This window comes from Schistocerca gregaria, chromosome 4, assembly GCF_023897955.1.
Source record: "Schistocerca gregaria isolate iqSchGreg1 chromosome 4, iqSchGreg1.2, whole genome shotgun sequence".
NCBI classification, from domain to species: Eukaryota; Metazoa; Arthropoda; class Insecta; order Orthoptera; family Acrididae; genus Schistocerca; species Schistocerca gregaria.
Window position 1 is genome coordinate 279,835,865 of NC_064923.1, and position 288,358 is coordinate 280,124,222.

The following is a 288,358-nucleotide window of genomic DNA, read 5'->3' on the forward strand; positions in this document are numbered from 1 at the left end:
GGTTACAAGACGCTTGTCTTTCAACTTTACGTCGTCGCACCACTAGCACCGCCTAATGGCAGGTTATGACACTAACAACACAAATCCTGCAGTGCACAGTCTGAACATCATTCCCATAAAATTGGGTACCCATATAGCAGAGGTGGCCCAGCATTCGGCTCGCGAGAAGTGTCTTGGCATGTGTGACATGGCGCTCAGCCTCGCTGTCATTTCCCCCACCGCCATGGCACGCTGTCTGGTCGTGTGGAGGGGGGAGAGGAAACTGCGAAACCACTGCATTTATGTGGCAACACAATCGCACTGCATACGATTTGGTTCTATGTTTCACATTTCTCAACAGTGTAAATCAGGAAGTGTAGATCAGAAACAAAACAAGTCTTCAGTATTATTTAATTATTTTTGGCAAGCTGAAGACAGTTAATTTTTATGTAGTACAGATATTTAGTGCGGACAGACACATATAATTTCACAAATTTTCACACCCTGATTTCCAAGTAATCACTACTTATTAAGTTTCGTAATCGAAAAAAGTATTTCACACACATATGTTGATAGAAATATTGTATCACTTTTGCAACTTCACTATGGACACGTGAAAAACCTACCCGAGGAAAGCAACGAAGATGTCATTGACAGTTTTAATGTAAAACGATTTCTCTTTAAAATAGGACTGTAGATGAGTCAGATACATCTGCATGTGCTCGGTGTCGCTTTAAAATGAAACAGCGACCGTTCTCGAAAACAGATATGAAATTGGAAGTTCCTTCAAAACGTTTAGAAAACTATCCTTTGTAATTCTTTCAAGATCACAATGAATTCTTGAAAACTCGTGTTTTCTTTAACGCTGGTGAGCTTTGGGAAGTGGACGGTGTTTGTCATAATTTGTCCCATCTCCTAGGTGATTTTCTTTTTCATTGTATCCCCTTCAAATGACCAATGATGTTGATGATGTTTGATTCGTGAGGCGCTCAACTGCTCAGTAATAAGCACCCGTACCAAGTCCCAATTTTTGAGCAATCCAACTTCCACACAGTCCAATCTAGCCACTGTCAGGAATGATGATGATGAGGACGAAACGATAAGGACATTACAAACACCCAGCCTCCAGCAGAGAAAATCCTTAACCGGCTGGAAATTGAACGTGGGATCCCGTGATGCAGAGGCACAAAAGCTAGCCACTAGACCAAATCACAGATTTGCTTCTCACCTTGCAGTGACGTAGTGTAGGCAGTCTGCAGTTAAGTATACTTAAAATTTAAGGTCTGTAATCCACATCGGGTGTTCTGATTTCCGTTCTTACACTTGTTTTTCCTTCAGAAATTTAACAAAGCCGGATTTTAAAACGAAAAGGCGTGCATTTAAACTTGAACAACGTATTTGCGGAAATACACTCATGCTCATAAATTAAGGATAATCCTGATAAATGGTGAAACAAAGCTCTGGTGGGCGGTTCACGGGTTTAAATCAACTCGGGGTACGCTCCACATACGCAGAAGTGTGTTGGTGTATGTCAAAGTACGGTGCAGCGAGTAAGTGTGCAGACGTTTTCAGACGCGCTAATGGTGACTGTGTGTTGAAAATGGCTCAAAGAACACATATTGATGACGTTATGAGGGCTAGAATACTAGGCCGACTGAAGGCTGGTCAAACACAGCAGGTCGTAGCACGGGCCCTCCGTGAGCCACAAAGTGTGATTCAAGACTATAGCAACGATTCCAGCAGACAGGAAAAGTTTCCAGGTGCTACAGTACGGGATGTCCACAGTGTACAACACCACAAGAAGATCGATATCTCACCATCAATGCCTGCAGACGGTCACGGAGTACTACAGGTAGCCTTGCTCGGGATCTTACCGCAGCCACTGGAGGAGTTGTCTCCAGACACGTAGTCTACAGGCGACTGAACAGACATGGTTTATTCGCTAGGAGACCTCCAAGGTGCATTCAACTGACCTCTGGTCAGAGGAGAGCCCGTAAAGCCCGGTGTCAAGAACACAGTACATGGTCATTGAAACAGTGGTCCCTTTTTATGTCTACGGACGAGTCCACGTATTGTCTGAACAGTAATTCTCGCTGGTTTTTCATCTGCTGCGAACCAGGAACCAGATACCAACCCCTTAATGTCCTTGAAAGGGACCTGTATGGAGGTCGTGGTTTGATGGTGTGGGGTGTGAGTATGATAGGTGCATGTACACCCCTGCATGTATTTGACAGAGGAACTGAAACAGGTCAGGTGTATCGGGACGTCATTTTGCACCAGTATGTCTGCCTTTTCAGGGGTGCAGTGGATCCCACCTTTATCTTAATGGATGATAACGCACGGCCCCACCGAACTGCCATCATGGATGAATACCTTGAAACAGAATATATCAGGCAAATGGAGTGCCCTACCTGTTTTCCAGACCGAAACCCCATCGATCACGTCTGGGATGCTCTCGGTCGACGTATCGCTGCACGTCTTCAAACCCCTAGGACACTTCAGGAGCTCCGACGGGCACTGGTGCAAGAATGGGAGGCTATACCGCAAAAGCTGCTCGACCACCTGATCCAGAGTATGCCAACCCGTTGTGCGGTCTGTGTACATGTGCATGGTGATCTTATCCCATACTGATGTCGGGGTACATGCTGAGGAAACAGTGGCGTTTGTAGCACATGTGTTTCGGGATGGTTTTCTCAACTTATAACCAATACCGTGGACTTACAAACCTGTGTCGTGTGTATTCCCTATGTGCCTATGCTATTAGCGCCAGTTTTGTGTAGTGCCACGTTATGTGGCACCACATTCTACAATTATCCTTAATTTATGAGCATGAGTGCGTATAAAGTCTCCATATTCTTCTTTCATTTCCATCAAGAAGATGGAAAGTGGAATAATGCTTGCGTTATTCAGAATTCTCATCACTCTCTTGTCATGTGTCGTGGACGGCCGTGCGTTAGGATAGTTTTCCGCATACACTGACTCAAGTAGTGACAGTTTAGTTATAACGACCCTGTTTTCAGTCTGTGATGTAGAAACAAGTCTCGCTGTGTGCATTTTGTTCCTTTGATAACGGCGAAATGCCGAAACACAAAAGAAAGAAAGAAAATAAATATTTTGCAGTCAAGAAGACACTTTCATTATAAATACATTATAAATAATCGTCTATCTTTCTCCCATTCCTTACTCTCTCAAATACTGTCTCACTCCGTCAGTTCCTGTATACGTCTCTGTCCCTCTCATTTGCACATCAGCTCGTGTGCAAATACTGTGAGACATCTTACACGCCCTCTGGGATACGACCAGCATATCACAGCTTTTGTTTCGTTCCGCATTGTATCACACGTAGACGTGGCGGCGCTAGCTATCGTGGAGCAGGAAATTTAATACACTACGCCTGGAAAGTGTTAACACATGTACAAATTTCGCGCCATAGTAAACCGTCGCCCGCAGAGTAAATTCGCAGTGTTACGGAAACATAAACAACTTTCAGATGTAAAATATTCGCACTTATTGTTGTGTTCTTCAGTCCAGAGACTGGTTTGATGCAGCTCTCCATGCTTCTTCATCTCCCAATACCTTCTGCTACCTACATCCTTCTGAATCTGCTTAGTATATTCATCTCTTGATCTCTCTCTACGATTTTTACCCTCCTCGTTTGCCTCCAATACTAAATTGGTGATCCCTTTACGCCTCAGATCATGTCCTACCAACCGATCCTTTCTTCTAGTCAAGTTGTGCCACAAACTTCTCTTCTCCCCAATCGTATTCGATACCTCCACATTAGTTATATGATCTACCCATCTAATCTGCAGTATTCTTCTGTAGCACCACATTTCGAAAGCTTCTATTCTCTTCTTGTCTAAACTATTTATCGTCCACGTTTCACTTCCAAACATGGCTACACTCCACACAAATACTTTCAGAAACGACTTCCTGACACTTAAATCTATACTCGATGTTAACAAATTTCTCTTCTTCAGAAACGCTTTCCTTGCCATTGCCAGTCTACATTTTATATCCTCTCTACTTCGACCATTATCAATTATTTTGCTCCCCAAATATTAAAACTCATTTCCTACTTTAAGCATCTCATTTCCTAATCTAATTCCCGCAGCATCACCCGATTTAATTCGACTAGATTCCATTATCCTCGTTTTGCTTTTGTTGATGTTCATCTTATATCCTCCTTTCAAGACACTGTCCATTCCGTTCAGCTGTTCTTCAGGTCCTTTGCTGTCTCTGACAAAATTACAATGTCATCTGCGAACCTCAAAGTTTAAATTTCTTCTTCATGGATTTTAATACCTATTCCGATTTTTTCTTTAGTTTCCTTTACTGCTTGCTCAACATACAGATTGAATGACATTGCGATAGGCTACAACCCCGTCTCACTGTCTTCCCAACCACTGCTTCCCTTTCATGCCACTCGACTCTTATAACTGCCACCTGGTTTCTGTACAAATTGTAAATAGCCTTTCGCTCCCTGTATTTTACCCTGCCACCTTTAGAATCTGAAAGAGAGTATTCCAGTCAACATTGTCAAAAGCTATTTCTAAGTCTACAAATGCTAAAAACGTAGGTTTGCCTTTCCTCAATTTATTTTCTAAGAATATGAATATATGATGTAATTTTTTCTTTACCATGAAAAAAATGTTCGATATTGGTCAAGAACAAGGCCAAACACAACGTGCCAATTGCAGTTTTGCTAGTGATAGTATCATTACATTCTGCTTTGATACGATATCTGTTGTTGATTGCAAATGAAATATAACTACATGTATTTATAATTTACGTTACTGAAACGTTCACTCTTCATACAACTGGGAACCATTGAGTATTCTACTGATCATATTAGATGAGTTTTCAAAATTTCTGTGGTTGTATCGCATCACTTACCTCATAAACCTTTATTCTCACTATTAGTGTATTTCAGATTGCCATTGTGTGCCTTGAATAATCATCTTATTACATGTTGATGTTGTTCTTTTTTTCGGTGCTTGTCTAGTAAAATTGGAGAGTTATTCCATCTTCTGCAAGACAATCTTTTTTTTTTTTGGTCTTGTTTAGGTACGTTTGTTTTCTGTGGGACTCTTTTTATTTTTCTGTTTGAAAGTTATTTTAGTATGACAACATTTGAATTACAGCTTAAAGTTATACACAAGTAAAAGCGCACTAATTAGTAGCCGTATAGGCTTACATATGTAGTTAATCACAGATTTCATTGAACTCATAAATGAAATATTCCATGTTTATGCTGTGGCGAGAATTAGGCTAGAACGCTGGGTTTGACTAACAAATAATTATAACATTGTCACAAACCACAATTAATCCAAACAAGTTGTTTTTATGGTGATAGCTTTACAACTATGGTCTATTTAAAAAAAAAAACACAACAAACAAACAAAACGGTTCTTATTTTCTTTTCCTCGTCCGATTCATATCGAATATCGCGTTATTAAGCTTCATCCATTCGGTGTTTCATTCCTTTGCCTTGTTTACTATATTTTTAGATGTGTTAAGAGACTTACTTTCTTCATAATGGGGCCGGCCGGAGTGGCCGTGCGGTTCTAGGCGCTACAGTCTGGAACCGAGCGACCGCTACTGTCACAGGTTCGATTCCTGCCTCGGGCATGGATGTGTGTGATGTCCTTAGTTTAGTTAGGTTTAATTAGTTCTAAGTTCTAGGCGACTGATGAGCTCAGAAGTTAAGTCGCAAAGTACTCAGAGCCATTTGAACCATTTTTTCCTTCATAATGGGAGTTCTGTTTGTTTCACACACACTTTTATTTATTTTTGCACAAAACACAGAGTTTCAGTTTCAATATGTCGTGTTACAGAGGCTGTTTGCTTGTCACTTGTTTAGTTGTGCGTTTACTTGAAGTGTGGCGCACCAATTTCAAAGTGTTAAATCATACAACGTAGGGCTTCAAGGCTCCTTTTGCAATATTCCTGGTATTTGTTTAATGGGCGTAAGACATTGGTTAAACGTATAATCCCCTACCTAACGTTTCGTCCCTAATGTTTCGTCTTCTACAGCTGGAGATTTCATCTGAGGCATTAACGACTCACTATTAAAGACTCATAACAAACTCGTCAATCCGAAAACTGTTAACTTTTGTTGCAAGCTATTGCTGATTTTAAGAATTTTCAAATCGCCTTCTATGTTTGTTGGACAGTGATCCTTTGCATTACATGGTCTGCAACTGTTTGAGTGGGAGCTGTTATTTTTAATGCCCTTAGATATTCCATGTATCTGATTCTGAAACTCCTATATATTGGCCTACATATACAGACTGACAGGAACTGCAATGGTCACATGAATGAAGAATTTATTTGCAGGATAATTGCTAATTACCAGATTGTCCATACTTACAGTGTTGGTGGTTTGTCTTCCCAGTTTTTTCTGTACTGTGCTATTAGTTCTGAATGCTATGTTGAGACCCAGTCTTTGTACTGTGTTTCCTATCCTGTTTGTGATTTTTTTGTTATATGTTATTATGTGCCATTTGTTGCTCAATTACTGTGGATTTGTTAAGTATTCCGTTGCGTCTGTCGATGTGCATGGATTATGATTGTTATGTCTCATTCTGTCTTCTGTTGTTTATTTTATCTACTGTCTTCGTATCATAGCCACACTCCAGAGCTATTTGCGCTGATTGTGTTTAGCTCTTCTATGTAGTCATTTTTACTCACGGATGTTCTGTTCAGTAGTTGTAGCATGTGTCTGAAGCTAGCTTCCTTATATTTTATTGGGTGATTAGATTGATTGTTGATTACTGTGATAGTCGTGGTAGGTTTTCTGAATATTCTGAATTCATTTATATATTCTTGTGTATGGTGACGTCCAGGGAGCTTAGTCTTTCATCTGTTTCTGTCTCTGTGGTGGACTGTATTTGTGTATGGAAAATGTCCATGTCATTCAGAAGCTCGTCTAAAAGTGTGCGGTTAATCTAATAGGCAAATTACGTCGACTACGTACCGGTATCAACATTTTATTTTATACTTCATAGGTTTTACAGTTTTGCCAAATATCTGCGTTTCTTCGAGTTTCATAAATATGTCTGCCAAGGGGCCACTCATTGGTGACCCACATGTTAGCCCTGCTTGTTGAGAATTAAAGTTGCTATTGAAGCTAAAATAGTTCTGTTTTATGTTGAGCGTGAGAATGGTCAACATTTATTGTACGTTTACCGCTGGTGTGTTTCCTTGTAGCTGCAACTCTACAATCAAGCATCTCCTGACGATGAAGGCGGCGCATATCTTGGAAAGCTCGAGTGTCTACTTCGGTGTCACAGTGTTTGAATGTCAAGAGAGTTTCATAGAATACCATCACAAAAAGCTTCATTGTTATGACAAAAGGATACGCAAACACCAGGCCAGAGGTAACAATGTTTCGAAAGAAGTCACTTTTTGTAAAGAGGTAGCAACAATAAGCTTCTCAAGCTTCTCTCAGACTTACCTGCCCTGACATTCCGGTGATGTGTCTAAAGTGAGGAAATGTGCTGAGTTCTTCTTGACTGCTGCTATGCTGAACACTCGTAAAACGTATCATCAGTTATTACATCTCATTCTTCATTCACAATATTAACGATCAAGTCTGACCATTCTGGGAGGATAGTGATTCAAATACCCGTCTATCCACCCAGATTCTGGCTTTCCGTGATTTCCCTAAACCAATAAAAGCAAACACTGGAATTGTGGCTTTGTGAATAACGTGGCAAATATTCTTTCATCTATTCGAGTTTGTGCTCCATGTCTGATAGCGTCGTTGCCGACAATACCTTAAATCCTGATCTTCCTTCGGTCTTTGTACTCTGGTCTCCCGTCTGTTTTTCTGTTAGAAAGCTATTAAAGACTTTGTCCCTGTCGTTCATTTCTCTTACCATCATCGTTCCTCCCACATTTGATTTTCTATCAATATGATCTTAAGAATTTTTAAGGAAAAAAACTAATTTAGTCACAAATGATAAACGAGAAATAGTTAAACTATAATTGGATGGTCTAAAATGGAAATGAAAATGATACAGGTGAAATTTGCAAAAAATAAATAGTATGTTTATTAACAGATCTCATCGAATTTGTGTTACGCAAATTCATTACAGAAAACTGATGTGCTTAATGCTGATTCAACAATAAGAGAGAGGTACATCGTTATCTCACTGTGCCACAAAAGTATACAGCAGAATGAGGCGTAAAGTGCACCACGCCATCATGAAAGAAGAATTTTAAAATTAGTTCCCAGATCTCCCACAGCGGTGAACATCGCGGGCTTGTGGCCGGATGATAACGTAGCAAAACAGCAATTAGGGAGTAACGCCTTCATCTTATTTTAATTACGTGGAATCCCTTGGCATAAAAGCGGTTCAGGACCCCTGGATAATCGCATTATCTTTCTTCTCTCGTTTTATGTTTCTTTGTGATGAAGGGTGGGTGCTGCCTTTTGTGGCGCACCCGGCGAAAGATAGCGAAATTGGTGAAAGCGAGCAGGCTTTGTGATGCGTTTAAGACCTTTGATACTACTGTTTAGGGAGATAAGACGGTAGAAAATTTTGACATGAGTGTCGTATTGTTTAATGCAGATTACGAGATAGTGAAATACACAGTGCATTTATTAGAAGAAACAGTTTAAAGAAACTCCTTGGTCGGCCTTCAGTCCGTATCACAAATTTAGCTTATCTGCTTTCTTCCAGCCAAGTTAAATCGCATACTGGCTAAACGTCTGTTATTTTCCACTCCAGTGTCAGAGGTGGAAATAAATAAATTGTGAGATGCTTAAAACCACACTGAAGATGATATTACACTGTTTGTACTCTCTTACTTCCTGCAGCTAATAAGGAAGCTTCACCCAACTGCTATAAATATATAATAAATAATAATAAATATCATGTGTCGATGATTTGTACAGGTCGCTGCTATGTGTTTCTTCCAAACATGTAAAATGATTATCAGTCTATAGCGTTGGCAGTTTCTGCTTTGTGTCGTTGCCCTGACGGACTATTCTATAACTATCAGAGCGGGAAACCTCCGCTGTCGGAAAAATAACTTCCACCAAACTGCCCCAATAAAAATTCGATTCTCCCGTCACCCGGGGGACACAATGCACAGGCACCCACAGTTCTTCCCCCGCTTAAAAATTTTCTTCAGTCTTCTCGTCGGCAGTCTCATTAGCTCTCAGTCACGTTTCGGAGCTGTGCTGACGACGCATCTTCGACTTCGACGCTGGATGACCTTTCTCCCAAAGCTGTTTGTATCAGGACATGTCGAGCCGCTTCTGCACTGCACCTGAAACAATTAAAATCGAATTCTCATTGCACTGTGTTTTGTGCAAAATATCTGACTATCGTGGAAAAATTTCTCTATTTTACATCAAGAGGTGCTTTACGTAATTTTAGCATTGTTTATTTAATTGATGCTGTCGTCTGTCGGTTTGTCACACTGGATGTATGAATGCTCTAATTGAAGGGCCATAAATGTAATGACTCCACATATTACTAAGATTACAGACTGTGGGAAAGATACCAGTAAACGAAGTAAAATGTTTGTAGAGTTCTAGCTTACCACATGATTTATTTTTTAGTCTGGGAAAAGAAGTTGTCACTTAAAACCAACGACATTTCCAAACAGATAATGGAATAAATAACTGAAGTTGGCGAGTCGAAAGTTAATACATACCGAGGGCGTATTATTATTGAGGAACATAGGGGGAGAATATCGAAGCTCTCAACGCAAACACACACACACACACACACACACGTCAGGACGTATTTTTATTACGAATTTCGAAATTTTGTTCCAGAAAACGCATGAAAAGATGGTGGAACGAATGAATATCACGAAAAGACTATGATGGTACATGACTGCATGCTCAACATAACGTGTATAACAATTAAAAAGCGGTATCAACTAAAAGTAACTACACTCAATTTCTATACATAGCTATCCCCGCCGACTTACCACTTTAAAAATTCATACATATTTAATATATCACCAACACTTTTTCGAAAACTATTAAAACTAAAAAACCATATTTAAAGAATAAAGCAACAATAATTGGGGTTTACACAAAATGTACTATGAAGCCATTTCTATAATTATTAGTAGCAAAGCAGAAGAAAACAATGGTTTCCATTTTCGGTCTAACATTTTAGTAAATGCACGTAACATAATACTGAAATATCCTGATAAGTTGCACATGACAAACTGGATATGTACTGCAAATGCCAGACATCCACATAAACATCAGTATTTGATAAAAAGCCATATATGTTTTCTGTTAATAATTTTATAGGTGTAACTACCATAATTTCAAACTGTATGTATTACCAAGTATAAATTCTTTAAATGTTATTTGGCAGATAATAAATGACTCCACTGACAATGCTGAAACTTCTTCGAAACATGTTTGGGTGTTAAACAAGAAGAGTTTGTGTTTGCTCAAGGCATATAATTAAGGAGACTATAATGGGCATAGGTGCATGTATTTAGATTGGTGTCTGAGAACAGTGTGCTGAATAGCATTAGTATTTGCGTCATTTGCAGAGTAATAATTACAGCTATTACCAAGCCGCGTGTTTTTAGGTTAGGTGACATCTCCAGGTACGATTGGCAAGCGAAAGCCATTAAGACACATTTTCCTCGGGCAGTCAGTCAAGTGTTGCAGTGGAGATGCGTCGATGTAAAAGGGTTAGCCTCTACTGTCGGGTGTAGTTCACTTGGAGTTGCAGTTACGACCATGCCGAAAACATCCGGTCATAAGGTTTGCGACGTATTTGTGGGGAGAGAAGCAGAAAAAAAAACCATGTATGTACACATTAAGGTGCCACACACGACAATATCTGCACTTATACTCGTTACATCTCACATATTTTGAAATTCCTTTAGTGTGAGGCAACCAGCTGTTAATGCTAATGTGAAGGAGTTAGACACCTGCTGCAAGGTCACTCAAGACTTTGGTTGTGAGTGTTGGTCATTGTTGACAGATAACTGGTCCGATCCAGCTAAGTGACGGCCACACACAGAACATACACTTCTGCTGCCTCGCATGAAAGCAACGAGTGACTTAATGACAATGCATTGTCCACACAATGCATAGTAACGAAATCCACAGCCAGTGTCCCATTTGTCTCAAAGTTACGGGTAGCTAACACCTAGTTAACTTCAAGAAGATTACCATTAACAGAATATGCATATTATTTTGTGGTCTTCAGTCCGAAGACTGATTTGACCCAGCTCTCCACCCGTACTCTATCCTGTGCAAGGCTCTTCATCTCTGAATAGCTACTGCAACCTGCATCCGCTCGAACCTGCTTACTGTATTCATTTCTTGGTCTCCCTCTACAGTTTTTCATCTTCCCCCCTCCCCAACACACATACTTCTTTTCAGTTCTAAAGTGATGATTCCTTGATGTCTCAGAATGTGTCCTATCAACCAGCCCCTTCTTTTATTCAATTTCTTTTCTCCCAAAATAGATTCGAAAACTCCTCGTTAGTTATCTTACTTATCCATCTAATCATCTGCAACGAGTGAGGTGGCGCAGTGGTTGGTACACTGGACTCGCATTCGGGAGGACGACGGTTCAAACCCGCGTCCGGCCATCTTCATTTAGGTTTTCGTCGATTTTCCTAAACCGCTTCAGGCACATGCTGGGATAGTTGCCTTGAAAGGGCACGGTCGACTTTCTTTCCCATCCTTCCCTAATCAGATGCGACCGATGACCTCTCTGTTTGGTTCCCTTCCCCAAATCAACCAACCAACCATCAGCACGCTCTTCCAGGTCCTTTTCTGTCTGTGACAGAACTACAGTGTCATCGAGAAACCTCAGTTCTTTTTTTTTTCCTCCCTGAACTTTAACTCGTTCTGCTAATTTTACTCTGGTTTCCTTCACTGCTTGCTCAATACACTGGAGTATGCTACAATCCTGTCTCTCATCTCAACCACTGGTTCCCTTTCATGTCCTTTGACTCCAATAGCTGCCATCTGGTTCCGGCTCAAGCTGTATATTTTTATAACTCCCAGGATTTTAGGCCTAGTACCTTCAGAATTTCAAAGATTGCATTCCAGTAAAATCCACATATTATTGTGTTATTTTTAATCTTATTCTGTGGTAGTAGATTTTAGTCATTTTGCCTTGAACAGAGTAAGATAAGAAAATTTTGCTTAATGTGGACTCCGAATCACAGTGAAACTCGTATGCATGGACCAATCACTGCCTAAGTAGGTGAGCAACAAGTTACAGAGAAAGAAACCTAAGAGTTAATGAGATTGAACCCAGCACTGCTTCACTTAGCTGCCGAGCTGCACCATCATTGTAGGTTAGTGTATTAATTAAATCCAATACGGGTAAATGAAATTGGAATAGACCAATTATTGTGCATTTTTAAATACATTCTTACATCTGGTGCATTATTTAAACAGTGCGCCCTACCGCAACTTGCTGCGCTTAAAAGCATTATTTTCATTACCAGATGAAATTAACAGAAATAATTTCCACAATCTGAACAGCACAGTAAACACACCACCAAATGTAACAAAATTCATAACACATTAATGTATCGCGATATTTCTAAATGAGGTCGGATAAACTTTGACTACAGTTTGATTCGTGGTTTAACTTGTTTTGCGAGCCAGAATGAGAGGTACTAAATAGATCGTAACGATGGCCCGCTACAGAGGTATCACTCGTAATTATGCTGTACGTAATTGCACTTATCCCAGGAGAGTACTTTTCGGCAATATGGCGCTTTCCGTTATAATGGAGCCCTTTGTGCAAATTCTCAACAACGGGTCTTTACGCACCAGTACTCCAAACAGGCGCCAGAAAACCGATTCAGAACGTTGGAAGTGGACAACGTCTGGTAAACTAACGTAACATAGCAAGAGCTCTGCCTCACTGAGATCTGAGTGAGATCCCTTGCCATACCCGCAGGAGAGGACAGATAGTTTAATTTGTGGAAAGGGGCCAAAATGAGTGGCAGTCAGTTGCACTCGAACATACTACTTTATTAATTTGACGAACATTAGAAGAGTAAAGAAAACATTAAAAACAGGGCGAGTCAAACATTAATTTTAGAACTTAATTCCCGGCTAAATGCGCCATTCAGTGTCACTCCTCAAGTGCAAAACAACTTTAATTTAAAACTGTCTGAAGGTCAATCACTTAAGACTCAAAAAGTAGAACTTGAATTTTTAAAGGCAGAACACCTCATCTTAAAACATTTCTCTAAATTAGGCTGAAAGCCGAAACAATCCCACGCCTTAAGGTCAAAACAACATTAATTTAAAATCGGCTAGAAGCCATACATATACAAACAACAAGGACAAATAAGAAAAGGCATCACATCAAACAGCGCTCAGAAGTTTCCAAGGGTCCGCCTGGAATTCAAACACTAATGCTCGCTTAGGTGAGACAGGCAATCGACCCAACAATTGTCAATCCGATGGCAACACAACCGACAGACAGTCAATGGACCAAGCTACAGGGTAACTTCCACTCCACCGACCAGCACGCAACAGGGAGTTCAACGGAACAACGCAGAAGGTATCGGCGCCCACAACGAATTACACATTTGGATGTCAAACTACACGCCATGCTGGACAGCCACAACACGACCAGGAAAATACACTGCCTGAATTCATCAACGGCCAGGGCAGGTAACCCGAACGTTAACGGCTACAAGGCAGTAGATTCCAGTGATGCACTTCAATTCCAGAATAATCAAGTTTAGTTAAACTCCACATGACGGCGGCTAGAATTTCGCCAACTTGAAAACAAACGTTGTTGCTTGCGGGAATGTGCCAACAGCTCACAACGAAATTCAAACGACACAAGGTGAACAGTTGGGGCTGGTTGTTAGGTCAAGCAAAGACGCAACTTTCGTGTCTGGGATCGATGAGCCACGGACCTCGTAGCAATGGGAACAGCTCCTGACACTCCGACCGCGCGTGGACGCCACCAGGGGCCCCGGCCAGACACTCGCCACGGAGACTTCCTCACTGCTCCGCACCAAACGACCAACTTCCCGCACACGACAAAGCCGGAAACTATAAGCGCGAGGCCAGAGATAGTACAAGATGCTGCTGTGACTCACAGAGAGAGCGGATAACAGCATAATCGCGATAACTGCAAGAGACTAATCACAGAATAGCAACCAAGGTTTTATGCAAAGCATAACATGAGCCAGCCACGGCTCACTGAGTTTCCAAGTCATCAGTCTTCTGACTGATTTGATGGCACTCACGGATTCCTCTCCAGCTGTAACCTTTGCATCTCGGAATAGCACTTGCAACCTATCCCCTCAATTATTTGCTGGATCTATTCCAATCTTTGTCTCTCTCTCTACGATTTTCACCCTCTACAGCTCCCTCTAGCACCATGGATATTATTCCCTGATGTCTTAATATATGTCCTATTATTCTTTTCCTTCTTCTTGTCAGTGTTTTTCACATATTTCGTTCCTCGCCGACTCTGCAGAGAACCTCCTCATTCCTTACCTATCAATCCATCTAATTTTCAACATTCGCCTGAAGTACCACATCCCAAATGCTTCTATTCTCTTCTGTTCCAGTTTTTTCCCACAGTCCATGTTTCACTAGCATACAATGCTGTGCTTAAAACGCACATTCTCAGGAATTTATTTCTCAAATTAAAGTCTACGTTTGATACCAGTGGACTTTCTTGGCAGTGAATGCCCTTTTCGGCACTGGTAGTCTGCTTTTTATGTCGTTCTTGCTACGTCCATCATAGGTTATTTTGCTGGCTAGGTAGCAGAATTCCTTAACTTATTCTACTTTGTGATCACTAATCCAGATATTAAGTTTATCACTGTTCTCATTTCTGTTATTTCTCATTGCATCCATCTTTCTCCGATTTCTCTCAATCCATATTCTGTACTCAGTAAACTGTTCAATGCATTCACCAGGTTCTGTAATTCTTCTTAACTTTGGTTGAGGTTAGAAATTTCATCATCGAATCTTATCATTGACATCCTTTCACCTTGAATTTTATTTCCATTCCTGAACCTTTCTTTTATTTCCATCTTTGCTTCTGCGATGTCTAGATTGAACAATAGGGGCAAAGACTACATCCGTGGCTTACACCCTTTTTAATCCGAGCACTTCCTTCTAGGTCCTCTACTCTTACAGTTCCCTCCTGCGAATCGTCCATTTTATTTTTATTTTAACCGTCTTTCGCTATAGCTAAACTCTATTTTTCTCAGCACTTCGAACATCTTGCACAATTTGATACTGTCGAGCGCTTTTTCAAAGTCGACAAATCCAATGAGCGTGTCTCGATTTTTCTCCAGTTTTACTTCCATTACAAACCGCAACGTCAGAACCGCTTCTCTGGTGCCTATATCTTTCCTAAAGCAAAACTGATGGTCATCTAGAAGATCTTGGGTTTCTTTCTCACTCTTGAGTACATTATTCTTGTCAGCAACTTGGATGCACGAGATGTTAAGCTGATTCTGCGACAGTTCTCGCACTTGTCGGCTCTAGCAGTCTACGGAATTGAGTAGGTGATGTTTTTCGGAAAGTCTGATGGTATATCGCGAGTCTCACGTATTCTACGCACCAACGCGAATAGAAATTTTGTTATCATTTCCCCCACGCTTTTAGAAATTGAGATGGAATGTTAGCTACCCCTTCTGCCTTATTTGATATTAAGTCTTCCAATGCTCTTTTAAATTCCGTTTCTAATACTGGATCCCCCATCCCATCCCAGACGCGTCCCGTTTCTTCCTCTATCACGTCATCAGACATCGGACCTTCAATAAACTCTCTTCACCTATCTGCTCTCTCCTTTTCATTTAAAACTGAAGTTCTCATTGCAGTCTGGATTTTAATTTCACCAAAGGTTGTTTTGACGTTTCTACATGCTGAGTCCGTCCATTCGACAATTATTTCTTTTTCGATTTCTGCACATTTTTCATAGCGCCATTTTGCCTCAGCTTCCCTGCACTTCTTATTTATTTTGTTCCTAAGTTACTTTTATTTCTGTGTTGCTGAATTTCCCTGAACATCTTTTTTCTTCCTTATTTTCGTCGATCAACTGAAGTATTTCATCTGTTATCTAAGGTTTCTTCACAGTCGACTTCCTTGTAGCTACGGTTTTCTTTCCAACTTCTGTAATTGCCCTTTTTAGAGATGTCCACTCCTCTTCAACTGAAACATCTACCGAGCTATTCATTACCGTAGTATCTATAGTTTTAGACAATTTCAAGCTTACCTGTTCATTCCTTAGAATATCTTTTCGCTTTGATTCATCATGATTAGTCTCTTAAACTTCAGCGCGATGTGGGGACAGTTTAAGTGAGTACGACAGATACCAAAATATCAAGTCAGTTAAGTCCAAAATGGTTCAAATGGCTCTGAGCAGTATGGTACTTAACATCAGTGGTCATCAATCCCCTAGAACTTAGAACTACTTAAACCTAACTAACCTAAGGACATCACACACATCTATGCCCGAGGCAGGATTCGAACCACCGACCGTAGCGGTCGGGCGTTTCCAGACTGTAGCGCCTAGAATCGCACGGTCACAGCGGCCGGCGTCAGTTAAGTCGTGAATGATACTGTAGCTCGTTAGCTGCGAGAAACAGACTTTTCTGAATTACTATGGCAACTCGGAAATACGGTGAAATTCGGACCACCGACATCTCCATACCACCGCTAAGGTAATCTGCCACATTCTACTGCCATGTGCCATCATTATACTGTATCACCGAGCGTGGTGGTGCAGTGGTTAGTATACTGGACTCGCATTCGGGAGGACGACGGTTCAATCCCGCGTGCGGCCATCGTGATTTATGCTTTCCGTGATTTCCCTAAATCGCTTCAGCCAAATGCCAGGATGGTTCCTTTGAAAGGGCATGGCCGACTTCCTTCTCCATCCTTCCCTAATGCGATGAGACCGATGACCTCGCTGGTTGGTCTCACCCTCCAAATAACCCAACCTATTATACTGTATCTGTCTCACTCGCCCTCAGTTACGTGTTTTACTTCCTCACTCTGTACATATCCCTGACTGGATATGTGGTTTCTCTTTATTGTGCGAGCGTCGTCTTCCGGTGCAGGAACAACTATTTCGTTTCCAGGTACTATTGCCATCAATTTTAGTGCCTGTTTACCTTTTCCAGTTCTTCTGAGCTTCATCATTAATGTATTTGCAGATTTTTATCAAACTACACATACCTTATTCTGTAGTCAATGTGGAGGCTGGCCGTGTGGCATCGCCCGCTCTGCCTTTGAGTGGATATATGGCCGCTCCTTCAGCAAGGTCCGAGCAAGCACACGGGGGGAGGGGTTTATTAGTTATTGGGAGCTCCAACGTTAGGCGGGTGATGGAGCCTCTTAGGGAAATAGCGGAAAGGTCTGCTTGCCGGGGGGTCTCATTCGAGATGTAGAGGAGGCCCTGCCGGCGGCGATAGAGAGCACTGGGTGCACCCGACTGCAAATTGTTGGCACCAATGACTCCTGCCGTCTGGGTTCAGAGGCGTTCGTAGAGGCGGTTGGCGGAATTGGTGACGGCGGAAATCCTCGCTCGCGGGGGGAATCAGAGCTAACTGTTTGTATATCGTTCCCAGAACCGATCGCGGTCCTCCGGTTTGGAGCCGAGTGGAAGGCTTAAACCAGAGGCTCAGACGATTCTACGGAGATGTGGGGTGCAAATTTCTCGACCTCCGCTATCGGGTGGAGAAATGTAAGGTCCCTCTGAATAGTTCAGGCGTGCACTACACGCCGGAAGCGGCTACAGGGGTAGCAGAGTACGTGTGGAGTGCACATGTGGGTTTTTTAGGATAGAGAATTCCCTCCCTAGGCCCGACAAGACGCCTCCTGAGACGCGGCAAGTTAGGAGTAGGCAAAATGCAACAGGGAAAAACAATATTAATGTTCTAATAGTAAACTGCAGGAGCGTCTATAGAAAGGCCCCAGAACTGATCTCATTAATAAACGGTCACAACGCCCATAGGGACAGAAAGTTGGCTGAAACCGGGCGTTAACAGTAATGAAATCCTAAACTCAGATTGGAATGTATACCGGAGAGACAGGCTGGACAGTGAAGGGGAGGCGTGTTTATAGCGATAAGAAGTGCAATAGTATCGAAGGAAATTGACGGTGATCCGAAATGTGAAATAATTTGGGTGAAGGTCATTGTTAAAGCAGGCTCAGACAAGGTAATTGGATGTCTCTATAGGCCCCCGGGCTCAGCAGCTGTTGTGGCTCAGCACTTGAAGAATAATTTGGAAAATATTTCGAGTAGATTTCTCCAACATGTTATAGTTCTGGGTGGAGATTTTAATTTGCCGGATATAGATTGGGAGACTCAAAGGTTCATAACGAGTGGCAGGGACAAAGAATCCAGTGAAATTTTTTTTAAGTGCTTTATCTGAAAATTACCTTGAGCAGTTAAACAGAGAACCGACTCGTGGCGATAACGTATTAGACCTTCTTGTGACAAACAAACCCGAACTATTTGAAACAGTTAACCCAGAACAGGGAATCAGTGATCATAAAGCGGTTACTGCATCGATGATTTCAGCCGCAAATAGAAATATTAAAAAAGGTAGGAAGATTTTTCTGTTTAGCAGAAGTGACAAAAAGCAGATTACAGAGTACCTGACGGCTCAACACGAAAGTTTTGTCTCAAGTACAGATAGTGTTGAGGATCAGTGGACAAAGTTCAAAACCATCGTACAATTTGCGTTAGATGAGTATGTGCCAAGCAAAGCAAGATCGTAAGAGATGGAAAAGAGCCACCGTGGTACAACAACCGATTTAGGAAACTGCTGCGGAAGCAAAGGGAACTTCACAGCAAACATAAACATAGTCAAAGCCTTGCAGGCAAACAGAAATTAAGCTAAGCGAAATGTAGTGTGAAGAGGGCTATGCAAGATGCGTTCAATGAATTCTAAAGTAAAGTTCTATGTACAGACTTGGCGTGTTCTATGAGCATTTACGTAAAGCACAAAATACAAAGGGTGAGAAAAAAATTTAATTGTAACTGTTTTAACTATACAATCTCGACTAACAATATTTTGCTCAGGATCGGTATTTAGGAATTTTTGTTTGTAATGAAGACTGGATCTTTGAGTGGAATATATAATAATAAATAAGAAGGGATGTGTTTTTCACAAAAATGTCTATTAGATGTGTTAATTAGAATATATTTGAAGAATTTTGTACTTAAATGACTTAGGTATTCAAACTGAATGGAAAAAACGGATGAAATAACGATCGAAACAAGACTCGATGTAGCGATTACCAGTCTCCTACGCCTTATGTGTTCTACACTCCACGAAAATGTTCATAGAACATGCACCTTTATGTAAAAATTTGATTACACCTGGGATCAGATCCAGGATACGCACGCGTCAAGCGAGCGCTCTACCACAGAGCCAGGCTGGTTATCGAAAACTTTTGCCTTATTTTAGCATCTTAAACTTGGTCGGAAAAACTTCAAAGGCGACTTTCTCGAGAATCTTTGAGATTTGTATCGAACTGCTTTGGCACAGGTAGACATGACTTCTCAACTTTACGAGCCATAAACATAAAAAATTAGAAAAATCTGATGTCGGTGTGGTCCCCTTCTCATTGGGCTTCGTTCATGACTTCCCAGCTGCAGAAAAAAACACTCCGGCAGTGTCCCGGGAATCAAACCAAGCTCCTTCTGCAGCGGCGCCCACCATTAACATACGGACGAAATTAGAATTATATTAATACCTTCAGCTGCTGACGGGCGTCGATATATATCAACGGGGACAGGTGAAAATGTGTGTCTCGCCCGGGACTCGAACCCGGGATCTCCTGCTCACATGGCAGATACTCTATCCACCTTTCATTTTATTTTATTTTTTTAATCTCATTTTGTCGTTATAGTTCGTTGAAACTTTTCGTGGCGGACGCCACCTGACGCCCGTTGAAGTTCGTTATTGGTCCATTCACTTACAAGGGGAGGCCACGACGTTTGGAACACGGATTTACTGCAAACTCCGTACACTCGTAGTACTCCATGAGGACAACAAAATGTGTGAGCAGTAGCTCGTACTTCTCGAGCGTTACTGAGAAAATTGCAAGATAATTTCGGTTGTCAAATATATATCTGTGCGTGGCTATTTTTACCATGAAGCAGCTGCAGCCGAGTGGTGCCGGCACGGTAGCTCAGCGTGTTCGGTCAGAGCGTTAGCTACCCTCTCTAATAAAAAAAAACTGAGCAAATGGATCAACGAACAAACTGAACGGGTGTTATCGGACGTCCACCCGGGACTAGTCGATAGTTATGAATATTTATTTATTTATGCATTTATTTTACCTGGCAAGATTAGGGCCTTCAGGCCCTCTCTTACACCTAACCAGGCATACTCAGATTGAACGAGTTACAGTTTCTACATAACATTAACGACATATAACGTATTATGCAGTATTGATGTTAAAGAAAAAAAATAGAGATTATAAAAGTAGTATATTATTTGTGATAACAACAATTAGTAGACTGCCAAATAGCATTGTAAATGTAATAAAAGTTCATCCGTTTTCACGTATTTTTCCCATTATATCAATTGTAATATAAATAGTGAAGAAAATGACTGTGTTGAAAATAATAAAAAAACTGACAAACGGAACTCGATCCAGCGGCTTGAACGCCAAACACTTTAAAAAAATATATTCTTCGGTGCATCTGTCCCGGACGGACGTCCGATAACACCCGTTCAGTTTGTTCGTTGATCCATTTGCTCAGTTTTTTTTTTTTTTTTTTTCAGACGGTAGCTAACGCTCTGACTGAATGCGCTGAGCTACCGTGCCGGCACCACTCGGCTGTAGCCGCACAGATATATATTTGACGCCGGAAATTATCTTGGGATTTTCTCAATAACGCTCGAGAAGTACGCGCTACTGCTCACACATTTTGTTGTCCTCATGGAGTACTACGAGTGTACGGAGTTTGCAGTAAATCCGCGTTCCAAACGTCGTGGCCTCCCATTGTCAGTTTTTTTATTACAGATTGCAACTAAGCCTCTGACCGAACACTCTGAGCCACCGTGACGGCATCCATCAGGGGCACAGAGGGTAGTGCGACTGCAGGTACTACCTCGAGCACGCCTCCCGTGAGACTCACGTTCTCACGTTATATGTACACATTCTACACTCGTAGTGTCCCACCCCAACACACTCATTACTCGTGGAAGACATTCTTACCAAGTCTCGTAAGAAATCGGGGAATATATGTGGATCCGCTCAGAAAAAGAAGGTCATGGCCGATATTGCCAGGACGATATATAGATATGGTGTCTGTTCTTTGGAACATGTCCGAAAGAACAGGCACCATATCCATATAAGTATATTGACATACTCGTACGGAGGCGACGTAGGTATTACTCTAATTTAGCGACCGGATACACAGGGAGTGTTGCCGTCAGGAGAGAAAGGGAGACTCTTGGTGATTTTGGTAATATATACTTAGGCCTACATTTCGGCAGAGAAGGAAAAGGCTGCAGCAGAATGGGAGTGGGGGCGTGTGGCAGTGCACCGCACGCGGACTATTGTGTCGCACCGCGGCGCGGGGCTGAAGCGGTCGGCGCCAGGGGACCACTCGGCCGCCAGGCCCGCATTCCACGCGCAAAGCAATATTCGCATTCCCGGAGGAGGCAGCGCCATCTCTGCGGTCGCTCAGCTGTGCCGCGGCGGCGGGCGAAAAACACCGCCTCGCTTGCGGGGACGTTAATGTGAACCACAGTCTCCTTTCTAGCTTTCTGCGGACACCAGTTGTGGCTGGATCTCCACTGCGAGAACGTATGAGCGTGTTCCAGTTTCTAGATGTGTGTGTGTATGTGTGCGTGTGTGTGTGTTTGAGAGAGAGAGAGAGAGAGAGAGAGAGAGAGAGAGAGAGTTTGAGAGAGGGGGGAGTGAAAGAGCGAAGGAGGAAGAGATAGCGCGAAAGAGTAAGGAGAGAAGGCAGGAGGAGAAGTGGACAATGCGAGTGAGCTGGAAAGAGAGGGGGGAGGGAGGAATAGACGGGAAGGTAGGCAGAGAGGGAGGCTAGGGGGAGAGCCAAGGAGGAGAAGAGAGAAAAATGGAAGAGAGAGAGAGTATGGCATGAATGAGGGAGGAGGGGGGACAGAGGGAATGAGAAAGTAGAGTAATGAAATTAGAGGGGTAGAGACAGAGAGAAAAGCGTAAAGAGGGGAAAGGGAAGAGGAGAGACAGAAGAATTAGAGAAGATACAACGAAGAACAGCACGTTTCGTCACAGGTTTGTTTCGAACGCGCAAGAGCGGTACAGAGATCCTCAGCAAGTTCCAGTGGCATTCGCTACCAGAGAGGCAATGTGTTTCACGAAGGACTTTGCAGTTGAAATTCTGATGGTTCAAATAGTTCAAATGGCTCTGAGCACTATGGGACTCAACTGTTGTGGTCATAAGTCCCCTAGAACTTAGAACTACTTAAACCTAACTAACCTAAGGACATCACACACATCCATGCTCGAGGCAGGATTCGAACCTGAAATTCTGAGACTTTACGTTCAAAGAAGAGCTGGGCAACTTATTACCTCATTTACGGTAGCATAATCCGATTGTCTGATTCTTTATGCCACACAGTATTCCTCTCCAGACTTCTTTATAGTGAGAAGCTCCGATCCCTCTGCTATCCAGGGATACCAATGCCATCCTGAATAAGATCCCGGCAGACGGATCGGAACCTCGTACCATCCAGGGTCACCAGTAGCATCCTGAAAACGATTCCAGAAGAGGGATCGAACGTCTAGCTTTCAGTAAGTTTGAAGAGGAATATGACGTGGCCCACTGACTCTAAAGATTTCATCATATTAAAACCAGCCATGAATCCCTGTAGAATTATATTACTTTCTCCAGCATATGTCTAGCGAAATGTCCAGGACGGAAATAATCAGTGAAATTAACCTCATACTAAAGTTTATCGACAGTCTTTCTTTCCATATGCGAATGGAAAGAGGGAAATCACAGTAATGCACCCTCTTCAAGGGGGTTTGAGTTACTTTACATGATCAAAGGTATCCCTACACGTATTACTCGACGTTAATATGGAATGAGTCTGCCCTTCACCTTTGATAAAACTTGAACTCTCTGACGTCTATTTCAAAGAGCTGTCGCGAATGTTTGTGGAGGAATGGCAGCTCATTCCTTCCCAAGAGCCGAAACGAGAGAAGGTAGTGATGTCGAACAGCGGGATTTGGAGCGAAGTCGACATTGTACCTAATCTGAAAGATGTTCCATTGCGTTCAGGTATCACAGAAGCCACATTATGAAAGGATGCATTGTCGTGGTGACATGGTGACAGAAACAATCATTGTCTCCGATCTGTTCCTCTACTGTAAGCCTGTACAAAGTGCTGTAAAATGTATTCATATCCTTCCACGTTAAGGGGCAGTTTACTATCTTTTTGTTCAAAAAATCGACATTTTTAAAATTGCTTTTTTGGATCCATAAAAGTGTAACAGTTTTTCCGAATACGGAACTGAAGTGTTTGTTATTCGCAATTGAACAAAAAAATGCACTTTCCTGGAATCCGCCTCTTTCACGCACCAGTTTTCTTCTTTAAGAGGACGAGTTACTATACCGGTGCTTGGGAGGAAACACACAAAATCCAAATGAAAGTTTGAACACGTGTGTTTGGAATTTAACCCCCAAGCATTTGCATTCTGGTGCGAAGACTGTGGAGATTGCGATTTCTTGGCAGTAAGCAGCTTCAACGAAGGGTATTCAGCAATTCTGAAAACCATGACAGCGATGGACGTCACACTGTGACACTATTAGACGCAGTTCGGCCGAAAACCGCTTGTCACCGGCCATGCGAGCGGCTCTGGAGCAGCGCAGCCGCGTGGGATTAGCCGAGCGGTCTTCGGCGCTGCAGTCACGTACAGTGCGGCTGGTCCCGGCGGAGGTTCGAGTCCTCCCTCGGGCATGAGTGTCTGTGTTTGTCCTTAGGATAATTTAGGTTAAGCAGTGTGTAAGCTTAGGGACTGATGACCTTAGTAGTTAAGTCCCATAAGATTTCACACACATTTGAACGTTTTTGGAGCAGCTCAGAATGGCCCAGATCGAGCCGAACGCCCTGTATGAGGAAGAGGAAAGGACTTGTTTATGGACCAGGAATAGCAGATTCAAAGTAGGTTGCCTAATATTGCATTTATATGTAGTCAAAACTTCTAACGCGTTTTTCTCGAAATGACTTTTTTTTATCGCGCGGTATGCTAACTTCAAGTCTACTGAACTGATTGGGATGATTGTTTCCGACGAAGCTAACAAAATTGTCTAGGAGTTGTACCACTTTTATTCCGATCCATCAACTAAAAATATTTTTACTTGCCCCACGAAGTCGAAAAATCGATGCCAAAGCCCCTATTTTTTTTAAAGAAATGGAGCCATTTCGTTTCCTATGGTCCAAATAACTCCTAAAGAATCATATACTTCCCTAACGTCAACTCAGTTTTTTGATTTCAGACGAGCCATCTGACCTGTCACATACCACGCGTGGAGGTCTACATCAAAATTTTGTTTCGTTCCGGCGGCACTTCTGGCTTTGCTCTTCGACACTTCCGGTCGAAGAAGATCCAGTCTGTAGAGGAAACATCAATAAACATTCTGACTAAATTTGTCATTGATATCTGTAAGACATCCCGGGAAAAAAATTCTCAAAGAACATGCTTTTTTCGGGCCAAAGATAGTAAACCACCCCTTAAGTTCAGTGAGGGGAGCCCAGCTGAATGACAAAAAACACCCCCCCCCCCTCCAGCCACTCCCGTACCATAGCGTCACCTTCTCCGTGCTTGATTGTTGACACTAGTCGGCCGTTGTGGCTGAGCGGTTCTAAGCGCTTCAGTCTGGAACCGCGCTGCTGCTACGGTCGCAGGTTCGAATCCTGCCTCTGGCATGGATGTGTGTGACGTCCTTAGGTTAGTTAGGTCTAAGTAGATCTAAGTCTAGGGGACTGATGATCTCCAATGTTAAGTTCCATAGTGCTTAGAGCCATTTGAACCTTTTTGTGTAGACATTATACGTGGTGACAGGTAAAGTCCTCCAGCCATTGGTCAAACCCAAACCTTTCCTTCGGATTGTCGCAAGGTATGTCATGACTCAACACTCCAAATCGCTCGTTTCCAGTCGTCCACTGTACAATGGCGTAGCATTTTACATCACTTCAAGCGTCGTCAAGCATTGACTACAGAGAAGTATGGTTTATTAGGAGCTTCTCGATCATTGTACTCCATATTTTTTTAACTTCTTACTCACATTCATTGTGCTAACTGGCCTGCTGGTAGCACTTTAGAAATCGTGAGTGTTTCTCTCCGTTGATTTCAAGCGATTTTTTTACAGTCACCCTGCGCAATGTTCTTCAGCCTGTGTCCATCAATGCATGAGGTCTGAGGTCTGCCTGATCTTGGTTTAGCTGAGGCTGTTCCTTCACGTTCCCACTTCACAACGCAATACTTCCCACCTCCTATCTTACTGACGGCTCCAACTCTCCTGACATGCAATAATCACTTCGTCAGTAGATGAAGATAAAGGATTTTTTTCTTTTTATCAGACAGTGTACATCTATGAAAAAATATTTCCAGATAAAGGCATGAAGACCTAGTGTATATTTGAGTATCTGTCTTGCGTATGAGAGAGACCTTAACCACGTGTACACTGTGCCTGATTTGCCATCCACTTTGTGTGCTAGCTAATACACTACTGGCCATTAAAATTGCTACACAAAGAAGAAATGCGGATGATAAACGGGTATCATTGGACAGATATATTATACTAGAACAGACATGTGATAACATTTTCACGCAATTTGAGTGCACAGATCTTGGGAAATCAGTACTCAGAACAACCACATCTGGCCGTCATAACGGCCTTGATACGCCTAGGCATTGAGTCAGAGCTTGGATAGCGTGTACAGGTACAGCTGTCCATGCAGCTTCAACACGATACCACAGTTCATCAAGAGTAGTGACTGGCGTATTGTGATGAGCCAGTTGCTCGGCCACCATTGACTAGACGTTTTCAGTTGGTGAGAGAACTGAAAAATGTACTGGCCAAGGCAGCAGTCGAACATTTCCTGTATCCAGAAAGGCCCGTACAGAACCTGCAAAATGCGGTCGTGCATTATACTGCTGAAATGTAGAGTTTCGCAGGGCTCGAATGAAGGGTAGAGCCACGGTTCGTAACACATCTGAAATGTGACGTCCATTGTTCAAAGTGCCGTCAATGCGAACAAGAGGGGACAGACACGAGTAACCAGTGGCACTCCATACCACCACGCCGGGTGATGCGGCAGTATGGCGATGACGATTACACGCTTGCAATGTGCGTTTCCCGCGATGTCGCCAAACACGGATGCGACCATTATGATGCTGTAAACAGAACCTGGATTCATCCGAAAAAATGACGTTTTGCCATTCGTGCACCCAGGTTCGTCACTGAGTACGCCATCGCAAGTGCTCCTGTCTGTGATGCAGCGTCAAGAGTCTCCGAACTGATAGTCAATGCTGCTTCAAACGTCGTCGAACTGTTCTGTTGTTGTCTTGCAAACGTCCCCATCTGTTGATTCAGCGATCGAGACGTGGCTGCACGATCCATTACAGCCATGCGGATAAGATGCCCGTCATCTCGACTGCTAGTGATACGAGGCCGTTGGGATGGCGTTCCGTATTACCCTCCTGAACGCACCGATTCGATATTCTGCTAACAGTCATTCGATCTCGACCAACGCGAGCAGCTATGTCGCGATACGATAAACCGCAATCGAGATAGGCTACAATCCGACCCTTATCGAAGTCGTAAACGTGATGGTACGCATTTCTCCTCCTTACACGAGGCATCACAACGTTTCACCGGGCTACGTCGGTCAACTGCTGTTTGTGTATGAGAAATCGGTTGGAAACTTTCGTCATGTCAGCACTGGCGCCCACATTGTGTGAATTCTCTGAAAAACTGATCATTTGCATATCATAGCATCTTCTTCCTGTCGGATAAACGTGGCGTCTGTAGCACGTCATCTTTGTGGTGTAGCAATTTTAACGGCCAATAGTGTATTATTACCTTTAGAAACCTGCTAATACTACCATACATTTTTCAAACTTGTGTTAGTTTAATGGTTCCACATACTACGACCAAATCTCCCCGGGCAACCTTAGCCGCAATATAGCCCCCGTCTGCAGAACGTTTCCTAGTCTGCGTTTGACTCCCAAGCCCCGAGATGATATTCGGATGGGCTCTTTGTTCTCTCGCTCCCCTCTGCATATGACATAGGGGTTCGTTTGACATAAAATGTCTCATAGCTCCCAGCCCCGGGCTGAGAAGGGCCGGATATCTGCGGCAAAGTGACTTACGGATTCGACATTTCTCCGTTACATCGCCGCGCCCGGCTGTAAATCATTCGCTGGAAACGCGAAGAGGCGCCGCGGTGGAGCAATCTCGCCACGTAATGGAGGAGCGCCATTTGTTTTTTATGAGGCGGCGCGGGAGCTGTGCGGGTCGGACCGAGACGAACCGCCGCTGTTTGCATGGCGGCAGCAGCACACAGGCGCGGGCGTACACACGACAGGTGCCGTGTGTCACGGCGTTACCGCCTATCAAAGCAGCATCCGCCCCGGATTTGAGCGTCTGCCTTTGTTGCAAGTATTCCTTTTTGCACCGCGTTTCAGAATCACGCACTGCGTTGTGCTGCATATTTGCAAGGCCTAGTTGTAAAAGGAAAGGAAATTCATGCCATCCGCCATACTCTCGCAGAATTTCCTTTTTTTTCCCGCCGTATCTCTGAAAGTCGCAACCGAGTCTTTTGTTCTCCGCACATAAAATTTGCAGCTAGTCACCATTTGTTTTATTTAAGTACACTCTTAGTATGTCTGGAGGCATATTATTCATTTGTTGGATGAGTACTCGGCATTTCCCACGTATGTATTTATTCCAATCTTCTATTTGTCCCTTTCGTCCTCCACCCTTTCTCCGTCTATCTCCTCCTTCTCTGTCCATTTCAACCTCCCCCTCTCTCTCTATCCATCTCCTACTCTTTCTCCACCCATATCTCCTTCCCCCGCTCTCTGTTCGTCTTCTCCTCTTCTATTTCTCCGCCCATTCCCTTCTCCACACTCTCTGCCCACCTCGTCCTCTCCCTGTCTACATCTTCCCCTTTCCCCCTTTCTCTTCATCTCCTCCTTCCCCCTTCTCTCTCAACCACTGCGTTATCATTCCCATCTAAACAGTAAGCTCATGGTTCTCACCCCCATAGTATTCATTTCCAGATAACAAGTAACATATTTGCCAAGATTGGCTGAAATCGATGCAAGAGTTTTAGAGGAGCTATTTACCCACACCCTTGCCCCGGTTTTCACATGTCATATATACTGTATTTCACCCTTATTTAACATATTTGCACTCATATTTCACCGATATTTCAAGCGAATTTCGCCCTTCAGTACCGTATCCACAGCTCAACATTTATGACATCGTTTAGTGGTACGTGTCATTATTGTCTGCAAAATTTGTTGCGAATAGTAAAGAAGTAATAAATGAAAACGTCATGCCTGATGAACAATTTTATTGCACGAATATCAAAAATTTAGTTAGCGATAAACTTTTGAGGTTTCAATATATTTGTGAAGTTTCTGGCAAGGTACTAAGTGCTCTCACTGTCAAATACCGGATAAATATAGTGTGGCTATTTCTATGTTAGGAGGTACGCTTCTTACTAACAGAACCCGCACCATTTTGAGAGAAAGTGGTTTTATCCAGACAGTTAGCGATCTTTGTAACAAGCTCAGTGGTTAACAAGATGTGGAACATGCACACAAACATTTTTATAATAAGCATGGATTTTTCGTATGGCTTTATTACAAATCACATTATTAAACATAAACTAAGAATAACATCTCTAATGAAACGCTTAACTATTAGTCTAATTCAGGAAGTTTGCAAATTCCCCCGTATAAGCTTTCAATGAGCATTTCTTGCACTATATACAGGATTATCTGCCTTTATGCGCCACAGTCGCACTTCGGAGATGAGTTTAGTTTCTATTTATAAGATGAGTCCGCACATTTGCCATGGTTGCTTCCAATTCTGTTTAGAATAACCTAATATTTTCCTGGGAGGTGGAAGCCGGTCGGTTTATCAGAGGTATACCGCAATTTCTTTTTTATGCGCAGTTTCTGTTTCTTCTCAGGCTTTCCTCCAGTGCTGCACAATATGAAAGTTGTATTCTAAGCTTATAGCTTCCACAAATGATACATTTCTGGAGCTGAGTCTTTTCATATTTATGTAGTCGTAGAAGGAATGAAAATGACATTCCTGATTGTTTTTCTAGATTCTGTAAGAAGAGATGGTGGTCTCACAGTTGTGGTGTGTGTGTGTGTGTGTGTGTGTGAGAGAGAGAGAGAGAGAGAGAGAGAGAGAGAGAGAGAGAGAGAGAGAGACTAGGTGCAGTTTTCATCGAGAGAATCTGACAGATGTCATGCTACATCCAGAAAGAACCACAGGCGACATAACGACAAAGAAACAAATCGAGAGAAAGAGGACAAAAAAAATGTTTAGTGTAGCTGTCTTTCGGCGACGCAGCAACATCGTCAAGATTCACCTACCGTCATTAACGATTGTAGGGATTGGTCGCGTGCTGGCCACTGTCCCACGATCATAGATCGCTCATCGTACTGTCTTGTAGGCAGACGGTGGCCAGTAGGAGCATGCCCACGTCTTAATACGTGACATGTTTACGTTGACGTACGTTTACGTCTATTTTCTTGGTTTACGAGCTGTTAAGACAGAGTTTTCAGCAGTATTCTGCCAGAGATAAAGTTGTTGAGCTAAAGCTGCTGAAGAACCCCATTTGGCACCTCATAGCTCTTGTATGATCTTATGCCTTGTACGAAGTTTTCCAGGACTTTCTCAGGTGTTCCTTACAGCTTAACGTTCCGTCTAAAGTAACTCCTATAAATTTAGGGACTTTAGTGTGAATTAAAGTGACACTGTTGAAAAGAATCCTTAGTACCACGTTTGCAAGGCTGTATTGTTCAGGTGAAAGCATGAAACCTTCTCTCGGTTGAACTGGACTGGAGCCTACATTTACGGATATCGTTACCAACTGCAAACAAATCATCTGTTGGAACGTCTTCTGTTTTCCTAATTTGCTTATTTTGTGTTTCTAGTGCCAAACTGTCGGCATATTTACTAAATTTTAGATATGTTGTTGCAGGCGTTTCAGCAGTACACGTGCAAAAGAATAGAGGAGTTAAGACAGAACCTTGATGAAGAGCACTTTTTCATTTTCATTTACTTGCTCCTTGTTTTCCCAATAATCACTTGGAATGTCCCATTGTTAAGCATATTTTCTAGCAGTCTTACAATCACACGACAGGGAACAATACGAAGGAATTTACACGTTAATCCTTGACATATGCTGCTTGTTCTTTTTCTTCTCCTTTTCCTCGTGCCTTTGTCCCACGTCGGCTTAGGGACTGCATGGTAGGTAAGGATTTGGCGTGGTTGATTTTAAGGTGTGACCAGATGCCCTTCCTGTCACCACACTATTACCCGCCTGGGCGGAATATGTGTACCCCGAATGTCTGCATGTAGTAATATTCACGTGCAACTGAGTGAACGATTTCTAATGTTCGCGGGACTTGGATACCAGCCCAGTACCCACCTACTGGGATGTGGGAAACCGCATAAAAACTACATCCAGGCTGGCCAGCACACCAGCTCTCGTCATTAACCCACTGAGCATATTCGATCTAGGGCCAGAGCATCTTCCCATCTTGGGGTCGGCGCTTTGACACGCAGGACTATCGGAGCACATGCGGTGTCATTTGCTGCTGTTATCAGATTAGTTCAGTTGCTTTCTAAAGCCACCGTAATAAAAGTAGTCACAGAAAGGTAAAAAAATTACTCTTAAAATATTGCATTATAGACATTAGGCGTCCCATAGAATCAAATAAGTCCACAGAACGATTGTCACTGTTCTATGAACGATTACCAAGAACTGTAACAACTGATGATTATTAGATAGGCGAGACGTAACTGCTAATGGGGAAATAAAAATTCTACCGTTACCAAAGGCAAGTTGTTGTATTCGTTTTTAAAAGCCGCAACTAGCCATACTGCGTAAACGGCGCTGTTTCTGAGAGATAAAACTAAGATACACTGTTTACATGCCTGCACATGACGCTAATAACACCTATATTACTATTATTTTCAGATGACACACTCAAGCGCATTTACCTTACAATTAATAAATAAAATTTACATAAATAACTCCGATATGAGGTCTTATATAAATGGATCGCTGCATAATTGGCGCCCAGCCTGCAGCGAAGTAAACCATTACTATGCATATATAAAACACATTTTTTTCTGGAAGCAGGATCGTTATATTCAGGATTCCAATACAACGTACTATTCCCACTGTTTTGGCTAAAAAAATTATGTTTCAATATAATCTTCGTTCAATTCGCCGTCCTTACGTCAACTTACTGGAAATCAGGGCTGTAGGATGGATGATGAAGAACAGTCCAATCAAGGTTTTTAACTCGTCACGGCGAAGGAGAGGTTCATTTGCATTTTTGTGGGTATGAACACGCTGAAATCGTTTCTTCCATTTCCTGAGTGTAACACTTCGGAATTGATAGTTGCAGCGTGCGTGAGGGAGTACATGTTGGTGAGGGAGGACATCAAACAGAATAACCACTCCCAGAAGACCGCCGCCATGCCTTAATCAGCGGATGGTATGGCTTTTAACTTTTCCCTAGGAGGAGAGATGTTGCAGCGCTACTCCATGGATTTCTGTTACGGTTCGAATTAATGAAACCAGCCGAGTTAGCGCAGTGGTTAGCACACTGGACTTGCATTCGACGGTTCAAACCCGCGTCCGGCCATCCAAACTTCCGTTATTTCCCTAAATCCCTCCAGGCAAATTCCGAGATGGTTCCTTTAAAAAGGCGCGGCCGATTTCCTTCCTCATTCTTGAAACAATCCGAGCTTTTGCTCCGTCTGTAATGACCTCAATGTCGGCAGCATGTTAAACCCAGTGTTCTTCTTTCCTTCCTTTACAACCCATGACTTATCGCCTGTGAGGATTTTCGACAAAAATTGTTACGATCTGCCCCGTAACGTACAAGCAATTCCGTGCAGTTGGTCGTTCGTTGCTTTCTATGTCCTCCTGTCCGACGGCGAGAAAGACAGTTGGCATTCGCCTCTGAGTACCTCAACTGACGTACGAGCGTGTCAGCACTACTAACAGAGACATCCAGTAGTGCAGCGAGGTGTTTGATTGTCATCCGTGGCTCATCTAGAATGAGGGTGTCCGCACGTTCCAGAATTGCAGGAGTCACAGCTGCGTGCACCCGGCCAGCAGGCAGAAGATCGGGCAGATTTGTGCGATCTTCCGATGATGACAGGGGCCTCGCCCAACGAATCGCCACGCTTTTGTTCACTCCCAGGTACGTAGGTCGGCGACAAAGAAATATTTTCGCATTCGGAGGAGAAAGTTGGTGATTGAAATTTCGTGAGAGATTCCGCCGCAGCGAAAAACGGCTTTCTTTTGTTGATGACCACCCCAAATCCTGTATAATTTCAGTGACACTCTCTCCCATATTTCGCAATAATGCAAAACATGCTGCCCTTCTTTGAACTTTTTCGATGAACTCCGTCAATCCTATCTGGTAGGGATCACACACCGCGCAGCAGTATTCTAAAAGAGGACGGACAATCATAGCATAGGCACTCTCTTTAGTAGGTCTGTAATTTTCTAACTGTCCTGCCAACAAAACGCAATCTTTACTTAGTCTTCCCCACAACATTTTTTGTGTGTTCTTTCCAAGTTAAATTGTTCCTAATTGTAATTGCTACTTATTTAGATGAATTTACGGCCTTTAGATTTGAATGATTTATCTTGTAATCGAAGTTTAACGAATTCCTTTCAGTGCTCATGTGGATTACCTCACATTTATCGGTATTTTGATTCAATTGCCAATTTTTGCACCATGCAGATGCTTTTTTAAATCGTTTTGCAATTTGTCTTGATCTTCTGATGACTTTATTAGTCGATAAACGACAGCGTCATCTGCAAACAACCTCAGACGGCAGCTCAGACTGTCTTCTAAATCGTTCATACAGATAAGAAACAGCAAAGGGCTTATAATACTGCCTTGGGGAATGCTAGAAATCACTTCTGTTTTACTCGATGACTTTCCGTCAATTACTACGAACTGTGACCCCTCTGACAGAAAATCACGAATCCAATCACATAAAATCAAATGCGTGTGAATTCTTATGGGACTTAACTGCTAAGGTCATCAGTCCCTAAGTTTCCACACCACTTAACCTAAATTATCCTAAGGACAAACACATTTACCCATGCCCGAGGGAGGACTCGAACCGCCGCCGGGACTAATCACAGAACTGAGACCATATTCCAAAAGCACACAATTGCATTACAAGCCGTTTTTGTGGTACAGTGTTAAAAGCCTTCTGGAAATCTAGAAGTACGGAATCAATTAGAAGTCCCTTGTCAATAGCACTCAACACTTCGTGCGAGTAAAGAGCTAGTTGTGTTTCACAGGAACGATGTTTTCTAAATCTGTGTTGACAGTGTGTCAACAGACCGTTCTCTTCCAAGTAATCCACGATGTTCGAATGCGATATATGTTCCAAAATATCACTTCATATCGACGTTAATTATATTGGCCTGTAATTTAGTGGATTAGTACTACTACCTTTCGTGAATACTGATGTGACATGTGCAGATCTTTCGTCGAGCGAACGGTTGTATATGATGGTTAAGTATTAAGCTATTGTATCAGCATACTCTGAAAAGAACGCAAGTGGTATACCGTCTGGACCGGAAGGCTTGATTTTGTTAAGTGATTTAAGTTGCTTCATTACTCAGAGGATATCTATTTCTACGTTACTCTTGTGGGCAGCTGCCCTTGATTCGAATTCTGGAATATTTACTTTGTCTTCTTTGATTAAGGAATTTCGCAAAGCTGTGTTTAGTAACTTTGCTTTGTCAGCACTGTCGTCGATAGTATTTCCATTGCGCAGAGATGGCATTGGTTGTTTCTTGCCGCTAACATACTTCACATATGACCAGAACCTCTTTGGATTTCTGCCAGGTTTCGAGGCAAAGTTTCGTTGTGAAAACTATTGTAAGCACCTCGCATTGAAGTCCGCGCTAAATTTCCAGCTTCTGTAAAGGATCGCCAATCTTGGGGATTTTGCGTCTGTTTAAATTTGGCATGTTTGTTTCGTTGTTTCTGGAAACAGTGATCTGATCTGTTTTGTGTACCAAGAAGGATCAGCTCAGTCTGTAGTCCATTTATTTGGTATGACTCTCTCAATTGCTGCCAATATTATTTCTTTATAACTATACGGTCTGAAGCGGGAATATTCCACAATGTCCCACAACAAATTCTCCACTTTTTCAAGAGAAACTGGCCAAGAAAAAAAAAGTGTTGCATTACGTATTGAACACCCCTCTTAGATTCTCTGCAGGGGTTATCTAACTGAATACTGCATGACCAATAAACGTCGTAATGTTTAAGTTTACAATGCGTTTTAGGATGATACAACAGACAGGCATCTTAACCCTCCATTACTCGCTCGAAAATTCGTGACATGGTCACTCGCGCTGATCACAGGGGTCATCCACAAAGCAAGCGGTTTATTTGTATACTTGGAACGGTCTTTATGACTGAGTTTATGATTTTTTATTAAATCTAAATATAATACATTTAATATTCGTACATAGTGTAATATATTCTAACGTTTGAAACAGCTTGACCATTCGAAGAACAATATCTTCACCTGAGTTACTGGCATCACATGGTCCCTCTGGTTGCTTACCGATGTACGGTTCTAAATTGAAAGGGTAAGCTGTTTTTACATCAACCAAAGCAAACACTTTTAAACCATGCATTGCTGGTTTGGTAGGGATATATTGCCTGAATGGAATGGGCAGTTCCCTCTAAATGCCAAAAGCTGTTCGTCAACAGTAAGATATTCACTAGGTGAAAAATATTTTTGGCAGTTGTTCGTTAATAGTTCACGTACCTCTCTGATAGGAGCCAACTTGTCAATCTCTCTGTGAATACCTCTATCACGGATATTATCAAACCTCAGACACCTCAACAGAACCCTGAATCGGTTTTCACTTATGGATAAATAACATGATTGAAGTCCATTTGCCCTTGAGTTATCAGACAATTTCGACATACTCTTCCTAGAATATCTCATAGATCCACACAGATATAACAAACCAATGAAAGCTCTGATCCCTATCGCATCTCTTCCCCTAGAGAAGTTACCACGAAAGTCACTAATGGATATATTAGTGCATGTTGCGATTATGCCTATTATGTTTTCGACCAAAAACATATTCAGAATTTCTATTTTTGTCTTTTTTATACGAGCTTGATTTGTTGGTACAGGCAAATGCGTAATAATAATATTACAAAATCTGCTTCTAACAATGGTAGGATATTCATTTTTCCTCCGTTTAGTTATTCCATCTATCTCTTGAGTTACTTCGTCCTGTGGCTCATATTCATCACTTCTGTTCCTGAATCATGGCCGCTTTCAAGAACACAGTCCTCAGTCTAGGAGACAGCGCTATCACTGTGAGCATCTTCATCACTCAGCTCATTGAACCATTCCAATCATACTACTCTACTAAACTCTGTCTGAGGTTTTTTTGCTTTTGATATTTCTTCCACAATCTAAAAATAAAGAGAATGCTAGGTAACACGGAAAGTAACTGCAGTCAGTTTCAATAAGCACAAATTTACGCATATGAAAAATCGATTGAATCTAAGAAAGCAATAAAGTAATACAGACTTACTTTGTTTCAGATTGCGGCAGTACAGCTCGCGCGGTTGACTGGTGTCCTCTAGAATACAATAACGTTTCATAAACAATATATCTTCCTTAACTGAAAGCCAACAATGATTGGAGCTAACTGCTGGAGAGTTAACAGAAAGGTACTCAAAATAGCGCGATCTCAATCCTCTCCTGTCAGACAAAATGGAACGGGAAAGTCATGTGGCTGACGGGTGTCATCAGCGCGAGCGACGGAGGGTTAAAGAGATAAAGGTGTAGTTCTGGTTCACCTCTGCATCCACGTAACAGCAAGAACAAGACGTAAGTGCTCCAATTAGAAGAACACCCGCCACTGGCGCGACATCCCTAACAGCCGCACACGGCGACTTCCCTCGCTGCGACGCTGGCGCCAGGCAAGGCGTGGGCACAGCGGGTGATGCGACGCGTCCTGACGTCTTAATGGCCGCCCACCGCTCCAATTACCGCCCCGTGGGCCAGCTTCTCATTCCGAGCATCCGATCCTCTGCAGCCGTGTGATACCAACACACCAACCCTCCTTCCCTTCGCTCTCCAGTCTCAGTCAACCACGACTTGGTATACTGGTACACGCTTCTAGTACAGCTCCTGCCTTATTCGAGACATCCAAAGGAAACAGTGTCATACTGTTTAATTAACTTTTTTATCTATCAAGATTCTGCAGCCATATTGTTATGAGGGGGCGGACTTGTCTGATGATGTGACAGAAGATGAAACAGTGTTAATGGAATCCTAACCAGAATTTAAAAGAGCGTTGGAAGATTTAAGATAGAATAAGGCAGAAGAAATAAATAACATTCCGCCGGAATTTATCAAATCATTGAGGGAAGTGGGAACAAAACGATTATTCACGATAGTGTGCGGGAAATCTTTAAATTGTGTGACTAGAGCCTCCCATCGGGTAGACCGTTCGCCGGGCGCAAGTCTTCCGATTGGACGCCACTTCGGCGACTTGCGCGTCGATGGGGACGAAATGATGATAATTACGACAACACAACATCCAGTCCCTGAGCGGAGAAAATCTCCGACCCAGCCGGGAATCGAACCCTGGCTCTGAGGATTGACACTCTGTCGCGCTGACCACTCAGCTACTGGGTGCAGAAGAGGACTCTATCAGACTAGCGGTATACCATCAGACTTTCGGAATTACATCACCCTCACAATTCCGAAGATAGTGAGAGCTGAAAAATACCACAACTTTCGCGCAGGCGGCTTAATAGCTCACACATCCTAGTTGCTGACGAAAATAATATACGGAAGATTACAAAATAAATCTGAGGATCTGTTAGATGATGACCAGCTTGGTTATAGGAAAGGGAATGGCACCAGAGAGGCTGTTCTGACGTTGTTATGGATAATGGAAGCAAAGCTAAAGAAATATCAAGACACGTTTATAGGTCTGTCGACCTGTAGAAAGCGTTTGACAATGTAAAATGGTGCAAGACGTTCGAAATTCTGACAAAATAAGCCCTAGGGAAAGGTGGCTAATCTATAATATGTGCAAGAAACAAGGGGAAGTAACAAGGCCGGAAGACCAAGAACGAAGTGCTCGGATTACAAACGGTGTAAGTTATGGATGTAGTCTTTCGTCCCTACTTTTCAATCTATACGTCGAAGAAGCGATGGAGAAAATAAAATGAAACGGTGAAGTGTGGTGTTAAACTTCAATTTGAAAGGAAGTCAATGATAAGATACGCAGATGACATTGCTAATCTCAGTGAAAGTGAAGAATACTTACAGGATCTGTTGAATGGAATGAACAGCCTAATGAGTACAGAATATGGACTGAGAGTAAATCGAAGAAAGGTAAAAGTAGTGATAAGTAGTAGAAATGAGAATAGCGAGAATCTTAAAATTGAAATTGGCGATCACGAAGTAGATGAAGTTAAGCATTTCTGCTGCGTAGACACCAAAATAACCTATGACGGACGAAGCAAGAAGGACATAAAAAGCTCACTAGCACTGTCAAAAAGGACATTCGTGGCGAAGAGAAGTCTACTAATATAAACATAGGCCTTACTTTGAGTAAGAAATTTCTCAGAATTTAGGTTTGGAGCAAATCACTGTATGATAATGAAACATAAGCAGTGGAGAAACCGGAACAGAATAAAACCGAAGCATTTGAGGTTTTGTGCTACAGGAGAATTGTTGAAAATTAGGAGGACTAATTAGGTAAAGAATGATGAGGATCTCCGCAAAATTGGCGGAGAAAGGAATACATGGAAAACACTGACAATAAAAATGGCTCAAATGGCTCTGAGCACTATGGGACTTAACTTCTGAGGTCATCAGTCCCCTAGAACTTAGAACTACTTAAACCTAACCAACCTAAGGACATCACACACATCCATGCCCGAGACAGGATTCGAACCTGCGACGGTAGCGGTCTTGCGGTTCCAGACTGTAGCGCCTGGAACCGCACGGCCACTCCGGCCGGCCACTGACAAGAAGAAGCGCCAGGATGATAGAGCATCCCCTAATATATCAGGGAGTGACTTATATGGTAGCAGAGTCATCTGAAGAAGATCAAACGCTGTATAGGAAGACAGTGATTGAAACACATCCAGGAAGCAACAGAGGACGTAGGTTGCAACTGAAAAATTTGTCACAGGACAGGAATTCATGGCAAGCCGCATCAAACCATTCGAAAGACTCACGATTAAAAAAAAAAATTAAATGCAAATATTCACGTTTTTACTATCGTTCAGGTGGTCTTGGTAAAAAGAGACGAAAGGAAGTAGCAACACCAGATATCTGCGTCCCACTGACAGCGTGGTTACCAGAGACGGGGTACAGGCTCGGATTACGAGAAAATGGGGAAGGAAATCTGCCGTGCCCTTTTAAAAGGAACATCTCTGAATTTGTTTGGAGCGATTTACCGTAATCTCTTGGAAAACCTAAATCTGGATGGTCGATGGGAGATTTGAACCGACGTCCTTACGAACGCGAGTCCACTGGGCTAACAGCTGTCAAACCTCGAGGAAAAAGAAAACGGTGTGTCAGTCCATTCTCTTGCCGTCCCAACGATCTATGTAGCTGCTTGAGGGAAGGGTATCAGCAAGCTACCTTCATCAAAACTTCAGGTATCATGTCATGTCATACTCGAGGAAATAGTTAAATCTGATTGGAAGATTCAGCCACATTTTTATGAGCACCAGTCCATTCCTTTTGTGATACCCTTTCAAATATTCCGATTGCGACTGTAGGAGAAACCAGGCATCCTTTCCTCAACAAGATCCAAACTATACCGACTTTTTTTACGATGTAAGTTTAATGTGACGTTTATTACTTCATTGTGTTACGAGTAAACCGCCCAAGACTAAGAAACCGAATTGCTGTGTATAAAACAACTTCCAACGTCCCCTTCCAAATGAGTAAATTTGTTAAATATTGAATGTTAATCTGGTAAAATCTTTACAAATGAAGACGCGACACCCAAACACTGGATGAGCACAGTTGGGGAAATGTACGCTCCGTCTTAAGAAAAGCTAATTTTTCACGCATCTCAATGATTATAGCGTCATATGTCCTCAACTATGTGTCGTAAAATGATATAATTTCGTAGATAAATTCAATGCTGTATGTGGTTATTACCTGAAAAATGGATTTCAAATATACTTAGTAGCAAAGAAATAATAAATTAAGCCCTGTCTGGTACTGAAGCATTTCTGCACGAACAATAAACAAGTGGTAAGCGGTTAACTACTTTCCTTCCATTATTTTTTGAGGGTTATCAGCGAGAAAAAGTTTCTAAAAGGGATGGAATTATGTATAAACTCAGTTGGAAGTCATTAGGAGCTCTCATTCTCAAATACCGGATAGATATAACTTTCGAGGTATATTCGCGAAGTGTCTCGCTGGCACTGACCTCATGTTTTAACTCAGGTTTTGCACCTAGGGATAAACAATCCATTAGATCTCAGTAACGTACATCTTAGCTGACCATTCTAACTGGTTCTTAATAGGACGTAAGTTGCAAGCAACCAGTGCTTACGGGAAGAAAGAGTCTTGGCAGTGCAAGAGAAGTACTAGTATATTCACACGCTAAGGTATTTGCTTATGACTAATGTAACGAACTGAAAGTGGACATTTTGTATCTGTGTTTTTATGGTACATTATGAGAATTGACGCAAACAAGGTGTCAGACGTTATACACCGTCTTCATCACCTGAAGTACATGAAGAGCAAAGACACGCAGCAAACACTATCTTCGGTTTGCTCAAGAAACGTGAAGATGCAACTGTCACTGAAATCCTGGACAACGAAAAACTAATGTCGAAACATTTTTTTTTTTTTTTTTTTTTTTTTTTTTTTGAGTCGTCAATCTTCCAACTAGTTTAATGCGACCCGCCACAAATTCCTCTCCTGTGCAAACCTCTTCATCTCAGAGTAGCACTTGCGACCTACGTCCTTAGTTATTTTCTGGATATATTGCAGTCTCTGTCTTCCTGTACAGTTTTTGCCCTCTACAGCTCCCTCTAGTACCACAGAAGTCACTCCCTGATATCTTAAAAGATGTCCTATCATCCTATCTATTCTCCTTGTCAGTGTTTTTCACATATTCCTTTCCTCTCCGATTCTGCGTAGAACTTCCTCATTGCTTACCTTATGAGTCCACCTAATTTTTAACATTCGTCTGTAGCACAAAATTTCAAAATGCTTAGGTTCTTTTCTGTTCCAGTTATGCTACAGTCCATGTTTCACTACCATACAATGCTGTGCTCCTAACGTACATTATCAGAAATTTCTTCCTCAAATTAAGGCCGATATTTGATATTAGTAGACTTCTCTTGTCCAGGAGTGCCTTTTTGCCATAGCTAGTCTCCTTTTGATGTCCTCCTTGCTCCGTCTGTCACTGGTTATTTTGCTGCCTAGGTAGCAGAATTCCTTAACTTCATCTACTTCGTGACCATCAGTCCTGATGTTAAGTTTCTCGCTGTTCTCAATTCTACTACTCTTCATTACTTCCGTCTTTCTTTGATTTACTCTCAATCCATATTCTGTACTCGTTAGACTGTTCATTACATCCAGGAGGTCAAGTAAATCTCCTTTGCTTCCACTCACGATAACAAAAGCAGCAGCGAATTGTATTATTGACATCCATTCACCTTGAATTTTAATTCCACTCCTGAAACTTTCTTTTATTTCCATAATCGCTTCTTCGATTTAAAGATTGAACAGTAGAACCGAAAGACTACACCCCTGTCTTGCACCCCATTTAATCCGAGCACTTCGTTCTTCGTCGCCTACTCTTATTATTCCCTCTTGGCTCTTGAACAGATTGTATCTTACCCGTCTCTCTCTATAGCTTATCCCTATTTTTCTCAGAATTTGCACCATTTTAAATTTTCGAACGCTTTTTAGAGGTCGACAAATCCTATGAACATATCTTGATTTTTCTTTAGTCTTGCTTCCATTATCAACCGGTACAACAGAATTGCTTCTCTGGTACCTTTACCTTTACGAAAGCCAAACTGACCGTCTTCTAGCACATCCTAAATTTTCTTTTCCATTCTTCAGTATATTATTCTTGTCAGCAACTTCGCTGCATGAGCTGTTAAGGTGATTGTGCGATAATTCTGACACTTGCCAGCTCTTGCAATCTTCGGAATTGTGTGGATGACATTTTTCCGATAGTCAGATGCTATGTCGCCAGGTCATACATTCTAGGCACCAACGTTGCCACTTCTCCCAATGATTTTTGAAATTCTGATGGCATGTTATCTATCCCTTCTGCCTTATTTGATCTTAAGTCCCCGAAAGTTCTCTTAAATTCTGACTCTAATAGTAGATCCCCTATCTGTTCTAGACTGAAGAGACAAAGAAATTGGTACAGCTGCCTAATATCATGTAGGGCTCCCGCGGGCAAGCAGAAGTGCCGCAACACGACGTGACATGGACTGGACTAACGTCTGACGTAGTGCTTGAGAGAATTGATACCATGAATCCTGCAGGGCTGTCAATAGACCCGTTAAAGTACGGGGGGGAGGAGGGGGGAGATCTCTCCTGAATAGCACGCTGCAATGTATCGCAGATATGCTCAATAACGTTCGTGTCTGGAGAGAAAATGAAATGTGCGCGTAAGGCAACGTTGGCGAGGAGTCCCCATCCGGGGTAGTTCTGCTGCCAAATGCAAGTCTTATTTCAGTCGACGCAGCGTCCATAGATTCATGAGATGGTCACCATATCCGTACACGTCCACTCGGACGATAAAGTTCGAAACGGGACTCGTCCGGCAGGCAACATGTTTCCAGTCATCAACAGTCCAATGTCGGTGTCGACGGGCCTAGGCGAGGTGTAAAGCTTTGTGTGGTGCAGTCATCAAGGGTACCCGGGTGGCCCTTCAGCTCTGAAACCCCACAACGATGATGTTTCGTTGAAAGGTTCAACACTGACACTTGTTGATGGTCCAGCATTGAAATCTGCATCAATTTGAGGAAAGGTAGCACTTCTGTCACGTTGAACGATTCTCTTCAGTCGTCGTTGGTCCCGTTCTTGCAGGATATTTTTCCGGCCGCAGTGGTTTCGGAGATCTGAAGTTTACTTGGATCCTCATATTCACGGTACATTCGTGAAATGGTCGTACGGGGAAATCCCCACTTCATCGCTACCTCGGAGATGCAGTGTCTCAGCGCTCATGTGACGACTATAATACCAGGTTCAAACTCACTTAAATCTTAATAACCTGCCATTGTAGCAACAGTAACCTATTTAACGACTACACCAGACACTTGTGTGATATAGGTCTTGCCGACGGCAACGCCGTCTTCTGCCTTTTTACATATATCTGTATTTGAACACGAATGCCTATACCAGTTTCTTTGGCACTTCAGTGTAGATCCAGTTGTACATTTATTGCATTAATAGCAAAGTGAAGACAGGTAACTAAACCCAACGGAGTTGTCCTGTAATTGCGGCTTAGGTCAGGCCTAGATTCATCCCTCGCCGCTCTAAACTTGCACTTCAGCAGGCGTATGAATGTACTTTCGTATGTTCGTCCATCTACAAGGTTCTGCTGGCTTTCTGACTGTCAACCAACATCGTAACTCAAGAAGTCCTAATATGTAGAAATGACCACCACATCGGTAATCTACCTCAGACCACTGTCTGTCGCAAAAATACTCTCTACTAGCAGAAAGTAAATCTCCATTTCGTTAATATTAACGTTGACTGTTCATTCTGCAGTTTCATTTTTACCCACTCTATTTTGCTTTTAATAGATCTCAATAAAATAAAAAGGTTCAAATGGCTCTGAGCCCTATGGGACTTAACATCTGTGATCCCCTAGAACTTAGATCCCCTAGAACTCAGAACTACTTAAACCTAACTAACCTAAGGACATCACACACATCCATGACCGAGGCAGGATTCGAACCTGCGACCGTATCGGTCACGCGTTTCCAGACTGAAGCGCCTAGAGCCGCATGGCCACACCGGCCGGCAATAGATCTCAATACTTTGCGTAACTCTGCTGTACTCATCTTCGAATGACCGGAATAAGCTCTTAGAGCAACCTGTTTCCTTGCCTACTGAAGCACTTCCGCGTCTTTGTTAGCCAATAGGAAGCTTTCGCAGTCTGGAAGCCACGTGGTTTCCTTGTTTGAACGTGTTTCCGCTATTCTGATTCCGATTTGGTCTTGGTGAGTTCTGTTCATGGACTGGCAAGAGCTCTACTTTAGGAGGAAGATCGGCTTTGTCTGGTGCCGATCTGAGATGATTTAGAACGTCTACAGTGCTGAAGAAATTGTACGAGATCATCATAATTCCTTGCCGTGGTGAACGTAACGTGCTCAAGTTGCTAAGAAACAGTTTGCTAAATTTCTGCAGTTTACTAGCGTTTGCTCTACGTTGAGGCTTGTGCCAGTATTTTTCCGCATGGCGAAGTGAAAACTCGTAGGTTGATCAGTTTTGGCTAAATGGAAGCTGATTATAGTGATGAATGAAATATTTTCAAACTGTCGTGCTGTAGATTCAAAGTTATCACCCTATCCTAAATTATAAAAATCAGTTGTCTTTTGTTAAACGCTGTGCACTGAGTCTCCCCAGAGCACTTTGTGAAACTCATGCATGCTGTTCCACTCTCAGCACCCATTTTGGCTCATATTCAACTGTATTATTTCAGCGACAATATACGAGAGTCACTCCCAAAGAAATGCACACTATTTTTGTAAAAGTACAGTTTTCATTCTGCATATGTGAAAATTTTACAGTGTGTAGATACATCTTTCCCGCTTGTTTTCAAACTTAGTTCAACCTGTTCCCGTGAGCTGCGCCGTCACAACATGTCTTCAAGATGGCTGCTACACTTGACGTTCGTCAGAAGGAACGTGATGTCATAGAATTCCTGTGCTGTGAAAACGAGACAGTGGGAAACATCCGCAAGAGGTTGACAAAGGTGTATGGAGTTGCTGCTGTCGAACGCAGTACAGTTAGTCGCTGGGCAAGCAGATTATGTGATGAAAGCGGGCACGGCAATATTGAGGATTGTCCTCGCAGTGGCAGGCCTCGTACTGCACACACTCCAGACAATGTGCAGAGAGTTAACGAATTGGTGACTGCTGACAGACGCATCACAGTGAACGAACTGTCACGCTACGTTGGGTTAGGGGAAGGAAGTGTTTGCAGAATACTGAAAGTGTTGGCGATAAAAAAGATCTGTTCCAGTTGGGTTCCCAGGATGTTGACAGTGGCTCACAAAGAAACAAGAAAAACAGTATGCAGCGAACTTTTGGAACAGTATGAGAATGGTGGAGATGAATTTCTTGGAAGAACTGTGACTGGTGATGAAACATGGCTCCATCATTTTTCGCCAGAGACGAAGAGGCAATCAATGGAGTGGCATCATGCAAATTCACCCAAGAAAAAAAATTAAAACAATTCCTTCTGCTGGAAAAGTTATGGCTACGGTGTATTTCGATTCCGAAGGACTCTTTCTTGTGGATATCATGCCAAGTGGAACCACCATAAATTCTGATGCAATGTGACGACACTGAAGAAACTTCAAGCTCGACTGAGTCGTGTTCGACCACATCGGCAAAAGCAGGATGTTTTGCTGTTGCACGACAATGCACGGCCGCATATCAGTCAAAAATCCATGGAAGCGATCACAAAAATCTGATGGACAACACTGAAACACCCACCTTACAGTCCTGACCTGGCTCCATGTGACTATCATCTCTTTGGGAAACTGAAAGACTCTCTTCGTGGAACAAGGTTTGAAGATGATGACTCCCATGCGCACGCTGCCAAACAGTGGCTCCAACAGGTTGGTCCAGAATTTTACCATGCGGGTATACAGTTGCTGGTTCCAAGATGGCGTATGACAGTTGAGAGGGATGGAAATTATACGGAGAAATGAAAATATTGTTCCTAAAGGATGTATCTACACACTGTAAAACTTTCAAACATGTAGAATAAAAGATGGATTTAAAAAAAATAGTGTGCAATTCTTTTGGAGTGACCCTCGTACATTGAGGTGACAAAAGTCATGGGATATGTCTTAATGTTGTGTTGGATTTTCTTTCGCCCGGCGTAGTGCAGTAACTCGTCTTGGCACGGACTCAACAAGCCGTCGACAGTCCTCTGCAGAAATATATAGACGGGCTGCCTCTCTAGTCGTCCATAACTGCGAAATTGGCGCCGCTGCAGGCTTTTGTTCACGACTGACCTCCCGATTACGACCCGTAAATGTTCGATAGTATTCATACCTGGCGATCTGGGTGGCCAAATAATTCGCTCCAGTTCTCCAAAATGTTCTTTAAACCAATCGTGAACAAGTGGGGCCCGGTGACACAACATGGCTGCAAATGGTCAATGATCGGTTCAGTTGGACCCGAGGATCCACTCCATTCCATGTAAACACAGCCTACACCATCATGGAGCCACCATCACTGCCTTGTTCACAACTTGGGTCCATGACTGGTGGAGTGTGCGTCACACTCGAACCCTACCATCAGCTCTTACCAATTGAGATCGAGACTCATCTGACCAGGTCACGGATTTCTAGTCGTCTCCGACCGATATGGTCACGAGCACAGGAGAGGCGCTGCAGGCGATGTCGTGTTGTTAGCAAAGGCATTCGCGTCGGTCGTCTGCTGCCATACCCAATTTATGCCAAATTTCACAGCACAGTCCTAACGGATACGTTTGTCGTACGTCCCACATTGATTTGTGCGGTTACTTCAAGCAGTGTTGCTTGTCTGTTAGCACTGACAACTCTACGCAAACGCTGCTGCTCTCGGCCGTTAAGTGTAGGCCGCCGGCCACTGCGCTGTACGCGTTGAGAGGTAATGCTCACTCGTGACACTGCGATCTCGAAATACTGAGACCCCGGACGATTTCCGAATTGGAGTCTCCTATGCCTCCAGCTTCATCTACCATTACTCATTCAAAATCCATTAATTCCCGTCGTGCAGCCATAATCACGTCGGACACATGAATCACCAGAGTAGAAATTACATCTTCGCCAATGCACTGCCCATTTATATCTATACAATGATTTGCTCAACATTCCCCTTCTCCGGTTCTCAATTGCCCGTCTGAGTTTTTTCAGAGTCTCACATTACCTGTGAGCGTTAATTGTGGTCCCAGTGGGCATAAAGTCGACCAACAATACCCCTTTACGATCCCAAAAAAACCGTTGTCATTACTTTACCGGCAGACTGCAAACTCTCTACAACACTTACGAAGATTTTTGATATCCATGCACGACTCACCATACACTTCAGTCAATTGGCGATGGATTTCAATCTGCTCAGTGCCCTTTGCGTTCAAAAACCGAATAACTGCGCGCAATTCGCACTTGGTGGTAACATCCAATGGGAGCTCCATTCTCAACGGCTGCCAAGCCAAGACTCAGCGCGGCGTGCGCATGTTCGCACGCAGCGCGTGAAGCACTCTTCATAACAGTGTGACCAACTGCCACACAAACAGAGTTCTGTACTTATAAAAAAATAGGAGACCTTACTTTTGGGATTACCCTCGTATATGTGTAGCTCACTATTCGTTAACTTGTGTCACCTCAGTGTATTTATTTATTGACGAACTTCCTTCTCCTTTATTTCCAATTGATTCAAGTCATTCCTATGTTACTTGTACGTGATACAGAGTAATATTGTTTTAACTTATTGATTATGATGACGGTCATTGAATATTCTTATGGATCAGAGGCCACTCTCTTAAATAAATTTCCACCTACAAAACACTGTAAATAGGTATTTCCTCCTAGTGCGAAACTGTATATCAGACGCAGAAAGGTAGGTCGACATTTGCAGTTACGGCGATCGGTGCTTGCTGAGTGTGCTGCGATGTGATCTGGTACTTTACAGAGATACTAAATGGAAATGCCAATCATAAATAATTTGTTGAATTTGGTGGTACAGTTTATTCTTTAATGCTGAGAATAAGTCGTAATATGTACTTGAACGAACTTCCTCATGAGCACTGCAGAACGCTGTGAACTGAAAGCAAATACTTACTTAAAATTTGGTCAGTTTCTTGATGCATGATTACTTGCTGCTCAATGGTCAAATGATAGCTATGCAAAAGCCACTTCCAGCTGCGCTTACGTTAAGTAAGTGGCGTGCGTAAGTTATGTAAATGTGCGTGTGTGTGCGAGAGAGAGAGAGAGAGAGGCTATTCTTTTAAGCATTACCGTTCAGCTTAAGATTCCGGTACCTCCTAGGGGTTGAAGTTTCATGCTTAAGCATAGCTTAAAAGTTGACGGCGTCTGCTCATGGGAGTAGTTCATTTCTTATCAAAACAAACTACTTACAACATCACTGGATCAATAATTTCTGTCCTACATTTCAAATCCGCGGATCTCGAAATAAACATATATTTCTTCTAGTCTTCTACTGGCAACAGTAGCAGGGCAATCATTCGAGAAGTGTAAAGATGTGAAAGCTCATTTGCTAATAAGCCATTTATGTCCAGGTTATCGAGAAGAATATCTTTAGCCGTAAAGCATAAATGAAAGCGAGACGTAAAGTGAGTAATAGTCTGAACAGAATTATCGAAACCACATTACTTTCCTTCCTTCTTTCACAATGTTGTGAGCAAATACAGCTTCGCTTTGACTGCTGCGCAGCACATCGTAACGGGATCAGTTTTTTACCTATTCCCAATATTCCCATTTTAGTAACTTTTCACTTAGATGAAGAACGATGTTTATATTTTTGTTCATTGTTTCATAACTCTGTACAGCCTACGGCAAAGAAAATTATTTACAACTCGTTGAACACAAGTTGCCGTTCTTACGAAACGCCAGCATGCCAATATCAAAATTCTGGCTCCAAGCCAAACACGTTGTCGAGATTGAGTCGCCTGGTGTGCAGTAATAAGCTGTATGTTTCCCCTGCTGGCCTGTGTCCTTTATCTGTCGTTGCGTCGAGCTGTTTCCCGTTTAATTTGCTTTTTGTTTGTGGCATTCCGAATAATTTCCGCTCACAGCACGGAGACGTTCTCCACCCCCTTTGCATAAACAACCCATTGGATCTCCTGTTTCTTGCTGTTTGGCTCCTCTTGTTCCATTTTAGTTTCTCGCTGTACTCACCGTTAAATACACGCTTTTTCTGGTGCGCTCGGCGTAACGTATTGCATGTCAGACATCGTAGCAGCCACTTCCGCTACATAATTTGTTTCTTCCGCCCTACTGAATTAATTTTGAATCTTGACTCTGTGTGAATCCAACGTCGCGTGACGTGGCCTGTTTTGTCAATTACTGTACCCTTGTATAAAAGATTATCGCTGTTCTAGTGACATCAGATCTGATTCTGGTATTAATTCAACTCTCAAGGGGGATGGAACTTCCTAAGCCGTTGTGACAAACTCCGAACTAGCATGCCTAAGAAATGAAATTCTTGTCTGCACTGTTACGCACGCGAAAAATTTGTATTTTCCTCTATTTACAGACTGTCAACCGTCAATACACAGACAGTGTGAGTCAAGTACATTTTTTAAGCGGTGTGCTAGTGATTTTGAAAAAAAACTTCATAAAGACACATGTCATGTTCCGAATAGTTTCAAAGATAGAACGCATTTAATATGAATTGTGTGAGTCTTTCTCGAATAACGCGAAAACCACACCCTCCAGCGAAAACTCGTCGCAGCAAAAAATTTAACTACATTAAATTTCCTACACAAACGGTCCTATTCATATTTTTCCCACTGATAGATATCACTGGAAGTGAGGCTGGGAGAAGGAGGTCGCTCGCTAAGTTTGAACGTGGAAGGTCATGTTACCAGTGCTACTAAAAATAATGTGTAAAATGAAGATTTACTTAGTGTTTGAGTTATTGGTGAGCTAAGTCGATAGCAGTTGTTGTTGAGGGATTGCTTGGCGAAATTTCAGAGGGTTTGACTAAATCTGTTGGACAGATATTCGTGTGTGAAATATTGGCCTTCACAGAATCCGCGTGAGATGTTTCAGTATTCTACTACTGAGCATTTTTGGCGAGCAGTTTTTTTTTTTAAATCCACAAGAAGGAGCGAATGTAATAACTCATATTAGTGGTGAAATTACTGACTGTGAAAACGTTGTTTAATTTGGTTCGGGTTGGGGCAGATTTCTGGCTGCTGTGGGTGTGAAATGCGTGTATCAGTCGTGAACTGGAAGGAAATAACCAATAGTTTAAATGTGGACTGAATAGTACCTTTTCTTTGGTTATCAAGGACAAAATAAACATTGTGTGGAAATTTCGGACTTTATTTTTCAGATGTAGATGAAGATGAAATGGGAGATATGATACTGCGTGAAGAGTTTGACAGAGCACTGGAAGACCTCAGTCGAAACAAGGCCCCGGGAGTAGACAACATTCCATTAGAACTACTGACAGCCTTGGGAGAGTCAGTCCTGATAAAACTCTACCATCTGGTGAGCAAGATGTATGAGACAGACGAAATTCACTCAGACTTCAAGAAGAATATAATTCCAATCCCAAAAAAATGGTTCAAATGGCTCTGAGCACTATGGGACTTAACATCTGTGGTCATCAGTCCCCTAGAACTTAGCACAACTTAAACCTAACTAACCTAAGGACATCACACACATCCATGCCCGAGGCAGGATTCGAACCTGCGACCGTAGCAGTCGCGCGGTTCCGGACTGCGCGCCTAGAACCGCTAGACCAACGCGGCCGGCTCCAATCCCAAAGAAAGCAGGTGTTGATAGATGTGAAAATTTCCGAACTATCAGTTTAATAAGTCACGGCTGGAAAATAGTAACGCAAATTCTTCACAGACGGATGGAAAAACTAGTAGAAGCCGACCTCGGCGAAGATCAGTTTGGATTCCGTAGAAATAACGGAACACGTGAGGCAATACTGACTCTATGACTTATCTGAGAAGCTAGATTAAGGAAAGGCAAACCTACCTTTCTAGTATTTGCAGACTTAGAGAAAGCTTTTGACAGTGTAGACTGGAATACTCTCTTTCAAATTCTGTAGGTCGCAGCTATTTACAATTTGTACAGAAACCTAATGGCAGTTATAAGAGTCGAGGGACATCAAAGGGAAGCAGTGTTTGGGAAGGGAGTTAGACAGGGTTGTAGCCTTTCCCCGATGTTATTCAATCTCTATATTGAGCAAGCAGTGAAGGAAACAAAAGAAAAGATCTGAGTAGGTATCAAAATCTATGGAGAAGAAATAAAAACTTTGAGGTTCGCCGATGACATTGTAATTCTGTCAGAGACAGCAAAGGACTTGGAAGAGCAGTTGAACGGAATGGATAGTATCTTGAAAGGAGAATATAAGATGAACATCAACAAAAGCAAAACGAGGATAATGGAATGTAGTCGAATTAAGTCGGGTGATGCTGAAGGAATTAGATTAGGAACTGAGACGCTTAAAGTAGTAAAGGAGTTTTGCTATTTGGGGAGCAAAATAACTGATGATGGTCGAAGTAGAGAGGATATTAAATGCAGACTGGCCATCTCAAGGAAAGCATTTCTGAAGAAGAGAAATTTGTTAACATCGAGTATAGAGTTAAGTGTACGGAAGTCGTTTCTGAAAGTATTTGTCTGGAGTGTAGCCATGTATGGAAGTGAAACATGAACGATAAATAGTTTGGACAAGAAGAGAATAGAAGCTTTCGAAATGTGGTGCTAAGGAAGAATGCTGAAGATTAGATAGGTAGATCACATAACTAATGAGGAGGTATTGAATAGGATTGGGGGGTAGAGAAGTTGACTAGAAGAAGGGATCGGTTGGTAGGACATGTCCTGAGGCATCAAGGGATCACCAATTTAGTAATGGAGGGTAGCGTGGAGAGTAAAAATCGTAGAAGCAGACCAAGAGATGAATACACTAAGCGGATTCAGAAGGATGGAGGTTGCAGTAGCTACTGGGAGATGAAGAAGCTTGCACAGGATAGAGTTGCATGGAAAGCTGCATCAAACTGTCTCAGGATTGAAGACCACAACAACAATAACATTTTTCAAAAGCCAATACATTTTCTTACTGCCTGATAAAACTGGATGACGACATTTCTACAGAACTTCCTTTCATAGTTAGAGATGCGCGGCCTCAGTAATTGTAGATATTAGGTGGTGTTTTTTATCAACGCTGCTTTTACATCTTGTAAGTATCTACGATGTCGAGTGGAGGGAGATTGAGCAGACGCCGTCCTGAGGTAGGTGAATTTTAATTTGCAGCCTGCATGGTGACGACGACGAATAGATACGAGAAGTTAAACCACGACCCGCCGCACGCACTGCACCTGGTGCGGCGCTTACGTCATGCGTGAAACAACCCGTCGTCATATGCTTACGTCAACTTACTTTTTAGTTAACGACAACTTTTTTGAACAAAGTGGTGGAGTGGCTATGTGTAGTCACTTATCATAGTTACTAACTTATTTACAGAGAGATTTCGAGACAGAATACTTAGGACAGTAATCTTAAAACCACCATGTTTCTGGAGCTATGTTGACGAAATCCTTTTAGTTGGACCACATGGAGCTGATGACTTTAACCGTTTCTTGGGCCATTTAATTCGCTGTATTCCACCATTACGTTTATACCGGAAGTGGATATTGCTGGGAAGCTCCAGTTCATGGATGTTCTCATCTACCAACGGAATTATGGCGGTCGGGCATAGAATATGCCGAAAACTTACACATACTAGTCGGAATTAACATGCGTCCAACTGTCACCCAATATACGAGTACCAATGAACTAGGGCGCCCAGTAAGCTAGTCCGAAGAGTGTAAATCGCTTCTGATGTGGAAAGCTTACCAGAGAAAACTGAACACTTAAAATCTGTGTTCCCACGGAAAGTACAGAAAGATGAATCCACATTAGTTGCCCCACCGTATTATGGAAGCGTACCAGTTAAAATAAGGGGAATTTTAAGATATTTTAACATCAAAATTGTCTTTCATTCACTATCCAACATTAAAGGGCTTCTAGGTTCGGGTAAAGCTGACCTTGGTCTAAGGGATTCCAGTGTCTGTGGTAGAGCAGGTCGTTGTGGTCTTCAGTCTGTGGACTGGTTTGATGCTGCTCTGCACGCTACTCTAACCCATGCAGGATTCTTCATCTCCGGATAACTACTGAAAGCTACATCCTTTTGATCCTGCAAACGGTATTCATCTCTTGGTCTCCCTCTAGAATTCCCTCTCCCCCCTCCCATACACAAACACACACACTCACACTCTTTCTTTCGATACTAAAATGATGACACCTTGACGTCTCACTGGGTGTTGTGTGATGTCCTTCGGTTAGTTAGGTTTAAGTAGTTCTACGTTCTAGGGGACTGATGACCATAGGTGTTAAGTTCCATAGTGCTCAGAGCCATTTGAACAATTTTGATGTCTCAGGAAGTGTCCTGTCAACAGATTTTACTCAAGTTATTCCACAAATTTATCTTCTCCCAAAATGTACTTAATACTTCCTCATTATTTACAAGATCTACCCACCTAATATTCAGACTTCGTCTGTAGCATTCACTCCAATGTTCAGTAAAGGAAGTAGAAGTAATCCACTTTATTACAGGCCCATATCATTAACTTCTATATGCTGCATGATTTTGGAACATATATTGTGGTCGATCATTATGAATTACCTCGAAGAAAACGGTCTATTGAGAGACAGTCAACATTAATTTAGAAAACATCGTTCTTGTGAAACAGTAATAGCTCTTTATTCGCATGAAGTGTTGAGTGCTATTGACAAGGGATTTCAGATCGAATCCGTATTTCTGGATTTACAGAAGGCTTTTGACACTGTACCACACTAGCGGCTTGTAGTGAAATTGCGTGCTTATGGAATATCGTCTCAGTTATGTGATTGTATTTATGATTTCCTGTCGGAAAGGTCGTAGTAATTGACGGGAAGTCATCGAGTAAAACAGAATAAGTGATTTCTAACGTTCTCCAAGGTAGTGTTATAGGCCCTTTCCTGTTTCTTATCTATACAAACGATTTGGGAGACAAACTGAGCAGCCGTCTTAGGTTGTTTGTAGATTACACTGTCGTTTATCGGCTAATAAAGTCATCAGAAGGTCAAAACTAATTGCAAAACGATTTAGAAGAGATATCTGAATGGTGCGAGGATTGGCAGTTGACCCTAAATAACGAAAAGTGTGAAGTCATCCACATGAGTACAAAAAGGAATTTGTTAAACATCGGTTACACGATAAATCATTAACATCTAAAGGCCGTAAATTCAACTAAATACCTAGGAATTAGAATTACAGACAACTTAAATTGAAAGGAACACATAGGAAATGTTGTGGAGGAGGCTAAGTAAATACTGCGTTTTATTGGCAGGACAGGACACTTAGAAAATGTAACAGATCTACTAAGCACACTACCAACACTACGCTTGTCCGTCCTCTTCTAGAATACTGCTGCGCGGTATGCGATCCTTACCATATAGAACTAACGGAGTACATCGGAAAAGTTCAAAAAAAGGGCGGCCCGGTTTGTGTTATCGCGAAATATGGGAGAGAGTCTCACTGCAATGATACAGGATTTGGGCTGGACATCATTAAAAGAAAGGCGTTTTTCGTTGCGACGGAATCTTCTCACGAAATTCCAGTCACCAACTTTCTCCTCCGAATGCGAAAATAGTTTGCTGAGACCGACCTAAATAGAGAGAAACGATCACGATAAAGTAAACGAAATCAGAGCTCGTACGGAAAGATATAGGTGTTCGTTCTTTCCGCGCGCTATACGAGTTTGGAATAATAGAGAATTGTGAAGGTGGTTCGATGAACCCACTGCCAGGCAGTTAAATGTGATTTGCAGAGTATCGATGTAGATGTAGATTTCAAAAGCTTCTATTATCTGAACAGCTTATCTCACACGCTTTCCCTTTGTATAAGCTTACAGAAAAGACTTCCTGATAATTAACCTCAGATTCAGTGTTAATTTCTCTTCTGCAGAAAGGTTTTCTTGCCATTGACAGTCTACACGTTATATCCCACCTACTTTGGCTATCATCGTTATTTTACTGCCCAAATAACAAAACTCATTTACTACTTTTAGTGTCTAGTTTCCTACTCTAATTCCCTCACCATCGATTGATTTAATTTGACTAGATACCATTAGACTTGTTTAAATTTTTTGTGTTCATCTTATATCCTCCTTTCAAGACCCTCTCCATTCCGCTCATCCCAAGTCTTTTGGAGTCTCTGACAGAATTATAATGTCAATTTGTTCTTTGTTTTCCGTTACTGCTTGCTCAGTGTAAAGACTGAATGACATCGGAGGTAAGCTATAACCCTGTCTCACTCCCCTGTCAACCACGGTTTCCCTTGCATACCCCTTGATTCTTATAACGCCGTCTGGTACAAGTCGTAAATAATCATCCGCTCCTTGTATTTTACCCCTGCTACCTTCAGAATTTCATGAGCACAGGAGAGGCGCTGCTGGTGGTGTCGTGCTGTTAGCAAATGTACGTAGTTCATTAACGCCAATTTTGCAGCACTTTCCTGAACGACACCTTCATCATAGTCCCATATTGATATCTGCGGTTATTTCACGCAGTGTTTCTTCCCTGTTATCACCGATAACACTATGCAAATGCCGCTGCCAGCGGTCGTTAAGTGAAGGCCTATTGCCATTGCCAGGTCCGTGGTGAGAGTTAATGCCTGACGTTCGTGCGTGGACGTAGTCCGTCGTTTTGCAGTCGCGATGACCCAGCGGTTTGGACGTAGTGTGCGAGGCCATAGGCTCTAAAGGGTGGGTACTGCGAGCTTGGTGAATGGAACTCTTGATTATGGGCCCCTTTGCGCGGCCGGCGTTAAGCTCAGAAGAGAACCAAAACTGTGAACTCCCAATGACGACTGCTTCGCGAGTGGCTGAACAGTGACCTTTATAAAGCAGACCGGTGGAGAAATACCAGAAAATCGTGATATTAGCATGTGACTCGTGGGGGTGAAATAGTGTCGACGGTAGCAGCGCTGCATACGGCGAATGTAACGCCACTAGGTACCGTAACGGTTGCTGGAGGCGTGACGTCCCGCAGCTGTCTTACTGACGCCTTGGATGGGCGGCAACTTGTGGTACACAGCTGTGTGGTTACTGTCTGACACTTAGGCGCCAGCCAAGGTTAAGGCTTGCTTTTTGCTTTTGCTGGTGCCTTATCCCGCGGTTTCGCATTGTCGGCATGGTTAGGACGGATTTGGCAAGGTTAATTTATAAGGGGTGACCGGATGCCCTTCCTGCGGATACCCCGTACCCCCCCCCCCCCCCCAAGGGCGGAATTAGTGTACCCCAGCTGTCTGCGTCTAGTGTAATCCATGGAATAGTGCGAACGTGTTCAGATGTCTGTGAGTCGTGTAACTGAGGGGGAACGAGGAAACAAGCCCCGTATTTATCTATCGGGATGTTAAAAACCGCCTAAAAACCACATCAAGACTGGCGGCACACTGTCCGACGTCGGTAATCCGCCGGGCGGATTAGATCCGGTGCCGGCCCGCCTACCCGAGTTCAGGAAGCAACGCATTAGGGCTCTTGACTAACCTGGCGGGTCCAGCCTAGGTTACAGTATTGGTATAAAATACAGGAAAAAGTAGTGTATGTAGAAGAGCCAAGAGCTAAAAATAAGAATTGAACACCAAGAAGAAAATGCTGCGATTAAAAGAGGTATAAGACAGGGACGTAGCCTTTCGACTCCACTGTTCAGTCTGTGCAGCTGAGAAACAATCATGTAAAAAAAATAAAAGTCCCTAAGTAGGATCAAAACTCACACCGAGAGACTATCAGTGGCCAGATTGCCTGATGAAAACGTCATCTTCAATGAAAGTGAGGAATAATTACACTTTCAGTAGAAAAAACTACATGAGTACCAATAATATAATGACAGTAAACCAAAGAAGGACGGAAGTAATGACAAACAAAAATGTGAATAGCGATAAACTTAACACAAAAATTGAGGACAACGAAGTACACGAAGTGAGGTAATTTTCCTACTTTCGAAGCAAAACGAGACATGTTCAACGCAACAAGGACTCAAAAATCAGTCTAGCACAGACAAACAGACCATTTCTGGCCAAAGGAAATCTTACAATTGATGCCATGTCTTACTGGAACAGTAATCTGTTTTGTTATAATAAATAAATAAACACAGACTGGATCACTTCTTATATTATCCACTCCGGTTTCAATCTTCAGGTCTGGTAGTGGAAGACAGAGATGGAAGTACACCTAACAAATAATTAAGGACTGACTTTGGTAGTAAGTGCTACTCTGAGATGAAGAAGTTAGAAGACAGGTGACAAAAAGGGTAGAATCATGTGGTATCCTCGTGGAGGACGCTATATATTTAGATAGCCCTCCAAGCGAATCCGAAGCATCCTACAGACTGAAACTGTCACAAACGACCTCCGTGTGAAAACTACGCGATCTTGCTGGCCAGGGTAGTTGACTTACACCTTCTAGAGCACGTTGGGTGGCACTGGATACATGCGGACGTGCATTGTCCTGTTGGAACAGCAAGTTCCCTTGCCGGTCTAGGAATGGTAGAACGATGGGTTCGATGACGGTTTGGATGTACCGTGCACTATTCAGTGTCCCCTCGACGATCACCAGAGGTGTACGGCCAGTGTAGGAGATAGCTCCCCACACCATGATGCCGGGTGTTGGCCCTGTGTGCCTCGGTCGTATGCGGTCCTGATTGTGGCGCTCACCTGCACGGCGCCAAACACGCATACGACCATCATTGGCACCAAGGCAGAAGCGACTCTCATCGCTGAAGACGACACTTCTCCATTCGCCCCTCCATTCACGCCGGTCGCGACACCACTGGAGGCGGGCTGCACGATGTTGGGGCGTGAGCGGAAGACGGCCTAACGGTGTGCGGGACCGTAGCCCAGCTTCATGGAGACGGTTGCGAATGGTCCTCGCCGATACCCCAGGAGCAACAGTGTCCCTAATTTGCCGGGAAGTGGCGGTGCGGTCCCCTACGGCACTGCGTAGGATCCTACGGTCTTGGCGTGCATCCGTGCGTCGCTGCGGTCCGGTCCCAGGTCGACGGGCACGTGCACCTTCCGCCGACCACTGGCGACAACATCGATGTACTGTGGAAACCTCACGCCCCACGTGTTGAGCAATTCGGCCGTACGTCCACCCGGCCTCCCGCATGCCCACTATACGCCCTCGCTCAAAGTCCGTCAACTGAACATACGGTTCACGTCCACGCTGTCGCGGCATGCTACCAGTGTTAAAGACTGCGATGGAGCTCCGTATGCCGCGGCAAACTGGCTGACACTGACGGCGGCGGTGCACAAATGCTGCGCAGCTAGCGCCATTCGACGGCCAACACCGCGGTTCCTGGTGTGTCCGCTGTGCCGTGCGTGTGATCATTGCTTGTACAGCCCTCTCGCAGTGTCCGGAGCAAGTATGGTGGGTCTGACACACCGGTGTCAATGTGTTCTTTTTTCCATTTCCAGGAGTGTATTATTGGAAAAGTAAGGTTTAAATGGAAGCATAGATGAACAGAATCTGAAGAAAGTTTTTTAAATATTTCATAGTAATTTCTCACATGTTTTTATGATTATGCCTTTATTTCCTGGTATTTATTATGTCATTGAGCTGTACAGTGCTTTGTTCATCAAACTGACAATAAAATTACTGCTTGAAGTTTTCGACGTAGGTTTTTATATTTTCCTATTGCACTATCTGTAAGAGGTCAACGTGTGGCCAAAACCGATTATAACTGATATAATATTATGTGACCGTGTCTTAAATAAAAAGAAGTTTTAGTACTGCAATTGACGTTTGCTAGTATTTAAACAGGGTCTGGGGGAACTTCGAAAACTTTTTATTTTCGACATATGAAAATTCGGCCTTGTGTGATTGTCAATTTTTTGTGTCTGATACACATTAGTAGGATCTTACGGACGTTCAACGCAGAGCTTATCAGCGCCTGAAATACTTTATACCAGTGCAAATAAAATTAGTGTCTGAGTAGACACCGTAGATAAGTATCTTCCGCGTTTGATTTTGTAGTTATTGTTGGAATTCACAGTGTGTCTGAAAAGTTCCTATATCTTCAGATAAAAAAAGTAAATTGTATATTAGAGTAGATACACATAGAAACTACTTATTCAGTGGATCTGTATGGGCTTCCTCGTGCACTGCACTGTGTCCTATCTCTCTCTCCATATCCTGGACATCTTAAGGAGTATCTCAGAAGTTATGCTTTAAAGGCTTGCTCTACGCTTTTGCTCAACTGTTCATTAGTTTTTGACCAGTCTTGAACGGCATTGGGAAAGGTTTATTCCCCGTAATGAGTTGTCTAATGTGGTAAGGTCTGGACTTCTTGGGGGACATATCAATGGGGCTGGAGCTGTTGCTGAACAACGCCTAATACGCTGGTCTCCAAACTGTTAATCAAGGAACTCATGCACTTGAATAGCAAAGTGTGCTTCAGCTCCACCCTGCTCCAACCACACATGAACCATGATTCCTTTGTCTTCGCGCTGACCTTCTAATGAAGTTCGCAACTCGTCCAAATAGGAAATCGAGTTACGTAGGAGACACTGTTGTGCCCGGAGGATAGTGCACCTTCGAGCACGTGATGTTTCTTTGTCGGTATTTCAATTTAGTGACCGACTTTAGAAACACGTATAGAATCACGTACCCCAGTCCGCTACAAACAGTTTCCGGCATTCTCTACTACTTTTGTTGTTATGAGATGTCATGCTGTGTTTCGTGCAGTAATTATAAATAATATGATTTCTACTCATTTAAGTTCTGTCTAACGTATTAAAGTTATTTTGAGGATATTTTCAGTTCTTCAGCTACAAAATATTACGGCGAAGGAAATTCTGTGTATTTTTTAAAACTATCAACAGAATGTGCGGACTGTTAAGCTATATTTCATCAGTGGTACACCATCTTGTATCTTCGAATAGAAGGGTTCTGCACGGTGGAACACACTTTAATTTCAAATGAACAGAGTTTCTTTGATGTCTCAACAATTTTCCCTGCGTCTAAAATGGAAATTTGTGTTACTTGACAAGCTCCTACAGCTGAGAATACTTTCTAACTTGATTGCATTTACTAATTATTGGTATGTTGTAGACTAATAGTGAAACACACAGACTATTAAATACAGTAGTGTCAATATTTTATGTATCCAACACTGTTAAATTTAAGTATAAAATATTCTTGACATTTGTACCTTGGACTAGTTTTTCACATTTGGAAAAACCTGACTTTTCCGGAGTAGTTTATGTAGTTGCGGGAAAGGCTGCAGTATACATAAACTGAGGTGATGAAAGTCATGGAATAGCGATGCGCACGCATACAGATGGCGGTAGTATCTAACAAGGTATAAAAGGGCAGTTCATTGGCGGAGCTGTCAATTGTACTCAGATGATTCATGTGAGAAGGTTCCGTACTGCTTACGGCTGCACAACAGGAATTAACAGACTTCGACGCGGAATGTTAGTTCGAGATAGACGCGCTACAGCTAGACGAGTTGGAGCTACACACATGGGACATTCGATTTCTGAAATTGTTAAGTAATTCAGTATTCCGAGATACACAGTGTCATGAGTGTTCCGAAAACACCACGGACCTGGCAATGGCCGACGGCCTTAACTTAACGACCGAGGGCAGCGGCATTTGCGTAGAGTTATCAGTGCTAACAGAGAAACAACACTGCGTGAAATGAAATAACCGCAAATATAAACGTGGGACTATGATGAAGGTGTCCTTCAGGAAAGTGCTGCGAAATTTGGTATTAATGAAATATGTGCATGATATCGCCAGCAGTGCCTCCCCTGTGCTCGTGACCATATCTATTGGATACCAACAAATAGAAACACATGGCCTGGTAAACAAGTCCAGATTTCAGTTGGTAAGAACTGATAGTGGAGTAAGAGTCTGGCGCAGACCCCACAAAGCTATGGACCCAAGTGGTAAACAAGGTGCTGTGCAAGTTGGTGGTGGTTCCATAATGCTGTGGGCAGTGTTTACATCGAATTGACTGCGTCCTTTGTGCCAACTGAACCGATTGTTAACTAAAAATAAAATGTCGTGTGACTAGGGCCTTCCGTCGAGTAGACCGTTCACCGGGTGCAAGACTTTCGATTTGACGCCACTTCGGCGACTTGCGCGTCGATGGGGATGAAATGATGATGATTAGGACAACACAGCACTCAGTCCCTGAGCGGAGAAAATCTCCGAGCAAGCCGGGAATCGAACCCGGATCCTTAGGATTGACATTCTGTCGCACTGACCACTCAGCTACCTTTTTTAAAATCTCATTTTGTTCCCTTTTGTTCGTTGCATCCGTTTAAGTTCGTTGTTGATCGATTAACTCAGTTTTTTTTATTGTAGAGGGCAGCTAACCCTCTGACCGAATACGCTGAGCTACCGTACCGGCAATACCTGGGGCGGACGATTGTTAACTGTAATTGGTAATGTGCGGCAACTTGGAGAGCATTTGCACCATTCATGGTCTTCAAGTTCCCAAACGACGATGGAATATTTATGACTTAGAAGCACCATGTCACCAGAGCACGACTGTTCGCGACTGGCTTAAAGAACATTCTGGATATTACGAGCGAATCATTTAGCCAGTCAGATCGCTCGACATAAGTCACCGAACATTTATCGGACATAATCGAGAGGTCAGTTTCTGAACAAAACCCTGCGCTGACAACACTTTCGAAATTACGGTCGGCTACAGAAGCAGCATTGCTCAGTAGTTCTGCAGGGGTTTTCCAACGACTAGTAGAGTCCATGACGCGTCGAGTTGCCTGTACTAAGCCGGACAAAAGGAGGTCCGACACGATATTAGGAGGCATCCAATGACTTAATGTCACGTCAGTGTATATTAAACTCTATTGCAGGGCCAGCTAGAGGCAGAAGTCTGAAAAGTGTACCAAGGTAAAACACTCCCCCAGTCCTTAAAAAAAAATTGACCACACAGGTATCATAATGATATCTCAAGTTCGTTTTCGGATCTTATACATTATAGGGATTTTATTAGATTAGAGAAACACATTTCTTATGTTGCAAAGTGTTGTATACCACACATTTATCAGAATATGACACTCTTGAACGAGACACGCAATTTGAAAATTGTGCCAACAGACCATGACAAGCCGCAACACACTGTCATGCACTCATAAACTTCGGACTAAATCCCTTCATCCTCAAATAATTTTTTCATGCGGTCATGTATTGTTCTTCGCGATATTCAAAGGTCAGCTGCTCTTTTTCGAATTTATTTCACTGAACGCTGGTCAGAAGATTGAGCAACAGCGTTTCCTCTCGCGTTTTCTACTTCGACTGCGCAGTCTTTGACATCACTTACAACAAAAGTACTTTTCTCCTAATCAAGAAGGATTGCTTTACGAGATGGAGCCTTACCAAAGCGATTTCTAAACGAACTCATTACCTCTGTCATTGTTTTGAACGTTCGTGCAGTCAAAAGCAAGCCACTAAACGCCTTCCAATAGTTTTCACTCGAATTAACTGCTGCTTACAAATAGAACGAAATAATTCAATGCTGTCAATAAAGTTTTCGTCAGCTTCAAAGCTGGGATACTAATAAGAAAAACTATTTTATGTAAATCGAAGGCGACAAAGGAGGGGACAAAGGAAGGGAAGTGGAACGAACTGATGGTATCAGCTGCATCGGGACTTTACGCACATCGGAGGCAACGAGTGAAAAAGTGTGCCGACCCGGGACTCAAACCCGGGATCTCCTACTTCCTAGGCCGTTGCGTTAACCACTGCACAACCCCGGCACAGTGTTCATCGCAAACGTGCTGACTATCTCAGCACGCTCCTGGCTGACTCACATTCCCACTCAGCACCACCTGTCGGCAATACCCTTTCATGTCCACCATGGTCGCTAATTTTAGATTCCCATTCGAAGTCGAACGTAAATGTACGTCCTCCCTGGATTTATTGCCCAACTGTGTAATGTAAAGAGGGGTATGAGATTTTCTATTCTGTAGGTAGTACGAGGGTAATCCCAAAAGTAAGGTCTCCTATTTTTTTATAAGTACATACACCTGTTTATTTCTACACTGGTTTACATCAGTTAACAGCTTGAACATTTAGCTATTTTTCGACGTAATCACCATTTCTGTTGATGCATTATTCTAGACGCTGTGGCAGTTTTTGTATGCCCATGTCATACCAGCTCGCCGCCATTATGTTCAGAAAGTTATGAAGCTCTTCTTTCACCTCGTAGTCGGAGCTGAATCGCTGGGACCACAATTAACGCTGAAAGGTAGTGCGAGCCTCTGAAAAAACTCAAACGGGATATTCAGAACCGGAGAAGAGGAATGTTGAGCAAGGGCGTGCACATTCTTCATGACAACGGTCGCCCACACATCGCTCGCAAACCGTTGCTTTCCTGCAACAGTTTCAATAGAACATAATCACCCACCCACCCTATAGTCCTGACTTGGTGCCCAGTAATTATCACCTGTACCTAAAGTTAAAAGAACATTTGGCCGTAAAGCGATTCAGCTCTGACGACGTGGTGAAAGAAGAGGATCATAACTTTCTGAACAGCATGGCGGCGAGCTGGTATGACATGCATACAAAAACTGCCACAGCGTCTACAAAAGTGCATCGACAGAAATGGTGATTATGTCGAAAAACAGCTAAATGTTCAAGCTGTAAACTCATGTAAACCATTGTAGAAATAAACCGGTCTATGTACTTATAAAAAAATTGGAGACCTTATTTTTGGGATTACCCTTGCAGGTGTAGAACGCTTTAGATTCGGTGTAGCAACTCGACATGCAACTGCGCTAGAGCCGGTGGAATTATGTCGAACAACGATATGCGCGTCATTCATTCATCTGCGTCGTAATCGCCCGTAGGTGTGAGAGCGACCAGTAACCAGGACACGTGGCGCTGTCCGGTAGCGCAAATGAACACGAGAACTCCATTCGCCTGGCTCCCTGCTGACTCGTCCGTGGGCTTGACCTCCAGCGTTCCCGTGGCTGTGGTAAAGCGACGCAGCAATATAGTTGAACAATGTACTGTAAGGCGCTCTGTGGACTAGTGTTGTCAGATGCAGTTTGCAGAAAAATCGGGACTCTCGGACTAGTGGTTTAAAATATCAGTAGAACAAGGAAAGTAAGAACATAAAAAACCAATATTATACCGTTAGTTAACTATTTCCTTAAATTATATTATGGAAAAATTTGGTAGCATGCTACAACTACAGGGTGGTCCACTGATCGTGACTGGTCCAAATATCTCACGAAATAAGCGTCAAACGAAAAAACTACAAAGAACGAAATTTGTCTAGCTTGAAGGGAAAAACCAGATGGCGCTATGGTTGGCTCGCTAGATGGCGTTGCCATAGGTCAAACAGATATCAGCTTCGTTTTTTAAAAGAGGAGCCCCCATTTTTATTACATATTCGGGTAGTACGTAAAGAAATATTAATGTTTTAGTTGGACCGCTTTTTTCGTTTTCTGATAGATGGCGCTGTAATAGTGACAAAGATAAAAGTACGTCGTATCACGTAACATTTCGCCAGTGCGAACGGTATTTGCTTCGTGATACGCTACCGTGTTAAAATGGACCGTTTGCCATTTGCGGAAAAGGTCAATATCGTGTTGATGTATGCCTATTGTGATCAAAATGCCCAAGGGCGTATGCAATGTATGCTGCTCGGTATAATGGACGACATCATCCAAGGGTCCGGGCCGTTCGCCGGATAGTTACGTTATTTAAGGAAACAGGAAGTGTTCAGCCATATGTGAAACGTCAACCATGACCTGCAACAAATGATGATGCTCAAGTAGGTGTTTTAGCTGCTGTCGCGGCTAATCCGCACATCAGTAACAGACACATTGAGCGAGAATCGGGAATCTGAAAAACGTCGGTGTTGAGAATGCTACATCGACATCGATTGCACCCGTACTATATTTCCATGCAGCAGGAATTGCATGGCAACGACTTTGAACGTCGTGTACAAAAGTATCAAATGGCTCTGAGCACTATGGGGCTTAACATCTGAGGTCATCAGTCCCCTAGAACTTAGAACTACTTAAACCTAACTAACCTAAGGACATCACACACATCCATGCCCGAGGCAGGATTCGAACCTGCGCCCGTAGCGATCGCGCGGTTCCAGACTGAAGTGCCTAGAACCGCTCGGCCACTCCGTCCGGTCGTCGTGTACAGTTCTACCACTGGGCACAAGAGAAATTACGGAACGATGACCGATTTCTTGCATGCGCTCTATTTAGCGCCGAAGCGTCATTCACCAACATTGGTAACGTAAACCGGCATAATATGCACTATTGGGCAACGGAAAATCCACGATGGCTGCGACAAGTGGAACATCAGCGATCTTGGCGGTTTAATGTATGGTGCGGCATTATGGGTGGAAGGATAATTGGCCCCCATTGTATCGATGGAAATCTAAATGGTACAATGTATGCTAATTTCCTACGTAATGTTCTACCAATGTTACTACAAGATGGTTCACTGCATGAGAGAATGGCGATGTACTTCCAACGTGATGGATGTCCGGCACATAGCTCCCGTGCGGTTGAAGCTGTATTAAATAGCATATTTCATGACAGGTGGATCGGTCGTCGAAGCACGTTCACCGGAACTCACGTCCCGGATTTCTTTCTGTGGGGAAAGTAAAAGGATATTTGCTATAGTGATCCACCTACGACGCCTGAGAAGTTGCGTCAGCGCATTGTCAATGCATGTACGAACATTGCGGAAGGCGAACTACTCGCTGTTGAGAGGAATGTCGTTACACGTATTTCCAAATGCATGGGGTTGACGGACATTATTTTGAGCATCTATTGCATTTATGTAGTATTTACAGGTAATCACGTTGTAACAGCATGCGTTCTCACAAATGATAAGTTCACAAAGGTACATGTACCACATTGGAACAACCGAAATAAAATGTTCAAACGTACCTACGTTCTGTATTTCAATTTAAAGAACCTAATTGTTACCAACTGTTGGTCTGAAATTGTGAGCCATATGTATGTGACTATTACAGCGCCATCTACCACAAAGCGAAAAAAGTGGTCCAACTAAAACATTCATATTTCATTACGTACTGCACGAATATGTAACCAAAAAAAATGGGAGTTCCTATTTAAAAAAAAAACGCAGTTGATATCCGTTTGACCTATGGCAGTGCCATCTAGCGGACCAACCATAGCGTCTCTGGTTTCCCCCTTCAAAAAAAAAAAAATGGTTCAAATGGCTCTGAGCACTATGGGATTCAACTACTGTGGTCACAAGTCCCCTATAACGTAGAACTACTTAAACCTAACTGACCTAAGGACATCACTCACATCCATGCCAGAGGCAGGATTCGAACCTGCGACCGTAGCAGTCACGCGGTTCCGGACTGAGCGCCTAGAACCGCTAGACCACCGCGGCCGGCTTTCCCCCTTCAAGCTAGACGAGTTTCGTTCTCTGTAGTATTTTCTTTTGATGCTTATTTCGTGAGATATTTGGCCCGGTCACAATCAGTGGGCCACCATATATAGTTACAGGAAGGGTAATTATAAAGTCCATGGAACATTTTAAACAATTATCATGGATAAATTGTCAAAAGTAATGTAACAAATAATGATGTACGTAACAGACAAACAAAAACTTATTTTACAATGTTTATAAATGTTCTGTGTGTCCTTCCTTCAGCACACAGCATATACCTAACCTACATCTGTATCTACATACATACATCGCAAGCCATCGTAAGGTGTATGGCACAGATACCAATTACAATACCATAGTTTCTTTTCCTGTTTGACTCCCAAATGCAACGAAAGAAGAACAACTGTGTACATGCCTTCGTGCGAACCCTAATTTCCTTATCATGCCTTTGAACTTCTCAGGCGAAACGTAGACAGCTGTAGTTAGCTGCAAATGCCTGTTCTCTAAATTTTTCTCAGTTCTGTTTCGAGAAGGGAATGACGTCTTCCCTCCAGATATTCTCATCTGAGCTCGCGAAGCATCTCCGTAATACTCGCATGTTAATCGAACTAACCGATAATAAGTCTAGCAGCATTCCTCTGGGTGGCTTCGGTGATTTCCTGTAATCGAATCTAAAGGGGATCTCAATCATTCGAGTAGTACTTAAGAATGGGTCGCACAGGTAGTCTATATACGGCCTGCTTCGTAGATCGGCTAAACTTTCCTAAAATTCTCTCATTAGCACAAGTCGACCATTTGCATTCCTTACTAGATTGCTTATGTGCTCGTTTCATTTCAAACTGCTTTGCAACTTTATGCCTAGATATTTAATCTATGTGCATGTGTGAAGCAAAATACCATTAATACTCTATTCGAACACTACAGGATTGTCTTCCCTAGTCACCTACATTAAATTGCGTTTTTCTACACTTAGAACAAGTCGCCAATCATAACACCAAATAGATGTTCTGCCTAAGTCAACCTGTACCCTTCTACAATCATTTAATAAAGATGATTTCCAGCATACACAGCGTCACCAGAAAAACAGTCGCAGAACTGTAGTCCAGTTCTGCCCATACCCGACCCATCACATCAAACGTGACGACAAGATCAGTTGCTGCGATGCGACGTTACAAGTGTTCACGGTTCTGTGGTAGAGGTGGAACATAAATACTATCCCTGACGTAACCTCACAACAACAACAAAAATCGCAAGGCATCAATTTCGGTGACCGTGGCGGTCACACGAGTAGCCCCATGTCAATGACCGCAACACGACCTACCCAGCGACGTGGAGCTCACTTATTGACGTAATCTCGTACACAAGTGTGGAAATGTGGAGGGGTGCTACCTTGCAGAAAGATGAAATCGCTACTGTTAATTTCATGTTGAAGCGCTAGCCACAGCTGCAGCAAGTCGAGTTAGGGAATACCATTGACAGTTCTCTCGGAGAGGTAGGGTCCCAAGACTTTCTTTTGGATACGGCACAGACCATTTTAACTACTTGTAATCCGGACATGTTCGAAAATTGTTTGTGGATTCTACAGCCCCACAAAAAGAAGTCGCCTGTGGTCAGATACGGAGAATGTGGAGGCCAATTGAGGCCCATGGCCGGCCGTTGTGGCGGAGCGGTTCTAGGCGCTTCCATCTGGAACCGCTCGACTGCTACGGTCGCAGGATCGAATACTACCTCTGGCATGGATGTGTGTGATGTCCTTAGGTTAGTTAGGTTTAAGTAGTTCTAAGTTCTAAGGGACTGATGACCTCAGATGTTAAGTGCCATAGTCCTCTGGGTATCCCAAAGTCAGATTGCGGACCCCAAAGTGCTCCTCCAGGACATCAAACACTCTGCTGCTTCGATGCGGTCGAGTTCCGTCTTGCAGAAACAACGTCTTTTCGAAATCAGGGTCACTTTGTATCATGGGGATGAATTCATGTTCGAAAACCTTCACTTACCGTTCGGCAGTCACCGCATCAAGAAATACCGCACCGATTAATACGTGACTGAACATTTCACACCACACAGGGCGAAGAGACTTCTCGATAGCGAAATGTGGATTGTCAGTCCCCCAAATGCCCAATTTTGCTTATTGATGAACCCATCCAAATGAATGTGGACTTCGTCGCTAAACCAAACCACACCAGATCTAATCTCCATCATGCCCTGCGGCAAACCGTACAGAAGTTATGGCCATCTAATTTCATATAGTTCAATAATTATCACAGAGTATCTAATTAGCACGCCTTTTCATTCACATTGTTTGTACAGTCCTGGAAATTGAAATAAGAACACCGTGAATTCATTGTCCCAGGAAGGGGAAACTTTATTGACACATTCCTGGGGTCAGATACACAGAACCACAGGCACATAGACACAGGCAACAGAGCATGCACAATGTCGGCACTAGTACAGTGTATATCCACCTTTCGCAGCAATGCAGGCTGCTATTCTCCCATGGAGACAATCGTAGAGATACTGGATGTAGTCCTTTGGAACGGCTTGCCATGCCATTTCCACCTGGCGCCTCAGTTGGACCAGCGTTCGTGCTGGACGTGCAGACCGCGTGAGACGACGCTTCATCCAGTCCCAAACATGCTCAATGGGGGACAGATCCGGAGATCTTGCTGACCAGGGTAGTTGACTTACACCTTCTAGAGCACGTTGGGTGGCACGGGATACATGCGGACGTGCATTGTCCTGTTGGAACAGCAAGTTCCCTTGCCGGTCTAGGAATGGTAGAACGATGGGTTCGATGACGGTTTGGATGTACCGTGCACTGTTCAGTGTCCCCTCGACGATCACCAGAGGTGTACGGCCAGTGTAGGAGATCGCTCCCCACACCATGATGCCGGGTGTTGGCCCTGTGTGCCTCGGTCATATGCAGTCCTGATTGTGGCGCTCACCTGCACGGCGCCAAACACGCATACGACCATCATTGGCACCAAGGCAGAAGCGACTCTCATCGCTGAAGACGACACGTCTCCATTCGTCCCTCCATTCACGCCTGTCGCGACACCACTGGAGGCGGGCTGCACGATGTTGGGGCGTGAGAGGAAGACGGCCTAACGGTGTGCGGGACCGTAACCCAGCTTCATGGAGACGGTTGCGAATGGTCCTCGCCGATACCCCAGGAGCAACAGTGTCCCTAATTTGCTGGGAAGTGGCGGTGCGGTTCCCTACAGCACTGCGTAGGATCCTACGGTCTTGGCGTGAATCCGTGCGTCGCTGCGGTCCGGTCCCAGGTCGACGGGCACGTGCACCTTCCGCTGACCACTGGTGACAACATCGATGTACTGTGGAAACCTCACGCCCCACGTGTTGAGCAATTCGGCGGTACGTCCACCCGGCCTCCCGCATGCCCACTATACGCCCTCGCACAAAGTCCGTCAACTGCACATACGGTTCACGTCCACGCTGTCGCGGCATGCTACTAGTGTTAAAGACTGCGATGGAGCTCCGTATGCCACGGCAAACGCTGACACTGACGGCGGCGGTGCACAAATGCTGCGCAGCTAGCGCCATTCGACGGCCAACACCGCGGTTCCTGGTGTGTCCGCTGTGCCGTGCGTGTGATCATTGCTTGTACAGCCCTCTCACAGTGTCCGGAGCAAGTATGGTGGTTCTGACACACCGGTGTCAATGTGTTCTTTTTTCCATTTCCAGGAGTGTATTTGCTGTGGTTGCAAATGCAGGATGGCACAGTTAACTGTAGCCCGCCCTCCTTTGAATGCGAATGCAATATTTCGACTCCTTAAATAGAATGAACAGCTAGAACGATGAAAAGTTTTATGCAGTAATCAATTGTAGCCATTCTACTGTCAGCATTTCAGTTTATTTCATCAGTGAAGTTAGACGTTCCTCTTTGCTGTCTGCAAAATGACTTTCTCGATTGAAGAAAGAATTGAAATTGTGAAATCATATGTGAAAACAGGTTTGATTAAGTAAACTCACTAAATTTTCGGGGCCAAGTACCCGGATAGAGGACTATCAGCATAGAGAGCAATACAGAGTCAAAATAAAAAGTGGCGCACCTACGGATCTGTGCAAAATCCAAAACGACCAAGAATTCCTTCAGTTCGCACACCAGAAGTTATTACAGATGTTCGCCGAACAATTATTCAAAGCCCAACCGGCGCATGTTAAGTCGGAGGAGCTGCGAGCGGATATTGAAAACTCTTAACTTGAAGCCATACGGTGTAATGGCTATGCAGCAATTACTGGAAGATGACAGACAGAAACGTGCACACTACTTTTGAATATCATTAATGTTGGTTTGTTAGACTCTTGCAATAACATCAGGAGTGATGAAGCATGATTTAACCTTTCGGTTCACGTAAATCCACAGAACACAAAGTACTGGGCAACGGAGAATGACGAACCATAACACTGTGTAACAGCAACCACAGCACAATGAAAAAATCGGCGTTTGTTACGGTGAAACAGAAACGCGCATCGTTGGACCGGCATTTTATGACACAGTCCTCAACACGGCTGCATATACGGAAATTTTTGATACATTTTGTGCTCAACTCACTGAATATGACAGGAAAAAAAAGTCGTGTGACTAGGGGCCTCCCGTCGGGTAGTCCGTTCGCCGGGTGCAAGTCTTTCGATTTTACGCCACTTCGGCGACTTGCGCGTCGATGGGGATGAAATGACAACACCCAGTCCCTGAGCGGAGAAAATCTCCGACCCAGCCGGGAATCGAACACGGGCCCTTAGTATTGACACTCTGTCGCTCTCACCACTTTCTTTTATTTAGCAAGTGCTCTACCAACTTTTTTTAATATCACGCTGACCACTTTTTTATTCTTTCAAATAAAATTGAAAAAATTGTTCGATTTTGAAGGAAAAAAAAACACGAGCAGGACGCGAACACGGTATCTCCAGCGCGGTATCTGTAAACCTTTTTTCCTCTTTTTGTTTTTTTTTTTAATTTTTTGTTTTATTTTTTATTTTGTAATTTGTTTTAATTGTAATTTTTTTCTCTACCAACTTCTTGTTTATATGGAAAAAGGCGTCTTTAAGTTAAGACCAACAAAATTAGAATGTACATCCTTAGCAACAAACGAAACAAGAGTTCCTTCAAAACTATGAAATAGAATTTGAAACTAATAGTATGATGATAGATAATAAAGAAAAGTAACCAAATCCCGCACGCCATTCCATGTGCACGGCCCATCTGCGTACAGATTCCATGTTCCAAATTGATAAAACATTTCGCAGCATGTGGAGCTCCATGCGGCCGTCATTCTCTGCCCGGTACTCCCCAATTGTGAGGGGGGGGGGGGGGGGATGGGGGCTTATCGAAGACACTGCGCAAATAGTTCGCAAATAGTTGTCGGTATCGGGGTGTACACTCAAGTGTGCTATGATTGTCCTGGAGAAATTGCCAGTAATCAAGTACCATCTTCTCATCATCTCGAAAGAGGTAGTATATGGACATGCCTTTAAACCATGTGAGAGCGTGAATCTTCGCAGGTGGAAAATAAGTATCCTCTGGACAAAGGAGGAGCCGTGGCTCAATAGTGCGAGGCGCAATACGTAGGTAGCAGGCGAGGATCTTCTGCACTAGCAGCCATACCTCTAACCCCGATCCATAAGTTAAACGGTGTTCGTCAGTATCCACGGGATGGCAACGTGGGCAAAGGGGGCAATCCGTCGTCCCAATAGCGTGCAGACTTTGTCGTCTTACAACCTTCCCGTTCACTGCCTGGTACCACACGGCTCGTACCAGCGTGGGGAGGAACGGCTTCTGGACCGCTCTCCACACTGTAGGCCATAGGGTCGTAGGGCTCTTCCTCTCAATCACATTGCGCGGGACGGACCTTAGCAGCAGCCTGTAAACGTCTCTCGCCTTGGGAGTGCGAGTATTGGGGATGTCTGGGTGCACGTAACTATACTCAAGAATAAATGCCGAGAGGTGCGAGAGTGAGGGTGTAATGTGCGCAATCGTGACAGGTGGCAGAAGAGACGCCGGCAGTAGTTCCTCTAACAGACGTCCCGTAAGGGAAGCATCTTTGTGGGTCCACAATTTCATCATTGTGCACAAGTATAACGCTGTAGCTCTCGCTCGTACATTTATAAGTCCCAGTCCGCCATCACGCAGAGGGAGGGTGAGTGTTTCGTAGCGGACTTTGATATCCGGCGGTAAGGTAATATCCAAACGCTGCTTGCAGTCTGTGTGCCATCGCTGTCGATATCGGTAGGACCTGAGCCATGTGGATCATCTTAGTCGCCACGTGAAGGTTGAGGTATTCCACACGCTGTAGGAGGTCCATCCGTCGAAGTAGCTTCCGGCGAACTTCTGTGCGTATTGCCTGTAGTAATCGTGCATAGTTCATGGCAGCCGTGCGGCGCACATCCTGTGCAAATGTTATACCCAAGAACCGGATCTTGTTGACTAGTGGGAGTGCGGCTAAAGCGTCCTCTTGTAGACCTTTCCCAATGGGCATCGCTGCTTACTTGGCCACATCCATGAGGCTGCCCGCTGCCAATCCATAGCGATTCATCCACTGTATCACCGAGCGTACCTCGTCACCAGATCGGACAAGTAATAGGTCATCAGCATCTATCCTGCAGTGGCAGGTGTGATCCCTCAGTGACATGCCCGAGAGCCTGTTTTTCAACCCTCCGACAAGTGGTTCGAGTGCGATCTCGTAAAGGATCATGGAGAGTGGGCATCCTTGGCGAACTGAACGTCGGATCGGAAAGGGATACGCAATCCGTCCGTTCACCAGTACACGGGATGCAGCTCCACGGAAAAGGGGCTGTCGAGAAAATCAGGCGGGAAGCCCATTCGGGCCATAACGGACAGAAGGAACTTGTGGTGAACTCTGTCGAAGGCGTGGTCGAAATCAATGGAGAGAGTGGCTCGAAGGCGACAGGATATGGCTATTAAATCCCTGCATTCGCTGGTTGCCGTTTGCATGTTGGTCACTCCGCCCTGTGTCGTCTGCTCCATGGAGAGGAGTAGGGGCAGAACCTTCTTTAATCGGCTGGCGAGTAGTCGGGCGAAGATTTTATAGTCCGAGTTGGGCATTGTAATGGGCCTGTAGTCCTCGACCGTCCGACCTCTGGAAGGCTTGTGTATCGGTACGAGGAGACCTTCCACGAATCCAGGTGGCACGTGGGGACCGGGGGTCATCAATTCTTGGTACATGATGATCCATCGTTGCATCATTAGATCGCGGAAATTCCGATAAAACTCGAGCTGCAGTCCGTCTGGCCCGGGAGATTTGTTGAGTACTGTCTTGTTAAGCGCGTCCTCGATGTCGTCCCGTGTAAGTCCAGCTAACAGCGTCGCCACTGCTTCATTGTCGAGGGTGTGCCACACGTGCTGCAGTATGTCGTGCTCGTCTGCTTCCTCTGTACTCATCTCGTCGTAATACCGGCGATAGTGATCTGCAAAGGCTTCTGTAACCGCCGCCTGAGTCATTACGACCCTACCACCTGGCAATACGAGGTCCGTGATCAGCTGCTGTCGGCGTCGGCGGCTGTCGAGCACCATGTGATGCATAGACGGGTTTCTCCTTCCGCTCGGTCTTGACGTGGCGATCGCACGACGACCCCCTCCAAACGTTTTTTCGTAAGAGAGAATATTTTACCTTTAATTCGGCGGCTTTCCATTTGTCGGTTTGGAGATGGTGGTTGGCTGGCGAGTTCGCGGAGAATCGTGTAATAAAAATCCAATGTGTGACGATGCCACGCTGCGATATCTTTTCCGAACTGTGTTAGCACACGCCGAAACGCTGGTTTTGTACATTCCACCCACCATGCTAGAGTCGAAGGGTATCGGGGAATACGACGATCGCAATCCACCCATGTGTTGGCGATAATAGGCATTCCGGGGCTTGAAGATGTGCCACATTCAGCTTCCAGGGTCCTCGGCTGCGCCATATCCGCTGCTCCTGTAGAGTGAGTGTGCATATTAAAGAGCTATAATCGGAGAAGGCAAGCGGCCAACGTTCGGCGTCCAATACTCCCGCTGCTAGAGCTCATGAGACATAAATGCGGCCGGCCGCGGTGGTCTCGCGGTTCTAGGCGCGCAGTCCGGAGCCGTGCGACTGCTACGGTCGCAGGTTCGAATCCTGCCTCGGGCATGAATGTGTGTGATGTCCTTAGGTTAGTTAGGTTTAAGTAGTTCTAAGTTCTAGGGGACTAATGACCACAGAAGTTGAGTCCCATAGTGCTCAGAGCCATTTGAACCATTTGAACATAAATGCGGTCTAGGCTGAGTGACTACTAAGATAAGTCGGCCCGTGACGGTCACCGGGCACTGTCTTCCACGTGTCGATGAGAAGCAGATCTCGAACCAGGAGCCGAAGTTCTTGACGAGTAGAGAAATGTGGGACTTGGTCTTTGGGGCGGAGCACACAGTTAAAGTCTCCGCCGAAAATTTTTGATCGAAGCGGTTGATAAAGAGGCGGGCGATATCCTCCGAGTAGAACAGCGATCGTTCGCGGCGTTGGCCAGTTCCTGATGGAGCGTAAATGTTAATGATGCGCGTGCCCAGTGCTGTGATCGGCAGCCCCCTTCCTGACGGAAGGTAAGTCACTTCTTCGATGGCAATTCCGTCACTCACTAGTATTGTAGTATCGCTGCCATTGCGGTCCACCGGTGACATATATGTCACATAACCGTAGAAAACGGGGAGGGCCGCTATATACACTTCTTACAACAGGGCAATGTCAACTTCCGAAGAACGAAGCATCTCACGCAGTAACTGGATCTTCACTGCCGTTCGTATCGTGTTGAGGTTAAGCGTGGCGATACGATAAGCTTGTTGCCAAACCGCAGATGCTAAGTTATCCATTAAGACTGTAATTACTTATGACGCTTCTGACTGTATTGACACCTCCACATCCCCCCAAAACCTCACCTGCAGTCTTTTCTAGAGATCCGGCGGCAATGGCGTGGGCCCTGTTGGCGTAACTTGCATGGTGCCGTTGTCGTCGTCGTAATCCGCCCACGCCGGGGAACTCAAAGCCAGATCGGTTTCCCTAGCTTCCTCAGGACACGGCATGGGTGTTTGCACTCCAAAAGGTGATGGGCAGCGTCTGTCCTGCACATCGGCATCCGATTTTGCCACTGTAGATATGTGTGGTTTGTCCTCAGTTCCGTTCGGTGGTGCCACACTGCAGCAAATGGCGGCTGCCTCAGTGGTAGCGTCGTCATTGAAGGTGGAGTCGTGGTCCTCTGGAGGCTGTGTCACATCGCGTTCGGACGTTGCTCGACGCCTCCGCTTCCGTCGCTTCGGAGAGCGTTGCTTCCTGGTGTGTCCTTCTGTTTCAGACGATGTCAAAGATTCACGACGTTCCGGCACAAAGGCAGCTGTAGGCACAATAAGCGAGTCTACGGCCATGCTACCGTCATGTATCTTGTCATCCGTCGACAGGGGCGGCGGCAGCGGAGTTGAACCCGTAACTTGTAGAACGGGTGTGTCGTCGTCGCCCTGTATTGGAGGATGGAGCCCTGACCCAACAGTGGATGTCGGCTGTCGTGGTGAAGTGGTAGCTGTCGTGAGGGCTGCTGCGTAAGTCACGGGAAGCAGCGTCGGCTGCGGTGGCGAGTCCGCGTCAGCCGGCGACAGTTGAGTGATTCGACGTTGGATACATTCTGATCTGAGGTGTCCCTCCTTCCCACAACCAGAGCAGGTCTTCGGTTGCCCATCGTAGATGACGATGGCACGGCAGCCACCGATATTCAGATATGAAGGTACATGTCTTTAAAGTTCTATTCGGACCTGGCGGACTCCGTTCAGCATAGGATATGTCTGGAATTGCGTCCATTTTTCCGCAATATGATCACGCACCGTGCCGTAGGGGCGCATCGCTGTCACAACTTCCTCCGCCGGTAGTTCGAAAGGAAGTTCGAAAAGTCTGATCGTGCTAAGTCCTATGCCAGAATAATCGATGTGCGCAGTCCCCACATTGCCATCAGCATGGCAGAAACGGAGGACCTGTTTCGTTTCCCGAAGGATCCGTTCACATGTTGCGTCGTTGATGATCTTGACACATAGGATATTACTCACAATGGACAAGTGACTGCCGAGAATGTCGGTCGCCGGGATTTTAACATCTCGTAGAAATCGTTCGACTTCGAGTGCTTTAGGCCGTGCAAATTCGTTGCGGAACGTAAATTTGAGCGTCCATTTTCTGTATTGGTGCGCCTTAGTGATCTATATGCTGAGTACGGCACGCGCGAAACGGCAGAGTACGATGTAAACAACACAAGCGCTCGCTCCGCGGCAGGAACACAAACTGTGCTTCCTCACCGCAGCACAGCCAAAGGCCAACTTACCACTCAGCTACCGGGGGCGGACAACATGAAAGATAATACTACCTCTTCCAGCAAGACGCGGAAACATGCAATACGTCTGTGGTATACCTGGAACGAGTCGGCGATCTCTTTACTGACAAACGAATTGTCAGCAAATATTTATGGCCACTACGTTCGCCGGATCTACGTGATTATTTTCCTGGGGGGAAACTTGAAGAGCTAGGTCTACGAAACAAAGCAACACAGACTCCAGGAACTGAAAGACAATATCAGTTGTGTAGCTGCCGCCATCGATATCCGAAGTTTATGACGGTGTATCTGAATATGCTTCGACGTGCACAACTGTGTACTTATGCTGCAGGGGTTCAGTTTCAGCGTCTTGTTTTTATGTATTTTTCATTTTAAATAAATGGTGAGTCCGTTTCAGCTCTTCGTTTCTATAATATCACTATATTTCCGTTATACCTGAATGGGCTACTTTTATCTGTGCCACCCCGCAGATATATTCGACGAGCAACATGGCGGTCGAGGAAAAATTACGATTGGGTAGCGGCTGGCCCTACCACTCGACTTGCTGAATCGCCCGAGTTACTTTAATACAAGTATAAGAACAAAATTATTAGAAAACACTGAAGTACAATATCTGATCAACAGTATCTGGACACTGCTACGAAACGCGGGACTAGCCACTAGATGTTACGAGATGTGGACCCGCCGTCACAAAAGGGGGCGAAAAGTCACCTAAGTAACACGTCCGTCAGGGATATATTTCAAGCTTTCTATGGCTGCCCGACTGTTCGTGTAATTTTGAAGTGAAAACGCGACGTAACAACCACAACTAAACCAAGACCAAGCGGACCTCAGGTACTAATGGGTGGGAAGCATTGAACATTGCGGATGGTACTTGTAAATGTCGCATGATATCAGCGGAAGAAATCACTCACGAGTTCTAAATGCTAGCAGCAGTCGGGCTAGCACAACTAACGTGCTCTGAGAGTGAAAAAATTGGGTGCAATCGTCGCGCAGTTGCTCAAGAGCCACACACTTCGGTAGTCAATGAATGCCAAGCGATGCTTGAGTTGGTGTAAAGTGGACAGTAGATGACTGCAGTTGAGTGAGCTGGAGTGGTGAATCACGCTTTAAATTGTGGCAATCCGACCGGAGAGTTTCGGTTTGGGTCATGCCTGACGATGTTACGTGCCGTTATGTGTAGTACCAACAGTGAAATACAGGGGAAGTGGCGTTACGAGATGCCGGAGATTTTCACGGATAGGATTTGGTCCCCTTGTTGCGCTTAAGAAAACACTAAATGAGGAAAATTACGAGATAAATTTTACAAAGCTGTGTACAGTAGACGAACAGTTCAGAAACGATGACTGTATTACATGATAATATAGTCTTTCATATAGCAGCATCTGTGAGGCGATCGTTTATGCACAACATTCCAGAAGTGGACTGGCCTCTCATAGTCACAACCTGAACACAAAGGAACACCTTTGGAATGAGGTAGAAAGTCGAGTTGTTATCTTGGAAGAATGGGGTGCCTTTTGCAAGATCCCCTCGCTTCTAAACTGATACTGTTATTAGTTAGCTTAGCCGCGAGTCCGTAGAGGGTGGTATATGTGACGTACAGTATAACTGGTCAGCATTTCCACCCGGAATTTGCGAGTGTTAAGTTGGACCTTCCTTGATCCGCCTTGGTGGGTCGTGTCGTCGGATTTCCTCCCACCTGTGCACGGTGCAGCTCTCGTAAATGTCCCGTGCAGATTCTTCACTGGAGCATTGGCATTGGTGGAAGCTAGTTATCTGAAATTGCTGTCGATCAACTTTGGGTTATCTATTTACTCGAAATTAACATTCAGAATACCGTAATATCACTTTTATTCCTATTAGATCAAAATGAAACACTCATGTCACAAACTACTCATAACCGAGAGCATGGCTACCATTGGACAAGACAGGTAGAGCTCTTAACGCCAACTGCCGACTTTGATGCACAGTCCGTATCTCTTACCGGTTTCGTCACAGTTCGTTGATTTCCGATCAAGTTCGTACTTAATGAACGGGTGTGAATTTTAACGAGGCAAAATTATGGTAAATAGTTTTAAACATCCAGAGGCTCCTCCTAGTATTCATGTTCTCATAAATGACTTTAATTATTAAATATAAAAAAAACAAAATCGATGACTTTGGCGCCAAGATGGCGGTACTCCCCGTCATGTATATTTCCCAGGTTGACGCTTGTTGCTACGGCCCAGCGCTTCGTCACCTAGCCAGCCAGCGTGGAATGCTCTGCGATTCATGGCCGGCTACCGGCTACAGCACTTCCTAACTATCGTGAATACATCAAAGAGAGACAATGCCTTCCTCACGTAAGAGGCACCTTACACGTTCCTCAACAGACATTCAAACACCACATTGAATGTATCCACAGCAGAGCCCAACTCGTCATAACGATGAAGAGTGGACACACATAGTTGTAATACCCACTAATAGGAGTCCAGATAACAAGACGAATGTTTGTGTGACATAGAGAACAAAGTATACATCAAACGAATTCCACCTTTTCAATCCGTACAGCCAGAGACTGTTGATTTATGTGCCTGGATAACGGTATTACATCAGAGCGCAAAGCACATAACGCCGCGGTGTTAGATGGATTAATGCGGCTGCGGCCACAGTTCTGTGTGCGCTCTCGTGTGGCTGTGACAGGCTGTTTGGGCAGCCGGACAGATAGATGGTCCAGGTAGCGCCAGCGATCGCCGACCGCAGGCGCACACCGCACTAATCACGGCCCGTGGCCGAGTGTTTCCCGCAGGCCGGCCGGGCTCCGAGGCGCGCTGACCGCCGACATCGCTGATGTCGACGCCGCTCCCACGGTCCGCTGCCCCGTACCGCAACATCGGCCGCCCGTGGCGGGAAGCGATCGTGCACGACCGCGCAACGACCATCCAGCCCATAAAATTCCTCAGGGTCATGTTTATATGCTTTCCGTATTAGCGCTGTTGCCGGCCGATGTCGCCGAGCGGTTCTAGGCGATTCAGTCTGCAACCGTGCGACCGCTACGGTCGCAGGTTCGAATCCTGCCTCTGGCATGGATGTGTGTGATGTCCTTAGGTTAGTCAGGTTTAAGTAGTTCTAAGTTCTACGGGACTGATGACCTCAGATGTTAAGTCCCATAGTGCTCAGAGCCATCTGAACCTTTTTTTTTTTTTTAGCGCTGTTAATAACAAAGAAGGCAGTAGGCTGGGAATGTAGTTGATGCTATAGAGGCTGGTCCAGCGCTCTAATTTGTCCATGTAAATGTCTGTGCATTTCACATCCGTGCACACAAACCATAGCTTATAGACCGGAAATCTGTGCAAATGCACTCTAAGACGACAAAGAAGAAGAAAAAAAGAGGAAAAGAAACGACGCACCACGAAGCACCGAACAGCGTGGAAATCCGTAGATGTTATTTACATGTACAGACAATCAAATGATTACAATTTCAGAAAAATTGGATGACTTATTCGTGAGAGAGAGATTCAATCATACGTTGGCTCACCTCTGGCCCTTACGCAGGCCGTTATTCGACTTGGCATTGATTCACAGCGTTGTGGGTTGCTCTCCTGAGAAATATCGTGCCAAATTCTGTTCAGTTGGCACATTAGATCGTCAAAATTCCGAGCTGCTTGGACAGCCCTGCCCATACTGCTCCAAACGTACTCAACTGGGGACACATCCGTCGACCTTGCTGGTCAAAGTAGGGTTTAGCAAGAAGACAAACAGTAGAAAATCTGGTTGGGTGATTGCTGCAATTGTGCGGTATGCTGGAGATACAGTGATGGCCGTTGCAGGTTCAAAAAATGGTTCAAATGGCTCTGAGCACTATGGGATTTAACTTCTGAAGTCATCAGTCCCCTAGAACTTTAGAACAACTTAAACCTAACTAACCTAAGGACATCATACACATCCATGCCCGAGGCAGGATTAGAACCCGCTACCGTAGCGGTCGCGAGCTTCCAGACTGTAGCGCCTAGAACCGCTCGGCCACTCCGGCCGGCTGCCGTTGTAGGACTGGAGGCTTTTAATAGCACAGATATTATGGCTTAGCGCATTTTTCAAGTAGCACAAGTGGACATTGGTCGGTCCTATTTCACGTCAAGTACGCCGTTTATGGTTAGGACCAGAAATCATCGTAAAATAAATGTGATTCCGTCCGTTCAGAGGCACATTACCATTTTTTTTCCGAAGTTAGGTGAGATTTGGATCCACTATCACGCAGACTCACTACAGACTCGAAATTATCGCGTAGAAAACTGATTAACATTCTTCACTTTTTTGTACCCAGTGAGTTACATTGAAACCATGTCTGTCTTCAGCAGATCTGAATCTGTTAAATCGAAGAAGCATGCATTACAAATATGTTCTCTTGGGAGGGGCCAGGGCTACATAGTGTAAGACAAGAAAAAATTCAGATGCATTGATCCATCTTGTGTTTAAGGCCTCTCCTAATCAAGCGGTGTTATTTCAAACCTACGTAACGTGTCTTTCACCACTTTCGTAATAGTTACAGAACACGTGGTCAGATTTCCAGGCTGATCTTAGGTCAGTTCCTGTTTTTGTAAGATTTGTGGTGCAGCCACGTGGCCTCGTATTTAGCTTGGAAACAATATTATAAATGCATGTGCTGAATATTTACCAGCTTGTTTCATAACCAACTAGCGTCCCCCGACAAAATGGTTCGAATGGCTCTAAATACTATGGGACTTAACTTCTGAGGTCATTAGTCCCCTAGAACTTAGAACTACTTAAACGTAACTAATCTAAGGACATCACACACATCCACGCCAGAGGCAGGATTCGAACCTGCGACCGTAGCAGCAGCACGGTTCCGGACTGAAGCGCCTAGAACCACTCGGTCACCACGGCCGGCTCTCCTCCGACAGTCCACAGTTAACATAGTCACATAATAAAGAAGCTTCCACCTTTTCCATTTGGACTGAAACAAGAAGAGCAAAGACAACAGACTGATAACATCACTGTACATCACAAATGAAAAATAATTTCAAGTCCTCGTGCTACTTTCAGTGCACGCTGTAGTACCTTCACGTCTCCCAGCTTCCTATTCCAGACTTAAAAGAGCAGTACTCACTGAGGAGGATGTGTAAAGAGAATCTCGAATTCCCCACAGGTGTGTAATGAACGTACCTCATGTGACATAGATCACCCATCAAACATTAAAGGTGCGGGGCAGCGTAGTTCTCTGCCAAAGCAGATGGTTCGCATCGACACGGAGCAGCGAGTGCATGAGATACAGCGAAGCGAATGTTCGATACAGAGAGTTTAACATTCTGCACGCCTGGGAACATCGCAGTAAGGCGCGTTTCTGTGTGTACAGTCACTCACAAAAGAACGTAATCGCCGCAGTCATTGGATTTAGTAACGGAAAACAGACTAAAGAAAAATTAAGATACATTCGTAGCATTCGTGAACGGAGAGCGAGCCCTCGTCAACGTAAGGTGCGGCTAGACGTTCACTGCTCTTAGAAGATTGAGGCTAAAGTACGCAGATCGACATAGTAGCCAGTCATTCATAGAACTCAGTTGTCAAGCGCCGTACCTAGTGCAGCTACAGTGGTAAAAGAGGTGGTGGATTTACATTATGTTCGACAGAAGTTATTTTATGACGTTTTACAAGCTCCTTCTATACAAACGACGAAATGGAATTTGTTTATTCTTATACAATGAAGTGAAAAATGTGAATAAGGTGCTTGTACCCGAAGATGATGTTATCGTAACAGTAAATAGTAAGTATCGACGTACTGTATGTTCAGATCTCAATTGAATATGACATAGATCACGCAATCAAAATTGTGAAAAAAAATAAATTCAACAAGGGTTCAGACAGAACACATCGTTTCTGAAGCATCAAAAAATTGGTAGAAAGCCGATGGCCCTGGACCCGCTGGCAACAACGTTTGATTTGAAAACTGCCAAAAAACTGTCAAGGAGGCCCAAACAACTCGACCAGTCCTTTAGTAACCTGACCGACAATCAGTTGACGCAATTTGCGATACATTTGGTTGGGTACTAATGTCTCTCACATGTGGAACTGTAACGAGTTCTTCCTGCTGCGAAGCGCATCTATTACCAAGGCTCTTCACATTTCATACGAATTAGGGAAAGTGGCAACAAATCGATCATTCAAGTAGGTGTGTAGAATGCGAGAGTCTGCCGACATACCATCTGACTTTCGAAAACATATCATCCACACATACCATCTGACTTTCGAAAACATATCATCCACACATACCATCTGACTTTCGAAAACATATCATCCACACGATTCCGAAGACTGCAAGAGAGGACAAGTGCGATAATTATTACACAATCCATGCAGACAAGAGTAATATACAGAAGAATGGAAAAGAAAATTGAGGATCTTTTAGGTGACCATCAGTTTGCCTTTAGTGAAGATAAAGGCCCCAATGAGGCATTCCTGACGTTGTGGTTGATAATGGAAGCAAGATTAAGAAAGATCAAAGTACACGCATAGACCTAGAAAAGGCGTTCGACAATGGAAAATGGTGCAAAATGTTCCAAATGGTTCAAATGGCTCTGAGCGCTATGGAACTTAACTTCTAAGGTTATCAGTCCCATAGAACTAAGAACTACTTAAACCTGACTAACGTAAAGACATCACACACATCCATTACGGAGGCAGGATTCGAACCTGCGACCGTTGTGGTTCCAGACTGTAGCGCCTAGAACCGGTCGTCCAGCAAAATGTTCCAAGTTCTGAGAAAAATAGGGATAAGTTATATGGAGAGATTGGTAGTGTACAACATGTACAAGAGCCAAGAGGGACTAACAAGACTGGACGACCAAAAACGAAGTACTCGGATTAAAAAGGGTGTAAAACAGGGATGTAATCTTCCGCCCTTATGTTCAATCTGTACATGAAGAAGCAGTGATAGATATAAAATAAAGGTTCAGGAGTGGAATTAAAGGTGAAAGGATATCAATGTTACGATTCGCTGATGACATTGCTATCCTGAGTGAAAGTGAAGAAGAATTACATGATCCGCTCAATGGAGTGAACAATCTAACCAGTACAGAGTATGCATTGAGAGTAAATCGAAGAAAGACGAAAGTACTGAGAAGTAGCAAAAATGAGAACAATGAGAAAAGTAACATCACGACTGATTGTTACGAAGTAGATGAACTAAGGAATTTTACTACCTAGACACCAAAACAACCAATGATGGCCGCAGCAAGGAAACATCAGAAACATCAAAAGCAAACTAGCAGAGACAAGAGAAGTCTGCTTGTATCAAACATAGGCCTTAATTTGAGTAAGAAATTGTCTTGTGCATGTACGTTTGGAGCACAGCATTGCATGACAGTGAAACATGGACTGTGAGAAAACAGGAACAGAACAGCATCGAAGCATTTGAGCTGTGATGATACAGACGAATGTTGAAAATTAGGATTCTTTTCCGATTCTGCGCAGAATCGGAAAAGAAAGAAAATGTGTGGAAAACACTGACAAGGAGAAGGGACAGGATGATAGGATATCTTTTAAGACATGAGGGAATGACTTCGATGGAACTAGAGGGAGCTTTAGAGGAGGAAAACTGTAGAGGAAGATCGAGATTGGAGTATATCCAGCAGATAATTGAGGACCTAAATTGCAAGTGCTACTCTGAGATTAAGAGGTTGGCTTAGGAGAGAAATTCGTGGTAGGCTGTATGGTAAGTAACGGTTTGTACCTTCCATCGTCGTCCTGTAGATACAGTTGAAAATTTTTCATCTTCGTGAGTATACAGTCATGAGCCAAAACATTATGACCACTGACCGCTGTGGGATTTGATTCCGCTTCGTGGCATTACGGGTATGTGACATGGTAAGGAAATGACGAATGTATAAGTGGAGCAAAGATGAATGGGGAAATCATTCGAGTGAAGATATGGAACGAAAATTGGGTTAACAGTGGAGTCGCGAGAAGAGTGATATTCCTTGGTAAGGTTGATACCCCGCAACGGAACCACAAGTCGCTCCCACATGCAGCTACGAATAAAAGACGCCCTCAAGAAGTTTCTTACTCCGCCGCTGCATGCCAATGTACTTACGTCAAAGTACAGTGGTAGTAGCCCACTCTGATAGCAGCATCATCTTAGTTCACATAAAGCAGTGAGGGGTGTCGTCAGTCAGAACCGTGTGCTGAAGTTCAGAGCTAATTGCAACAAGTGATATTTGACTGTCAGTCTGAGAACATTTCTGTGTAGAATAATTATTCAGCACACGAACAGTGGCAAAAAAGAGAACAATTACTCGCTGTTAAGATCGGTTTATCAGTGAGTGTACTCTGAGATTGCACACACACCAACAACAGTTTTGCATCACCTCTGTTCCGAGAGTTCCGGAACGTGTACAGAAAACTGAAATATAAATCAACATAAACATCATTCCCACCCTTTTTGTTTCTCATGAAAACTACACATTGCATATTGTACCAGCACACAACGAGACCTTCAGAGGTGGTCGTCCAGATTGCTGTCACCGGCACCTCTAATACCCAGTAGCACGTGCTCTTACACTGATGCATGCCTGTACTCGTCTTCACATATATCCAGAAGTTCATCAAGGAATTTTTGGTTCAGATTGTTCCATTCCTCAAGGGCGATTCGACGTAGATCCCTCAGAGTGGTTGGTGGGTCACATCATCCATAAACAGCCCTTTTCAATCTATTCCAGGCATCTTCGATAGGGTTCATGCCTGGTGAACATGCTGGCCACTCTAGTCGAGCGATGTCGTTACCCTCAAGAAAGTTATTCACAAGATGTGCATGATGGAGGCGCGCACTGTGGTCCATGAAGACGAATGTCTTGCCAATGCGCTGCCGCTATGGTTGCACTATCGGTCGGAATAAGGCATTCAGGTATCGTGCAGCCACTACGACGGCTTCCATGACCATCGGTGGCGTACGTCGGCCCCACATAAAGCGAGCCCCAAACAGCAGGCAGCCTCCACCTTGCTGCGCTCGCTGGACTGCGTGTCTAAGGCGTTCAGCATGACCAGATTGCCTCCAAATAAGTCTCCGACGATTGTCTGGCGGAAGGCGTATGCGACACTCGTCGGTGAAGAGAACGTGATGCCAAATCATGAGCGGTCAATTCGGCATGTTGTTTGGTCCATCTGCCCCGCGCTGCATCGTGTCGTGGTTGCAAAGATGGATCTCGCCATGACCGTCGGGAGTAAAGTTGAGCATCATGCAGCCTATTGCCGACTGTTTGAGTCGTAACACGACGTCCTGTCGCTGCACGAAAAGTATTATTCAACATAGTGGCGTTGCTGTCATGGTTCCTCCGAGCCATAGGAGTTCCAGTCATTCATTCCACCAAGAACGAGGTACACGGCTCGTGTTGTCTGTAATTCAACCATGCATGGACGGTCAGTACCGCGGTTCGATCGGGACTGCATTGTTACTTTGTGCCAGTAAGGGCTCTCAACAAGGGAAGTGTCCTGTCGTCTCGGAGTGAACCAAAGCGGTGTTGTTCAGACATGGAAGAGATACAGAGAGACAGGAACTGTCGATGACATGCCTCGCTCGGGCCGCCCAAGGACTGCTACTGCAGTGGATGACCGCTGCCTACGGATTATGGCTCGGAGGATCCCTGACAGCAACGCCACCGTATTGAATAATGCTTCTCGTGCAGCCACACGACGTCGTGTTAAGACGACACCACGCAGCGCGGTACAGATGGGCTCAACAACATACCGAAAGGACTGCTCAGGATTTGCATCACGTTCTCTTCATCGATGCGTGTCGCATATGCCTTCAACCAATCGCAGGAGACATGTTTGGTGGCAACCTGGTCAGGCTGAACGCCTTAGACACACTGTCAATCGGGTGCAGCTAAGTGGAGATTCCCTACAGTATTGGGGTAAGATTATGTGGGGCCGCCGTACGCCGCTGGTGGTCATGGAAGGCGCCGTAACGGCTGTACGATAGTGCAACCAAATCGGCAGCATATTGATGAGGCATTCGCCTTCGTGGAAGACAATTCGCGGCCCCATCGTGGACATCTTGTGAATGACCTCCTTCAGGATAACGACAGCGTTCGACTAGAGTGGTCAGCATGTTCTCCAGACATGAACACTATCGAACATGCCTGGGATAGGTTGAAAAGGACTCTTTACGGACAACGTGACCCACCAACCACTCTGAGCGATCTACGCGGAATCGCCGTTGAGGAGACGGACGATCGAGACCAACAGTGCCTTGATGAACTTGTAGATATATGCTAAGACGAATACAGGCATGCATCAGTGGAAGAGGGCGTGCTGCTGGGTATTAGAGGTACCGATGTGTACAGCAATCTGGACGACCATATCTGAAGGTCTCGCTGTATGGTGGTACAACAACCAATGTGTGTGTTGCTTGAGGCTTTCCCGACGGACATGTTGTTTACATGGTTCTCGGGCGAGGCGCCGGATGTCATAGTGAAAACTCCACAATATTTCATCAGCGCAACTGGCCGACATCTTCAGGTGCGACGAACACACTGCTAAGGCAGGAACATTGTCTCAGTAGAGGTCATTCTATGAATTATCAACATACCAAAATTCTCGCATCGACGAGTTTGTACCGGGACACTGTTATTAAGGAAGCAGTGGAAAGACGTAGCTCGACGAATCTTGTAAACAGAGACACGGGCTTTCAGCTCAGTACAGCTTGCGATCCAGCAGTGGCCATATTGAAGTCGCTTCGAGCAGAGAGGAGTACTATTGGTCATACGACGGATGACGATTCGCCAGCAACATCATTATCCTGTTGGCAACGGGAGGATAATCACGCGCCTACGCGGACGCGCATTTTTGCTTGCGGCTTCCGATAGAGGTCGCTGGGGCGGTCGATGGCAGCGCGGAGCAGCGGCGGCAGCGTCCACGCGTGCACCGAAGTCTTTGGTTCTTCATCTTGCAGGTGGCGTTGCTGTCCTTCCAGCTATCGGTTGATATCGTCGCTATTGGCCATCGAATTTGGCGCCTTCCACGCATGCGCACTTCCTGCCTAAGACTGGCATAGGGGACTTTGGTCCTGCCTTACCAGTGTGTTCGTCGCACCTGAAGATGTCGGCCAGTTGCGCTGATGAAATATTGTGGAGTTTCCACTATGACATCCGACGCCTCGCCCGAGAACCATATATACACCCAATGTGTGGTTTTCATGAGCAATAAAAATGGAGGAAATGATGTTTATGTTTATCTTTATTCCATTTTTCTGTATAGATTCCGAAACTCTCGCAACCAAAGTGATGCAAACCTTTTTTTGATGTCGCTACTTCCGTTTGATAATATGTCAGCTATCAAACAACAGCAGCAGCAGCAGCAGTCAGTGTGCTCACGAGCAGGCAGGAAGCTGCTGAGAGCTGTGCTGGGCAGCAGAGCGATGCCCTCGAGCTCTCAGGCAGGCGAGGCGCTAAGTGGCAGCCGCTGCGCGCCACGGCCGGCTGGCGCCGTTACGTACGGTGTGCCACGGCCCGCCGCGCCGGTTCCGCTGTTCCTGAGGGGCCGTGGAAGCAACAAAGCCGAGAAGCGGGCAGCCCATACACACACACGAGTGTAACCTACGGTTGCCTTCCCTGTCACTCAGTCACTGCCTCCGCTTTCCTGACCTGACGGAACCGTTACTTTCCTCGTGGCTACTAAACATGGTTGAGCGTGTGTCAGCAGGGGAAATGTACTTTACCCAGCGGTGGCTAACAATGCTGAACTCATTCGAATCTTTCGTAGATCTAAATTAGGACGTAGGATGCACGAAAACTGGTCGAGCGGTTCAATCCTGACTCAGCTACCGCCGGCCGCCCTACGCCCACTTACTGAGATCTTCAATCAGGTACTTAGGACTGGCAGCTTCCCCACGGCATGGAAGCATGCAGAAATTGTTGCCATACCCAAGCAGGGTAAAGACGCCAGGCTGCCTCAAAGCTACAGACCTATCAGCCTACTATCGGCAATATCGAAGGTCTTCGAACGGCTGTACATAAAAAGGCTTATGCAACACGTAGACTCCGAGGGAATAATCCCACCAGAACAATTCGGTTTCCGGCGTGGGCATGGCACGCAACAACAACTGTTGCGACTGATGGAGGACGCGATGGCTGCCTTGGAGCGTCGGGAGTATGCAGGGGCAGTACTCCTCGACGTCTCCAGGGCGTTTGACTGTGTGTGGCACAAGGGCCTCCTCTACAAACTCTCGGTACTGGGGGTCCCGAAGCCGCACGTCAGACTTATCGCGTCCTACCTTAAGGACAGAACGTTCGTCGTCCGCGCCGGTGACGGTGTATCCACGGCAAGACCCATAAATGCAGGAGTGCCGCAGGGGTCCGTCCTCGGGCCCCTGCTGTACTCCCTATACACTTCCGACACGCCCAAAGCTAACAGAGTGTCCCTAGCACTATACGTGGACGACACCGCGCTTTACACTAGGAGTGTAAACGTGCAACACATGCATCGCCGCCTACAAACAGCATGCGACGTACTAGGAGCCTGGGCGACGAAATGGCGCTTAAAATATAACGCTACAAAAAGCCAGGCCATCATAATGACCTGGAAAAGAGTCCCGGCAGACCTACAACCAGTAAGGATCATGGGCGGACGTATCCCCTATACCCACACTGCAAAATACTTGGGTGTCACCCTAGACAGGCACCTGACCTGGGGGCCCCACATCAGAGACATAAGAAACAAGACATATGGTCGCCTGAAGGCGATCTATCCCCTTATAAACCCGGAGCCGACACTGACCACACACTGTGGCATCACACTATATTTAGCACTGATCAGGCCAGTGCTCGAATATGCAGCCACAGTGTGGGGCAATGCGGCCGACTGCCACATCCGCCGACTGCAGGGCCTACAGGGCAAAGTCCTGAGGCTAGCCATGCACCTCCCCAAGGAATTTCCGACGAAGGAACTCCACGAACTCACGGGAGTACCAATGATTAAGGATAGGATTAAGACGATCGCCAGGAAATTCTATACAAAGTCACAGCGATCAGACAACAGGCTGATATCAAACTTGGGAAACCAAACCCACAGAAGGGCCAACATTAGGTGGCCTGACCTGCTACGGCTGTAATGCCCCACGCAAAGACATCTTTAAAAACACCGTGAACGCTCAACACGAACAAGACAAACCAAAAGTTAGGTCCACTCAGTATACAACCAGCAGAGGAAATAAGGGAATAGTGCCCAGCACTTAGCCTGCGCAACCTTGCAGTAGCCAGGCGCTACTCTCAAAGGATAGAGCAAGCCGGCTTCGGTCCGGAACCACGCGGCTGCTACGGTTGCAGTTTCGAATCCTGCCTCGGTCACGTATGTGTGTGATGTTCTTAGGTTAGTTAGGTTCAAATAGTTCAAATGGCTGTGTGCACTAACAGACTTAACATCTGAGGTCATCAGTCCCCTATAACTTAGAACTACTTAAACCTAACTAACCTAAGGACGTCACACACATCCATGCCCGAGTCAAGATTCGAACCTGCGACCGTAGCGGTCGCGCGGTTCCAGTCTGAAGCGCCTAGAACCGCTCAGCCACTCTGGCCGGAGGTTAGTTACATTTAAGTAGTTCTAAGTCTAGGGGAGTGATGACCTCAGATTTTAAGTCCCATAGTGCTTAGAGCCTTTTTTCTGAGCAGGACAACGCTTGTTGTTATAGGTGCAATTGTTGTTCTTCCTTTCCGATGGCCAGTTTCACACCGTGTTCCTCGATTTCCAGTTCTGCACTGCCGCCTGATGAATAAAATATAAGCGTACGGAATAATTCACTAGTTGCGTACTTCGATCGGACCACTCCTCGCAAACAGAATACAGTAGATTAGTCTTAACACCGAGATATCGTAAGGCGTAAAATTAACTTCGGATGTCTCCAAACGAAGTGTTACATGCCCATTGGTTTTTGACGTTGCACACTGAAGAGCCAAAATGACTGGTACACCTGCAAGTGCAGCAACACGACGTGGCATGGACTCGAATGATGTCTGAAGTAGTGCTGGAGGAAATTGATACCATGAATCCTGCAGGGCAGTTCATAAATCAGTAAGGGTTCGATGAGGTGGAGATTTCTTCTGAACAGCACGTTGCAAGTCATCCCAGATAATGTTCATTTCTCGGGAATTTGGTGGCCAGCGGAAGTCTTTAAACTCACAAGAGTGTTCCTGGAGCCACTCTGTAGCAATTCTGTGGGGCTGCGGGACGTGGAACTGTCCTGCTGGAATTGCCCAAGTCCGCCGGAATGCACAATGGACATGAATCGATGAAGGTGATTACACAGGACTGCCGCGCGGGATTAGCCGAGCGGTCACAGGCGCTGCGGTCGTGGACTGCGCGGCTGGTCCCGGCGGAGGTTCGAGTCCTCCCTCAGGCGTGGGTGTGTGTGTTTGTCCTTAGGATAATTTAGGTTAAGAAGTGTGTAAACTTAGGGGCTTATAACCTTAGCAGTGAGTCCCATAGGATTTCACACACATTTGAACATTTGAACACAGGACCATTACGTACGTGTCACCTGTCACAGTCGTATCTAGACGTATGAGGGGCCCCATATCACTCCAAATGCACACACTCCAAACCATTACAGAGCCTCCACCAGGTTGAACAGTCCCCTGTTGACATGCAAGGTCCATGGATTATGAGGTTGTCTACATAACAGTACACGCCCATTCGCTCGATACAATTTGAGACTCGTCCGATCAGGCAACATGTTTCCATTCGTTGTTGACGGGCCCAAGCGAGGCGTACAGTTTTTTGTGTCGTGCAGTCATCAAGGGTACACTAGTGGGCCTTCGGCTCCAAAAGCCCATATCGATTATGTTTCTTTGAATGCTTCGCATGCTGATACTTGTTAATAGTCCATCATTGAAATCTGTAGCAATTTGCGAAAGGGTTGCACTTCTGTCACGTTGAATCATTCTCTTTGGCCGTCGTTGGCCCCGTTCTTGCAGGATATTTTTTCCGGTCGCACCGATGTCGGAGATTTGATGTTCTACCGGATTCCTGATATTCACGGTACACTCGTGAAATGGTCGTACGGCAAAATCCCCACTTCATCGCTACCTAGGAAATGCTGTATCCCATCGCCCATGCGCCGACTGTAACACCACGTTCAGACTCAAGTAAATCCAGTTAACCTGCCATTGTAGCAGCAGTAACCGATGTAACAACTGCGCCATATACCCGTTGTCTTATATAGGCGTTGCGACGCAGGGCCGTATTCTGCCTGTTTACATATCTCTGTATTCGAATAAGCATGCCTATACAATTTCTTTGGCGTTTCAATGTAATTCACATCAAGCGAGACTGGCTGTAGTGTTACATATTGCAAACTTAGATCGTCCCAATAAATGTGTAATATATATAAGCTTTTCATTATTATTACTTTACAATATTTTATACATTTTATTGTTATCAGTTATTAACATCATAGGCTTTTCTGACAGATAAATGTGATGGTGATGGCAGGTTACTTTTTTTTCGGGGGAGGAGCGGGAGAAGAGAGAGACAGACACAGTGACAAAGACTCCACACCCCCACCCCCAGACCTGAACCTTGGATACGCACCTGCGGTAGACAGTAACTGAATGTGGTTTAAAAGCGCCGCTCTCAATCGCACTGGACAGGATACAGGATGGATCGGGGAGGGGGGGAACGGGTGAGTGGGGGGGGGGGGGGGGTTGGTTGCTCTCAGAGCGGTCGGGAGAAGTCCAGACCACGGCTCGTAAAGCACGCTGCAGCCATAAAAGCTAACCACGACGGTAGATACGGCGCATCTCCCCTGCTGGCCGTCGAATAGCGTTACGGCAACACTTAAACGCTACACTGGCGTGGCTTTGCGAAAATCCCACGTATTGCGGGGCTGCCGTCGATAAAGCACGACTGCCGTTTTCAGTTTCACTTTCCCTTGTTTAAGTGAAGCCAGTTGCTCGCGCGCGCACACACACACACACACACACACACACATACACATACATTTTCTCTGCGTCGTGATGACTGGGTGTTGTGTGATGTCCTTAGGTCAGTTAGTTTTAAGTAGTTCTAAGTTCTAGGGGACTGATGACCGTAGATGTTAAGTCCCATAGTGCTCAGAACCATTTGAACCACACACACACACATTCATCAGCCTCACCGTGTCTCAGCTTCATGCAAATTATTTAACCTATTTATTGAAAATCGTATTTTCGGCCGATTATACCATCCTTACATAATAGCTCACTGCGGAGAGCATCCTTCTTTTTATTACCCGGCGTAGGTAAATGAAGACCTGGCCATGGTTCCAGCATCGCGACGTGTTTACCCAGAGATTCTTGGACAGGAGACAGTAACCTCAGTGTCCCATACGTGGAGTGTTCCTGCAAGTTACACGGCTGTAAGTCTATGTCGTACGTAGCACAATTAAATACTGACCGGTTCGTCTGTTTGACGATATTCGTCGCACTCTCTGATGACATTATTTAAAGCGTAATGTGTATTAGCCCATGTTTCGTATGAATAAAACCACTGGTTGCTTCAATTGTGATCCTTCATTTTTTTCTGAAACTAAACACATAACAAATTATTGTCGAAATATCCTTGCTAGCCCTGATGTTTAGCTCTGTGCAAAAAAAGCATTGAAGTTTTCGTCAAACTGGCATTTCTTTGTTTTGATCATGATATCACAGAAATTACTAGCTAGTAACACATTTGCCTACGTCATCACGTGAGCAAGTTTTTAGACTCTTTTCCTAGATCTCAACTAGGAGTTATAGACCATACGAAAGTGTAACATAGAATCTCGGAGGTTTCAAATAGCTATATCTAGAAGAGAGCAGCGTTTTACTCGAAAAACCAGTGAGTGAAACTAGAGAATCTGCATTCGATGGAGACTGTAGGACGGTTATGCTGCTAGTTTCGTATATCTCGTATAAGTATCATGAAAATCAGATACTCGAAATTGCGGCTCGTACAGAACTGTGACATTTTCCCCTAGCTACATATTTGAATGGAATAGAACAGAAAATCGTTTAAATTGGTACGAACTACACTGAGCCATCCACTGTGCCGTGGATTGCTGATTTCTAAACGTGTAATTCTGTGGAAAAACCTGATCATGGTTAAATACTAAGGGAAGTAAAAATAGTTGCTGGTATTACGTCGCAATGGCCTTACGTTCACGTGGTACCTGAATTTTCCAAAATCTGGAAACGAGGAGAAAGCTTCCTGCTGTGCAGCGTTATGAAATTCCATATGACGCTATTGGAGGAGAAAGAGATTTCTTATACATGTATCACATTGAAGCCTCCGTGCGCAGAAACGGGAGATTCCTATTCTGGTGATCGCCCGCTCGATTCTCAACTCAGGACACCATATTTAGCGTTTCCGTGACTACCACGTATTATTCAGAACCGGCATTGGCGTGATTCGTTAATAAGGCCGTAGACGGAGTTGTTCCCTGACCCACATCAGCCTCAGAATGACTAGCTCCACTTAGCCCTTGTAACCCTGCTATCGACAGGCCATAAATATCAGGTGATAATACGGAATTATCGGAATTTGGATTGAGACAAGTGTATATTAGCAGACGCCACGAAATTGGCAACTTTAACACTTTAAAATACACCAGTACGGTAACAAACATAAATTGGCATAAATGTACGTTTCCGCATATAGTGTCATAGGAAAAGTTACAAAAATTTTATTACTGTAGTGTACACTTAATACTACACTACTGCCCATTAAAACTGCTACACCAAGAAGAAATGCAGATGATAAACGGGTATTCATTCGACAAATATATTATACTAGAACTGACATGTCATTACATTTTCACGCAATTTAGGTGCATAGATCCTGAGAAATCAGTACTCAGAACAACCACCTCTGGCCGCAATAACGGCCAGGTACGCCTGGGCATTGAGTAAAACAGAGCTTGGATGTCGTGTACAGGTACAGCTGCCCACGCAGCTTCAACACGATACCACAGTTCATCAACAGTAGTGACTGGCGTATTGTGACGAGCCAGTTGCTCGGCCACCATTGACCAGACGTATTCAGTTGGAGAGAGATCTGGAGAATGTGCTGGCCAGGGAAGCAGTCGAACATTTTCTGTATCCAGAAAGGCCCGTACAGGACCTGCAACATGCGGTCGTGCATTATCCTGCTGAAATGTAGGGTTTCGCAGGGATCGAATGAAGGGTAGACCCACGGGTCGTAACACATCTGAAATTTAACGTCCACTGTTCAATGTGCCGTCAGTGCGAACAAGAGGTGACCGAGACGCGTAACCAATGGCACTCCATACCATCACGCCAGGTGATACGCCAGTATGGCGATGAACACACGCTTCCAATGTGTGTTCAGCGCGATGTCGCCAAACACGGATGCGACCATCATGATGCTGTAAACAGAACCTGGATTCATCCGAAAAAATGACGTTTTGCCATTCGTGCATCCAGGTTCGCCGTTGAGTACGCCATCGCAGGCGCTCCTGTCTGTAATGCAGCGTCAAGGGTAACCGCAGCCATGGTCTCCGAGCTGATAGTCAATTCTGGTGCAAACGTCGTCGAACTGTTTGTGCAGATGGTTGTCGTCTTGCAAACGTCCCCATCTGTTGACTCAGGGATCGAGACGTGGCTGCACGATCCGTTACAGCCATGCGGAGAAGATGCCTGTCATCTCGACTGCTAGTGATAAGAGGCCATTGGGATGTAGCACGGCGTTCCGTATTACCCTCCTGAACGCACCGATTCCATATTCTGCTAACAGTCATTGGATCTCGACCAACGCGAGCAGCAATGTCGCGATTCGATAAACCCCAATCGCCATAGGCTACAATCCGACCTTTATCAAAGTCGTAAACGTGATGGTACGCATTTCTCCTCCTAACACGAGGCATCACAACAACGTTTCACTAGGCAACGCCGGTCAACTGCTGTTTGTGTATGAGGAATCGGTTGTAAACTTTCCTCATGTCAGCACGTTGTAGGTGTCACCACCAGCGCCAACCTTGTGTGAATGATCTGAAAAGCTAATCATTTGCATATCACAGCATCTTCTTTCTTTCGGTTAAATTTCGTGTCTGTAGCACGTCATCTTCGTAGTGTAGCAATTTTAATGGCCAGCAGTGTATAATTGTAAACAGCTATTAACTTTTTGGAAAATGCCACCAAAAGAGACTATCAATGGAGCCACTCATTGCATACGCTTCAGTTGGCCAGCAACAGAGAAACTGAACAGAAACCAATTGGAGGCGTGTTGTATGATCCAAAGAGGCGATATTTTGCCTTGCGTTTCAAATGATGCGAGACGCCGAGTGCACCGACTCCCCCAATGAGGCACTCAGATTGGTACAGTTCAGTCCAGAGGTTGTTCTGGATGTTTTGGGGTTGTTTTACGTACCATTACTTGGGCCTACTCATTCACGTGCCAGTGAACACAAACGAGGCTGTTTATTTACCATTCTCTACGGCCAAGTGTTGACGTTTCTCATACATCCTCATGATGAGCATGCTGTGTACATTTCCGCATTCCACGATTACAACAGCTGTACGCGACTGCAGTCTTTCTAGGTGTATTCCACTGATGAATTCTTCTCGGGTTATCAGCCGAGTGGTGGCGTCGTCTTGTCGCTACGTTTAAGTGAGTTTCGAAGTTGACTTCGCCGGAAGATGATGGGTACAAAACTCATTGAAACGTTGCGACAAGACGACGCCACCATTCGGCTGATAACCCGAGAAGAATTCATCAGTGCAACAGCTGTCTTCACAAGATACATGTGCAAGTTCCGTTAAACACTCAAGCGCAATTTTAAACCCGGACTGGCCCGCTAAATGAAAGAAATACATTCAAAACTCTCTAATACGTCGTCCCAACCTACTTGTGCATGTCTTCACACTCTCCGAAGCCATGTCTCACCTCAATTTCCATACTGGATGTTTACAGTTCAAGTGCATTTACTCACAGAGGTCCACTGCGGGCTGTCATTATCTATGGCAGCGAAACACTATAGACATACTCATGAGTTAATGCGGTATCTATTTAACAGCAAAAAGATTAGTTCAAAAATTTGGCCACCAGGTGCAAATCTGACACTGTGTACTGTTTTTATGACGGTATGACATCCACGCTGCTGTTTGGCAAGCCATAACTTGAGTGAACAATGTGGCTACCGAGAAAAGAGACCGTGCACAGTTCGTGAAATTGTTTTATGTGAACAGCGCAAAATACAGTGTTGCATTGAGAGAGCATCGCCGGCCCGAGTGAACGAGCAGTTCTAGGCGCTACAGCTGGAGCCACGCGACCGCTACGGTCGCAGATTCTAATCCTGCCTAGGGAATGGATGTGTGTGATGTCCTTAGGTTAGTTAGGTTTAAGTAGTTCTACGTTCTAGGGAACTGCTGACCTCAGAAGTTAAGTCCCATAGTGCTCAGAGCCATTTGAACCATTTTTTAGAGAGTATCACCGACTGAAAGGTCTGAGGAGTGGCCCAATGTCATTAAAAAGTCTAAAGAAGATTATAACCAAATTTGAAAAGGCGGATGAGCTTGTTGTGGCAACTGGAAAACGAGGTCGTGCTATCCTAGTTGAGTTATTAACGAGGTTAGTATTGCTGTAACTGACCATGCAGTGCATGCCCTGGGTAGGGCTAGTGCTCGTGCAGTATCACGAGAATCTTCCATCTAATGGGCAACAATACAGAAGGTTTTGCGACCTATATTACGCTGGCACATGTGCAGGGTTCAGACGGTGCAGCAACTGAAACCTCATTCATGATCTGCAGCAATGTTCTGAATTTGCCCTTCGGTTTCTGGCACGTATCGAAGCTGATAACGTGTGGACAGGCAATATTCTATGGAGAGACGAGGCATATTTTACACTACAGGGTGCAGTGAACAGACAGAATTACCGCCGCGCGGGATTAGCCTAGCGGCCTAGGGCACTGCAGTCATGGACTGTGCGGCTGGTCCCGGCGGAGGTTCGAGTCCTCCCTCGGGCATGGGTGTGTGCGTTTGTCCTGAGGATGATTTAAGTTAAGCAGTGTGTAAGCTTAGGGACTGATGACCTTAACAGTTAAGTCCCATAAGATTTCACACACATTTGAACACAGAATTACCGAATTTTAGATACTGTTTAACCACGTGTTGTGCTCGAAGAGTCATTGAACTCGCGGTAATGATGTTGATTTATTAGCATATTTGCTCTCGGTCCGCTCTTCTTTGAAGAGAACGCACCCAGAGGACGTGTTCTGTATACCATGACGTCTGCATGTTATAGAGACCTCCTTGTACAGCATGTGATTCCTGCTTTGGAAGAGCGCAACTGTACAGAAACCACTGTTTTCATGCAGGATGGGCCAACACTTCACACAGCTCGCCCAGTGAAACATCTGTTTAATCTAGTCTTCGACGAACGTGTTACCTCCAGAAGCCGGCCAGGGTGGACGAGTGGTTCTAGGCGCTACAGTCTGGAACCGCCCGACAGCTACGGTCGCAGGTTCGAATCCTGCCTCGGGCATGGATGTGTGTGCTGTCCTTGAGTTAGTTAGGTTTAAGTAGTTCTAAATTCTAGGCCACTGATGACCCTAGAAGTTAAGTTCCCATAGTGCTCAGAGCCATTTGAACCATTTTGAACCTCCAGAAGTTTACAGATGCATGGCCTGCAAGATCACCTTCTCTGAACCTATGTGACGTTTGGCTCTGGAAATATCTGAAAGAAAGTGTCTACCAGGGACGCGTTCGGTGCCCACCTGATCTGACGGACAGTATAAAGGAAGACGTTGCTCAGATTACACAGAAACTGTTGGGAGCAACTATTGATCACATCGTTTTACGGATACAGCATCTCACCGACGTCTCCGGTGCTCATACTGAACAAACTGTGTAAACGGTGGTTAATAATAAAATCAGCATTATGCCTTTCTAACTTGTTTGGCCTTGTTCCATAAAAACACCGGATAACTGGCGAATGTCAGTAACGTCCTGCCACGATATTTCGGCGCAGAGTCTTCTGGCGATCTTCAGTTGAGTGCCACTGTAGTAGTACTGGCGAATACGCGCTGAGATCTGCTATTTAAAGCCATACTGAGGTGACACTGCGCATGCGCTGCTCAGTGCGCGTTCATAACAACATCGTGCGCTGCGCCTCGCACCCTCCACAGTAAAAGCTTGGCGTATCGATATCAGGTCGATTTTCATCTTTGTGCAGATAACTACGTCGACTACGTAGTTTCTCTATAACAGGATTTCAAGCAGAGTTTAGCTGATAGCCGCTATCTCGACTGATGAGAGTCTCATTGTCAGACAATCTTATTTCCATAGATACATTGATAATCGAGCTCCAAAAGTTTGATGTATGTGCCAAAATTTTTGTGTCGTTGTAATTCATGGCATGGACTGTGGAAATACAATGTTCGCGGACTTGGTGGGTTGGAGAAGGCGAGTATTCCGTTGGTGTTCCACAATGCGCTCCTGCACAGTTCGTGTTGTTTGCCTTATATATGATTTGCCGCAATCCCCCGTAATTTTGTAAACACCTGATTTCCGCAGGCCCAGGTTGTCTTTAACGAATCCCGCTAGTGATGAAATTTTGGTAGGAGGGCGAAAGATGACTATCACTTGATACTTCCTCAATATTCTGCCTATTTGTGAAGAAATATTCCCAATAAGTGGTAGATAAGCAGTCGATCTGAAGGCCTCTTCCTCTTCCTTGTTCCGTCGTTTGTAGGTCTGTATCACTCTGTTCACTTGCCTAGTTGAAAAGCGATTCTTCAGAAATACTTTTTGCAGGTGTTCCAGTTCCGCTTGAAGACTGTAGGCGTCAGGGATCAAGGCTTTGACCTATTCTTCCCGTTATATATGGAAACATTTCTGTAAGTCTTTCTTCCATTCACAGCGCCAGATCCGCACCCGCTGGCCAAAATTGGACCTAACGTTTTTACATCGTGAATCTGTTCCGCCCTAACGCATTAGCATATCTACGAAGTTCCGCTGTCATATGAAAATTACAGCCGACACTGGACCTCTGTGGAATAGCAGCACTTTAATTATAACCACCCTCTAAATGGGCTTGGTAGCTTTCTCCACTTACGCACCCCATTATCAAAATAAAATGTTACCTTGTAATATCTCTTTATATTCGATGAATTATTCTGATACAATTCTACCCTTGAATGACGTTTACTAATTTTCTATCTTCATACTCGCAGAATCCATGCGCAAAGTAGTTTCATACAATAGCTATGCCATGAGCGCATAATTATTCTTTGTAGTACTCTCTCTGGTGGTTGTTAGAAAAAAGCTTCCGAGATGGTCTTCGTGCCGATTAGCCTGAGCTTTTTTTGAATAATTGTAATCTGAATATTGCGATTTATGACAAAAAATAACTGATACGAAATTGTACGATTAAAAATTGCTCCTTCATACAAAAGGTGTGTATTTGACATTTGAGAATTAATGATATTCATCGATATATTGCGTAGTTGTTAATCAGAAGGGAACTTCGGAAAGACTGGATACGAACCTGCATTTAATAATCCAAGAGCTCCATTACTTCTTCGGATGGTTAAACTTCATCAAAGCCAAATATCCGCTTGATCTGAGGGTTCGCGACTGATTATACAACGCTCCCAAAAATACGAGGCATTTTATTTGTACAGATTAGCAAACTGCCGCAAAGCACGAGTCTGCAGAGAAGAAGAATCATCGCCTGATTTCATTCTAAGAAGTAAAATTTCTGAATCGTTTTGAGTGACTGAGCTATGACTGTGTTTCCTATTATGAATGATTGATTTCTGGAACGAATTGAGAACTACATAATTACATAGATAGGAGGAAAAATTACAACCTGTTCTCATACACGGCGCTGGCGATTAGTCAAATGATGTTAAAAATGAATCCGAAGCAGTTTGATTCCCGGTTCATTGAGAGTCGCGGCTGGTACACGGAACCAACGCCAGAGGGAAGCTGCGTTTTTATAGTAGCCAATACACGGCGCGAGCGAGCCTGTTAAACTCCGACAAGCTTCATAGTTTACGCGTAGCAGCGTAAAACAAGAGTAAATCCCGCTGACCCGAAAAATGGGTCCGCCGCCGAAGGATTCAAGTCTGACGATTCGAAATTAATCGTTAATAACGGTGCCAGGTCACAGGGGCGGCTTTTTGTTAAGCTGCCCAGCATGCCCCCTCTTTTTCATTCCTTTTTGTTCGGGCGTCGACGTGGCGCTAATAAAACAGCTGCGCTATTGGCAGCGAGCGGGCCGGGCCGCGCCGGGCAGTTTGTCAGGCGAGACGCAGCCGTCGACGCGCCCACTGCCGCTGCCGCTGCAGCGCCGCAGGGAGGCGTTATCGCACGCGAGGGCCGTTTCCCGCCGCTTGTGCCGACCGCAGACGCAGTAACCGGTGCGGAAAGAGCGCGGCGACAGCGCGTGGTAATTCGCGGCTCTAAATCCCTCCGGTACAATAAAGAGCTGTGCGCGGGAAGACAAAAAAAAGAGGGAGGAGGGGGTGGCTGTGGCTGGTGAGAGAGGGCAGGGGGCGAGCCGTTATTATGTAAATGGTGCGGGGCAGGAAAGCGACAATTACACGGCCGCGGGCGGCGGATCCGCCCAGCACAAATCCTGACATTGGCAGCGCTCGCCAAAGCTGGCGATGCGTTGTGTGGCCGAAGTGACAGCGCACCTCGCTAAATGCGATGCACTAGATTACGCGACCAAGGGTAAACCAGTGCACAAAATGTGTCAGCACGATACATGTGCTTTCTGCCACTGTTGGGCAAGAGGTTATAAATTTAAGCTCCATATGTACATACGGTAAGGTGACATAAGTCATGGGATAGGGATATGCACATATACAGACGGCGGTATTATCGCTACACAAGGTATAAAAGGACAGTGCGTTCGCGGAGCTGTCTTTTTTTTTCCTCTGTTGAATTTCGATTTCCCCCGAAGGAGGCGGGCTGGCAGCAGCTTATTACGCTGCTCTGCAGCCTACAGACTGTTTAAAAACGTAAGAAGAAGATAAGAAACAATAAAAAGGCGATAAAACGGTGACTTAAATTGTAAAACGGCGGAAAAATTGGGGAAAGTTAAAAAATAAAGCAAAGCGTTGGCAATGCTAATAAAATAACACAGGAATCAGACAAGTCACATAGTAGACAGACAATTAAAAAAACATGGCGAGTCTGGTTTCTGTTCGCAAGAAATATAAAAATCACACCCAGCGACAGTATGATGTCCATTCGCAACACTTCCGAAAATATACACAACACTGAACACTCAATGGAAACACTGCACGAAAATGTCGGCAAAAAGATGACACACTCTAGCCAAGGGCAGATGGCTGGGGGGGGGGGGGGGGGGAGGCGAACCTGGACAGATGAGGGGGAAAACAAGGAGGGAGGAGAGGAAAAACGACAGGGGGAACCAAAGGAGGGAAAGGACTCATAAGGGGGGTGGAGGCAGGGCAGACGCGAGAGGGAATGGGAAAAGGCAAAGGGGGGGAAATGCAAAAGGACTCAGGAAAGAGAAGGGGGCAGAGAGTGGGTAGGTGGGGAAAAAAGAGGGTGGAAGATGGGGGGGGGGAGCTGTTATTTGTACTCAGATGTTTTATGTGAAGAGATGTCAGAGTTCATTACGGGAATTAACAGACTTTGAAAGCGGAATGGTAGTTGTAGCACGACGCATCGGTCGTTTCATTTCGGAAATCGTTAGGGAATTCAATGTGCCGAGATCCAGAGCTTCAGGAGCGTGGCGAGAATATCAAATTTCAGGCACTACCTCTCACCGCGAACAGCGCTGTGGCTGGCGGCCCACAGTTAACGCCCGAGAGCAGCAACGTTTGCGTAGAGTTGTCATTGCTGACAGAGAAGCAACACTGCGTGAAGTAACCGCATAAATCAATGTGGGACGTACGACCAACGTATCATTTAGGACAGTGATGCGAAATCTGGCGTTAGTGAGCTGAGGCATGAGAAGACCGACGCGAGTGCCTCTGCTAACAGCACGACATCGCCTGTAGCGTCTCTCATGGCCTCATGACAACATCGGTTGAACCCTAGGCGACTGGAAAACCATGGCCTGGTCATTTGTAGGTAGGGTGTTTAGGTTCAAAATGGTTCACATGGCTCTGAGCACTATGGGACTTAACAGCTGTGGTCATCAGTCCCCTAGAACTTAGAACTACTTAAACCTAACTAACCTAAGGACGTCACACACATCCATGCCCGAGGCAGGATTAGAACCTGCGACCGTAGCAGCCGCGCGGTTCCGGACTGCGCGCCTAGAACCGCGAGACCACCGCGGCAGGGTGTTTGGGTTTTTATATTGGTAACGCCACGTAGCACTCTGTATGAAAATCACTGACTGTACTGTGTGCAGTCTGTGGCTGGTTTGCAATGTCGGAATATTTGTTATTGTAATGTTGGGCAGTTGGATGTGAACAGCGCGTAGCCTTACGAAGTTGGAGGTGAGCCGCCAGCAGTGGTGGATGTGGGGAGAGAGATAGCAGAGTTTTGAGAGCGGACGATCTGGACGTGTGTCCGTCAGAAAAAGGAAATTTGTAAGACTTGATATCATAAACTGATAAATATATTACGACTTTTGAACACTATTAAGGTAAACACATTGTTTGTTCTGTATCAAAATCTTTCATTTGATAACTATGCCCATCAGTAGTTAGTGCCTTCAGTAGTTAGAATCTTTTATTTAGCTGGCAATATTGGCGCTTGCTGCATTCCAGTAGTTCGACTAACGAAAATTTTTGTGAGGTAAGTGATTCATGAAAGATGTAGGTTATTGTTAGTCAGGACCATTCTTTTGTAGGGATTATTGAAAGTCAGATTGCATTGAGGGGAAAATAATGCTTGTCAGTTTAGTGATGACCAGAATAAGTAAAGAGAGAAATGTCTGAGTACGTTCAGTTTTCCTCAGCTGTTTGAAAATCTAATGACGTAAGAGGTTTACCGGCACTGTCATGTATAACTTTTTCTAAGGGGATGTTTCAATATGAGTCCCGTTTTTGTAGGAGCAGTTTCTAGGGTTTATGTGCGCGGCAAAGCCCACGAAGCCATGGATCCACGATGTCTACAAGTCACAGTGCAAGCTGTTGGTGGCTCCGTAATGGTGTCGGATGTATTTATGTGGAATGGACTGGGTCCTCTGTTCCAACTGAACCGATGATTGACTGGAAATGATTATATTCGGCTACTTGGAGACGATCTGCAGCCATTCATGGACTTCACGTTCCGAAAAAACGATGGAATTTTTTAAAAATGGTTCATATGGCTCTAAGCACTATGGGAGCTAACATCTGAGGTCACCAATCCCCTAACTAACCTAGGCAGGATTCGAACCTACGACCGTAGCAGCAGTGCGGTTCCAGACTGAAGCGCCTAGAACCGCTCGGCCACAACATCCGGCATGGGATTATTTTGGATGACAATGCGCCATGTCACAGAGCCATAACTATTCGTCATTGGTTTCAAGAACATTCTAAACAATTCAAGCAAATGATTTAGCCAGTCAGATCGCCCGACATCAGTCCCATCGAACATTTATGAGACATAATCGAGAGATCAGTTTGTACACAAAATTCTGCACCGGATACACTTTCGCAGTTATGGACGGCGTTAGATGTAACACGGCTCAATAATTGTGCAGGGGACTTCCAACGATTCGTTGAGTCTACGCCACGTCGATTTCCTACACTACACCGGACTAATGGAGGTCCGACACGATACTGGGAGGTATTCCTTGACTTTTGTCATCTCAGTGTATTTCTTGAGACTATATTCGCTTTCTCCTTCGGCTCTACTTTGACAGTTGAATCATGACGTCTTAGGAAATGGTGACGACCTGTAACTAAAGTGCCTGACAAAAAATGGATTGAACTTCGCGGGTTGAAAGAGTATGTGACGGTATTTGAGTGATTACAAATACGTGTCAGATTTACAAAAGCAATTCTGAGCCCGTTTATCAGTACGATGTTGCACCCCCTCTGGCATAAATACATACACTGATTCATTGATAATGGTGTCGACAGCAGTAGTATCCTCTCCTGATGCAAGCTGGCCGACAACTAGAGTCACTGATCTTAAACATCCTACATTGTTTGATTTGAACTGATTTTGACAGGGAGGCTAAAACGGCTCAGGTCTTGAACGCCACTGCCCACACCGAATCCGAGTTTATTCCCTTTACCAGTTTTTTGTTAGACACAATTTCTTCAGGTCTAGTTGTCCCGAAGATTCTGTATCTTTTGCTCTCCAATATCATGCATTCGAAGATTAGGTGTTATGCAGTTTCTTCACCCTCATCACAGATCCTACACTTAGGGTCTTCTTCCGTTATACCCATTGCGTGTAGGTGTTTTTCGAAATTCCCATGGCCGGTCATCAGTCCAGTCACGAGTTTGATCTCTTTCCTGTTCAGTCGCAGGATTAGAGAGCTTCTTTTAAAACATGGTTTGGGCATCATTACCTTACCATGTTTTTGTTTATGGACCTTGGTCCAATAATCTTCGTGCTTTTTTTCTGAGCCAGTTCCTTAGTTCTAGTCTGAGCATAGCCTTGGTGATTGTCAGGACAGGTTCCGGTCCAATAAATGGAGGCGTTGCCCCCATCCTGGCCAATCTGTCGGCTTGTTAATTGCCACAGATCCCTGAGTGGCCAGGGACCTACACTAGTAGATATCCTAGTTACTGACTGACATCTCGTCGACATCAGGCTGGTCTCATACATGTTCTGTGGAGGACAGATCTGGTGATGCTGCTGACCTTGGCTTTACTTCAAATCATGCAGACTCTTGCCATTTGTGGACAAGTATTGTCCAATTGAGAAATGGACCACGATTCTGTCACATGAGAGGTAACAAATGTGGACGCAAAACTTTCATGACGCACAGTTGTGTTGTCAGAGTTCATTCGGTCACTTCCAGCAGTGGCCTGATGTCATTCCTGATGGTTTCCCACACCAAGACGCCAGGAGTAACACCGCTGTGTCTCTCTAAAACATTGAAAGAATGGGACCTCTCCCTACGCGCCCAAGATTGTCATCCAGGGTTGTATAGACGCTCTATTCATCGCTGAACACTATGTGACGCCATTCGTCAGCAGCCCTTGGTTCCCTGTCCGAGCACCATTCCAAAAGCAGCCGTCTGTGATGTGGTGTAAAAGGCAGCCTACACATGGGACGGTAGTTTCCAAATGCGGCTGCTGCTAGCCTCCGAACGCTGGTGCTGGATGGTGCAGAATGTTGCGGGAAGTTCATTACTTAATTTTCTCGGACAGCAGGCGCAGATATGAAGGCGTTACGGTGTGCTTGGTAAACGATACTGCAATCCTCCCTTGTGATTGTTAGACATCGTCGGCCAGAAACGTGACAAGGAATATGCCTGTCCTCACATTCCCATATAGTCCGCCATCGGTCACTGTGACATTCGAATACGCCACAAATTTGGCTGTTGAACTATTCGACCATCGGACCAAATGGAGATCCACAGTGGGGTCCCTTGTCATGTGCTGATAACGCTGTACCACCGAGTGCGCGGCATCTCCGTGTCGTTCAGTGTTCACTTAACACCTAACTCAGTTCACTTCCCTTATACAGGGTAATATTTCAAGCTTTCAGAGATTGTGGACAAGGGTAAATGTATCAATTTGAGGTAAGGGACCCAGGACCGAAACGACCTAGTTCGAAGTTCGAAAACCGTCTGATACCTCTGACAGTGGAACACATGTAGAGGTCGTCATTTTTACTGTTTTCCGTCTTATCCTTTAGTTGCTTTAAATTCGTGGAGGTATGTGCCGTCTATGCAACTAAATGAAGGCAGTTTGTTTGTTGCCATACGCGTTTCGCTTCATTTATTTGGGAAGCATCATCAGTGGCCTGAAATACATGTTTCTTTTTATATATACAATAAGCGTATTATCTGCTAGATATAATAGGTTGATATTTTACATTTTGTCGGGTTTTTTTAGGTTAGAAGCAACTTTTGTAGCACAAGTTCCGTAAAATGATGTATGTTTCGTTTTACTTACGATTTCCAGCACTGCTAACACATATATGTGTTTCTGGAGATGTATTTGTTGGTCTTCATGCTCCAGTTAGCCGAATCAGGTGTTGTTTAGCCACTTGTCACATCACATTTCACTTTCACTGCCATTTGGCGATCAACATATGTGTGTTTGCAGTGTGTAGTGTTGCCAACTGTTGTTATGTGTTTGTCTTTTGTTTCTGTTGTGTTTTGTGGTTTTCATTTGTTGTATGTCTGTGTGTGTCTGTGTGCGTGTGTGTGTGTGCAATCTTTTTTTTTTTTTTTTCCTGTGGGTTCATGCGTTTGTCTGTGAGTATGTGTGTGTGTATGGGGGGGAGGGGGGTTAGGAAGGAGAGAGAGAGAGAAGAGGGGAAGGATATTCATTAATTATTTATCCTGGTTGCACTTCAGTTTGTTGTTGTTTTGGTGGCTAGCATGATCAGCGAGTTATTGTTTATATGTATTTGGTCATTGAGTACCTTCTTTTCCATTGCAATGGCTCTTTGTATGTGGAAGTTTTCTTGCAATGTCAGGAGGTTTTTGTTGTGATTATTCACTCTGATAACTGTCATGTCACATTCCATGTTCGATGGTTCATGTCCATGTTTTATCAGGTGTTCGGCAAAGGTAGAATGACTGTTCTCATATTTCCAACTTCTTATATGTTCTTTATACCTAGTTTTAAAGTTCCTGCTTGTCATCCCCAGATATACTGCTTTACATTCTTGGCACTCTAGCTGGTATATACCTGCTCCTTGGTATTTGTCTGGTTTTTCTGTTGTTTGTAAATGTGATTGGAGTGTGTTTCTTGTTCTGTAAGCTATTTGTAATCCCTGTTTCTTTAATATATTTGCTATCTTGTGTGTTGTTTTGTGTTTGTATGTGAGAGTATACCATTTTTTTCTGTTATTCATGTCATGAGTGTTATTGTTTTGTGTTTCTGTGTGTGCTCTAGTGTTTGTGGGGTTCTGTAATCTCTGCTTGTTTTCATTTTTCTTTAGTTGTGTTTTAATTTTTTCATTGAGTTTTTGTACTATATGGGTGCTGTAATCATTGTTAGTGGCTATCAGTTGTATTGTTTGTAACTCTTTTTCATAATTTTCTTTGCTGAGTGGGATGTTATTTAGCCTGTGTAACATGTGTCGTAGGGCCGCTAATTTTTGATTCTGTGGGTGGTTGGATGAAGCATGTATGATTATGTCTGTGGCTGTAGGCTTTCTGAAGATGTCAAATGTGTGTTTATTGTTCTCTCTCTTTATTGTTATATCCAAGAAATGTATTTGCTTTTGTGTTTCTTTTTCTATGGTAAATTGAATATTTTTATGTATGTTGTTTATATCTGTATGAAGTTTATCAATTTTCTCTGTTGGTTCATCTACCATACAGATTATGTCATCTACGTATCTGTACCAGTAAACAATTTTGTATCCTTTCTTTCTGATGACTGTATCGAAGATTGTGTTTTCTATGTAGTTGATGAATATGTTTGCTAGTGTTCCTGAAATTGGGGATCCCATTGGGAGCCCATCTTCTTGTAAGTAAAATTCCTTTTCAAATTGGAAGTAATTTTGGGATGTGATTACTTTGAGGGATTTTGTTATTTCATTAATATTGTCTACAGGTAGTTTGTTGTGTGTTAGTAAGTTTTCTTCAATTAGTTTTATTGTGTCTGCAGTGGGTATTGAGGTGTACATGTTCTCTATGTCAAAAGAGATGAGTGATGCTGTTTGTGGGATGTGTAAGTCTTTTATATGTGTTATGAGTTCATTTGTGTTTTTCACTGTTCTGCTGTTTTTCATTTCATAGTGTTGCATTATGATTTTGTTCATGTGTTTTGCCACATGGTATGATGGTGCCTTCATGAAATTAATAACAGGCCTCAATGGAATGTGGGGTTTGTGGACCTTGGGTTGGCTTCTGAGTGTTGGTGCTTTTGGGTTCTTCTGTGTGATATGTTGTTTTTGTTTATCTGTAAGTATGTGTCTGATCTCTCTGAGGTTGTTTTTTATGTATGTCTGGAAGCGTGCTGTTGGATCAGATTTTAGTTTTGTGATATTGTTAGAAGAGATGAAATCCATAGTTTTTTCTATATATTGTTCATTATTGATCGGTACTGTGCTGTTCCCTTTGTCAGCTCTTGTGACTATGATGTTGTTAGCTTGCAGTTTTTCTTTTAATTTCTTAGCGGTGTTTTTTTCTGTTTGAAGTTTACTGTTTTGCTCTTTCTTTGACATGGTGATTATGTTATTTATTTCTTTCTTCACTAGTTCTCGTGTTCGTCCAATATTTATAGTGTTATTTTTATTTTTCTCTTCCTGTGTCAGGATGCTTTCTGTTTCTACAATCAGATTTTCTATGTAGTGGTTATCTGACAAAGGGAACAGCACAGTACCGATCAATAATGAACAATATATAGAAAAAACTATGGATTTCATCTCTTCTAACAATATCACAAAACTAAAATCTGATCCAACTGCACGCTTCCAGACATACATAAAAAACAACCTCAGAGAGATCAGACACATACTTACAGATAAACAAAAACAACATATCACACAGAAGAACCCAAAAGCACCAACACTCAGAAGCCAACCCAAGGTCCACAAACCCCACATTCCATTGAGGCCTGTTATTAATTTCATGAAGGCACCATCATACCATGTGGCAAAACACATGAACAAAATCATAATGCAACACTATGAAATGAAAAACAGCAGAACAGTGAAAAACACAAATGAACTCATAACACATATAAAAGACTTACACATCCCACAAACAGCATCACTCATCTCTTTTGACATAGAGAACATGTACACCTCAATACCCACTGCAGACACAATAAAACTAATTGAAGAAAACTTACTAACACACAACAAACTACCTGTAGACAATATTAATGAAATAACAAAATCCCTCAAAGTAATCACATCCCAAAATTACTTCCAATTTGAAAAGGAATTTTACTTACAAGAAGATGGGCTCCCAATGGGATCCCCAATTTCAGGAACACTAGCAAACATATTCATCAACTACATAGAAAACACAATCTTCGATACAGTCATCAGAAAGAAAGGATACAAAATTGTTTACTGGTACAGATACGTAGATGACATAATCTGTATGGTAGATGAACCAACAGAGAAAATTGATAAACTTCATACAGATATAAACAACATACATAAAAATATTCAATTTACCATAGAAAAAGAAACACAAAAGCAAATACATTTCTTGGATATAACAATAAAGAGAGAGAACAATAAACACACATTTGACATCTTCAGAAAGCCTACAGCCACAGACATAATCATACATGCTTCATCCAACCACCCACAGAATCAAAAATTAGCGGCCCTACGACACATGTTACACAGGCTAAATAACATCCCACTCAGCAAAGAAAATTATGAAAAAGAGTTACAAACAATACAACTGATAGCCACTAACAATGATTACAGCACCCATATAGTACAAAAACTCAATGAAAAAATTAAAACACAACTAAAGAAAAATGAAAACAAGCAGAGATTACAGAACCCCACAAACACTAGAGCACACACAGAAACACAAAACAATAACACTCATGACATGAATAACAGAAAAAAATGGTATACTCTCACATACAAACACAAAACAACACACAAGATAGCAAATATATTAAAGAAACAGGGATTACAAATAGCTTACAGAACAAGAAACACACTCCAATCACATTTACAAACAACAGAAAAACCAGACAAATACCAAGGAGCAGGTATATACCAGCTAGAGTGCCAAGAATGTAAAGCAGTATATCTGGGGATGACAAGCAGGAACTTTAAAACTAGGTATAAAGAACATATAAGAAGTTGGAAATATGAGAACAGTCATTCTACCTTTGCCGAACACCTGATAAAACATGGACATGAACCATCGAACATGGAATGTGACATGACAGTTATCAGAGTGAATAATCACAACAAAAACCTCCTGACATTGCAAGAAAACTTCCACATACAAAGAGCCATTGCAATGGAAAAGAAGGTACTCAATGACCAAATACATATAAACAATAACTCGCTGATCATGCTAGCCACCAAAACAACAACAAACTGAAGTGCAACCAGGATAAATAATTAATGAATATCCTTCCCCTCTTCTCTCTCTCTCTCCTTCCTAACCCCCCTCCCCCCCATACACACACACATACTCACAGACAAACGCATGAACCCACAGGAAAAAAAAAAAAAAAAAAAAAAGATTGCACACACACACACGCACACAGACACACACAGACATACAACAAATGAAAACCACAAAACACAACAGAAACAAAAGACAAACACATAACAACAGTTGGCAACACTACACACTGCAAACACACATATGTTGATCGCCAAATGGCAGTGAAAGTGAAATGTGATGTGACAAGTGGCTAAACAACACCTGATTCGGCTAACTGGAGCATGAAGACCAACAAATACATCTCCAGAAACACATATATGTGTTAGCAGTGCTGGAAATCGTAAGTAAAACGAAACATACATCATTTTACGGAACTTGTGCTACAAAAGTTGCTTCTAACCTAAAAAAACCCGACAAAATGTAAAATATCAACCTATTATATCTAGCAGATAATACGCTTATTGTATATATAAAAAGAAACATGTATTTCAGGCCACTGATGATGCTTCCCAAATAAATGAAGCGAAACGCGTATGGCAACAAACAAACTGCCTTCATTTAGTTGCATAGACGGCACATACCTCCACGAACATGTAGAGGTATTGTAGTTGCAAAGATTGTAGCGTAGGGAACTTTCAGAGATGGCAGTATGCACCAAAACAAGAAAAAAAATTCTGGTAAACGTGGGCTCCGAAATTCATACCTTAGGACTATGAGCACTTGTTCGCCTTTCGCTACTGTGAAACACATCTCTTCTACTGACGAAGCGACGATGGCTATTAAAGTACGCATTTTAGACGTCAAGTTTACTAGACATTTATTCTTGTTTTGGACCATGGTACCAAGTATGGAAGTTCCCCGCCCTACAAACTTAGAAACAATAGTACCGATCCAGCTATTCCACTGTCAGAGGTTATTAGAAGGATTTTCTCTTACAAATTTAGACTCGGTCGTTTCCGAACCATGGTGTCTTATCTCAAAATGACACTCTCAATCACTCATTATCGCCCATCCCAAACCACTAAGGATAGAAATTTGGAGAAGGTGTAGACTTTCCACCGTAGGCGTCGTTTAAGAAGCGTTTTATCGAAATTCCAAATGTAAGGGTGCAAAGTAGGGGATGAAGGGTTATTCTGAAAAATGTCACTATAAAGGCAATTTTGAAGCTAGACCTACGAAAACTGGTATTTGGTTTCTTGGTCAGAAATAAATAAATCCGTGTTCCAGTATTTTTGGAAATTTAACCCCATTGCGGTCGATAGAGGCTGAAAGCTTTTTTTAAATATATATTATTATTAAAGAACTAGTAAAGTATTTCTAAAGTTACATATTGACTTCTTGGTTAGAAATAAAAAAAATAAGTGTTTCACTGTTTTTGGAAATTGACCCCTTAAGGGGGTGAACAGGGGATGAGATTTAGTTTATTATGAAAACTATTTTAAAGCTATATCCAAGAAAATTTAATTTGGCTTCTCAGTTGGAAGTAAAAAAATATGTGTTTCAGTGTTTTTGGAAATTCAGTCCCTAAGGGGGTGAAATAGGGTCAGACTGATTCACTGACCCATCATCGCCCACCCCAAACCGCTGAGGACAGAAACGGGAAGTTCGGAGAGTGTGTGGATCTTGTACTGTAGGCATCGTCTAAGAAGCGAATATCCGAAATTCCACTCCAAAGGGGATGAAATAGAGGTCGAAAGGGGTTTTGAAAGTATATTGCTATTAAGGAAACTTTGGATCTAAAACTAGGAAAACTAGTATCCGATTTCTCACTCAGAAAGCAAAGAACTACGTGTTTCAGAATTTTTGGAATTCAACAGATAAGGGGGTAAAAGAGTGGGCGAAAGTTTTTTGAAAATAAATAATTACTAAGGAACTGTTATAGAATTTTAAGGCTACATGTGTGACAATTGGTATTTGACTTCTTAATTAGAAATAAAAAATATGTGTTTCCGTGTTTCTGGAAATTCAAGCGCTAAATAGCGCGAGAGGGGATGATCATTTTTTAGAAAGTATTTCGTTACATTAAAAATTTTTAAAGCTAAATTTGTGAAAATTAGTGTTTTACTTCCCGCTTAGATATGAAGAAGTATTTGTTAGCGGATGAAATTTGCTATGGAAATATATCCACAAGAACGCAAGAGGCATGATTAACTATAACTATGGACTCCAGCTACCGGAATCGCTTTTTGAACAGAAGTACATTCGTAAAACACCATGCCTATATGGCCCTAATTAGCTTTAAAACTTAGAAAGTGTTGCAATGTGTGAACATACAGTCCTTGCAGACCATACAGTCAACGCGAGGGAAGCAGCGGGTACTAAGCTAGCTGAACTGTAGCAAGAAATTTTCACTCTACAGCGGAGTGTGCGCTGATATGAAACTTCCTGGCAGATGAAAACTGTGTGCCGGACCGAGATCAAACTCGGGACCTTTGTGTTTCTTGGGCAAGTGCTCTACCAACTGACCTACCCAAGCACAACTCACACCCCGTCTTCACAGCTTTAATTCCGCCAGTACCTCGTCTCCTGCCTTCCAAACTTCACAGAAGCTCTCCTGCGAACCTTGCAGAACTAGCACTCCTGGAAGAAAGGATATTGCGGAGACATGGCTTAGCCACAGCATGGGGGAGGGGGGGGGGGGGGGGTTTCTAGAATGAAATTTTCCTTTACAGCGGAGTGTGCGCTGATATGAAACTGCCTGGCAGATCAAAACTGTGTGCCAGACCGAGACTCGAACTCGGGACCTTTGCCTTTCGCGGGCAAGTGCTCTACCAACACACCTGACGTTACACAAGTGAACGGAACGCTACAACCCAAGCACGACTCACGCCCCGTCCTCACAGCCGTAATTCCGCCAGTACCTCGTCTCCTACAGTCCAAACTTCACAGAAGCTCTCCTGCTTACCTTGCAGAACAAGGACCCCTGGAAGAAAGGATATTGATGAGACATGGCTTAGCCATAGCCTTGCACTTGCCCGCGAAAGGCAAAGGTCCCGAGTTCGAGTCTCAGTCCGGCACACAGTTTTAATCTGGCAGGAAGTTAAATAACTATTATGTTGTCGGATACTGTAAGGTTCTTTCTGTTGTAAGTATTGCTGACTTGGTCGTCCATCACCCATACCTTACTGCAGACAAAAGCATCGCTAGAAAACAATCTTATAACAGCCAACCCTCTTCGATGAATCGCATTATTAAATATATTAAATATCAGTTGAACTGTAGATCTGAAACCTAGTTCCGTACCAGTCAGGGTCTCTACTCCAAACCTCCTGATGTTAACTGTCTTACTGTCTCACCGTCGAGTGAATGATATGCTCTATTAACATGAAACTGGCGCCAGCTACGGTAGGTGATAGAGCCGTCGACGAAGCTTACCTGGGGAAGAGCGCCGAACAGTCGACGTGCGACCAGCCCGTGGCCGCCTCGACGAACATGGCCTGTAGCGCCTGCTCCAAGGGGAACTCGCCCATCATCAGCCTCAGCCCCACGCTGTAACAGGGAACCGACCCTTACACTACCTACTTCACTGCATGTACATTAAAATCAATGCTCAATAAATTCGCTGTACTGCTGTCGAGTACGGGATGGAGCTGAGGACGTGCAATGGCGACATTAAGTCACATGTTAATGGTCTAATCGCGAGAGGCGTCACAGCTGAAGCACTATGGGACTCCAGTCCCACTACTACATAGGCCTCATTCTCGTGATGTCTGAAACATCCAACTTCTCAGTGTGCCATGAACTACACACCACAGCACACACTCAATATTGCTGTCGCAAGTAACCTCCAGCTTTCGTCGAACAAATCTTACCCTTAATCTTTGCACCACATGCAAATACACTCCTGGAAATGGAAAAAAGAACACATTGACACCGGTGTGTCAGACCCACCATACTTGCTCCGGACACTGCGAGAGGGCTGTACAAGCAATGATCACACGCACGGCACAGCGGACACACCAGGAACCGCGGTGTTGGCCGTCGAATGGCGCTAGCTGCGCAACATTTGTGCACCGCCGCCGTCAGTGTCAGCCAGTTTGCCGTGGCATACGGAGCTCCATCGCAGTCTTTAACAGTGGTAGCATGCCGCGACAGCGTGGACGTGAACCGTATGTGCAGTTGACGGACTTTGAGCGAGGGCGTATAGTGGGCATGCGGGAGGCCGGGTGGACGTATCGCCGAATTGCTCAACACGTGGGGCGTGAGGTCTCCACAGTACATCGATGTTGTCGCCAGTGGTCGGCGGAAGGTGCACGTGCCCGTCGACCTGGGACCGGACCGCAGCGACGTACGGATGCACGCCAAGACCGTAGGATCCTACGCAGTGCCGTAGGGGACCGCACCGACACTTCCCAGCAAATTAGGGACACTGTTGCTCCTGGGGTATCGGCGAGGACCATTCGCAACCGTCTCCATGAAGCTGGGCTACGGTCCCACACACCGTTAGACCGTCTTCCGCTCACGCCCCAACATCGTGCAGCCCGCCTCCAGTGGTGTCGCGACAGGCGTGAATGGAGGGACGAATGGAGACGTGTCGTCTTCAGCGATGAGAGTCGCTTCTGCCTTGGTGCCAATGATGGTCGTATGCGTGTTTGGCGCCGTGCAGGTGAGCGCCACAATCAGGACTGCATACGACCGAGGCACACAGGGCCAACACCCGGCATCATGGTGTGGAGAGCGATCTCCTACACTGGCCGTACACCTCTGGTGATCGTCGAGGGGACACTGAATAGTGCACGGTACATCCAAACCGTCATTGAACCCATCGTTCTACCATTCCTAGACCGGCAAGGGAACTTGCTGTTCCAACAGGACAATGCACGTCCGCATGTATCCCGTGCCACCCAACGTGCTCTAGAAGGTGTAAGTCAACTACCCTGGCCAGCAAGATCTCCGGATCTGTCCCCCATTGAGCATGTTTGGGACTGGATGAAGCGTCGTCTCACGCGGTCTGCACGTCCAGCACGAACGCTGGTCCAACTGAGGCGCCAGGTGGAAATAGCATGGCAAGCCGTTCCACAGGACTACATCCAGCATCTCTACTATCGTCTCCATGGAAGAATAGCAGCCTGCATTGCTGCGAAAGGTGGATATACACTGTACTAGTGCCGACATTGTGCATGCTCTGTTGCCTGTGTCTATGTGCCTGTGGTTCTGTCAGTGTGATCATGTGATGTATCTGACCCCAGGAATGTGTCAATAAAGTTTCCACTTCCTGGGAAAATGAATTCACGGTGTTCTTATTTCAATTTCCAGGAGTGTAGATAGACGTACAGACAAACTGCTTACATTTCTTTAACTAGGACACAGTTGGCCCCGTTGTAATTCGAAATCTGTTCCAGATACCAGCATCCTACACCCAGTCACGGATTTAGGGTGATTTCTCTTGGTTTTACGAAATATTCTGGAGATAGCAAATAAGGAACATTCCGGGAAATTGTATTGTTCCATATCCATCTCGCTGATATTTGGCTGAAAATAGTGGAGTTCTACAGTTTACTGGGTTCTGGCCACCTTAAGGTGACGTTTGAGTGAATATCGATACCTGAAAGTAATTTACGCACTTGTAGCGGGCCAGCAAATATCGTGCCTGTTGGATTATATACCGATTGCGGTTCTTCTTTGACTTATGACGCACGAAAGCGTTGTCACTGAAACTGAACCGATGATAAACATAAAAAATATTAATCCAGAAGAATAATTATAACAAACTATTGAACATAAATTAATGACAGCAAAACAACACACTAAAAGTAGTAGAAGAGCTTTGCTATTTTCGTAGAAAAGTAACTGATGATGGACGAAGTAGGCAGAATATAAAATGCAGACTGGCGATAGCAAGGAAAGCATTTCGAAGAAGAGGAGTCTGTCAATATTAAATATAAATTTAAGTGTTAGGAAGTGTTTTCTGAAAGAATTTGTCTGGAATGCAAGCTTTTATGGAGGGAAAGATTGGCGATGAGATACAAGAGGAGAACTGAAACTTTTGAAGCTTGGTGACACAGAGGACTCCTGAAGATTAGGTGGTAGAGCACATAACGAATAAGGATGTACCGAATCGAGGAGAAAATAAATGTATGGCACAGCTAGTTAGCAGGTGTAGATGGATGTGGGCCACATAAGTTACTCGGACTCTGTATATGTGTGTGTGTGTGTGTGTGTGTGTGTGTGTGTGTGTGCGTGGAGGGAGGGGTGGGGGTGGGGGGAAGGAGGAGAATAAAAAGTGTAGAGGAAGACGAAGGGACAAATACAGTTAGCAGGTGTCGTTGGATGTGGGTTGCAGAAGTTACTCGGAGATGAAGAAGCTTGTATAGGATAGCGTACTGTGGAGAGCTGCATTGAAGCATTCTTTGGGGATTAGTGTATAGTTAGACAAAAAGAAGAGTACAGACAGTTACATAATGTCAGGAAGACACTGAATGTTAAAAGCAGTCTGAGAGTTCATTTCCAAAGTTTAAACAGGAAGCTGCACTTCGGACAAAATCTTCAAGGGGTTTGATCATTTTGACTACAGGTCAAGTCTGCACCCATAATATGGGAAGGCCTCATACATGAAAATAGGTGGGCTCTTCCAAGCTATGGCACACACATAATCAGATTGCAGGTAGATGTGTCCTCTCGCTGGTGAGGGAATCAACGCGTCAAGAGGCAGCCACCAGTTCACAGGTGAGTAGGGAGACCTTATCCTAGTCTCAGACGCTGAAAGGAACTATGCTAAGGTTGGGTACCAGTTTCCATGCCGTGGCGTTTCGTCCCCCGCCTGCTGCCGTGATGCATGCTCCTATTCCTCAACAGCGAAGTCACTCCATGTGGAAACACTTTTAGCACAGCACGTATTTGAATACGCTTCCTAGTTTATTGCTTTGGCCATTTAATTGTCCCACATTTTTGCAAATTATAGTTTGCAGCAGACTAACACTTCCATCTTGGGAAACTCGACACCATCTCCATTGTCGGTAGACAGCAGACCTCCGGGACAGATATGATGCAGTTTCAACAACGAGAGAATTTTGTGCTAGGGAAGAAGGTCGGCTGGCCATTGTGGCCGAGCGGTTCTAGGCGCTTCAGTCTGGAACTTCACGAGCGATACGGTCGCAGTCTTGACTCGGGCATCGCTGTGTGTGATGTCCTTAGGTTAGTTACGTTTAAGAAGTTCTAAGGGACTGACGACCTCAGATGTTAAGTCCCATAGTGCTCAGAGCCATTTGAACCATTTTTTCAGGGAAGAAGGTCGATTCACACCAGACGTTACACAACTGAATGGAACGGGACGTTAAAACATTTCACAGTCACTCGACTCTGCTGTAACCACGACTCTTTTCCTCTTCATTTGCACTCATGCTTATAAAGTAAGGATAATGCTCATACATAGTGAAATAACGCTGTGATGGGCGGTTTGCGGGTCTAAATCACCTCGGGGTGTGACCATGCGGTGCATTTGACCTGCGGTCGTCACACGATGGCGCTGGCAGCGGTTCACATACGCAGAGGTATGTTGGTACATGTCACAATATGGTGCAGTGAGTAAATGTGCAGTCGTTTTCAGACATGCTAATGGTGACTGTGTTGAAAAAGGCTCAAAGAACACATATTGATGACGTTATGAGGGGTAGAATACTAGGCCGACTGGAGGCTGGTCAAACACAGCAGGTCGTAGCATGGGCCATCCGTGTGCCACAAAGTGTGATTCAAGACTATAGCAACGATTCCAGCAGACAGGAAAAGTTTCCAGGTGCTACAGTACAGGATGTCCACAGTGTACAACACCACAAGAAGACCGATATCTCACCACCAATGCCTGCAGACGGTCACGGAGTATTACAGGAAGCCTTGCTCGGCACCTTACCGCAGCCACTGGAACAGCTGTCTCCAGGCAAAGAGTCTACAGACGACTGAACAGACATGGTTTATTCGCTAGGAGACCTCCAAGGTGCATTCCACTGACCTCTGGTCAGAGGAGAGCCCGTAAAGCCTGGTGTCAAGAACACAGTACATGGTCATTGGAACAGTGGTCCCTGTTTATGTCTACGGACGAGTCCAGGTATTGTCTGAACAGTAATTCTCGCTGGTTTTTCATCTGCTGCGAACCAGGAACCAGATACCAACCCCTTAATGTCCTTGAAAGGGACCTGTATGGAGGTCGTGGTTTGATGGTGTGGGGTGGGAGTATGATTGGTCCACGCACACCCCTGCATCTCTTTGACAGAGCAACTGTAACAGGTCAGGTGTATCGGGACGTCATTTTGTACTAGTATGTCCGCCTTTTTAGGGATGCAGTGGGTCCCGCCTTCCTCCTGGTGGATGATAACGCACGGCCCCGCTGAACTGCCGACGTGGAGGAGTACCTTGAAACAGAAGATATCAGGCGAATGGAGTGGCCTGCCTGTTCTCCAGAGCTAAACCCCATCGAGCACGTCTGGGATGCTCTCGGTCGGCGTATCGTTGCACGTGTTCAAACCCCTAGGACACTTCAAGAGCTCCGATAGGCAATGGTGCAAGAATGGGAGGCTATACCCCGGCAGCTGCTCGACCACCTGATCCAGAATATGCCAGCCCGTTGTGCGGCCTGTGTACGTGTGCATGGTGACTATATCCCGTACTGATGTCGGGGTACATGCTCAGGAAAGAGTGGCGTTTTGTAGCAGATGCGTTTGGAACGGTTTTCTCAACTTATCACCAATACCGTGGACTTATATATCTGTGTCATGTGTGTTCCCTATGTGCCTATGCTATTAGCGCCAGTTTTGTGTAGTGCCATGTTGTGTAGCACCACATTCTGCAATTATCCTTAATATATGAGCATGAGTGTACATACAATGAACTTTTACTTTTCTCCTGCGTTTGAGAGTGATTCTGAGTTAAAGCCGATGTAAACCACATCTTGTTTTCGTGTCCCTATTTTGACTACGGAAGATTGGAATCTTTTATGATACTAGTCAGTATGAGATACCACCTCCCTCAATCAGCTTCTCCTATTTCCTTTTACAAAAGCATTTGTCTTATTTATTTATTATTTATTTATTAAGGGTATAGGAAAAAATCGTTATGTTTTGGTTGTATTTGTACTTTTAACATCAGAAATAGTGTGAACTGATATTAAAAAAGTCTGATTTACTTACGATGCAGATTGTTAAAAAATTACTGCCGAAAAAAATGGGACAACTTGAGCTATTATATTTGTAAGAATGAATTCAAATATTTTTGAAGGAAGATTAGATTTCAACGTCCCATCTTTAACAAAATCATTAGGGTCTGAACACAAGCTCTGATTGATTCAAGGATGTGGAAGGAAACCGGTCGTGGCCTTTCATAGGAGCTATGCCTGTATTTCCCTCGAGAAATTTAGGGAAATATCGGAAAACCTAAATCTGGATTGTGGGACGCGAATTTGAACCGTCTTAAACCCAAATTAAACATTTTCTCTGCGCAATTAAGTGTATAACGTAAACACCTGTTTAAATGGCTACATAGAATACAAAGTCTGACGAACAAACAAAAAAATTCCACAACAGCTTTCAGTTGCCGTCATTCACAGAGGCCTGCAACGTCACCGTGAAAGATTCTTGGGAAGAAAGTTTCGGCGGCAGCGTCGTCTACTAGCATCGGGAAGTAGCCTACTCTCGTCACGCTCAACCACGCTCATACAGCACTGAATCTTGTGCTATTGTTTTCTTAATCTTTACGTAGCTGGTTGCTATGTTTGGGTGGCATGTTGTGAAGCTTACACAAGAACTTTGTATATTTTTTTACGAGTCTACACCCACAAAAGACAATAAATAACTCTAAAAAAGGGATGATTTAAGTTCTTCAGTACTGGACTAAGAAAAAGTTGATACTGTGCATAATTAAAGGGCAAAAATAGATAAAAAAAATTAACGAAAAGAGTTTCAACTATGAGATCTGTATCTATGTATCAGGAGAACACGACAGTTTTCCTCGACATTATGTAGCAATCAAAAAGAAACCAAGGATAAAGTAAAAAGGTGCTGCATCCCACCTTCCAAAACATCTTTGATGTCTTTGCATGTGTTATTTTCTCGAACAAAAAACGTTCACGTTCTACAATGTGTGAACAAATGTTTCGCATTATTTAAGGTCCCAGCAACTGTGTAAAATTTACAGGACGAACTTCAGCAAGAACGCTCTTTCTGAATTTTTCTGTGGCCATTAATTCCTGGTTTTTTAATGCTGTAGAGATTTCCAGGAAGATTCATCCTATTTCAAAAAACTATATTTTGCGCACGAATGTAGACAGAAACTTGGGGTGAATTTTAGCTTACACACCGAAACTACACTGGTGTGCAAAACTTAAGGACGGTAACAACTTCTGCGAGACGTGTTACCGCCAAGTAACATGGTTCAATCAAACTTGCACGATAAATAGAAAAACCTGGTACATTATAACTAACTAAAGGAAATAGTACGCAATGAGATATATTTATTGAAAGACAGTAATTACACTGAGTCAACGCGATTTATGATGGTTCAAATGGTTCAAATGGCTCTGAGCACCATTATGGGACTTAACATCGGAGGTCATCAGTCCCCTAGACTTAGAACTAATTAAACCTAACTAACCTAAGGACATCACACACACATCGATGCCCGACGCAGGATTCGAACCTGCGACCGTAGTAGCAGCGTGGTTCCAAACTGAAGCATCTAGAACCGCTCGGCCACAGCGGCCGGCTATTATGGTTCCCTGGACATTAAAAAAGCATGACATGGTTTGTGATAGGATACGTGGTAACCATCGACGGCACTACACACCCTGCAACTTGCACCCATTCAGGCCACAATGTTGGTAAGGATTTTATTGATAAGGTGATCAATTCCTACATGACTACGGTTGACAATTGCTAAATGGTGAATGGTGCATGTGGAAATTGTGCAGACATCTCCTCATCGCATCCCACACGTGCTCGATGGAATCTAAGTCGGGAAAACTGGTAGGCCAGCCCAGTCGCCGAATATCCTCTCATTCCAAGAGCTCCTCCACAGTTATTCGATGCTGTTGTGCATTGCTGCCATTAAAACTGAAGTCAGGGCCAAATGCATCCCTGAAAGACACATCTGGGCATGAGTACAGCATCACAAGAGCCTTCACCAGCGAATGTACTTGCCCACAGATTTGGAGGACACTACGCCCATGCAACATTACGCATACCCATATCACGACACCTCGACCACCAAAGAGATCATGTCGACAATGCTGGACGTTCCCTGAACTGAAGGGAGATGGGAAAACGTAATACGCCCAGAAACATTGTAAGAGATGATTGTTTTGGTGGTCCTTCCCCATGTACATCTGTGAGGGATGTATTCCCCATGATATTTATGGACGATAATGCGCGACCGCATCGAACTGTGCAGCTGTAGGAGCTGTTGGAACGAGAGTATATTGGTGAATAGGCCTGGTTGCCCTTTCCGCCGACTTAAATCCCATCGAGCACGTGTGGTGTGCACTGGGGAGACGTACAACAGCTCGGTCAAGTACACCAACAACCACCCAGCAGTTGTTAAACGAACTAGTGCGGGAATGGAGTGCCTCACCACAAGAATACCTTACCAACTTTGAACCTCACATGGGATCACGTTGCAGAGGACGCACCGCTGTCGGTGGTGATCACACACCCTATTAAGTACATCCCACCTTTGCAAATGAAATAATACAATTTTAGAGACTTAACTTCACTTCTGTTTCAACTGACTGGTGCCCCATATTTGGCTCTGATAATAAAGTAAGTGTTTTTTTTATCGTTGTGTTTGGTCGTTGCAGACGTCACATGACATCCGTTCAAGTCCGTTTGTTGATCCTTCCACTCAGTTGTTTTTATTACAGAGGCCAACCGGCTCTCTGACCGAACACGCTGAGCTACCGTGGCGGCAGCTGAGCCACTGAGGACACAGAGGATAGCGCGACTGCAGGGATTTATCTCTGGCACGCCTCCCGCGAAACCCACATTCTCAACGTATTGTCCCGCACTACATTCGTAGTGCCCCCGCTCATTATACTCATTACTCGCGGCGCGCTGCTGATTCCCGTAAGAGTTCGGGCACTGTTTGTGCATTCGCACAGAAGAAGAAGGTGGTCAAGTGGCCGGTGAGCCTTAACTATATATTTACTAAGATGGTATATTTTCTGTAAGCAGGGGATCCCGGGTTCGAGTTCCGGTCGGGGCACACATTTTCATCTGTCCCCGTTGACGCATGTCAACGCCTGTAAGCAGCTAAGGGTGTTCATTTCATTGTAATATGAGTAAGTGTCATATGTGAATGAATTACATTGCGAAAAAGGTTGACTATATCTGAAAATGCAAAGAAGGGCTGGGGAAGGAAGGGGGGTCTCTTGAAAGTTTATGCATGCACCGGCAAAGTCCCTGGAGCCAGCCATGGCTGTACCTGATCTTCTACAAGGCACGTGAACACTTGAGGATTCCCGCTTTCCGTGTGGCCGCCCCACTCTTTTCCACTTACGCCAGTGCCCTCTCGCTGCTGAAGGGTTGTCGACGGAACGACGGCCTCCTCGCGAGTGTGACCACGTGGCGGTCGGGCTCAGCGTTGCCTGGCCGCTCGTTACGGCCGCTGCTTCTGCTTCGTTATGCCTCTAATTAGGTGGCTCACCGCGTAGAATTATGCAGTTACCGGTGCGTGCCCGCCGCCGGCGTCACGGACGCGGGGGTCCATTGTTGCCATTGTGTCAGACGTCCAGTGTGGACACCGTATAATGCCACCGCTTTTCCTCCGAGCCGATAATACCCAGCGGTGCAACGACCAGTTCGCGGAAGTATCTCTGCTGCCATGTTTCATTCAAGCAACCCGTACACGATCTAACAATTTGTCAAACTTTACTAGGGCTTTCTACTATCTGTCAGTACTTGGCGCTGTCTGCCCTGGCAACATTTCACGTATTTGAGAGAAATTCCGATGCACCACATATTTGACAAGTTGGCGGACGTTGTTTGTGTCGATGATTTGCTGCACGTGTTTAGCGAAATATAGTTTAATTGCAATTTAACGCCCGCCGCTGGTGGCCGAGCGGTTCTAGGCGCTACAGTCTGGAACCACGTGACCGCTACGGACGCAGGTTCTAATCCTGCCTCGAGCATGGATGTGTGTGATGTCCTTAGGTTAGTTAGGTTTAAGTAGTTCTAAGTATAGGGGACTGATCACATCAGATGTTAAGTCCCACAGTGCTTAGGGCCATTTGAACCATCATAAATCTCTAGAGTTGGAAGAAGAATCAGTAGTGGTCGTATTTTTTTGTTTTATTATCCGAAAAAGCGATTTTCGGTCACTTAGTGACCATCCTCAGTGCTGTAATACACAATTAAAATTGGTAGGCAGTGGTATCAACAAGCTTCGAGCGATTATATGTCATCGCTCTAAGCTTGTTGATACCAGTGCCTACCAATTTTAATTGCATATTACAGCATTGAGGATGGTCAATAAGTGACCGAAAATCGAATTTCCTTCCAGTTCTATTCACTATTTGGTCGTGGTGCACAGAAACTCCATGGAGTTGCCAATCAATCATAAATCGCGCTGACTCAGTGTAATTACTGTAGTTTAATAAACATGTCTCACTGCGTACTATTTCCTTCAGTTATCGTCTGTATTATAATGTAACAAGTCTTACTATTTATCGTCCAAGTTTGATTGAACCATGTTATTTGGCGGCGACTCGTCAAGCGGAAGTTGCTTCCGCCCTGAAGTTTTGCACACTAGTGTAGTTTCGGTACGTAAGCTAAAATTCACCACAAGTTTCTGACCACATTCGTGCGAAAAATATAGTTTTTTTTAAAATAGGATGACTCTTTCTGGAAATCTCTACAGCATTAAAAAACCAGGAATTAATAGTCACAGAAAAATTCAGAACGGGCGCTCTTGATGAAGTTCGTTCTGTAAATTTTACTCAGCTGCCGGGACCTTAAATAATACGAAACATTTGTTCACACATTGTAGAACGTCAACGTTTTTTGTTCAAGAAAATAACACTTGCAAAGACATCAAAGAACTTTTGGAAAGTGAGATGAAGCATCGTTTTACTTTATCCTTATTTTCTTTTTGATTGCTAAATAACGCCGAGGAAAACGGTCGTGTTCTCCTGATACAGAGCTGACTTTCATAACGTTAAAACTCTTTTCATTAATTTATTTATGTATTTTTGTCCTTATTTATGCACAGTATCAGTTTTTTCTTAGCCTAGTACTGAAAACTTAAATCATCCACTTTTTAGAGTTATTTATTCTCTGTTGTGGAATTTTTTGTTTGTTTCCAGAGTTTGTATTCTATATAGCCATTTAAACAGGTGTTTATGTTATACACTTAATTGGCCAGAGAAAATATTGAATTTGGGTTTAAGGCGGTTCAAATCAGCGTCTGGTCATCAGGATTTAGGTTCTCCGATATTTCCATAAATTGCTCGAGCCATATACCGGCATTGCTCCTTTGAAAGAACACGACCGGTTTCCTTCCACATCCTTGAATCAATCAGAGCTTGTGCTCCACCTCTAATGATTTTGTTGAAGATGAGAAATTGAAACCTAATCTTCCTTCAAAAATGTTTCAATTTATGTTTGCAAATATAAAAGCTCAGGTTGTCCTATTTTTTTCCGCAGTAAATTTTTAACAATCAGCATCGTAAGTAAATCAGACATTTTTGTTATCAGTTCACACTGTTTCTTAAGTTAGAGGTACGAATATAACCAAAACATAAAGCTTTTGTCCTATACTCTTAAGTAAATAAATAATAACTAAATAAAGACAAATGTTTTTGTAAATGGAAATAGGAGAAGCTGATTGAGGGAGGGTGTCTCTCCTACTGACCAGTACCATGAAAGATTCCAATCTTTCGTTAAGTAGATCAACGTTCTGTGGTACTGTCGGCCTCAGCAGTGGAAGTCCCATAGTGCTCAGAGCTATTTTTTTACAATTTATCGCAATCTATCTTGACTTCCCACAATTACGGAAACTGTTATCAAAGATAAAAGCAAAATAGACCTGGCAAACGTCAAACTGGGACAGGTGTTGCATCTTTTTTTAGTCATATACTATCCAGGAAATATCGCGAGGAAAATCAACATTCTACACACAAAAAACAAGGGGGAGTACAGTGAAATAAAAGTATCGAAGGCCACTGGTTTCGTTCATGCTTGGTATGCAGGGTGTAAATTTTAAATTGACAAACCAGAATAACTCGAAAAATAAGCTTCACATGAAAAATGTGTTGAATCCAAAGTGGATTATTTTAGAGGGCGACATCTGTTGGCGCTAAAATTAGCCCGCCACCCCAGCCCGCTGATTGCAGAATCAGATTCTACATAAAAAAAACCTACGTACATTTTGTCTTAAACATTGGTTTTGATTCTTGGTAGTTGGCGCTGTAATTCAGGAAATTCCTGTTCTTATTTTTGAGTGGAAAATGGTTACGGATAAATAAAAAATGAGTTCACGCGTTAGTAAGTAGGATGTTTGGTTAGTTAGTTAGCTAGTCACATGATTTGTTTGATAATTAAATGTTGTGTTGCCTCCTGACGACGAAACAAATAAAACCCGAATCTGCGAAAAAAAGTAATACAGTATTTGGGTCAATATTTGTAAAACATTAATTCCTCTCTCTCAAACCCCATCCTATGGGGAGAGAGGGAGAGTTTTAATTTTAGCTAATCAAAATTTACGAAGTGAATCAGTAATTTTTATTTATCCGTAACCATTTTCCATGCAAAAATGAGGACATGGATTGTCTTGACATACTGCGCCAGCTACCAAGAATCGAAACAAATGTTTAAGACAAAATGTACGTAGTTTTTTATTTATAATCTGATTCTGCAATAAAAAATTGGGGTTCCCATTTGAAATTTTTAAGTTGCCTCCCGCCCCAACCCCATTGGGCTGGGGTGGCGGGCTAATTTTAGCAGCAGCAGATGTCCCCCTCGAAAATAATCAACTTCGGATTCAAAACATTTTTTTCGTTTGAAGCTTATTTTTCGAGTTATTCTGGTTTGTCAACTTAAAATTTACGCCCTGTGTGTGTTCCCATATTGTGATATTATAATGAAGTGTCAATACAGTACCAAGCAGAAGAGAAGAAATTTTCGCATGCTTGTATCTTTTCAGTGTGAGGGTGAAGTAAGTCAGTTAGTAAAAGATTGACTGTCCATTCAGAGAAAGTTGATGTAATCAGCAGATTCAGACTGTAATATTTCGTTCAGCATTGAGATAAAATCATACCGTGGACCAGCATTCAGTTTCCTTTTTCTTCTTTATACACTGCGCTGAAGTCTTCGCAAGAAACGCTTTGTGTGCATTGGTAGGTATTCACAATAATATCAAAATACAGTGATAGAAAAAAATCGCAACACAGGAAGGAGTTGTGCTACATAAAAAGAAGTTAGAATCCGTGTTTCTACATCACAGAGATGACGTCTATTGAAACGTCGCGCCAGTCGCATAGGAGTAGCGCTGCTAGCGCCATTGTGAGGATGCAAATCGGGTTTGCTTCAAATACCCGCAGCAACGGTCGTGAGCGTTAGTTGCCTTCGAGACTGGACGCGGTGAGTTGGTGTAAATCAAGAATGTCTTTAAGGCGAGAAAGGCGCCATTATCAACAGCTCACCGAGTTTGAACGACGTCCTGTAATAGCTCCACGAGAAGCCGGAATATCCTTCAGCAATACTGCAGAAAGGCTTGGCTGTACGTGACTGCTGGCATCGATGGCCGTCACAGCACCTACACCTGGAGTTACGGTCTGGGATGCGATTTCGTATGGCAGCAGGAACAATCTCGTGGTTACTCCATTGATTTGACGTGTTGCGCTGTCGTTCATGAACAGCATTCCAGGGGGTGTTTTCCAACAGGATAACACTCGTCCGCATATCAATGTTGAAACCCAACATTCTCTAAAAAGTGTCGACCTGTTGCCTTGGACATCCAGAGCACCAGGTCTGTCTCTAATCGATCACATGTGGGACATGATCGGACGACGATTTCAGCGTCATCCATAATCAGCATTTACGGTCCCTGTACTGACCGACGAAGTGCAACAGGTATGGAACTCCAGTCCAGAAACTGACATCCGTCTTCTGTACAATACAATGCATGCACGTTTCCGTAATTTCTGTCAACATTCTGGCGGTCACACCGGTTATTAATGAACCAGCATTTCACGTTTGCTTACCTCACACTTACAACAACTTGTAATCCGCAACGTTAATGACTTCAACATGTTACCTATAAAAACGTATTCCCTAACTTACGTTACTCTACATTAATTACTTTATGGTGTTGCGATTTTTCCGTCAGTGTACTTCACGACATGAAGACTGTCTGCTTCAAAAGTATGATTAAATTGACGTATTTTGTTGTGGTACTACATCTACAAACTTGTTTGACAAACCCGTGGATAGAAAAGAGCAAATCTGACAATCAGGTTTGATGGTATGCGGACTGCTTTACAAACTGCGCCTCAATCGTTCGATGAATTGTATCGTAAAACAAAAGACAGAAACAAAATTTCTAAATTCATTTCCAAAGTATTCTCTGTAGAACACAATACATTTTTAGAAGCAACGTATATGAAACTGCCAAACATCATCAACGAAGATTTTTCTTTATTCGATCGAATAATTTTTGGCGCACTTCTATGGATACCACTCAAAATTTGATGGAGACATTTGTGCAGTGTTGCTGTAATACGCGGGGTTGTCATTTATTTTTAATTATCACTCCTAAATAATTTGCGAATGTAATTCTTTGTTGTACATCTGCAGTTCAGGATGCATTGAAATCACTACGCCATAGTGCGGTAGCACGCGATTAGAAGCGTCAAAGTAAAATGACTCAGCCCGCTGGTAGTGTAGGGATAGGAGGCAACGATAGGCACAAGATGACTGTTTGGGTCATTTCTTGAGGTACGCTTAAACAGCTAAACTGTCAATGCGAGTGATCGCGAAAAGCAGCAAATCATGCCAGAAAGTATTCAGGATACAGCAATATCCGCGCAAGCAACTCTAAAGCGATCTGTGTGGCACAAACCGAGAAATGGAGACATTCTGCAGCACATTTCTCCATGCTATGTCACTTTATAAACTATGTTATCACGTCACACCGAATTTTACTCGCATATTTTATGTGTACAAGTAGGGTACCTTTGAAGCTGTGTACCTCGGAAACGGAAAAAGATATCAAGAAAAATTTCAAAGTCCGTTAGAGATCGGGATCTTAGGAAAATATCGTAAACATTACATCCATTTTCTGTATGTAGCCGACTTGGAACCCGCGGCTCGGTTTTAGTACCCAAAACCCAAGTTTTTGGGGTGTTTCTCGACAAAGAATAACGATTTTTGGAAACCAGTGCATGTCACCTCTAGATAAGTGCCTAATGAATATACCATTAAAATTTGAACAATATGCTGCGTTTAGTTATTTAGACGTCGAGAAAATGGTGAAAATAGCTTTTATCGGGTTTTCTCAGGAACCGTCAACAAACGAAGGGGGTGCCTCTATAACCCATTTAAGACACACCGTAGCCCACATCTAATGAAAAAAGAAACAACCGATTTGCTCAATTTGCCTCAGGTGGAAAAAGTGTGTTGTATTCAAACTATGCCATGTACAATAGGACAGTTACAGTAAGACGGTCCTTTTATTGGATGTAAAAATGGTCCTTAGCACAAGGACTATCCAAAATACTTGATCCTAACTGTTACCAACGGAAGCCGAAGTATGAGCCCCCACGAAAAATTGCGTTTTTATGCGCAGCGTTTTGGAACACGCATGTGTATCGATGTGGCCAGCAGGACGTCCCTCTTTCAGTTCCTATCCACATCTACATTTATACTCCGCAAGCCACCCAACGGAGTGTGGCGGAGGGCACTTTACGTGCCACTGTCATTACCTCCCTTTCCCGTTCCAGTCGCGTATGGTTCGCGGGAAGAAGGACTGTCTGAAAGCCTCCGCGCTCGCTCTAATCTCTCTAATTTTACATATTTTACATTCGTGATCTCCTTGGGAGGTATAAGTAGGGGTAAGCAATATATTCGATACCTCATCCAGAAACGCACCCTCTCGAAACCTGGCGAGCAAGCTACACCGCGATGCAGAGCGCCTCTCTTGCAGAGTTTGCCACTTGAGTTTGTTAAACATCTCCGTAACGCTATCACGGTTACCAAATAACCCTGTGACGAAACGCGCCGCTCTTCTTTGAATCTTCTCTATCTCCTCCGTCAACCCGATCTGGTACGGATCCTACACTGATGAGCAATACTCAAGTATGGGTCGAACGAATGTTTTGTAAGCCACCTCCTTTCTTGATGGACTACATTTTCTAAGGACTCTCCCAATGAATGTCAACGTGGTACCCGCCTTACCAACAATTAATTTTACATGATAATTGCATTTCAAATCGTTCCGCACTCATACTCGCAGATATTTTACAGAAGTAACTGCTGCCAGTGTTTGTTCCGCTATCATATAATCATACAATAAAGGATCCTTCTTTCTATGTATTCGCAATACATTACATTTGTCTATGTTAACGGTCAGTTGCCACCCCCTGCACCAAGTGCCTATCCTCTGCAGATCTTACTGCATTTCGCTACAATTTTCTAATGCTGCAAATTCTCTGTATACTACAGCATCTACCGCGAAACGCCGCATGGAATTTCACACCCTATCTACGAGTGCAGGACTGACTTGTGCCCCCTACCATAGTCTTACGTAGCTAGTGTCAGGTGCAGTTGTTAATGCAATTGTCGAAGGCGGGCGTGGTGCGATAACAGTGTGGTTATGAAGCATATGTCTTGGGAGTTCTGTTTGCAACTTGTTCTCTTTTTCTGCAGCGAATGTTCTTCTGATCTGGGATGGAGATAAACCCGAGAGCTGTGAGCCGTACAGGGAATCGATAGGTCGCATCACGCTCTCAGTAGTATTCATCTTTGGCCAGAATACGTCCCCGGAGGCTGATCAGAAAGCCTCCTCGGTGCGTCTGAGAAACAGGTTTCAGGCACTGTCTCTGGCTGAGCAAGATGCAGCTGCCTGCCCTGTTTCAGAGGATCATTCTCAGCCTTCAAGGTCCGGGCAATCGCAGAGGGTGGGCTTATTGGTAGTTGGGAGCTACAATGTTAGGAGCGTAATGGGCCCCCTTAGGGATATGGCGGCTAAGGAGGGGAAGAAATCCAGTGTGCACTCCGTGTGCATTCCGGGAGGAGTCATTCCTGATGTGAAAAGGGTCCTTCCGGATGCCATGAAGAGCACAGGGTGCAGCCAGCTGCAGGTGGTGGCCCATGTCGGCACTAATGACCTGTGTCGCTTTGGATCTGAGGAAATTCTCTCTGGATTCCGGCGGCTATCTGATTTGGTGAAGGCTGCCGGTCTTGCTTACGAGATGAAGGCGGAGCTCACCACTGCAGCATCGTCGACAGAACCGACTGCAGACCTTTGGCGCAGAGCCGGGTGGAGGGTCTGAATCAGAGGCTCAGACGGTTTTGCGACCGTGTTGGCTGCAGATAACTTGACTTGCGCCATAGGGTGGTGGGGTTTCGGGTTCCGCTGAACAGGTCAGGAGTTCACTACACTCAGCTGGCGGCTACACGGGTAGCGGAGGCTGTGTGGCGTTGACTGGGCAGTTTTTTAGGTTAGAAGGCCTCGGGAAAGTACGGGGTGGGCTGCAATCTCACAGGGTGCATGGTAAATACAGGACGTGCTTGGATTAAGGAACAGTAGGAATTGTAGTTGTAAATTGTTGTAGTTGTGCTGGGAAAGTCCCTGAGCTTCAAGCGCTAATAGAAAGCACAGAAGCTGAAATCGTTATAGGTACAGAAAGCTGGCTAAAGCCTGAAATAAGTTATGCAGAAATTTTTACGAAGTCTCAGGCGGTGTTCAGTAAAGATAGATTAGGCAGAATTGGTGGTGGAGTGTTTGTGTCTGTCAGTAGTGGTTTATCTTGTAGTGAATTAGAAGTAGATACTCCGTGCGAATTGGTATGGGTGGAGGTTATACTTAACAGCCGAACTAAGTTAATAATTGGCTCCTTCTACCGACCCCCAGACTCCGATGATATAGTTGCGGAACAGTTCAGAGAAAATTTGAGTCTCGTAAGAAATAGATACCCCACTCATACGGTTATAGTTAGTGTGGACTTCAACCTTCCCTCGATATGTTGGCAAAAATACTTGTTCATAACCGGCGGTAGGCAGAAAACATCTTCCGAGATGGTCCTAAATGCTTTCTCCGAAAATTATTTGGAGCAGTTAGTTCACGAACACACGCGAATTGTAAATGGTTGCGAAAACACACTTGACCTCTTAGGCACAAACAATCCAGAGCTGATAGAGAGCATCATGACTGATACAGGGATTAGTGACCACAAGGTCATTGTAGCTAGGCTCAATACCGTTTCTTCCAAATCCACCAGAAACAAACGCAAAATATTTTTATTTAAAAAAGCGGATAAAGTGTCACTAGAAGCCTTCCTAAGAGACAATCTCCATTCCTTCCAACTGACTATGCAAATGTAGAGGAGATATGGCTCAAATTCACAGTAGCAACAGCAATTGAGAGATTCATATCTCATAAATTGGTAAGACATGGAACGGATCCCCCGTGGTACACAAAACAGATGCGAACGCTGCTGCAGAGGCAACGGAAAAAGCATGCGAAGTTCAGAAGAACGCGAAATCCCGAAGAGTGGCTAAAATTTACAGACGCGCGAAATTTGGCACGGATTTCAATGCGAGATGCCTTTAATAGGTTCCACAATGAAACATTGTCTCGAAATCTGGTAGAAAATCTGAAGAAATTCTGGTCGTGTGTAAAGTACACAAGCGGCAAGATGCAGTCAATACCTTCGCTGCACAGTGCTGATGGTACTGTTACCGACGACTGTGCCGCTAAAGCGGAGTTATCGAACGCAGTTGTCCGAAATTCCTTCACCAGGGAAGACGAATGGAATATTCCAGAATTTGAAACACGAACAGCTGCTAGCATGAGTTTCTTAGAAGTAGATACCTTAGGGGTTGCGAAGCAACTCAAATCGCTTGATACGGGCAAGTCTTCAGGTCCAGATTGTATACCGATTAGGTTCCTTTCAGATTACGCTGATACAAAAGCTCCCTACTTAGCACTCATATACAACCGCTCGCTCACCGATAGATCTGTACCTACAGATTGGAAAATTGCGCAGGTCGCACCAGTGTTCAAGAAGGGTAGTAGGAGTAATCCATCTAACTACAGACCTGTATCATTGACGTCGGTTTGCAGTAGGGTTTTGGAGCATATTTTGTATTCAAATATTATGAATCATCTCGAAGGAAACGATCTATTGATACGTAATCAGCATGGTTTCAGAAAACAACGCTCTTGTGCAACGCAGCTAGCTCTTTATTCGCACGAAGTAATGGCCGCTATCGACAGGGGATCTCAAGTTGACTCCGTATTTCTAGATTTCCGGAAAGCTTTTGACATCGTTCCTCACAAGCGACTTCTAATCAAGCTGCGGGCCTATGGGATATCGTCTCAGTTGTGCCACTATGTTCGTGATTTCCTGTCGGGAAGGTCGCAGTTCGCAGTAATAGACGGCAAATCATCGAGTAAACCTGACGTGATATCAGGTGTTCCCCAGGGAAGCGTCCAGGGACCTCTGCTGTTCCTGATCTATATAAATGACCTGGGTGACAATCTGAGCACTTCTCTTAGGTTGTTCGCAGATGATGCTGTAATGTACCGTCTAGTAAGGTCATTCGAAGACCAGTAGCAGTTGCAAAGCGATTTAGAAAAGATTGCTGTATGGTGTGGCAGGTGGCAGTTGACGCTAAATAACGAAAAGTGTGAGGTGATCCACATGAGTTCCAAAAGAAATCCGTTGGAATTCGATTACTCGATAAATAGTACAATTCTTAAGGCTGTCAATTCAATTAAGTACCTGGTTGTTAAAATTACGAACAACTTCAGTTGGAAAGACCACATAGATTATATTGTGGGGAAGGCGAGCCAAAGGTTGCGTTTCACTGACAGGATACTTAGAAGATGCAACAAGTCCACTAAACAGACAGCATACACTACACTCGTTCGTCCTCTGTTAGAATATTGCTGCGCGGTGTGGTATCCTTACCAGGTGGGATTGACGGAGGACATCGAAAGGGTACAAAAAATGGCAGCTCGTTTTGTATTATCACGTAATAGGGGAAAGAGTGTGGCAGATATGATACGCGAATTGGGATGGAAGTCATTGAAGCAAAGACGTTTTTCGTCGCGGCGAGATCTTTTTACGAAATTTCAGTTACCAACTTTCTCTTCCGAATGCGAAAATATTTTGTTGAGGCCAACCTACATAGGTAGGAATGATCATCTAAATAAAATACGAGAAATCAGAGTTTGAGAAGAAAGGTTTAGGTTCGTTTTTCCCGCGCGCTGTTAGGGAGTGGAATGGTAGAGAGATAGTATGATTTTGGTTCGATGAACCCTCTACCAAGCACTTAAATGTGAATTACAGAATAGTCATGTAGATGTAGATGTAGAAGGCGTGGATGTTGGCCTTAAAGGGGGCGCCGGAAGAAGCCTCGCTGTTCGGAGGTTCGGTCGTGTGTTGGTCGAGAATCAGAACCGGGAGTGGTGCTGCTAATTCATTCGGTGTTGTCTCGATTGGCCTCATATTCTGGATCCGTGGTTCGTCTCCGCAATTCTCCCCGGTGGCCGCGAGGCGTGCTGATCGTGGTGACTTGGACGGGTCAGACAGAGAGGCCGACACCACGGACTAAGTCGTCTGCCGTACCAGCGTTCTTGTGGACAGCGGCTAGCAGAGAGGAGTCCTACCACTGGGGGAAGATGGTTCTCACGCCGACGTCAACGTGCGTTTTCTAGAGACGGATATTGTGACGGGTGAGCACATTTTCGAACTTTGCCGGTGATTACCATGCTCTGTCGCACGTTGTGGCCTTGGAGCAAGAAGGTTTGATGCGCCAAAAGTTCTTTCAATCTCTTCAGTGGTTCTAACCGACATACCTGTGTCCTGGTGTTAACAGGTGGGGTACATCTGAATTTCTGGGGCTGGACAACCATGTTTTAGATAATTAAATTGTGCTTGGCGCAACTTAGCCTCTCTTAATATTTCTGACTTTGTAATTATGTTACTAAGAAATAGAACAAATTTCTTTATTTCCGTCTATGATCACAAAATTTTTAAGTCCTCAGGCTATCGGTTTCGGTCAGCAATGACCATCTTCAGATCTATGTCCTAATAAAATGGAAGGAAAGGCCTTGCTGCAGTGGATACACCGGTTCCCGTCAGATCACCGAAGTTAAGCGCTGTCGGGCGCGGCCGGCACTTGGATGGGTGACCATCCGGGTCCCCACGCGCTGTTGGCATTTTTCGGCTTGCACTCATCCTCGTGATGCCAATTGAGGAGCTACTCGGCCGAATAGTAGCGGCTCCGGTCAAAGAAAACCGTAATGACGACCTGGAGAGCGATGTGCTGATCCCACGCCCCTCCTATCCGCACCCTCAGCTGAGGATGACACGGCTGTCGGATGGTCCCGATGGGCCACTTCTGGCCTGAAGACGGCGTGCTTAATATAATGGAGGCATGAAGGCATCGTCAGAAACCGATTTTGTGTTTATCTTGTGACGATGCCACTATGGCCTCATTATATTAGGACATGTTTTTAAAACAGATCTGAAGATGGTTATTACTGACCGAAACCGATAGTCTCAGAACCTAAGAAGTTTTTGATCATAGATGGATATAAAGAAATTTATTGTACACTTTCTGGATCACTGTTATATTCACGATCTTGTTACAGCTTGCTATACTTAAAAACTGTTCTTTTAAATTTTGTGATTCATAAAACGATTCTGCAATGCTGTCTCTACTTGTACTTCGTTTGAATGGGTTATCTCATCAGGGTACTTTGTAAGAGAAATTTCTGAATTTATTAAGCCCTCTTCTGATGTGTTGACGAGAGCTGCCTTTTGCTTTGCACAGTAGCTACGGATGCAACAGGCCCTAACCGTTTATATGGCGAAGCGGGTCCGCGTGTATCGGGTGTTAGCATATCATTCGGTTCTTGAAGAAGTGGATTTTTATTGATGTATTAATTCCGATTCTGCTGGAACTCCTGTTCGTTCGTTATTTAGTTGTTAATTTTAGTGTTACACTATTTAAGTCCGTGTCCTATAGTTAAAGTGCCATTGTACGTGCAATTTGGGTTCAAACTCAAGTTTAAGTACCTTTTTTACTTTCTTGTCAAATGTTAAGCATTCAGTTTTTGTTTAAGCGCTTGTGCGTTCGTTAAATCTCGGAAAATCTGCTATCATATTTTGGTGCGAGTCCATTGCTATCATCAGATATGTTGGTGCGCCTTTTGCTTGCCGTTCCGAACACGCCATTACAAATTGCTGTGGATTGATTGCAGTCAATTTAAATTTGATTGTATTTAGAGAAATGAGGTTTTTGGGTTAATGGTAGTGTTTAGTTATTATCACACGCACTTTAGTGTTATTTTACGTCTGTGTTTTAGAGTGAGGTGATGTCTCAGTTCATACACCAGTCTAACATATAAAGCTTCGCGTCTAGCGGATGGAATTTTATGGTAAGGTCTTGTGGGACCAAAATGCTGAGGTCCTCGGTCCCTAAGCCTCCAGAATACTTAATCTAATTTTAACTAACTTACGCTATGGACAAACACACACCCACGCCGGAGGAAGGACTCGAACCTCCGACAGGGCGGTCCATTGATTGTGACCGGGTCAAATATCTCACGAAATAAGCGTCAAATGAAAAAACTACAAAGAATGAAACTCGTCTAGCTTGAAGGGGGAAACCAGATGGCGGTATGGCGCTGCCATAGGTCAAACAAATATAAACTGCTTTTTTTTAAAATAGAAACCCCCATTTTTATTGAATATTCGTGTAGTACGTAAAGAAATATGAATGTTTTAGATGGTCCACTTTTTTTGCTTTGTGATAGATGGCGCTGTAATAGCCACAAACGTGTAAGTGCGTGGTATCACGTAATATTTCGCCAGTGCGGACGGTATTTGCTTCGTGATACATTACTCGTGTTAAAGCGGACCGTTTACCAATTGCTGAAAAGGTCGATATTTTGTTGATGTATGGCTATTGTAATCAAAATGCCCAACGGGCGTGTGCTATATACGCTGCTCGGTATCCTGGACGACATAATCCAAGTCTCCGGACCGTTCGCCGGATAGTTAGGTTAATAAGGAAACAGGAAGGGTTCAGCTACATGTGAAACGTCAACCACAACCTGCAACAAATGATGATGCCCAAGTAGGTGTTTTAGCTGCTGTCGCGGCTAATCCGCACATCAGTAGCAGACAAATTGAGCGAGAATCGGCAATCTCAAAAACGTTGGTGTTGAGAATGCTACATCAACATCGACTGCAACCGTACCATATTTCTATGCAACAGGAATTACATGGCGACGACTTTGAACGTCGTGTACAGTTCTGCCACAGGGCACTAGAGAAACTACGGGACGATGACAGATTTTTTGCGCGCGTTTTATTTAGCGACGAAGCGCCACTCACCAGCAGTGGAAAGGTAAACCGGCATAATATGCACTATTGAGCAACCGAAAATCCACGATGGCTGAGACAAGTGGAACATCAGTGACCTTGCCGGGTTAATGTATGGTGCAGCATTATTGGAGGAAGGATAATTGGCCCCCATTTTATCGATGGTAATCTAAATGGTGCAATGTATGCTGATTTCCTACGTAATGTTCTACCGATTTTACTACAAGATGTTTCACTGCACGACAGAATGGCAATGTACTTCCAACATGATGGATGTCCGGCACATAGCCCGCGTGCGGCTGAAGCGGTATTGAATAGCATATTTCATGAAGTACCATACCATGGCCCGCAAGTTCAACGGATCTGACTTCCCCGGATTTCTTTCTGTGGGGAAAGTGGAAGGATATTTGCTATCGTGATCCACCGACAACGTCTCAAAAAATGCGTCAGCGCATTGTCAATGCATGTGCGAACACTACGGAAAGCGAACTACTCGCTTTTGAGAGGAATGTCGTTACATGTATCGCCAAATGCTTTGAAGTTGACGGACATCGCTTTGAGCATTTATTGCGTTAATGTGGTATTAACAAGTAATCACGCTGTAACAGCATGCGTTCTCAAAAATGATAAGTTTACAGAGTTACAAGTATCACATTGGAACAACCGAAATTAAGTGTTCAAAAGTACCTACATTCTGTATTTTAATTTAAAAAAGATACTGTTACCAACTGTTCGTCTAAAATTATGAGCCATATGTTTGTGACTATTACAGCGCCATCTATCACAAAGCGAAAAAAGTGGTCCAACTAAAACGTTTATATTTCTTTACGTACTGCACGAATATGTAATAAAAAAAGGGGATTCCTATTTTAAAAAACGCAGTTGATATCCCTTTGACCTATGGCAGCGCCATCTAGCGGGCCAACCATAGCACTATCTGGTTTGCCCTTCAAGCTAAACGAGTTTCGTTCTTTGTAGTTTTTTCGTTTGATGCTTATTTCGTAAGATATATATGAACTTGGTGACTAAGAATGTACGTTTAAAATTTGTTTTGAATGCTGTTCAAACCTTGTTTTCCCAGTACTTACAGCCCCAAGGCACTCAAGCGGCTGGCCTCGTTTCAAGGGGGTAACCAGCGATAAAGGATTTAGGTCTCAAGCATCTACTAACAATTATTGCTGCCTGATTGAGGGCAACATCTACCTTGCTTTCAATGAGCTGATGGTTCCTACATTGGCCATGTATACTCTCCCGACGTACGCCATAGCAGAAGTGTGCTGCTCTTGATGTGTCCACTAGTTTCCTCAGCAGGCAATTTCTTGAGCTAAATTTGCCTCTAAATTCATTGCAATGTTGTCTGAAAGTTTAAGTAGACTATGATCCAATCTGATTTACAGATATCTAGTATGGGAATCATGCTCCAGGCTGTCGCCCTCCCACCTAATGTAAAGCTTTCTCATGGCCCCCTCATCGCGGAGATGGAAACTGCGGAGTTGGAACTTTGGTACTGGAAAAAAAATTGGAAATGAGCGTTTGGTGTCATTGGCCGGGAGGCCCCTTGCAGGGTAAGTCTGGCCGGCCTGGTGCAGGTCTCATTACATTCGACGCCACATTGGGCGACCCGCGCGCCGGATGGGGATGAAATGATGATGAAGACAACTCAACACCCAGTCCCTGAGCCGAGAAAATCCCCGACCCAGCCGGGAATCGAACCCGGGCCCGTAGGAGGGCAATCCGTCACGATGACCACTTTTTTGCGGGTAAGTGCCCTACCAACCCTTTTTTTTTGACGCTCTATCCTCTTTTTTTGGGGGGGGGGGGGGCGTAGTGCACCGGTGGGGGCTCGGGGGGCAAAGTGGACAGGGGTGAAGACCCGAGGCCTAGCCACAGTGTCCCCCTCACCACCACTGAGTCTGTGGTACTTAGGGAAGTGGGAGACACAGGAATCAACAGAAGTGGAAGGCATTGTTGTTCTTTATTTACTTGCACAATGAAATAAAATCCGCGCAATCTGCGACGCGCTCTCCCATCTGCGGAGGTCAGAAGTAGAATCGATCGTAGGCGCCTTAAACTCAGACACCGCCGGGGGAGGAGGGGTAGGTGCCCTCTCAGCCAGGCACTCCCCAACTTAGTGGAGGTCTAACAAAGACACCGCGAAGATAGTTAGTAATTAATGTTCGGTAATGCGGCGTGTTTTCGAGAGCTGCATGGGCTGTTCGTAAATAGGTCCAGAAGTCGAGGCGCGATTTAGGTCCCTCATGAAAGAGATAAGCGACCGCCCACCTTTTGATCCACGTAATAGCATGACATTTGGCGGCGGGAAAATGTTTGTCTTTTGGGTATAGAAGAGGTTCGATTGTGTCTGCTGGCACCCGGAGATAGCAGACAATGATTTTTTGCACGAAGCGCCATCTTGCGAAGAGGTGCATCTCACACGGTGTTCGTCAGTGTCCAGTTGCTGGCAAAGGAGAGTAAGAGGGGATTCCGACAAGCCAATGTTGAACCACTCAGCTATCGGGGCGGGCACTTTGGTGATAAAAGTTCGTGTCTACTCCTCCTACAAGTGAATGGGAGAAGTGGAGGAGGCTCACCTGTTGACCCTGGCGATGAGGCCGGGAAGGCGGCGCAGGCGGTGCGCGGAGGCGTCGAGCGCGTGGCAGTAGGCGGTCCACATGCAGTCGAGGGCGCGCCCGTCGCCGGTGCGGTAGGCGTCCAGCAGCGTGGAGACGGCGCGTGCGCCGCTGGCAGCCATGTCCAGCAGCTCCCGCACCACCGTGCGGTTGGCGTCCGCCTCCAGCGCAGAGGCGGAGGCGGCGGCGCGCGCCGGGCCCTGGCGCACCAGCTCCGGCGGCTCGAACAGCGTCTGCACCGCCCACACCTGTCGACAACACTCGCCTTACCACCCTCCTTCCCTTGTGCGTTTCAGGAATGGTGATGTCCCGCAGGCAACAGGCAGTGCATCACATTGGATCGACTTTGTACACTGATGTGCCAAAACCAATAGTTCTGAAGGAATATGAAAATCTTACACGTGGTACTTGAAGGAGTTGCAGGTTGCATAAAACACATCGGTAGGGGCCGCTGAATCATACTGTTTATTAAAGCTTTCCGTAGGAGTTTCTTTACAAACTAAACAGTGATTCTCAATACACCAAGAATATCTGTCTTACGCTTTCATAACATTGTAATACACTACTGGCCATTATAACTGCTACGCCAAGAAGAAATCCAGATGATAAACGGATATTCATTGGACAAATATATTATACTAGAACTGACGTGTCATTACATTTTCACGCAATTTAGGTGCATAGATCCTGAGAAATCAGTACTCAGAACAACCACCTCTGGCCGCAATAACGGTCAGGTACGCCTGGGCATTGAGTAAAACAGAGCTTGGATGGCGTGCACAGGTACAGCTGCCCATGCAGCTTCAACACGATACCACAGTTCAAGAGTAGTGACTGGCGTATTGTGACGAGCCAGTTGCTCGGCCACCATTGACCAGACGTTTTCAATTGGTGAGACACCTGGAGAATGTGCTGGCAAGGGCAGCAGTCGAACATTTTCTGTATTGAGAAAGGCCCGTACAGGACCTGCAACATGCGGTCGTGCATTATCCTGCTGAAATGTAGGGTTTCGCAGGGCTCGAATGAAGGGTAGAGCCACGGTCATAACACATCTGAAATGTAACGTCCACTGTTCAAAGTGCTGTCAATACGAACAAGAGGTGACTGAGACGTGTATCCAGTGGCACCCCATACCATCACGAAGGGTGCTACTCCAGTATGGTGATGACGAATACACGCTTTCAGTGTCTGTTCACTGCGATGTCGCCAAACACGTATGCGACCATCATGATGCTGTAAACAGAACCTAGATTCATCTAAAAAAAATGACGTTTAGCCATTCGTGCATCCAGGTTCGTCGTTGAGTACACCATCGCAGGCGCTCCTGTCTGTGATGCAGCGTCAAGGGTAACCGCAGCCATGGTCTCCGAACTGATAGGCCATGCTCCTGCAAACGTCGTCGAACTGTTCGTGCAGATGGTTGTCGTCTTGCAAACGTCCCCATCTGTTGACTCAGGGATCGATACGTGGCTGCACGATCCGTTACAGCCATGTGGATAAGATGCCTCTCATCTCGACTGCTAGTGATACGAGTCGGTTTGGATCCAGCACGGCGTTCCGTATTACCCTCCTGAACCCACCGATTCCATATTCTTCTACCAGTCATGGGATCTCGACCAACGCGAGCAGCAGTGTCGCGATACGATAAACCGCAACGATAGGCTACAAGCTGACCTTTATCAAAGTTGGAAACGTGATGGTACGCGTTTCTCCTCCTTACACGAGACATCACAACATTTCACCAGGCAACGCTGGTCAGCTGCTGCTTGTGTATGAGAAATCGGTTGAAAACTTTCCTCGTGTCAGCACGTTGTCGGTGTCGCCACCGGCGCCAACCTTGTGTGAATGCTCTGAAAAGCTAATCATTTGTATATCAGAGCATCTTCTTCCTGTCGGTTAAATTTCGCGTCTGTGGCACGTCATCTTCATGGTGTAGCAATTTTAATGGCCAGTAGTGTAATAAACCTTTTTCCGATTTCGCAATTTTTTCCGGTTTCTGGTGCATATATTATCAATCTTGCCCCATCCAAACACGTATTAAAAGTGCTTAATTGGGACAGTGATGGAGCTTACATTCACCTGCATAATTCTGCATGTATCGAAATTTGAGGTAAGCAGCCATTGGTTGCATGAAGTGGAGGATTGTAGTGAATGGTTACTAACATTTTAAGTAGGATACCTTTCATACGATGGACCTGTGAAAAGAGTGCCCTCACGGCCACCGATAGAACTTCTTCCATCCTGACTTGGTTTCTTGTTTTCTGGAGCCGTCTTTGAATGAAGTACACCTTTATTGCAGTTATAGATTCTGATCATATTTCTGTTAATTTACCTTCTGTTTCTAGTCTGTCAATTGATGATGTATTAATCATCATCATTTCATCCCCATCGACGCGCAAGTCGCCGAAGTGGCGTCAACTCGAAAGACTTGCACCAGGCGAGCGCTCTGCCCGACGGGAGGCCATCGTCACACGATATTCATGTATTCATGAAATGAAATAATGGCTAGAATAAAACGGACTACAGCATAATGACGTTTACTGATTAGACAAAACATTATCGCATCCAACTTAAAAGCGTGCTGGTCCACTTTTCGGACGCAGTATAGCAGCGAACTATTGTGAGATGGATTCGACAAGTCTTTCGAAGATTTACGGAAATGTGTGGTACCATATTCATCATGTTCGTCTCAGGCGAATTTGATAATGAAGGCATCAATGTGAGGACATCAGATCAATGTACCACGATTCTGGCCTTGTGACTTGGTCAATTGTCCTATTGGAAGATGCCATCGCCATTGGGGAAGGCAACTGCAATAAAATGGAACATCTAAAGCCGTCCTTACGATGTTATTTATTACATGGCTACCAGTTTAGGTGCTTGAGTACGCCATCTTCAGGCCTTATCTGATGCCGAGGGGGTTAACTCAAATCGTATACACGATTCCAATTGTGGCCAACATCTATGAACTGATCTTTGCAGACTACCTGTAACAACGATGTTGTGACGGTTGGGGATAGATAATAAATAGCGTCACAAGGACAGCTGTAGGTGTTCCATTATACTACGTTAGTGAACAGCCTAAATTCCACAAACTTCCAATCAAAAGGATGGACATACAAAAACTTGAAAGTAGAAGGGATGCTGGCGGTCAACTATAATGCTCACATACTCCACAGCTGTCATGATGACTTCGGTTACTGCCCAAGAAAACCCAGATGAATGTCTCTCTCTCTCCTGCCATAGTGTGAATCTTCCCACACTGGTCAACATCCATGGAACTGTGCATGCTTCGAGCAGCCACCCACCTGGATGAGGGCATATTTGGTCTGAGCCATCGACCTGGTCTAACAAGAAATGTATCTGACCTGAGTAAGCAACACGTTTCCATTGATTCACAGCCCAAACTCAATGATTCCATCCTCACTGTCAACACGTATGACTATGTTGGTGGATCAACAAGGGAACATGTAGTGGTCATCTTTTGATGAGTGGCGTTGCAACGGCCGGTATATGAGCAGATGGCGGGGCATGCGTGGGCCTGTAGCGAGTAAGTATAAATCCAACACACGTCAGATTCAACACATCTTTACACTTGCGAGTCCTCGATACATCTCTCTCTCTAAAGTTACTCTAACACATTACCCATAACATCTTGAATCAGCGATACCTGTTGAGCAGCGGTCCATTCAGCATGTTGTTGGGCCCATTTATACCGCGCTGCATTGTGTAGTGGTTGCAAAGATGGACCTCGCCGTGGACGTCGGGAGTGGAGCTGCGCATCTTGCAGCCTACTGCGCACAGTTTGAGTCCTATGGCTGCACGGAAAGCATTATTCAACTATGTGGCGTTGCTGTCAGGGTTCCTCCGAGCCATAATCCTCAGGCAGCGGTCACCCACTGCAGTAGTAGCCCTTGGGCGGCCTGAGCAAGGCATATCATTTACAGTTCCTGTCCCTCTGTCTCTCCTCCATGTCCAAACAGCATCGCTTTGCTTCATTCCGAGACGCCTGGACACTTCCCTTGTTGAGAGCACAAAGTAACAATTCGACCGAACCATGGCATTGACCATCGAGGCATCGTTGAACTACAGACAACACGAGCTGTGTACCTCCTTCCTGGTGGAATGACTGGAACTGATCTGCTGCCTGACCCCCTCCGTCTAATAGGCGCTGCTCATACATGGTTTTTTACATCTTTGGGTGCGTTTAGTGACATCTCTGAACAGTGATACAATATCTACAGACAACGTCTATCTTCAGAAGTTCTGGGAACCGAGGTGATGCAAAACTTTTTTGATGTGTGTGTTTCGAAACGAATGGATTGTCCAGCAAACGGTAACATGGGCGATTTAGTTTCTCGCACTGCTCCATTCCCTTACTCTGGCCCGTCTTGCAACGTTTACAACTATTCATCAATCCCTTCTTTGGGACGTTCCTCTCGTCTCTGCAAACAACTTGTAAAATGACTAGACTCCCAGAGGGTGCAGCAGGCCTTCGGTTGGACGCCATTATGGTGGCAAAAAGAATAGCAAGTAGAAACCCATTGCGACTTATAACGACGTAGATCGAACATTATATATTTGTTGGTGCATACATACAGTATTTGTTACTGTACTGTCTGCACATTCCAGCATACGGGAAGAAAAATGGCGAAGAGTTGTGCCACACTTAATTACACGAATGAATTCGGGACGGGAACCAATATTAACTTTCACAGGTGGTAGAATATATATATATATATATATATATATATATATATATATATATATATATATATATATATATATATATATTTTATACTAGGAATTTTCTGTCCTAGCACTTACATTTTCCGAAGGGATACCTAATTGACTTTACAATTTTTCAAACAGTAGTTGCTATTTTTGACAGCACTAGTGGACATGAGGTTCAAAATGTTTCATTTTGTGGTACTGTAAAGTATCTCAGATGTTGGTGAGAACACCATACAGTAAAGTATCAGGATTCATATTTAAAAGTAAATACACAGGGTAAATTAATCAAGTTTTGAACCAGAGATAGTCAAGTGTAATATCGATTATGTATTAGGGTCGCTGTCATCAGGGATCGCTGATTCAAGATGTTATGGGTAATGTGTTAGAGTAACTTTAGATAGAGAGATGTATAGAGGACTCGCAAGTGTAAAGATGTGTTGTATCTGACGTTTGTTGGATATATACTTACTCGCTATAGGCAGTAATGTTTTTTTTTTTATTTGTAAGATACTATGATGTTTGCTAATTTTAAAAGGAATCTAAACTGAAGTTGGAAATACTTAACGTAAAGAAAGTTGTTTTTTAGATATGCAATATGGGTATTCGTAAGTGATGATGGAGATAATGTACAGCACTCACATCCAATGATTTTGTAAAGCTAATTGTTAATAAATAATCAGTTTATTGAGTGTGTTAAAATTGTGAGCATTATTAATTTTCAAAGAGCGAAAATACAAGTTTTCAAGTTATCGCCATATTGTTACTTACCCCAAGTCAGTATCAGTTCCCAGATCCATGTCATTTTTGATTAACCATTTTTTCCAAGAAGTTATTGTCTGTCATATTCGATTTAATTAAAATGTATGCTAAGCAACATGCTTCCACAATAACTGTTTGCTAATTATACAATTTAAACTACTAACAGAGAGCAGTGCTATGAGTGTTATCACTGCACAATAAAGGTAAGAAATTTTATTATTTCAGAGATAGCATTCATTAAGGAGATAGCATTCATTAAGCACAGGGACCAAATTTTCAAATTGATCAAGTTTTGTTTCACTGCCAAGGCCAATTGCAAAGTAACAGTGTTGCGTCAAGATTCAGCTTTTGTGCTACGCAAATTCATGCAGTTTCGATTTTGTTTAAAATTATTGACAGTTTACATTCTCGTAGCTAAATTAAATTAACATTCTCGCAGTCAGAAAAGTTCAGTACAGGGCAAAATACATACGCGACGAGATAAAACAGTTGTGTTTCAGGTTACAGTCAGTTACATAATTTCAGTCATTTTTCAAACGTACATGTTTCAACCTGCATACTGCATATGGATCGAAACAGTAGTTGTGCAGGTTACAGTCAGTTACATAATTTCAGTCATTTTTCAAACGTACATGTTTCAACCTGCATACTGCATATGGATCGAAACAGTAGTTGCGCAGTGTATCGGATACCGGAAAAATCACGTGGTTCTAAATGTATTTCACTTCAAAATTCTGGAGCACTAAATAACGAAATGCTACAATTCGCGCTCGTGCTATTGTAATAAGCTGCATTTAGTTTTGAAAAAACAGTTATGGTGAATTTCCTGAAGTATATTAAATAAAATCGCTAAATTGTGACTGGTTGTCGTTTGTTTGCAAATTAAATTTTTGTCTTGTAGTTACATACTTAAAAGAAAGATTACATTCGTGACTCATTTCAAAGGAAAATGTTTACAACTAAATGCTCGTTAGTTTACTACCACAATGCCTGCTGAAGAGCCTTTCAAAATCCACTAACGGGATTGTGGGGTATTGCGTCTGTGCCCCGGAGTTTCTGTGACGTCGTACAAAATCATTTTCGTGAGCGCGGTCTGAATTCTCGTACTCTCGCAGACGTACGGAGCGCGCGACAATTAACGCGACGTACTGCGCCACAGATTTAATCCAAAACATATATTGACGGGCGCTAGTTAATTATTCGGATTGTTGCAATTTAATATGTCTAAATAAGCGTCGACAACCTTAAAAATGATTCAAATGGCTCTGAGCGCTATGGGACTTAACATCTAGAGGTCATCAGACTTAGAACTTACTTAAACCTAACTAACCTAAGGGCATCACACACATCCATGCCCGAGGCAGCATTGGAACCTGCGACAGTATCAGCAGCGCGGTTCCGGACTCAAGCGCCTAGAACCGCTCGGCCACAACGGGCCGGCTCGCCAACGTCGTTTTGACCCACGAGACAAGGTAACTCCTCTCACTACGCTAGCTACTCCAAGGGAGACTTCAAGATCTGACCACTGGACTGGGATATGTAAATCGCTAACAGTTGAGACACAGGCTGCAACTGGCTGCTAGTAATTCCCGCCGATAATCTTCACAAAAAAAGAAAAAATAGGAATACAGTTCAAAGCGAGTAGCGAAGAGCCAAATAGACAACACTCAAATTTCCACTTAAACCAGTATAATTTATTGGCTTCAGCGACTACCTCGCCAAAGTTCGCCTCGTTCACTAAACGCCACCATCCAGCTAGCTAATTTGTCCGCAACTTAACTAGAGGTCTTCCGACTTGTTTGGTGCGGTCTGCCACGACATGAATTCCTCTCCTGTGCCAACCTCTTCATCTCAGGGTAGTACTTGCAACCTAAGTCCTCAATTATTTGCTGGATGTGTTCCAATCTTTGTATTCCTTACAGTTTTTACCCTCTTTACCCTCTACAGTTCACTCTAGTACGATGTCGGTTATTGCTTGATGCCTTAACACATGTGGTATCTTTCTGTCCCTTCTTACTGTCAGTGCTTTCCATACGTTCGCTTCTTCGCCAATTCTGTGGAGAAACTCTTCATCCCTCACCTTATCAGTCCACCTAATTTTTAACATTCTTCTGTAGCATCACACCTGAAACTGTTCGAACCTCTTATGTTCCGATTTTCAACTGTCCGTGACTCACTACCATACAAGGTTGTGACCCAAACGTGCGTTCTCAGAAATTTATTCCTCAAACTAAGGCCTATGTTTGACACCAGTACATTTCTTCTGACCAGGAATGCCCTTTTTGACTGTGCTAGTTGTTTCTTATGTCCTCCTTGCTTCATTCATCATGGGTTATTTTACTTCCAAGGTAGCGGAATTCCTATTTAATTTCGAAGGTAGCAGAATTCCTTAACTTCGTCTACTTCGTAACCACCAGTTTCGATGTTAAGTGCCTCGTTATTCTCATTTCTGGTTTTGTCATTACTTTTGTCTATTTCCGGTTTACTCTCAATCCATATTCTGTATTCATTAGTCTGTTCTTTCCATTCAACACACCCAGTAATTCTTCTTTAATTTTTTGAGGATAGCAATGTCATCATCGAATCTTATCACTGGTATTTTTTCATCTTGAATTTTAATCCCACCGTAAGAATTTTTCTTTTACATCCTTTATCGCTTCTTCGATGTGTAGATTGAACAGTAGCGATGAAAGACTACATCCTTTTTTCTCTGAAGCCCGTTTCAATCCAAACACCACAGTCTCATCGTTCCTTCTCGGTTCTTGTACATATTGTGTGTCATCCGTCTTTTCCTGTAGCTTACTGCTATTTTCCTCATAATTTCGAACACCTTGCACCATTTGACACTGTCGAATGCTTTTTCTAGATCGAGAAATCCTATGTGCGTGTATTAATTTATCTCCGATCTTGGTTCCATTATCAAGCGCAAGCCGATATATGTATCTTTGATACGTTACCTTTTCGGAAGCCAATCTGATCGTCATCCGACAGTTTCTCAATTTTTTTCTTACATTCTTCAGTATTTTATTCTTTTGAGCAGTTTGAATGCATGAGATGCTAAGCTGATTGTGCGGTACTTTTCACACTATCTGTCCTTGCTATCTTTGAGACTGTGTGGATGATATTTTTCGAAAGTCTGATGGTACTCCGCCAGTCTCTACACGCCAAATTCCATTGCCATTGCCGTCTAAGATTTTGGAAATTCCAATGGAAAACCGGTATGACGCAACCCAAAATATACCCCCGCTTACGAGAACGCGCTTTCAGAACGTCACAAACTTCCGTATCGCAAAAAATAAGTAGGTTAGGCAGAAAAGGATCATTTTCTCCTGTCTTCTGAAATATACTCGGAGAACACCAACTCCGCCCCAGGGGGCACACGGCTTCTACACCCAACGCCGGCTGCCATCCGACCCTAGATTTCGCGACCTCCAGACAGCTTCACGTAATTATTTAAAGTCCAAGCCCTTCTGTCAGTCAGACCCAGTATCCACATGCTGGCAATTTCAGAGGCCATTCTGCACTCATGCTAATCACTCCACTCCAAAATATTGCCTACCGTGAGGACTTCAGACACTTTCTTTTTTTTTTCAGCAGAAGCTTGAAAAAATCACTCGCCCTTAACTACAAACTATTTAGCAGGATTAAGAAAGAAACTGGTCATCACTTCCAGACTGGAGGAATGTTCTTCCTCCGAGTACCGGCTCTGGTGCAGACAATAACTGTACGAAGAGCGCACAGATGCGGGTAGGAAATGATACTTTGCATCTTCATAATTCATTACTTACGTAAGCGTAAACTCATGCGAGGCAAATTAAACCACTAGAGCCACTCTTACTCTATCTTCTTCTTCTTCTCCTTCTTCTTCGTCCTCCTCCTCCTCCTTCTTCTCTTTCTTCATCTTCCTTCATACCGTAGGCCTCCCTCAGACTGTTGCAGCTACATTTGGTCCTTCCATATATTTTCTGGTCTTTCATTGCATCTTTTACCCTGAAGAATGTATTGCCAAAAATGTATCCTCTGTTCGCAACAGACGGAATATCCGCTTTTGTCTATTTTCTTCAGCGTTTTCATCCGTACTAAATATTTTCATTCCTTCTTAATACCTATATTTCTTTTATAACCTAACTCTGTGTATCCCGCTATGTTCCTGAGGAATTTAATTTCATTAGCCTGCAATCTTATTTTTATATTTTTTTAATTACCCAAGATTCACTCCCATAAACCATAACATTTAAGACAAGTTTCTGGTCTTACTTTATTTTTGAGAGATCTTACTCCTCAACTTTTTCTTTTCGATCTAGGTCTCCACTGTACGTTAGCAAGGTCCTTAAAAATTTAAATTTAAATATATTCTCTGTGATTTTGTTTTCTCTTATTATTATTGTCTTTACTGGTTTTTTTTCCGGAGGAAGCTATGGCTTTTATTTTGTTGTATTGGTATTGACATATTATGTATCTGCGTCTATTTTGTGTAGTTCATAGGCACCTCTTTGTTGCCCATGTTTACTATCTGAGATTAAAACATTATCTCCAAACAGCATTATCATTATATAATCTGGTTGGCTAAAATGGTATGTTTAACTCTGTAGCTTCATTTTCCAGTACAAATTCGTCAATGTATATATGAAAGAGCAGTGGCGAAACTCCTAAGTTTTCTCATCCCGATTATCTGGATAATTATTTTATTACACTATGTTCTGGATTACTTCCATAAGATGTATTAATCTGCCTCTCCTTCTTAATATCTCCCTAAATAATCGTCTGTTTGTTTTTTTGAAGGCTTTCATATAATCTGTGGAAGAGGATTTGTGTTTCTTTACTAATCTATTGTAATATAAGTGTATTGTCGACACAATTTATTCCCTTTCTGAATTAATTTTGTTCCTCCAACTGATTTTGATTTTCATTACGGGCTCCAGTCCTCCCGTTAGTATACTAGCATGTATCTTGTGCGCCGCGTTTAGTATCGACGTCCCTCTACAATTATCGGCATTTGATCTGTCGCTCTTCTTGAATATTGGCTTTATGAACAATTTCTTCCACTCTCTTCGTATTTTTTTTACTTATCCAGTAAATATTTAGAAATCTAAAGAGCTGTGTTTTAAATCCTAGTGAAGAGTATTTCATCAATTCGCTATTTACACGTCACTTCCTGCTTTCTTTCGTTTCTTTGTACATCTCATTGCATGCTCTAATTCTTGGTATTCAATGTAATCCGGGTTCGATTCAAAGCCTTCTTCAGTTTGCGTATTCATTTCATCACTTCATATTTTCTATAATAATGCAGCCAAGCTTTATTCTTTATTAAATTAATATCTGCCACATCCTTACTATTTTATACATAAGTGTTTATCTCCTGTGGAGATCATCTCCAAACCTGGCTACAAATTTGTGCCACCCATCTTGAAATAACTTCTTTTTATCTTTTATCTTTTACACCTCTGCTTTTGCTTCTTGTGTGTTTGTTAATTCCTAAGCTGGCTGTTGCAGGTATCTGATATACACGGTGATCCATGTGTCCCTGCCGATGTCGTTTTATCTAACCGGCTATTCTGTATTTGGTATTCAAAAACCTCATGCTGAATTTTCAAACTCTTTCTCTCGCTAGGCGTAAGCTTTTAGTCCTACAAAAAACAGCAGAGCCTCTTGTAAGAAGTTCAATGTAGTTAAATTTGTTCTGGGATACGTTTCCACTAGAGGCTGTAGTTTTCGAATTATTCAAGAAGAAAACGTACAAAAGTGGCATTTAAACTTATTCCCACTCCCTCACTCAGCCTCCGCGTGTCAGGATTTCTAGTATATTGCTGATGGCACTCCCTCCTACGACTGTACTAAAGTTTACGATTGCACAAATTATTTCCCACATCCAACCTGTTTTTGTTTTCATTAACTGGCTGTATTACGCCACGGGCTTATTCGAGCACTTACAAATTGTAAAACTCACGTTTGTGTAAATGTTACCTAACAGTTTTGCGAATTTTAGCAGCATAAAATAAACAGTTACATCGTTTTACTCGTCAGGTCTTCTGTCCACGAAACTATTGCGCTTTTAAGGGTTAAGTCTTGGTCGAATTGTCAACGTAATTAGTTTTTTCTTTCATTAACCACAAGAGCATGTTTAAGTTAATAAGTTCAATGAAATAGTTAATAATACTGGTGGCACTGACACCCAAAAAGGTCGAATATCGGGAATAGTTCGTGTAGTCGGATTTTTTTTTTTTACAGTGGTAGGAGGGACTGCTACGAAAGACATAGTGGAAATTCTGACTGGAGAGGGATGAGTGTGGGGGTGGAGGTTTGTAGCCCCCAGCGGAAACGTACAAAAGTACAAAATTTAAATACATTGAATTTCCTACAAAAAAAAGGTACTGTTCATTTTTTTCTACATGAGTTACAGTTTGCGAGTAGCGTGCGAGAGTCTTGCGCGTGGTTTCTGAAGCGCAGACGTAGAATTGAGGGTTGCAGAAAACGACATCACTAGGAACAGCTCGATCACCCTGTATAGTTTTCTCTTTATTTCAACTGTCTCCTCTGTTTCTTTGTCCACAAAAGTCCTTCCGCAACTTTCCTTTGTTTTCTTTTACCTAATGCCTCATTCCAAGCGCAGTGCCGTCTGCTTCTAAGAATCTATTCATTGTTATGTCTAGCCATGTTTGGCGTAGGTTCTTGATAGACTCACAGTACTATATTTTTTACCTCTCTCTTGGTTGCTCTTATCATTTTAAGGACGATGTTTTGAACTTGTTTACACTCATTAAATAAATTTGACTATTTCATAAATGGTATGTTAAAATTGGAGCGATGCGCTGTTTCGCTATTACGTAAAATTTCCGTTTCGGCACCCGAGTACGTTTTTCAGGTTCCGCAGCGTTAATCTCGTGTTTATCTTTCGACGTGGCTATTCCCTGTTGGCGGTGCGACGCCTGGTTCAGCGGGTCGCAGATTAGGCTTGATGCATAGCTCGCCGATCACCGCCGATACCAGGCCACTGTTCGTTTCCCCTTTTCCCCTGCCTGTTTTTAATCCCTCGTGGCCGCAGCGCTGTTTAGCCAAATTCACAAATGAGTAGCCTATATTCCTGTGCGGAAATGCATTAACGCTTGTAATTTATAGCCTCATAAATTCGCCGTCCCGCAAACGCTGTAATCGAGAAATCTGATATTATCGAATGGCAGCGATATACATCACAACACTCGTCGATAGTTTGTTTTTAGCAAAACAGGCTCAAAAACAGAAAGCAGTTCATTAAAAGGATGCGTTGGAATGAAACGATCCCGTCAAATTTTTTGTGCTAACATTAGCTCCAACATTGGGCTCATAATGCCCCACTCAGGAAGCTGTTAACAAAGACCCACCACGACAGAGAACTCCAATAAAGGCTTGATAGGAATCGAAAAAACGGTGGTGGAAAACTGCTCAAAATCTCAGTGTGTAGAGATTCCCTTATCTTTAGCAACGTTGGTGCACAGCAGGAACATCACGAAATAGTAATATTGTTCAATAACACTCATCAGCCTTCACAATGAGGAACGTTAACACTACCGTTCTGAGTGAGATATTCTGTTGTTGTTGGAGCTCCATATAACTCTCCACGCCAATCTACCCTTTTCCTCTTCATCTCCGAATAACCACCACAATCTACATCCTTTTCAACCTGCATACTGTGTTAAGTCCATGGTCTCACTCATACGCCACCCCCGAACTCCCCCCCCCCCCCCCCCGCCACACACACACATGGTTTGTTCATGCCTCTGGATAAGTCCTATCAAACAATCACTTCTTTTTGTCAGGCTGTGCCATAAATTTTTTTTTCGCTAATCCGATTCAGCACATCCTTATTAGTTACTCAATCTACCTATCTAATTTTCAACATTGTTCTGTAGCACCACATTCCAAAATCTTCTGTTGCATACTTGACTGAACTGCTTATTGTCAACGTTTCACTTCCATGCAAGACTATACTCAAGACAAAGGCCTTCATAGAAGACTTCCTAATACTTAAATTTCTATTAGGTGTTAAAAATTCCCTCTTTTTCAGAAATGCTTTTTGCTATAGTCTTTCTACATTTTATATCCTCTCCGTTTCGGCCATCTTCACTTATTTTGCTGTCCGGAAAGCGAAATTCGTCTACTTCTTTCAATGTCTCATTTCCTAATCTAATTCGCTCAGCATCTATCTATCTATATCCGGATCCCGCTCCATCTACTGTCGGTTCCGGGTGCTGACGAGTCCTCTCCATTTGGCTCGGTCCTTCCACCACTTTTCTCCCTTCACTTGCTGCCAGGTCACCCCTCTCCTTTCCACAGAGATTCTCACTCCCGTTTTCCACAGTGTTCTTGGGCGCCCTCTGGGTCTTTTCCCATCCATCCTTAGTGCTTCCATAATTTTGGTGAGTCTCTGCCAACGCATCCTCTTAACATGCCCGTACCATCTTAATCTCTTTTTTTCAATTTCTTCTCTCATACTTTCTTGTTTAAGGTCCTTTCTAATATCTACATCCCTTACTCTGTCCATTCTTGTTTTTCCCTTAACTGCTCTGAGAAATTTCATTTTTCCTGCCTGCAGTCTGCTCCAGTCCCTATCTGTCATTGTCCATGTTCTCCATCAGGTGACAATAGGGAAGTAATAACTTTTATACATAAGGAGTTTTGCTTTTTCTGAAACTTCCTTATTCTAAATCAGGTGTTTAATTGTTTGATAGAAATTGACTCCCTTCTGTAACAACCTATTAATTTCGTTGGTTGTTCTTCCATCACTAGATATTTCACTCCCTAAATAAGTGAAACTGTCTACCCCTTTGAGGGGTTTTCCATTCAAAGTAATATTTCCGTTGATCCCTTTGTCTCTTCCTCATACCATTCCTTCACTCTTATCTTTATTTTTAATTCACACCTTTTCATTATTTCCTTCCACGCATCAAATCATCTGCAAAATAATCTTTTTGTCCTCTTTTTTACAACACCTTTAACTGCCCTATTCATTCCCACCATCACAACATTAAGAAGTGCAGGAGACAGAATACTTCCTTGTTTAAGTCCATGTCTTATTTCGAAGTATTCAGAGTTCCCCAATGGTGTACTAATTCTACAATTGTGTCCTCTGTACATTGTCTTTATTACATTAATGTATGCATCTTCTACACTCCTGGAAATGGAAAAAAGAACACATTGACACCAGTGTGTCAGACCCACCATACTTGCTCCGGACACTGCGAGAGGGCTGTACAAGCAATGTTCACACGCCCGCCACAGCGGACACACCAGGAAGCGCGGTGTTGGCCGTCGAATGGCGCTAGCTGCGCAGCATTTGTGCACCGCCGCCGTCAGTGTCAGCCAGTTTGCCGTGGCATACGGAGCTCCATCACAGTCTTTAACACTGGTAGCATGCCGCGACAGCGTGGACGTGAACCGTATGTGCAGTTGACGGACTTTGAGCGAGGGCGTATAGTGGTCATGCGGGAGGCGGAGTGGACGTACCGCCGAATTGCTCAACACGTGGGGCGTGAGGTCTCCACAGTACATCGACGTTGTCGCCAGTGGTCGGCGGAAGGTGCACGTGCCCGTCGACCTGGGACCGGACCGCAGCGACGCACGGATGCACGCCAAGACCGTAGGATCCTACGCAGTGCCGTAGGGGACCGCACCGCCACTTCCCAGCAAATTAGGGACACTGTTGCTCCTGGGGTATCGGCGAGGACCATTCGCAACCGTCTCGATGAAGCTGGGCTACGGTCCCGCACACCGTTAGGCCGTCTTCCGCTCACGCCCCAACATCGTGCAGCCCGCCTCCAGTGGTGTCGCGACAGGCGTGAATCGAGGGACGAATGGAGACGTGTCGTCTTCAGCGATGAGAGTCGCTTCTGCCTTGGTGCCAATGATGGTCGTATGCGTGTTTGGCGCCGTGCAGGTGAGCGCCACAATCAGGACTGCATACGACCGAGGCACACAGGGCCAACACCCGGCATCATGGTGTGGGGAGCGATCTCCTACACTGGCCGTACACCTCTGGTGATCGTCGAGGGGACACTGAATAGTGCACGGTACATCCAAACCGTCATCGAACCCATCGTTCTACCATTCCTAGACCGGCAAAGGAACTTGCTGTTCCAACAGGACAATGCACGTCCGCATGTATCCCGTGCCAACCAACGTGCTCTAGGAGATGTAAGTCAACTACCCTGGCCAGCAAGATCTCCGGATCTGTCCCCCATTGAGCATGTTTGGGACTGGATGAAGCGTCGTCTGACGCGGTCTGCACGTCCAGCACGAACGCTGGTCCAACTGAGGCGCCAGGTGGAAATGGCATGGCAAGCCGTTCCACAGGACTACATCCAGCATCTCTACGATCGTCTCAATGGGAGAACAGCAGGCTGCATTGCTGCGAAAGGTGGATATACACTGTACTAGTGCCGACATTGTGCATGCTCTGTTGCCTGTGTCTATGTGCCTGTGGTTCTGTCAGTGTGATCATGTGATGTATCTGACCCCAGGAATGTGTCAATAAAGTTTCCCCTTCCTGGGACAGTGAACTCACGGTGTTCTTATTTCAATTTCTAGGAGTGTATATCTATCTTCTTCATTTCTTCCCAGAGTCTTTCCCTGTTAACTGAGCCATATGCCCTTTCTATGTCTGTAAAAACCATTATCGCCGTTTTGTTATGCTCCCAACTTTTTTTCCATCAGTTAACGGATATAAAATATCAGATCGACCGTGCTTCTTACTTTCCCATACCCATGCTGTTCTTCACTCAGCTCCTTTTCTATCTTTTCACTTATTCGATTTAGTAAAATTCTTTCAAAAACCTTGGCTGTATAAATCATAAGTGTTATTCCTGAGTAGTTTTCACAAAGTCATTTATTTCCTTTTTTGAAGATGGGAACAATGTCTCCCCTTCTCCAATCGTCAGGTATTGTACAATTTCTCCACGCACTTGATAGTACTCTAGACAGCCACTGCATTCCCAATGGACCTGCTGCTCTTACGTCCACCGATATTTCATCAGGTCCTGGGGCTTTCCCCCCATTCATCTTCCATCAGCATCACCTGATTGAATTCGACTACCTTCTATTATCCTGGTTTTACTTTTGCTAATATTCGTCTTATAACATCTTTTAATGCGCTATCTATTCCGTTCAACTGCTCCTCTGCGGACTCTCTCAGGATTACAATGTCATCGAAAAACCTCAATTTTTATTTCGTCGGCCTGAACTTTCTCTTTCTAAATTCATCCTTGTTTTCCTTTACTGCTTTCTTAGTGTACAGACTGAACAACATTGGGGACAGAGTACAACATTGTCTCACTCCCTCTTCAGCCACAGCTTCCCTTTCATGCCCCTCAACTCTCGTAACTGCAGTCCTGTTTCTGTAAAAGTGGAAAATAGCCTTTTGCTACCAGTATTTTACACCTGCTAACTTCACAGTTTCAAAGAGTGTACTCCAGCCTACATTCTAAAATGCTACCATCGAAGATTTGCCTTTCTTCTAAGACAAGTCGAAGGGTCAATACTGCCTCGCGTCTCCCTACATCCTCCAGAACCCCGACTGGTCTTCCCCGAGATCGGTTTCTACCAGTTTTTCCAGTCCCCCGTAAGATCTTAGCTAACATTATTTTGAACTGTTTTCTTCTAGATATAATTCTAAATTATTTCTACGTCTATCTCTACACATATACTTCGCAAGCTACTTGTCAGTTGTGAAGGATACCTACTGCCGTAATACCATTCGGGAACTTTACTCAGAAAGAACGACTGTTTATACGTTTGTGCACTATCCAGAATTCTTGTAAATTAGTGAAATGTATGGTAGAGAAAGAAGGGATGAGTAGACGGGGTGTTTCGAATCAAAGCACTGAGAATTTCTCGGGCTTCAGACTCTTGATGTAGGTCATGAAGACCATTGGCACAGCGTCTGATGTCACAGCCACGAGATGAAAACACTTCACGTTGCTATTAAGGTGTAGAAGTTTTGGGGATGCCGGCTGTAATTGAAGCATTTGTGCCGCCAAACTGAATTAATTTCACGCATTTCATGATCATGAACCTTTCTCCTTGATTAAGAAACTAAAGTTCTTACCTGCATTCCAAATTTTCGATCTATTATTGAATCACCCGAATTTAGATACTATAATTCCAGTATACTTCAGAAATATGAAAATCGTAGATTTCTTTTTATTTAATGGAAGATGGAGTTGGTAGTTACCATATTTGCACATAAACGTTTGGGAATGTTGCAAAAAATATAATGATCATTACTTAAAATTATGCACTGTATTAAATAACCGAGTATCCTTATCCGAATATACGGACCCACTGACGTCTAGCAATTATGGTCAGGAAAACTGCCCATATACATATTTTAAGAACAAGGCATATCTTTCGATGCTAATTGTGATATGAAATTCGTTTCCTCCTTCTCAGACAGAAGAAAGTGACCCCAAGAACTGAGTGCGACAACACTTGAGTCTGTAATCAAGATCATAAATAAATCCTTACCAAGAATACGAAAATTCAGTTTCTGGAAACACAAAAAGATCACAATAAACATATTTTAATCATCGATCTGGCAGCACAGATATAGTGCATAAACAGTACAGAAGGAAAATTACACGACTAAATTTGTAGGTGATTTGTGGCTATACAAGACGCGAAATTTAGTAACAGAGCTGCCAGAATTCATCAATCGAATGCATCACTCACGCTTGGCAACTCACAATCACATGTTTTCAGTAGATGAGATATCTGCAAAATGTGCTAGCTAAATCATCAATCGAACATCCCTTGATCCCTTGTATCGAGGTAGGTCAGACCAGTACGAGCAACTTTTGGTCTTGCGTTATCTTGTTGAAAGATAACGTCACGGAGAGATCGATGACAGGGCACAGCCATTGGTCTTCACATGGCACAGATGTGTGTGCTGCTGTCAAAATTACCGACTATGCGAAATGGAGGTGATCGTATTGCACATCCAATGGCAGCCCTATCTTCTCGCCCTGTGCTGGTCCGGTTGAGGATGATGAACACAGTCTGAAATGTTCGTTCTCCTCAGAGCCTTCACACAAAATAGGTTGATTACGGTGCTGTACGCAGAATAGGGACATCTCAAAAAACGACATGGTGCCACGTCTCTGTACAGTATTGTCGCTGAGCGAACTGCTGTCGACGCGCTGCTCTTTGCTGCAACGTCAACAATGGTCGCCTTACCAGTGGTCCATGACTCTCCAGGATGTTTTTCCCACGATATTTATTTAGCTTTTAACACGTCGTCGTGCTTCTCATGTGGAACTTGTCTTGCATAAAACAGGCTCTTTTCTAGACCAAGGTACTTAAAGTGGTTGTACGGTGCCTACCAGTGGAGCGAAGAATATGTTCGTACTCTCAGGCGCTAGTCGCGTGAAGCCGTTGAGATCTTGCATAGGGTTGAGTATGACCCTCCTTCAATTGCACCTTCACATGACATTCATAGGATAACGAAGAATGCGAGCAGCAATATCGCAAAGAGACAAGTCACAAAGACCACGACCCTGCCGATACTGATTTTCGACTTGTGCTGGTAAACATTTCTCCTTCTTGTGCTGGGCACAACACCATTCCCTCACAAACAAACAACGATCACATGCAAGTTCTGAACGAGAAACTCACTGTGTAATCTTTCCTTATGTACAGATGTAGGAGGGACGTTCCGAAAGGAAGTTCTGTCATTTTTTATGAATAAGAAGACACAAACAAGGGCCACATGAATTCACACTCGTTGCTGGTTCACCAATGGAAGGGGCGTCAGCAGAGGGAGGAATGATGCATGCACACAGCACCGAAGAAAGGAGAGTAGCAGCAGATCAGCGAGCCCGAGCTTATTCGAGTACACATCGCGAAGGCAGATGAGCTGACAACGAGGTCGCCAATGGTGCTGTTAACCAGTGTCATTAGGTACATGGGGCTAATGTATCTATCATCCACGAACGTCTACAGACCCTGTATAGTGGAAAATTAATGTCTCGTCAAATGGCTGGTTTCTGGTTTTGCATAATCAGAGAAGAATGACAGAGTGCGGGTGATCTTGCCCTAGCGGACTTTTACCTGGCCTTACACTGAAAGCCGCACTCTCGGAACGACACTTAAAGTGAAGCTGTGGTGAAGCAGGCTGTGCGACTAAACCATGCATTGCAGGGCATCGAGCTCTACCAGACTGGTTTCTTCAAATCGATTGCACTCTGCAACTCTCTCAATGTCGGTGACTACTATGTTGAAAAATATGATGTAATGGGGTGTATGTTATTGGCAATACGATTCCTGTGAGAAAAACAATGACAAAACTTGCAATCAGAATCTCTCTCATACATGTGACTTATTCCTAAGTAACTTGTGCAGTTGCAATGAAATGCGAAGCATTAACACTTCATGCCAACATGTGTCACATGCCACTTCCGTGGTTTTGCATTTTTAATAACCAGCATTGTATATACCGATGAACAAAAACATGATTACTGCATGGTTAATTGCATGTTGGTCCATCTTTCCTAATGCAATACTGCAGAGATTTCGGGGCAGGGATACTACAGATCATGAGTGGATTCCCGTGGGTACATGCCACAAGATGTCTAAGAACATGACACAGTTCCCCGCAAATTATAGACCACTGGTTTGTGAACGAGGAGTTTTCAGGTACAGAAATCGACGCGAATTCGTTATCAAAACACTATAGAGACACTGATAGTAAAAATAGTGCAAGGTGTTTAGTTCATGATGCCATGGAGTATATGTTATTGGCAAAAAAAAATTCCGTCTGAAAAACAGTGATGAAACTTAAGAGTCGGAACGTCTCTCGTACATGGCTTTATGCCTACGTATTTTGTGCAATTACACTGAAATGCAAAGGATTAACACCTCATGCCACCTCCGTGGTTTTGCAGTTTGCCTCCCGTCGGATAGACAGTTCGCCTGGATCAAGTCTTTAGAGTTGACCCCACTTCGGCGACTTGCGTGTCGATGGGTATGAAATGATGATGATAAGGACAACACAACACCCAGTCCCTGAGCGGATAAAATCCCCGACCCAGCCCGGAATCGAACCCGGGCCGTTAGGCATGACATTCCGTCGCGCTGTCCACAGACCTAACAGAGGCGGGCTGCAGTTTTAAAGACCAACAGGGTATATAATGATTAGCAGAAACAAGATTAGTGCATGGTTAACTGCATGTTGGTTAATGTTTGTAATGCAATAACAGCAGAGATTCTGTGTCGCAGGGATACTATAAGTCATTCTTAATTGCTGGAGGTACACTATGCGATCAAAAGTATCCGGACACCTGGCTGAAAATAACTTACAACTTCGTGGCACCCTGCATCACTAATGCTGGATTCAATATGGCATTGGCCCACTCTTAGCCTTGATGACAGCTTCCACTCTCGCAGCCATACGTTCAATCAAATGCTGGAACGTTTTTTGGGGAATGGCAACCCATTCTTCAAGGAGTGCTGCACTGAAGAGAGGTATCGGTGTTGGTCGGTGAAACCTGGCACGAAGTCGGCGTTCCAAAACATCCCAGACGTGTTCACAGACAGTGCATTATGTACAAGTGCTCGATCCTGTTGAAAGATGCAGTCGCCATCCCCGAATTGCTCTTAAACAATGCGAAGCTAGAAGGTGTTTATTTACTGTTGGCACTACACACGCTGGCAAATCACGTTCACCGGACATTCGCAATACCCACACCCTGCCATCTGATCGCCACAGCCGCGCGGGATTAGCCGAGCGGCCTACGGCGCTGCAGTTATGGACTGTGCGGCTGGTCCCGGCGGAGGTTCGAGTCCTCCCTCGGGCATGGATGTGTGTGTTTGTCCTTAGGATAATTTAGGTTAAGTAGTGTGTAAGCTTAGGGACTGATGACCTTAGCAGTTAAGTCCCATAAGATTTCACATTTTTGAACATTTTTTCTGATCGCCACATTGTGTACCGGTGTTTACACTCCTGGCACCAAGAGAGGCATTGTTTGGCATTTACCGGCGTGATGTGTGGCTTATGAGCAACCGCGCGACCACGAAATCCAAGTTTTATCACTTTCCGTCTAACTATCGTAGCACTTGCAGTGGACCATGATGCAGTTTGAAATTCCTGCCTGGTGGTCTGGATAGATGTCTGCCTATTACAAAAATGATTCAGATGGCTCTAAGCACTATGGAACTTAACATCTGAGGTCATCAGTCCCCTAAATTACTTGAACCTAACTAGCCCAAGGACATCACACACATCTATGCCTGAGGCAGGATTCGAACCTGCCACCGTAGCAGCAGCGCTGTTCCGGACTAAAGCACCTAGAACCGCTCGGCCTTGCCTATTACACATTACGACCATTTTCAATTGTCGGCAGTCTCTGTCAGTCAACAGACGAGGACGGCCTGTACGCTTTTGTGCTGTTCGTGTCCCTTCACGTTTCCACTTTTTATCACATCGGAAACAGTGGACCTAGCGATGTTTAGGAGTGTGGAAATCTCGCGTACAGACATATGACACAAGTGACACTCAATCACTTGACGACGTTCGAAGTCCATGAGTTCTGCGGAGCGCCCCATTCTGCTCTCTCGCGATGTCTAATGATTACTGAGGTAGCTGTTTTGGAGTACCTGGTAGTACGTGGCAGCACAATGCACCTAATGTGAAAACCGTATGTTTTTGGGGGTGTCACGATACTTTTGGTCATATAGTGTATATGCCACCAGACAACTACATACATGACACACAGTTTCCCGCACATTATGGACGAGTGCTTTGGTGGTCAAGAAATCAGTGTGAATGCACTTTCAAAATACTTTACTGACACTGATAGTTACATATCTACAAGGCGTCATCGCCGAAGGATGAATGGGTGCAGACGGTCCCTAACAATGTTCACATAGACGACACTTCTCGTGGTGCCTTCGATTACTAGCAGAGATACCGCGGAAGACCAGACGAATGTTCCCAGTAGTGTAATAGTGCCCACACCAAATGGCACCCGTCGCGCGGTCAGCCATTCGATTGGATGACGGCGTATTTGGACGGGATCATCAACCTGATGTGAAGGGAACTATTACTCATCCGACCATGAGACATGTTTCCACTGATCCTGAACCCAATCTTGACGAGTATGTGCTCACTGCAGTCTAAATGATGATATCGTTGAGTCATCATGGGAAAAAAAAGTAGAGGTTATCTGTTTTGGATTCCAGGTTCAACATGAGGGCTGAACTGTGTGCTCCGACACTTGTGCCTGCACAACCATTGTACTTAGCCATAAGCTCTGTACGAGATCGCCGCCTACTCTGGTTTACAGAGTGAGCCTCCGACTTGCACTTTCTTTGCTGAGACTTAGACCTCAACACCTTGCCCCTACGCGTCGTTTCGCCGTCCTCCAGATTTCTGTACATGCTCACAAAAGTAGCACGCGACAGCTGACTAGCGTCGCCGTTTCTGAAATGCTCGTTCCAGAGTGCCAGACCATGACAACCTGGCCTTTGTCAAGTTCGCTTTCGTCTGTAGATTTGTCCATTTGCCAGCTGTATCTGGTGACAAAACTTATTGGGAATACTGATGCCCAGAGCGTGGCGGAGGCTAAACCGGTAGGTCGTTCCTCCAGTCTTCGGGCCTGAACATAGCACATTTATTACAGACGACTGCCAGTGCTGTTCTCTTCGGGTAATATCTGAGGAGCAGCGCTGAGCTGCAGTCGCGCTAGGTGGAGAGCATGTCGGGGCACCGAATTTGGGTGCGCTGGTGTCCTTTTGCCCCAGCCCGAATATAACTCTTATGCGAATCGTGCGAAAAAAGTTCGCTACTGCTCCCGGGAGCGTTCCCTAAGAAACGATACACGAACCTCCTGACGGACTAACAGAATTGCTTCCCATTCGTCTCTGCTCCTCTTAGATACACTCTTACAGCATCACTTGCCCGAAAAACCACCACGCGGGATTCACTTTCGTGGTGGGCAGTCGTCACAGTGTCTTAGTTCATCAGAGAATGTCTTTGGTAGTAACGTCGTTCTTGATCAAGGAAAACATCTGGCCCGTCCTGACAGTTTATGCTTGAGAGCAAAGGACGACGGGCACAAAGCGTGGAATGCTGAGGGACAGGCCAGAACTGCGGTAGCTAATCTGCGGATCAGCCGCGCCTGCGCACTGCTTCTACACCAGCCGCGCCGTGTCGCGACCCGCCAGTAATTGCCGTGTTGTTCGGCTTAGCCGGCGACATGCGGCAGCCAGTTACCACGGCAACTTGTGCCGTTACAGAGCCGACTCCGCCGTAAAGTGTCCCACCCATAAAACGCGCGGCTTACGGACTTACCAGCAGATGCCTCGCCCGCAACAATTTCCGGCGGAATTTCTGCCTGTACGTACGTCTCTGTTAATGGCCCGTAAAGGAATCTGATACGCGACATTTCCACCGGGTACAAAGGTCGTCGTGCCGATGCGTTTTATCTGCCACACCATTTTTTGTAACCGCTGGCAAGTACGCCGTACTTCCAGCATTATGTATGTTTTCCTCTGCCGTAACCCATATTTTTTCAGGAACGATACTGATGCTGGAATAGCGGTCATCGGCTTCTCTACTCGGTACCTTTTCACTCCATTGAAAAAACACGTAAATGTTTTGCAAAGACAACAAGAGTACAAATTCGAGGGGGTCTTAAAAAGTAACTCATTAGTACGACAGATGAAGTAATTTTTATTGAATGCTTGGCTACACTACAGACACAAATCTATTACGCTATTTTTCAACATAGTCAGCAAATCTCTGTAAACAGCGGTCATAGCATTCTACTGCTTCTGCCCCTAAGTAGTGCACTGAGTCACTCGATAACCACTCCGTGAACTTTCCCAGAATCGGAAACTCTATGATTGCTGCGAATAAGTTCCTCGGTCGAATAAAATCACATCAAACTCTAATCTTCCTGCCTTCCTTCCTCCAATAAAATCTTCTTACGAGGGGAAGTCACGACGTTGGGATCACAGATTTACTTAAGACTTTGTAGACCTTTAGTAGGCTAGTAGGCCATTGAAACAACATTATGTGCAAGCAATAAGGTGCGCTACCCTTGCGATTTCGAGAAATTCGCAAGAGAAGTTTTATACGTCTATTATGTAACAGTTATATCTGTGCGCAGGTACTAGTTGTTAAGAATTCGTGAGGGGGGGGGGGGGGGGGAGGGGGGCGGGTAGGTGGTTAGCGTTCGACCTATGTTAAGACGAACGTGAATTTGGCGACGTTTCGACTCTCGCTGAAACTTAATTTTTAATCTATACTTTTTTCATCACTGGTGATCTTATTTACGCGGCAGAGATAACGTAAGTAAAAAACCACTTGTATTTGCATGAGGTTTTTCTGTAAATGAAGAAATGCATAGCGTTTTCTTGAAAATGTATGACTCTGTGATTTGCGAAATCCCTTATAAAACCGATCTGGAAATTTCCACCTCCAAGCTTCGTGCTGCAGACACAAAGGTAGGCCTCATTTGGCGGTTAACCTGCGCTGCGGTGAGACGTTACTGATGTAGCAAAAGAATGAACAGTTTAGGTACAACGTTGTTTAATACAACAGAATTTACATTTGTACTAGAAAAGCGAAGGTCTGAGCGGGAGTCGTACAGTCACCTCATTCACAGTTGTCTAACGATGCTCGAACGCTAACCACTGGAGCACCATTAACTCTAACGTCTAGCTCCTACACACAAATACAGGTATTAAAGTCCAAGGAGAATGAGGAGGAGATTAGTGTTTAACGTCCCGTCGACAACGAGGTCATTAGAGACGGAGCGCAAGCTCGGGGGAGGGAAGGTTGGGGAAGGAAATCGGCCGTTCCCTTTCAAAGGAAACATCCCGGCATTTGCCTGAAGCGATTTAGGGAAATCACGGAAAACCTAAATCAAGATGGCCGGAGACGGGATTGAACCGTCGTCCTCCCGAATGCGAGTCCAGTGTGCTAACCACTGCGCCACCTCGCTCGGTATATCCATGGAGAAGAAATTAAAACTTTAATGTTCGCCGATGACATTGCACTTCTGTCAGAGGCAGCAATGGATCTGGAAGAGCAGCTGAACGGAATGGACAGTGCCTTGAAAGGAGAATATAAGATGAACATCAACAGAAGCATAACGAAGATAATGGAGTGTAGTCAAATTAAATGCTGCGGGAATTAGATTGGGAAATGAGGCGTTTAAAGTAGTAAATGAGTTTTCCTATTTTGAGAGCAAAATAACTGATGATGGTCGAAGTAGAGAGGATATAAAATGTAGACTGGCAAGGGAAAGGAAAGCGTTTCTGAAGAAGAGAAATTTTTTAACATCGACTATAGATTCAATTGTCGGGAAGTCTTTTCTGAAAGTATTTGTATGGAGTGTAGCCATGTATGGAAGTGAAACGTGGACCATAAATAGTTTAGACAAAAAGAGAATAGAAGCTTACGAAATGTGGTGCTACAGAAGTATGCTGAAGATTAGATGGGTAAATCACATAACTAATGAGGAGGTATTGAACAGAACTGGGGAGAAGAGGTGCTTGTGGCACAACTTGACAAGAAGAAGGGACCGGTTGGTAGGACATGTTCTGAGGAATGAAGGGATCACAAATTTAGTATTGGAGGATAGCGTGGAGGTTAAAAATCGTAGAGGGAGACCAAGAGATGAATATACTAAACAGATTCAGAAGGATGTAGGTTGCAATAGGTACTGGGAGATGAAGAAGCTTGCACAGGATAGAGTAGCATGGAGAGCTGCATCAAACCAGTCTCTGGACCGAAGACCACAACAACAACAACATAACAGACGCGTAAAACTTATCTTGCGATTTTCTCGAGACTGCCAGAGTAGTGCACCTTACTACTCCAACATTAAATTATTTTAATAGCCTAATAAAAGTGTACAAAGTTTTAAGTAAATCCGTGATCCCAACGTCGTGGCCTCTCCTTGTTAGTTTAGAAGCCGCGCCACTTCGAATGAAACACTCGAAGGCTCGTCGGCTGGCTCGGTGTTTCGCTTACACATTGTATCACTCCTAAGAGAGGTAAGGCGCATTTTCTCGTTTCGGGAGATATTTGCAATTTCTTTTTTTCAAGGTGCAGCTGGAGTGAGCCCAGACAAATTCTGCCCAGCACGACCTTCACGCCACGCCCAGTACCGATGTAATGAGTCGTTTCGCTCGCCGTTACAGACAAAATGATTTTGAAAGTGGAATTTTACGTACCCATTCGACAAAGCGGTCCCAGATTAGCGGGTGCGATATTCCTTTTATCGATATCTATGAACAGGGACAGTAAAAGTTGAGGAACAACAAGTACTCCAGCACTGACAGCACCGCTGTGGACCGCGCTGATCTCTACCGCCAGGCCGAAGTGAACAGCTCAATCGCTGGTGGAGTACTGACTACTATGCGTGTTTAACTGCCCCTGTTAATACGTATCGATAACGCAAATAACGCGCAAGACTAATTTGGGACCGCTCAATCAAATGGGCAAAATTCCGCTTTAAAAACCATTTTGGTTTGTATTGGGAATCAACCGGCCTGAAAGACAGTGAGCAGGATTCGTTTAGGCTGACTCCAGTTACACGCTGCAAAAACGAAACTGCAAATATCTGCCGGAACATCTACAAAAACTGCGACTGACGACTCTTAGGAGGAAACACTGCATAGGAGGAAGACGGTATAAGCCGTCGAAAACTCGAGTGTTTTACTCAAAGTTATACTGACAAGATGCCACCGTGAAAGACTCCGAGGACATAGTTCCTCAATCGCCTGAACATTGTTGTCTGTGGTCGAAGTCGATGACCTTCCTTCCCGACCAGCACACACACATCTGTGCGATCTTGATGAAATTCTTGGTACGAATTACTCAAGGCTGGACGCGACACTGCATCTGGTCCATATCGTGCAGAAATTCACGATGAATCTACGTGTAATTTAGTCGCCTCGTCTACGAGAATCATATTGTTAAAAAAAAATGATTCAAATGGCTCTGAGCACAATGCGACTTAACTTCTGAGGTCATCAGTCGCCTAGAACTTAAACTAATTAAACCTAACTAACCTAAGGACATCAGGCACATCCATGCCCGAGGCAGGATTCGAACCAGCGACCGGAGCAGTCGCTCGGCTGCAGACTGTAGCGCCCAGAACCGCACGGCCACTCCGGCCGGCAATCATATTGTTGCTCATACTTTACCTTTGGAATCCTTTTCCAGTTGCCGTACCATTTCATTGGCATACTGTGAGCCATCTGTTAACTGGACCGCAGCAAACCTGTTTCTGCAGGAAAAAATGGTTCAAATGGCTCTGAGCACTATGGGACTCAACTGCTGTGGTCATCAGTCCCCTAGAACTTAGAACTACTTAAACCTAACTAACCTAAGGACATCACACACACCCATGCCCGAGGCAGGATTCGAACCTGCGACCGTAGCAGTCGCACGGTTCCGGACTGCGCGCCTAGAACCGCGAGACCACCGCGGCCGGCTCTGCAGGAAACGCAGAACATGTACTCTCTTCTGAAAATGCGCCGTTCTTACTGCGCAATAACATTAGTGGCTGCTTCATGAACAGGTTGGCGAAATGCCGAACTACTCGGAAGAGCCAAAGAAACTGGCACAGGCGTGGGTATTCGAACACAGAGATAGGTAAAAAGACAGAATAAGGTGCTGCGATCGGCAACGCCTATATAAGATAACAAGTGTCTCTCGCAGTTGTTAGATCGGTTAATGCTGCTACAATGGCAGGCTATCAAGATTTAATCGAGCTTGAACGTTGTGTTATAACGGCGCACAAGCGGTGGGACACAGCATCTTCGACGTAGTGATGAAATGGGGATTTTCCCGTACGACCATTTCACGAGCGGAACGTCATTACCAGGAATACCGTAAAAGATCAAATCTGCCACTTCGCTACAGCCGGAAACAGATCCTGCAAGAACGAGACCAACGACAACTGAAGAGAATCGTTGAATGTCACAGGAGTCCAACTCTTCCGCGAATTGCTGAAGATTTCAGTGCTGGGCCATCAACAAGTGTTAGACTGCGAACATTTCAATGAAACATCATCGATATGGGGTTTCCGCGCCGAAGGCACACTCATGTACTCTTGTGACTGCACGACACAAAGCTTTAAGGTTCGCACGGGCGTGTCAACACCGACAATGGACTGTTTGTGACAGGAAACATGTTGCCTGGTCGGACGAATTTCTAATCATATCGAGCGGATGGACGTGTAACCGATGGAAACAACCTCATGAATCCGTGGTCCCTCCAAGTCAGCAGGGGACGGTTCAAGCTGGTGGCGGGTCTGTAATGGTGTGGGGCGCGGGCAGTTGGAATTATATGGAACTTCTGATACGTCTAGATACGATTCTGGCATGTGACACGTGCTTAATCATGCTGTCTGATCACCTGCATCCATTCATGCCCATTGTGCATTCCCACGGACTTGGGCAATTCCAGCAGGACAATGCGATACTAGCCGGCCGATGTGGCCGAGTGGTTCTAGACGCTTCAGTCTGTAACCACGCGTCCACTATGGTCGCAGGTTCGAATCCTGCCTCGGACATGAATGAGTGTGATGTTCTTAGGTTAGGTAGGTTTAAGTAGCTCTCAGTTCTATGTTGTCCCATAGTGCTCAGAGCCATTTGAACCAATGCGATACCCCACACGTCCAGAATTGCTGCAGAGTGGCTCCAGGAACACTCTTCTGAGATTAAACACCCCCGTTGGCCACCAAACTCCCGAAACATTAACATTATTGAGCTTATCTGGCGTGTCCAGTTACTCTTACGGATTGACGGATAGCCCTGCAGGATTCATGGTGTCACTTCCCTGTAGCACTACTTCAGCCATTAGTCGAGTCCATCTTGTCGTGTTGCGGAACTTCTGCATGCTCGTGGCGGCTCATGTATGATATTATGCAGGTATAACAGTCTTCTTTTCTTTTTTGGCTCTTCAGTGTATGTGTGATTTAGGCGTCTTACCTGCAAAAATCATACTGTCGCGCATACTTCAACTTTGGAATCCGTTTCCAGTTTCCATACCATTTCATTATCACACTGTGTCCCAGCAGTTAATGTGTCATTCTTGCTGCGCAATGTTCTTGGGAGCGATGATATGTGTAAATTAGCATTTGAAGTCCCCTCGTATAACACTAGCGGCTGCTTCATAGACACATTGGCGAAATACTGAACTACACTACTTGCCATTAAAATTGCTTCACCACGAAGATGACGTGCTACATATGCGAAATTTAACCGAAAGGAAGAAGATGCTGTGATATCCAAATGATTAGCTTTTCAGAGCACTTACACAAGGTCGGCGCCGGTGGCGATACCTACAACGTGCTGACACCAGGAAAATTTCCAACCGATTTCTCATACACAAACAGCAGTTGACCAGCGTTGCCCGGTGAAACGTTGTTGTGATGCCTCGTGTAAGGAGGAGAAATGCGCACGATCACGTTCCCGAGTTTGATAAAGGTCGGATTGTAGACTATCGCGATTGGGGTTTATCGTATCGCGACATTGCTGCTCGCGTTGGTCTAGATCCAATGACTGTTAGCAGAATATGGATTCGGTGCGTTCAGGAGGGTAATACGGAACGCCGTGCTGGATCCCAACGGCCTCGTATCACTAGCAGTCGAGACGACAGGCTCTGAGCACTATGGCTCTGAGCACTATGGGACTTAACAGCTGTGGTCATCAGTCCCCTAGAACTTAGGACTACTTAAACCTAACAAACCTAAAGACATCACACAACACCCAGGCAGCACGAAGCAGAGAAAATCCTTGATCCCGCCGGGAATCGAACCCGGGAACCCGGGCGTGGGAAGCGAAAACGCTACCGCACGACCACGAGTTGCGGCCGAGACGACAGGCATCTTATCCGCGTGGCTGTAACGGATCGTGCAGCCACGTCTCGATCCCTGAGTCAACAAATGGACGTTTGCAAGACAACAACCATCTGCACGAACAGTTCGACGACGATTGCAGCAGCATAGACTATCAGCTCGGAGACCATGGCTGCGGTTACCCTTGACGCTGCATCACAGACAAGAGCGTCTGCGATGGTGTAGTCAACGACGAACCAGTGGGAACTAATGGCAAAACGTCATTTTTTTCGGATGAATCCAGTATCTGATTACAGCGTCATGATGGTCGCATCCGTCTTTGACGACATCGCGGTGAACGCACATCGGAAGCGTGAATTCGTCATTGCCATGCTGGCGTACCACCCGGCGTGATGGTATGGGGTGCCACTGGTTACACGTCTCGGTCACCTCTTGTTCACATTGACGGCACTTTGAACAGTGGACGTTACATTTCAGATGTATTACGACCCGTGGCTATACCATTCATTCGAACCCTGCGAAACCCTACATTTCAGCAGGATAATGCACGACCGCATGTTGCAGGTCCTGTACGGGCCTTTCTCAATACAGAATTCCGCAGGAAAACGTCTGGTTAATGGTGGCCGAGCAAATGGCTCGTCACATTACGTCAGTCACTACTATTGATGAATTTTGCTATCGTGTTGAAGCTGCATGGGCAGCTGTACCTGTACACGCCATCCAAGCTCTGTTTGACTCAATGCCCAGGCGTATCAAGGCATGGGGGTGGTTCTTCTGGGTACTGATTTCTCAGGATCTATGCACCCAAATTGCGTAAAAATGTAATCACATGTCAGTTCTAGTATAATATATTTGTCCAATGAATACCCGTTTATCATCTGCATTTCTTATTGGTGTAGCAATTTTAATGGCGAGCAGTGTAGTTCCCAGTAATTCCTGGTTTTCTTTTCCTTCACTGGCAGAAGACTGTACTCACGTCCGGCTGCTGGAAGAGCTGCGCGGCGACCCTGGGCTGGTCCTCCCAGGCGACGGCGAGCAGGTTGCGCAGCAGCAGCAGGTCCACGGCGAGCAGCGCGGCCGAGACGGGGCTGGAGGCGTTGGCGACGACGCGGCTGGCCTCGGCGTGCGAGGGCGCGTGCTGCGCGTGCAGCAGCCGCAGCCGCGACAGCAGCACGCCCGGGTCGCCGGAGGTCAGCGAGCCGTGCAGCGAGGACAGCACGTCCGTGAGCAGCGCCGGCGCGTCCCACGTGGCCAGCCAGCCCTGCAGCTGCGGCACGCGCTCTCGCAGCAGGGACACCACCGCCCAGTCCTGCTCGTCGCCCGGCTCCTGCACAGTCCACGGCACACGCAAACATTTGTAGGCTTTCCTGCGCTAAAGGAGGCAGCTCCGTTACAGGGGCGTTCGGAGTTCAGTCCGTGGGCCGGATCATTGTCCAAGATGCTTGAGCCGTGGTAGGAATTTCTGTTTTGAAGAGCGCGCCGCAGTTCGTAGTGTGAAGCAGTCGCCCTCCGTTTCTGGCGGTGGCACCACTGTGGCACCACAGCTTTGTTGTCCCCCCTCTAGTGGGAAAGGTTGCCAGTTCACGTGCATTTAAGGGGCGCTATGACTCGCCAGTCCATCCCCTTCCCCCACCTTCTCCTTTTCCTTGAACACATCCGCACACTATATTTTGTCCGCCGCCTTGATCCCCCTCACCCCCTGGTGTCTCCCTTCCTCTCTACCTCCAACCAGTTGCCAAGCCTTTACCGTTGTGTTCCACCCTCTCTCCATCTCCACACCCTTCATCTCCTTTCCCAACGCAACTTCCACCGTCTACCCCTCCCAGATGATGAGCTTCGCCCTGACATCCACCCTTCCTACCAACCCCATCTTCCTGCCTCCTTCTCAGGGCTCCCTCCTCCTGAGCGGCTACCCCCTCCTACTCCCCCTCCGTCTCTTGTGCCTCATTTTAGTGTCTGTGCACTCCCTCCTGTCCTGTCTTCCCTCTTCGTCTCCCACCCCCCCTTGTCTCCTGCCTCTTCGAGTACCCACTGATGCCCCTCCTGTCTTCATCCCCTGCTGCCCCTTGCTCTCCCCTCCTTTTCCATACTCTCTACCCTTTCCCTCGGCAGGTCCCGCCGGACAGTTTTATTCTTCGTCATGTGTGCTCCAAGTGGGTTTTAAGTGTGTTGTTCCGCAGTGTTTTTACTGCTGTGGCCGACTTTTAACGTGTGCATGTCCATTCAGTGTCTTCTCTGAGTTTTGAAGAATCGTCAACTGTGTTTTTTAACTTTCTGGTGATTTTTTTAACTGTCCTCTATGAATGTCTCCGTGTTAGCCTATATTTTTTACCTTAATTTTCTCCCGTTATTCTGTTTTAAGTTCCCATTTATCGCCTTATGTAGTCTTATTTTAAGTTGTCCTGTCACTCGGCTGAAGAGCGGTGAATTGTGTCGCTGACAGCCCTCCCCTGCCCATATGGGGCAGGGGAATGAAATCACAATAAAGAAAAAAAACTCGCCAGCCTGTCAGTTGGTCAGCCGGGCCAGTATGGGGCAGTCAGTGTCTGTCTTCCGGAGTGCAGGTATGTGTAAGGCTGTCAGTCTGCTCGAGTTTGTTCAGGCAATGGTCATTGGCGGTTGGATCGATCGGTTGGTCGGTCGCGCACTGAGACCCAAGATGACTTGTCCGTCTTGAGCGTCGGCACATGTGAGGTCGCCACGTCAGTTCAGTGGGCCACGCCGTATAGCGAGGGATAGTGGCTTCACGGCCGACACGAGAGCAACATGAGTTGATCCACGACATCACTCGGGCCGGTGCGAGCTGCGACGCCGTGAGATGGGAGATCGGCGCGCCTTCTTGCGTCCGTTGAAGCGGCTGGCAGCGGAAGGTTCTGGAGAGCGTTTTGGGGTGCTACACAAGGTCTTCGTCAGACATCTCAGTTTATTATATGTTAAGTGATTCGTGATATGTTGTTTCATTTACTTGTTAAATTCTGTAAGACGTGTATATTTCTATTGTCTATTGTCAAACCACAATTTATGAAAGATATTTATATTTTATTAATAGGATTAAGTAGGAATAATTAAAATTTGTCATCTTGGAAATAACTGTGGTAGCCGGGTATATATGCACCAAAGTATTGTTGATATAATTTCAAAAAGGGCGGGACAAACCGCGTACGGATACATTTTAGGAAAAGAGCGGGAAAGACCGCGCATTGATACATTTTGTAATGGTAGCAGGGACTGTTTGCACCAGAAAGCATTGTTGGCAGGAGAGACCGCACTTTAGCGTTCGTGAGGTTGAGAGAAGCGGTGTGCCTGCCAGCCACCAGCTATGATTTACAAGAGATTATAAACGGATGTACAGAGACATCAGCTAACTATTATCATAAGAGGAACTAATATTATTTAATTATTTTCTTTGCGAAACTCAAGACTACTAAAGGTATGTTCGCGCAATGCTACTTGTAAGATTATTGTAAAAAAGTAAGTCCCATTTGAACGTTTGTAAAATCATTTCATTACCAACAGTAAATATTTGAAGAGTTTTCAGAATATAATCAATTTTTGCCGGCAATGTTGCATTGCCGATTAGAATCCATCCCAAAAACCATCAACACAAAACTTTGCAAAAATTTTATTGTTGTCAAGAAAAAGTGTAACTATGAATTACGTAACTTCAGTCAAATTAATTAAAGAATAACGTTAGCTCTCCTAATAAAGAATAACGTCAGCTTTGGTAATAAATACAGCCACTTATTATGACAGCCACCAGCAGTTAATAAAGTATAGTAAAACAGAGTAATTATAGTCATGTCGCAGTTCGATGTAGCAGTCAGATGGCGATCCAGTAACAGTAAAAAAAAGGTAAGGAACAGTTTTGGGTTATTGCAGATAACGACTGAGGGACACGACGACGACACATTCTATGTTTCGTCGAAATAATCAGAAAATCACTTTTAATAAGCATCAATTAAATTTGTATGCGAAGATTGAGAAAGAGAATAAATTTCAAAGGGAAGATTTCATTTGTTATTATTAATCAAGAGATGGAAATCCTAAGGGAGGGTTACATAGGTTATTGTAAAAGGGAAGGTTGTCATTAACAAAAGAGATATATAGAGGAGGCGGGAAGGTCTCAATTCTACTTGTTTCTTGGTCAGTCTCTCGTCCCTCGTCTGTCTCCAGTCCGCATTTGTTGGGCAGTTAGCGTCTGTATGTCTGTGTGTCGGTCGGTCGGTCTGTCGTACGTTAAAAGCTGCTTCTGTCATGTTTGTCGGATTCGGTGTTAACGAATTTATTGCTTGAAGTGTATCGGCCGAATTCCTGAAATATGTTTTTATCTTGCCTATCATCTTCAGAGGCTGTATATGTGTAAAGTAGAGCATGTTTGTATATTTTATGTAAGACTGCGTTTCATGGGTTTTTATTTAAATGGTGATTTCGTATATAAAGTTGTCACTCTTCCACCGCAAGACTTTTTTTTTCTTTTTTAAATGAAGTTGCACCTTCGGTGGGATGTTAATTTTTCTAATGTTAGTGTTTTGTACCATTTCCATCGGGGTGCATAGTTTGTGTGCTTGTGTGAGTTGTTAAAATTTTTAGTTTAAAGTAATCTGGTGTGTTGCAGATTTGCACCAGTGTAGTCTTTCAGAGGTTGTTGTGAGCGGTCGTGACTACGGCCGTGTCAAAAGGGAGCGGCAAAGTTCTCAGCCCGAAAGCTCATACTGTCAAAATTTGTTCTTTCTGCCTCTGAATAAATTGTAACTTGATGTTTAGAGGGCGCTTTCTGACTATAATTTTGAATCTGTTTCAAAAACAAACGGGCTTTTAGGAATAAAATTTCCATTTGTTGAAATTTTTTTTTTTTATCAGTTACCCTCTGGCAACTGCTTCCACGCTCACATAGTGTGATTAAATGTGTTAATGTTCTTGATGAATGGCTAGTAAATAAAGTAAATTTTTAAGAAAAGGCTTTGAAAGTAAATTCACGGTTCAATGCTACTCCAGGGGGATGTAAAATGAATGTGCGCAACGGAAAATAATGAACGCTTTGGCCCCGTCTGACTACCCCCTGAAGCAGATCTTAGGAACTCTTAACTCTATAAATTACAATCTAAACGTAAATGAATGATGAAAGCAACTAATCCCACTACACGGTAAACGTTGTTCCTGCTTATATATTTATTGCAGATTTTAAAAAATACTTTATATTACGAAGTTTACATTTCCTAAGTAAAATTACTGATAAATTGCCCAACTCTGCCCCTTATTGTGAGTGCGTGGTCTAAAATCAATAACGCGAAATGACTAACATCATCTACGTACCACACACTAGAAGCAACTACTTCCGAAGATGATCTTCGGTGGTGTGGAACCTCAGTACAACTAAATTAACGTGATCACAGCTGTTTAGCTTTATAGCCCTAATAAGCCGAAGCAATTTGCGATATCACCGGATGTACTGCGTCTGGTGCGTCGGCATGCTGGTTCTCGTACTCGTCTGCGTCGATGGAAGAACTCCAGCCACAAAATAAATCTCTTTCAAACACCAGGACGGCAGAAGGCGCTCCTCTGACTAATATACTGTAATACTGTCTTCTCCTCCCTGTGTTCTACATACGAGAAACGCGAACTGCCATCCACAAGAACAGAGTTCAGATAACGTCTCAACTTAAGAATAGGCATAGGAAGTGATCTCAATTGCTGAACGCTGCGTACTCAATGACGACTTCCAACCTGGAGGCGAAGTCCAGAATCGTATAGGATCGCAACAGTACAGTGCCTAACTGTTCTAACTATAAACTCTCCGAGAGCAAAGACAGCAAGTCCGTCTGTATCAACACAGTTGATATCGAGCGACCGTCACACACGGGCGCCCACAACGGAAGCCGACGTCTCTCCAGTGCTGGCTTCCCAGCAAGGTTTGGCTCCCCACCAACGCAATTTCGAAAGCGAATCATTATTCCCGAAACCATGGAATATTCTCCTTCTCTACAGATTCTTCCGAACGCCGACTAACCATATTTTAGTATTTTGCCGTCCAGCGCGGAAAGTGTGCAAGGAAAACCTATACTTGTACAATGGTACGCTTCTGAGTGAAAATTCTTGGAAATAACCCAGAATGCGTGGTTTCCGAGGTGCTGCTTCTTCTTCCCTCACCTGCGTCCCAGATTTACAGCGTTCAGAAGTATTATCCGGTTATCCTTCCGGCCCCTACTACAATAGCGGCCGGCCGTCACCCTATTGTGCTCCAGAGCTCAGGTACCACGACGTCTGTCTAGCTACTTCCCGTGTTTACGCAGAACCAACACCTGCACGGGCACCCCCAGGGGTCCACAACTCTTTTGTGCAGGAGTCGAACTGGCGCTGTATGCTGATGATACAGCCCTGTTCACGCGCAGCATGAATGCCCAGGTGCTGAGAAACCGCCTCCAACGCGGGTGCGACGCCTTGGGCTCATGGGCAACAAAGTGGCGGTTGAAATTCAACGCCACAAAGAGCCAGGCAGTCGTCTTCACTCGAAGACTTCTGCCGCCAGGGCTTACGCCGCTCGAAATCCTGGGAGAACCCATCCCATGGAGTGGGACGGCAAAATACCTAGGGGTTACCCTAGACCGCAGGCTCACCTGGAAGCATCACATCCGTGATGTGAAAGGGAGAGCAGTTGGACGCCTCCGCGCCCTGTATCCACTGCTAAACCCGCAGTCAACCTTGCCACCGCAACACGGCATCACGCTTTACCTAACATTGGTTCGCCCACTGTTAGAGTATGCGGCCGTGGTCTGGGGGAAAGCCGCAGATGCTCACATTGTGACTCTGCAACGGATACAGAACCGCGCCCTGAAGACTGCTATGCATCTTCCAAGGCGCTTTTCGACGCGCCAACTCCACGAGGACACCGGAATCCTGCCTCTTCGAGAATGGTTCCGCGCCATCGCCAGGAAATTCTACGAGAGGACGGAACACTCCCGTAACCGACTCATCCGTGGACTGGGCCACCAACCACATCACAGGCCAACCACGCGCTGGCCTGACCTGCTGAGGGATTAAGTTTTACTAATCCCCCAGCAGAGTGTGTTACTTTTCTCTTACAGGTCACACCAGCATGGAAAATTCGACAGGTGTGTTAATATATTTTTCTTTTCTCCTCCACAGGAACCGCAGGAATGACAAATCTGTCTAGACTGCACCATTCTCGAGCCAAGGATCGGCTCGTCTTTACAGCGTCAGCGTCAGCGTCAACAACTCTTTTGTGGATATGTGGGTGGCGAACACAGGACCCCGAGCTAGTGCGGCCCTCTTTCCTATCTGGGCTGCATACCTTCCTTTTTCACATCCTTCCCCATCCCCCATCCCCCCTCCCTCTCACCTCCGCCTCTTCCATTCCCCTTCTCCCCCTCTGGAAGTAAGTTTCGTGCCTACGTCCAGAGACGGACGCTTGTAAATGTAAGACAGTCTCTCTTCTTCGCTTTCTATGCTGGAAAGTCTGTCCTTCCTTTGTGCTTCTCTTTTCCTTGCCACTTCTCTTTACCCTCTTCTCTTTTTTCGGCATTTGAGACCTCTCTTCTTTCCTTTCCCTTCCTTTGTTCCTCCCATTCTCTTTCTTTCTCCCTGTGCTTGTCTGAAGGCTGACCCACGCATTTCCACAAGTAGCCAGTGACGAGGTAACATGTAACTGCCCACCCCGGTTAGACAGGTAGGACACGTACGTACCCCCTGGTAACGGCCAGGCTCAGGGAGGGGTGGTTACCCGATCTGGTACCTTCCCAACGTGCTGATTGGTCCCTCCATCCGTTTCTCTGGAGGTGTGACCTGAGGCGGGAGTGCCCTCAGAGAGGGCCCCCACAAGGAAGGAGCGCGCCATCTGAGACGCCGGTAATCATGTGGGGGGGGGGGGGGTACTTCCGCAATGGTTTCCTCATCATCTACTATGCCTGCTCACAAGCGAAAATTAAATCAGTCTCAGCCACGGACAATTCTTCCACCAGTGCCACAGTTCCTTGTTGTTTCTCGGTCGGATGAAGGTCAAGACTTCTCCACAGTCAACCCTTTCATTATTCAGAAAGGTGTCGACGCAATTACAGGTCCTGTAAAGTCTTGTTCCCAGTTAAGAAATCGCACCTTGTTGTTAGAAACAGTCAGTGCCTTCCAGGCACAAAAATTGCTGCGAACGTCACTGCTACACACCTTCTCTGTCCGGGTGGAAGCGCACCGCACTTTAAATTCATCACACGGGGTGATTTATACACGGTTCCTCGACAGATAGTCCGACGAGGAAATTCAAAACTACCTGTCTGACCAGGGCGTAACGGCTGTTCATCGAGGCATAAAAAGGGTTGACAAAGACTTGGTTCCAACTCGTACTATCTCCTGGACATTTGACAGAGTTCAACTTCCATCGAACATTAAAGCAGGTTATGAGATAATTTCAGTTCGCCCTTAGATCCCCAACCCTACGCATTGCTATCAGTGTCAGTGGTTCAATCATACCAGCCAGTCGTGTTCCAATCCGGCCAAATGCGTTATGTGTGGCAAGGATGCCCATGAGGGTGCTTGTCTACATCTACATCTACATCCGTACACCGCAAGCCACCTGACGGTGTGTGGCGGAGGGTACCCTGAGTACCTCTATCGGTTCTCCCTTCTATTCCAGTATCGTATTGTACGTGGAAAGAAGGATTGTCGGTATGCTTCTGTGTGGGCTCTAATCTCTCTGATTTTATCCTCATGGTCTCTTCGCGAGATATACGTAGGAGGGAGCAATATACTGCTTGACTCTTCGGTGAAGGTATGTTCTCGAAACTTCAACAAAAGCCCGTACCGAGCTACTGAGCGTCTCTCCTGCAGAGTCTTCCACTGGAGTTTATCTATCATCTCCGTAACGCTTTCGCAATTACTAAATGATCCTGTAACGAAGCGCGCTGCTCTCCGTTGGATCTTCTCTATCTCTTCTATCAACCCTACCTGGTGCGGATCCCACACTGCTGAGCAGTATTCAAGCATTGGGCGAACAAGCGTACTGTAACCTACTTCCTTTGTTGTCGGATTGCATTTCCTTAGGATTCTTCCAATGAATCTCAGTCTGGCATCTGCTTTACCGACGATCAACTTTATATGATCATTCCATTTTAAATCACTCCTAATGCGTACTCCCAGATAATTTATGGAATTAACTGCTTCCAGTTGCTGACCTGCTATTTTGTAGCTAAATGATAAGGGACCTATCTTTCTATGTATTCGCATCACATTACACTTCGCTACATTGAGATTCAATTGCCATTCCGTGCACCATGCCTCAATTCGCTGCAGATCCTCCTGCATTTCAGTACAATTTTCCATTGTTGCAACCTCTCGATACACCACAGCATCATCTGCAAAAAGCCTCAGTGAACTTCCGATGTCATCCACCAGGTCATTTATGTATATTGTGAATAGCAACGGTCCTATGACACTCCCCTGCGGCACACCTGAAATCACTCTTACTTCGGAAGACTTCTCTCCATTGAGAATGACGTGCTGCGTTCTGTTATCTAGGAACTCCTCAATCCAATCACACAATTGATCTGATAGTCCGTATGCTCTTACTTTGTTCATTAAACGACTATGGGGAACTGTGTCAAACGCCTTGCGGAAGTCAAGAAACACGGCATCTACCTGTGAACCCGTGTCTAAGGCCCTCTGACTCTCGTGGACGAATAGCGCGAGCTGGGTTTCACACGATCGTCTTTTTCGAAACCCATGCTGATTCCTACAGAGTAGATTTCTAGTCTCCAGAAAAGACATTATACTCGAACATAATACGTGTTCCAAAATTCTACAACTGATCGACGTTAGAGATATAGGTCTATAGTTCTGCACATCTGTTCGACGTCCCTTCTTGAGAACGGGGATGACCTGTGCCCTTTTCCAATCCTTTGGAACGCTTCGCTCTTCTAGAGACCTACGGTACACCGCTGCAAGAAGGGGGGCAAGTTCCTTCGCGTACTCTGTGTAAAATCGAACTGGTATCCCATCAGGACCAGCGGCCTTTCCTCTTTTGAGCGATTTTAATTGTTTCTCTATCCCTCTGTCGTCTACTTCGATATCTACCATTTTGTCAACTGTGCGACAATCTAGAGAAGGAAGCACAGTGCAGTCTTCCTCTGTGAAACAGCTTTGGAAGAAGACATTTAGTAATTCGGCCTTTAGTCTGTCATCCTCTGTTTCAGTACCATTTTGGTCACAGAGTGTCTGGACATTTTGTTTTGATCCACCTACCGCTTTGACATAGGACCAAAATTTCTTAGGATTTTCTGCCAAGTCAGTACATAGAACGTTACTTTCGAATTCATTGAAAGCCTCTCGCATAGCCCTCCTCACACTACATTTCGCTTCGCGTAATTTTTGTTTGTCTGCAAGGCTTTGGCTATGTTTATGTTTGCTGTGAAGTTCCCTTTGCTTCCGCAGCAGTTTTCTAACTCGGTTGTTGTACCACGGTGGCTCTTTTCCATCTCTTACGATCTTGCTTGGCACATACTCATCTAACGCATATTGTACCATGGTTTTGAACTTTGTCCACTGATCCTCAACACTATCTGCACTTGAGACAAAACTTTTGTGTTGAGCCGTCAGGTACTCTGTAATCTGCTTTTTGTCACTTTTGCTAAACAGAAAAATCTGCCTACCTTTTTTAATATTTCTATTTACGGCTGAAATCATCGACGCAGTAACTGCTTTATGATCGCTGATTCCCTGTTCTGCATTAACTGATTCAAATAGTTCGGGTCTGTTTGTCACCAGAAGGTCTAATATATTATCGCCACGAGTCGGTTTTCTGTTTAACTGCTCAAGGTAGTTTTCAGATAAAGCACTTAAAAATATTTCACTGGATTCTTTGTCCCTGCCACCCGTTATGAATGTTTGAGTCTCCCAGTCTATATCCGGCAAATTAAAATCTCCACCCAGAACTATAACATGGTGGGGAAATCTACTCGAAATATTTTCCAAATTATTCTTCAGGTGCTGAGCCACAACAGCTGCTGAGCCCGGGGGCCTATAGAGACATCCAATTACCATGTCTGAGCCTGCTTTAACCGTGACCTTCACCCAAATCATTTCACAATTCGAATCTCCGTCAATTTCCTTCGATACTATTGCACTTCTTATCGCTATAAACACGCCTCCCCCTTCACTGTCCAGCCTATCTCTGCGGTATACATTCCAATCAGAGTTTAGGATCCATCCCCTCGTTGCATCAACTGTATGGGTGACCACGCTGCTTCCTCTGGAGATTTCAAAGATGAACGGTTTATTCAGGAAATCAGAGTGAAGGAAAAGGTGACTACATTTGCTGCTCGTAAGTTATTCGCCAGTTGAAAGCCCAGTGTGCCTCCAGCAGGTAAACATAGCACTGTCCTTGCATCTCCTTGGCCTACTAGGGAGGCAGCCATGCAGACTTGTGATCTCACATTTAGCGCAACGGTCGCCAGATCAGCCAGCTCAAAGATCGCCAGTTGAACCTCCCCACTTTCGTCTGCTCACTCTATTGCTCACCCTTCATCGGGTTCTGCTAAATCTCGAGCCAAAAAGTCAGACACCCAGACTTCCAAAAAAGAGCATACTCGTGAAGATTTTTTACGTACCCCAACTTCACAACCATCGGTTCCCCCTTCATCTAAACATCCTGTTTCCAAGAAGGCTCATAAGAAATCCAGTTCCTCTCCTTCTCCGCCACGTCGTGTCTCATCTACAGCACCGCCTAGCGGTAACCGCCAAGGCGCACTGGTAGCGGCCGATCAACCGGCCGATCGCTGGTGACAGGAGCTGCCTCCGAACACACCTATGGATCAGGATCTTCTGCTTGTGGCTGAATGCCGATCCACACTAATGGCTGCCGACTCTCAGCAGTCGTTGAGTTGAGAGCATCCATGATGAGATTCTTCCCATTTATGTCCACCCTATGTCCATTATCCATTGGAATATCCGCGGCATTAGAGCCAATCGGAATGAATTGCCGATCCTCTTACGATCCTGTTCGCCAGTCATCTTCTGTCTTCAGGAAACAAAGCTGCGTCCCCACGATCCCTTTTTATTTTCCTCTCATTTTCAGTCAATCCGGTTTGATCTCCCCTCTGTTGATGGCACACCAGGACATGGAGGACTCATGATTCTTCTCCATGATACTGTCCATTATCATCCAATCCCCTTAAACACTTCCTTCCAAGCTGTTGCTGTCCGTCTTTCCCTTTCTGGATACACCTTCTCTGTTTCTACTGTATGCATTCCATCGTCCACACCGATAGCAAGAGCTGATCTCCTTCATCTCCTTGTCCAGCTCCCGTCCCCCTATTTGTTGGTTGGGGACTTCAATACCCACCACCCGCTTTGGAGATCTCCGCATCCTTGTCCAGAAGGCTCCCTATTGACTGATGTCTTCCACGAATCGGATCTTGTTTACCTCAACACTGGTGACCCTACATTTTTGTCTGCCTCCACGACAAATTTCTCTCACGTGGACCTTTCGGTCAGTACTGTTCAGCTAGCTCGGCCCTTTGAATGGTTCGCTCTTGCTGATACACACTCGAGTGACCATTTTACATGTGTCCTTAGATTGCAGTCACAACTGCCATCTATACGCCCGAGACGCTGGAAGTTTGCCCAAGCCGATTGGACACTTTTTTCGTCTCTAGCGACATTCGAAGACCGTCACTTTCCTAGCGTCCACGATCAGGTCACTCATATTACCGATGATATTCTTACAGCCGAGGAATGTTCAATACCTCGCATCTCCGATTTGCCTCGGCGCCCCCCAGCTCCTTGGTGGAACGAGGCGTGCCGTGGCGCAATACGTAAGCGGCGACGTGCTCTTCGCGTTTTTCGCCACCATCTTACTTTGGCCAACTGTATCCGCTATAAGCAGTTCCGTGCGCGTCATCCGCGATAGCAAGAAGGCAAGCTGGGACTTCTTTACTAGCTCTTTTAACACCTTCACTCCCTCCTCAGAAGTTTGGAGTCGAATTCGACGGTTATCTGGCGCACCTAGTTTCTCCCCGACCTCTGGGCTCACTGTCGCGCGTGATACCTCAGTGGACCCAGTCGCAATTTCTAACTCGCTGGGTCAACTCTTTGCTGAGATTTCGAGCTCTTCAAATTACCCGCCAGTATTTCTCCCAAAGAACGTGCAGTGGAAGTGCGACCCCTTGCTTTCTCCTCTCAAAATAGAGAAAGCTATAATACTGTTTTCTCCATGTGGGAACTCCAACACGCACTCTCTTCTTCTCGCTCTTACGCCCCAGGACCGGATGGTATCCACATCCAAATGTTGCTGCATTTATCATACCGTTGTCTGCGCTACCTCCTTCGCCTTTATAATCGAATTTGGACCGACAGTACTTTTCCCAGAAGATAGCGGGAAGCTATCGTCGTTCCTGTTCCGAATAGTGGGAAGGACAAACATCTCCCATCTAGCTATCGCCCCATTTTTCTCACGAGTAGTCTATGTAAGGTTTTGGAGCGTATGGTGGATTGCCGTTTAGCCTGGTGGCTGGAGTTCCGAAGCCTTTTAACACCTGCCCAATGCGGTTGCCGAAAACTAAAACTCTCCAAATAGGGTGGGGTTTGAGAGAGAGGAAATAGAGTTTTACAAATGTTGATCACGAAACTAACAAAACTTATCCGAATCTGAGGAAAAAATTAATACGAGGGATCAAAATTTGTAAAACTCTAATTCCTCTCTCTCAAATCCCACCCTACGGGGAGAGAGGGAGAGTTTTAGTTTTAGCGAATCAAAATTTACGAAGTAAATGAGTATTTTTTATTTATCCGTAACCATTTTCCACGCAAAAATGAGAACATGGATTTTCTTGAACTATAGCGCCAACTGCCAAGAATGGAAACAAATGTTTAAGACAAAATGCACGTAGCTTTTTTTTTACGTAGAATCTGATACTGCAACAAAAATGGGGGTTCCCATTTGAAATTTTAAAGTTGCCTTGCGTCCCACCTCCAGGGAGCCGGGGTGGCAGGCTAATTGTAGCACCAGCACATGTCCCCCTCGAAAATAATCAACTTTCGGTTCTAAACATTTTTTCGTGTGAAGATTCTTTTTCGAGTTATTCTGGTTTGTAAACTCATAATTTACACCCTGTATAGTCAGAGAATCGACAAGCCGTTATTGGCTTGTGATATTAGGCGCAGAGGCTCTCATTTCTTGTATGGACGGAGGTATTGAAGAAAGCATTCTTTTAAAATGGACTGGTATAACCTTTTTAACAGTAACAGAGTGCTCCTGAGAAGAGTGTACATTGATGTAACGTTAATTAATCTTGGCGCTGAAACTTTTCGTAAAAATATCCGAGAAATGTGCTGCAGTTTAAAGATAAGGCGGCCGCAATCGGCTAGTTCAAATGGGACTCCGGCACATATCAAGTCTATTGACTGTACACTTTTTTTTCCAAAAAACTGTTCAGACAGTTATAAGTATGTACATCTATTTCTACGCTTGGAGTTAGCTTAATATTGTAGTTCCATTTACAAGTCATACCTCACTCTGTGTCTGTGTAGTACAGAGTAGAGCCAACAGGAGATACAGTTTTTATCGAATTGAGCCTCTATGGACTGAGTGGTAACAACCAATTTCATTTTAGTGTCTCGGTCTTATTTCAGTTTTGACTTCCTGCCAGTATCTTCTGAGCCTGTTATACTCTTCGGACAAAGGTCCTCTCTGTCTTTTGGACGTTGATGCTATTTTGAAACCTTGATAGTTGTTCACCAATCTTCTAAATTTGTTCCTGTCAGGAATTTCTCTCTGAGATGCCAATCTGCCTAAGATCTTTTTCAACATTCTTCGAACCATCTCGGCCTTGTTTTCTTAGATTGGATAAAACTCCATATTCTTTTTGTTAGTCGGTCACCGTCCATCCTCATGAGATGACCGTAAAATAACAGTCGTCTCTTCTTAATGGATGCTGTGATAGGTTCTGTCTTGCTGTATAAGACCCTATTTGCTCTCATTCGCCATTGTCCATCAACGCATCTATTACCTAGGATTTTCCGTAATATCCTACGCTCTCGCTTTTCCATGGTCAAAGTTTCAGACGCATATAAGCCCTCACATTTTACAACTGTATTATAATGTCGGAACGTTGCCCCTATACTCACAGACTTTTTGTTATAGGTATTCTTTGCCATTTGGTATGCCTGGTCTAACTTCCACATCCTGACATTAATTGCTTCATCTTTTAATCCATTCTCTTGTATGACTTCACGGAGATACCTGAAATTCTTAACTCGTACAATTTCTCCCAGATTGGTGATCATCCATTCAGGTCCATCACAGATGTTCGCCGTAAGCCGGCCGGTGTGGCCGTGCGGTTCTAGGCGCTTCAGTCTGGAACCGCGTGACCGCTACGGTCGCAGGTTCGAATCCTGCCTCGGGCATGGATGTGTGTGATGTCCTTAGGTTAGTTAGGTTTAAGTAGTTCTAAGTGTAGGGGACTGATGACCTCCGCTGTTAAGTCCCATATTGCTTAGAGCCATTTGAACCATTTTTGAAAGCGTCTTGTTGGCAGACCTTTAAGTATTTTATCAGAGACGTCAAGAAGCTGTGTAAGATTGCTGACCACTACTTTCTCGACGACGCAAGTGCGAGGAAACAATACTTATATTATTTAGTAGAAGTAACAACGCAATAGAGTAACAGCCATAATAGTGCAAGGGTTAAACTGGACATTGTTTGAACATTACAGTTCATAACTTTACCTGAATTTAATTTAACCTACACACAAGTCACGATCCAAATTCCTGCGTCAAGTAATAAGATTAAAAACTTGTTTCAAAAATAATTTTTCGAAATCTAAAAACTTTGCTTATTAGAACGCCGAAGTTCATTGTCTGTTCCCTAAAACAGAAGGGACCTTGGTCGAGTTTGTTTTTGCATTTGCTGACGTAAGTTGTTCCTGAATGAAAGTTCAGTTCCTGAAGAATGAATTTCAAGCAGTATTTAAAGTTTTAATTGTGGCTGCCTAAAGATGGCATCAAAAACAGTACTGCTTGCTACCACCTTGAAATTTTAAATACAAATTACAATAATGAAACGGAATACTACTTTCAAAGTTAATAAATTAAATGAGCTCCTTTAGAGCTAGTGACCATAAAACATAATTATAATATGAGGGTTAAATAAGGTGAGTCACAAACGTCTTTTTCCTGTGCCTGCTTAAGAACGACTGTTGGAGTTGCGGATATAATAACGATCTCAAAACGATATGGAAGGTAGGTTTTTTTAAAGGCAGTTTATTTGTGATAGTGGGTAAAATACACGATTGGGCCCCTATATTCACCAGTCACTTTGTAATAAATGCTTGACAGTGTTTTTCTAACAGCTATCCACTTTGAACACATTCGGTATAAATTACGCAAACAATGATATTAATATCGTTATTTACCAACGTAATAACAGTCCAAACACTTCATCGAGTGATAGCGTAAAGTTTTCACGTTTGCTGAAGGCTGTTTCGAAGACAAAAGTTACAATCCGTGTCACAGTCAAGGCCACGCACTACAATCGCGCACAAAGCCAGTGCGGCGTGTCGCGTTTGCTTGTAGCAACCGAACAATCGTAAGAGCGACCTTCATAGTTCAGTATAAAAATTTTGCCTGTATCTGGCGCATTTAAACGGTATTAACAGACGAAACAAACAAAAGACCTGCTGGTCGCAAGGTGTCAGTATTTTAGTGACTGATACCTGAGAAACTTGCTGAGGTTGGACGCCATTTGTCGCCAGATGAAAGTACAAATTGAAATAACGAGGAAACGAGAGAATTCCGCATAGGGCCCCACTATCAGATAGCCAATTCTGGCCACCTTACCTTTCAATTTCAGCACATTTCTCGGATACTTTTCAATGTTGACATAAACGAGCGTTTCATTACTATACTCGTTGTACCTTTAGCTTTCGAATATCGTTAAAGCGGTACATCGTACCATCAAGAACAAAAATATTACCTTCACTATGTTGGCTGATACAACAGTTAAGAATATTACCCAAACAACGAAATTATGCGATGTATACTGGTGCCACATAGAAAGGAGAACATGATGTGGAGATTAATGAGAGTGGTAAAGGCCTCTTTAAATGGAGAATACACACATTAGTTAATTCCAACTATCTGACACATATAATAAATAATGAAACCAGGTGCTCGCAATGTAGGTCAGAGACCGTCGAACAATACACAGTAATTAACAGCAATCTGAATATAAAAGCCATGGAAAACGCTTCCAGAATTGGCGGTGTTAATTACAGAAAAAGCTATACAGTTCACCTGCTCAAGCCCCATATGGTCTGTCGGAAGATACTTTGCATTAATATCAGTTATTTTATGTCTTCTTCCACTCGCAATCAGAGTAAGGGAAAAACAACTGTCTTTATGCTTCCATAAGAGACTTAAGCTCTCTTGCCCGATCTTCGTGGTCCTAGTGCGAAATCTACATTGGTGACAGTAGAATAGTCCAAGATGAGCTTCAAATGCTGGATCTCTGAACTGTCTTCCCTTCAAGAATTCTCATTTGAGTTCTCGAAGCGTCTCCGTAACGCTTGCGTGTTGCTCGAACCTACTGGTAACAAATCTAGCTGCATGCCTCTGAATGTCTTCCTTTAATCTGACCTGGTGCGGTACCAAACACTTGAGCAATACTCAAGAATGGGTCGCACAGGTGCTCTATACACGCTTTCCGTTATAGTGACTGTTCATTTGCAGTAATAATCAAGATCTCGGCTAGCGCTAAGGACCAGAAAATTGTAAGTTAATGTACATGAGTAAGAAAAACAGACAGATGATCTTCAGTTACGCCATCCGCGGTGGTCTAGCGGTTCAGGCGCTCAGTGCGGAACCGCGCGACTGCTACGGTCGCAGGTTCGAATCCTGCCTCGGGCATGGATGTGTGTGATGTCCTTAGGTTAGTTAGGTTTGAGTAGTTCTAAGTTCTAGGGGACTGATGAGCACAGATGTTAAGTCCCATAGCCCTCAGAGCCATCTTCAATTACAGTACTGGCGAGAGGGATGGAGGACTGTGTATGTACGTCAACAATGCACCATTACATGAGACAGTTTTCAAATGGTAAAGACAATGCCGCTGTCGTCAAACGAGTGTGAACGACGAAGAACATAGAGGCATACCACCTCTATAGATATACACTTCACAAAGCACCGTATCGTGTGTGGCAGACGGTATAACCTCCACTATTGTGATGTGATTCAACAAGGCATGAGTAGTGAAAACAAAAGACGGCTAGAGCTAACCATGAATGCCTGTGTGCGTTACACCTGCAACATTCGCCGATATGATCATGTTAGTGCTTCATACTCCGAGCTAGGGTGGCTGCGGCCGGACAAACTGCGTGACTACCAAACTCTATGTCTACTTCACCGACTCCTCATCGCGCAAGCACCCCAGTACCTAGCTTCAGAGATTAAAAACCTGTCATGCCATCATAATCGAAACACGAGGTCACTCTTATCTGGTATCCTAACTGTGCCCACTCACAAAACAAAAACTTTTGCAAACTCCTTCTCAGTTGCCGCTGTCCGCCTCTGGAACAAACTGCCCTTTACCTTGAGGAAAATTCAATCTCCTGTTGCTTTTAAGAAGAAGTTGAAGCATTTCCTACTATCATCCGCATAAAATTCTCCACAAAATTAATGTGCAAGGCCAATCCTCTCATCTGTCAAATAGCAAAGCTAGCGTCTCCTATCTTGCTCCTGAGATGCCTTTCTCTTCATCTATCTCTATTAGCCACGTAGTCTCCTTTTCCTTTATATTTTCCTTAATTATGTTTCATCATGTCTCTCTATTCTTCTCCTCCCTTCACCACGAGTCTCCCTCATACTCCCTGCTGCCAGCATTCCTATCTTAAATCTTTCTCTTCAATAATGTATTTTTCGAGGTGTACCTTTCTAATTGTTTATCTCACTTTTTGTATTAGATGTAGTTTATCATGCCTACTAAAACATATGACTGTAAAATAAGTAGAATGCCTGGTTAGATGTAAGAGAGGGCCTGATGGCCCTAATCTTGCCAGGTTAAATAAATAAATAAATAATGTACTATTACTAGTCATTTCCCTGGGACGTCAAGAGAGGGAAAAACGACTATTTATATGCCAAAAGGTTTTTGGCAGACCAACCACAGAGGTCATAGCATTAGGAAAGGATAAGGATGAAAGTCGGCTGTGCCCTTTCAAAGGAACCATCCTGACATTTGCCTGAAGTGATTTAGCGAAATCACGGAAAACCTAAATCAGGATGGCCGGACGCGGGATTGAACCGTGGTCCTCCCGAATGCGAGTCCAGTATGCTAACCACTCCGCCATCTCGCTCGGTCCCGGCCGACGTTGGTTATTTTGCTGTCTGTGGCAGAATTCCTTAAATTCATCTACTTCGTGACCATCAAATCCTGATGTCAAATTTCTCTCTGTTCTCGTTTCTGCTACTCCTCACTACTTTCGTTTTTTTCGATTTTCTCTCATTCCATATTCTGTATTCATTTAACTGTTCAGCCTATTCAGTAGATCATGTAATTCTTCTTCACTTTCACTCATAATAGCCATGTCATTAGCGAATGGCATCACTGGTATCCTTTCACCTGAATTTTTAATTCCATCATTGCTTCTTCGATGGACAGATTCAACACTAGGGGCGAGAGATTACATCCCTGTGTTACACCCTTTTTAATCCGAGCACTTCGGTCTTGGTCGTCCACTCTTATTATTTCCTCTTGCTCTTGTACATGTCGTATATTATCCGTCTCTCCCCATAGTTACTCATGTTTCTCTCAGAATTTCGAAACTCTTGCACCATTTTACATTGTCGAACGCTTTTTCCAGGCCGACAAATCCTATGAACTTGTCTTGATTTTGCTTTAGTCTAGCTTCTATTATCAACCACAATTTCAGAGTTATCTCTATGGTGCCTTTACCTTTCCTGAAGTCAGATTGATCGTCATGAACACATTCTCAATTTTCTTTTCCATTCTTCTGTATATTATTCTTATAAGCAGCTTGGATGCATGAGATGTTAAGCTGATTGTGCGATAATTCTCGCACTTGTCAGCTCTTGCCGATATCTGAATTGTGCGGATGATATTTTTCCGAATGTCAGCTGGTATATCGCCAGACTCATACATTCTGCACACCAACGCGAATCGTCCTTTTGTTGTCACTTCCCCCAAGGCCGGCTTACAAGTCATAATTTCTTTTCTTCGCGGCCCTTGTGCGAAATGTACGCTTTCTGCAGAATATTCGTTCTGCAATCTCTCACAAACGCTGGTTATCTAAAATTTTTCAATAGCGTTTCAAGAAAAGAATGCCTTCTTCCCTCCAGGCTTTCCGATTTAGGTAGCATTTTCGTAATACTCCTGTATTCATCGAACCTAGCGATGACAAATCTACCAACAAGTCACTGAATTGCTTTGATGTTTTCCTTTAATCCTATCTGGTGGGGATCCGAAACGCTAGAGCAGTATTCAAGAATGTGTCACCCAACTGTTTTGTACGCGATTTCCTTGAGACAGTGAAGAGCCAAAGAAACTGGTTCACCTGCCTAATATCATGTACGGACCCTGCGAGCACGCAGAAGTGCCGCAATAAGACATGGCATGGACTCGACTAATTTCTGAAGTAGTGCTGGTAGGAAATGACACCATTAATCAGTCAGGGCTGTCCATAAATCCATAAGAGTACGAGAGGTTGGAGATCTCTTCCTAACAGAACGTTGCAAGGCATCCTATATATGCTCAATAATGTTCATGTCTGGGGAGCTTAGTGGCCAGCAGAAGTGTTTAAACTCAGAAGAGCGATCCTGGAGTCACTCTGTAGCAATTCTGGACGTTTGGGGTGTCGCACTGTCCTTCTGGAATTGCCCAAGCCCGTCAGAATGCACAATGGACATGATTGGATGCAGGGGATTCTTACGTACATGTCACCTGTCAGGGTCGTATCTAGACTATCAGGGGTCCCACATCACTCCAACTGCACAGACCACACACCATATCATAGCCTCCACCACCTTGAGCATTCCCCTGCTGACATGCAGGGTCCATAGATTCACAAGGTTGTCTCCATACCCATACACGTCCATTCGCTCTATACAATTTGAAATGAGTTGTGTCCGACTAGGTAACATTTTTCCTGTGTCCAATTACGGTGTTGGGTGCCCCAGGCGAAGTGTAAAGCTTTGTGTCGCGCAGTCATCAAGGGCACACAAGTGGGCCTTCGACTCCGAAAGCGCATATCGATGATGTTTCGTTGAATGGTTCGCACGCTACACTTGACGGCCCTGCATTGAAATTTGCAGCAACCTGCGGGATGGTTACACTTCTGTCACGTTGAACGATTCTCTTCCGTCGTCGTTGGTCCCGCTCTTGCAGGATCTTTTGCCGGCCGCACCTACGTCGGAGATTTGATGTTCTACCGGATTCCTGATATTCACGGTACACTCGTGACATGGTCGTACGGGAAAATCCCGTCTTCATCGCTACCTTTGAGGTGCTGTGTCCCACCGCTCGTGCGTCGACAATAACTCGACGTTCAAACTCATTTAAATCTTAATAACACGCCAACCACTGCGCCAGACACTTGTCTTATATAGACGTTACCGAAACCAGCGCCGTATTCTGTCTCTTTACATATCTCTGTATTTGAATACGTATGCCCATTCCACTGTCTTTGGCGCTTCAGAGTAGATGTGCTACACTTTGCCAGAATTCGTATAATATACTGAAGTTAACCATTCCTTTTTCCATGCAACCAATCCGACGTGCTCTTTCCATGTTAGGTCACCTTGCAACGTTAAGCTTAAACATTTAATTAACGTGACTGTTATAAAAAATGGTTCAAAATGGTTGAAATGGCTCTGAGCACTATGGGACTTAACATCTGTGGTCATCAGTCCCCTAGAACTTAGAACTACTTAAACCTAACTAACCTAGGGACATCACACACATCCATGCCGAGGCAGGATTCGAACCTGCGACCGTAGCAGTCGCGCGGTTCCGGACTGAGCGCCTTAACCGCTAGACCACCACGGCCGGCTACTGTTTTAAACGAAACACCACTAATACTGAAGTTTAATATCTTGAGGATGTTTTTCCTACCCATCTACATTAGCTTATAGTTTTCTAATCCTTGGTGCTAATCATGCGCTTGATTACTACTGGAAATGATGGTTCAAATGGCTCTCAGCACTATGGGACTTTACATCTGAGGTCATCAGTGCCTAGAATTTAGAACAACTTAAACCGAACGAACCTAAGGAAATCACACACATCCACGCCCGAGGCAGGATTCGAACCTGCGACCGTAGCAGTCGCGCGGTTCCGGACTGAAGCGCCTAGCACCACTCGGCTACAGCGGATGGCACGCCACTGGAAATGAACGAAGTATGTCCACTGTACTTCGGTTATGCACAGTAGTAATCGAATACTCCGCTTACTCGCAGTAATAAATAAGCAGATGATTAGGAGTACTGTACTGCTTTTTCTGTAATTAACACTAGCACTTCTGGAAGCGTTTTCACTGTTTTTTTATAATCATATTGCCGTCAAATAATGTGTATTTTTCGGCGCTGTCTGATTCGTGTTACGAGCACACGGCTCCCATCGTGTATTATGTACATCAGAAAATGGTAATAAACTAATACGCGTGTTCTGCTTTTAAACCAGCTGTTCAGCAAAATGAATAATCTCTTCGCCATCTTCTCCTCTTTACGTGACTCCAGTTTCAGTAAGGCAAAGCATAGGAAAGGGAAGTAAGTAAAAGTGGTTTCTACCTGATCCTCGAAGTCCGGCGACTCTATTTCGACCTCCTCCTGGTCGTCGACTACGTCATCCGTCACTGGAGGCGCTGCAGTCAACAGCGGCGCCGGCGTGGGTGTGTGCCTGGGTAGGGTGACGCCCAGATCGAGGCGTCGCGCCGTAGCGCCGGAGACGACGTCGCGGCCGAAGAGGGCGCCCAGGGGCGGCGGGTGGACGTCGCTGGTTCGGTGCCTCGGAGCTGCTGGCGAGGCTGATGATGTGGCAGGCGACGCCACGGCACTCTCAGCAACCATGGGGGCCGGCGTTGAAGACGTAGACGTAGATGGCGCCGAACTCTCCCTCGTCCGCTTGGCTGGCGCAGAGGACAGCTGCTGCGTCTCCATTCCAGGCGTGGGCCGCAGAACTGAAACAAAAGCCAGTTAACTTTTGTGTTGCCCTTCTTAAAATAAAACGTCTGAGGATGCTGTTGTGTCGAAAAATGAGATGGTGACATCGCAGCTCTGTGATAATACAGGGTAATTAGTTTTCTTTATTATATGTATAAAACTTTGTGTGTGTGTGTATCAGCACTGTGGGATCTATTTCCTCCTAGCTCCCATAGGAGCAGAAATACAGCCAAAATTGTCATCTTCCGAGCCCCTGGCGTATAGGCTGCCTTGAACAACTGAGATTACTGGCCTGCCTTACTGACCTGCCTTGCAGTCTACATGAAAGGGACAAAAAATGATTTTTCCAGCCCTTCACAAGTAGGCTGCGCAATGTGACAAGTGTATTGGAGTAATGTGGGCATTCCTTATTGACATGCTTTGCACAACAGCCGAGATGTCAGGGGCAAAAAATGGCTTTCAGGCCCCTGATTTGCAGCTATATGTGAGGATGGACATGACTGGGGATTTGAGATGGACAGAAAAGGGGAGTAGAGGATAGATAGGGACAGAGGGAGGCAGGATGGGTTGGACAGAGGGCAGGCAGGAGGGGACAGGTAGGGGGCAGAGAGAGAGGGTGAAAGAGAGGTGATAGGGAGGCTGAGAGGAGGAGAAGATGCAAAGGGACAGGGGAGAAGGAGATCGATACAGAGAGGGATGGAGGAGATGAATAGAGTGACATGGTGAGGAGGAGGTAGGGAGAGTGGACAGGAAGAAATGGATATGGAGCATGAGAGAACAAGATCGACAGAGAGAGAAGAGACAGGAGGATGTGGACAGAGAGAAAGGGACAGGAGGGGATGTGAAGAGAGAGGAGGGGAAGAGATAGGCAGGGAGAGGGAGCAGACAGACAGAGGGGAGGGAAAAACACATGGACAGAGGGAAGAGAGGTAGATATATTCGAAGAGCAAACAGACAGAGAAAATGGACAGAGAGGGAGCAGGAGGACATGGAGAGACAGAGAGGGTATGGATGAGGAGATGTGTGTCAGATCCTTACACGATTGAAGCTGCAGAGAAAAGGCTAGTTCTGACAATAAACTAAAAATAGCAACCAGCCAATGTTAATAATGCTAATTATTAGGAACCGGACAGAGAGTTTCATTCCAAGACGGCTGTTCACAGGAGGAGAACGTATATTTGGAAAACGCCTATCGATACAAGAAGATTTCGTTTAAATTACGTCATGGTCAGACAGAGATCACGAGAAATGTAGGCATTCACTACCGGTATTGTATACACTTAAAACTTACAGCCTGATAGGCGTGGGCGATGTATTAAACTCTCCCCTGACGTTTCGTCTCCGACAGCAATTCGCCGCTTTACCTCGGAGGATGTATCCCGCAGTCGGAGACGAAACGTCAAGGGAGAGTTTTATACATCGACCGCGGCCTATCAATCCGGAGGTTTCAAGTGAAGAGATCACGAAGTCAGACACTGGATTGTGAAATATACCCAGGAGCAGATACAGACTCAGATCATAATTTAGTATTGATGAAGAATCAGTGCTCAAAGAAGTGGGATATATAAGTACCAAGGAATGAAGAGATACACTTGTACTTCCCTCAGAGTATAGATACAACGATAATGAACATCACGGTGCACAGTTCAGTAGAAGATGAATGGTCATCTCCAAAAAGGGCAATCACAGGAGATGGACAGAGAAATATGGATACAAAAAAGTGACTGCGACGAAACATTGGATAACCAAACAAAAAATTAATTGATCGATAAAATAAGGAAGTACTTAAATTTTCTGGACAAAATAAGTGTATAACAATACCTGTATAGGTCTCTTAGGAATGAAGTCAATAGGATATGGGTGGAGGAAAAATGTGGAAATCGAAAAAGAAATTGTCGTCTGAAGAACATATTCAGCACATAGAAGAGTAAGAGCAGCTTTTGGTGAAATAAAAAGCACATCCCTTAACATTAAAAGTGCAAGAGGGCAAGAGGAATTCCGCTGTTAAACGCAGAGGAGAGGCCAGATAGCTGAAAAGGGTACATTGAAGGCCTCTGGGGGGGGGGGGGGGGAGGGGGAGGAACTCTGTTGAAACGATAGAAGAATTAGGATACGAAATTTTTAAAATCATTAGGGCAAATGGCAACCAAAGGACTATTCAAGTTGGTTTATAGAAGCTACAAGACTGGAAATATACCAGCAGACTTTCCAACAAAAGAAAAAACACCCAATTACATGGTTAGCATGGGTTGATAAGTGTGAGTGCTGTAGAACAATCAGAGATGGTTTCTGTTTCGCTTGATAATGTATCGAGAATAAATCGACTAAAATGAAAATAGTGGGGAGCAGATCAAATTACATTAGCGGTAAGCTTAACATCAAATACGGGTTCACGAAGTACATAAAACGAAGAAATTAAGCAACGCGGAAGCAAAACCATGGAGTGATAAGAACATAAAATGCAGAATAACACAAGCAAAGAGACCATTCCTGGCCAAAAGAAGTCTGCTAGTGCCAAACATAAACCTTATTTTGAGGAAGCAATTTCTGAGAATATACCTTTGGAGCACAGCATAACAGGGAAGCCATAGACTGTGAGAAAAACGGGAAATGTCAGAATTCAGGCGTTTGAGATAAGGTGGTGCAGAAGGATGTTGAAAATTAGATAGTCTAATAAGGTAAGAAATTAATAGGCACTCCGCAGAATCGGCGAGATGTTCCGGAAAACACGGACAACGAAGAGGCATAGCAAGTTAGGATAGACGTAAGACACCAAGGAATAACTTCTGTTACACTAGAGGGAGATGCAGAGAACAAAACCTGTAGCTGAAAGAGACTGGAGTACATCCAATAAATAATTGAGGCATTAGGTGTCAGTGCTACCCTGAGATAAGGAGGACAGCACGTGAGTGGAGGTCGTGGCGAATCTCATCAAACGAGTCAGTAGGCTGACAACCCCGAAAACAAATAGGAGACAGCGCACAGAATTCTTGCGTCGCCTGTTCTTGAGTAGTGCTTGAATGTCCCATGTCCCAACCAGGTCAGATTAAAGGAAGATATCGAGATATCGAAACATTTCATAGGCGTGCTATGTTTTTAATCGATCGATTTAAGCGTAACGAGAGTGATGTGCAAATTCTCAGTTAACTTAGCTCTGTTTTCGTCAAATGATACACGTATCATATGCCGGGTATAAGAAAATGATTCGGCCAAACTTTCAAGATTCATTCCTCACACATAGCCAAAGAAATTACGTTATACTATATTTCCAAGACACAACATATTTCTACAACCTTTCATAGTATAATAATAACCCTTCTAGGCCTCAACTCATCGCAGGTAGCAGACTTAAAAATTCCGTTTTTAATTCTAAGTGATACCCGTCAAGAATTACAGCAATAGATAAAAATAATAATCACCACGAATTCGTTTAAGACACTTTTCAGACTGGTTATTTCTAAAATAGCATAGACTTCTTTTCTTTTTATCAGGTTTTGACTCGTCTGATGTGGTCAGCTACGAATTCTCCTCCATTCCGAACTTCTCCACCTGTGAGTAGAATTTGCACACTAATGTACTCAATTGTTTCCTTGATAAATTGCATTTATTTTCCACTTTAGTTTTGCTATTTACAGCTTCCTCAAAAACCACGGAATTTATTTGCTGATGATTTAAACAATGTATCATCATGTTTCCCTTTCTTCTAATGTTTCGCGCATATTATTTCCCTTCGCTCCTCACTATCTTAGGAATGCATTCAGTTTCAGCAACCTTCTGTAACTTGTCTCTAATTGTTCAATTTCCTTCTTTTACGCCAGATGGTGTGGCTGAGCTGTTCTAGGCGCTTCAGGCTGGAACCGCGCGACCGCCACGGTCGCAGGTTCGAATCCTGCCTCGGGCATGGATGTGTGTGATTAGTTAGTTAGTTAGTTAGGTTTAAGTAGTTCTAAGTTCTATGGGACTGATGACCTCTGATTTTATGTCCCATGGTGCTCCGAGCCATTTGAACCTTCTTTTACAGTTTTCACAGTCGATAATTTACTTCCTTGTAAAGTGTGGCGTAGCCTCCCATTGACACAAATATCTTCCTCAATTAAGTCCTGTGTTTGATAATGGTAGGCTTCTTTCATGTAGGAATGCGCTCTTCGCCTGTGTTAGTCTGCTTCTTACATCCTCATTGCTTCGTTTGTCATTCGCCAGTTTAAATGATGGCTTAATTTTTTCTACTACTTGGTCCCCAATTTGATGTCAGGTTTATCACTACTCCCAGTTCTATGTTTATTAGACTGTTGATTCCATTCAACAGATCCTGTAGTTCCTCCTCGCTTTCACTGATAATAGCAATGTATCAGAGTATCTTACCATTGGTACCCTTTCAATTTTAATTCCAATCCTGAATCTTTTGTGCAGTGAAACTGAATATCTCGGCAAGCTACTCTTCCCACCAAACTAGTGGGTCGAACTTGCGTGGTTCTGGTGTTTGCGAGTCTCATGAGAGAGTCCGTTTGGTGTTGTGTGGCCACCAGCAGCGCCACTCCAATCTTTGCTGCAACAGCGTTGTTCAGTGGTGGGCAATCTGCTGCAAGGAAAAGTGCTGTGAATATCATCTAGAGGTCAGCGCTGTGGCCGCTGTGAAGTGAAGGACAATGCCGTGGAGCATCGTCGGCGATAAGCCACTGATGAGATGCCCAGGTCTGTCTGCCAGTACGCAGGTCCTGGATGTGCAGGCCCGTGGTAAGGAGCAGACGCAATGACAACAACGTGAGCCACCACCAGAGGCCACTATGTCCAGCACGTGATTAATGTGGGGAGGTTATCGGCCTTGTATGAAGCGCTGGCCACACTTGTGGGTTCAGCGTAGCTAACCCAAATAGTCGCTGTGCGCCACAGTTTGTAGTAGACGGGAGCAGAAGGCAGGAGTTCGTTGGTGGGCAGAAAGCGAGACTGAAACAGGATGTGACGGTACAAACCCCCGTTACTAGATGAGTACTTCTAGTATGCAAGGATTGCTTTGTGGAGAGCGATCGCGCTATAAGGTGCGTGGCGAGCCATCGCTAGTTTGGCAACGGTCCGTGGGATGTCTCCGCCCTGGGGTCTTGAAGCGGAGGGGGGGGGGGGGGGGCGGCTCGGGGCTTGGGGCTTGGAGCATTGTTTGTGTTTTCGCGCATTACGCGAAAACTATGTAACTTACGGTGAAGACCGATGCGCCAGTGGATTGTCGTGAGCAATATGCACCTTCTGAAAGATCGATCTTTATTTCAAGTAAAAATCGGTTAATATCATGAATACTGAAAGATTAATAAAAATATAAAATAACAACTTACAGGGATGAGCGAGCACTCATTAAAAGCATCTCGTCATAGCGGATCGAGTGCCGTAGTCATATGTTACTATTCATAAATAATTAAGCCGGTAAAGAGCAATAAACAAAGTCTGAGGGGAAATCTTTTATAAAATTCAATAGAAAATTCATGACCTAAAGAACGGCACTATATAATATTTTGGGTGGCATCAGTGACTCGTTAAGTTATACTACACATGTAACTTGCAATAGTTTTCATTGTTTGCAAATTATTATTAACATTTATCGCCCATAATTAATGAATTATTATAGATATGAAGATTTTGAGCAGCGCAATGTTTAGATCGCTGTAGATTACGTCTAAAAACAGTGTTATAAGCAGTTCCATGTTAAAACTTTGCAGCACGGATGTAAACAAACAAATTTGCGCTAAGTGGCGAAATTTTGCAAAAACCAAAACTTGATTTACGGGCGATAGAATAATCCTAGATATTAATGTAACATAGTAAATGAGATGTACCTTTTAGCACGGTTCCGACGGTGTACTTATTTCTGTCGAAGGATGTATGTATCAAAATTTGTAATTTTAACTGGTGAGACTGGTACTAAAATAAACAGGGGGTTGGACATCCGAGCCTATATAAGCGAGCGGCCATCTTGGCGAGGGGTCAGTCGTTGGGCAGTCGTTTTGGAGTTTGGGTGGCGAGCAAGCCCCACTTGAGGATGGCTCATGTGGTCATTTGAGAATTCTTCTTCGCGCTGATTTATTTCGCAAAGAGTATTGTTTAGTAGTGCAAGAGTGCAAGCATATATTTGGTGAACAGGAATTGCTACAATTATTTGTGTGAGTACGATTTACGAGGTATAGAGCGTCGTAAGTGAACATGTGGCGATCTGTGATTTCGCGCCAAAACCGCTAGAACATAGAGGACAGTGGGACTTGTGGTTCTGTTCGATTTATTTGAATAACTTTCGCTTATAGCAGCCTACATAACTGCTACTGGGGCTCGGGGTCAAATTATTATTAAAGTAAAACTGTAAACCGTCTCACCAGTGCTAATTTCGTTGTGTGAAAGAAAAGGACAACGCCAGTTAATAGTGATTGAAATGTGTCGTGAAAACTGATTTTAGTACAATAATCGCCTAATTCTTGTTCCCTAGCATAAACTGTATTTATGACTGAGTCAATAATTAATTCAGAAACTATAGCAAATGCGCGGGTATGGATGTGTACTAATGCACCAAATGTGGAAATCATCCCCTGAGACTTACGTGAGAGCCAAAATTTGCAATAACATTTTTTAACCAACATTTGTTTATGCACATTCGTGTGAACGCTGCAACCGCACTTCTTTATGTACCGCCCCGTCGCAAGGAACAATCTGCAACATGAAGTGTCGTAAGGGCAGGCAGAACATGGAGAGTCACAACGGTCAATGTGATACATGGCCAAGGTTTATGTGGTATCGCCCACTTGGTATCTTTTCCCGGTGTCTGGAGGAAGAAATTAGCCACAGCTAGCGACGAGGAATGCCAGATATTAGTTACTGCTGCATTTTAAAGAGCGCCAAGTGTTGGGCTTTTATAACCAACATCTGCTATTGAACATCTAACCCGCCAGGGTAGCAGAGAGCGTTAATGCGCTGCTTCCTGGACTCGGGTAGGCGCGCTGGCCCCGGATCGAATCCGCCCGGAGGATTAACGACGAAGGCCGGTATGCCAGCCAGCCTGGATGTGGTTTTTAGGCGGTTTTCCACATCCTGCTAGGTGAATACCGGGCTGGTCCCCAAGTTCCCCCTCAGTTACACGACTCACAGACATTAGAAAACGTTCGCACTCTTTCCTGACTTACCCTAGACGTAGACAGTTGGGGTATACTGATTCCGTTCTGGGGGATATGGGGTGGCGGCAGGAAGTGCATCCAGCCACCCCTTTCCATTAACCATGCCAAATCGATTGTAACCATGCCGACCCTGCGAAAACTGCGGAAAAAGGTTCAAATGGTTCAAATGGCTCTGAGCACTATGGGACTCAACTGCTCTGGTCATCAGTCCCCTAGAACTTAGAACTACTTAAACCTAACCAACCTAAGGACATCACACACATCCATGCCTGAGGCAGGATTCGAAACTGCGACCGTAGCAGTCACACGGTTCCGGACTGCGCGTCTAGAACCGCGAGACCACCGCGGCCGGCTGCGGGAAAAGGCGTAATCAAAAGAAAGAAAGGTTCTGCTATTGAGCATCTGACAGATGTTGTCAGGGAGAAGTTACTGTGCGGCGGGTACTGAGATCAGTGAAGCCATCCAGTGGCTGTTGTATTTTCGAAAACTACAAACTGTTACAACTTCGACTCAGGCGTCGATGAGGCGAGCCTGACGCTGAGCAAATCTGCGTCGCGAATTAACGACAAAGGTTAGTGAGCTGGGCAGCCTGGGTGTGATTTTTAGGCAGTTTCCACGACCCACTAGGTTCATGACGGGCGCGTACCATGTTACAGTTGACACATACTTTCTGGAAACACTTAGAACACATGCTGACACTCGCACATGGAATTAACTCCAGAAGCAGAGAGATACAGTGAACAGATTCCATCTTGGAAAGGGGGGGGGGGGGGGGAATAACAAACTTATGATGATCTTAGACGTTTAGTCTCTTCAAGACGTAGCTCTGTGCAGTCATATTGTCCATAGTATTAGTTGAGCAGTTGGTGGCGGACCTTGGTAACATAGTGTAGATTTTTTTGCGACATTTGTTCATTTGTAATGTTATTCTGGTTGCCCACTTATAAAATTATTATGAGCTGATATTGGTGCCTGCATATACAAAGGGCGTTCAATAAGTAATGCAACGCATTTTTTTTTCTTGGTCAGTTTCCGTTGAAAAATGCAGAACTGTAGCTCCTATAGTTTCATGAAATTTCGACAGGTGGCAATGCTTTACATAGCCTTCAAAATGGCGTCTGTAAAGGAGGTGACTTCCAAGCTGAGAACTGTCATTGAGTTTCTTTTGGCGGAAAACCAGAGCATCTTACATATTGATGGGTGCTTGATGAAAGTCTTCGGAGACAGGCTGTGAACGAACACACGGTGAGTCTTTGGGCGAGGCATCTGTCAGCTTTGCAAGAAGGTGCCGTAAACCTGTCCGATCTCCTACATGCCTGCCGTCCGCACACAGCTGTGACTCCTGCACTATTGGAACGTGCGGACACTCTCATTCGGGGTTTTGTATGTCCATCCTTTTGATCGGAGGTCTTAGGGACCACGGACATCCACTACTGTAAGAAAATGAAGCGCCTACAGCCGTCCTTATGGTCTTATTTATCATGTAGCTACCAGTTCCGGCGCTTCAATGTGCCGTCTTCAGACCTTAGTTGATGGTGAAGGGGTTATTACGTTCCACTGATGCAGCGTATATAAGGATCGTGATAACTCTTTCAGCAACAACTAAGGCATGAAGATGGCACACTGAAGCTCAGGCACTGGTAGCTGCATAATAAATAAGATCTAGAGGCGGCTGTGGGTGTTTTATATTCTTACTCTCATTCGAGGTAATCGACGAATCACAGTCAAACACCTGGATGCCCAACTGGACGTGTACATCTACATCTCCATCCACATGCATACTCCGCAAGCCACCTGACGGTGTGTGGCGGAGGGTACCTTGAGTACCTCTATCGGTTCTCCCTTATATTCCAGTCTCGTATAGTTCGTGGAAATAATGACTGTCTGTATGCCTCTGTGTGGGCTCTAATCTCTCTGATTTTATCCTCATGGTCTCTTCGACAGATATACGTAGGAGGGAGCAATATATTGCTGGATTCCTCGGTGAAGGCACAAAGGGCCTCCCAGTAAAATGGCGTAAGGCCGTTGTATTGAACGGAGATTATGTTGAAACACAGCCGTAAGAGTGAGAAATAATATGGTGTATTGGAATCCTGATTAAAGCCAACCAGCTTACAGGATGATAATGGTTGCGTTACTTTCTGAACACCACTAGTATGCCACTGGGATCGAGTAAGATGAGTGCTTAGAATAAGTTTATTATTATTATCATTATTATTATTATTATTATTATTATTATTAACTGTGCTGTGGCTCCTTTTAAGTAAGAATTGTTTCTGGGCAAAATGCTGTTTATCCTGATATTAACTGCCAACAGTTTCAGTTGAAGTCGTTTTCGTGTTAATACGTGTCTGTTAATAAAAGCCATTGTAAATTAAGTCCACGCTTGCACAACCTCTAGCCCAAACCCCACTTCTTCCAATACTGCGCTACATTTGGTTTCACTTTCGTCATTGCATTTTAAATGTACACGTTGAACAATACTGGGTGAACGAGTGTATCCCTGTCTTTCACCCTTTTTAATCCGAGTATTTTTCTGCTGTACTTCCGTTGTTATTGTTTCCTCTTGGTTCTTGAACATAAACATCACCCGACTTCCCTTAAGCCACATATCTATTCTTCAGAGAATTTTAAAGGCCTTTATTATACGTTGTAGAACGCTTCTTCTCGAACGACAAATCACATGAGGGTGTCTTGATTTTTCCCCACTATTCTAGAACAATGCGAGGCTCGTGCTCCATCTGTAACGACCTCGGTCTAGGCGGGGTGTTAAGCCCTAATCCTCTTCCCTCCTCCTGCTGCACCTATTGGCCCGTTGCCTACTTTCAGATTGCGCTGATACAATAGCTCCCTAGTTAACAATCATATACAACCGCTCGCTCACCGATAGATCTGTACCTACAGATTGGAAAATTGCGCAGGTCGCACCAGTGTTTAGGAAGGGTGGTAGGAGTAATCCATCGAACTAAAGACCTATATCATTCACGTCGGTTTGCAGTAGGGTTTTGCAGCATATACTGTATTCGACCATTATAAATCATCTCGAAGGGAACGATCTGTTGATACGTAATCAGCATGGTTTCAGAAAACATCGTTCTTGTGCAACGCAGCTAGCTCTTTATTCGCATGAAGTAATGGCTGCTATCGACAGGGGATCTCAAGTTGATTCCGTATTTATAGATTTCCGGAAAGCTTTTGACATTGTTCCTCACAAGCGACTTCTAATCAAGCTGCGGGCCTATGGGGTATCGTCTCAGTTCTGCGATTGGATTCGTGATTTCCTGTCGGGAAAGTCGCAGTTCGTAGTAATAGACGGAAAATCATCGAGTAAACCTGACGTGATATCAGGTGTTCCCCAGGGAAGCGTCCTGGGACCTCTGCTGTTCCTGATCTATATAAATGACCTGGGTGACAATCTAAGCAGCTCTCTTAGGTTGTTCATCTACATCTACATCTACATGACTACTCTGCAATTCACATTTAAGTGCTTGGCAGAGGGTTCATCGAACCACAATCATACTATCCCTCTACTATTCCACTCCCGAACAGCGAGCGGGAAAAACGAACACCTAAACCTTTCTGTTCGAACTCTGATTTCTCTTATTTTATTTTGATGATCATTCCTACCTATGTAGGTTGGGCTCAACAAAATATTTTCGCATTCGGAAGAGAAAGTTGGTGACTGAAATTTCGTAAAAAGGTCTCGCCGCGACGAAAAACGTCTATGCTGTAATGACTTCCATCCCAACTCGTGTATCATATCTGCCACACTCTCTCCCCTATTACGTGATAATACAAAACGAGCTGCCCTTTTTTTGCACCCTTTCCATGTCCTCCGCCAATCCCACCTGGTAAGGATCCCACACCGCGCAGCAATATTCTAACAGAGGACGAACGAGTGTAGTGTAAGCTGTCTCTTTAGTGGACTAGTTGCATCTTCTAAGTGTCCTGCCAATGAAACGCAACCTTTGGCTCGCCTTCCCGACAATATTATCTATGTGGTCCTTCCAACTGAAGTTGTTCGTAATTTTAACACCCAGGTACTTAGTTGAATTGACAGCCTTGAGAATTGTACTATTTATCGAGTAATCGAATTCCAACGGATTTCTTTTGGAACTCATGTGGATCATCTCACACTTTTCGTTATTTAGCGTCAACTGCCACCTGACACACCATACAGCAATCTTTTCTAAATCGCTTTGCAACTGATACTGGTCTTCGGATGACCTTACTAGACGGTAAATTACAGCATCATCTGCGAACAACCTAAGAGAACTGCTCAGATTGTCACCCAGGTCATTTATATAGATCAGGAACAGTAGAGGTCCCAGGACGCTTCCCTGGGGAACACCTGATATCATTTCAGTTTTACTCGATGATTTGCCGTCTATTACTACGAACTGCGACCTTCCTGACAGGAAATCACGAATCCAGTCGCTAACTGAGACGATACCCCATAGCTCCGCAGCTTGATTAGAAGTCGCTTGTGAGGAACGGTGTCAAAAGCTTTCCGGTAATCTAGAAATACGGAATCAACTTGAGATCCCCTGTCGATAGCGGCCATTACTTCGTGCGAATAAAGAGCTAGCTGCGTTGCACAAGAGCGATGTTTTCTGAAGCCATGCTGATTACGTGTCAATAGATCGTTCCCTTCGAGGTGATTCATAATGTTTGAATAGAGTATATGCTCCAAAACCCTACTGCAAACCGACGTCAATGATACAGGTCTGTAGTTAGATGGATTACTCCTACTACCCTTCTTGAACACTGGTGCGACCTGCGCAATTTTCCAATCTGTAGGTACAGATCTATCGGTGAGCGAGCGGTTGTATATGAGTGCTAAGTAGGGAGCTATAGTATCAGCGTAATCTGAAAGGAACCTAATCGGTATACAATCTGGACCTGAAGACTTGCCCGTATCAAGCGATTTGAGTTGCTTCGCAACCCCTAAGGTATCTACTTCTAAGAGACTCATGCTAGCAGATGTTCGTGTTTCAAATTCTGGAATATCCCATTCGTCTTCCCTGGTGAAGGAATTTCGGAAAACTGCGTTCAATAACTCCGCTTTAGCGGCACAGTCGTCGATAACAGTACCATCGGCACTGCGCAGCGAAGGTATTGACTGCGTCTTGCCGCTTGTGTACTTTACATACGACCAGAATTTCTTCGGATTTTCTACCAAATTTCGAGACAATGTTTCGTTGTGGAACCTATTAAAGGCATCTCGCATCGAAGTACGTGCCAAATTCCTCGCGTCTGTAAATTTTAGCCCATCTTCGGGATTTCGCGTTCTTCTGAACTTCGCATGCTTTTTCCGTTGCCTCTGCAACAGCGTTCGGACCTTTTTTGTGTACCACGGGGGATCCGTTCCATCTCTTACCAATTTATGAGGTATGAATATCTCAATTGCTGTTGCTACTATATCTTTGAATTTGAGCCACATCTCGTCTACATTCGCGTAGTCAGTTCGGAAGAAATGGAAATTGTCTTTTAGGAAGGCTTCTAGTGGCACTTTATCCGCTGTTTTAAATAAAATTATTTTGCGTTTGTTTTTGATGGATTTGGAAGAAATGATATTGAGCCTAGCTACAATGACCTTGTGATCACTAATCCCTGTATCAGTCATGATGTTCTCTATCAGCTCTGGATTGTTTGTGGCTAAGAGGTCAAGTGTGTTTTCGCAACCATTTACAATTCGCGTGGGTTCGTGGACTAACTGCTCGAAATAATTTTCGGAGAAAGCATTTAGGACAATCTCGGAAGACGTTTTCTGCCTACCACCGGTTTTGAACAAGTATTTTTGCCAACCTACCGAGGGTAGGTTGAAGTCCCCACCAACTATAACCGTATGAGTGGGGTATTTATTTGTTACGAGACTCAAACTTTCTCTGAACTGTTCCGCAACTGTATCATCGGAGTCTGGGGTTCGGTAGAAGGAGCCAATTATTAACTTAATTCGGCTGTTAAGTATAACCTCCACCCACACCAATTCGCACGGAGTATCTACTTCGACTTGACTACAAGATAAACCACTACTGACAGACACAAACACTCCACCACCAATTCTGCCTAATCTATCTTTCCTGAACACCGTCTGAGACTTCGTAAAAATTTCTTCAGAACTTATTTCAGGCTTTAGCCAGCTTTCTGTACCTATAACGATATCAGCTTCTGTGCTTTCTATTAGCGCTTGAAGCTCAGGGACTTTTCCAGCGCAACTACAACAATTTACAACTACAATTCCGACTGTTCCTTGATCCAAGCACGTCCTGTAATTGCCAAGCACCCTTTGACATTGCAGCCCATCCCGCACTTTCCCGAGGCCTTCTAACCTAAAAAACTGCCCAGTCAACGCCACACAGCCTCCGCTACCCGTGTAGCCGCCAGCTGAGTGTAGTGAACTCCTGACCTGTTCAGCGGAACTCGAAACCCCACCACCCTATGGCGCAAGTCAAGTTATCTGCAGCCAACACGGTCGCAAAACCGTCTGAGCCTCTGATTCAGACCCTCCACCCGCCTCTGCACCAAAGGTCCGCAGTCGGTTCTGTCAACGATGCTGCAGATGGTGAGCTCTGCCTTCATCTCGTAAGCAAGACCGGCAGCCTTCACCAAATCAGATAGCCGCTGGAATCCAGAGAGAATTTCCTCAGATCCAAAGCGACACACGTCATTAGTGCCGACATGTGCCACCACCTGCAGCTGGCTGCACCCTGTGCTCTTCATGGCATCCGGAAGGACCCTTTCCACATCAGGAATGACTCCTCCCGGAATGCACACTGGATTTCTTCCCCTCCTTAGCCGCCGTATCCCTAAGGGGCCCCATTACGCGCCTAACATTGGAGCTCCCAACTACCAGTAAGCCCACCCTCTGCGATTGCCCGGACGTTGAAGGCTGAGAATGATCCTCTGAAACAGGGCAGGCAGCTGCATCTGGCTCAGCCAGAGACAGTGCCTGAAACCGGTTTGTCAGACGCACCGGGGAGGCTTTCTGATCAGCCTCCGGGGACGCCTTTCGCTGCCTGCCACGCCTTGGAACGACCTCCCAATCAACCACAGGCGAGGGCTCAGCCCCACTGCGGGCAGCAACCGGGGCAACCACAACGGCATATCGATCTGGGGACAGACGGGACGATGTTGACATCCCCGTGATACCCAAGTCCGGCTCCCCATAGTGGTGCCCATTGGCAACAGCCTCAAGCTGCGCGACCGAAGTCAGCGCCGATTGCAGCTGTGAGCGAAGGGATGCCAAGTCAGCCCTCATCCGAACACAGCAATCGCTGTCCCTGTCCATTCTAATCGATGTTGAACAACAGTTATTGAAACACGAGTCCGTGCCTAGATAACGTAAGCGAAACACGCAAAGAATGTATCAACTAACCTGTACAAATGCCTAACGACTGCGCTACAATCTGCGCAGATGATGCTGTAATTTACCGTCTAGTAAGGTCATTCGAAGACCAGTATCATTTGCAAAGCGATTTAGAAAAGATTGCTATATGGTGTGGCAGGTGGCAGTTGACGCTAAATAACGAAAAGTGTGAGATGATCCACACGAGTTCCAAAAGAAAACCGTTGGAATTCGATTACTCGGTAAATAGTACAATTCTCAAGGCTGTCTATTCAACTAAGAACCTGGGTGATAAAATTACGAACAACTTCAGTTGGAAAGACGACATAGATAATATTGCGGGGAAGGCGAGCCAAAGGTTGCGTTTCATTGGCAGGACACTTAGAAGGTGCAACAAGTCCACTAAAGAGACAGCTTACACTACACTCGTTCGTCCTCTGTTAGAATACTGCTGCGCGGTGTGGGATCCTTACCAGGTGGGATTGACGGAGGACATCGAAAGGGTGCAAAAAAAAAAGGCAGGTCGTTTTGTATTGTCACGTAATAGGGGAGAGAGTGTGGTAGATATGATACGCGAATTGAGATGGAAGTCATTAAAGCAAAGACGTTTTTCGTCGCGGCGAGAATTATTTACGAAATTTCCGTCACCAACTTTGTCTTCCGAATGCGAAAATATTTTGTTGAGCCCAACCTACATAAGTAGGAATGATCATCATAATAAAATAAGAGAAATGAGAGCTCGAACAGAACGGTTTAGGTGTTCGTTTTTCCCGCGCGCTGTTCGGGAGTGGTATGGTAGACTGATAGTATGATTGTGGTTCGATGAATCCTCTGCCAAGCGCTTAAATGTGAACTGCAGAGTAATCATGTAGATGTCCATGTGTGTACCGCCCAGCTTGCTCTTCGTGAGACGCGGTGATTCAGCGCTACTGGAGATCGGCGTCGTCACCGCTAGCGGGCCCCCGTCCCGCGTAGGCGGCCGCAGCCGGCGTGGGAAGCTGCCGGCCGCTGGTCGTGATCAGCAGGGTCGCGCGAACTGGGCCGCTAGCGGCTCGTCACAGCTGCGCTAGCACAGGGCTGGCACACTTCTGCCGTGCGCCGCTTCCGGACCGGGGCAGCGGAGGCGCAGACGCTGCCGTATGGTCACGTGCGTGCGTGCATACTGGAGAGAGGCGCCCCAGCCCGCCGTTATCTCGAGCTGCAAGGGCTCCGGCGTTCCCAGCGCTGTGCACTGCGCACAGCGGCTGTCAACTTCCACTGCCTCTTTGTTCTGCTAGAGGGGATAAGACGTGGCGGCCGCTCTGGGTACTCTGTCTGCCAAAGTATTACATGTTGTCACGGCCATATCACACTTAGATGGCTTCAGCGAACCAATTCGCTGACCTCAAGTCACTTTACAGCCAAATATTTCAATCCATTGTTACCCAACGAACCCACCAGCACCTTGCAACCCGCCTACTCATTCCCCCGAGTCAATGCGGCTTTTATATTAAAAATGAAGAAATTCCTCCAGCTGTATTTGGGGTGTCGATTTTATTGTGGCAACTACACTACTGGCCATTAAAATTGCTACACCACGAACAGAAGTGCTACAGACGCGAAATTTAACCGATAGCAAGAAGATGCTGTGAAATGCAAATAATTAGCTTTTCAGAGCATTCACACAAGGTTGGCGCCGGTGGCGACACCTACAACGTGCTGACATGAGGAAAGTTTCCAACCGATTTCTACATCTCCATCATACTCCGCAAACCACCCAACGGTGTGTGGCGGAGGTCACTTTAATTGCCACTGTCATTTCCTCCCTTTTCTGTTTCTCATGCACAAACAGCAGTTGACCGGCGTTGCCTGGTGAAACGTTGTTGTGATGCCACGTGTAAGGATGAGAGATGGGTAGCATCACATTTCCGACCTTGATAAAGATCGAATTATAGCCTATCGCGATTGCGGTTTATCGTATCGCGACATTGCTGCTCGCGTTGGTCGAGATCCAATGACTCTTACCAAGGACGGTAATACGGAACGCCATGCTGGATCCCAACGGCCTCCTATCACTAGCAGTCGAGATGACAGGCATCTTATCCGCATGGCTGTAACGGATCGTGCAGCCACGTGTCGATTCCTGAGTCAACAAATGGACGTTTGCAAGACAACAACCATCTGCACGAACAGTTCGACGACGTATGCAGCAGCTTCGACTATCAGCTCCGAGACCATGGCTGCGGTTACCCTTGACGTTGCATCACAGGCAGAACCGCCTACGATGGTGTACTCAACGACAAACCTGGATGCACGAAAGGCAAAACGTCATTTTCTCGGATGAATCCAGGTTCTGTTTACAGCATCATGATGGTCGCAGCCGTGTTTGGCGACATTACGGTGAACGCGCATTGGAAACGAGTATTCGTTATCGCCATACCGGCGTATCACCCAGCGTGATGGATGGGGTGGCATGGGTTACACGTCTCGGTCACCTCTTGTTCGCACTGACGGCACGTCGAACAGTGGACGTTGCATTTCAGATGTGTTTCGACCCGTGGCTCTACCCTTCATTCGATGCCTGCAGAACCCTACATTTCAGCAGAATAATGTACGACCGCATGTTGCAGGTCCTGTATGGGCCTTTCTGGATACAGAAAATGTTCGGCTGCTGCCCTGGCCAGCACATTCTCCAGATGTCTAACCAACTGAAAACGTCTGGTCAATGGTGGCCGAGCAACTGGCTCGTCACAATACGCCAGTCACTACTTTTGATGAACTGTGGTATCGTGTTGAAGCTGCATGGGCAGCTGTACCTTTCCACGCCATCCAAGCTGTGTTTGACTCAATAACCAGGCATATCAAGGCCGTTATTACGACCAGAGGTGGTTCTTCTGGGCACTGATTTCTCAGGATCTATGCACCGAAATTGCGTGAAAATGTAATCACATGTCAGTTCTAGTATAATATATTACTCCAATGAATACCCGTTTATCATCTGGATTTGTTCTTGGTGTAGCAATTTTAATGTCCAGTAGTGTAGTTTCAACGCTGTAACATCATCATCTTCAGGCCCATACACTTATTGACGTCAACTGCGTGCGGTTGACTTCTAGTATCAGCGGCACGCAGTTGACGTCAACAACTGTATGGGCCTGAAGATGACGTTGTTACAGCGTTGAAACTAGCTACGAAAATAAAATCGGCACCTTAAATACGGCTGGAGGAATTCCTTCATTTTTAATATAAATTTATACCAGCTGATGTCCCACTGGCCTCCATTTCAACTATCGATGTACGAAGAATGCGGTTTTTGTTTCAACTGTATCAAAGGTGACTAACTATTTTAACTTTTAAACTTTATCCCCTACCACCTAAATAAACGGAAAACCGCTATATTAACCGTCCCTGACATGCTAAATGTTTCTGACCCAGTATGGAATTCTGCTCTCCAAACTTTTCACCGCCGTCTTTAGTCTGTCACAATCAACGACACCTGCTCCACCATATTTCACCCAAGAGCAGGACTGCCATAAGACTCGGTTCTTTCACCGCTCAGAAGGTTTTCGACACTGCTCCCCACAAGCGTCTTCTAACCAAACTGCGTGCCTACGGAGTATCGCCTCAGTTGTGCGACTGGATTCGTAATTTCCTGTCAGAAAGATCACAGTTCGTAGTAATAGACGGAAAGTCATCGAGTAAAACAGAAGTAATATCCGGAATTCCCAAGGAAGTGTTATAGGCCCTCTCTTGTTCGTGATCTATATTAACGACATAGGACACAATCTGAGTAGCCGTCTTAGATTGTTTACAGATGATGTCATTTACCGTCTTGTAAAGTTATCAGATGATCAAAACGACTTGAAAAATGATTTAGATAAGATATCTGTATGGTGCGAAAAGTGGCAATTGGCCCTGAATAAAGAAAAGTGTTAAGTTATTCAGATGAGTACTAAAAGAAATCATCTAAATTTCGATTACGCGATAAGTCACACAAAAAATGGTTCAAATGGCTCTGAACACTATGGGACTTAACTTCTAAGGTCATCAGTCCCCTAGAGCTTAGAACTACTTAAACCTAACTAACCTAAGGACATCACACACACCCATGCCCAAGGCAGGATTCGAACCTGCGACCGTAGCGGTCGCGCGGTTCCAGACTGTAGCGCCTAGAACCGCTCAGCCACCTAGCCCGGGAAGTCTCAAAAATCTGAAGGCTATAAATTCATTTAAATACTTAGGGATTACAATTACAAATAACCTAAATTGGAACGATCACATATATAATATTGTGGGTAGAGCAAACCAAAGACTTCGATTCATTGGCAGAACACTTAGAAGGCGCAGCAGGTCTACCAAAGAGACTGCTTACACTACGCTTGTCCGCCCTATTGTGGAGTACTGCTGTGCGGTGTGGGATCCGCATCAGGTAGGACTGACGGATGACATCGTTAAAGTACAAAGCAGGGCAGCTTGTTTTGTATTAACGCGAAATAGGGGAGATAGTGTCACAGACATGATACGTCAATTGGAGTGGCAATCATTAAAACAAAGGCGTTTTTCGTTGCGACGGGATCTTCTCATGAAACTTCAATCACCAGTTTTCTCCTCCGATTGCGAAAACATTCTGTTGGCACCCACCTACATAGGAAGAAATGATCATCACGATAAAATAAGAGAAATCGGGGCTCGCACAGAAAAATTTAAGAGCTCGTTGTTCCCGCGTGCCATTCGAGATTGGAACGGTAGAGAGACAGCATGAAGGTGGTTCACTGAACCCTCTGCTAGGCACTTTATTGTGAATAGCAGAGTAATCATGTAGATGAGGATGTAGATGTACATCCTGAACGTTGCAGAAATTCCCAAACCGTCACCCCCCCCCCCCAAACTACCTCCTGCAATATGCTGACGACACTACCTATCTAATCACTCACCACACCCTTCAACTCCTCCATATGTACATCCAGCGCCACTTGAATCTCCCAGTCCAGTGATGTAACACACGGAAACATCAAGTAAAACCACAGAAAAGCCAAGCCAACATCTTCGGGTCGCACTACTGTGCGTTTCCGTCGAACAGATTTCCATCTCTCCATCTGCATCGACTCCATCTCTCTTACCAATGCACTAAAGTACACTCAAACACAAAAAAATGGTGTACATCGAACTAATTATCCGAATTGGAGGGAAACCAGTAGATGTGATGCACATGTGCAGACAAACAAATGATTGTAATTTCAGAAAACAGGATGATTTATTCAAAAGAATAAGGGCCTAAGCTGGAGCAACGTGTTACTGACTTGCTCAACTTGTGAAGCTCTTTCTCTTCAACAAATTATTCATTTTTTTCTGATACTGTAATCATTTTTTTCTGTACATGTAGGCCTACATCACATCTAAAAATTTCCATCACATTCGGATAATTTCTTTGTGGCACATCGTTCGTTTCATTATTATTATTATTATTATTATTATTATTATTATTATTATTATCATTTAAAAGAATGAATATTCCTTGCCGCATCTCCTGTCCACGACGCCACAAGGTGGCATTCAGACTCACGATGTGTAGTTGAAATTTTTTGGCTGATCAGTGTATTCCGCTTCCGCCACTACTTCAAATTCCTGCAGATGCCTTTGTTTTAAATTATTTTAAATTATTTTCTTATCGCCGTCTTGAGCATTTCGCTTTTTTTATGTACTACTGTGAGGTAAGCGAATAAATATACGGACTTCTAAGTTGACGGCATTTAAGAACTAATATTGCGTAGTAGTTGAAATTACATCGTGCCCACCAATAAAGGGTGATCTCGAACTGCACTCACAAAATTTCAGGGTCTGTTCAGAGATTTATTGAGTACCGTGTTCGGTGGCTCGTTACGGAGTAATAGTGCTATTATGATTTATTCGATTTCGAACCACACTCACTGAGTATTAAGAAACTAGCAGTTTAATATGGCATGACTGAAAAATAGAAAGATGGAGGGAATATCAGCTTAGATCCCAGAGAAATGTGTGAACCAAAACTCACCTAGCAGCTTTTCTTAGAAGTTAGATTTAATAAAAACAAATGTATACTTACAGCACTTGAAGATTTAGAAAAGACATGATTTGGAGCCGAATAAACTCTTTAAAATGGAGGACGTGAAACTTACCTACAACTTCTACAGAAACGAGACTGCAGTTGCAAGAGTTGCAGGACATGAAAGTCAGTAATTCAGAATGAAAATGAGACTGCCTTGTAGCTTATCCGCCAACAAAAAATTTAGATAAGGGACCAAATTTCAGGGGCAAGAAATATATTCTCTAAGCTTTGCTGAGGCCTGTGTAATTCCATCGAAGACAGCAAAGACTTGGAAGATCAGGTTGACGGACTGTGGGATGGATAGTATCTTGAAAAGAAGAGTATAGGAGAAGCATCAACATTAAAATAAGCGTAATGGAATTTATTCGATTTACAGCAGGCTAAAGCGAGGGGATTACATTGAAACATGAGACACTAAAAGTAGTGGAAGAGCTTCGCTGTTTGAGCAGCAAAATAAGTGATGGTGACAGAAGAAGCCATGATTTTGCATATAGACTGGCATTAGCGAGAAACCCTTTCTAATCAAGATAAATGCGTTAAAGTCTAATATACGAGGAACGTTCAATAAGCAATACAACATCTTTTTCTGATGCAGGATAGTTTTATTCAGGATTCCAATACACCATATTATTTCTCACTCTTTGGCTACAAAGCCCTATGTTTCAAGGTAATCTCCGTCCAGTGCGATGGCCTTACGCCACCTACTGGGAGGGCCTGGATGCCAACATTGTACCGCTCTACTGGTCGATGTCAGAGACAACGTCTTGCTGCATCGGCACCCCCCACCCATTAACTACGTACTGCTTCCCACGGAGGGTATCCTTCATTGGGCCAAACTGATGCTCCATCGTTGCTCTTTACGCCCTTCTGTTAGGGGCGAGGAATCCCAACTGGTGGATGCTAGTGTCAGCACTACCAACAGAGACATCCAGTTGAGCATCGCGGTGTTTGATTCTGATCTGTAGACCACCTCGAATGAGACTGTACGTGCGTTCCAACACTGCAGGAGTGACAGCTGTGTGCAGCCGACTGGCATGCGGGAACTAGAAAACGTTTGCGCGACTTGGTTGTGGTGATGACAGACAGCTCGTTCAACGATTCACTGCGCTACTTTCAACGCTAGGTTTCCGTAGACATTCTGCGAGCGCCTATCAATATCTGCATTGCTCCGGTTTTCCCCCGAAAGAAACTCAATGACAGCTGTCTCTTGAAATGTATCTCCGCTACAGACGACATTTTGTAGGCTAAATATGGCGCCGCCACCTATCGGAACTTCTTGAAATTATATTGGCTGAAGAGGGGAATATTTCACCAGGTCCCAAAACAATTCCTGCATTTTTCAACCGCAACTGGCCGAGAAAAAGCAACGTGTTGTGTTAATTACTGAACCCCCTCGTAAATTTAATAGCTGGAGTATCTCTTCTCGAAGTATCTGCGTCCCATAGTGCTCAGAGCCATTTTTGAAAGTATCTGCTTGTAGTGCAGCCTTATGTGGAAATGAAATTCAGCCAAGACGAGAAAAGAAAATAGTGAAATGTAGTGCTATGAAAGAACGCTGAAGATTGAACCGGTAGATTGGAATACTAGCGAAGAGGTACTGTATAGTATCAGCAAAGAAATAAATTTATGGCTTAACTTGACCAAAAGAAACGTTCGTTGATAGGTTACATCCTGAGACATGAAGGAATAGTTAGTTTAATAATGGAAGGAAGTGTGCCGCTAAGAGAGAGAGAGAGAGAGAGAGAGAGAGAGAGAGAGAGAGAGCAGATCTCGGCTACAGTAACCAGGCTCAATCAGAAGTAGGTTGCAGCAGTTAGGTAGAAATGATGGTGTGAAAAAGTAAGACTAGGGTGCAAAACTGCATCAATCAATCTTTGGACTAAAGACTAAAACAACAAGCAGCTACTGACATAAAATTATTTGGCATCAAAGCTGTAATGATCGATAACCATTTCACTTTTGAACAAAATACACTGAAGAGCCAAAGAAACTGGTACACCTGCCTAATATCGTGTACGGCCTCCGGGAGCAAGCAAAAGTGCCGCAACACGACGTGGCATGGACTCGACTAATGTGAGAATTAGTGCTGGAGGGAATTCGCACGATGAATCCTGCAGGACTGTCCAAAAATCCGTAAGGGTACGATGCGGTGGAGATCTCTTCTGAACAGCACGTTTCAAGGCATCCCAGATAATGTTCATTTCTGGGGAATTTGGTGGCCAGCGGAAGTGTTTAAACTCACAAGATTGTTCCTGGAGCCACTCCGTAGCAATTCTGTGGGGCTGCGGGGTGTGGCATTTCCTGCTAGAATTGCCCAAGTCTGTCGGAATACACAATGGACATGAATGGATGAAGGTGATCACACAGGATGCTTACTTTCGTGTCACCTCCACCAGCTTGAACAGTCCCCTGCTGACATGCAGGTTCCATGGATTCATGAGATTGTCTCCATACCCGTACACGTCTATCCTCTCGATACAATCCGAAACAAGATTCGTCCGACCAGGCAACAGACCAATGTGGTGTTGACGGCCCAACCCGAAGTGTAAAGCTTTGTGTCACGCAGTCATCAAGAGTACACGAGTGGGCCTTCGGCTCTGAAAGCTCATACTGATGTGTTTCGTTGAATGGTTCGCACATTGACGCTTGTTCATGGCCCAGCATTGATATCTGCAATAATACGCTGAAGGACTGCACCTATGTCACGATGAGCAATTCTCTTCAGTGGTCGTTGGTCCAGTTCTTGGAGGATCTTTTTCTGGCCGCATTGAAGTCGGAGATTTGATGTTTTACCAGATTCCAGATGTTCACGGTACATTGAGAAATGGTCGTACGGGAAAATCCCCACTTCATCGCTACCTCGGAGATGCTGTGTCGCCGACTATAACACCACGCTCAAACTCACTTAAATCTTGATAACCTGCCACTGCAGCAGCAGTAACCGATCTGACAACTGCGCCAGTCACCAGTTATCAGAAATAGGCGTTGCCGACCGCAAAGCCGTATTCTACCTGTTTAAACAGCTCTGTATTTGAATACGCATGCCTATACCAGTTTTTTTTGGCGCCTCAGTGTACTTGTGATGCCATATAATTTTTTGTCAGTGTATATGATTATAAGAGAACCACTCAAATTACGTCTTATTATTGATTTGTTTACCTACTTAATTACGTTGCATTCATTTTGTAGAACAAGAAAATAATTTACATTTATTTTTGTTTGTCAAAATTAGCAAATATTGAGATATTTATTACAACTTTGGGCCGTTAACATTTAGAACAATGGCGCTGACCACTGCACCAATGGTCCCCTATAAAATTTGCGTAAGTTATTGAAATCTATCACTTCATAAATATAGGAGCTGTTATAGTAAAACATTAGCGACTCTTTTAAGTAATATTTGATAATATTTTGGCTAAATATTACATGAAACTTACACTTTTTCTTGCCTCGTCACAAAAGGCTTCCTACACTACGAAGAAACAAAAGAGAACATAGTGCGAACTTTTTTGCAAAAGAACAGAGATTCCTATTACATTCGTAGATCGGATTAATTTATTACAGAGCCTATTGCTTTTCTTCGATAATATTTATTTCGCTACGACGTCAGTTTTTTTATGTATACGAAGTTATTCAATATCATTTTTATCATGTTATATGGCGTACTGGCACAAAAAGTCACTAGTAAATTAAATTTTCGTGGTAATTCCTCAGATATTTTAGATCTTGTTGATGTGGCAATAAAGTTGTTTATTTTTTAATAAAAGTACGGCCAAAATCCTACCACTCTACACTAGCTCTCTACCGTATTCCACTAGAAGAGTTGCGCCCATATCGGCATTCAACGTCCCTGCTCTTCTTTCATTTTCCATTACCTTACACAACAAAAAGAGGTGGAGGGAGGAGAGGTCTTTAGAGACTCGTGTTAGGGAAAAGCTCGTGTTAGGGAAGGACAGAAAAGGGAATCTGCATTGCCCTTTCGAAAGAACCATCTCGGCATTTGCATTAAGCGATTTCGGGAAATCACGAAAAACTTAAATCACACAACAAAATAAAAACACGGCAACTTCACAAGCACTTATGACACTCTTCTGGAGTATTGTTGCACGGTATGGGATAAAACTGACGGAGTACATCGAAAAAGTTTGTGTAGTTATAGTTCCTTTAGTACTATCGTAGAATAGGGTACAGAGTGTCACAGCTATGTTACGAGAGTTGGAATAGCAGTCATAAAAGCAATGGCGTTTCTCGTTGCGGCGACACGTTTTCACAAAACTTCCACAACAACTTCTTCCTCGGAATACCGAAAATATTCTGTTTACTTCCACCCAAATAGGGAGAAATGATCATTGCAATAAAATAAATGAGCTTGCGCAGAAAAAGTTGTGTGTTCATTTTTCTGGAACGATCAAGAAATAGTCTGAAAAAGATTCTATGAGTCCTCTGCTAAGCACTTAAGTGCAAATTGCGGTTTACTCAAGTAGATGTAGATGTACAACTCGTAGAAATAATATCATTCAAGACAGATTGCCTTATTCCCCCTCGTGAATGTAGAAAATGGTTGGCTTCTGAGGCAAAAAGTAAGACTGTAGCAACTAAGGCAGTCCTAGTGTTGAATTATCTTATAGTACACAGGTACTTATGCAGAAATGTAATGAAAAAGCGAAAATATGGGGGTAAACAAATATGAAGCGCCTTTTACGTTCTAAGTGCTATTTAATAATTCAGAATCAGAGTAACGAACATATAGGAGCCTTCAGTGGGTAGCACATTTCTATCTGTACGTAGCATAGACACTGATTCGAGACGTCCTACATATTTACAATTCACTGTAATTTGGGCGCTTGCCAGACAGACTTCAGGTTTCCCGTCCTTATTCTAGCAGCCCATCCTCTGAGAGTTTCTCAGAGGCCCTAGAACCTGCACGCAGACCGCATGTATACTTGGTGCTCGTTCATCGAAGTCAAGGGTAAAATTAGTACTCTCCAAAACATTGTTCACACAGTTTCATTGTCTACGGTTCCGGAAGACGAAAATTTGCTTCCACTTACGAGTTCTCTTCTTTCCAGGTCTCAGAGAGCCACCTACTTCCTCTTTCTGCGTTTCCCGTACTTTACTTTTTATCTTCCCCCCGGAAAATTTTTCTACTATTCTTCATATTTTTTTCCAGAGAGAAAAATACGTTTTTCGCATTTCATTGACAACTTTCTGATCTAAAAGTTGCTGGAGGCATTCCGCGAGCTTAATTGCTATGACAAGTTAACAATAAAATATTACAGTACAGTGAAAGCCTAAAGAAAAGTGGGTCGCAGCTTGTGATATAAGCTAACCCCATAACGTACTTCCTTAAGTTACCTGTCATAGAATAACACAAGGAGGTGGGGAAGCATTTAAGTATCTGTCTTACATGTACCTAGCGAGTTATTAAGTTGGAAATTATATTCATTACTAACGTCGTACTGTGTCTCTGGTGTTGTTGTTGCGGTCTTCAGTCCGAAGATTGTTTTTGTATAGATGCTAAGCTGTCCTGTATAAGGCTCGTCATCTCCGCGTAACGAACACTACCTACATCCATTTGCAGTTGCTTACTTTATTCAAGACGGTCTCGCTCCACAATTCTCCCTCCCCCTCCCCTTCCCCCCCCCCCCCCTCCCCCGTCCGCACACACACTCGTGCACACTTTCTTCCATTACCAACGTGGCGATTCCTTCATGACTCATGGTGTATCCAGTCAATCGAGCCCTTCGTTAGGTCAATCAGTGTGTCATCAGTAAAGCAGCTGTAACAGTAGAATGCAGTAGAATGGACCCTCAGGAGAGCTCAGTGGCTTCGAATGTCGGCTAGGCATTGGATGTCACCTGAGTAACATATTCACAGGGAAAATTCAACCCTTCTAAAGCTGCCCGAGTCGTCTGGTAGTGACGTAATTGTGAAGTGGAAATGCAAAGGAACAATGACACCTAAACCAAGAGAAGCACATCTCATTATTAACGGGTAGTGGTTGTTGAACATCACGCTGGGTGGTCGTAAACAGTTGCGTGAGATTAGCTGAAGAAATCACTCGTGAGTTCTAAAGTGCTACCAACCGCCCAGCTGGCGCAAAGGCTGTGGATAGGGAGTTAGAAAGAATGGGTTACAATGGTCCAGTAGCTCCTCATACGCCACATACTTCTGAAGTCAGTGTTATGCGACGCTTGAGATACTGTAAAAACCGACACCAGTGGATGGTGGTTAACTGAAAACAATTGATTTTGAGTAATGAATCATGCTATATCCTGCCACAATCCGAGATTGGTGTTTGACTTTGGCAGATGCCTAGAGAACGTTATCTGGCATCATGAACAATGCCAATAATGAAGTGTGGAGGACGTGGTATTACAGTACGGGGGTGTATTTCGTGTTTACGGTGAAACCCCTTATTGTGGTTAAAAAAAACTGCTAAATCTAGATGGATACGAATGTATATTACAGTAGAGGAACAGTTGGGAGACGATGATTGTTGAATCAGCATGACAATGCACAATGTCATAACTTCTGTGAGGCAACGGTTTGTGGACAGTAACAATTTTGAAACGGACTGTGATGCGCAGAGTACCGACCTGGAGACAATGAAACACCGTTGGGTTGAGTTAGAACGTCACTTCGGTCCAGACCCCAGCATTACCACCTTCTCCCGTTCTGACCCTCGAGGATGAATGAGCAGCCTCCACAGACATTCAGACACTTCTTTAAAAGTGTCGCGGGCAGAGCTCAAGCAGTCGTAAAGGAGAAAGGTGGTTACACCTCACATTAACGTCCACTATAAAGTGTCTGGATGATTTGATGGGACAGTGTATCTTGATATACTACACTATTGGCCATTAAAATTGCTACACAAAGAAGAAATGCAGATGATAAACGGGTATTCATTGGACAAATATATTATACTAGAACTGACATGTGATTACATTTTCACGCAGTTTGGATGCATAGATCCTGAGAAATCAGTACCCAAAATAACCATCTCTGGCCGTAATAACGGCCTTGATACGGCTGGGCATTGAGTCAAACAGAGCTTGGATGCCGTGTACAGATAGAGCTGCCCATGCAGCTTCAACACGATACAACAGTTCATCAAAAGTAGTGACTGACGAGCCAGTTGCTCGGCCACCATTGACCAGACGTTTTCAGTTGGTGAGAGATCTAGAGAATGTGTTGGCCAGGCAAAGGTCGAAGATTTTCTGTATCCAGAAAGGCCCGTACATGACCTGCAACTTGCGGTTGTGCATTATCCTGCTGAAATGTAGGGTTTCGCAGGGATCGAATGAAGGGTAGAGCCACGGGTCATAACACATATGAAATGTAACGTCCACTGTTCAAAGTGCTGTCAATCCGAACAAGAGGTGACCGAGACGTGTAACCAATGGCACCCCATACCATCAAGCCGGGTGATACGCCAGTATGGCGATGACGAATACACGCTTCCAATGTGAGTTCAACGCGATGTCGCCAAACACGGATGCGACCATCATGACAGAATCTGGATTCATCCGAAAAAATGACGTTTTGCCATTCGCGCACCCAGGTTCGTCGTTGAGTACACCATCGCAGGCGCTCCTGTCTGTGATGCAGCGTCAAGTGTAACCGCAGCAATGGTCTCCGAGCTGATAGTCCATGCTGCTGCAAACGTCGTCGAACTGTTCGTGCAGATGGTTGTTGTCTTGCAAATGTCCCCATCTGTTGACTCAGTGATCGACACGTGGCTGCACGTTTCTTAACAGCCATGCGGATAAGATGCCTGTCATCTCGACTGCTAGTGATACGAGGCCGTTGGGATCAAGCACGGCGTTCCGTATTACCCTCCTGAACCCACCGATTCCATATTCTCATATTCTGCTAACAGTGATTGGATCTCGACCAACGCGAGCAGCAATGTCGTGATACGATAAAACGCAATCGCGATAGGCTACGATCCGACCTTTATCAAAGTCGGAAACGTGATGGTAAGCAGTTCTCCTCCTTACACGAGGCATCACAACAACGTTTCACCAGGCAACGCCGGTCAACTGCTGTTTGTGTATGACAAATCGGTTGGAAACTTTCCTCATGTCAGCACGTTGTAGGTGTCGCCACCGGCGCCAACCTAGTGTGAATGCTCTGAAAAGCTAATCATTTGCATATCACAGCATCTGCTTCCTGTCGGTTAAATTTCGCGTCTGTAGCACGTCATCTTCGTGGTGTGGCAATTTTAATGGCCTGTAGTATACTTGAAAACGTGTATCAAGCAGTTAGTTTTAACACTTATTAACCAAAACTTCAGGCATGTAGGTGAACAGGGAGATCCGTACCACAATCATAAAAATGAGAGGATCCTAAACTTGACGGAATGAAATATATTATCTACCTAACCAACCAGAAAAATGAATATTAAACTTTGGACACTATCTTGTCGAAAGAGATATTATGAGAACCGTCGCTTACGGGGTCCGTAGTTGAAAATAATGACCTGTTAGAAGTGCGAATAACGACTACAGAACGAGGCCCCACCAGAAAAGCAGGAAAACATCTTAGAGCCGGCAGGAGATGGATTTGAATAAATCCGATATCGGTTACAGTTTCATTTAAATAAACCGTTTTAAAGCATATAACTGGTGACTGCATTTTAAGATTATAAACTTTAAACACTGAAATTTGGAGGAAAGTTCAGAATTAAACATTAATAAGGTCAAAAAACTGCATCAGTGAAGTAACAGTTTAATTTAAATAAACTGTTTTAAAGTTTGCAAATGGCTATTGCTGTTTTAAATTATTACGTTAAACACTGCAATCTGGCGGAAAGTTGACACTAGTATTGAAAATCAAACATTAAAATAACGTTACAAATTTATATCAAGCAAGCGACTGTAGGTTTGAAACGAGCGAGTGAGAGAAATATTACCAATGAGGAACAACACTGGAACATGACAGAGTGTTAACTAGGTGATGGCAATCTGCGACTGTTTGCTGATGATGTCGCTGTGTACGGTAAGGTGCCGAAGCTGAGTGACTGTAGGAAGATGCAAAACCATTTAGACAAAATTTCCAGTTGATATGGTGAATGGCAGCGAGCCCTAAATGTGGAAAAATGTAAGTTTATACAGATGAGTAGGAAGATCAAACCTGTAATGTTCGAATACAGTATAATTAGTGTTCTTCTTGACACAGTTACGTCTATTAAATATCTGGTCGTAACGTTGCAAAGCGATATGAGATGAAACGAACATTTGAGAACCGTAGTAGGGAAGGCGTATGGTCGACTTCGGTTTACTGGGAGAAATTTAGGAAAGTGTAGTTCATCTGCAAGGGAGACTGCATATAGGACGCAGGTGCGACCTGTACTTGAGTACTCCTCGAACACTGGGAACCGTACCACGTCGGATTAAAGGAAGACATCGAAGCAATTCAGAGAGTCGACTTTCCCTCGCTCTATTTGCGAGCCGAATAGGAAAGGAAGTGACCAGAAGTAGCACAGGATACCAGCCGCCATGCACTTGCGGAGTATCGATGTAGATGTAGGCTGTAGCTTCTCGCCGTATCATGCAGATGGCTGCCGATGGTTGTCTTCCAGTAACGAGAGTCATTAACGTATCGTACTTGAATATCAAAGGCTCCAACTACCACTATAAGTGCATGAGGCCTTAGTGATCATTTATTATCATGCTCTGTCTGACTGTATAGCCATCCGCGAAACGGAAAAACTTCTGAGGAAAAACCCAACGGAGACATCGAAACGTCGATTTTTGAGAACATTTCTGAAGAGCCAGACAATGTAATAAACCACGAATGTACACCTCAAATCTAATACACATTGTGCAATTTCTTCCTGTCTATTTTCGTCTGCGGCCGCTGTCTTTTGGGTGATTTTGCTTCCTGTAAGGTACGGCCACATTTTCATTCATCCATTCGATCCTAATCTGCTGGAAATACAGGAACAGATTCTTTATAAATTTCATCTCCTTCAGTATTAATTACCGATCGCGGGAAACCACCCAAAACAAGAATTTTATGACGTTGCAGGAATCTAGTTAATCCGTTCGTATGCACCACACTCCACTGTTACGCTTTAAGAAGCCGTGTTAACGAATTTGCCACTTGATTTGCGCATTTGCGAAACATTTACCAACATAAAAAAGAGAATTTCTTTGATGTCAGTTACAGCTCTGTACCAGACGGGAATTTTCACGTTTTAAGTGTTTCACTCCGGTCACACTGGTACGATGCTGCACGAACAGATTGTGCCTCTCTATCACTGCACCCAGAAAGCATGGTCGGATGTCACTTTAGCTTCTTACACAGCATCTGCCGATATGAAAATGATTAGAATTGTAATTTTCTGTTACAGGTAGACAGGCCATCGGAGTACATTAACGTTGTTCGTGTTTATTTTTGTTACCAAGGCTGGCAGGGCATATAAGGGGAGTGAACAGTGTCAGATGTTGAGTGACTATGATGTCGCGTATTCGGGTGAGCCAGCATTGTCAACACGTGACAGAGTTTGAAAGAAACCTCATCATGGCAGGTCTCGGTGGTGACAGTGGCCCCATGTTGGAACGTGAGGGCAGACTTACTCCTCGTTAGTATTCTGGACCATGTGTGACTACCACAATGAAGGATTGTAACCCCCTCACATTTGCATCTGCGATAGGACGATAAGGAATGGATTCCCTGCAACGTCTTGAGTCATCCCCCATCATGCGTCGAACTCTAGCAGCAGCTGTACTAGGGAATTACCTTCCATTGTGTAGCCTGTTATTAATGTTACAAATAGCTGCGTTTGGAGTGATGTCGTGACCAGGAAGTATGGACTGCCGATTAACTGTGTTGTAATGTTTTGGGCAACGAAACGGATTTCTGCACTACCCCGAATGACTATCATCGGCGAACATGGATGCGACATGGGAGAGGTCCCATTCTTCCAATATTTTGGAGAGATGCAGTGGTGTTAATCCTGGCTCAGTTACGTGGGGAGTCATCGGGTATAACTTTAGGTCACGGCTGGTAGTAACTGAGGACACCCTGACATCCTCCATCCTCATGTGTAATCTCTCTTCTGACAGTACTGAGCTGCCATTTTCAATAGGATAATGCTCGCTCACATTTGGCACGTGTCTCTATGAACTCTCTAAGTGATTTGGTTCAAAACGGCTCTGAGCACTATGGGACTTAAAATCTCAGCTCATCAGTCCCCTTGAACTTTGAACTACTTAAGCCTAACTAACCTAAGGACGTCACACACATCCATGCCCGAGGCAGGATTCGAACCTGCGACCGTAGCGGTCGCGCGGTTCCAGACTGAAGCGCCTAGAACCGCTCGGCCACAACGGCCGGATCTAAGTGATTTGGAGTTACTCCCGTGGCCAGCGAGATTCTCAGACTGTCCCCGATAGAAGAACTGTGTGATCAGCTCACACAAGAACTCCATTCCTGTGCGGCATTCGGGATGTCAAGGACCATGTACAACTGTTGTGGGCCAACCTGCCTCAGGAGAGAATACAACGGCTTTTTAACATCCTTGCCAACCTTATTGCCGCATACATCCAGGCCAGAAGAGAAGCAACGTCATACTGGTACTTGCGTTCATACGGCCAAGTTCCTTGTAAATTCGACTCGATTTTATAATCACTGAAATAACATTACTCTCTCTCTCTCTCTCTCTCTCTCTCTCTCTCTCTCTCTCTCTCTCTCTCTCTCTCTCTTTCACCCGGGGAGTTTCAGTTCGTTTCCTCCTCCGTTTGTGTGTTCACTTTTTTATGCGAATACTTAACAGGTGTAAACTGTGCTCTGTATGCGAGAGAGTGCTATTTAAAACATCACGGTTCACTGTCACAGAGGCTCTGTCTATTGATGGGAATTCGGAAGAAAGTGGGTTACAGACTTTATCGCCATTTAAGTAAATAGACGGTGCAGTAGCTAAATTCATCAAATACATATAGGACTTATTCCAGCATTCGTCGATACCACTCAACTGAAACCGCGAGAAATGTAGCTTTGATAGCTTCACTGGGATTCAAGTCATGTCCTTCCGGAGTACGAAACCAGCGTCTCATCCCTGTCGCGGGAGATAGATGTCGCTGAGGAATAAGTTGCACTTAGTTCTATGTTTTTAGTATCGCCCATATTACATGGTTGAATTTGCTTTTTTGTGATGGACGCCCACATCAGCATACGAGTAGTGAGTCAAAGTGACGCTCCACAACAATTTTAGGACCGAGTACACGTACACGGCCATTGTTAGTGCGTAGACAGAACGTTTACTCGTCTCTGAAGCCAACACTGTTACAGACGGGTGTAATCCCATACGTCCTCTCACACTTGCACCGCATACGAAAGTTCGCATCGTGGTAAGATATTCGTGTTGTTTATTCAGTGACGAAGTAGGACCTCTGCGCTGACTACGCCATTCTGTTGCCCTTGCACTTGGAGCAATATTTTTGGCGTACAGCTCGAGGGAGCTAACGAGGAAAGGCCGCCAACTTGGCCCCACATTTTATGGAGAAAAACAGCACACTTGCCACATATAAGCCCCAGAAATCGGGGCCGTAATTCTGATACTGCGCAATTATAACCTTCTGAAAAGTACAGTTTTTAATATGGGCGCGCACACTTTATCACTCGCTCCGCCACATGCAGCCTAATGCACGAGCGTGAAATACTGTGCAGTGTAGCAAGTGGTTTGTGAAATACTGTTTTGACACGGGGAACATGTTTTGTTCATTGTGTCAAAGTGTGCGGTTTCCAGTGTGCAGCTGGTGCCAGAGATCGCTTTGTTTTGAACGTCTTCATGCAGCGATTGACAAATGCTGGTAAATGAACGAAGCAGATAGGTGCGCCATCAAAAAAGAAGCGTAGTGCTACTTATTTATTAACATCGCTGGTGTAAGTTATTTTCTTTGGATTTTAAGCTGGAATTGTTAAAGTGAAGTACATTTTCAGGAGATAAGCTATTCTTAAACGTGATTGGAGTTGTTAAGTTATAAATCGAAAATCATTAATTTCATTACACAATAATTCTTCAGGTGCTTAGGTTTATACAGTCTGATTTTGAGGCGTATATGTAACTACAGAATATATTGTTAGAATAATATCTAACGTAAATGGGTGTCAGGCTGACATATTACGTACTCGTATTACTTACTATTTTTCGCGTAGAGTAACATATAGTCTGGAACAAGATTTCAAAACTCGTTGGGCAGATGAGACCACCTCCCTCCTCCTCTTTCCTCGTCTTCAATATTCCCGAATAGAAGGGCTCTGGTTGTCCCTCCGCTGTACCGTACTTGGTGCTCGGGCATTAGGCCCCAGAGGTGTGCGTTAAATCTGAAGAACTGTAACTTTCAGAAGATCATAACTGCATACTATCATAGTTAGTGCCCAAGTTTTCGTGCGGTACCGAATGCTCAGGTTGATATCTTGCAAGTGTGTTTCTTGAAAGGGAGGCTATTCCAAATACATCTGTAAGGAGACAATACATCGTGTGTTCACTGAGTCATAGCGGTCAATTTGGTGCATTTTTTAAATTTGTAGCAGCGACGTGGGTTCTTAAAGGGAACTGTACGAGGTGACTTTCCTAAATGGGGTCAAACTGTAGGAACGATACCTGAGGCGATATAGAGCAAAACAGGTCATACGAACATTCATAGCTGCGCGGGATTAGCCGAGTGGTCTTAGGCGCGGCTGTCATGAACTTGCGGATGGTCCCGGCGAAGGGTCGAGTCCTCCCTCGTGTGTGTGTGTGTGTGTGTGTTTGTCCTTAGGATCATGTAGGTTAAGTAGTGTGAAAGCTTAGGGACTGATGAGCTTATCAGTTAAGTCCCATAAGATTTCACACACATTTTGAACATTTATAGCCGATGGAGGTGTACTGACTTGAAGGTGGAGATAAAAGATAGGTTACAGTGACTTGAAGCACCCAATGATGACATACTAGGCAACTGGGAATGTTCTGCGTGCACTAGTATTTTAGATCCTCTCACAAGTAACGATCGACAATAATCGCCACGCATAGGCTGAACCGGTGCCGATGGTTTGCTGTTACCATAATACGGGGATTCTCCGTATCCCCACAGCTGGCTGTTGTGAAGGTGACGGAACCGTCCCTTGAAAAAGTAGCCTCATGTGTGAAAAGGGCGTATGACAGAAATCCCAGCACGGAGGTGGTCTGTGAGACGAACCACCGACAATATCGTCGCCGAGATGGCAAGTCCGTAGGTAATGAAACCCGCACACTTTGTATGTGATACGGATAGTGGCAGTTGTGGGGGACGTTCTACACGGTCGCCTGGCTAACGCCATAGTGGTGGACCACCTGTCTGTTGTTGATACCGGGGTCAAATTCTACAGCGTTCGACACCTTTCATCTCCATTTTCAAGTGGCTGTACCTCCCTTCGAACACATTTCCTATCCTATGTCCATCTGACCTTTTTTGCTCCTTTATCGTCTCAAGGATCGCTTCCAGCAGTTTGTCCACATTTAGTAAAATCACCCAATACGTTTTCTTCTTTGGTATTGTAGACATCCTCCCAAGAGGTATTCAACAACGTCACATTTGTGGATCTTGATCAAATAGTAACAAGAAAAGAGCGCAACAAACCGCTGTCCCAGCGTCAGGATGAGAAATCCCACAAACGTCTGCTCCGTTGTATTAATCTTAACGAAAAATGTAACTAACGTACGATTCGTGAGTTTATTAGTACCAGCTCAAACCGTTGAGGACTGATACAGCAGACGTTATAAATCAATCCCAGACAGACAATATTGCACACTGAATAACACAAGGACTTATCGCAGGACAGATCCGTCTTAAACATTTCAAGTCTTAGTACAAAATTACATCAGGACTCTTTCGTCAATTTATACAGATCACATGACATCGGTTCATTTTGAGGGCCAACTGCCAGTAACTGCACCAAGTGCTCAACAACTGCACGTATTAAAAGTTATGCAGCGTGTCGCTAAAATATTACGGCAAACTTCAAGGGTTGTAGAGGGTGTCTTGAGGAACAAATCGAGGATAAGAACCTGTGCCCAGAAACGTCGTCCAACAACGCTACAGAGCGTCGAAGTTACAGGCGACGGCGCCTGTCGCTAGGTGACCCCTTCGGCAGCAAACGTCACTTTCTACGATAGTGGACCGTAGGCGGAACGTCTCAAAATGTTGTTATGTTGTTTGTTATTCAGTGACCGCAATTGGTTGCTGTGATCGCCAGTGGAGGAGATGGAGCCAGCTGTTGCTTAGAAAGGCCTTATTTCCTGTCAATTTTATGCTCTGTTGTCTCATTGGATGATGGATGAGAGGTTCCATGCCCTCTTTTGCATGTCGCCTCTCATTTTCATCAATTTTATTAACGTTCTATTTCATTGCACGGTAGTAACAGACCGAATAAGGTTATTGTAATAAGAGTATTTCTACTGAGAGCTCAAAAAATACTTTTCACTTCATTCCTCTACATGTTGGGTGACCTGACCTGTGCGAGGCAAGCATCGGAGGACGCGGCACATGGCATTTCCGGTTCGGGGCTGCACTTCCCTGAATTCTGTGGGGTTCGTACAATAGGCTTAAGCGCCTTGCGGAACGACTGATGTCGGCCGAGTTTCGTCTATTGTATACATGGTGAAACGACCTGCGAGACGTTTGAGTGTCGCCGCAGTTTATGTGTTTACCGTTCCGGCGCGTCCGGAACAAAGACTCCTGGCACCGACTGCATTGTCCTCTTGATTCTGAGAACACTTGTAGACCGTGCACTGCTGTGTGCGACTGTCTGGCGCCGGATGGCCGGTGGTCTAGGCATGTTGTTTTTCATAGCTGGTCAAACGGCAAGTTCAGTGCCCTCACCTGAATAGGAGAGGCATGACTGGTCAACTTAAACTGAGGCTAGTTGACGTCATAGAGCCCTGCTCCAAATTGGAGGGAACGGTCGCTATTGGAGCGAATGATGTTCTGAGACAGTGTGGAGGAATTTTGGAATCAGAACTGAAAGCTGATTCGCGGTTTTCGAGGAAACTAGGGAGTAGAGCAATGTTGGCTTCGCTCTTGCGTTGTGCGGGCAGGAGATTCGGGATCTGATCTTCCTCAGAGTCGGACTTTCCTGCGGCTTGGTCGCTCTTTTTCGGAAGAACTTAGAATTCTCGGACAGCCTTCGAGGCCAGGGGTTGGCACAGAGTCGCTGCACGGCAGAAGTCGGGGCCTACATCATCAGGACGCTGCCCACCGACGACGTGCTGCACATTTCAGTACTGGTGCAGTATTTTGAGGCTCCGGCAATGTAGGACCTTATCAATTTTATACTGAATCCCTCAGCAGCATGCGAGCTCGCTTTGCTACAAGTCCACCTTGCTTGTTTCTCCATGTGACCCCTTTTGAGCTCTCACTACTAATTGCGATACTGCCATACAGTCGGAAGATTAATTTTTGATTCATTAGAACCTCCAGTCATTATCGTCAATCTATTGCATCACAGAGAGTAGAAGTCCCTTTTTCTCGGGGCAACTCTTGTTCTCATAATAGTTCAGTATACCCTGTCCTTTAGTCTACTGGTTGTGTCGACAGTCATGTGCATTTATGTCCTTATGTATAATAAATCTCACTGTAATATTTAATCCGCATATCATTTCGTAGATATATCCAGAATCCCATTTCCTGTTATGTATACTGATACTCTTTTTTTCTCAGTAAATTGAGATTTTTATTAAATTATTGTGAGTGTGCACTCCTTATTTTTACCAACTAGCAGGGTCCACCATCATTTTCTTCCGTTACCGTTGTGCGCATAATTAATTAGGCGGTAGATAGGAGGGGGTCGAGTGCATGCTCGTTCTCATGTACAATTTGTCTGAATTAAAGAGGTACAAACTCTTCTCCACCGCGGCACCTCGCATGGTATCTGACACTGATTTCCATCTGTAGCTTATGTTTCTCCTGGAACCCTCTAAAATCTTCAATTTTTTCAGTACACAGGAGAAAAATGAGCTGCAGTTGCAAACCCCCGTCAGAAACCGTCATTCACCAAGGCAACAGAGCGTTGCATTCATAGGATATAAGCCCTGTTTATGCAGCAGCTATCTCCATCTTCTTCACTGGCTATGGGGCAACTAGTCGCAATTAAATGACAAACAACATAGCGAGAAGCCCTGACTACGTTCCCTGAGCGTACAAAGTCACGTTTAGTGTCGAAGGAGTGTCTTAGTGACAGGTGCCGGCGGCTATGGCTTCGATGCCCTGTGGTGACATTCGATTATGTTTTTGGACACGTGTTCCTATCCTTGCAGTGTTCCTCAAGACACCCTCTTCAACCCCTCAAAGTTTGTCTTAACGTTTCTGCGACAGCCTGTATATTGTCTTGACAGGAAATGTCAGTCGAATGTTTTTCTCAGGTGCCTTGGAACCATGTGGAACATAAAACTAGATAATGCACAGAACGCTGATAAAAGAAATTATAAAGAAACTGAAAAGCACGAAAACAAGATAGCTGTGTTACTACATAAAATTACATAAAACGTGACAACAGAAGGGTCTTTATGGCAGCGAGGGGGTTCCGCATTGGGTAAGAGAAGTATGTCACAAAAAATTCCTTAAATTTGGTCGCAAAAATATGGGGTTTTACTCCTCACTTTTTTTCAGATGTGCTAGAGGCCTACTAAAAGCAGTACCCGCAGAATAGAATGGGTAACAGAACGTTATCCAACAGCAATTCGTTTCTTGGTCTGATGATGAAGGAGTGAACGCTGCTGCTTCAGAAAAAGAGAGCATCCTATTAAAACTATGTTACGTAGGTACAGCCTCAGGTATCTGCACCGTAGTTTCAAAAAGTTCCGGAGCTAATATTATTACTGACGTATAAGCGACGTCAGATCAGTAACTACGGTAGCAGCTGGAACTAGCAACTGTAAATAACATATGTGCATTTGACAGCTCACTGTCAGCAGGCATTGTTAATTAGTAGACGTGCAGCTGTAGTGTCGCTATGTTGTTGTTGTCACAAACCACAGTGGAGCAACAGCTGTAAATGAAATGTTCAAGATATTCCTCGGAACTAATGCATGCCCTAGCGGCGATATCCCTTAGTAAAATATTCTCGGGTTTCAAGCCACGTCAAGTGGTTAACCGCATGACGCGCCTTGAAACTCGAGAATATTTTATTAATTCCGCAGAATATTTTCAAGAAGGGAAAAGTAAATTTGGTCCCGCACACCTTCACTTCCCAACATAAACGAGGCGTGGACGCCTGCCACCAATGATTGAAATGCAAAAAGGCGGAAACTGGTGATGAGACTTGGTATTATCAATACGCAGCTACCACAAAACGAAGAAGTCCAGAAATTCGCATGAAGCGTCAACGCTTTAACATCACAACCGAAAATGAACCGAATAGGGTGCGCCAGTTTAACAACATTCAAAAGATGGCCTTTCGTGATAGTTTCACGTGGTTGTGTGAAGATTCTGTGCGTTGTACTCAAGTGCGAAACTTTGACTGGCGGGGTATACAGCTTACGTATCCGGTAAATTCATACAAGGAGACTTTGGCATCTGTAGAATATTGATTTTGTCGTGATAAGAAAAAGATGTTTTTAGTCCAAAAGCTCTACATGCTTACGATCCTGAAACTTAATAGAAAATTCTGAAAGATACAACAGCTACTAACATTTAATTTAATGGAGTTATAGTATGTCTTTGGTCCAGAATAGTAATTGCATAGTGAAAAGTCAATAATGTAACTCCTTTGTGGTTCCGATAAGAAACAATGGAGTAAAAAATGCAATGAATATGCAGATTTTTGTGCTCCAGGACAACTTGAAGAACCGAGGCGAGCAGTACGTGATGTTTGCAGCACTCTCAAAAAATGGTTCAAATGGCTCTAAGCACTATGGGACTTAACATCTGAGGTCATCAGTCCCCTAGAACTTAGAACTACTTAAACCTAACTAACCTAAGGACATCACACACATCCATGCCCTAGGTAGGATTCAAACCTGCGACCGTAGCAGTCGCGCGGTTCCGGACTGAAGCACCTAGAGCCGCTCGGCCACAGCGGCCAACGCAACACTCTCAAATGGCCGCAACAACAACAGAAGTGTCCCCCCGCCCCCCGTTCGACGTATTTGTACTTCGTAGGTTGTTGTCAGATTTACAAACGAGTTATATCATTGAATTTGTCTCTTAAAAGTCATCTATTCTGGCACAGGAAAAAGTCTACTGTCCATTTAAAAAACGTTATTGGCATTTGTATCTTTTTGGAATCTATTCAAGTGATTTTTCGTAGGGTAAGTAGATAGAGGTTCTGGAACTACACAGCCTTTCTCAGCACTATTTTCTTGTCACGCCAAAAATTAGGGTAATTCTTGCAGATGTCAAATTTAAATGGGACACAGTGTAAACGTGTGGAACGTATTTCCGGAATCGTCGTTTAATGACGTTACAGAGCGACGAAGTAACAGTGAAAGATGCGCGCCACTACGGCAGTTCTTCGGCAGCAAATGTGAGTTGTAACTACGACGTCTCTGCGGCCAGTGTGCTTGGCGGCCACCATAGTTTTCTTTGTGACAGATGTAGATACGTCAGAGGCCATCTGACATCCTCGTATCCACGGCGAGGAAACTAAAGTTCCGATCCGTCACCGTTATATTTCAGGGTAGCTGCCGCCATAGTGGCCTTGCAGCAAGCGTCTGCCTTTGCAAATTCGACTCCTGTACAGTCATTGGATGGCGTTGCTCAATTTTTTCCTCGAAGTTTGGCGGTATACGTTTTGTACAATCTTCATCCTGCGACTATATACATAATTTTTCTCATAGTCCTCTTGATCGTATTTTGTGGACTGTAACCCAAGTACGAACTCGTCAGACTAGAAAGAGTATAAGGCAGGAATGTAGTCTCTCGCTCATCCTACTAAATCTGTGCATCAAAGGTGCAATGCCACAGATAAAAGGTACGTTCAGAAATTGCATGAAAATTCATTGTTAAGATTCACGGATGACATGGCTATCCTGAATGAAAGTGAGGAAGAATTACAAGACGTGTCGACTGGACAGAACAGTCTGACGAGTACACACTATGGACTAAAACTAAACCAAATAAGGACGAAAATAACGTGTATCAAAAACGCAATCGTCATTGAGCCCAAATTGGGGACAATGAAATAGATGAACTGAAAGAATTCTGCTAGCTTGGAAGACAAATAACACACGAACAACACGTGGAAAGGGTGTGGAGAAGATCGAAGACGACGGGGCAGGATGATAGGATATGTAATACAGCAAAGTACAACATTTCCATGGTACTTGAGGGAGCTATAGGAGGTGAAAAATATAGGGGAAGATAGAGATTGGAGTATATCCAACAAATAATAGAGGATGTTGAGTTGCAGTGCTACTCTGAGGTGATGAGGTTGACGCAGGAGAGGAATTCGTGGTGCCTTCACCAAATTAGTCACAAGACCGATAGTTCAAAAAATGGCAGTTCATAGATTTCAAGTTTTATGAATTCTTATAGGATCAGTATCTTCTTATAAAAGTAATAGTTTAATTAGTTATGTAGCGCCAATAGTAGTTTTGATCTGAAGAGCCGAGCATGCACACTAGATGACTATGTGATGTGTTACTTTGGTAAGAAAACACAGGTACTGACGATGATTGATAAGGATCGAAAAGCCATACTCCCGTAACAGCACCAAATGAGATCATGACAATTGTCGATAATAGATAGGAATGTGGGAATTGCTGTTATGGACGCAACGATAATAGTAAAATAGCCACCGGTTGCTTTTATCGTTTTATATTTTACTACATACTGTGTTCACTTTAGTTGGTGTAGCGTCATTTTCAGTTGTACAAAATTTTAATACGAACTATAGATACATATCGCTACAAATTGTACTTAATAACCAGCACGTGTAGTGCAAGGCCACACGTTGTACACTACATTAGGTAATCACTACAGCAAAAAGCCACTAACACCAGGCCAGTTCAACAATTTATTTAATGTATATATGTATGAGTTTTACTCTTTGCTTCTTATGTTCCATTTTGCTATGGTCTGCATGCAATTGTATAATGATAGGGATATGAAGTTTGATTTCCATTTTTTATATATATTATGATATTTAAGTATACACGCTTTATTGTTTGATGTCATTTTACGCTTGTGTAATAATGTTTACATACAGTATTCCAGTCATTATGTTTCGTGCCTCCCCAAGACCAAGTCCACTAACCTAAATAAACATTTCTGATTAGCCCTACCCCTACCGAGACACATTTTTTTTATTACGTTAAGTGTAACTTTTGCTACAAGTTGCAAATCTGTATGTATATTACTTTCTTTACCGTTATAATTATGATTACTGCCTTTCTGTATGGGTTTTTTTTCCATTCGTTGCCTTCACTTGTGTAGGATATGCCGCCACCTGTTGGTCTTCTCCCATGGCTCTCCAGCGACGGATCTTCAGTTCCTATCCAATATGGTTCACATAAATCGACTCAGTGTATTGTATGGTGTATGTTCCCTTAACTGGTACGGATAACATCTGGCTATACCACATTTGTACAGTGTGTTCGCAACTTGCAATTGGTTTTGTAAAAATCTCTTTTCGGAATCTGATGATATTTTTGAAACGGGTCACTAACAAGAGCGGTCACAGAAATACCTGTGGCTATTTCATTCTTATCATAGCGTCCATAACAGCTATTCCCACTCTCCTATCTACACTGAAGCGCCAAAGAAACTGGTATAGGCATGCCTATTCAAATACAGAGATGTAATCAGGCAGATTACGGCGCTGCGGTCGACAACGCCTATATAAGGCAACAAGTGTCTGGCGCAGTTCTTCGATCAGTTACTGCTACTACAATGACAGGTTACAAGACTTAAGTAAATTTGAACATTGTGCTATAGTTGGCGCACGAACGATGGGATAAAGCAATGACGTGGAGATTTTCCCGTACGATCATTTCACGAGAGTGTACCGTGAATATCAAGAATCCGGTAAAACATCAAATCTCCGACATCCCTGCGGCCGCAAAAAGATCCTGCAAGAACGGGACCAATAACGACTGAAGAGAATGGTTAAACGTGACAGAAGTGCTACCCTTACTCAAATTGCTGCAGATTTTAATGCTGGGCCATCAACAAGTGTAAGCGTGCGAACCATTCAACGAAGCATCATCGATATGGGTTTTCGGAGCCCTTCATAAGTGCACGACACAAAGGTTTTTGCCTCGACTGGGCCCGTCAGCACCCACATTAGACTGTTGATGACTGGAAACATGTTGCTTGGTCGGACGAGTCTCGTTTCAAATTGTATCGAGCGGATGGACGTGTCCATGAATCCATCGACCCTGCATGTCAAAAAAATGGCTCTGAGTACTATGGGACTTAACTGCTGAGGTCATCAGCCCCCTAGAACTTAGAACTATTTAAACCTAACCAACCTAAGGACAACACACACACACCCATGCCCGAAGCAGGATTCGAACCTGCGACCGTAGCAGTCGCGCGGTTCCAGACTGTAGCGCCTAGAACCTCTCGGCCACTTCGGCCGGCCCTGCATGTCAGCAGGGGACTGTTCAAACTGGTGGAGGCTCTGTAATGGTGTGGGGTGTGTGCAGTTCGAGTGATATGAGCACCTGATACGTCTAGATACGACTCTGACAGGTGACACGTACGTAACCATCCTGCCTGATCACCCGCATCCATTCATGTCCATTGAGCATTCCCACGAACTTCGCCAATTCCAGCAGGACAATGCCACACCCCAAACGTCCAGAATTGCTACAGAGGGAATCCAAGAACACTCTTCTGAGCTAAACACTTCCGCTGGCCACCAAACTCCCAGTCAGTAACATTTTTGAGCGTATCTGGAACGCCTCGCAAGGTGCTGTTCAGAAGAGATCTCCACCCCCTCGCACTCTTACGGATTTATGGACAGCCTGTAGAATTGATAGTGTCAGTTTCCTCCAGAACAACTTCAGAAATTAGTCGACTCCATGCCACATCGTGTTGTGGCACTTCTGGTGCTAGCGGGGTCCCTACACGATATCAGGCAGTTGTACCAGTTTCCTTGGCTCCTCAGTGTGTTTCTCTAAGAATGTGTATCTGCTGAGAGATTGTAAGAGAGGGACTACATCTACATCTACATGATTACTCTGCAATTCATATTTAAGTGCTTGGCAGAGGGTTCATCGAACCACAATCATACTATCTCTCTACCATTCCTCTCCCAAACAGCGCGCGGGAAAAACGAACACCTAAACCTTTCTGTTCGAGCTCTGATTTTATTTTGATGATCATTCCTACCTATGTAGTTTGGGCTCAACAAAATATTTTCGCATTCGGAAGGGAAAGTTGGTGACTTAAATTTTGTAAATAGACCTCGCCGCGACGAAAAAGGTCTTTGCTTTCATGACTTCCATCCCAACTCGCGTATCATATCTGCCACACTCTCTCCCCTATTACGTGATAATACAAAACGAGCTGCGCTTTTTTGCACCCTTTCCATGTCCACCGTCAATCCCATCTGGTAAGGATCACACACCGCGCAACGATATTCTAACAGAGGACGAACGAGTGCAGTGTAGCGTCAACTGCCGCCTGCCACACCATACAGCAATCTTCTCTAAATCGCTTTGCAACTGATACTGGTCTTCGAATGACCTTACTAGACGGTAAATTACAGCATCATCTGCTAACAACCTAAGAGAGCTGCTCAGATTGTCACCCAGGTCATTTATATAGATCGCGAACAGCAGAGGTCCCAGGACGCTTCCCTGGGGAACACCTAATATCACTTCAGTTTTACTCGATGATTTGCCGTCTATTACTACGAACTGCGACCTTCCCGACAGGAAATCACTAATCCAGTCGCAGAACTGAGACGATCCCCCATAGGCCCGCAGCTTGATTAGAAGTCGCTTGTGAGGAACGGCGTCAAAAGCTTTCGGGAAATATAGAAATACGGAATCAACTTGAGATCCCCAGAGTTCGTCATGTCTCACCTGCGCTACGGCTTCCGTTGGTGCTGCCGGCACCAGGAGGGGGGCCGGCGACCTCGGCGACGATGGCTGCCTCCTCCAGCAGCGCAGACTCGGTGGAGCGCACCACCTCCTGGAACGGCCGGACGTCGAGGACGCGGGACAGCGTGAAGGCGACGACGGCGAAGCTGACGAGCACGAGGCAGCCGACGACGGCGGCCGCCGCCAGCGCCGGGCAGCGGAAGCGGCGCGCCGACTTGCGGGCCTCGGGCTGTCGCGCGGCTGCCAGCGGGTACATGACGGAGGCGGTGGCGGAGGAGGCGGGGGCGGAAGCCGGACGAGGACTGCCCGCGCGAGGCGCGCCGTCCGCCGGTATAAGCGGCCCCCACCACCGGCTCGCCGAACGGCACATCGCGCCTCGCTGCTCCGCAGACGGACCGACCTCCATTCCCAGAGCGCTACCATCGCTTCCGGCAGGTTGCTAGGGTTCGCCTTGTTGCGCGCTCCCATGTCTGGAATCTTCTTACGGCCGGGCGACCCACCTGCAGCGAAACCCGGCATTTCTGTAATAAGAAAATCGGAAATCTACCATCTGGTTTGAAACTTCCTGTACTCATGTACTCCACGCATCAAATGCCCAGTTAGTGTACAGGGTGTTACAAATAGGTACGGCCAAACTTTCAGGAAACATTCCTCACACACAAAGAAAGGAAAGATGTTATGTGGACATGTGTCCGGAAACGCTTAATTTCCATGTTGGAGCTCATTTTAGTTTTGTCAGTATGCACTGTACGTACTCGATTCACCGCCAGTTGACCTAATTGTAGCATCACGCACACCGGTACGTAGCATCAACAGGTTAGTGTTCATCACGAACGTGGTTTTGCAGTCGGTGCAATGTTTACAAATGTGGAGTTGGCAGATGCCCATTTGATGTATGGATTAGCACGGGGCAATAGCCGTGGCGGCGGTACGTTTGTATCGAGACAGATTTCCAGAACGAAGGTGTCCCGACAGGAAGACGTTCGAAGCAACTGATCGGCGTCTTAGGGAGCACGGAACATTCCAGCCTACGACTCGCGACTGGGGAAGACCGAGAACGACGAGAACACCTGCAATGGACGAGGCAATTCTTCGTGCAGTTGACGATAACCCTAATGTTAGCGTCAGAGAAGTTGCTGCTATACAAGGTAACGTTGACCACGTCACTGTATGGAGAGGGCTACGGGAGAACCAGTTGTTTTCGAACAATGTACAGCGTGTGCAGGCACTATCAGCAGCTGATTGGCCTCCACGGGTACACTTCTGCGAATGGTTCATCCGACAATGTGTCAATCCTGATTTCAGTGCAAATGTTCTCTTTACAGATGAGGCTTCGTTCCAACGTGATTAAATTGTAAATTTTCACAATCAACATGTGTGGGCTGACGAGAACCCGCACGCAATTGTGCAATCACGTCATCAACACAGATTTTCTGTGAAAGTTTGGGCAGGCATTGTTGGTGATGTCTTGATTGGGTCCCATGTTCTTCCACTTACGCTCAATGGAGCACGTTATCACGATTTCATACGGGATACTCTACCTGTGCTGCTAGAACACGTGCCTTTACAAGTACAACACAACATGTGGTTCACGCACGATGGAGCTCCTGCACATTTCAGTCGAAGTGTCGTACGCTTCTCAACAACAGATTCGGCGACCGATGGATTGGTAGAGGCGGACGAATTCCATGGCCTCCACGCTCTCCTGACCTCAACACTCTCGACTTTCATTAATGGGGGCATTTGAAAGTTCTTGTTTACGCAACCCCGGTACCAAATGTAGAGACTCCTCGTGCTCGTATTGTGGACGGCTGTGATACAATACGCCTTTCTCCAGGGCTGCATCAGCGCATCAGGGATTGCATGCGACGGAGAGTCGATGCATGTATCCTCGCTAACGGAGGACATTTTGAACATTTCCCGTACCAAAGTGTTTGAAGTCACGCTGGTACGTTCTGTTGATGTGTGTTTCCATTTCATGAATAATGTGATTTGAAGAGAAGTAATAAAATGAGCTCTAACATGGAAAGTAAGCGTTTCCGGACACATGTCCACGTAACATATTTTCTTTCTTTGTGTGTGAGGAATGTTCTCTGCAAGTTTGGCAATACCTTTTTGTAACACCCTGTATAATCTATACAGGGTGATGGTTTGATAGTGACCAGGCCAAATATCTCACGAAATAATCATCAAACGAAAAAACCTCAAAGAACGAAACTTGTCTAGCTTGAAGCGGGAAACTAGATGGCGCTATGGTTGGCCCGCTAGATGGCGCTGCCATAGGTCAAACGGATATCAACTGCGTTTTTTTCAACAGGAACCCCAATTTTTTATTACATATTCGTGTAGTACGTAAAGAAATATGAATGTTTTAGTTGGACCACGATGGCTGCGACAAGTGGAACATCAGCGACCTTGGCGGGTTAATATATGGTGCGGCAATATGGGAGGAAAGATAATTGGCCCCCATTTTATCGATGGCAATCTAAATGGCACAGTGTATGCTGATTTCCTACGTAATGTTCTACCGATATCACTACAAGATGTTTCACTGCATGACAGAATGGCGATGTACTTCCAACATGATGGATGTCCGGCACATAGCTCGCATGCGGGTGAAGCGTTATTGAATAGCATACACTCCTGGAAATTGAAATAAGAACACCGTGAATTCATTGTCCCAGGAAGGGGAAACTTTATTGACACATTCCTGGGGTCAGATACATCACATGATCACACTGACAGAACCACAGGCACATAGACACAGGCAACAGAGCACGCACAATGTCGGCACTAGTACAGTGTATATCCACCTTTCGCAGCAATGCAGGCTGCTATTCTCCCATGGAGACGATCGTAGAGATGCTGGATGTAGTTCTGTGGAACGGCTTGCCATGCCATTTCCACCTGACGCCTCAGTTGGACCAGCGTTCGTGCTGGACGTGCAGACCGCGTGAGACGACGCTTCATCCAGTCCCAAACATGCTCAATGGAGGACAGATCCGGAGATCTTGCTGGCCAGGGTAGTTGACTTACACCTTCTAGAGCACGTTGGGTGGCACAGGATACATGCGGACGTGCATTGTCCTGCAGGAACAGCAAGTTCCCTTGCCGGTCTAGGAATGGTAGAACGATGGGTTCGATGACGGTTTGGATGTACGGTGCACTATTCAGTGTCCCCTCGACGATCACCAGAGGTGAACGGCCAGTGTAGGAGATCGCTCCCCACACCATGATGCCGGGTGTTGGCCCTGTGTGCCTCGGTCGTATGCAGTCCTGATTGTGGCGCTCACCTGCACGGCGCCAAACACGCATACGACCATCATTGGCACCAAGGCAGAAGCACTCTCATCGCTGAAGACGACTCGTCTCCATTCGTCCCTCCATTCACGCCTGTCGCGACACCACTAGAGGCGGGCTGCACGATGTTGGGACGTGAGCGGAAGACGGCCTAACGGTGTGCGGGACCGTAGCCCAGCTTCATGGAGACGGTTGCGAATGGTCCTCGCCGATACCCCAGGAGCAACAGTGTCCCTAATTTGCTGGGAAGTGGCGGTGCGTTCCCCTACGGCACTGCGTAGGATACTACGGTCTTGGCGTGCATCCGTGCGTCGCTGCGGTCCAGTCCCAGGTCGACGGGCACGTGCACCTTCCGCCGACCACTGGCGACAACATCGATGTACTGTGGAGACCTCACGCCCCACGTGTTGAGCAATTCGGCGGTACGTCCACCCGGCCTCCCGCATGCCCACTATACGCCCTCGCTCAAAGTCCGTCAACTGCACATACGGTTCACGTCCACGATGTCGCGGCGTGTTACCAGTGTTAAAGACTGCGATGGAACTCCGTATGCCACGGCAAACTGGCTGACACTGACGGCGGCGGTGCACAAATGCTGCGCAGCTAGCGCCATTCGACGGCCAACACCGCGGTTCCTGGTGTGTCCGCTGTGCCGTGCGTGTGATCATTGCTTGTACAGCCCTCTCGCAGTGTTCGGAGCAAGTATGGTGGGTCTGACACACCGGTGTCAATGTGTTCTTTTTTCCATTTCCAGGAGTGTATTTCACGACAGGTGGATTGGTCGTCGAAGCACCAAACCATGGCCCGCACGTTCACCGGATCTGATGTCCCCGGATTTCTTTCTGTGGGAAAAGGGGAAGGATATTTGCTATCGTGATCCACCGACAGCGCCTGACAACATGCGCCATTGTCAATTCATGTGCGAACATTACGGAACGCGAACTACTCGCTGTTGAGAGGAATTTCGTTACACGTATTGCCGAATGCATTGAGGTTTACGGACATCATTTTCGGCATTTATTGCATTAATGTGGTATTTACAGGTAATCACGCTGTAACAGCATGCGTTCTCAGAAATGATAAGTTGACAAAGGTACATGTATCACATTGGAACAACTGATATAAAATATTCAAACGTACCTACGTTCTGTATTTTAATTTAAAAAATCTACATGTTACCAACAGTTCGTCTAAAATTGTGAGCCATATGTTTGTGACTATTACAGCACCATCTATCACAAAGCGAAAAAAGTGGATCTACTAAAACATTCATATTTCCTTACGTACTACACGAATATGTAATAAAAAAGGAGGTTCCTATTTTTAAAAAAACAGTTGATATCTGTTTGACCTATGGCAGTGCCATCTGGTTCCCCCCTTCAAGCTATACAAGTTTTGTTATTTGTAATTTTTTTCGTTTGACGCTTATTTCGAGAGATATAAGATCCAATCACGATCAATGGACCACCATGTATAACAGCAGGTGTGTATGCACCTAAGGTATCACACAGAATATACCACAACTACCAACAATCAAGCAAACAACTACTGAATATCATGTAGTGTCCTGACATGCAACACACCTAGTAATTTCTCAACACACACGAACACAACAAACATACATAAACACAAACCATTTCAGATGAGAATAACTCGGTGTTCTACCGAGATCTTATCATCTGAAATAGATAGAAATAGGCTGTTATCAACCAACGAGTTACTTCGACTATATTACACACTCGAATATATCATATCACTTCCCTGCACGTACTGCAACACTTCACTTTTTTTTACGTTTTCATTAGATAAATTACATTCTCCTCAGCTAGGCAGAAACAAATTATATAGAACCGCATTAACAGTTGCTAAGAATTCAATTCTGTGTGAGCGTAGACAAATTTTTATATATTGCGTTCCATATATCATTTGAAACAGCGTTAACAAACTGCACACCAATAAGATTGTAATAATAAGAAGTCTTTGCTGTTAGATTTAAAAACATCCGACCCACCTTACATTTCGAGGTACTCTGTGCTGTTGATGAAATAAATGAACACACACATAAAAAAAAGTTTTGCATCACCTCGGTTCCGAGGGTTCCGGGACCTGTACAGAAAATTGGAATAGAGATCAACATAAACATCATTTCTGCCCTTTTTATTGCTCATGAAAACCACACATTGCATATTGTACCACCATACAGCGAAACCTTCAGAGGTGGTGGTCCTGATTACTGTACACACCGGTACCTCTAATACCCAGTAGCACGTCGTCCTACATTGATGCATGCCTGTATTCGTCGTGGCATACTATCCACAAGTTCATCAAGGCACTGTTGGTCTAAATTGTCCCACTCCCCAGCGCAGTTCGGCGCAGATCCGTCAGAGTGCATGGTGGCTCACGTCGTTCATAAACAGACCTTTTCAATCTATCCCCGACATGTTCGACAGCGTTCATGTTTGGAGAACGTGCTGGCCACTCTAGTCGAACGAAATCGTTATCAAATGGTTCAAATGGCTCTGAGCACTATGGGACTTAACATCTGAGGTCATCAGTCATCGAACCTGCGACCGTAGCAGTCGCGCGGTTCCAGACTGAAGCGCCTACAACCGCTCGGTCATCGCGGCCGGCCTTCTATTTATCGATAAAGAGATATGGTCGTCCACTTGTTGTTGTTCGAGCGCATCACTTCGCCAGTCCCGACATAGGGGACATCATTGTCTCACTGAATTGTCAGTCTTAAACTTCTCTCCATAATTCACTAAAGTTAAATTTTTGAACTTTTTTTTCGGCCACAGGGCTCGGTTACAGCGTACATTCTAACCCTGTGTTACATAAGGCGCAGCGTCGCGGCGTATTTGCTCCCGCGTTGTCCAATAATCTGCTGACCCAAACTACAATTTACGCACAGTAGACGCTGCAGCATTTTTCTCTTTCCGTGTGATACGCAAACGTAAGTTACTTTCCCAATTGCCCTCGTACACTCACATGTCTGACGCTTCCTTAACATGAGGAATAACTTTCTACAAAATTGGGTAATTGTTTAATGTACCGTATTTACAGATAGCGGTCCGCCTGCTTAGCTGACTGGTTACGCACTTGCCCACTATGCAGCGGGCCCAAGTAGGATTCCCGACTTCGATGGAGATTTTCTCCGCTCTTGGAATGGGTGTTGTGTTGTCCTTGTCATCATTTCAGCATCACCTACACGCAAGGCTGGAGCCTCCCGGCCAAAAATGCCACACGATCATTTCGTTTGCGGAGAGACACAAAAATGTACGACGCATTTACCTCGGTAATGATCAGTAACTGGTCGTGGCATAAAGAGACATTTCCAGTGCAGCCGTTTTCAGACGAGGAGATCGTGTTACACAAGGATAGTCTACTAATGATGCTATTAACAAGGGAAACCACAGAGAACAATACTATTGAAATAATGTTAGGGACCTATGACAATTAATTGTGATCTGTAATGTGATCTGCTAGCGTCCCTTGTATCCGATTCGCTTTTGCATAATGCATTACCCACGGGAAACGGCCAAGTTTTGTGTGTTCGAAACATCATGAAGGGAAAGTCACAAGATATACTGGTCGCCTAGGCGCAACTGCAGACAGACCTGGGAGGGAGAGTACTTAAAATGTCAGAAAATACTGTCCAGAGACGCCATGGTGGAGATGAACGAACATAGCTGTAAAATCAAGAGTGATATAATTGCAGAGAAGGAGAGACGGTAAGAATGGGATAAAGGAAGAGGATCCTCGGAAGGGGTTACCTACACTTCGTAAAGAGCCTCTAGCGGTCATAAAACATTATTTAACTTCAGATGCCTCCCTTCCTTCACTCAGTCTCCGAAGAATAGCGATCAATTAGAGCCAATGAGACGGTAGGAACCATCGATAACACGCCATGTCAGAGAGTGGCGGGGAGAAGGGGGGAGGAGGGGGGAATGAGAAAACTGACTGAAAATAGGAAGCAGGACACTCCGAGAGGTCTTCTGCAGAATAGGAATCTCGTAGTTGTAGTAGAAGCAAGGGCAGCCGAAGGGAATCGCCAGACACGGCTGAACAGAGTGCAGTTGAGAGAATCCTAGGGACTTCTGCGTGTCGTGTAGTGGATGCGTGTTCAGTTACTACTGATAGCTTCATTTTAAGTAGGCAGAACGGTGCTAGTTAGTCACCATTTCTGTGTAAAGACTTGGTCTTGGCGTGGGTACAATTCCTTTAGAGTAAGTATATCCGAAGTTGATACTGTTCTCTGAATAAAGTTGTAAAACACTCATAGTGTTTGTCATTTCAGCACTGATTTCAAGCCTTACCTTCTCTACTAAGGGAATTTTAACAACATAGTCAAGTCAAGACTCCTCTCACTTAGACCAACCCTGTTTCCCAATCCCAAACGACACTCACGTTTGGGACGCGACAATAACTACTACAGGCCCAAATTGGCTGAGTGGCGTGAGGGAACTCGCAGTATGACAATCATTAAAGAACACACCAGAGGTCGATCTGAAGACTCATCTGCTGGGATACAGCAGTAAAACATCCTCTTGACTTATTATTCTGCGGACAACTTGTTAGTAGTCTGCCAGTGTTACAGCCGGCCTAAAATGAAGAACCTGTCATAGAGATAAAGTTCATTGTTGCTGAAAAAATCATCAAATGCTGAAAATTCTTAACATGAGAACTGCAAGAAGAAAGTACTTCGACAGAGAGTAAGTAGGTGAAACTTGGGTTTCTCCCTATGTATGAAAATAAAAATTTTATAGCTGGGTAAAATTTAAACCCTCTGTAGGTCAGGCTATACTGACCAAGAACCATAATGCGGCATATGCAGAAAGACGATACACACTCACACGCCGTAAACTATTAGCCAGCACCAAACCGTTCCTCTGTCCTTTCAAGAGGGAGAGAGCAGGATTTAAAGGAGATTTTAAGCAAAACCCTCCTTTTCTATTTATAAGGTTAATAACACAGTCCCAGCAGCTGCAAGTGGCACGCCAGATTCTGTTTATTGTTATAATTGTTATAATTCACAGGATGGCCGGCCCATAGGCAAGGTTTTTATTTCTTTTTTTTTTTCCCCCACAGGGTTCTGACTGCTTTGATGCGGCCCGCCATGAATTCCTCGCATGTATCAATATTTTCATCTCAGAGTAGCACTTGCAACCTACGTCGTCAATCATCTACTGGATGTTTTCCAATCTCTGTTTTCCTCTACAATTTTTCCTCTTACAGCTTCCTCTATATGCATCCCTTGTTAACAGATGTCCTATCGAATGGTTCAAATGGCTCTAAGCACTATGGGACTTAAAATCTGAGGTCATCAGTCCCCTAGAACTTAAAACTACTTAAACCTAACTAACCTAAGAACATCACACACATCCATGCCCGAGGCAGGATTCGAACCTGCGACCGTAGCGGTCGCTCGGTTCCAGACTGAAGCGCCTAGAACCGCTCTGCCACCCAGACCGGCAGATGTCCTATCACACTGCCCCTTCTTCTTGTGTTTTCTATATATTCTTTTACTCTCCGATTCTGCGCATAGCCTCCTCATTCCTTATTTAATCAGTCCACGTAAATTTCAACATTCTTATGCAGCACCACATCTCAAATGTTTCTATTGCATTCTTTTCGGGTTTCCCCACTGTCCGTGTTTCACTATCATACAATTTTATCCTCCAAACCGATCCTAGAAGGGCTCTAGTCATAGAAAGTGTTGGGAAAGTACGTTTCAAATCGTGTTTCCGCAGGATACGACCAGTCCTGTTGGAAAGGCATCCAGCGTAAGGCAAAAAGACTGTGGACTTAGGTGCCATCTCATTATTATCACCATTAATATAGCCTTTTTTTACTTTGAATAAGTAATTCCCACTCTTCCTCAGTCAGTTACGACACAATAGCTAGGCTACATCAAAAAATGAAATTGATCTTTATCTTCGCTACAAGTCCAAGTGGCTACGATTGTAGTGGACGATACACTTTTTAAGTATCAGTGAGGTTTTCATTCAGGTTCTATGAAATCATATAATATCAGCTAGCTCATAATTTTAATGGAATCGGTCCGTTTAATAATTGCGCGACAGCTTGATTATTAAATGGTATTCTTTAGATGAAAATCGCATTTAGTGCAATATTAGGACTTCCTTTCTTACTTCTGCAGGTTCAGTTTTTAAAGAATGGTAATGAATAAAGTGGAGTCAAATGGTGCTCAAAATTTTTGCACGAAACGAATCGATTCCGTTTAAAGATGGCAGTATTTAACATTGTTCAACTGATTTTCTCGATAATATTTTCTGAAACTTAAGTTTGGGATAATTATCATGACACGATCAATGCTGAGATGGATTGCTGTTTAACAGAACGTTACAAACAAGTCACGTTTATATAAACTGATGGTGGAAGGGGGAGAAAGAAAAGAAAAGGGAAGGAACTGACGGCATCAGCAGCATTGCGACAATAGAGAACCAGCGGCGACAGCATAAAGGCCCGATGCATCTGATGTCATTAGTTCCTTCTATTTCCTTTCCTTTCTGCCCCCTTCACCTTCAATTTACATAATATTTATCACAGTAGCGATTCCTGCGTGGTGTCTTTCCTCTCGAACATGTAGGAAAGAACAGACACCACGCATTCATAAAACTCACGTTTAACCGGGCCGACATCCAACTGAATAATAAGATAAGATAAAGCGGGCATTATTCCTTCTTTATTACTAATTATAAAATCATTATTCTTAGATGTCTCTGGGTTTTTATTGTCTCCGCTTGTATTTTTCGTCTTGGCATGGCGACAACAGGAAACTATCTTGTATTGTTGTATTTTGGGGCTGTACTATAGAAAAATTGAAAAGCAGCGTTTGGTTTAAGGGCATTGCGCATCTGATCTGTCATTCACTAAAGCCATTCTGACAGATGGTGACTTCGAGGTGGGCAAACTCAGTTGGGAAACTTACAGGGTCTGAAATGACGTGGGCCCTATGAACCAACGTACAAAGTAACCCATCACGCTGAGCAGGACAGTGAAAACCGCCAGCCAGAAGATAAAAATCAATGTGAGTTGGTTTCCCATTAACGGCATGCCCTCCCTCCCTCCCCCCCCCCCCCCCCCCCCCCGCCCCGGCGCACAAACAAGCCTGCACCTGACTGATAAATCAAGGAAGGATAGGGCGTTCATTGTTTACGTGGTTCGTTTGCGGTGTATCCTTTACATACGGGTAGCCACAATACAACTGCTAGGTCGATGATGTTGTCAGCAGTGGAAATCAAAACGTAGTTGTAACGAAGTCTGTAAATAACATTTTATATTGGTGTCGCTAATTCCCTTACTTTTCTGATAAGAGTAGCTTTGTGGCCACACGCCTCCGTTGCCACAAAATTTTAAGTAATTTCCTGATTTTTAATTTCTTCCTTTTTAAAAATTATGATTTCCGACTTCCCTTATTATACGGAAACTATGTTTGTTTTAGGCTGTGACTATAAGGAAAACGCTAACAGTTCAGAGTGAAAGACGCAGAGCTATACAGACACAATTTTTATGTAGAGAAAGGAAGAGTAATGTTGATATGCATGTTGATAATGCATTTGTTTTACTGAACAGTCATAATATCAGTACATGAACATGCAAAATTAAAATACCGATTTTTGAAATTCATGTACGAGGAAGTCAATTAAAGTTACATAATTCAAAAGATACCTTGCCGTAGCTGTGCACAAAAAAATCATGTGTGTACATAACCAATAAGAGAGGGTAGGTATACGCACATAATAAAAGTTTTCGTCTGTCTCTCAAATTGCAACCAACTTCTACCAAGCGTACCGATAATGTGCTCTGGTAGAAATGACACACGAAAATAACAACGTTTAGTGAAATCACATTTTAGGAACTTTCATATTTAAATGTAGCAGATGGTTCATTTCCAGTAACACACGCATACCGAGCAGCTACGAAGCCGTGAGTGCTACGTCGTTGATGTCAGCTGTGGAAAACGAAATTAGTAACGATGTCGTCCGGGGCATCAAACTGTGTTTATCGGCGTCGTTTTTTTCCTTACTTTCAACTAAGAATAAGCGAAACAAACTTCGTGTTCGTTTGCAGCAGTCACCATAAACTCTCAAATGTTTATAATTTTCAGTTTCTTCGTTCTGAATAGCTACGGCTCCCTTATTACAGCAAGGGATCGGACTGAAAGACGAAGAGCTAGAGAGAGACAATTTTTAGGTATACAAAGGAATAGGAATAATGTGGATGTTGATAATGATAATCCTACTATTTTGAAAGATACATTGAAACGTGCAGTGACTGTAATTCGAAATAATTTTGAGAGTTGTAACTGCGGTGTCATGCATTTACGGCGCAGCTTTTGTAATTCAAATAAGTTGGCATCTGAGGTTATTTTACACGATACAACGGCATTCGCATTGTGTTGTCATAAGTTAATCTGCCAAAGTTAACACAAAATTTATTTTTCAACACACAGTATCAAGGGCTCACTTCAAATTATCGAAAAACAATCAAAGAATTATTTGAAGAATATTCGTAACTACAGTGTAGCATTTACCATGGGTCAGTTCTGACGGTAAAATTTCAATTTTAGGTGGATTGCATCACTTTAAGATAGACGACTTTTTTTATCATAGATCAGGTCCACTGACTCAATTGGTCGAATTTCGACCACAAGCAATACTGGTATCTCGGTGTATCCTTTACGTAAATGTGTTTTTAAAAAGGTAACGCAAAACTGACTTTGATTCTCCTGTATTGGCAAATAGATATCCGGTGTAGCGTAACTCGTCCACTTGTTGGAGCTAACAGTAAACAAATGGAAACACAACGGAAACACACACCATTCAGACAATCGCCTTCAGATGAAGATTTGTGTCAGTACAATGTACGGCAACGAAGAGAAGACAGAAATGCTGCTCATCTAGGGGGAATTTAAGTTCACCGGACTAAAAGTTACTCACCTCTACAGGAATCACTATATGCACCATTTAACACCTTGTAATTCCGCCCCTTGATTTGAAAACCGCCTAGATAAGGCTAGGAAGGGAATCGACAAGGCTGTGCAGGTATGTCGGATCCAGCTTAAGCCACTCGTTAAGGGTTTCATAGCGCAGTTCCATCAAATTGTGCGGATGCTGAGGTCGGCGTTTTACTAGCTGTTCTAGCATGGCCCACTGATTTTCTACGGGGTTCAAGACAGGTGATTTTGCAGGCCATTAGAGACGTGATAGGATGGGGGAGGATTCAGAAAACCAGTCACATATTCTTCCAGCCCGTCGAACTTTCCTGTTATCTGTATGTGCCTGTGTGGGCAATGGCCTCTTTCGAGGTGACCGACTCCAAATGTTAGTTGCAGGCAAGTTTCATCGCAATGTTCTCTCGCTAACAGGTGGGGATGGACCTTCATTCACTGCCCACAGCAGTTCCTGTTGGAAGCGATTTTGATACTCAAGCCTCTTGTCCCTCACAGTCAGGATCTTTTATATTTTTCTAACCACATTCCTGACTTCATGTTCCGTCCCCACGTTGGTTACACCACTGCTTGTAGACACGCTAAAGAGTTCGCCTCGACAAACCAACAAATCCAACAACTTCACACATCGTATGGCCATGGGCATGGCCAATTCAAGTTGCCCTTTTTTGCCTCACTCTCACGCCCTTACATTTGCACACGTTTCAGTACAGTGTCCGATTGAAAAATAAATGTCTCACTTATTGCTAATGCTTCATGGTCGCGTAGATGCACGATTTCTGCGCCAACTCTAAGGGCTTAACGATTCATCTGTACGTGCGTACTGGGGTAACTAATTTTATGTCAAGTGATATTATGTCAGCAGAAAAGTAATTGAAGTACTGTCTTCTTAGGTAAGTAAACTATACAGTGAACGCAATAATATAATACATAAAAAGCAGACATTGTCGTCTGCAGAACACTAATGAATTCAATGTAAAGAAAGCTTAAGATATGAAGTTTTCATTGTCTTGATCGCTTTTAGGTACATTGTATTACTAGTTTCGGCAGGGCTAAGTTGCCATCTTCAGATCCTCGGTATACAGGTTTTGAAATCACACTTTACACCGAGGAGCTGAAGATGATAGCTTAGCGCCGTCAAAATTAGTAACTCAGTTTACCTATATGCGATCAAATCAATAAAAACATATCTACTGCTTTCTTTACATTAAATGCAATAACGATTTCTTAAATAAGCAAACGTTATTACTGTTCTGTTACCTTTCACTGATGTGGCAGAAATCATGGCACACCTAATATCGTTTCGGATCTGCGTTTGCACGGAGAAATACAGCAGCTAGACGTTGCATCGACTCAACAAGTCGTTGGAAGTGCCCTGCAGAACTACTGAGTCATGCTGCCTCTATGATGCTCGGCCGGGGTGACCGAGCGGTTCTAGGCGCTACAGTCTGGAACCGCGTGACCGCTACGGTCGCAGGTTCGAATCCTGCCCCGGGCATGGATGTGTGTGATGTCCATAGGTTAGTTAGGTTTAAGTAGTTCTAAGTTCTAGGGGACTGTTGACCTTTGAAGTTAAGTCCCATAGTGCTCAGTGCCATTTGAAATGATCTCCAGGTGAACGAAAATAACAATTTCCAGTCAATGATCGGTTCAGTTCAGAGGAACCCAGTCCGTTCCATATAAACACAGTCCTTTCCATTAGAGAGTGGCCACCAGCTTGCACAGGGCGTTATTGACAACGTGCGTGTATGGCTTCGTGGGGACTGAGCTCTTACCAATCGAAATCGGGACTCATCTGAGCAGGCCATGGTTTCCCAGTCGTTTGGAGTTCAACCGATACGGTCACGAGCCCAGGAAAAGCGCTGCAGACGATGTCGTGCTGCTAGCAGAAGCACTTATCTCGGTCGTCTGCTGCCATAGCCATAGTGTTGCTTCTCTTTAGCAAACACTGGTGCTCTCAGTCGTTAAGTGAAGGTCGTCGGCCATTGCTATGCTCGTGTTGAGAGGTAACGCCTGAAATTTGATATTCTCGGCACTCTTGACACTGTGGATCTCGGAATATTAAATTCCGCAACGATTTCCGAACTGTAATGTTCCACGCGTCTGGTTAAAACTACCATTCCGTGTTTAAAAACTTTTAATTCCGGTCATGCGGTCCTAATAACGTCGGAAACATTTTCACACGGATCATCTGACTATAAACTTCTCCTTTGAATGAAAAGAATGATTGTGCTGGTAAAACTTCTACGTTACTTGATTTTCAAACTCCAGGGTGAAACTGAACGTACTGAGACTGTTTTCTCTTTACTTATTCTCAAAATTTCTAAACTGACGCACAATATTTTAGCGCAACGCAATCTGACTTTTAATAATCCCTACAAAAGAATAGCCCTGACTAACAATAATCTATACCCTTCATGAATCACTTGCCTGACAAAAATCTTTACTCAAATTCTTGCAATACAGCGAGTGCCAATAATGCCAGCTAAATAAAAGATTCTAACTACTGAAGGCACTAACTACTGATAGGCATATAGTTAGCAAATGAAAGTTTTTGATAGAGAACAATTTATTTAGCTTAATAATGTTCAAAAGTCATAATATGCATATAAATTCGTGACATCCAGTTTAACAAATTTCCTTTTTCTGACGGACACACTTCCATATTGTCCGCTCATATTAACATCACAAAACTCTAGCACTTCTCCCTCGACATCCACCACTGCTGGCGGCTGACCTCCAACTGCCCAACGCCATAGGCTGTTCAACTACACTAGCGAAACACTTCCAACAATGAGTCCAACCAGCCACAGAGTGCACACAGCGCAGTCAGCGATTTCAATACAGAGCGCTACGTGGCGTCACCAACATAAAAACCTAAACAGTCCACTCACAAATACAAATGACAGTTCCGCCAATTCACTGGCTTTTATTACCTTGAGTACGCAATACTACCGCCATCTGTATATGTACATATCGGTATCCCATGACTTCTATCATCTCAGTGTATATTCTCCATAGATGAGTAGCTTTTCTAAATTCTCTTCATTGGTATACACTACACTCACGCAAAACTTCAACTGAAGGTTGATTGAATGACCGGTCTGCATTTTCCTTGTGTTTCCGTTTTGTTTACTGACAGTTCCAGCAAGTGGACAAGTTACGCTACACTGGGTGCCTGCAGTGTATGGTAGCACAGAAGAGTCAAAGTCAGTTTTGTGTTGCGCTTTTAATAACTTGTTTGTGTAAATGGCACACTGTGGTACGGTGTCGAACCGGTGTTGAAAAGAGGAAGAGGAATACCAAATAAAAATATTAATTGCTATGTAAAACAGACCCTCTGCTGATCATATTTTCCTAAAGAACGAAGTGACATCAGAGGCAGTCATGCTGGTTAATGTCTCCCTAGCAGCTAAAGTACATTTACTTGATGCATTTTTTTCGTTTCTGGACGAAGATTATTGAGGTGTTCAAGATAAATGAGACTCAGCACACGAAGTTAATATCAAATAAACCGATCAGACCTCAGAACAGTGACCACGAAAGTAGACAGGCTCTCGAATGTAGATTGCCAGGTGCTGTGATTTACTGTAAAGTAGGAAATCATTGACCCCGAGAGCAACGCCTCTGCGAAGAGACTTCCTATTTGAGGCTGGAGCTGCCGACGATGTGGGGCGTATGAAGGCGGACAGTCTTCGACCCTGTTTCGGCCAGCAACAAGGCGTCGCGAACTGTGTTAGCAGCTACACGAGCAGGACCGTTACGTGGCTATGTGGCTCGCGCTCAGATGGAAACGGTATCATCTATTGGCACTCGCAGTGAACCGTCGGCAAATGTCGCACAAAATGACGGGGTCGATTCGTAGAACGACGCTACAGTCCGCACGAAAACTCGATCAGAAGGGCAGAAGGGGGCGGGAGAACAAATTTCTGCTAATTAGGCTATGTACTGGTTGACAATTATTGAACTACACTAAATAAAATCGTCATAACTTCTGAACGGTTTGCGTTAGGATATTCACTGCATGGTTGTGGGCGGGGCGTGATGGGAATTAGTACGCGCATGCATGGTTTGGTTTAGCGACGACGCCCACTTTCATTTGGATGGGTTCGTCCATACTCCGCAAGCCACCTGACGGTGTGTGGCGGAGGGTACGCTGAGTACCTCTATCGGTTTTCCCTTCTATTCCAGTCTCGTACTGTTCGTGGAACTAGCGCATCTGGGGCACAGAGACTCCGCATTTCGCGGTCGAGAAGTCTCTTTACCCTCAACGGATTACTATGTGTATACAGTGTCCAGTCACGGAATGATCGGTGCGGTATTCCTTGCTGGCGCGCTGACTCCCGAACGGTACGTGAAGGTTTTGGAAGATGATTTCATCCCCATTATCCAAAGTGAGCCTGATTTCGATACTATGTGCTTCATGCAAGACGGAATTCAACCCCATCGAAGCAGGAGAGTGTTTCATGTTCAGGAGGAACACTTTGAGGACCGCATTTTGGCTTTGGGGTATACAGAGGCCTCTGGCATGGGCCTTGGTTGGCCGCTATATTCTCCGGATCTGAACACATGCGAGTCCTTTTTATGGGCCTATATTAGCGACAAGGTGTTCAGCAATAGCCCCAAAACCATTTCTGTGCTGAAAACAGCCATTCAGAAGGTCATCGACAGCATCTTTGTACCGACACTTTAGCGGATCATGCAGAATTTCGCTATTCGTCTGCGCCACATCATCGCCAATGATGGCAGGCCTATCGAATATGTCATGACCTAAATTCGAGTATCTGTAGTGACGATTACATGTCGAATAAAGTGCGTGCACGCTGTACTTTGTAACTACTTTACATTTTTCCTGTTGTTGTTGTTGTTGTGGTCTTCAATCCTGAGACTGGTTTGATGCACCTCTCCATGCTACTCTATCCTGTGCAAGCTTCTTCATTTCCCAGTACCTACTGCAACCTACATCAGTCTGAATCTGCTTAGTGTATGCGTCTCTTGGTCTCCCTCTACGATTTTTACCCTCCACGCTGCCCTCCATACTAAATTGGTGATCCCTTGATGCCTCAGAACATGTCCTACCAACCGATCCCTTCTTCTGGTCAAGTTGTGCCACAAACTTCTCTTCTCCCCAATCCTATTCAATACTTCCTCATTAGTTATGTGATCTACCCATCTAATCTTCAGCATCCTTCTGTAGAACCACATTTCGAAAGCTTCTATTCTCTTCGTGTCTAAACTATTTATCGTCCATGTTTCACTTCCATACATGGCTACACTCCATACAAATACTTTCATAAATGACTTCCTGACACTTAAATCTAAACTCGATGTTAACAAATTTCTCTTCTTCAGAAACGCTTTCCTTGCCATTGCCAGTCTACATTTTATATCCTCTCTACTTCGACCATCATCAGTTATCTTGCTCCCCAAATATCAAAACTCCTTTACTACTTTAAGTGTCTCATTTCCTAATCTAATTCCCTCAGCATCACCCGACTTAATTCGACTACATTCCATTATCCTCATTTTGCTTTTGTTGATGTTCATCTTATATCCTCCTTTCAAGACACTGTCCATTCAATTCAACTGCTCTTCCAAGTCCTTTGCTGTCTCTGACAGAATTACAATGTCATCGGCGAACCTCAAAGTTTTTATTTCTCCTCCATGGATTTTAATACCTACTCCGAATTTTTCTTTTGTTTCCTTTACTGCTTGCTCAACATACAGATTGAATAACGTCGGGGAGACGCTACAACCCTGTCTTACTCCCTTCCCAACAACTGCTTCCCTTTCATGTCCCTTGACTCTTATAACTGCCATCTGGTTTCTGTACAAATTCTAAATAGCCTTTCGCTCCCTATATTTTACCCCTGCCACCTTTAGAATTTGAAAGAGAGTGTTCCAGTCAACATTGTCAAAAGCTTTCTCAAAGTCTACAAATGCTAGAAACGTAGGTTTGCCTTTCCTTAATCTAGCTTCTAAGATAAGTCGTAACGTCAGTATTGTCTCACGCGTTCCAGTATTTCTACGGAATCCCAACTGATCTTCGCCGAGGTCGGCTTCAACTAGTTTTTCCATACGTCTGTAAAGAATTCGCGTTAGTATTTTGCAGCTGTGGTTTATTAAACTTATTGTTCGGTAATTTTCACATCTGTCAACAGCTGCTTTCTTTGGGATTGGAATTATTATATTCTTCTTGAAGTCTGAGGGTATTTCGCCTGTTTCATACATCTTGCTCACCAGATGTTAGAGTTTTGTCAGGACTGGCTCTCCCAAGGCCGTCAGTAGTTCCAATAGAATGTTGTCTACTCCGGGGGCCTTGATTCGACTCAGGTCTTTCAGTGCTCTGTCAAACTCTTCACGCAGTATCGTATCTCCCATTTCATCTTCATCTACATCCTCTTCCATTCCCATAATACTGTCCTCAAGTACATCGCCCTTGTATAGACCCACTATATATATATATATATATATATATATATATATATATATATATATATTTCCTATAGTTCAATAATTGTCACCCTGTAATTACTTATCTCGTGTAACAACGGGCAGATATAAGCCTTTTGAGTCTGCACGACTGATTTCAAATGCACAGACGATAGCTATTCTGTAGATGCAATCTAGATCTATAATTAACTACAGATTAAGTTGCGACTAATTACTGACTTCGTTCCTTCTGCTGAAACCCTCGGAATGATAGGCTGCGATCGATCTATAAAATCATGTGTTTACGTTTTGTCCATATTTGGAGAAGATGAGAAGATGACGTCAGTGGTAAAATTGGCAGTTACGTCGACCTGTCCCGAGCATTATTAACTATATATAGACCGTTGTCAATCGTCACGTGATAGCGAATTCGTGTGATTATATCTGACTACTGAGGTCATTCTTGATTAAAAGTATCGATCGTACATTTACTCATTTTGTGCAGTGTTTGCAACTATTTTTTTTTTGTTTTAATCATTTAGCTTCCTTTTTCTTTCTGTTACAATTATTACGAAGTTTAGAAATATTTATTGCTATTCGGATTGCGATTGGATTTATTATGGAGGTATCGATTTGTACCCATGTATGTTGGTGTTTTCCACCTCTCAGTTACTTTTTTCTAAATGAAAAGAAAAAACGTAGACAAAATGTCCTGCAAGAAAGCAGAGATTTCCCCTTACATTGCCTAAGTGCATTTCGTCATGGGTGTTAGAATCATTCGTCTGGCAAGCGACAGTTTGTTGACTTCAGCTACTTCTACAGATCGTGTGATTTTGTAGAAGAGACAACCAGAACAAGATTAATAAACTTAAATATTATTTAAGGTAAAATCTACAATGTTACGGCGTCTCATGTTCCCTCTCAGTTTCTTCTTACACAATCGACATTTCCACAAATCTGCTTCGACCTTCTTCAGGATTTACTGGGGCTACGGTTAACTGAGCTTTCTCAGAGATCGCTGTAGTGTTCACTAATGAAAGATGGTTATAGCCCGCTTGTTCTGAAAAACTCACGTTATTGTCCTGCTAGAAAATAAAAGACTTTTCCGATGCAAAATTGGCAACACTGATCAACAAGTGACATGTGCATGTGGAATCGTGTATGTAGCCTAAATTGGAAGGACGGTAAAGGGACGTATTAAAGAACACGAAAGCCGAGCGCGATTAAAACAAATATGTGAAATCTGCAGGAGAACTGCAGCCAGACACGTACGAGTACTAGCCAAGGAAAGAAACAGTTATAGACGGTAAGTCTGAAATACGGTTGAGAACTCTATAGGCTTTAAGCTTCCAGGCTTCCCGCCTTTAAGGAAGTAAAAATAGAGCCACAATGCGCGACGAATACAAACAACGGCCAGAAAACGATCTCTGCAGTACGACAATAATTATTTTATAAACATTCGCCTTATCTTGATATAATTCTCTCGCTACTTATGGAATGGCGATGGCCCACCATAGCAGATGGAAAAATTTCCACGAATAATGACACTTCTTCAGGCCAAGTGCTGCAAAACTCCCTTTTATAAGTGAACGTAACGTTGGTCTTTCACAGTATTGAGATAACTGGAAGAATCAAAAGACCTTTAAGAAGATCCCAGCACAGGTGTTCAAATGCTGACTGAGGAAAAAAAAACGAGAGAAACATGACACGGTCTAACAACCTAAAACATTTTATGTTCATTGGCAACGGTCACGGAAGCTTGCAGGTATGCAGAAATATTATTACTGGTGGGCGCTTCTGCTGTGTTTCCTGCAATTAAAACGTTAAAATTTAATGGTGACTCTATACGTGTCAAATAATCATCGAATTCATAACCATTTTCTCTCGCACAGCACAGGCATGCAACAACGAGGAAACTCTGCTTTCAGGAAGGCGCCACAGCATTTTGCTCCAGACTATTCGTTGCCGGAATCATAGGTGTCTGCGAAAATGGTGGGTGTAGGAGGGCGCGGGGGAGTGAAACAGCAAGGGGCACTTGACCCGTCTAGCAATCTGTGGTGGGTGACTTTCAACCCTTTGACTGAGTGCTGCAGACGTGCTCTGTGCATTCCGCGCAGAGCGTGGCTTTGTCGTCGCTGTAGCGCTCGCCTAATGCGTTACTTGTGTAAAGAGACGGCGTTCCAGCGGCTATGAAATACTTATCAATCGATTTTTCGAAAACTATTCTGTGGAAAAAAATTATTTTTGCACATCTTACTGATATATTCGCACAATAAGGACTGAATTTCTTTTCCTTACTCATTATTCATTACAGTTACTGTGTTGCATCAAATTACATAAAGCGTTGCAAGAAATTTTAGAGAGTTTACAGAGACAAAAACGCATTGAGTAAACTTTGCGAATGGTTAATATTAACTCATACATTGCTATGTGTGAAATGTGCATACATCAGAAAAAAATTTGCACCACCCCGGTTCCAGAACTCCTGATGATAGACGTTGACTGTGGATGTTTATCACAGACCAGTCCCTTTGACTGCTGAGAGATAGCACTAAGCCAGCCCAAAGTCGTAAACAACCTTGCATGAGCAGCGCCTATTACACGGAGGGGGTCCGACAGCTGATCAGTTCAAGTCATTCCACCAAGAAGGAGGTACACGGCTCATGTTGTCTGTAGTTCAACCATTCCTATACGGTCAATACCGCGGTTCGATTGCGTCCGCATTGTTACTTTGTGCCAGGAAGACCTCTCAACAAGGGAAGTGTCCAGACGTCTCGGAATGAGCCAAAGCGATGCTGTTCGGTCATGGAGGAGGTACAGAGGGAATGTTGAATCATGCTTTTCGTACAGCCACAGGATGTCGTATTACGACTCATACTGTGTGCAAGAGGGTGCATTATGCGCAACTTCACTCCCGACGTCCATGGCGACGTCCATCTTTGCCACCACGACACTATGTAGGGCGGTGCAGATGGGCCCAACAACATGCTGAATGGACCGCTCAGGATCGGCATCACGTTCTCTTCACCGATGAGTGTCGCATATGCCTTCAGCCAGACAATCGTCGGAGATGTGTTGGAGATAACCCGATCAGGCTGAACACCGTAGACACACTGTCCAGCGAGTGCAGCAAGGTGGAGGTTCCTTGCTGTTTTGTAGTAGCATTATGTGCGGCCGACGTAAGCCGCTGGTGCTCATGGAAGTTGCAGTAACAGCTGTACGATACATGAATGCCATCCTCCGACCTATAGTGCAACCTTATCGGCAGCATATTGGCGAGGCATTCGTCTTCATGGGCGACAATTCGCGCCCCCGTAGTGAACATCTTGTGAATGACTTCCTTCAGGATGAAGACATAGCTCAACTAGAATGGCCAACATGTTCTCCAGACATGAACCCAATCGAACATGCCTGGGATAGACTGAAAAGGGCTGTTTATGGATTACGTGACCCATCAACCACTCTGAGGGACCTACGCCGAATCGTCATTGAGGAGTAGGAGAATCTGGACCAAAGGTGCCTTGATGAACTTGTGGATAGTATGCCGCTACGAATAGAGGCATGCATCAATGCAAGAGGAAGTGCTACTGGGTATTAGAGGAACCGGCGTGTACAGCAATCTGAACCACCATCTCTGAAGGTCTCGCTGTATGGTGGTCCAACATGCAATGCGTGGTTTTCATGAGCAATAAAAAGGGCGGAAATGATGTTTATGGTTATCTCTATTCCAATTTTCTGCACAGGTTCCGGAACTCTAGGAACCGAGGTGATGCAAAACTTTTTTGGTGTTCGTGGATAAGATAACAAAATTTCATTTAAAATTGAGGGTAAAACGATATCTCATTTCTTTCTCAAGCTATTGGTTTTTATATCCAGAGGATGGTTACGCATGACGTGTGCGTTTCTGTCCCTGTACTTCAGGTATCATGTGGTTGTAACAATCCCCGTATTTCATAAATGGTTCGAGATATCGATACGATGTAATGAGGCAGGTACATTGTATGGTGAATACTTTATTCGCCGAGATATGGAACAACTCGTATGCAGCAGTGAAAGGCACAGCGGAGTGGGATCTGTAAACATGTCAACAGGGCTTAAGGAGATCGCAAGGGCCGCATTTAAACACTCCCTCAGTACTTGGGGCCGACGCAGCATGAAGAGTTAATTCGTTCAGAGCAGTCAGAGGGGTAATTCATTACGGAATACTCACGAATTTCTAGAACTAGTTGCCTATGACTGTATTAAACTGTAGATTTAACATTTCCGAAAGTACTTTTATTAATCACTATAAAGGATGGTCCTAAGCTATATTTCAAAAATATAAAGGCTGGTAAAGGGGACATACATTAGCAGATTTCATATAGGAATGTGTTTGCGGTAATGGCACATTACATCGCTAGCTTGTACAGCAGTATGAGTCACAGGAAACTGAAAAGGCAGAGTCACAGGAAATTGAAAAGGCATGTTAAGACAACGGACAGCTGGACGAACATTTCAGTTCAAGTAAGACCTCCTGTAGGAAGATGCTGAACGTGTGGCCAGTTAAACGACTAGGTAGAATGTACGGTCCTACTAAGTTGTTGTGCACAATGCGTGCACAAACGTTAATGGAAAATCTTTCTTGGTGTGCATGTGCCATGTGGGTTACCATTAGCCCACAGGTGATAATCATGGATATTCAACACACCAGACCGCGTAAAGGTACCCTCATCAATAAATAAAACATCTGCAGGGAAGGTTTCATTGGCTGCAATCTGTAGAAGGTACCAACGAGCGAAGGTGAGACGTGAAAGATAATCGTCAGGGCTCATTGCTTACACACTCTGTAAATGACACGAATGCATTTCGTCTTCACGTAAAATCCTCAAAACTCTTTGTGGTTCACACCCAACACACGTTCTACAACTCTCAAGCTTGTCGACGGATTATCCTCTACTGTGTGTCTTATTCGTTCTTCCTCTGCTGGAGTTCTGCGATGTCTTCCAGTGCCAGCTCCACGGCTAGAACCGTAAAACGATCCACTCGTGCGTAACTCACGATGCAGACGTTCGAACGTTCGGCGATCCGGGAATCGTCCACTGTACGTCCTTTGAGCAGCTAATCTATTTCCTTCTGCAATCCCATACACGAAATGCATGTCGGCCAGCTCCGCGTTTGTTAAAATATGCTTGCTGCCCGAGATAAGTATGGGAAATGATGAATCCATGCTTTGATGCACCGCAGTCATCAGCGCTCTCGGCCGGCTGAAAGCGGCATTAGCCCACACACATTCCTATGACTTCTGCTTATTTCGGTCCCCTCTACCTGCTGTTACATTTTTGAGATATTGTTTACGACCATCATGTGTGTCTGTCAGCCTGTTCAAGGAAGTTGACGCTGTCTCTCAGTCAAGACTGATGAGAACCTTCACAGAACAGTCCCAGAGCAGTGTCCTCCATGTTCTGTCTGTCGCTTGCTCGCACAGCCCTTATCGAGCTGGCCAGCATCAGTCCGCAACTCCCACAAGGACATTACCTCTCTCACTGCTGCACAGCTTGCTGACACGGTTCACGTTTCCCTTGCATGCAGAGAAGACCTGTGGTGGTTTCAGGAGACTACTTTCATTTTTATACGATGAAGTGGTTTTGTGAATTCCGAAGAAAACCGCAATTTTATACTGTGCCTGTGCTCATCTGTGCTTCTTGTGTGGACCCAAATGCAACAGTCGGAAACAGCAAATCCCTATTTTCTGCGCAATAAAAGAAAAAAAAGTGCAATTTCTGAAGAGAGGTCCACTCAAGGAGTTGGTATCATATCAGATTCTTTGGAAAGCCACACAGCAAGACATGTATATAGTAGGGACTGTGTAGCCCAGCTGTAATGGATGCACTATATCGTAACAAGTTGTAAAGCTAAGGTGCTAGGCGGAGATGAGGTCCTAGGCCGTTAAGTTCTACCTGCCAGTCTGCGGATGATTTTGGTAGTTTTCCCGCATTCATATAGGTCTGAGTCAGACAAACAACCCTACGGTGTAGCTTTCATAACACGTTCCCTTTGACTTCAATTATTACAGTCGATTAAAAGAATAGAATACATAGATGTAATCCAATAAACCCGCTAACGCGATCTGATACAAAGTTTTGTATGCAAACAAAGTATTATAAATGGAACCAAAGCTGAATAAGTGAAGTTTTTGAGTTCATATCTTGCTTCTTTCCTTTGAAGACAGGTATTTGCTTGTTATTATTGGCTATTTTTGTCGATGTCTATGAAGATTTCCTTTGTCGTGTTTCCAATTATTGATTTTCAATTCCAGCCTAACATTATCGGTATGTAAATATAAATATAGATAGTGTTGGAGTATAAGTTCAGATATTTTTATTGGTGACAGGACAGTGTTCTTAATAACATTAATCAATATTTAGTTTATTTGCGGACGAATAATTATAGCTATTAGGAGTTCAAAAATGGCTCTAAGCACTATAGGACTTAACATCTGAGGTCATCAGAACTACTTAAATCTAACTAACTTAAGGACGTCACACACACCCATGCCCGAGGCAAGATTCGAACCTGCGACCGTAGGAGCAGCGCGGTTCCGGACTGAAGCGCCTAGAACCGCTCGGCCACAGCGGCCGGCAGCTATTAGGAGTAGTATGTTTTTAGGTCGGTTAGTACCTGCAAGTATATATGGCAAGAGCGAGCCATTAATTTATATATTCCCCTGAGCAGCGGGACATGAGTTGAAGTGTATACATGCGGACTCAAAATTGACAGTTGTAGTCGACGTAGTAGTGTAGTTATGACCATGCATAGAACATTGGATAGCAAATTATGTGAGTTGTTTGCAGTAAGTTTGTAGACGCAGAGAAAAAGCGACTGAAATCCCGAAGCAGGTACTTGTTAAGGTACCAGTCATCACAATATCTGCACTTAAGCCTATAACATCCTCTATTTTGTGAGCTTTTCCTACTTTAACTTCCTCTCTCGTTGAATAACCTTGATGTAATCGTATGAGGGTGTAACTTCAAAACATTAACTGCCGGCCGGAGTGGCCGAGCGGCTCTAGCCGCTTCAGTCTGGAACCGCGCGACCGCTACAGTCGCAGTATTGTATCCTGCCTATGGCATGGATGAGTGTGATGCCCTTACGTTAGTTAGGTTTAAGTGGTTCTAAGTTCTAGCAGTCTGATGACCTCAGAAGTTAAGTCCCATAGTGCTCAGAGTCATTTGAACCAGCCATTTACCGTCTCTGTTCAAATGGTTCAAATGGCTCTGACCACTATAGGACTTAACATCAGTCCCCTAGAACTTAGAACTACTTAAACCTAACTAACTAAGAATATCACACACATTCATGCCCGAGGCAGGATTCGAATCTGCGACCGTAGCGGTCGCCCGGTTCCAGACTAAAGCGCCTAGAACCGCTCGGCCACACCGGCCGGCTAACGTCTCTGTCTGACGAACAGATTAATATCAACGTGTCGTATTCCACTGTAGTATTCTTTCACGGCACGAAATGTTGTGGAGAGATGTAGGATTTAACGCAGGCCATTAGCCCAAAGACTGATGGCACGACTTTTATAAAACCACATCTCCTCAATTTATCAGTCAAATACTTTGATAAAATGTTTTTGCAGTTTACAGAACTCGAATCAGCTGCCTCCAGGTCAAGCGACATCACAAGTGTGCTTGAGGACTTCGGCAATGTATTCTGGGACCCAGAGAGTATTAAATAATAAAGAAATACATCAACAATAATAATCAAGGTTCCTAAATGTTTGAGCGACCACATCATGTTAACAGAATTCCTTTGAGAGAGATCGTCACAAATGACTCTTGGTATATTATAGGTTTCACCACGAAGGCTGTGCTGAACAACTTGTTACTGCACACTAGGAAGCTATTTGCGTGTGTTGTACTACATTAGATGCGCTGTGGACAAACTATTTGTTTGATGATAGATGTATTGTCCTCCCATGAACTATGGACCTTGCTGTTTGTGGGGAGGCTTGCGTGCCTCAACGATACAGATAGCCGTACCGTAAGTGCAACCACAACGGAGGGGTATCTGTTGAGAGACCAGACAAACCTGTGGTTCCTGAAGAGGGGCAGCAGCCTTTTCAGTAGTTGCAGGGCAACAGTCTGGATGATGGACTGATCTGATCTTGTAACACTAACCAACATGGCCTCGCTGTGAGCAAGGGGAAACTACAGCCGTAATTTTCCCCGAGGGCATGCAGCTTTACTTATGGTTAAATGATGATGACGTCCTCTTGGGTAAAATATTCCGGAGGTAAAACAGTCCCCCATTCGAATCTCCGGGCGGGGACTACTCAGGAGGACGTTATTATCAGGAGAAAGGAAACTGGCGTTCTACGGGTCGGAGCATGGAATGTCAGATCTCTTAATCGGGCAGGTAGGTTAGAAAATGTTAAAAGGGAAATGGATAGGTTAAAGTTAGATATGGTAGAAATTAGTGAAGTTCGGTGGCACGAGGAACAAGGCTTCTGTTCAGGTGAATACAGGGTTATAAATACAAAATCCAATAGGGATAATACAGGAGTAGGTTTAATAATGAATAAAAAAATAGGAATGCGGGTAAGCTACTACAAACAGCATAGTGCACGCATTATTGTGTCCAAGATAGATACCAAGCCCGCACCTACCGCAGTAGTACAAGTTTATATGCCAATTAGCTCCGCAGATGATGAAGAGATGGATGAAATGTATGACGAGATAAAAGAAATTATTCAGATAGTGAAGGGAGACGAAAATTTAATAATTATGGGTGACTGGAACTCGATAGTAGGAAAAGGAAAAGAAGAAAACGTAGTACGTGAATATGGATAGTAGGAGAAGGAAAAGAAGGAAACGTAGTAGGTGAGTATGGAATGGGGGTAAGGAATGAAAGAGGAAGCCGCCTGATAGAATTTTCGACAGAGCATAACTTAATCATAGCTAACACCTTGTTCAAGAATCATAAAAGAAGGTTGTACACATGGAAGAAGCCTGGAGATACTGACGGGTTTCAGATAGGTTATATAATTGTAAGACAGAGATTTAGGAACCAGTTTTTAAATTGTAAGACATTTCCAGAGGGAGATGTGGACTCTGACCACAATCTGTTGGTTATGAACTGTAGATTAAAACTAAAGAAATTGCAAAAATGGAATTTAAGGAGATGGGACCTGGATGAACTGACTAAACCAGAGGTTGTACAGAGTTTCAGGGAGAGCATTAGGGAACCATTGACAAGAATGGGGGAAAGGACACAGTAGAAGAAGAATGGGTAGCTTTGACAGATGAAATAGTGAAGGCATCAGAGGATCAAATAGGTAAAAAGACGAGGGCTATTAGAAATCCTTGGGTAACAGAAGAGATACTGAATTTAATTGAGGAAAGGAGAAAACATAAAAATGCAGTAAATAAAGCAGGCAAAATAGAATACTAACGTCTCAAAAATGAGATCGACAGGAAGTGCAAAATGGCTAAGCAGGGATGGCTAGAGGACAAATGTAAAGATGTAGAGGAATATATCACTAGGGGTAAGATAGATACTGCCTACAGGAAAATTAAAGAGACCTTTGGAGAAAAGAGAACCACCTGCATGAATATCAAGAGCTCACATGGAAACCCAGTTGTGAGCAAAAAAGAGAAACCAGAAAGGTGGAAGGAGTATACAGAGGGTCTATGCAAGGGTGATTTCCTGAGGACGATATTATGGAAGTGGAAGAGGATGTAGATGAAGATGAAATGGGGATATGATACTGCGTGAAGAGTTTGACAGAGCACTGAAAGACGTAAGTCGAAACAAGGACCCGGGAGTAGACAACATTCCATTAGAACTACTGATAGCCTTGGGAGAGCCAGTCCTAACAAAACTCTACCATCTGGTGAGCAAGATGTATGAGACAGGCGAAATACCCTCAGACTACAAGAAGAATATAATAATTCCAATGCCAAAGAAAGCAGGGGTTGACAAATGTGAAAATTACCTAACTATCATTGTAATAAGCCATGGCTGCATAATACTAACCGAATTCTTTACAGACGAATGGAAAAACTCGTAGAAGCCGACCTTGGGAAAGATCAGTTTGGATTCCGTAGAAATGTTGGAACACGTGAGGCAATACTGACCCTACGACTTATCTTAGAAGAAAGATTAAGGAAAGGCAAACCTACGTTTCTAGCATTTGTAGACTTAGAGAAAGCTTTTGACAATGTTGACTAGAATACTCTCTTTCAAATTCTAAAGGTGGCAGGGGTAAAATACAGGGAGCGAAAGGCTATTTACCATTTGTACAGAAACTAGATGGCAGTTTTAAGAGTCGAGGGACATGAAAGGGAAGCAGTGGTTGGGAAGGGAGTGAGACAGGGCTGTAGTCTCTCCCCGATGTTATTCAATCTGTATATTGAGCAATCAGTAAAGGAAACAAAAGAAAAATTCGGAGTAAGCATTAAAATCCATGAAGAAGAAATAAAAACTTTGAGGTTCGCCGATGACATTGTAATTCTGTCAGAGACAGCAAAGGACGTAGAAGAGCAGCTGAACGGAATGGACAGTGTCTTGAAAGGAGGATATAAGATGAACATCAACAAAAGCAAAACGAGGATAATGGAATGTAGTCTAATTAAATCGGGCGATGCTTAGGGTATTAGATTAGGAAATGAGACACTTAAAGTAGTAAATGAGTTTTGCCGTTTGGGGAGCAAAAGAACTAATGATGGTCGAAATAGAGACGATACAAAATGTAGACCGGCGATGGCAAAGAAAGCGTTTCTGAAGAAGAGAAATTTGTTAACATCGAGTATAGATTTAAGTGTCAGGAAGTCTTTTCTGAAAGTATTTGTATTGAGTGTAGCCATGTATGGAAGTGAAATATGGACGGTAAATAGTTTAGACACGAAGAGAATAGAAGCTTTCGAAATGTGGTTCTACAGAAGGATGCTGAAGATTAGATGGGTAGATCACATAACTAGTGAGGAGGTACTGAATAGAATTGGGGAGAAGAGAAATTTGTGGCATAACTTGAATAGAAGAAGGGATCGATTGGTAGGACGTATTCTGAGGCATTAAGGCATCACTAATTTAGTACTGGAGGGCAGAGCGGAAGGTAAAAATCGTAGAGGGCAACCAAGAGATGAATACACTAAACAGATTCAGAAGGATGTAGGTTGCAGTAGGTACTGATAGATGAAGAAGCTTGCACAGGATAGAGTAGCATGGAGAGCTGCATCAAACCAGTCTCTGAACTGACGACCACAACAACAACAGATTTATTATACTTTCCAATTGGGATAGTTCATTTATGTTAGTTACATTTGCTAAGCGCAGGAATTCTAATTAATAAAATAGAGTGGTTAGGTACACCATCTGCAGGAATGTCGTTGAAGTATGTAATTATTGCTTTTATTCCTACATAAAGTCTGCTTTGTACGACTGCTTAATCGATGATATTTACCCAGAAGCAGGTATGATCACAATTTAGGACCGATCGAGATTAGGCTGAAACGTAGAAGGAAAGTTTGGAAGAAACGATGTGCCACGGAGAGGGATAGCTACTGAAGTACTGAATAATGATGTGCGTTTCATTCTTCTTTTTTTTTTAGGGCTGTGGATAAAACGATCATGAACACCACCGTAGGCAGTTCAACTGAAGAGGAGTGGACATCTCTAAAAACAATAATCACAGAAATTTGAAGTAAAAATATAGTTGTAAGAAAGGTTACTGAGAAGAAACCTTACGCACTGGAGATTCAGTATTAGTTTCACAGAGCACTGGAAGATTCGCAGTCAAACAAGTGAATTCCTTAGGAATTTTTAAAATATTAATTAACTGAAACGCTCAGCTGCCGACAGGTGTTGTTTATATACCTCGATGGGGACAGTTGAAAATGTGTGCCCCGACCGGGATTCGAACCCGGGTTCTCCTGCTTACATGGCAGACACTCTATCCATTTTTTCTATTTTTTTTTAATCTCATTTTGTTCGTTATAGTTCGTTGCAATTGTGCTTGGCGGGCGTCCGCTGACGCCCGTTGAAGTTCATTATTGATCCATTCACTCAGTTTCTTTTTTTTTTTTTAATTACAGAGGGCAGCTAACCCTCGAAAAGAGCACGCTGAGCTACCGTGCCGGCAACCCATCTGAGCTATCGAGGACACAGATGAATAGCGCAACTGCAGGGACATCCCTTGCACGCTCCCCGTGAGACCCACATTCCCAACTGTCCACAATTTAGCTTTTAACTATATATGAAGATAGTAACTGTTCTCGAAAGAACAGATACAATTGATGACCGTGCAGCTTCTCTAGAATAAATGATAATTAATTGAAGCCCTCAGCTGCAGACAGGTGTTGTTGGTATACTTCGACGGGGAGCGAGCAAGGGATAAGTCCCTGCAGTCGCGCCATTCATCTGTGTCCTCGGTGGCTCAGCTGGGCAGAGCGTCTGCCATTTAAGCAGCAGCTCCCGGGTTCGAATCCCGGTCGGGGCACACGTTTTCAACTGTCCACATCGAGATATGCTGAGGGTTTCACTTAATTTTCATTTGTTCTATAGAAGCTGCACAGTCGTCAATGGTATCTGTTCTTTTGAGAACAGTTACTGTCTTCATACTTTTTAAAAAAAAACTGGGGCAAGTGGCAAGCAGACGGTAATTCAAGATAATGTCTAGAATCTATGAGAATGGAGACTTTCGTGAGAGTAACATCCACATAATACCTAAGAGAGCAAAGGTGAACAAATGTGAGACCTGCCGCACGCCAATCTTAACAGCTCATACGTTCAAATTGTTGACAAGAATAATATACAGAAGAATTGATAATAAAATTGAAGGTCTGTTAAATGAGGATAATTTTTAATTTAGGAGGTGTAAAGGCACCAGAGAGGCAGTTCTGACTTCGCGCTTGATGTAAGAGGCAAGACTTGATACAAATCAAAACACTTCCACAGGATTTTCCGACCAAGAAAAAGCGCTCGATGGCATAGGGTACAGCAACATGTTTGGTACAGGTATAAGGTGGGTAATATGCAGAGTGTTCAAGAAATAAGAGGAAACAATAAGAATGGAAGACCATAAGAGGCGTAAAGCTGCGATGCAGAGTTTCTCCTCTGCAGTTCAACATTTATATCTGGAAAGTTATGAAGGGCTTAAAAGAAATGTTCACAAGTGGGATTCAGATTCAGTATGCAAAGATATGAACGGTAGGATTTACTGGTGATGTTACTGTTATCTTTGAAATTGAGGAACAGTTACAGAACCCGTTGAATGGAATGAACAGTCTTGTAAGAGCAAATTATGGATTCAGACTATACCAATAAAAACGAAAGTACTGAGTAGCAGACATGATGTGAGCATTGGGATTCACGGTGTAGACAAAGCGAGAAAATTCTGCTAAGTTGCAAGCAAAATAAAGCATGACTGACTCAAGAAGAAGCTCGAAGGTAGAAAAAGCATCCCTCACCAAAAGAAGTCTTGATCTGAGAAAGAAATTTCTCAAAATTTACATCTAAATCTCAGCATTATAAGGAAATGAATCATGGACTGCAAGAAGAAACGTAAACGAAGAGAACTGAAAGCAAATAATCAGTTATATGTTTCAACGTCCCGTCGGCGACAAGTCATTAGAGACGGAACAGACTCAAATTAGGGAAAGATATGGTAGTAAATCGGCGTTGTCCTATTGAAAGCATCATCTTGCCTTAAGTAATTTAGTGAAACTACGAATTACCCCACATCGACTGGACAATGATTTGAACCGCCATCTTTTCGAAAGTAGTAGTTTTAGTCATCCATAGATCTCTTTTATGAAGATATTGGACACCAATATTCCATAGATTTCTCTCTCTCTCCCTCCCCCCCCCCCCCCCTCCCCACACACACCACACGTTTTTTCGAACTGTTCATCACATTCACCTGTTTGTCCATATGACACAGTAGTCCGTGCTATTAATCAGTTGTACAATATATTTGGCTTATTCATTCATATAGCTTTAATGTTTGAATAGACTGTAATATAAGATGTATCTGTTAAGATTCTTTACAGAATTAAATTGTGTCTGCGTTTTGTGTCGATACAGTCATAAAATGTTACATGCCTTTGTGCAACAATCTTTGTAAAGCTATGAATTCTCGCTGAAGTTGTGTGGACTCTCTGTTTAGTATTATCTGACGATCGTCTAAGAAGCCGAAAGCCGGTTCATAATCAGCTGTTAAATGAATATTATTGTGGAACATTAATACTGCGTACTCATCTACATCTACATGACTACTCTGCAATTCACATTTAAGTGCTTGGCAGAGGCTTCATCGAACCACAATCATACTATCTCTCTACTATTCCACTCCCAAACAGCGAGCGGGAAAAACGAATACCTAAACCTTTCTGTTCGAGCTCTGATTTCTCTTATTTTATTTTGATGATCATTCCTACTTATGTAGGTTGGGCTCAACAAAATATTTTCGCATTCGGAAGAGAAAGTTGGTGACTGAAATTTCGTAAAAAGGTCTCGCCGCGACGAAAAACGTCTATGCTGTAATGACTTCCATCCCAACTCGTGTATCATATCTGCCACACTCTCTCCCCTATAACGCGATAATACCAAACGAGCTGCCCTTCTTTGCACCCTCTCGATGTCCTCCGTCAATCCCACCTGGTAAGGATCCCACACCGCGTAGCAATATTCTAACAGAGGACGAACGAGTGTAGTGTAAGCTGTCTCTTTAGTGGACTTGTTACATCTTCTAAGTGTCCTGCCAATGAAACGCAACCTTTGGCTCGCCTTCCCGACAATATTATCTATGTGGTCCTTCCAACTGAAGTTGTTCGTAATTTTAACACCCAGGTACTTAGTTGAATTGACAGCCTTGAGAATTGTACTATTTATCGAGTAATCGAATTCCAACGGATTTCTTTTGGAACTCATGTGGATCATCTCACACTTTTCGTTATTTAGCGTCAACTGCCACCTGACACACCATACAGCAATCTTTTCTAAATCGCTTTGCAGCTGATACTGGTCTTCGGATGACCTTACTAGACGGTAAATTACAGCATCATCTGCGAACAGTCTAAGAGAACTGCTCAGATTGTTACCCAGGTCATTTATATAGATCAGGAACAGTAGAGGTCCCAGGACGCTTCCCTGGGGAACACCTGATATCACTTTATTAAGTTATTAATGCTGGACACGTCCTGAAATAAAGTAATTCACGTGTATAGACATTACCGGACTTACAGGTCGTGCATGACAAGGATGTGACAAGTGCCCGATCGTGGTCTTATGGTAGGAACCATCCTGACATTTCCTCGAAGCAAGTCTGAGAAACCACGGAAAACATAAGTTATATATATAAGCTACCTAATAATGAAAAAGGGCAACTGTACACTGTTAATTTCTCAACCCAGTCACCGCACACACTATACACACCATTCACGCATTGTTTCATATCACTACACGGACTATCAATTGATGTCAGAACCATTTTCTTCACCGCAGCTTCTCATTTGATAGCCCGAAACACTGAGTTAGTACGTCAGCGAGTGAGATGTTGACCTCAGAAAGAGGATAAAATGTTAGTGTTTTACACTCCATAGCTCTGGGAGTAACTTTTTCCAGAAAAGGAGAAAAAGAAGACTATAGAGTAAAGGTATTATGTGGAACGTTAGATGTTTTAATATCGTATTTATGGATTCTTCCTTTACTTCCTGGTAGACCAGGATGAATGATAAGTACACTGTTTTTGTTCTACTGATTTTTGTTTATTTCATATTAGTTTTGGACTTATTGGGCCATCGTCAGGAAACATCTGTATTATATAAGTAATCATTCAACGTATAGAATATATTGCTTATCAGATACTTTTTAACTGCCCTTTTAAATAAGTTTGTTTTAGCAATTGTAGAAAGTCTTGTATTGAGTTTTTGTGTTTATTCTTTATTCTGCTAGTCTAGGGTCTTACTATTGCGCCAAATCGTAGGTCCGCAGAATTTAAGCGTCGCTAGTGTTACAGATGGATGCTGAAAATTAAGTGCAATGGAAAGGTACCGGCTGGTAATAATATTAAAGTGCAACTGTGCATAAAGGTCCAGTGTGGGGTGTAATTATCGTATGGCATCGAAACTTGGTAAATATTCTAATGCGTTAATGCGGAACTGATTTAGGCTGGAAAAAAATTGGTTCCAATTTTAGCCACCAGGCGTAAATTTGGCGCTGTGGATCCAAGAAAGACTTATAGAAATATTTCTATACGTAATTGATTACCAATGAGACATAGGCAGAAAAGGTCAGACAAGTGAAACAACGTAACGATTATATTATTGTTAACCACCACTTACACAATTTGTCCAATAAGAGCACCAAAGACGTCAACGAGATGCCGTAGGGCGCCAGATTTGCACCAGGTGCACAAAATTCGAAGTAATTTCTTTTCATCGTAAGACGGTCCCACGTTAATGCAATAGAATATCTACCACGTTTGGGTCTCATATGACACTTACAGCCCACACTCCAATGATAATGAGATTCTCCACTGAAATCTGCGAGGAAAGTAATAGAAAACACTGGCTGAAAACAGGGACGGGATGGAAGCATAGGTGTCATTACATCAGACAATAGCTTAATTGGTACAAGGAGCGTTATAGGGCAAAAATAATAGGGGAAGAAGAGATTGTAACATGCAAAGGAAATAATTGATGACTTTTTGTGTGATTACTACTATGAAGTGAAGAGTTTAGCATAAGACAGGAAATCATGGCGGGGCGCATCAAACCAGTCACAAGACGAACGACAAGAATAAATGAGAGGTATAGATCTCTGGCACATAACGAATCCTAACGCATGTTAATTCTAGCAGGTCGTCATGAATTTTACCGATTCTGTCTTTAGATGAAGCATCAGCTGGAACCTAGGAAATCTTCAGCGGCCGTACGAGCACGTTTAAATTCATTTATCATGTAACAGACGACCTTGCGAAGGAAACAGTTCGCTTCAAGGAGTTTAGCGCCCTTCGCCATTAATCATCATCATAATCACCATCGAGAAGACTAGTAGACAGGTATGAAGGTCGACAGAAAGAGTTAAGGCAATTGAAGAGAGTCGGAAAGCATGAGTCGATTGGTGTTCTCAGAAAACGCCAGAAAATGTAAAAACCTTTCAATAAGTAGGGAAAAACATTGCCAAAACTATCAGGAATCCCAAGAGAAAATACGAGAAAGAACGCTTAATTCAAATAGAAGATGGCTTCCGAAACAACTATACTTGTGACTTTTATAGGATATTCAAGACTATCTCAGGTAAATATAGTCCCAAAAACCTCACCTTTAAAAACAATAAGGGAAAGGTAGTACATGGAGGCATGGAAAGCAGTTAGATCCTAGCCAGGTACTTTGAAGAGCTCCTGAACTGTAAAGCGTAGTCTGGGACTTTCAGCAACAACGAAAAAGAATCACATCCCGACTCAGAACCACCAACTGTAGAAGAGGTCTAGGAACATCTTAAACACCTGTGAGAATAATAAAGCTCCTGGGCAAAGTGGTATAGTTGCAGAATTCTTCAAGCTTGCGAACGGAAATACGATCGTCAAACTGATCCATATTGTAAGTACAATTTGGGAAGAAGAGCAGCTTCCAAAAGGATGGACGCCAACACTAATACACCCTATACACAAAAAAGGAGACAAGTCGGAGCCTAGAAACTACAAAGGAATATCGTTAATACCAGCGGTCTATAGGGTATTCTCAAAAGCATTGTTGAACAGAATGGAAAAAACAACTAAAACTGCATATTGGTGAGTATCAAGCTTGCTTCAGAGAGGGAAGGTGCGCAGAAAAAAATTTGAATGTGAAGCCGGTAACAGCTTATTAAAAACAGAGAAGCAAAAATTTCGTGCACACATTCGTAAACGTCAAGAAAGCTTATGATTCAGTGTTTCATTGTTTCGAATTTTAGAGGAGATGAGTTTGGAGACAAAAGCCTGTGAACTGATTAAACATACTTAAAGCATCACAACATCCAAGGGCAGGTTCCTATCAGAGGCCATCAAGAATAAAACCGGAATGAGACAGGGAGACAAACTCTCTCCTTTGCTCTTTGACTGATAAGGTGATCTGGGAATAGAGACGAGAAATGAAGGTAGTGGGTAGAATACGACTGAGGTGCAGGAAGAAAGGTATACGTGTAGACTATCATATATGATATTGTAATATTGTTGGGAGCATTAGAAGAGGTGGTTAAGAAAACCAGGTAACCACGGAGACAAGCGATTAAAGCAGATCTACAGATCTCTATCGAGAAGATACAGTGTATGAGAAACATGAAGGCAAGTCCTAGATGGACAACAATAGAGGAGCGAAAATTCTGAGGATGGAGAGATTTAAGAACCTGGCAGAATGGATAGAAACTGGACTGACGGGAAGGGAGACAATAGGAGCACGAATAAACAAACTGTATTTAGCATACAAATTAAATATGAACCTCTATATTAAGATACAGGTCTCCGTAGTAACGTGGTTTTCTTAACCACTTCTTCTAATGATCCCGACAATATCACAATATAATCTGCAATAGTCTACCCGTATTCCTTTTATCCTGCACCCCAGTCGTATTCTACCCACTGCTTTCATTTCTCGTCACCACTCCCAGATCACCTTATCAGATCAATGCAAAATAGAGACATTATCAGACAGTGATCCGTCCTAAAGCATTATACGCAGCAGAACCTCTTAACCTAGTAAGAACACGAGTACTTTATAACTGGAGAAACGAAAGATTGTCAGGAGGATATTGCGATCTCGAGGAACAAAAGATAATCAATTTAGAAGACGGGCGAACCAAGAACTGTACATCAAGATAGAAACAATCTCGGACATCGTCGTGAAAAGAAGGAACGCGTTCTTTGGTCACATCCTTAGAAGGGACCAACATAACAAATAATACAGCTTCTGGTGAACAACAGATCAAAAGTACGTTGGATCCAAGAGGTGCAGAGCGATCTGGAAGAATTGGGAATACAGGAAACGCGCTCCTTCTATTCATGACGATGTCCTAGATTGTCTCTATCTCGGTGTACAGTTTTTGGTTCGCCCGTCTTCTAAATTGATCATCTTTTATTCTACGAGATCGCAATATACTCCTGTCAATCTTTCGTTTCGCCAGTTATAGTCTCTTAAGTACTCGTGTTCTTACTAGGTTAAGAGATTCTGCTGCGTATAATGCTTTAGGACGTATCGCTGTCTGATAATGTCTCTTTTTTTTAAACAAAAGATTCAGGTTTTCACATGTTTCGAGGACAGACCTATACCCAGAGCAAAATCAACATGGACAGAAGAAAAAAAAGGTTGTAAAGTATGAGAGTGGAAGAATGCTGGACAAGGAGAAAGACCAGTAGAAACGAAGCTCACCCGCAATAACGTTGTCCGCAAAAGGCCAAAACAAAAATAAGAAGAAGAAAGACCCTGAGTACTGAAATATCGCTAGTTTTCATCAGTTCTGTTTGTATTTGGGTGTACTTCCTTTCAGTAAGAATGTTTGATAGTTACACGCTACTCGTCTTTATACATCTCTGTGAAACCTGTGACACGCCACGCTTCAAATGCCTCCCAAAAATAGCTGCACGTTGCATCTGCTTACAAGTTTGATCAAAATCGTTATAAAAATGACGCTGTCTTATTGTGCTTAAAATCTTCATCACTATATCGTAGCACATTATCAGACATTAACCTGCTGTCGTGTATGGAAAGGTGAATAAAAATGTTTTCAAGATAGCACTTCAGAAATTGTATCTGTGGTCTACATTTTAATTTTTCCTACACTCTGACGAGCGCATAGGAACGAGAACAAGCAACAGCAGACGCTATTAGTTTAAGTTGCTAAATACATCCTCACTAATGAATTGTTTTAAGGGTTTGTCCACAAGCGAAGGATGGCATCAGAACCTGATGCGGACTGTGCTCTACCTTCACCAAGGCTTAAGTGGTCGTATCTCCCTTGACCTGCTTTCGTCTCACAAGCCACAGCGAAATAGCTGCTCCGTTAGGGCGAATTCCTACAAAGCGGAATAACAGTCCTTATGTTCCGTGCGAGACGGATGTGTATGAGACATCGTTATGAGAAAACGCTGCGGCTACAGCCTGTTTGTTCCACTTAACTCTGTCGTTTGGAAATTTCGCTCAGATACACGGATCTTAGTAAGGAATACATGTACAACGTTGCAGCTAAAGATTCTCTTCATTATGCGACAAGCGTTGCCGTTAAAGTAACCAACATTTTGTATTGGACAGTGCGGTCCAATTGGACTAGCATGCGAGCACCTTCCTTGTACTGCTTTACACAGTTTCCCTACTCTCATTCAGCTGAATTCGTCATTGGTATACACTATCTGCAGCACGATCTCTGTGCGTTTGCTATTACCATACCAACGGAGTTTACTCGTCAATGTAAGAGACCATCACGTTGTCTCTCTTAATTAAAATTACTCCATTCTAGACCATCTCGGTAAGCTAGGTAGAGGGCTTTGCAGTAATTGGAAGCGTCCTTACAAGAGGCCAATTTGCTCGCTGCGCTGCATCATGTTACTGTACTGGAGTCCTTATAGTCCCTCCCTTGCAAACAGATAAAGCTACCTCATGCAGAGCCGCTATAGAGTGACGTATCCAAGAATCATACTTTGAAACAAAGTACATTAATTTTCAGAATGAGAAGAAAAGGGATGTATGAGATCGCTACCTGGGACTTCCCAACTGCAGGTCCTATTTTTTAACCAAAATATCCAATAGTAGTGCACTGCACTATCTAAATTCTAATTTCAGACCTGCATTTGATCATACGTGCACATACACACATAGACACGCGCGCGCACACACACACACACACACACACACACACCCACACACACACACACACACACAAATCATAGATTTAGAAACTTAAGGCGCTTGTTCTTCCATTGCCAAACTTACGATCCCTTGACACCACGGATGTGTGCTATCCGCCGACTCCTTCTGTTAGTCAAATTTTTCTATACATTTCTTCTGTCCTGTATTCGATTCAGTACCTCTTCATTACATATTCAATCTACCCGTCTAATCTTTAGCATTCTTTCGTAGCACCAGATTCCAAAAGCTACTGTTCTTTTCTTGCCTGATCTGCTTATCCTCCATGTTCCACTTCTGTACGAGACTACATTCACTACAAAACTCTCAGAAAAGAATTTCTAAGACTTAAATTTGTGTTCGAGATTAAGAAATCTTGCTTTTTCAGCAATGCTTTTCTTGCTGTTGCCAGTCTTCATTTTATATCCTCTCTACTTCCGCAATAGTTATTTTTGTGCCCAAACAGCAAAATTCGCAGACTGTTTTATTGTCTCATTTCCTAATGTAATTCTGTCAGCTTCACCTGAATTAATTCGATTCCATTCCATTACCCGTACTTTACTTTCATTGATGATTATCTTATAATCTTTTTTGAAGACATGATCAATTCTATTCTTCCAGTCCTTTGTCGTCTCTGGCAGTACTATAATAGCATCGGGCAACATTAACGGTTTTTATTTCTCCTGTAATCCTCTTACCGAATTTCCCCGTCAATTCCTTTAATGCTTGGTCATTGTAGAGGCAAAATAACGTCGTAAAGAGGCTACAACCCGATATTACTCTCTGCTCAAATGTTTCTTCTAACGTACGATTCTTTATTTAACATACAATTGGTTTCTGCTCTCTCGGACATGTTCGAAAGAACAGACACCATTTTGATTCAGCAACCACTATGAATTAAGACATAAAGGAAGTACAGACATTGGCTGCGAGTGGGTATTGATTTAAATCAATGGGGAAGTTTGAAAATTTATACTGAACCGGGATTCGAATCCGGGTCTCCTACTTACTAGGCAGATAATCTGACCACTTTTGTTTAAAGGTTCCTACCTGGTGCCCAAAGACAGGGCTGGGGGCAACGCGGGCAGAGGCCACAACCCAAGGCTTGGTCACTGTGTCCCTCCTCTCCCCGCAGAAATCAAGAAAACTGTAGAGAACTTGGAGTAGAGATATGAAGAACATCAATGACTTATTTATTTATTTATTTTGTTTTTTTGTCAATTATTATTGATACCACCGACAACACCAGGAAACCGGCGTCGCGAGGAGGGAGGGAGGGACACATCGCCAGATTCGATGAAACTACCGACGCATAGTTTTTTTGAAGAACATTCCAATGAACAGAGAATAACCGGTTCTAAGAGTGGAAAAGGCGTGGATCAACTCCACATTGCAGCAACACTCCAGCTCTGAGGTGGATTAAGAAAGACACTCCAAAGAAACTTGGAGAAAAACTGTCTGCATTTGGGATTGCGGACGCCTGCAGAATGGCGTTCATTAAGGAAGTGTCAAAAGTCAAGGACATTTTTCTTGCTGTCAGCAAACAGGTAGACAACTGTGTGTCCACAAATCCACATCACGGAGTTCATCTTCACTTGCGGGAGGTATCCCGAGACCACAAAGAGGAGCAGATGAGGAGGTATCTGATGAATAATTAGGGCCAACATCTGACGAACCAAGAGCCATACACCTATCGCCGATCCGCACACCAGACGATGCTCGTCTGTGTCCAAAGCATCACAGGCAACACACAATGGTGCGATGCTCGTCTGTGTCCAAAGCATCACAGGCAACACACAATGGTGCGAGGCGAATCCCGTGGGAAAGCGTGACAAAGATACTTGCTTCCCATTTACAGTAAGGTACCATGCAGACTGGACGTCAGTGTCAAGATAAGGAGCGCACATCGATCGCCAAACGGCACGCCAGTCGATGTGGGGACGCTGCCCCTCAACCATATTCGATGACCAGTGCTGCTGAAGAAAGCCATAGGTCGCCTTCGTGGACGTCAAGTGCGTTGGCAGTATCGTAGTACAGACATAGCTCAGTTCGAGGAATAAGTGGCGGAAATAAAAGAGGTGCGGTGATACGTCCGAAAGCTGGATAGGTACTGAGAGTGTGAAGCAAGGGCCTCCAGCAATAGACTGGTAAGGCACGTAGGACAACATGAGATCTGACAAAAAGGGCTATCCCTGTCAGGGCCATGATACTGTCCTAAACTGCTCAGAATAGTGGATGAGGGTCTCGTATCTTATCTTGAACCAAAAGCCGTGGCAGACATATGAACCCAATGCTGCTAGCATGCGGCGGAATAGGATGCGACTGTGCCACGTGGGAATACGTGACGACAGATATGCATTTATATATTGTGTCTGCTGCAAAAGATCGAGGGCTCGTAAATTATGATCTAGGAGCCCAGCTCGTTGATAGGACAGTAGACGCTGGCAGTTGAGAGCAATCATGCGCCGAAGATCACTTGTGAAATCGAGTCCTAAGCATCGGATAGTTGTAGCTACACGCAGCGGAGCAAAATGGTTCAAATGGCTCTGAGCACTACGGGACTTAACAGCTGAGGTCATCAGTCACCTAGAACTAAGAACTACTTAAACCTAACTAACCTAAGGACATCACACACATCCATGCCCGAGGCACGATTCGAACCTGCGGTCGTAGTGGTCGCGCGTTTCCAGACTGAAGCGCCTAGAACCGCTCGGTCACACCGGCCGGCGCAGCGGAGCAGCGCTGTCCGCAGGAAGCCCCACACCTGTAGCCATGGCAGCTACTAGAAGCTTTACTATATATGGTAACCCATATCAGTGACTCCTTGACCTCAGCACCGTTACGAAGAATGATTATGAGATCATTCACATGAGCAGTGCACCTGAATACATGACCACCGAGAGACGTCCCAGACAGGTGTTGAAAGAGGCCGTAGAGCAACGGTTGCATGGCGAAAGCATACAACACTGCAGCCTTGGCGTAGCGAATGGCGGATCAAAATGGGAGGCGTAAGGCACCCACTGTAGAGGAGTACGCGGAATGTAGCTAAACGAATGAGACGCATTACGACGCCGACGGTAGTATTAAGGTATCCCACATTGTGCAACACCTCTTCCAGGTAGTCGTGATCGACCCGCCCGAAAACTTGGCCGAAGTCAAGAGCTGCCAAAAGTCAGGGCATACGACGAGCGAGAGAATCAGCGATTATGTCCCGCTAGTGACAGAGGGCATTACGGATGTTATTGGCACCTCCCAAAAAATTTTCCTTCACATCGGCGCCAATAGGTCCCGAAATATCAGATAAAACTCCTATGGAAGGCCGCAAGAGTCAGGCGACTTGTTCGTCAAAGCTGTCTGGACAGCATCATGGACTTTGTAATCGCTGATGCAGGCAAGCAGATCCATCGTTGCATCCCCAGGAACCGAGTGTAAGAGTCTGGAAACAGTCGTAATTTTGGCAAGGTGTTGACGTTGTGCAAAGTACGGCATAGCATAATGTGTGAGTAGAGCATACCCAACATCACGTTGGGAATCTAATCGCCAACCATAATCAGTTATAAAAACATTAATCAAAGTCCTCCGACAGTGGCGCCATTACGCTATCACATGATACATTGATGTACGCTCCTGCGCTAACTTGTCGTGTGCGCGCGCCCTAAGCATAGCTCCTTCAAGTGACATCAAGAGAGGGATGCGAGGTGTTGTCTGGCATGATTCCCTACGCCTTGTGCTCTTACGAATATGGCGTCGTAGTACATTCCCTGAGCAAAGTGAAAGAGATATCCTCGTTTTGTCGCCGCCACGCCACGACCTCCCTTCCATAACCAATCAAGGCCTTGCAGAGGACAGGCTTTGCACAGAGCACCCAACATGACAAGACAGACTGATACGCATCACGGAGTCGGTGACAGTCTATCCACGTGGTCTCGATGGGCTGCTGGCAGTCGGGTGAAGTAAGGTGGATCGTATTCAGTTTCCATGGCCCATCGCCTCGTCACACTCTTTGACGGCAGAGGTTGATGGCACAGATGTATTCGTTATGGTCAGAGGACGCAATGGGCCATACTTCAGCAGCCTGCACCCCACTGACAATATCGCGGGAGATATAAACAAGATTGAGGCAGCTGAAAGAATGGCTAGTCAAATATGTAAACCCTGGATGATCATCATGAACATGGTCTCAAGAATACACAAGGTTGGGATGCTGGTGAATTTCAGCTACCGCCGCGCAAGGAGAGTGATGCGGGTGTTGGTCTTTGGGCACCTCTGTGGAGCTGAAATCTCCTCCCATGATCAATGCGCCCTGCTGACCCAAGAATAGAGAGTGACTGTCTCGGAGAGCAAATGGAACATTCGCGGCGGCAACCTGAACCAGATGATTCATAGGCACTGACGATCCTGACGCCACTAAACGTGATAGCCATACCTCTGGCATCAGGGAGATAGGCAACGGTATTACTGAGGATACCGTCACGTAACAGGATCACCACCCCAACTCAGCTGCTTTCACGTCTTCGTATGAGCATCTGTACAACGATTGGAATTCGCGATATCCAGTTTTATGGCGCTGTACGATAAATTCATTGATTTGAAAAAAGTGTACGGGGCTTGAAGATGGCAAAATGAATTGCCGAAACTGGTTGCTTTCAAAACAAAATAAAATATCTTACATTGTACGGCTGTTGGTAAGATTTATTGACATTGAAAAGTACCTGGTCGTAATGGACCAACAGAGATCTCACTGGGTCGGTTTTGTGGACACTGTCAGAGGTATGTCACACGCAGAAAGGGAGGAAACCACATGAGATGCAAGCGGGGGAGTTCGGTGTCTGTAGACAGATGATGACTGGAGACGGAGGCGAGGAAAGACGTCGCGTCGTCAGGTGCCAGGGCATCAGAGGACAGCGCATCATCAGTAGGAAGGTCATCCTGTGCACACATCCGATGGAGGCGATTGGGTACGATGTTGTCTCTTCCGTTTCCTCGACGATCGTTGCTACCTTACATGTTGTTCCGTGTCGGTTGGCGGGTAGCTATCGTCCGACATGTGGCCAGACGGCAGAAAAGTGGACGTCGGCCGAGATCCCTGATCACCAACCATAGGGCTGGAACAAATGGCTTGTGTCTGCTGACGGCCATCGGCTGTTGCCACTGCTTCCGGAGGCAGGGTAGGAGAGACAGGCAAAATGTCTATCGTGTTGCCTAGAGGAGTCGACGCTGGTGCAAACTGATTCACAGTGGCGCAGCAGGCAGCCCCGCCATGGACGTCTAAGACAGAGGTAACACAGTGGGCGCCACAGGGAGAGTGACTTCTTCGGTCGGAGTCTGCACCAGTTTATGCCGGAGACATTCAGAATTGACATGGCCTTCCTGCACACAACCTGAAATAGTACGCTCCTGGCCATCGTACATGAAGCCAGCCTTGCAGGTGGCAATTACCAATTAAGAGCGCACATGCTTCCCCAGTTCAATTTTTATCTCCTCAAATGATTGAGGACATGGTAGGTTTAGAACGTCTTCCACATTTCAGCAATGTGAATGATGACATTGCTGTAAGGTTGTCCGATGGCACCACAAACAGGAGTTCGAAAACCTGCAACGTTCGTAGGTCGAAACTAGACCAATCACAAGAGCTACTATATGGTCGTCAGAGTATCGGAAGTTGAGATCGTTAGCATGGCGCCGCACGTCATCGGCGCATAGCTCTTCATTCGCCACCTTTATGTACATGATGGTACTAAGGATCAAAAAATGGATTCTGATAACATCTTGTGGCAGGGGACGCATTTCGTCCCGCGTAAACCATTTAACTTCATACCAATAGGAAAACTTAATTTAATCGTAACTTGACGATAGGAAAACTCCATGATGGTCGGTGAGTTCGGGACGAAGACAAGCCGGTACGCGTGCTCACTCACAAGCAGCGCAATAGGCGCCTCACCACTGCCGAAGGCTCATTGACCACTAAGCCATCCGAACATACTGCTCATTGCTAAGCCCAAATTTGTAAGTCACCCATACACTTCTAGTACAGTGTCCTTTGCCCATTATCCTCGTTACTCCTGGCATTTTGCCGTTTCCCCTAAGAGTTCGAGCCTGGTTTGCATCTGCACTGAAGAGATCATTGGCCGGCCTCGCGCTATGTATACATACGTCGTGGAATCGGCGAAATACCGCGAGTAATGATGATAATGGGCAAGCGTCACTTCATCAGTAGTGTGTGGATAAGTTGAGAATTTTGGTGTGACGGGAGGACTGCTAGGGTAGTCCGTGCAAGTGAGCTGACCACTGTGTCCAGATGGCTTAGCGATAAGAGCATCTGCCTAATAAGCAGGAGATCCGGGTTCTGATCCGGAACCAACACAAATTTTCAACTTTTCCCATTGGTTTAAATCAGTGCCCATTCGCAAGCAATGTCCCTAATTCCTTCCTGTCTCTATTTAATATCTGCATGCTTTCGTGGCCGTTGCAGTCGACTGGCAAAATCATCTGTTTCGTTAGGCAGCGTAATAGTCCTCTTCAGACTTCTTCAGTGCTCGGTATTTCGATACCTCTGCTGCGATTTCCTTCGTGGTTCTGCTAGTGTCCCCGGTTAGCTGAACGCTGTCGGAAGACAGTATCGCGTTCAATTATGAACGGCTATTTTACCAAGTTTTTCCAGAGATGTGAAGTTACTGAGTAAAACTCTTCATGCTACTATTGGAAGATGGCCGTACTTTGGTAAATACTGTAAGCTTATACTGAAAGAGAGGGGGATTCCAAGATATAGCTGTTTTTTTTGCAACCTCGATTGTTTATTTTAAATCTTGTACCGTTGTTTGTCCATTTGTTACAACATCGAACATATCTGTATCGCCACATGGTTAGTCGCTAACGAAGCATTATAACAGACAGTAACCTTTTGATCACACTTCACTAGAAGCTGTAGTAACGAGTTATGTCTTCTACTAGCAAAGGACAGCCAGTGATGATATGGCTACTGAGCACCTCAGTGCCGCTTTCGCGCAAGGATAATTCATTTGACTGCAATCGATTATAGCGCTTGTCTAAATCTTTCGTGAATCAAGTGGGACAGAACTAGGGTTGCCAGACGAAATTGAGAAATTACCGAACAGTGCCAGGCGAAAGGATCTGCATAGCTGAAGGCTAAGAGTGAACTCAATAAAACACTTACTAAACATTAAAAATTATATTCATGGTCGCTAGTTACAGCTTCCAACAAATTTTTCTTACCTTGAATTTTCTGGTAAAAGTCGCTGCTTGTTGCAAACTTCAAAATTCAACGTATGCATTTATTATACTTTCACATTTCGACTCTCAGTTATTGACTTTACTTTCTAAATCAATAAATAAAATGTTATTGCAGTTGTAAAAATACCGAACCATTCATTCGTCAGTACTGAAAACCGAACACGGGACATAAATACCGGACAGCACTGTAAAATATCCAACACCTGACAGCCCAGGACAAAACATTTTCACGAGTATGTATGTTCCTGTGGCATACGTCTGTTCTACTATTTGGCCCACTTGGTAATTGTTAGCGTTGTTGACGACGTAATTCCTTAACAGCATCAAGTAGATTGCGAATTAACAAGACGTGAATGTGACGTCACCTATGTTTTCATTAAATTCGTGTAGATCTGTATCCTCCCGCCCCCCCCCCCCTCTCCCCCCCCCCCCCCCCACACACACACACACAATGAACCATGGACCTTGGTATTGGTGGGGAGACTTGCGTGTCGGAGGTCCACCCACAACGCAGGGGTATCTGTTGAGAGGCCAGACAAACTTGTGGTTCCTGAAGAGATGCAGCAGTCTTTCCAGTAGTTACAGGGCAAACAATGTGGATGGTTGACTGATCTGGCCTTGTAACATCAATCAAAACGGCCTTGCTGTGCTGGTACGGTACTGTGAACGGCTGAAAGCAAGGGGAAATTGCAGCCGTAATCTTTCCCGATAGCATGCAGCTTTACTGTATGGTTAAAAGATGATGGCATCCTCTTGGGTAAAATATACCTGAGGTAAAAGAGTCCCCCATTAGGATCTCCAGGTGGGGACTACTCAAGTGTGCGTTGTTATCAGGAGGAAGAAAACTGGCGTTCTACGGAGCCGAGTGAGGAATGTCAGATCCCTTAATCAGGCAGATAGGTTACAAAATTTAAAAAACGAAATAGACAGGTTAATGTTAGAATAGTGGAAATTAGTGTACTTGGTGGCAGGAGGAAAAGGACTTGTTGTCAGGTGGATACATAGTTATAATTAAAAAATCAAATAAGTAGAATGCAAGTGGGGGTTTAAAAATGAACAAGCAAATATGAATGAAAAAAAGTTACTGTGGGCAGCACGTGAACCCATTATTGTAGACAATATAGACACGAAGCTCACGCCTACCACAGTAGGACAAGTTTATACCCTCCTGGAAATTGAAATAAGAACACCGTGAATTCATTGTCCCAGGAAGGAGAAACTTTATTGACACATTCCTGGGGTCAGATACATCACATGATCACACTGACAGAACCACAGGCACATAGACACAGGCAACAGAGCATGCACAATGTCGGCACTAGTACAGTGTATATCCACCTTTCGCAGCAATGCAGGCTGCTATTCTCCCATGGAGACGATCGTAGAGATGCTGGATGTAGTCCTGTGGAACGGGTTGCCATGCCATTTCCACCTCGCGCCTCAGTTGGACCAGCGTTCGTGCTGGACGTGCAGACCGCGTGAGACGACACTTCATCCAGTCCCAAACATGCTCAATGGGGGACAGATCCGGAGATCTTGCTGGCCAGTGTAGTTGACTTACACCTTCTAGAACACGTTGCAAATGGTCCTCGCCGATACCCCAGGAGCAACAGTGTCCCTAATTTGCTGGGAAGTGGCGGTGCGGTCCCCTACGGCACTGCGTAGGATCCTAGGGTCTTGGCGTGCATCCGTGCGTCACTGTGGTCCGGTCCCAGGTCGACAGGCACGTGCACCTTCCGCCGACCACTGGCGACAACATCGATGTACTGTGGAGACCTCATGCCCCACGTGTTGAGCAATTCAGCGGTACGTCCACCCGGCCTCCCGCATGCCCACTATACGCCCTCGCTCAAAGTCCGTCAACTGCACATACGGTTCACGTCCACGCTGTCGCGGCATGCTACCAGTGTTAAAGACTGCGATGGAGCTCCGTATGCCACGGCAAACTGGCTGACACTGATGGCGGCGGTGCACAAATGCAGCGCAGCTAGCGCCATTCGACAGCCAACACCGCGGTTCCTGGTGTGTCCGCTGTGCCGTGTGTTGATCATTGCTTGTACAGCCCTCTCGCAGTGTCCGGAGCAAGTATGGTGGGTCTGACACACCGGTGTCAATGTGTTCTTTTTTCCATTTCCAGGAGTGTATGCCTACTATCTCCGCAGATGATGAAGAGATTGAACAAATGTATGATGCAATAAAAGAAATTATTCAAATTGTTAAGGTAGATCGAAATTTAATAGTCATGGGAGACTGGAATGCAACTGTAGGAAAAGGAGAGAAGAAAAAGTAGTAGATGAATATGAACTGTGGGTAAGGAATGAAAGGGGAAGCCACCTGTCAGAATTTTGCACAGATCATAACTTAATCATAGCTAACACTTGGTTTAAGAATAATGAAAGGAGGCTGTATATGTGGAAGAGACCTGGAGACACTGGAAGGTTTGAGATAGGCTATTTAATGGTAAGACAGAGATTTAGGAACCAGATTTTAAATTGTAAAATATTTCCAGGGACAGACATGGACTATGACCACAGTTTATTGGTATTTCATTCCCGTGTTTGGTGTTCAGTACTGACGAATGAATGGTTTGATGTTTTTAGAACTGCAATAACATTTTATTTATTTATTTACAAAGTCAAGTCAATAACTTAGAGTCAAAATATGAAAGTAGAAAAAATGTATTCATTGTATTTTGAATTCTGCAACAAGCAGCAAATTTTTCCAGGAAATTATAGATACAAAAAAATAAAAAATAAAAAAATGTCGGAAGCTGTAACTAGTGACCATGAATATAATTTTTAATGTTTAGTAAGTGTTTTATTGTGTTCACTCTTAGCCTTGAGCTATGCAGATCCTTTTGCCTGGCACTGTTCAGTAATTTTGTCTTTGGAGGAAAACTACACAGTCGACATGCAGAGATGAATAAGTAGGATTTGACCTTATCAGTCAGTTTCACTGCTAGCAGATGACAACAAAATTAACTATTGAACAATGAGAACTTGTAAAACAAGCAGCCATACCATGTGGAAAAGGAATAAAATACATTTGATATGAAAACATTTTACAGAACATACACCAGTTCAGCAATGTATATAAAATTATAATTTTATCTATTAAAATTTACATCTTTACATCAATGTGCTGTTACTAGATGAGCAAAATTTCTGAAAATTTGAGGGAGGCTACTTCATTTTCTACAAATATGTTAGCATCCTGCAGGATATTACCCTCATGCAATTGCACATAGTACCTTAGATCTAATAAGACTCTCACTCTGTATGTGTCACAGGCCTTTCGAGAAAGTTAGTAACACAATACCTATAATATACAGTACCGATACATATGTGACTCTTAAACCCAATAACTCATGAAGCAATATCCCACTGGTTAACTCATGCAGCAATATCCCACTGGTGTACATTCTTATGAATGGAATGTATTTTATATTTATATCTCATATCTCATATGGTACAGTTGCTTGTTTTACAGTTGTGAATTTTGTCATCCTTTGCTTGCTGTGAAACGAACCAGTAAGGTCATATCCTATTTATTTCTCTGTAGATGTCAACTGTGTTGTTTCCTCTAAAGGCATTTCTGTTACATTTATTATATGACATAATCTGTTAAAATTGCATGTATTACATCAGTGTGAAATTACCTTTCTTAATTTTAAGTTATACAGATGTGGGATCTTATTACATTACTTCTATTTGATGTCCTGCATTGTGGCCAACCATCTGATAGTACATCTTAGCACTTAGCATTTCTGTTGCACACTAGGTCCAGTCGTCAGTTACCGTGTCATAGCAAACAAGGCATTAAACCAAGAAATCACATTACGCGGCATGTAAATATTGTGTTCATGCCATACAAATTCTAAGTTACACATACAGTATGGTTTCTAGTGGAATATTTTCATTTAATGGAATGAAAAGGGAAGTCGTTACTCACCATATAGTGGAGGTGCTGAGTCGCAGATAGGCACAGCAAAAGACTGTCGCAAATAAATAAAGCTTTCGGCCATTCAGGCCTTTATCAACAATAGACGCAGACACACACACACACACACACACAC

General features: G+C 44.2%; 1 protein-coding gene across 1 annotated transcript; it reads right to left on the bottom strand.

The window, feature by feature from the left end:
• Positions 1-8,012: 8,012 nt before the first annotated feature.
• Positions 8,013-237,859, bottom strand: LOC126365862 (uncharacterized). The gene is made up of 6 exons (XM_050008531.1): positions 237,454-237,859; positions 192,524-192,912; positions 170,706-171,056; positions 139,353-139,639; positions 113,601-113,714; positions 8,013-9,261 (listed from the first exon to the last, which is right to left on the bottom strand). Exons 1-6 carry the CDS (start codon positions 237,839-237,841, stop codon positions 9,144-9,146), a joined length of 1,647 nt encoding a protein of 548 aa, XP_049864488.1. The 5' UTR covers positions 237,842-237,859; the 3' UTR covers positions 8,013-9,143.
• Positions 237,860-288,358: the final 50,499 nt, after the last annotated feature.

Excerpts from the sequence above, each read along its gene's own strand:
- LOC126365862 (XM_050008531.1), bottom strand. The coding sequence starts at position 237,841 with ATGTGCCGTTCGGCGAGCCGGTGGTGGGGGCCGCTTATACCGGCGGAC. Across the intron at positions 113,715-139,352 it reads CTCATCGCCAGGGTCAACAG|CGTGGGGCTGAGGCTGATGA; the intron begins GTGAGCCTCCTC and ends TCCCTGTTACAG. Across the intron at positions 9,262-113,600 it reads TGTTCGGCGCTCTTCCCCAG|GTGCAGTGCAGAAGCGGCTC; the intron begins GTAAGCTTCGTC and ends TAATTGTTTCAG.